Below are 273889 nucleotides of genomic sequence, written 5' to 3'. Positions count from 1 at the left end.
CACAGTCTGTAAGGCACATAGAGTTGGAGCCCAAGCCTGCAGCCATCTCCCCACCTTGCTGCTGGACCTTGGTCTGCACTCTGGGGCCTCATCTCCCTCAATGCACTTGCCTTCCTCCACTTCTGTCCCGGAGGCCCCTTTCAGTCACTTGGACTCAAGCGCTTGGATACTCTTGTCTCCTTCTCCCATCCCCACCACCAGAAGCAGACCGCCCCCCATACCTGAAGCCATCAGGTTCTTTTAAATGTGAGGCTGGTGTGGGCACCCCCAGGGATCTGCCCCTTCACCAGTCCTGGGGAGGCTGGGACTCCCCCCACCCCAAGTCTGGGCCATAGCTCACATTCCATTTCTGGGAGAAGAAAGAGGCTGGGGCCCAGAGCGTCTCTGCCCCTGGGAGCCAAAGACCCCAGGGCTGATCCGGGGTAGGAGTGGAGAAGCTGTCAGCTCCCTTTTATAAATATTATGCATAATACCAGCTATGTTGTGTATTCTTGTTCCCCATGGTCCCTGAGCTCCTGGCAAGTGGGTAGAAGTCGGGACATGGATGGAAACGGGAGCCTCTCCTGCCCCCTTCCCTGGGATGAGGGTGGGGATAGGGCCCCTTCCAAACCAGCCAGTGGCATGCTCAGGCCCAGCTCTGGACCTGGGCCAGGCTCAGCACAGACCTGCTTTCTCACGGGGTGAGGTGGGGAGGAATTAATGAGGCCCCAGGAAATGGGACAGAGAGAGGCTCCGGAAGGAGGCAACGTGAGGTGCATCCCCAGTAGCTCCAGGGAGGGTCTGAGCAAGGGGGCAGCTGAGCCCTGCAGAAACCCTGCTGAAGGGCCCCCTGCCCTCCCTGGCTGCCATGTCAATCCTCTGCTAATGCCTTGAGTCTGAGGACAAAAATCCAGGAATTCTGTGAGTTGTCAGGCTGATCTTCTATTAATGGTAAAACCCACTGTGAATAAAGGTGGGTTAATGAGTTCCCATGTTTGGAGCCCTGAGTTTTGAGTAGGGGGTCCAAGGCAGGGCAGGACTGGCCTAAAGATGCAGGGTAGTCCCAAGTGCCCTGGCCCCGATGAAACTAGGAAGCTGCTCATTTCCTGGGGCAGGCCTCAACCAGCTGGTACCCAGCAAGACGGAGCCGCCTGGGCCTTGGCACCAAACCCTCATTAGGAGAGACCCTGCACCCGGCTAGGCCGCCAGGGAAAGGGCAACAGGAAAAATCCAGTTTGAACTGGCAAGGCAGCTGCCAGCTTGGGAAACCCCTCAAGAAAGAATTTCCTCAAGCTGGTAGCTGGTAGGCCCATGGCTGTGCCAACTGATCAGAGGGGGGCTTCCTGAGTCTAGTTCCCTTCAGCCCCAGGCGCCTGACTCCAGCTTGGGGACTTACCCAGGAGCCCTGCAGCCCCAGAAAAGAGCCGGACGCTGGCCGAGAGGTGGCTGCAGCCCAGAGTGTCCTGATGTGAGGGGCTGCCCTCTGGGGGTCTCTGGCTTCCTCCTCATCAGATTAGGTCATAGGCCTGCATGGAGCCTTTGGCTCCTAGAGAGTGGGAGGCAGTGGAGGACAGGGTCCATCCTGCTGAGAGAACTTGGGGGTCTTTTCTCATACTCTGTCCAAAGAAGGCTGCAGGTCAGAGCAGCAGCAAGACTGCCTGGATTCCCTAAAAACCCCCGGCCTGGCTTTAGACCTCTGAGACCAAGAGGATGTGTTGACAGTAGGTCCACCTGCTTCACACACACACACACACGCACGCACACGCACACACACATGGGGTGGAGGAAGGACTCTGGCCCCCAAGAAGTCTTCTCTGCCTGCTCAGCAAGGTCTCCTCTAACATGGACCATGAGCAGCATTCTCTAGGGGGGAAGGGGCAGGCAATGTGGCTGCTAGACTATACCAAGTGTCCACATGACTGTTTGAAAATGAATATCTCTTGTTCCTGGCTGTCAAGGTCCAGTCACTCAGCCTCCATAAGGATGGGTCTGCAGGCCCTTGGTCATAGTCATTTTTGTATGTTTTGAAGAATTTCCTAGGTCTTTTTTTTCCTTCTTTCTTGCTTTTTAAAATTTGCTCTCTTTGGAAATGAACAAGTGAAAGCAGCCAGAAACTCCAGCACAAAGGTCTTCTATATTTATTTTCACTGCTTTTCTTATGACCACTTGTAACAGCAAGACAAGATGATATAGACCAGGAAAAGGGGCCAAAGTCAGCCTTGGTCTCTTCTGACCAGCAGCTTCCCCCTGCCCACACCCTCCTCACCTGTGTGCACATGTGTACATTCACCTATTGATGGAAGAGGAATTCACTCGTTCAACAAATATTTATCAAGATTTCCCATGTGCTAGGCATCCTTCCAGCACCTGTACACACAGCAGTAAACACAGTGAAGGCCCTTGCCTTCCTTGAGCTTACATTCTAGGTGTGGGACTGAATTCAGACCAGAAACATGAAACATAATTAGTAAGTTACATTATTTGTTAGAAGATGGTCATACCATAGGTACTAAAATGGCAAGGTAGGAGCAATAGAGAACAGGGGGTCTGGAGGTGGGTCAAGGTGGCCTTCACTGAGAAAAATATGCTTTATCAGAGATTTGGAGAGGGAGGAAGTCATGTGGATGCCTGCAGGGAACATTCCAGCCAGAGGGATCAGCTGGTGCAAAGTTCAGAAGCAGAACATACCTGTGAGAGGAGCAACCAGGAAGTCGTTGTGGCTGCTGTTGAGTGAGGCAGTAGAGGGAAGGAGGGACAAGTGGGGGCTTTTGAGGGGGGAAGATGTGGGGCCTTGCCAGCCACCATAAGGGCTTTGGATTTTTCTCTGGGAAAGGTGAGACCCAATGCCAATTCTTGAACAGAGAAGGGGGCAGGATCTGATTCAACAGCAACTCTGGATTATTCCAGCTGCTACATGGAGCTTAGACTCTGGGGTGTGGGATGGGGAGCCAAGGGTGACAATGACACACAGGCTATTGCAATTTCAGACAGACATGTCAGGTAGCTCAGCCCAGGTAGTGGCACAGTTGGGGTGAGATGCTGGACATGTGCTGGAGGTAAAGGCAGCAAAGTTCCCTGATTATTTGGACATGGGGGTGGAGTGGGGCAGAAACAAGTCTAGGGTGACTCCAAGGCTGTCTAGGGTCCAAACTGCCACTGCATCCACTGAAGCAGGCAGTTCTTGGGAGGGAGATCAGTTTTGCCCATGAAAAGTCTTAAAAATCGACTAGATATCAAAGTGGGGATGCCAAGTCGGCCACTGGGTATGTGACTCAAGTTCAGTAGAGTGGCCAGAACTGGACCCAGAGTCTGGGAGGCAAAGCCAGTGGACAGTAGTTAAGGTCAGGGGCCTGGATGAGATGAGGGTGGTGAGTGAAGACCGAAGGGCAGCAGTCAGGATGGAGCCCTGGAACACTCCTATTAGGAGATAGGAGAGCCAAGGTGGAATCAGAGAAAGAGCTAAGCAGGGGAGCCAGGAGGAAACAAAGGGGGAAGAGGGCATGTGGGAGCCAGACGGGGGTCAAATGCTCAAGGAGGTGAGCATGGAGCTTCAGCTGGGTTCGGCAATGTGTGGGTCACGGCTGTTTTGTGGAGGGAAGGGCAAGCCTGACTGGAGTGGGTAGAGGAGGAAGAGGTAGGACTGGTAAAACTATAATGTTTTTGTTTTGTTTTTGAGAGAGAGAGAGAGGGAGAGGGAGAATGAGTGGGGGAGGGGCGGGGAGAGGGGGACAAGGGATCCAAAGCGGGATCTCTGCTGACAGGCTGACAGCAGTAAGCCTGATGTGGGGCTCCAACTCATGAACCCTGAGATCATGACCTGAGCTGAAGCTGGGCACTTAGACTGAACCACCCAGGCGCCCCAGGACTGGTAAGACTACAGACTGGTAAGATCTGTGTGAAGTGAGGGGAGCAGGACCAACAGAGGCTTTTAGGAAGACTGAGAAGAAGGTACTGAGGAGGAGAGATTGGACCATGGGTGGGAGGTTGGTGAAGGCCAAGGCTCTAGAGATAGTGGGCTAGAAGACAGTAGCTGGAGGTTGGACAGTTGGCATCAGGGTATACAGGGTGGACACTGCCTGGCCTGGCCAAGCCCTGGTAGCCAGGGACATGAAGGAGCACATGGACCCAGAGGACTCATCCAGATGTCTGCCTTGATCTCAGTTTAAAGTCATCCAGCAACTGATTTTCAAACTACTTGGAACAGGAATAATTGACTGGAAGTTACTTAGAAAGTGCAGCCCTGGAAAAAATCTGAAAGAATAAAACTGCTTTCAAAACCACATAAGGCTGTAAACCTGCCCTGCCACGCACAGCAGGACCTGGACAGTATTAGACTGCGACTTGATCCCCCATACCCCCACCCCCAACCCGAGTTCTGCAGAAGGCGGCCTCTGCTGTCCCCTGGTGGCCAATGGCGGGAGTCTGGGCTGTGCTGTGACCCGCCAGACACCTTGTGGGGCTGGGTGGCTGGAATGGTCAGCTATGGCAGTGCAGCCAGGCCCTGAGGCTCCAAGGCGGTCCAAAAAGTCCTCCAGCCTGGTGTGTGGGAGGAAGGCAGGCAGGAAGGCTCCAGGCGGGACGTGAAGGGAAAGGTGGTCAAAAAGGGGCCAGGACCTCAACGTTTGGCATCCTGGGTAGGTTAGCGAGGAGCTGCCAGTCCCACACGTGGCCAGGTCCTCAGAAGGCCAGGCAGGGACCTCTACAGGGTTGCCTGATCTGGAAGGAAGGAAGGGGCTGAACTCCTAGAGCCACTCTTGACCTAGCCTTCTGAGACCCCCTCCCCACATGCCCAAACCCCTCTCCTTATCCTGACCAAGTCCACCCTGGGGTCAAACACAACCGTCCCCAGGCTGGGCACGAGGGAAAGACACGGGGCCATCCGATCCCGAGGAAGCCAGGAAGTGGCTGCCCGGGATGGTCCCCCAAATTGGCGCCTGATCTCCGCTGTGAATTTGGGGAGGCGGGGGAGCATCTTGGAACAGAGGGTGGGAAGGTGCCACGACCAGAGGGAGTAGAAGGCGGCTGTTAGGGCACGTCCTGGGGATGGTCCGAGAGAACGGTCTTCCTCTATGGCTGGGAAGGCCAGGCAGGCGGGGATCAGGCGAGGGCCACGGGCGCTCCAAGTGGCAGGCAGATGGGCGGAGGCCGGGGCCAGGGTCGGAGACTAAACAAGGCGAGAAAGCAAGCCTGGTGGGGATATAACCTCGAGTGGCAGCCGGAAGACAGCAGCGGCAGGAGAGGCAAAGGCTGCACAGAGGCGGAGGAAGTGCTGGGTCGGCCTCGGCTCCCGCGCTGCGCCTGAGGCACGCCAGAGGGCGCCGCTGCCCCGCGAAACCTTGCCGGGCCTCCGGCGGCCACAGAAGTCCAGCACTCCCGCCTAGAGAGGACCCGGAAGAGGCGGGGCGCGAGCTCAGAGGCCGCTTCCGGCTTCAGCCAGGCCTGGAGGGCGGAGGGAGCTGGGGCGGGGCGTGGGCCCGAGAACTTGAGGAGCTGGGTTAAGAAATGGGGAGGTGTGAGGGGGCTGCGCTGCGCGGGGTGGCGGACGGTGGCCGGAGGCCGCGGGGGGCGGGACAGGCGCTGGTCTGCGAGGCTGCACCCTCGCAGCTCTCTGCCCTGTGCCTGAGCTCTGGGCCTTTTCCGTTGTGAAATACAGTCCTGGGGCTCCTGGGGAGCCTTAGCGCTGCGCGAGCCCTGGGGGCAGGGCGTAGAGTGCTTCGAGCCGTGGAGAGATGCGAAGGGAACTCCAGCAGGGGAAGTGGGGAGTGCTTTCCCCCACAAAGGTGGGAAAGCAGGTGTGGGGCGTGAAGAATCTTTTAAACTAATATTCTTTAAATGTCTATTTGGAGGAGAGGCCAAGTCTGTGGAGAAGGCTGAAAGGGGACCAACCAGCCCAAACTTGCTAGAAGAAACAGTTCAGCCCAGGTATACATACACCCCACTCCATGTCCCCGGAGCTACCTTCTAGGCGACAAGGGACAACCGTGTCTCCTTAAGCTTTCCTCCATCACCTTAACCTTCTGCACCATATAGTGGTCCCCCTCTGTCTCCCTACCTTCTCCCTTCTCCACAGGGGTATTACTCCTCATAACTGCCAAAGGGAACTTTAAAATAGCAGGTCATGTCACCCTCCCTTAAAAACCCGCTAGTTGTGGGGTGCCTGGGTGGCTCAGTCGGTTAAGCATTTAACTTAGGCTCAGGGTGTGATCTCATGGTTTGTGAGTTTGAGCCCCACATCAAGCTCTACACTGACAGTGAGGAGATTGCCTCTCTCTCCCTCTTTCTCTGCTCCTGCCCTGCTCGCGTGATCTCTCTCTCAAAATAAATAAATTAATTAAAATTAAAAAAAACACAAAACACCCTAGCTGTTAAACAAAACAAAACGTTAGTTGTTTCCATCACAATTAAATTTGGAATAAAATCTAAACTCGGCCCTGATGATCTGGCCCCTGCTACCACCCCCTGGTGCTAGCCCACAGCCTGGACATCTGACATCCCATGGTGGCCTAGAACCTTTGCTTTGGCTGATAGCATCCTAAAAACTTTCTTCCAGCAGCCTGAAGCAGGCCCCAGCCAGGCTCATTCCTCTGCGTAGTTAGCTTCAGTAGTAGCATCTGCTCCATGCAGTGTGGCAGAACAATGTCCCCTACTCCCAGGACTCAGTGGCCAGCATCCCTCCCAGGACAAGTCCCCTTTCTCTTGCCTCTCTACTCCCAGTTACCATCAGCAGGAAGCCCCTGAGCCCAGGTGGCTGGGCCTTGGAGGCACCTCATGGGCTGCTTGCTTTTGCATCACCTTCATTAGGCTGTTTTTGCTCCTTCATTAAATTAAATTCCAGGAAGCATTGCTAATGAAGGCCCTAACAAGTCGCGGGAGAGGCTACCAGCCCCAGCCTTTGGACAGCATGACATGGAGGGCTGCAACAAGGTGAACAGAAGAGTGGCTCCTGGGGATAGGCTGATTATCATTTCCCAGGCCCTCTGAGGACCCTGGGTTTCTTGGGGAGCTGGCCTTTAGAGGCTGTGTATGTGGCAGACACACTAGCGAGTTGGACCATGAGCTCTTCAAGGGGAAGGAGAGGGGCTGAGCTCAGACTTGACCACCAAGCCCCAAGGGCTCCCTAGACAGTTCTCCCCTACTCAGTAGCAGCTTGAGTGCCAGGACCAGTTGTATTTGCAAGGCCAGGCATGGGTCACTGGCCTAGAGATGCTGATGCCTGCTGCAGGCTCAGATGTACCCTTACCTCAGCATCTCTTAGGGACTTGGGAACTCCTTGACTGCCCTACTCAGTGAAGCCCCATGACAGTCTTCTCTCACATCACAATATGTACCTCTTGCTCTTGCTATTCTGGCCAAGCTGACCTCCTTTCTGTTCTAGGAACACCCTGTGTCTTTCTACCCCAGGGTCTTTGCACTTGCTATTACCTCCACTTATTACTCTCTTGGCTTGTCACACTGTTGGTCTCTTATCATTTGAAGATCTTCTTCTCAGACTGTTACTCCTATGTACACTCCCAGTGGCTCTCTTGTCACCCTGTTGATTTCCTCTGAAACTGTTTTTGTTTCCCTGTTTACTTGTTTGGCATGTGCTCCTGAAGGGCAGGGTCCCAGCTGCTTCTCTCTCCCTAGGGTTCTCAGCACAGTGGCACAGTAGACAATGGGTGAGTAGATGACTCATCTTCTCAGACCCTCCTGTCCCCATGTTAGGTGGAGCCCCCTACCCCATCCAGAAACTTCTGGCCTGAGTTCTTCATGCCAAAGCCAATTATCTTTGAAGGAGGCAGATGCCCAGGAAGGGGGACCCTGGACTCCAAGACCTCCCAGGCTTGGAACTGTTTCTCTGGAGGGAAGAGAAGCCTGGGAAGAGAGGTTTGAAAGGAAGGGGCAGAGAGGGAAGGGTACCTGACTCCAATCTCAAAACTGCTTCTGGGCTAAGAAGCAGGAAGGGGGAAGTGCAGGGGATGTACCCAGGAGGTGGAGCCTGGCTCAGGGCTGCAGGGAGGGAGCCAGCTCTGGCCACTGAGGTCTACAAGCAGAAGCTGCTGAAGCCCTATCTGCAAGGCCTGTGATTTGGTGATCAGAGTTGCTGGGGACTGCCACCTGGGAGCTATGGAAGTGGGGTGGTCAGGACCCTGGACTTTGGGTATCCCTGTAGGGTCCTGCCTGTTCCTGGACTCTGAATGAGGGCAGACACACCCACCCTGAAACTGTCTTTGAGGAAGTACTCATAGCTTCCCCTTCCTGGAGCCTGTGGGCTGGGGTGTCATGGCCCACTGAGGGGGTCTCCATTCCTCACCCTGCTCAGCCTGGTGCATGGTAGGAACTCAGTACAAGCTGCACCTGCTCTGTGGAGTGTGGTGAGCCCCAGGACTATTCTAGCTGTCAGAGTGAGCAAGGGAGTTGAGTGAGCCGGCAGCTGCCACTTCTCCATTCTGGCCAGAGTGCTGTCCTTAGTTCTGCTGGCTGTCATTTCACTGTCTTTATGGTCTAGTCCAGGTGGTGCTGGACCAGTGTGCACAGAGACAAGTCCTGCCTCCTTTGGGGCCCATGAGGCCCTGGCTAGGCAGCTATCCTCTGCTCCCAAAATGACATCTCTCAAAAGGACTCCTGGGTTCCCAAACGGGAGGGAAGCAAGCTGTCCGTGTTGTCTCTGGATGACCATGGATGGGTCCCAGCCCCTTCTGATTCTCAGTTGCCTCAGGTGTAAAGCAATGGGGTTTCTCCAGCTCTGACCCTTGATTTTCTCTCTGGCCCCTCCCCAAACCTGGTCTCACAGTTTCACCTCCAGATTCCCTGTTCCTGCCACATTCTTCCTCAGCTCTCTCCCTCTACCACTCCCCACATCACTTCCACTAAGAAGCCTCCTTCCCAGGCACAATTAGTTCCTGCCTTCTCTGCACATACAATAATGGCAAATACTGTTATAGTGGCAGCAGGATTAGTTGTTTACAGCTTTCCCAGTTCCAGGAGGTGGGGGGAGGGGGGAAGGGGGAGAACCCCTGGAAAGGTTGGGGGAGAGTTTGTGTGATTCATTCATTTCATTTGACAGATATTTACCTGCACCCTCAAGGATTATTCTGGGCCTGGAAACAGAGACCCAGATGGAAGAGACTCACCACCAAGACAGTGGGATCTGGGCCTGGGGTGGGGAAAGCTCCAGGACAGTGGAGTCCTAGAGGCCCAGCTCACAGCCATGGAATGAGAGATAGGGAGGAGGAATGAGTGGAGAGGGATCAAGGGGAGGAGCAAGAGGATGGAGTGAACAAGGTCAGTCAGATGGCTTGAGTGTGGATATGTTAAGTGGGGGGAGATCAGGTGGACCTTGGGTGGGGACAGGGCCTTGCAGAGATTACTATCATAGGACTCACCCCTACTTAGAGTTTTCCATGTGCCACTCACATGGAAACATTTTACATTTTACTTTCATTTCCTCCCTTAGTCCTGACCTTAGCCACTGCAGTGGGTTGATGTTACTGTTAGGCGCATTTACTGATAAGAAAACGGAGGCACAGGGAGTTGCTGGTATTTCTCCAAAGTAATATGCAGCTAGTAAGTTTGTAGACTGCTCCTCAGAGTTCTTGCTGTCAGTTGTCCCTCTACCACGTCTACTTCCTACACAATCCAAACCAGAATGTCTGGGTTTTATCCTCAGGGCACTGTGGAGCCACAGAAGGTTTATGAGCAAGAGAGTGATGTGATTTCTTTCAGCAGGATCCCTTGGCTGCCATGTAGAGGATGGATTGTAGAGGAAAGATGAGAGCCAGGGAGGAGGCTGGAGGCCCATGAGAAGAGACAGAGAACAGAGACACATGAGAGGTGGGGGTTGAGGAGGGGAAGAAACTGACAGGGTGTAGGGGTGGAAGGGGGAGGGGGCTTGCTCTGGCTGGTGAGAGACCACAAAGTGGAGAGACCAGGAGCAGGGGCCACTGGGGGTGCCTAAAGTGTCTAGGGGAGGTTTCAGAGCAGTGATGGACATGGGGCTGGTGATTAGGGGAGAAGCTGGGCTGGAGATGACAGAATAGGATTCAGAGCTCCAGGAATGGAAGGGAGGCATGTGAATGGAGTGGCAAGCAGAGGCCTAGCCCTACCCTTGGGGCCCCCATAGAGATGGAGAGGGGGAAGCTGGGAGGGGTGGAATAGGGTTGCTGGACACTTTAGGAAGAACGAATAATTAGAGGGAGTGACTATCAGGTGGAAGTGTGCAAGGACCACACAGCCTGGCCTGAGGCTGGAGGAGGACATGCCTCCCTGTGGCCCTGTCCTGCCCTGCCTCCATCGATTGGGGTCTGTGTCTGCCCACCTCTGGTGAGCCTGGCCTCCAAGGGGCTGACAGGTTCTCCCCGTTGCTCAGCAACTGCAAGAGCTGTTGGCTGTTGCTAGGAGCCAGCTGGGGAGGCCCAAGGAGGTAGGATCAGCTCTCAAATGTGGGGCGGGGCTGATGGGGGAAAGAGGCCTGCCTTGGAGCTGGGTTTGTAGCCTATGTGTGGACAGGCTGTGTTTTTGACTGTGTGCACCCATTTTATAGTGGGTTCTATGGATTTGAGGCATGTTGGAGGTTGGTCCTATGACTTAATGAATAGTGCATATCTCTGAGTGTCTGTGTTCCTGGATGGCCATTATATGTTTTCACCATGTTTGCTGCATGTTTGTGGCAGAGCCTGCCTGAGCTTTGGCTCTAGGCAGGAGAGGATCCTCGGAGAACCATTGGAAGACCTATAGTCCAATGATTGCTCCTCAACAAGGGAGCCATTCAGATAGGGATCCACAGACAGTCCACAGAGAGCAGACAGCTGAGGATTTGGAGCTGAAACAAGATGTGTGGCAGGGTGGTAAGGAAGGAGTCTATGCTGAACAGGGGGTCTGTGGGTGGCCAGCTCCCTTCCTGGCTTTGTGGACCTTGTCTTTGGGCGGGGCCTCCTTGACTCACAGCATTGGGGCCACACAAGAATCTTCGTGGGTAACCCTTGGCAAACTCTTTCACTGGAAGTCCATTGGAGGTCAGGGCTGTGGGCTCTTCTTGAACAGTATTAGAAAGACTGCAATGTTCTGCTAGAAACGATGCTGCCTCCACTCCACCTTTGCCCAGCCATAGGGTTGCAGCCACTGTCCAGTAGGGACAGGTCATAGGGTCAGGGCCACTTAACTTTCCATAAGTCAGGTGGACCTCTCCTTCTTGCCCGCTGCCTCTCTCTCTCTCCCTCTCTCTCAGTCTGGTTGCCATGTCCCAGGCTGAAGTCCAGGATGCCTACATGCAGGAGAAGGCCTCCTAGATCAGAGAAGGATGGATAAAGCCTTGTGTGACAAGAAGAGGCACCCTGGCTGAGGGAGATAGCTTGGGCAAAGGTGTAGAGGTGGCAGTAGACATTTTTTAAACTGCAACTCGAGAGAGAAGGGGCCAAACTCGCCTTAAGACAGAGAAAGCCGAAGTTTAGAGAGGCTCCGGGGCTCCGTAGATCCTGAAACAAGTTTATTGGGTTCAATAACTTTAACAAGAGAGAAGACACGCCTCCTTCACCCAGCTAGCCCGTCTCGCTTAAGCTCCAGGGCTGATTTCTGCCCGCCTAAGAGGTGCACCGGATCCCCACCCTCGGGGTACAAGATCCGCCCGCCTCCGCCGTTGGGCAGCGGGGCTCCGGGAGTTCCGCATCCAATCGGAGCCCAGCCCCGCCTGCAGCTCGCCTGGAGCCCAATCCCTCTGGGCTTGGCTCTACTCTGGCAGCTATTCCTCGGCGTAGCTCCGCCTCCAGCTCGGGCCCGAGTCTGGGCTGAGCCTAACTTCTAATTTGCTCCGCCCTCAAGCCAATCACCGACCCCGGATCTCCTATGGCCCCGCCTCCGGGCCCTCCCTGGCCCAGTCCCGGGCCTGGCCTGCTCCGGCCCCACCCTCGGCCCGCCCCGCCGTCGGTGCGCGGCGGCCGGGAAGGCACCGCCCGCAGACGCTCGGAACTGCCGACCCGAGAGCTACCCGTAGAGGGTCGGCGGCGGGAGCGGAGTGGGTCGGACGGGGCCGAGCCGGGCCGGGGGCCGTGTGGGGGCCGGGCGGCGGCCGGGCCGGCGGACGGCGGGATGGGCTGCACCGTGAGTGCCGAGGACAAGGCGGCGGCCGAGCGCTCTAAGATGATCGACAAGAATCTGCGGGAAGACGGCGAGAAGGCGGCGCGGGAGGTGAAGTTGCTGCTTTTGGGTGAGGCCGCGCCCTGCGCTGGGACCCTCGATTCCCCGTCCGAATCCCCAGACAAAGACTTTGACCTCCAGACTAGGGCCTTGAACTTCCAGACTCAGACTGGACCCCCACACCTGGCCTTGAACTCCCAGACCCGGCCTGGCCAGGATACCCAAATGGTTCAAAACTTTAGGTTGGCCTAGACCTCTGATCCGTAGCCCAGACTCTAGGTCAGACCCTTAACTCCTGGCAGACCCCAAGCCCCAGACTCAGAACGCTGCCTGACCATCCACCCTTGCTGACCAACCTCACAGACCCTCAGAATCCCTGCCTTGTCTTCCATCCTTCCCTAGACTTCACTCAAATCCCCGGAACCCCCTGCTTTGGCCCCCACCTTAGGCACCACCTGTTTCCCTCACCTGCTCCCCTGGGCATGAATTGGGCATGAACATCCCTGGGGCCCCTGCCAGGCCCCCACCCACTCCTTCCTTTCCCCTCTTGCCCTGTCCCTACTCTGAACCCTGTATCCACCTGTGCACCCTGACATCAAGGGACCTCTCAAGTGGAAACCATGATTGCTCATGAGCCCTCTCTCTAGCTGGAACCCCCAAACCTTTAGAGATCTTTGCGACCTGCATCTGGCTCACCAGGTCCCACTCTGCACACATTACTCCTCAAACCCCTCTGCTCCTCCTCCCTGAGTCCTCTCCCACACTTTGGTCTACCTCTGATTCCCCTACCCCTCCTGCACTAGGTGGACGGGGTCGAGCTGGGAGGAGGGGCCCAGACTAAGGGGCTGGACTGAGGTTCTACTGGTCTCACTGAGGGAGGGAGCCAGGCCTCAAGCTTCCCAGGGAGATTCCGCGGGCTGGCTGTTTCCCAGTTTCTAAGCCCTATCTGGGCCAGTGAGGGGGGCGTCTGGGGAGTAGGATGGAGTGTGAGTGTGGAGGAGTTTGGGTTGTGGCGCCTCCAAGGCCAGGAAAGATGGTGGCTGCTTGAGGGGTGGGGGGAAGTGGAAGTGGTGAGACAGCCGACATATTGCTGCCCTGCCGGGCGGGCCAAGGAGATGTGCTGACGGGTACTGGGCTTCCTGCACCCTTTCTGCGCCGAAAGGCCAAGGACTTGGCCTCTGGGAGTGGGTGGGCCTGTCACATCTTGAGGCCCTGTGAGGGGGAAGTGGTGGGCCAGCTGGATGAGGAGTTGGGGGCCAACTGGAATTGGGGGACATCTGAGGTGGACTTTTGCAAAGACTGTGCTCCTGATAGTTGTCCCCGTCCGGCCTTCCTCTGGGAGCAGGTGTGGTGCCCGGTGGCAGCCTGATTCTGGGGTTTCAGGGCTCGGGGGAGACAGGCCCTCGTAGCAGCATTGGAGGCTGGACAGTGTATGTGGGGGGGTGTGGCCCCTCAGCCTCACAGCTGCTGTGGGGTCCTCAGGCTGTGAAAAGCAGAGCTTTCCTGGCTGAGTGTCTGGCCGAGGGACGGACAGCGTGTCTTCCGTCCTGAGCCCATCTGTTGACTGTCCCTGGGGGCCTGGCCTCAGGGGCACAGCCCAGAGGTTTCAAAATGGCATCCGCTCCGCCGCCGCTGCGGGTAGGAAGAGAAGGGGCGGGAAGGGGCGGCGGCCCAGCCTCCTGGGCTGTTTTGCGTTGGGCGCTTGCCTCTTCCTGTCTTCGCATCGAGTGCGGCAGCACCAGTTGAGTGGGTGTCGCCGCGGTGGAGGGCACGTCGCTTCTGCCCGATGGGCCTGGGTAGGGTGTTTTCGGTACTCCTGTCTCCTGGTGCCCACCCAGGGGCCACTGGGCAGCCCCTTCCCAGGCGGATCAGCTGAGGAGATGTGCGACTGGGCCATAGGACCGGGGTACATGGGGCTCCTGGCCCTCTGTGTCCCAACCCCATTCCACTAGTCTTGCTCCGTAGAGCTTGGTTCAGATTTTGGGCCTAGCAGCCCCTCCTACACTGGGCTGGCAGCAACCAGGGGTGCAGGGTCTGGCTCAGCATTTTCTAGGCTGGGGAGTTCATCTCAGCATCTTGCTCCTCTGGCCTTTGCTTCCTCTGTTGAATGGGCTTCCTGGGTTTGGGCCAGAGGAGTGCTGGGCCCAGGATGGGGAGAATAGGGGCCTCATGGAGGTTCCTGTTGGGGGTGGGGGATGGGATCTAAGACCCTGCAGAGGGTGTACTGCAAGGGGCCGGGAGATCTAGATCTGCCGGAAACCGGGGACCCAATCTGCATTGGCTGCCTAGGTAGGGGAACTGGCCAGCCATCCCTTTCCCGTCCAGGTACAAGGAAGTGATGGGAGCCCAGGCGGAGCAGCTTCAGAGTGCTGGGCGCCTGTCCCACGTAGCGGGAAGAACTCTGTCCAGGCAACGGGACTCTTAGGTTGGGCAATTGCCAGCCTTCCCTTTCAGCCAGAACCACGCCTGCTGCCCCACCCGCATACTGGCTCCTTGCCCTCCTGGGTAGCCCTGCCGGCGGATGGGCACCAGGGGCAGAGGCAGATGTGGTACACACCGGTGAGAGCGATTTTCCTAGCAGCTTGTCATGAGGGGGCGCTGGGGGCAGAACTCCTGATACCAGCCCTACTTCAGGGACACCTCTCTCTGCCCCCCAGTTCAACTTGACTGACCCACTATCCCAGGTGGAATTTGGGGCCTTGGGCTGGGCACTTAAGGGAAAGGAAGCCAGAGTGTGTGTTTGGGGGGGTGTCTCTGATTTCGGATGGGCTTGTGTGGGCAGCCTACAGAGAAAGGAGAGACTGTCCCCTCATGGGCTCCATGAAGGCTTCAGTGTATAAATACAGCCCTTCTCTCTTGCCCCTGGGACTGTGCATCTGCTCTCCTAGCTTGGCATGCATTTTCCTTCTTTCCATCTAACTCACTCCTGCTTGACTGTTCTTCAAGACTCTGCTCCGGGACCACCTCCCAGGACCCTTCCTTGACAGAGGCTGCTGAAGCCCCTCCTGTGGCTCCTGGTGCTACTGCTTCCTTCCCCCATCAGAGAGTGGGATTTGCCTGGGTGACAGCTGTCCTTCCTTGAGACTACAGGGGCAGAGCTGTGTCCTGTTCATTTCTGTGCCTTCTGTGCCAAGCATGGAGCCTGGCATCTATCGAGTGCTTCTTGTCTGTTTGTTGAATGAAGGAAGTACTACTAGTCTGAACTCAGTCTTGGGGGTAGATGGGTAGATGGAGGAGTAAGACGGCGGTCACTGAACCTGATATATTGTGGGCGGGTGGCAAGGGCTCAGTGTTGGGACCGATGACAGGGATGGGGTCTGGCAGACACCGAGAGAGAAGTTCTTCAGGCTGTTTCTTCCTGAACTCCCCACCTGCCTGACTGGCTCCTCAGAGACAGCCCTTAACCCACCCTGTGCAGAACTCTAGCTGATGAGTCTGTAGCCTGTCATAGGGCAGAGCATGCAGTGGGGATTCCACCCGTTCATATGAGAGTGGTTTTACATGCTTCCTTTCAGCTCGGGCTGTTTGGGGCCTGCTGCGGGCCTGCTGTCTCTGCTGTTCCAGTAGAGCCTATTTAGCTCTCAGAGCTGGGCTGCCCCACACACAGCCCTGGGGCTCAGGCCAGAGCACTGCTGCAGGAGATCTTGGCCTGGCCAGTTCAGGGACTGCACATACCAAGTCTCGATTAGGTTTACCAAAAGAAAAGGAAAGGAGTGTTGTGGTGTCTGTCCCATCTGTGTTTCTAACAAATGGCCTGGCAAACAGGTGCCTATTAAGCGTGTATGGAAAGAATGAGGCTATAGAACACATCCATGAACAGGGATAATTCCAGGGCTGTTGCCTGGGGCTTGGTCTAACTGGAGAAGGGGTAGCCTGGGATCCTGGTTGGGAAGAGTCTAGTGGTGCCTGTGAATGGAGGGTGGGAGGTTCCTCGGGTGGCTTTGCAAAATGAGCGGCATTTGCCGCAAAATGAGGGGCAGGTATTGGGGCAGAAAGATCCACTCAGCGAGGGCACTGAAGTAGGAAGGCCTGGCCTGGGGGAGGAGGGTTCACCTCTTTAGACTAGCTCTTGGGGTCACACAGACTTAGGTTCAATACCCAGCTCCACCTAGTGCACTTGTTGAGAAACCCAGTGACAGGTGAAATCCTGGTAGATGTCCTGTTCCCCATCCATAACTGGGAACAGGATGCCTGCCTGCAGCCACAGGTGTTGTGGGACCATGGGCCAAAGCCTGGGGGTGTGAGAACAAGTGAGAGAGCCTCTAATGACTCCTACAGAGTTGAGAGTTTCGTGGGGAGGATTCTCCCCAGCCTACAGGCTGACTGGCCCCCGTATGGAGGTCCTGGGGAACCCCCTCCCTTGGCCTCAGGCAGCTGTTCACAGCAAGTGGGGAGACCGAAGTGTGTAGACAATTGGTGCCAGCTGGAGTGATAGACTGTCCTGGGGACCTTAAGCCCAACTTCTCAGGGCTGAGCTACCTTCTTGGCTGCCTAAGGTTGGGGAGGCGGCTGGGCTCTAGGCACCAGGTGGGCCGGTATCCAGGCGGGCCTCCAGCCTCCCTGTTCTTCCCACAGCTTTTGAGGTCCCGGCTGGAGCTCATTAGCACTTGAATGGGGGTGGGGTAGCTTGGGCCTCCAGTCTCTTCTTCCCACCCCTCCCCCAGGCTGGGCGAGGCTTTGTCTTCCAGAGCCCGGCCCTGGAGCTCCCACGCTGGGAAGCGAGCGAGGGTCTAAGCCATTTCTGACCCCCTGTGCTTGTGTCTTGCACAGTCCCACTGGGCTCATCTCCTGCCCGTGACCCTAATGTTGGTGCAGACAACAGGAGAAATCAGACTTCTAGGATAGGAGTGGAACTGGGTCCTTCAGGGGTACCCCAAGCCAGGAGACTGGGTGAATCTTTGCAAAAGGAATTGATGGCTTTGCAAAGGAATTGATGCTGGAACTCAGCTGCAGGCATCCCAGGAGGGTGGGGTGGAGAACCCCAGACAGGGCAGAGAGCAGGTGGCAAGGATAGAGGGAATGAGCTGCCACCATAGTTGGAGATGGAAGTTATGCCAGCTGGGGAGCACAGGCTTCTGTGCCAGGCCCTGAGGCAGCATCGAGCCACCCACTGTGCTGAGTTGGAGGCTAGGCTGCCAGATGGGGGTTGGCATGGTCAGGGATCCCTTCAGGCCTGGGCAGCCTGTCAGGGGTTAACCCTGGGCTGGCCTGAGCTGCAGGGTCACTGGGTAGCATTGTTGGTGTCCTAGGCCTGCAGACGTTGCCCAGCAAATGACAGCAGGTAGGGTTGGGGCCTGATTGGATCCTGGGGAGGTCCCTAGTAAGCCAGCAGCACTGCAGAGGCTGGCACTTGGGGTGGCTTGGGCCACAGGTTGGTGGGCACAGCAGTCTCTCTTGGTCTCTGTCTCTCAAAGCCACCCATTCTTTTGGCAGGAATAGGATGGAAGAAGCTTTGTCCACATTAGCTCTTAGCCACTGAGGGACCAGGGCCTTGCTCCATCACATCCTCAGCAGAGGATGAGACGTTCTGACCTGGAGGCTGAGTGCTGCCCCCCCCCCCCCCCACAACACCCCTTTGTGCTTTGGGAGGCAGGACTGGACAGATGGGAGCAGGGCCATCTGTCCCATCTTCTCAGCATCTTGGGACAGGAGTCCTAATCTAGGAATTCATTGAGGAGGAAGGGGTCAACAGGTTCTGGCCAGGCCACAGCTCATGGGCTCTGCCTAAGAATGCATTTCAGGGTTACTGAGGAGGGCAGAGGACTAGGCCCTTTGATGGTGACCCTGGGACCTGCTACTCTCAGGCAGCTCCTCTTTCAGCCACAAGTGCAAGGTGGGACCCCTCTGCCTAGCTCCATGCAGTCCCTCTAGCCTGGGGCTCTTGTTCTTACTAAAACCCCAACTCCATCCTCATCCTCACCACCGTGCTGCTTCCTGGAGCTGTGTCCATCTAGGTGGTTTGGGAGAAATAATCTCCCTGGAACAACCAAACAGTTGCTGGGTCCGACGGGGTCTCAGTGTTGGCCTTCTGTGTGTGTTTTCAAGGTTTGGTGAGTGCCTGGTCCATTTGAACCAAAGCCTGAGGGTGGGATCTTCTAAAGCTTATTGAGAAGGTGTCCTTGTGACTCAGAGGATCCTGGGGTGCAAGGCTGGTAAGCCTCAAAATATGCAGGGGGGTGTCAGTGGCATCACCCACGGTGCCCTGGATGGGAGGAGGGGCAGTGAAGTCTGCATGGCAGGGCTGGGCCTCTCAGGGAAGTGGTGTCCACACCGGAGGAAAAGGAGGAAGCAGCTGGAGGAGGAGGAACCCAAAAGAGGAAGAGGCCAGAGAGCTGCTCCTGCTCTGTGCTGGGGTGGGGGTGTGAACCCTCTCAACTTGGGGGGATCTGGAAGATGAACCCCACCTGCACAGGCTCATCTGTATACCCCTAAGAACCGCCACTGGTAGTCACTGAGTTGACGTCATTCCAGGCAGCTCTGTGCCTTGTCCCACCTCAGCAACCACTGGGCCCAGGATCCCAGAAAAGGTGGCGCCTTTGAGAAGGATTCCAGGCCCCTCCTTCGACCACAGGAAGTGGTGGCTGGGAGAGGGACATCAGAAGGGGGGGGGTGGGGGGGGTGGGGAGGGTGGCTAGCAGGAAAGCAAACGGCTGCTCTTATATTCCCGAGCGGCCATTGCCCTGCAAAGCCGGAAGGCCGGCTACAGGCCAAGATGAATGCCCGGAAATGGAGCAGCAGCCCTGGGATTAGCTCACTCTGGGTTTCCCCTGCCTGGGAGTGGACAGAGGGGCCCTTGGTGCAGCCTAAGGATTCCCCTCTGTTCCTACTACCCATTGGGCCTGGAGGTACCATCACTGGGCCTCAGTTTCCCTTTGGTGTTATCACCAGTTTCACTTTGGTGTCAGCAGTTATCACTCAGTTTCCCTTTGGTGTCAGCAGCCGTGACTAATATGTAGGGCTGGACTCTTCATGGCCTCATCGTATTTAACCCTATGAGGCCGAGACTGACATTATATCCATTTCACTGATGAGGAAACTGAGGCTCAGAAATATTATATGACTTACCCAGTAAGTAGAGACACCAAGGTGTGATCAGGTAGTGACCGAGCACTGTCCATAACTACCTTTGTCTGTCAGGAGTCTGTGCCCAACTGGCAAGAATTGGTCAGGATGAGAGGCAGATGCTGTGGGTCCACATGTTTTCTACTTATGCTTGGGGACCTGTCTCTGGGGGGCCTCAATTCCTCTTTTAGGAGATTGAAAGGGGGCTGTCTGCCCTGGAGGTTGGGGACCCAAGAGTCTGTTCATGAATCTTTTTCCTGTTCAAAGCCAGAAGTCTGCCATGTAGCCCCGGGGTGACTTCATCACAGTGCAGCCTCCCGTCTTCCCTCCCAGCCCATGTTTCTCTCACAGAAAGACTCAGATCATAGTTAGGCCACTGAGTACTTCACTGGCCTCCTAATATTGTGCTTGTTCCTCTCATAACCCACAGGCTCAGGAGGATGGAGACTAGGCCTGAGGAAGGGTCAGAGGCTGCCCAGAGTGGAGTACGGGCCCCTGAGCCTGGGAGTTGTCCAGATGAGGAGAAGGGAAGAGCTTTCCCACAGGGGGCTCCCACTAAGAGCAGAGGCTGTGGTGGGCTGCCTGTGGTGCTGTATGGCGGCTGAATGTGTCTGTGGTGTGGGCTGGCACCAGCATGATAGGTGAGAAGGCCGGTCCTCATGCTCCTTAGCCTCTGAATCTGAGTTTTGTGGCCTTGCCTTCCTCCATGGAGGTTCCTTGGGGTTCTGCTCTGTGTTATTGGGCCAGGCCCTAGGGGGCTGAGGAGCCTGAGAGAGACTTAGGATAGCGATAGGAGCTGCTTCAAGGGTTCGCTCGGCCATGAGGCCACGCACAAAGCGGAGGACATGCATCATGATGGCCACTCAAGATCTTAGGTCCCAGAAAGCCCACTCCCCCCACCTTCTTCACTGTGTGACCTCCGGCTGTCCTCTTCCCTCTCTGCCCAGTGCTGGGACCTGTAATGTCATGATTCTCAGCATGGTCCCATGGCTTGTGGGCTCAGAGACAAGCTATATGCTTGGGCTGGACCTTGGGACAGTTTGGGGTGAGTGAGGATTCAAGGGAGGCTGCTCAGGGCAGGCCTTGAGTTTGGCACACTCCCTTGAGGGGTACATTTCATAGATGGGAACACTGAGGCCTGGGGGTTGGGTATCTCACCCAGGGCCTATCACAGTGAATCAGAAGAGATGGGGGTTATTCAGACTCTTTGAAAACAGCAAAGAGATTCCTTAAATGAAGAAGCATCCCAGAAGGAGGAGTGTATCAAATGGCCTGGGCCCTTCCAGCACCTCCTGGCTCCTGTATAGAGGGAGACCTGTAGCCTGAAGGCCAACAATGAACAGGTCTCAGGGCCTCCTCTCCTCCAACTGTCTTTCCTTACCCAGTGGCTCAGTTTCCCTCTGTCCAGTGAGAAAGAGCCCCATTCCAGGGGACACAGCCCTGTCCCAGAAAGTCCTTTCCATGTCTGGCAGGTGCCGAGGCCTCTCTCCCTTACACAGAAAGCTCTGACTTGGCAGTAGCAGGCCAGTCCCTGCTTGCTAGTGCTTCCTGGTGGGCATCATGAACCCCTGGAAGCCATTGATGGCACCCAAGTGGCAGACTGGCGAGAGGGAAGTTCCAGGTTTGTTAGGACACTTGGGGGAGGCAAGACCACACTTGTGGGTGGGGGTGTTGCAGCCCGAATCCAAGACCCATGTCCCTGTCCCCCAGTGTTAGACCCTTACAGAGCCACCTAGGAGGGAGTCAGGCCTAAGAGAGCACCTGGAGGAAGGAAGAGACGGCCAGGGGCGGGGCTTGGAGGGCCTTTGTCTGGTGGGCCCCCTCCTCCTCTCTCCCATTCCCATTGTTACCCTGTGTGTGGGGTCTCCGCAGGCTGTGGGCCTCCCAGGCCCTGGAGAGGGCGTTGGGTGAGGGTCCAGGCACCTCCCCCAGCTGCCTAGCCTAGACTGCTTTTCAGAAGCAAATGCTCCCCAGTACTGCCCAGCCCCCACCTCCTCCACCATCTCTGGCTGCCGGGCTCCCCCTAGTGGTGGCGGGACCTGGGTCCCTGAGGCTGTAGGGGAGGGGCCAGAGCTAAAGGGCCTGGAACCACCGGCTGGGCCAGAGACGTGGCACCTTCCTGGGATGAAAGTGGGAGGTGGCGCCCAGGCTGCCTTTGGGGTAGGCTTTCCAAGGTTCACCCCCACCTTCCCCCCTGTGCCCCACTGGGGCAGGCTCGGGGGTGGCAGTGGGGGCAGGCCTGGTACTGTTGGTTTGAGCTGGGCTGCAGCCCAAGTCTACCCTGTGGTTCCAGCCCTGCTGCTTATGAGAATCTCTGCCCTCGGGCCGCCACGTCAGCTGGCTGCTCTCCCTAGGCCCATGTGTTCCAGGGGAGCCCACCAGTGCAGGAGCCTTTGCCCAGCCTTCTGAGCGCATGGAGTCAGTGAGCAGTGTCTGCGGCAAGGCCCCGGGATGGGAAGAAGGCCCCAGCTATGTAGCAGTACTGGCTTGTGGAAGGGAAGTGACAAACTCAGAGCCAGAAGCCCGAAAAGAACTGAGTGGCTCTGACTGCTGTCCCACAGTACACAGGTCCCAGCAGGAACCGCCAGTGCTGCGCCAGCCTGTTAGCCGCTGGTCATTGCCCTCCACTGCACCTTGTCTGAAAGCCTCAGAAACTCTCCTTCCGATGAGATGGCCACAGCAGGCCACTCTGCAGGTCGTGGTTGCAGTGAACTATGCAGTATGGTCATTGAAGGCTGCAGGAAATGAAAGGTTTGGGGACATCTGTGATCTTCCATAGAGTACAAACGTAGTGGTAACTTTTATCTGAGTGTTCACTGTGTGCTGGGCACTATGAGAAGAGCTTTGTGTTTAATCCTCCCCTCCCTCTTGGAGGAGATAATAGTGGTGTCCTGTTTCACAGATGAGGTACCAGAGCAAGGGCAGGAAGGGGGTGAGGCTCTTGAGAACATCAGGAAGGATCAGAATGGGCACCAGGGCTGCGGTAGGTCTGGACCTCTCTCTCAGAGAGGGTCTGACAGTGAGCGATGGGTCAGTTGGCCACTTGAGGCTTGGCGGCGTCTGCAGAAGGGAAACTGAGGCCAGAAAGGACAGCAGCATTCAGGGCCTCCAGCAAGACAAAGCCTTGTCTGAGACACAGAAGGTCAAGATAGACCTACAGCAGTGACCTGATGCTGGGGCTGGAAGTCAGCATCAGGCAACAGGACCAGCGACCCCATCTCTGCTGCTGCAGAGGCCCTGCTGGCCTTGTTCGGGCAGGTAGAGTTGTGCTGTCTCCCTTCCCCCATCTGTTCCCGCCTCTGTTGGGGCCCAGCGCTCCAGAGTGGAAGCAGATGTTCTAATGCAGAGCAGCCTCTGTCGCCAGCACATCATGGCAATTACTGCCTGCCTGCTGGGGGCCCAGCAGCTGTGCCCTGGGACAAAGGCTGCGGAGATTTCTTCTTGGTGGGAAGAGGTATGGCCCGATAGAAACACTGAAGTCATCCTAGGGAGCCTCTGTGGGCCCCTCTGATATCACCCAGCTGGAGAAGTAGTGCCTGGTGGAGTCCTCTGTGGGCAGGAGACTCCTGCCACCTTCAGTCTAGAACCAGCTAGTGAAGCCTCCTCTGAAGGGAGGGTGCAGGGCTGGGTGGAAGGAACTGGGCACCCAGGACCAGCAGGGTACAGGCAAACTTCAAGCCAAGTACTAGCTTATCTGATAGGGGAGCACTGTCAAGTCCTAATGGAAAAGGGCCCGGGGGAGGGGGTGAAGAGTGGGGCTAGGCCCCACAGCTCCTGGGGGTACCTGGCCCCCCCTATTCCACCATCCCACCCACTCTGCCTCTGCCTCCTGGTCTGCTTGTTGTAGCTGCTCCTGGGCCATGCCTCTCCTTCTGTCCCTCTGTTCCCCCCTGCTTCCTGCCTAGCCACCAGCACCACACCCTTGTCCTGCCACTCACTCCTTCCTGCTTGAGTCACAGCTGCTGGGAGGACAAAGGGGCCGCCCTGAGTCCAGGGATGGGGGCTCCATGATTTTGGTTTGTCCACCTGTCAAATGGGGGCAGAGAATGTCCTCCTAACCCTCAGAATATGACAGGAAGGGAGGCTGAGGCTGAAAGGGGACAGGGAGATGGACCCTCAGTTGGCTGGGACAGGGAGCAAGTGTCCTGGCTCCAACCTGGTCACCCAGGTACTGCCCATCTCTGTGTCTGCCAGGTCTGCCACTGCTAGGAAAATCAGATGCAAAGCTCATTTGTTCTGTCATCCCTGTCTCTGGGCAGGGTCACAGGGTGCCATACCACTTTACTAGGAGAGTGGTCAAAAGGCCAGACAGGGAAACTGGTACCTCAGGCAGACATGGTCCCAAAGTCACACAAGAGACAGAACCCTTACCAAAACCTCAGGTCTCATGTGCCCTGGACAGTTGCCCACTCTGAGTCTTGGTTTGCCTGACTGGGGCCTGCATGATTGATCTGACCCATCACTTCACATCCTTGGCTTCTGCTCCTCCACTGAACCCCCAATCCTGGCTGAGGCCTCTGGTTCCTGAGTCTCCCTCTGCCCCAGGATGTGCTACCAGCCTCCTGCTCTGTGGGAGCAAGTGCCTAGGTGGGCAGGACAGCCAGGAGGTCACCTGGACCTTGTGGTTAGCCAGCCCGGTGCTGCCCTCCCTGCTCCTGGATATTTGGGTTCTGGAGGATTGGCCTCCGTGATCAGGCATCACTCTCGGGCCTTCCTAGGCCCTCTCCCCATCTTTCCATCAGCAGGTATGGAGTGTCAGTGTGGGGGACCCTGGCTGTTCCTCTGCCATGCATAGCACAACGAGGAAGCAGGAGTACTGCCATCTGACCAAGCCCATGTCCAGGGGAATGCACTGGAACGGGTGCTTCTAGGGCCCAGGGTCTGAACCGATAGTAGAGGGGCTCGCTGCTTCAGAGCCACCCCCCAGGGCCTGCACAGTTGTGTGTTCCCCCCCCCCCCCCGCCCCCCGCCCCAATTACTCACTCGCCTATCCTGGGAAGCAGGCCTGGGATAGTCAGAAGCCCAGTAATACCCAGCAGCTGGTAGCATTTGAGAGGAGAGCCCAGACCCTTCTTCTCAGGGAGGCCACTGGGTTGTGCACATACCAGGCCTACCTCTGTGAGGGCCACAGCTGTGCTTCAGTTTCTCCTAGTAAAATGTGGATCTGGGGTGAGATGGGTGGGCAGGGTGGATGGAGGTGGGCAGGGGCCTTGGTGGGGATGGGGAGGGCACTGTAGAGACTCAGACTATTATCTGCCTAGGAAGGCAGGGAGTGAACCCAGTGACACGTGCAGCCTGGACCTGAAGACAGTGTGGCCCAGCTGCACTGGGCAGCTCTAGGAGGCACTACATGGCTGGCAAGGTGGGCCACCCATAGAGGGGATTAGGACCATGAGACAGTAACCTCTGTCTCAGTTTTCTCCGTTTGTTAGGTGGGATTGCTGTGAGATTAAATTCCTTAGTTGCCATGACAGGCAGAGAAGAGCATCTGACACATAGAGGTTGCTGTTCATGGCTTTGCTATGATCATTATTGTCGATACTCTTGCTGCTCATGTGAGTCTGTGTGTTTTCCCCTTTACCCTCTGAGGTTGTCTTGACCTGCCCTGAGGGATATTGGAACCAGAGTCCCCAAGTGTGACCTCCCCACAGACCCCGCCATCTACTCTCCTGAGCTGCTCAGAGGGGTAGACCTGCCACATTGATCAAAAGGGTTAGGACACATGTCAATGGGCCATGGCACATGTATGCTCCGCAAAGAAAACTGCATGGGCAAATGCCTGGCTTTGGCAAGAGGCAGGGCCTGGCAGGTGCAGGTATGGCTGGCAGTGATGGCAGTGAAGGAGCAGAGGGAACAGTCTGTGCGAGAGCTGGGAGGGGAAGCGGGGCCCAACTGAGGCGTCTTCTACTTGGAGTTTGGGACAGTGAAAGGCGGGGCGCCTGGGTGGCTCAGTCAATCAAGTGTCTGAGTCTTAATTTGGTTCAGGTCATGATCTCACCGTTCCTGAGCTTGAGCCCCACATGGGGCTCTGCATTGATAGTTCGGAGCCTGCTTGGGATTCTCTCTCTCCCTCTCTCTCTGCCCCTCCCCCACGCTCTCTTTCTCTCTCTCAAAATAAATAAACGTTAAAAAACAACTTTATTTAAAAAAAAAAAGGGACGGTGAAAGGAGGAGATGAGGTCCTGCCCCCACTCCCACCATCCCCCAGCCAGGAGGTAGTGTAGCCCTCCTGGTCTTCACACTTCCCTGCAGACTCCCTGGGGAATGTGGGTTTCTGCGCTGCACCCCTCAAGATCTGGCTCTGGGTTTGTGTGTCTAGGATAGGACCTGGGAATCTGTTTGTTTGTTTTTTTTTTCCCCTCCCTCCTTTTTAAAAACACCTTCTGGGGCCTCTTGCAGCATCTGAGCCACATCTGAGAAAGGCTGGGCAGGCCAGGCAATCTTGGTCCTGTGTGTCTCCCTGCCTATCTGAATCCTGGCTGCACAATCTTTTTTTTTTTTAACTTTTTTAATGTTTATTCATTTTTGAAAGACAGAAAGAGACAGAGCACAGGCAAGGGTGGGGCGGAGAGGGGTGGGGGGATACAGAATCCGAAGTAGGCCCCAGGCTTTGAGCTGTCAGCACAGAGCCCGATGCGGGGCTCGAACTCAACGAATCGTGAGATCATGACCTGAGCCAAAGTCGGATGCTCAACCGACTGAGCCACCCAGGTGCCCCTCCCCTTTTTTTTTTTTAATGTTTGTTAATTTTTGAGAGAGAACAAATGGGGGAGGGTCAGAGAGAGAGGGAGACAGAGGATCCGAAGTGGGCTCTGCACTGACAGCAGAGAGCCCGATGTAGGGCCTGAACCCCAAACCATGAGATCATGACCTGAGATGAAGACACTTAACCAACTGAGCCACCCAGGGGCCCCCTGGCTGCAAAATCTTGGGCCAAGACTACCTTTGTGAGCCTCGGTGTCCTTGTCTGTAAAATGGAAGCAGAAGTAGTATGTTTGTAGGGCTGCTGTGACAGCCATGGGAAAGAGTACCAGCAAATCCCTCAGTATTGGCCAAGGAGAATATAGAATGGGCCTCTGCCAGGCTTGGAAGCATGTTGAGTCAGTCCAAGGGTATGTGTGTATGAGTGTGTGTGTGTCAGTCATGCTGCGTGTCTCCCAAGTCCTGGTCTCCATCTGCTCGGGTAGACTTGGGCCATGCCTAGGAGGCAGGACTATGACACTGTCCTAGCCCAGGCCCCTTGGTGGCTCAGAGTGTGGGGAGAAGAGGGAATGCTCCCCTGCTAGAGTGTGCAGGGCTCCTTCCTGCCAGCTGTGCCCTGGCACCATGTTGGCGAGCCTGCTTGCATGAGAATGACAAGGAGACTTCTGAGGGCTTGTCTCCAACCAAAGCCCCTGAGCTCATTCTGCTGTTGAGGGGGGTAATGTGGTGGGCAGTGAAGCTTGGGGGAAGCAAAGGCCTGGGGTGTTGACCACTGTGGCCCTGCCAGCTGCACCCTTGTAGTTTTGCTGCCTCCCAGGCCCAACTGCCTCCATCTCCCTGTGCAGTTGATGGGGGAGGGTGGGTTCTGCCTCTGGGGCTGCCAGTGGCTGGGCCACATGTAGCCCCACCGGGGCTGCTCCCTGACAGCCTGTGCCCTCTGTTCTAGGTGCTGGGGAGTCAGGGAAGAGCACCATTGTCAAGCAGATGAAGTAAGTGCTATGTGCAAGAGACAGCCACCAAACCCTGATTTCCCCTCTTCTTTCTCTGGGTCTATGTTGCACACAACCCCTCCCCCCCCCCCCAACCAAGTAGTGGCCCAGCCAGTCTTAGCCAAGCCCAGGACCTTGTTGGAGGCAATCACCCATCCTCAGGTCCCAGAGGGTCGGGGGAAGTTTCCTTCTCTCTGTAATAGGTCCCTGCAGGCTTCAGCAGCCCCAGGAGGCCATGTATGGTCCTCGTGCCCTAGGGGCCCTAACTCCTGACCCCTGGCTGCCAGGATCATCCATGAGGATGGCTATTCCGAGGAGGAGTGCCGGCAGTACCGGGCAGTCGTCTACAGCAACACCATCCAGTCCATCATGGCCATTGTCAAAGCCATGGGCAATCTGCAGATTGACTTTGCCGACCCCTCCCGAGCGGTATGTCCTCTCCTCAACCCCTGCCTGCTTCCCTAAAGGCTTCAGGGCAAGCCTTGTCCTGGGGAACCTAGAAATACCCAAGCCTGGGCCCCATTCTGGAGGCCCCTGTCAGGTGGGGTGGGGGTGAACTCCTGTGACTGGCTGACACCTCAACACTGCGCCCAGGATGATGCCAGGCAGCTGTTTGCACTCTCCTGTACTGCTGAGGAGCAAGGCGTGCTCCCTGAGGATCTGTCTGGTGTCATCCGGAGGCTCTGGGCTGACCACGGTGTGCAGGCTTGCTTTGGCCGCTCTCGGGAGTACCAGCTCAACGACTCCGCTGCCTAGTGAGTACCCCAAGGAGCCGGGTGGGGTGAGGGGGGCTCTGGACCACAGCCTAGAATGGAGGGCCTGAGCATTCTCAGAAAGACACTGCCAGTCTCTGCTTATGAAGCTGGTGACTGTCAACCAAGGCCTTGGTGATTTTTGCTTTGAGGTGGGGGGCATGGTATTGAAAGTCAGGAGGAAGGACAGGCAGGGCTGCTGTCCCTCCAGGGCCAACTGGAGTCTGATCTGTCCTTAGACACAATCATTGTATTTAAAATTTTTTTTTTTAATTTGTTTGTTTGTTTATTTATTTGGAGGGAACATGCACGAGCAGGAGAGGGGCAGAGGGAGAGGGAGAGAGAGTGAATCCCAAGCAGGCTCCATACTGTCAGTGTGGAGCCCAATGCAGGACTTGAACTCATGAACCGTGAGGTCATGACCTGAGCCGAAATCAAGAGTCTGATACTTAACTGACTGAGCCACCCAGGTGCCCCTAGACGCAATCATTCTAAAGAACATTTGCTGCCTCCTGTGCCAGGCCCTGTGCAAAGCTTGAGGGACCCAGCGATGATGGAGTAGACACATCCCCAAGTAGCGACAACCTACAGTGTCAGTGTTATGGTGGGAGTGGGGGTAGGTCTAGAGCAGGGACTGCCTCAGCTGAGTTCTGAACAAGAAATAGGCAGAGGAGGAACAGGAAAATCTCCTAGGCAGGGGCACATGTGCACAGGCCTGGAAGTGAGTAGTGCTGGCTGTGCCGGAGGTCCCAGAAGATGTTCAGACTGGTTGGAGAGGAAGATACAAGAGGAAGAGACCAGGAGGTGACAGATATGTGTTTAAGTTAGAGCCTAAGACTTGGCTGGGGAATCACAGGGGGTTCTGGGAGTTCCAGAGGCCCAGCCTATGGGGTCATTCTCTGAACTCCTTCCCTGAGCTACCTACCGTATGCCAGGCCTGATGCAGAGGGCTGAGCACCCATGGCGAACAGGACAGGTTGGTGGCCAGTGCTGATGGCTGCGGGAGACGTGCCCAGGCTTTTTGGACTGCGCCAAATAGGCAGATAGGCGGCTGCCCCTGTGCTCATACCTCACCTCTCCCACCTCTGCTTAAGCCAGCCCCTGTTCGCAGCACCTTTCTACCCCGCTGTGCTGCCCTTCAAGTCCTGAGCCCGCCCAGAGAGGGGCTGGACCAGGGTGAGGGTGGATAGGAGGCTGGCCCTGCCTGGTCCTGCACCCTGAGCCCTGCCCCAGTCACATGAAGCGCCTCCCTCTCCTTGCAGTGTCCTGAATGCCCTTGTGAGTGCCCCCCAGAGGAGTTGCAGAATAGCAGCCAAACATAGTGGGGGCCAGAGCTCCTGGGTGGCTCAGTTGGCTAAATGTCCGACTCTTGGTTTCAGCTCAGGTCATGATCTCACAGTTCATGAGTTCAAGCCCCGCATCGGGCTCCGTGCTGACAGACAGAGCCTGCCTGAGATTCTCTCCCTCCCTCTCTCTGTCTCTCCCTCCTCTACTCTGTCTCTCAAGATAAATAAACTTTAAAAAAAATTAAAAAAACAAACAAACAAACATAGTGGGGGTCTCCAGACCTCAGCGATGCCCGTCTCAGAGGTCACAGAGGCTCAGCACCAGCAGATCTTATGGGTCCTAGAGGCAGGCAGGGGTGGGTCCTATCAACCATTACCACCTCAGTGTCCAGGATACTCAAGGAGGGTAGGTATGGGTCCCTTCCAGGCTACTCCCCATTCCTTCATTCCCTAGACATTAAGCACCCGCTGTGTGCCCAGCACTGTTCTGGGGGTGGGGATCCAGCAGTGACACAGGTCTTGTTCTCCCAGGCAGGTTTATGCCGTGACCAGATCACCTAGGGGTGGGGAGTGGATTAGAACACTACAGGGAACAGGAGTGCCCCAACCCCTCTTCACAGCAATCCTTCAAGGCTGCTGTGGGTCAGTGGAACCCTGGGGTGAACCCTGTTGTGGAGAAGGGGGAGGCTGGCGTGGAAGCCACCAGGAGGCCTCTGGGCAAGAGGTTCTCAGTAGGTGGCGGGGTGCCGTAAGCAGGTCACAGCCCATGCGTCATGGGCCCTCATGGTCCTTCCTGTTTTTCTGTTCTGTCCCTGCGTCTCTGAGGTCATTTCCTGCTGGCCCCAACAGCCCTGCGCCAGGAGTGAAGTGAGACATCGGCACTGGGCAGCGGCTCAGAGGCCTGGGCCCAGTCCCCAGGGCACCTCAAGGATATTGAGGCAGACAGAGCTGGTCCCAGGGCCTGACAAGAGCAGTGTTGATATTAATCAAGGGAGCTGGTAATGAGGAGCCCCTGGGACTCCTGCCAAACAGGTGCCCATGCTCTCCCCTGAGGAGTCCAAATTTTATTGGATGCTGGGCAAAGAGCCCATTGAGCCTGACAGGCCCCAACCTGTCCAACCCCGCATTGAGGGACATGCCAGGCTGCTCTGTAGTGGGCGCCATAATTGTGCCAATTAGCATCCTGAATCCCTCACTGAAAGACTAATTTGTCCCTTCCCACCCTCCTCAGTTTGCAGCTCTACCAGGCCTGGATCCTGTTTGAGGCAGGCCTGGCTAGGACCTGGGTGCTGGGGCTTGGCTGGCCGGTCACAGCCGCACCTCCTCCGGGCCCGTTCCACAGGCAGGAGGCAGCAAGGGCTTCTGGTCCAGTTTTTCTCATCTGAGCAATGAATGTCATAAAGGCAAGGGTTGAAGAGGCAAGGGCTTTGAGAAATGAGGGGATGGGAGGAATAGGGGCCTGGGTCAGCTGGCCCGGCGTCCAGGTTAGGAGGCCTCCTGCTGGCCCCCACTGACCTGCCTGCCCCCACATCTAGCTACCTGAATGACCTGGAGCGCATCGCGCAGAGCGACTACATCCCCACACAGCAGGACGTGCTACGGACCCGTGTGAAAACCACGGGCATCGTGGAGACACACTTCACCTTCAAGGACCTACACTTCAAGTGAGCCAGCATGTGGGCAGGGTGGAAGGGCAGGACTTGCTAGCCTTTGGGGCGACAGACGGAGGGACCCTTACTCCAAGGCCTGCTAATGGCTGTATTGGGAGGGAGGGGCTGGTCCAGGATTCCCCAGGATTCCCTGCTCTGAGGTTTCTCAAGGCTGTATGGTTGCCAGTGGCTCACATCCTCTGCTGCCCCTGCCCCATGTGGCTGCAGCCTGCCCTGCTGACCAGCCCTGACCCCACTATGCAGACATGCTCTGACCCAGAACCTTGAGTAAGGTGGACAAGTGTGAATGATTCCATGAAGACAGCTGCCCCACTCTGAGCAGGCCTCTGTCCTCAGTCAGCCAACTTGTGAAATGCGGACTGTCTCTCGGAACTGCCTTTTCTGGAGCTAAGGCGACCCTGTGTCCGCAGGATGTTTGATGTGGGCGGTCAGCGGTCTGAGCGGAAGAAGTGGATCCACTGCTTTGAGGGTGTCACAGCCATCATCTTCTGCGTAGCCTTGAGCGCCTATGACCTGGTGCTAGCTGAGGACGAGGAGATGGTGAGAGGCCGAGAGGCCGCTGAGGGGGGCGTGGGGGTGGGGAGCAGTGGCGGGTGCTGACCGCGCTGTCCTGCCCCCAGAACCGCATGCACGAGAGCATGAAGCTGTTTGACAGTATCTGCAACAACAAGTGGTTCACAGACACGTCCATCATCCTCTTCCTCAACAAGAAGGACCTGTTTGAGGAGAAGATCACACACAGCCCCCTGACCATCTGCTTCCCTGAGTACACAGGTGTGGGGACTGGGCCTCTGGGGAGGAGCTGGTGGTGACCAGGTGGTGCACAGGCGCCCCCCGCTGGACAGAAGGGTAACTGCGGGACACTCAGGCAGGAGCTGGTGCCTCACTTAGGCCTATGTACTTGTGCCTGCACACAGGGCCTGTACCCCTTACATGTGCACAATCAGGAGCCCCACTTTACACACTCAGACATGCATGTACATTCACATACACTGTCACCCTTTGCACATGTGTGCACATGTTATATGCTTGTCTGTTCACACGCACAGGACCTTGTCGTTCATGTGGGACAGGCCTGCCTGCCGTACAGGTGGCACAAGTCCTCACCATTTTGTCTCCCACAGGGGCCAACAAGTATGACGAGGCAGCCAGCTACATCCAGAGTAAGTTTGAGGACCTGAACAAGCGCAAGGACACCAAGGAGATCTATACACACTTCACTTGTGCCACCGACACCAAGAACGTGCAGTTTGTGTTCGATGCCGTCACCGACGTCATCATCAAGAACAACCTGAAGGACTGCGGCCTCTTCTAAGGGGGCGGGGCCTGGCAGGATGGTGAGCTGGGACGGTGGTGGGGTGGGTAGGCTGGCAGGGAGCTGGGGTGGAACAAAGTGGAGCCATTGAGCCCAGATAAGGGACAGGGTTGGGCCTCTGGAGGGCTTGGGTTGGGTGGGGGGTTGCCTGGGAGCACAGGGTGGCAAGTCAGGTCGGCTACTGAGGTCAGGGCACACAGGTAGGCTGGCTAGTGATCCAGACAGCAGAAACATCTGGCCATGTGCCGGGAGAAAATTAGAGGGCTGTTCTGACCTCCCTTGGAGAAAACTTAGTCATCCACCAAGCCACTGGCCTGGCCCGAAGGAGGCTAGATGACAGAGGGTGCAGCCATCTGCCACTCAGCGTGACCAGCTCTGCACTCGGCTCTGCGGTCTTTCCTTCAGACCTAGCTGAGGGTCCTGGGCTGACGCCAGCCCCACTAGCCCTGGGGCAGATGGGGAGGACTCTGCCAGTGCTACAGACCCCCCTCCCTCATATAACCCAGCAACAGACACTGGCTCCTGGGCAGCCACTGTGTCCCTGGTAACAGGTGGATGAGAAGAAAGAGAGGGTCATTGTCTAGGGAGGTGGGAGGAGAGGCACACTCTGGCTTCCTCCCGACCCATGCCCTGACTGTCCCCCACCTCCAGGGCCACCGTCGACTCTGCTCCCTCCAGCTCCTGAGGAAGATGGGGGCAAGAGGACCACGCTCCCTGCCTGCCCGCTCCTCTCCTCTCCCCGGCTGCTTTTTCCCTCTTTCCTCTCTCTGTTCTTGGCTCCCCTGTTCCCTCCCTCAGCTCCAGAGACTCGGGTTGAGGAACTGCCACAGGCCCTCCTATTTGAAGCCGGCCCTTGTCCTAGGTGCCGGGAATGGCCGCGGTACCCCCTTCCTGGGCATCTCTTCTGGTGTTAACCATTGTCTTGTTCTGTGATGGGGGAGGGGAGCACATGCTGAATCTCCCAAGGCCTGTGTCTGGAGGGGCACTCACTTCTCCAGCCTGAGACCCCTGGCTTCGCTCAACACCAGCCCCTGACCCAGCCCAAGTCCAAATGTTTACAGGGAGCCTCCTGCCCATCCCACCCCTCTAGCCGCTCGGAGGCCCCAAAGGAAAAAGCACAAGAAGCGTGAGACGCCACCATTCCTGGAGACTACAGTCCACCTGCTCATTCTCGTAGCTTTTTAAAAAAAAAAAATGAAAGTAAAGGAAAAAAAGACAAAACTGCAAACCTAGAAAACTTTTTAGAGAAAAACTATTTAAAACTGTCAGATCCTGACCAGCGCCCACCCAGCCCCCTTCCAGTGATTCCGTGCCTTGAGTGTGTCTGCGTGTTTACACCCATCCCTCTGCTGGCTGCCCCTCCCCTACCCCGTGCGGGCGGCACATCTGCCCTGCCCTCCACAGAACTGGGTTCCAAGGGCTGTTCCAGACAACTGCCAACATCACTGAGGGCCCCGTCCCAGTGGCCCTGGGCCCTGGCTCCATTAACCTAAATGTAGCTCCTTAGCGCTAACCTAGGAACCGCTGCTGCCTGCTGAGGGCCATGCCCCTCGTGCCCTTGCCCCAGGCCCGGGTCCTTCAGCGTTGAACACTTCCTTGCTTTTTTCACATGTTTTATGGAATTGTTCACCTGGTTTGAAATAATAAAATGTAGAAAGAAAAATTACCAAGTACTGCTCAGTACTCTTCTATCCCAGGGCCGGAGACCCAGACTAAGCTGTGCCAAGGTGATAGTGACCTGAACCTGAAACCTCATTTGTGGCAGGGCCCCAGGTGCTCTGCCCTCCAGGTCATCCTCAGGCCCAGTACACAGCACCTCAGTGTTCCCACTCTGTAGTCATTTCACTTACTGGCACCAGTACTCGCTCCCCTCTCCTCCCAGGCCCACCGTGGCCTTGGGTTTGCGGCAGTCTTCAAGCTTTCCCTGTGCAGCAGGGCGGATTTCTTCCGGAGCTGCACCTCTAAGGGATTCTTCTATATTGGGAGCAATAGAAGGGTCCAGTGAGTAGTGCAGAAGGAAGATGTGACTTCTGACCTCCCAGGCCCAAGGCTCCGAGACCATGAGTTGCAGAGCCCCTTGCACATCCTTCCTTCTCCCAACCTGAGGTGTTTGCCCAGACCCTTGCTCAGGGCTGGGCTTCTTGGGGTTGACTAAACAGAAAGTCGGGGACAGTAGGGGCCTGAGGCATGTTCAGAAAGGTCTCTGTCCCGTAGGTCCCCCTCCAAACCTGGGGGTGGGGCGGGGAGGGACAGGCAGGTAGCCATGGGCTAGGGCCATAAACATGCGGAAGCTTCTGTGAGGCTATGGGAAGTGCACGCACGTCGCTCGAGAAGACAAGGCAGATGACAAGGCGGCGGGGGTAGGAGGGTGCCCGTTGGGTGAGCTCTGAGCGCCAGGCAAGGCGCCTGGACTTTGTTCCGCGCGCGGGGGCGCTGGACAGCAGGCAGCTGAGCCTAAGGGAAGGGCTCGACGCGGCGGGGCTCGGAGGCGAGCTCCTCCGCAGCCGCCAGGGGGCGCCGCAGTCCGTGCCGGGGCCCGCCGGGCTTGTCACGGAGGCTGACGTCAGCGGGTGCTGCGGAGGCCGCGGGGCACAAAGGCAGCTTTGTCGGGCCGCGGCGGCTCAGCGCCTGCGGCGGGACAAAGCGGCCTGGGCCGGGGTCGGCGCCGCGGAGGCGGGAGAGGCAGGGGGTGGGAGGGTGGGGCCGGGGACCCAGGACCCCGCCTCCGCACACCTGCCAGTCCCCGCACGGCCTCAGGGCCCAGAGTGCTGGCAAGAGATGAGAGACTGCGGCCGGCGGATCGGAAGGAGATCAACGCCCCCCAGCCTCCGTTCCCGCCCCAGTTCCCCGGGCCTTTTCCTGCTACCGCTGCCTCCGAGGCTTAGGGCTGAGGGCCGGCTGACAAGAACAGGATCCCGCACCCAACCCAGGATCCCTGCCTTCCTTCCAGGCCTGGACCTCGCTGTGCCCTAGATACGCGGGGCGGGCGGGGCGGGACCTCCGGTGCGGTGATGCCCGCCCAGCAGGAAGTCGCGCCGGAGATGGTTCCTTCCTTCCCTCCTGATGGGAACCCTGCACAGAGGAACCATTGAGGGGCCGGCATTGTCTGCCAGACGCACCCAGTGCCTCTCACCCTGGGTGGGCCCTGCAGGATTCTGGCCAGGATCCCCTTGTACCCAGCTTGCCGTGGGTCTGGGTGGGGTCCTGGCAAGCAAAGGTTCCCTGGGTGCAGACAACTAGGCCCCCACCTGCCGCTGGCCTTCCTACCCCTGCTCTGATTTGGAGGGCATAAGGCTCCATTGTCCCAGCACTGGCGGGGGCGGCCTTTCAATTCTTCCTTGTCTTTGGCAGTTGGGAAATTCCCAGCCATGGGGGGCAGCTGGGGGAAGCGGGGGGAGGGGGATGGCTCATCCCAGGTGTCTTGCATCCTAAGGGAGGGCCTCCCTGAGGTTGACTCCTGCGGATCCCCTACTGCCTGGAGGTTTCCAGGGCTGAACCTTAGCCTCCCTCATGCCTGGGACCAGCTGGGTCAGCATAGCCAGAGATTCAGTGCTCCCTGGCCCTGTATACCCACCCCAGAGCACCCCAGCTTAAGAAGGTGCATCTTTCTGGCTCCACTCGTGGGCAGCTGCAGCAAAGAGGCCTGGGACCCTTACGCAGAGCTAGGGAAGGGACCCAGGCTCCTGCTTCCAGACATGGGTCCCAGTATGAAGTGGGCTGTCTCCAGCCAGTGGAGACATCCATGAAGCTGATGCATCTCCCAGAGGGCCCACCCCACTCCAAATAGTTGCTGAGACTACTGATGTGGTGGCAGCCTTGGTATTTTTAACCCATTTGCAGGGTGGGGAAACAGCTGGGGAAGAGAGAAAGAGACAAGCTCTGCGAGCCAGAAGACTTGGGAGGATTGAGGGAGACTCTGTGGAGAGGAGCCAGGCTGGAAGCCACTCCCCAGCTCAGGCCCAGGCCCCCCACAACAGGTGGGTGGAGGCCAAGATGCCAGGTGCAGAACGGGGAGGGGGCCCCATTAGATCTGGGACCTCTGAGGCTGCAGGGCCTACCAAGGCCTGGAAGAACACCTCACCACGTTCCTGGGCAGCCCCATGGCTCCTGATGTCAGGAAAACTTCCTACTCCCTACCCACCCAGAATCCCTCAAATCATCCCTCCACAGCCCCCATCCCAGACCCAGAGGGCTAAGCCAGCCACCATGCGGGAGAACACAAGTCCTGACTCCATCCACCTGACCTGTGGCCTAGCCAGCCAGATCCTAGCTGCCCTGGGTGTCAGGGAGAGGGCAGGGACAGGACTGTAGGTTCTCTTGACTGAGTTCTGGGTTCAGGCTCACTCCCAAACAACTGAGCCCAATCTTTGTGTCTGTTGCCCTATAAGAGGTCCTGGAGGCCTGCATCTCTTCCATGGGGCTATGTATTCCCCTAACCTCTCCTGGACACCCAGAGGGAAAGCCACCCCCCATCACACGTCCAAGGAGGGCGTCAAGCCAGCTGTGTTATATGTGCAGCTATAGCTGTATGACAGTGAGTCTGTCCATACTCACCAGGCCACTCAGCTCCTTGGTTAATAACAGCGGTGGGCACCAGTGTCCAAGCGGGCAGGGCTCAACACCATGGATCCCTTTCTCCTTCTTGTCTTGGTTTTTCCCTTGCATGAGATAAGCCACACAGGTGATCTTATTTAGGAGAAAAATCAGTTTAATATCCCTTATTGATTCTGCTTTCTGACTTCATTGTGGGTAGAGGGTATCAAGGCCTCTTGGCGGAGCTGGTGCAGGGTCAAGGAGGGACCCAAGGTGTCCCTTGTCCATCAGTCTCCCATCCCCCTCCTCCACAGGCTCAGCAGGCCCAGGAAGGTGGAAGGGCTTTCTGCAAACATTCTATCTCCTATCTCCCTGGGTCTGTCCTCTGCTGGGTCCTGGGGCCCCCACTGATGATAGCCCCTGGGGAACCCAGAGCCCCACAGAGAGGCTTGAACCTGGGTGTTACAGGCATCTGGGGCTTCACAATGGAAATGACACCAGAGAGTTGGATACTGAGTGGTGAAGAAGAGTCCAGCAGGTGGCAAAGAGGATGGCCTAAAAGCCCGGAGGGCACCGGCCAAGCAGAGTCCTGGCAAAGAAAGTACTGCTGCCTCCCAGAAGTTGGGTGGCCAGAGCACTGGCAGGGTTGCCTAAGGCTAAGCCTAGGAACCCCCAAGCTCCAGGGAGCTCTCTGAGGTGGGGGGCAGGGTACTGCAGAGGGGTGGAGGAGTGGCAGACCACAGGGGCACAGCCTGAGCGGTAGGCTGAAGGGGTCAGGCTGCATGCTGCTGGGGGAGGAGGCGGGACCTTCTCAGGTCAACCTGAGAGGCAGAAAGGTCTCCCTGAGACAGGGGCTCTAGGAGAAGGGATGTGGGCTTGGCCCTGCTAGGGCTGGGATGGAGACCTGGAGGAAGACTGAGGAGTCCTCAGGGGGTGGGGAGGGATGGAGGTTTAGGTGGAGGGTGGAGGCAGTCATTGGCTGTGGCCGGAGGGTTGGCGGGGGCTGGGGACAGGAGAGGAGCCAAGCCCGACAAGGGGCCCTAGTGAAGCAGGGCTGAAAGAGGCAGCAGTGAAGGGTCTGCTTCGAGGCTCTCAGGCCTGGATGCCCAGTGCTGAGGTGGCAGCAAGAGCGCACACCTGTGTTCTGCCACAGTGGCCAGACCTGCCTGGCCCGCCAGCTGCAACCGCAGGGCGAGTGAGGAGCGAGATCTGAGAGGTGCAGTCTCTCCCTAGGGACACACAGCTGGCGAGTGGCAGTCAGGATTCAACCACGCCCCTTCCAGCCTACTTAAGGGGGTTGATTCCTGAGGCAGGTTCATCCCCACCCCGGCATCCAGAGCCCCGCAGCCTGCACTACTGAGCAGCTATACCCAAACCGATTAAGGGAAGGTAGTATTTATGTTAATACATGTTAATAAGCATGGTGTGCCACCCTAGTCTACTTTGGCTGCATTCCCGGCACCCCATCCCACACTCCCGTAAACTATGGAGGAGGGGAGAAGGAGGCTCCACCCGCCCCTGCCTCGCCCCTCCCCCCTCCTGCTGGGCAATGTAGAAAACAGGAGGGAGAGGAGAGCTGTGATGTGGCTGGTGGGGGGGGCTACCCCATCCCTGAGGGGCTGACCTCAGCCCAGGAGGAATGTGCAGGAGGCGGAGGGCAGGGGCGGAGCGGGTGGGGGCAGGGCCACAACCAGAGGCCCAGGGTTCCTGGCAGCCCCTCCCTCGGCCCCTCCACCTCAGCACTGACATGGCCCTCAGAAGGGAAGGGGAACAGGCAAGGAGGGGAAGAACTGATCTTTCCAAAAAGGTGGGCCAGGGTACCTGGGAGCATGGATACTAGGCTGGGGGCGGGTGGGGGAAGGGCCCCAACACCTTCTCTCAGGAAATCTCCTCCCGGGCGGGTAGTAGATTGTCAGGGAAGTCAGGCCTCTCAGTCAGGCTTCCCCGGGCCCATTCCTACCCCCTATCTCACCCCGACCCAATGCCTAAGTCCTCAGGGTAGCGTGTCCTAATACCCACGTGGCCGGAACTGGGGAAGGTTGTGACGCTGGAGCCCCCAGCCTTAATGGCTAAAACAGGTGTGAGTGGGAAGCCAAGGCCTGACCCAGCCCAGGCTGGGCACTGGGAGCGTTGTCTCCAGCCTTCCTCAGATGAATATCCTACCCTAGCCGCACCACCCAGAGTCCAGGCAGGGCACAGTTTCCAGCTAGTGATGGGGGGGGGGGGGGTGAGGAGGCAGGTGGTAGGATGGGCAGGACCATCCAGTTATTTCCAGAAAGAAAAACCAAGGCCTTGGTGGGCTGTGCCACTAACAGGCAGCATCAGGGCAAGAATCCAGGCAGGCCTTTCCTGGCAAAGGGTAGAGGTCAGGAGGCTGAGGTGGCCCTTGGGCAGTGGTGCAGGTAGCCATACAGCTACCTTCCTAGTTTGTTCCATTCTGTCAAGACTTGGGCCCAGGCTGACTGATTCCAGAATCCTTAGAGACTCCCAGAGTCCAGAGTAGCTCACAGACAATGACCCTGCTCCGAGAGTGCTGCCTTCACGAGGTGTCTGTCCAGGGTCTGGCATACATTTGGACCTGCGGCTGAGGAGCAGAAAGGAGACTTTGTGGGGACAGGGACAAGTTGAGCTCCCACCCCTGCAGATCTCCCTTCCTGCTCCAAGAAGCAAGGGAATCAATGCAGAGGGCTCAGGTGGGCGGGGACAGCCCCAAAATGTTGGAAAGATGGTGGGGGTCCTGGTTCTACTTTTCAGTATGGACGCGGGGCTGGGAGGGAATGAAACTGAGACCACGATCCTGAGCCTGAAGAACTAAAAGCACTGGGGGCAGGTAGGGGGCACAGTAGGGGTGGGTGGGGACCTCAAAGGCACTTGCTGATCTTGGCTGGTAGGGTGGAAAATTGTAAACAGCCAAAGAATTTTGTTTGCTTGCATGGGGCCAGGGGAGGCTGCCCAGGTCCAAGGCAGAAGCCGGGAGGAGAAAGAGGCTGCTTCCCAGAAGCCCAAGAGCTCAGGCTGGGGTGCATCCTTCCACTCCCCTCCCGAAGGCCCCTGACTCGCACTCTTCCTCTGCCAGCCGGCCAGGCCAATTCAGGAAAACTAGGTCTCGAGGCTCAGGAAAGAAGGGCACAGCCCCACCCTGGCTGGGCACAGACACAGACACTGCTACTCCAGGGAAGCTTCAGGGGACGGGCCACAGAACTTGAAGCTCACACAGCCTCCCTCCCTGATCAACTGCAGAGCTGCTGAGCAGCCTTGGGGAGGTTGTGGGAAGATGCCTTTTATGGGGATTGAGGGGTGAAAGCCCATCCTCAAGCCCTGTCACGTTCACCCAGGTGGACCCAAGGGCCCCATTCAGCCATTGTCAACATTCAGCCCTTCCAAAGCAGACAGACCCCCGGCAGTACAAACAGGGTTGTCCACCAGGGACAGTTTCAGGCTAAGATCCCAGACCCTTCCCAACTGAGCCACCGAGGTTTCAGAGCCGTGTCCTGAATCACAGAGGTCACACAGAATGCTCTTCACCCCCCTGCAGAGAGGCAGAACCACCCATCAGGAGGGGTCTCTGGATGGGCCTACACCCCACAGTGCAGAAGTGAAACTTGAGGGCCTCTGCCGCCTCTGACTGCCCCGCCTGGCCCTCTCGGGCCCCTCCTTTCCTGCCCCAACTGCTGTCCTCACAGCCTCTGCCAGCCAGGTGGCAGAAGCACTAAGTGGCTCTAGTGGTGAGGAAGGGCAAGGGCTGGGGCCGGGCTGGGGGCCCATCGGACCCCTAGTTGAGAACTCCATCCCCGGACGTGCGACCCTCCCATGCCAGCTGGCTCCTGGGAACTGAGCCCTTCATTACCCACCTCCACCTCCCCAGCTGTGTAGGGACAGGTGAGGAACTCTAGTCTCCTGGACCTGCTGTTCCCTCTGCCTGCTTCACAGAGCCTTCTGGGGCTGGGGAGGGGGCCCTATTGCTTCTTCCTCCTTTGCCTGGACTGGCTGCCCCACTTCCGGATGGCTCTTGGGTGCACCCTATTGCCCTGAGGCCCTACAGGGGAGGGGTCGCTCCTCCCCACTCTTCCCTTGTGCCCACTCCACTCTGGTCTGGCCACCAACTCTGGCTGGCCCGGCTGCCTGCCCGGTCACCCGATCCGCCCCATAAACTTGACGGCGCGTGTAGGGCGGCGGCTGGCTTGGTGGAGGCGGGGGTTGCTCCTTAAAGGAGCCGTCAGAGGGTGCCCTGCGGCCCCGCGGCTTCTTCCCTTCTCCAGGGAGGGCAGCCCGGTGTTCTGTGGCATCGCAGACCTCACGGGCTTGGGCTCGGAAGAGGCGATGGCAAGTGTCAGTGGAGGGAAGGTGGGAGGTGGGGGTCCTGGCACAGGAGGGGTTCGGGGGCTGCGGGACTGGGCAGGGGTTTGGGGGGAGCGATGTGGAATGCCCCTCGGCAGTTGTGCACCCCAGGACCCTGCCCCACACCAGGGCTCCTGCGCCCGGCACCTGCCAGGCCAGCTCTGGGGAGGATGATTGGGCATTGCAGCTAGAGGCTGGCCCCTTGTAAGGGGTCTAGGGAAGGGCTCTGGCTCAAAGGTGGAGGGGCCTAAAGACGGTGAAACCTGAGGGCGAAGGCAGGGGAGGGAGAGGTACAGAGGCAGCGGAAGCTCAGATAGAGAAGGGCAGCTCACCCGAAGCAGGGGTGAGAGGCTGCCTGAGGCCCTTGGCTCTCCCCCGACTTGATTCCTCTTGGGTCTGAAGTCTGAGCTCACAGAATTTCTGTGTAACCAGCTCCTTCCACCCTCGTGTGGGGAGAGAGAGGTCAAGCACGAAGCTGGGGCTGCAGCCATCTCCAAGTCAGCAGCGGAGGTTCTGTCCAGCCCCAGCGGTGCAGGCGCTGGGGCTCCTGGGCAGCACTTTTTCCTCAGAGGAATGGGTTTCAGGCATGTTTCCGAGTTGAGGGCTGTGATTGTCTCTGCAGTTGTATTTGCTCACCTGCATGTCCAGAGAAACACACATACACTTGTCTGTGTGTCTGCACACACATTCGCACATGCACGCATCTGTGACACACATATACACGTGTGTAAAGTGCACACACGTGCCATATATCTACATGTGTAATACAACTCTCATGCCACACACTGTCACAGACACGTACACATCTGCCTGCATACACATGACACACGCGCGCGCGATACAGATAACACAAAGGGACCCTCAGAAACAGTCACACTCACAGGCGCCCACACCATTGGCTCCAGCCCCAAGGGTGCCTCAGTTCCTCTGTAGGCCTGTGGGTGCACAGCCACCTCCAGAGGCCTCACCCCTCCTGTCGCTGCTCTCACTCCCATGACTGGTTTGTTTTGCTCATTACACTTGGCGCCCTCTGAAATGACTGCACTGATCTGAGTCCTTGTTGGCACTCTGCCCCCTCCTGCATGGGGACTTTGTCTGTGTCCCCCAATGTCCCAGGCTGGCATGAAGTAGGCACACAGAGTTTGTGAATTAATGCCTGTGTGTCTATGGGAGGGGGGTTACGAGGGAGGGTGACGTGGTGGGGCGGGCGCCTGCCCACGTGGGGGTGACCCCAAGGGTGTGCCCAGCGTGGGTGTGTCTGTGATTGTGGCCAGGCAGGGCACACTTGGAGGGAGGGGAGAGCTCGGAAGTGGAATGCGACCCCCCAGCCTCTTTTCCCTAGGGGCTGTAATCTGATCCCTGGGGACTCCCCCCTAGCCTCCAGCCCGCCCTCGTCCTTGCTGCAGCTCCTTCTCTTCCAGATCCTGGGGCAGAGTCCAGGGCGGCTCAAGGCTCCTCCACACACGCCTGCTGAACCCTGAGCACCCTGAGCTGCCCGGATGGGGCAGGCTGCGGCCGCCGCCATGATCCCAGGCCTGGCCCTGCTCTGGGCAGCAGTGCTGGGGGGTGCTGCCCCCAGCCCTCCCCGCCTTCGGCTCTCCTTCCAAGGTAGGTGCACCTGGCAGGCAAGAGGGCTTGGCTCAGGGTGAGCAGGAGAGAGACCCAGTCTGAGTAGGGGGCACTAAATTTGCTGCTGCCCTGTACCACTGGCCCAGGTTTGAGTGGGGGCACTTTCAGGCCATCTCCAGTTAACCCTGTCCTGGCCTCAGCCCCCAGCCTTTCTGCACACATTCTCCTCTGACTTTCCCAGGAAGACCCCTTCTGTTCCCGTGGCAACAGATCCTGCCTGTGTCCCATCTACCACCCCCACACCCCTGACACAGAAGGGTGGTCACCAGGCATCGCACTGAGCTTAGGCTAGTAGCAGGGTGGCAGAGAAACCTCAGCCTGACTTTGGGGTGGGGGTCCTGGCTTTCCCTACATACGCAGCCTCCCCCAACACCCGGCCTCCCAGTGCGCCCGCCTGCAGACACTGCTTGTCCAGGCACGCCTGAGGAGTTCAACCTGCTTTTCCCTTGGGGTGGGGGTGGGGGGGGGGGACGGTGCTGCATTGCCCACTCTGGAAGCTTTTCACATGGGTGGATCTGTCTTCACGAATGTAAACTCACACATGGGTAAACTCACATGTGTGGGCCAGGTCACATATACAACCATCACCTGTGAGAGAGACGATAGGTAGGGTCTGGGGAAAGCTCCCAGCATGGCTGGCAAACACTACCCTGCAGAGCTCCAGGCCCAGCACGGTCTCCGGACCTTCAGGCTGGAGAGGACCTGCTGCTATGAAGCTCTGCTGGTGGACGAGGAGAGAGGACGCCTGTTTGTGGGTGCCGAGAACCGCGTGGCCTCCCTCAGCCTGGACGACATCAGCAAGCGGGCCAAGAAGGTGCCAGGGACCCCCAGCCTCTGGGCTCCCCAGGGGGGTGGGCCCCTGAGCAGACACCCTCTTCACAGAGACCAGGCAAAGGCCCTTGACCTGTGTCCCCCTTCCCTGACCCCCTCGCAGCTGGCCTGGCCGGCCCCTGTGGAATGGCGAGAGGAGTGCAACTGGGCAGGGAAGGACATTGGTGTGAGTGCCGGCCGCCCGGGGCGGGAGTGGGGAGGCCCGGCCCCTTGCTCCACAGACAGCAGAAGCCTGCCTCTTCTGTCTGGGATGGGGGCAGGGGGTCGAGGTGGCTGAAGTTTGGAGGTAGTGAGTCAGGGTGGAGGCTCATGTGATTCTTCTTGGGGGCGTCTGAGTCATAGGGGGCTGTACAGGCCTATGCTTCTCCATGCACCCCTTCTGTGAGAGGTGGGCTGAGCTGGTCACCAAGGGTGTCCGGGCCCCTGAAGCCCATGTTGCTACTTGCCTGGACTGATGCAGAAGAGAGGAAGGGGTGAGGTACCACTGGCGAGCTGGGACCCCTTAACGCTGCCTCCCTGGGGGAGGCCTCATCGTCCCTGCCCCTGCCCGCCCACTAGACCGAGTGCATGAACTTCGTGAAGTTGCTGCATGCCTACAACCGCACCCACTTGCTGGCCTGTGGCACAGGGGCCTTCCACCCAACCTGTGCATTTGTGGAGGTGGGCCACCGGCTGGAGGTAAGGCCAGATCTAGGCAGAGAGGGAGGTTGGGAGGTAAAGAAGGGCCTGGAAGTAACAACTGCCCCCTGCCTCCCAGGAGCCCACGCTCCGGCTAGACCTTCGAAGGCTGGAGGACGGCAAGGGCAAGAGTCCTTATGACCCCAGGCATCGGGCTGCCTCCGTGCTGGTGGGTGAGTCCAATGGCTAGGGCCCTGCAGAGACTCTAGACCCTCCTGAGAGCCCCTGAGAACCCCCAGGGCATCACTGACTCCTTAAGAGCTCTTGGGCTCTCTCTCCCCACAGAGAGCCTTCAGATTGGCTAAGCAGCCCTTGCCCTATCTGCAGGGAAAGAACTGTACTCAGGGGTGGCCGCAGACCTCATGGGCCGGGACTTCACCATCTTCCGCAGCCTGGGCCAGCGTCCAAGTCTGCGAACAGAACCACACGATTCTCGCTGGCTCAACGGTGAAAGGCTGGTGGAGCTATTGGGAGGGGGCTCTCATCCCCAACAGGGTGGGTGCCTAGTAAGACCCATAAAGGAAGTGAGCAGTGGGTGCAGCCAGGTCTCGCCAAGTACCCACCATGCATCAAGCCCTGTGCTAGGGCCTGGGGCTGCAGGGCAGACAAGACCTGTGTGGCCCATGCCCTCGTTGAAGTCACAGACCTCAGAACAGGTACATAATAAGATGGTTCCAATGGCAATGAGACCAGTGAGTGAACAGACAGAAAGGGAAAAGGAGACCAGGTGGTAAGAGAACTGGAGACAGGAAGCCATTCTGCTGAGGACAGGGGAGAGCTAATTCCCAAAGCACAGCAGGATTGAGGGAAGAGCATTCCAGGTAAAGAGAACAGCTAGTGCAAAGGCTCTGGGGCAGGAACAAGCCAAGGAACAGACTCATGAAAAGAGAAAGGATAAGGGGTCTGCATTGTCAGAGGTCAGGGTCATTTGTTCTAAGAGTGAGGGGACCCAGCAGAGTATTCACAGCAGTAACAGGGGGAATCTGCTTCCTGCTCAAGACGAAGATTCATGAGTGAAGGTAAAACCCCAATATCCCATCTCCCTCCTTTCTGGACCAAGGGCCTGGGGAACTGTCAGGGGCCGAGGGGAGAGGCCTGTGTGTCTAGGTAGTCTTGGTCTCTGCTGCCCTCTTGTGGTTACTTCTTGACTCACAGGCCCTGATCCTCTGGATGTTGTCCCCTTAGAGTGCCATCCTACCTGGAGACCGGGTGGTCAGATGCTGCCCCGTGGGCTTCTGGGGGCACCAGAGAAAGGAAAGGGAGCATGTGGGTCTCATGAGTGGCAGGGCCAGGACCTTTCTGACCCCACTCCTCCTGCTGCTAGAGCCCAAGTTCGTCAAGGTCTTTTGGATCCCAGAGAGCGAGAATCCTGATGATGATAAGATCTACTTCTTCTTCCGTGAGTCAGCAGTGGAGGCTTCGCCATCACTGGGACGCCAGACTGTGTCCCGGGTTGGCCAGATCTGTCGGGTGAGGAGTCCTTGGGCCACATCCGATGACTACATCCCTGCCCTTTTGCCTGTCTGGGCCTCCCCCTCATCCCTGCTGATTGACCCTGCAGAATGACGTGGGAGGCCAGCGAAGCCTTGTCAACAAGTGGACCACGTTCCTGAAGGCGCGTCTGGTGTGCTCAGTGCCAGGTGTCGAGGGTGACACACACTTCGACCACCTCCGTGAGTGCCAGGAGCAGAGGATGGGGTTGGAGAGAGGGAGTGCAGGGGGCCAGACCCAGGAGCCGGGCTGCCCAGAGGGCTGTGTGCCCTCCCCCAACTAGGCTTCTTCCCCACAGAGGACATGTTCCTGCTGTCCTTGAGGGACCGCTGGAGCCCACTGCTCTACGCTGTCTTCTCCACATCGAGGTGAGGGGCAAGGAGGTAGAGGGCAAGGCCCAACGGGCTCTGCTGGGCCCCTCAGTCTGCTCATGTCTTCGCCTGCAGCACCATCTTCCAGGGCTCTGCAGTGTGTGTGTACAGCATGAACGACGTGCGCCGGGCCTTCCTGGGGCCCTTTGCACACAAGGAAGGGCCCATGCACCAGTGGGTGTCCTACCAGGGCCGTGTCCCCTACCCCCGGCCTGGCATGGTGCGTAGCCCCAGGAGTCCCACCACAACCCACTTAAAGTCTCAGGGGTGGAAAACTTGGCCTGGGATCTTCTTGGTGAATGTGTTTTTTTCCTTCCGTTATGGGTGGGAAAACATCACCTTCGTCAGACAGGGCTCCTCAGAGGAAGGGCATATTTCCCCCTAAGAGTCCCAAGGGCAAGGCTGGGTCTTCTCTCTTCAGATTCTCAGGGCAGACCTCTGTCCATTAGCACTCCCCTATACTCGGGTACCTGGAGGTCTCTTGTGGACCCACCAGGCCCTCGTACCCACATCCCTGTCGTGCCTCCTCCCCACCTGCCCAGTGTCCCAGCAAGACCTTTGGCACCTTCAGTTCTACCAAGGACTTTCCTGATGACGTCATTCAATTTGCCCGGAACCACCCCCTCATGTACAATTCGGTCCTGCCCATGGGTGGTCGCCCTCTCTTCATACAAGTGGATGCCGGGTACACCTTCACCCAGATCACTGCAGACCGTGTAGCAGCTGCTGACGGACACTACGACGTCCTCTTCATTGGCACAGGTCAGTGTCCTGCCATGACTACCCATAAAACTCTGTCCAGACTCTCTTCCACCTGTCAGCAGAAGCTGCCCCTGCCCAGTCCCATCTTCACATCTTTGCCTGGGTTGTGCTCTCATCTCCTTCTGGATGCTGGTCTGATTGTTCCAACCCACATTCTTCACCTATCCAACCATGCTAAGGGTAAAGGCCTCAGAAGTGAGGAGATCCCCAGCCCTAGCTGCCAGGAAACACAAGGAATCACTCATTCCTCATCCCTGCAGACGCTGGCACAGTGCTGAAGGTGATCTCCGTCCCCAAGGGCAGCCAGCCTAACGGGGAGGGGCTGCTCTTGGAGGAGCTGCACGTTTTTGAGGTGAGGCCTAGCCCCTCCTCCTAGAGGAACCCTACCCCATTGATCTCTGATCCCAGCGATCGCTCTTCCTCCTCTCAGGATTCATCTGCTATCACCAGCATGCAAATCTCTTCCAAGAGGGTAAGTGACCAAAAGGCTTGGGAGCAGAAGGGACCCAGTGTGTTCCCCGGGCACCCCTACCCCCACGCCTCCCTTGGTAGTTTGAAGCACTGGGTTTGAGTATAGGTTCTGCCTTTGCTAGACTGCGTGACCTGAGACCCTGATCAGTGTCAAGTGGGGTGAGGGATCCCTGACCAATGGGAGGCGGGCACAGGGCTGCCTTCGGTCAGCCCGGAGCCCCTCGTGCCCCCTAGCACCAGCTGTACATAGCTTCGCGGAGCGCGGTCGCCCAGATCCCGTTGCACCTCTGTGCTGCCCACGGCCGCGCCTGTGCGGAATGCTGCCTTGCGCGAGACCCTTACTGCGCCTGGGACGGGGCCGCGTGCACGCGCTTTCAGCCCAGCGCTAAAAGGTGGGCAGGGTTGGGGGCGGGCCACCTGGAATCATTTGCAGCACCTGGCTAAATGAAGAAGGACTCACGGAGGCTCTAATGTACCAATGCAACCCCCACCCTGCAGGCGGTTCCGGCGGCAAGACGTGAGGAATGGCGACCCCAGCACGCTGTGCTCCGGCGGTGAGTGCCCCAGCTGCCCCACTTCTGGGCCTTTGAAGACGCCCCACCCTGCCCTACCTGAATCTGACATTCCTTTGCCCTCCCCAGACTCCTCTCATCCCGCACTGCTGGAGCGGAAGGTGTTCGGTGTGGAGGGCGGAAGCGCCTTCCTGGAGTGTGAGCCCCGCTCGCTGCAGGCGCGCGTGGAATGGACCTTCCAGCGCGCAGGGGAGGCGACCCACACCCAGGTGAGCCTCACGCCCTCCCTTCCCAAACAAGCCCTTGTCCCGCCCCCTACATCCAGGAGAGCCCCGCCCTAGCCAGTGTGGTTCCCACTTCTAGACTAGGTCCGACCCCGCCCAGTGAGACTCCGTCCAGCTAGACCCCTTACGTCCAGTTTGGTCCCTTACCTGAACTCCACATTCTGATGAGGCCCCATTCCATCTAACTAGACTCCTGATACCCCCCTCCCCCATCCGAGAGGAGCCCCGCCCTCGCCCCGCCCACTGAGGCCCCGCCCCGCCCCATGTTCAGGTAACCCCCCCCCCCCACCTCCAGTACAGTCCCGTCCGGTTTCGTCCGGTCCCGTAAGTGTTTCCGCTTTTAGACCACTGGTCCCAGTGCACCCAACCTTCAAAGGTACACCTGCGAGAGTCCCTTACCTGCTCATGCTTGGCCACCGTTGACCCTCTACCTCTCCTGGCCCGACCTGGGAGCCGGGTTTCCTTGTTCCTGACACTGATGCCTTTGCCTCCCACTGGCCCCGCCTGCAGGTAGCTATGGAGGAGCGCGCGGAGCGCCTTACGGGGGGACTGCTGCTGCGCGGACTGAGGCGCGGGGATTCTGGCGTGTACCAGTGCGCAGCTGTGGAGCAGGGCTTTTCGCAGTCGCTGCGTCGCCTGGTGCTACACGTGCTGAGTGCTGCGCAGGCCGAAAGGCTGGCCCGGACCGAGGAGGCCGTGCCCGTAGCCCCTCCAGGCCCCAGGCTCTGGTACCGGGACTTCCTGCAGCTGGTGGAGCCGGGCGGCGGTGGCGCGAGTTCCCTGCGAATGTGTCGTCTGCAGCCTGAGTCGCGCCCACCGCCTCCCGAGTCACGGAGGAAGGGCCGAAACCGGCGAAGGCACGCCCCAGAGCCGCGTGCTGAGCGGGGGCCGCGCAGCGCAGCGCACTGGTGATTCGGCAGTCCACGCCGGGTACAGGGAAGGAGGCTACAGGCAGGACATGGGGAGGACAGACCGTGGAGGACGCACAGCTAGGGGGCCTGGCACATTGGTCCCTGGTTGATGGAGACACCGACCTACAGGCCCTGGCTGAGGGGCAGCCTCCCCGGCTTATTTATTAACAGAGGATAACCCTTGAATGTAGCCCTGGGAGGGACTGCCCAGGCGGGGCACAGGGGCCGGCTGGTCGGGAGGAGGGAGATAAGCAAGGCTCCAGAGCAACGACCTGGGCAGAGGAGGTGCCCGGAGTGCCCACCCCGGGATAAAGACCTCCTCCTTGGAGAATGAGCAGAAAGCTGTGAACAGGCTGAACTGGTGGGGCGGGAGTGGGACAGGCCGACTGTACTAATGCAATAAACATATTATGAGCCGAAGCTGGAATGGCCCCAGCTGACAACCGCTGGTACTAGGTCTTGCTGGGCGGCCTTGGGCAACTTCCTAGCAGTCTTAGGGCCTCAGTTTCTGAAAAGGATGCTGTGATGAGGATTAAAGGCAGTTTCCATGTGACTGAGTAGATTCTGTGGGGCCTTTGGGGCCCTACTGACCTGCACAGTATGTTCTGAATATGATTTCTTGGATGAGTGCTATGAAGAAAATGAAATTTGGAGATATGGAAAACAATGTGAGAAAGCATCACTGAGGGGGTGACATTTGAGCTAAACAACAAGGAGCCAGTCATGGGAGTATCTAAGGGGTGGAGTGTTCCAGGAGGCAACAGCTAGTGCAAAGGTCCTGAGGTGGAAACAAGGTTGCTGTGTGTGAGGAACATCAAGGAGGCCAGTGTGATACAGTGGAGTGATGGATTTGGGATGTTTTAGGGGGAGGATTCTCACCATCTTACTTCCTCCCAGTTGGGGAGAAGGGTCACAGGGGTCCAACAGCAAAGGGTGGGCCCTCAGCCTGGCCACTTCCTCCCTTCAGGGGTGAGTGGTACCATGCCTCCTCACACAACATGGTGTGACTTGTATGGAGAGAGGAGGGAGGAGGTAAACTGCAGACATGCAGCTGCATTCCATTTTCACGTGTCCTGCGCCAGGGAGGAACCATAATTGTCCTTTCTGTTTTACAAATGAGAAAATGGAGGTCAGAGAGCAGGCAATCCGTTAACCAAAGTTGTAGGCTTATTAACAGAAATACCAATCTTCAGCCTAAGTTTGCCCACTGACCAACATGAGTGCCTACCTTTATAGGTGTGTCTCTGCCCTCTTTGGGGATTCTCAGAGCCCTCATTGCAATGCACTCAAGCTGTCCATCACCCCAATCCCTGGTGCCAGCAGGTCACACAGGGGTAGGTTCTTGTCCATGTGCTTGGAGAAGAGATGACCCAACTTTGGGTCGGGGTCTTTGTGGGTAGAGGCACAGGGCTCCCTTACATACCTTGGCTGCCATGTGGGGCATTGCTGGAGGTGAGCATGAGGCAGCTTGTCTGGATAAAGACACCAAGGCCTGTGCGTGTATGGGAGTGGTAGAGTTCCCCAGGAAAGACCCTGGGCATTTGTATTAGTGGAGGTGTGCTCTTGTCTGGGCTCCATCACCAGCTAGCTGGCCCATGTGGGTCACTCCACAACTTCCCATGGCTGAGAGCTGCCCCCTCTAAATATAGCCCAGTGGGCTGAGCTCAGGCCTATTTTAGGCCCAGGCTGGGAGGTGGCCTGCCTTCCCCAGGCTCTGAGGAGCCGCTGCTGCTTCCATCCTGTCCTCATACTGAGTGCTATTATCAGCCCCCCAGCTGCCCACCGCCCACCATGCCTGAGGACACCCAAGAAGGTAGGAGATGACTGTGGGGGAGGGCAAGGCCCCAGTCCTGTGACCCTGTGAACCACAGAGCAAACCCACTCTGTCCCACTGACCTCACTTCCTTAACTAGTCATCAATCACCATGCCATAGATTAAGGGAACCTGCCCTCTGTGCATGGAGAAAGGGCTATGTCTGGAATCCCACCTCCCCTTAGGCCCTGCCTGTTTCCCCTGCTAGGGACAGCAGGGAGGGATTGGGGGGAGCTACTCGCTTGGGGGTAGTCAGCTATAGGCTGTGCCCAAGTGGGTATGGGCTGAGGAGGTGGCCTGCCAGGCCAGTTCGGCTCTTCATTCAGGGAGGAAGCTGGGATTGGGGGCGGGCAGTGGTTCTAGGAAGCATTTGGGCATGCAGCCCAGGGACCAGGAGTGGATAGATCTCTGGTCACCTCCAACTTGGGCCTAACTGGACCCAACTGTTAGCCAGTTGGGATCCTTTGGCCTGGCCAGACTGACAGCTAGTTAAGACTTTGGTGGCCAATCACCTAACTACCCCACTGTACGCAAGAAGTACAGAGGTTCACAGGGGCCACAGCAGGGATGACCAGCTGCTTCACTGCTCCAGCAGGTCTAGCTGGTCAACCCTCTTGTCACATTTTCAACATTTCAACTGGATAGGAGGGCCCCAGCCCCCACTAGTGGTGGAGGATGTTTGCCTCCTTTTGAGGCCCTAACAATGATGTTTACCACGATTTTCCTGGTGATGAACAGAATCTGAGTTCAATTTATAAAGTGTAGGGAGGGGCACCTGGGTGGTTCAGTCGGTTAAGTGGCCAACTCTTGATTTTGGCTCAGGTCATAATCTCACCATTCGTGAGTTCAAGCCCCACACTGGACTCTGCACTGACAGCACTAGTGGAGGCTGCTTGGGATTCTCTCTCTCTCTCTTTGCCCCTCCCCAACTCCCAAGGCGGCAAGCTTGCTCTCTCTCAAAATAAATAAACATTAAAAAAAAAAAAAAAAAGTGTTGGGAAAGCAGAGCCAAGTGCAGAGGAATTTAACATGACCCCTGACCTATCACCCAAACATAATGACTGCCAGCATCTTGTTTCACTTTGGAGCATTTCAAGGGCCAGTTTCAAGCAAGTCATGAAGGTTGAGTTATTGTTGTGAAAGTGATAGTCCAATCACCTTTGCCCCTATCAATGCCCCATACTGTTACCTAGCAGCCAGCTGGGTATCTGGAGGTTTAAGGAGCCAAGATTAAAAAATAAATAAATAAAATAAAAAGTCAAAGAAGTAAAAAAAAAAAAAAGTACTTTTTTAGAAATCACAAATACTTTTGAGGAGTACAAAAATAGTAAGATCACAAGAAAAGTACAGAGGTCCCAGTGACTAAATGGGCAGAGGCTGTGAATGGATAACTAGGAAGCCACACGCATTCATCAGGCCCTCCAGGCAGAGACCGAAATAGGTCAAGAAAAGCCTTTTCTCATCTCCCAACTGGCAAACATGCGTACACGTGTGTATATAAATTTTTCATTGAAAATGCCTAATGGTGGCGATGTTGTACCCTTTTGGGGGCTGTGGATAGTCATTCTGGAGGACAGTTTAATGGCTTAAAGAAAAAGTCCCTGCTCTTTAAGCCAATAATTTTGCTTCTGGGAATCCGTCCTTATTAACAATTAGGAAATTGGGAAAAACCTTCATACTCAATGATGCATATCCTTCCTGGGAGTTACTTCCAAAGGGAACTGGAAACAACCTAAATGCCCAGGCAGCCTCAAAGGGGACCTCAGAAGCATGTAGAACAGCTTCATAACAAAGGCATGTCACATGTTGAGTGAAAACAGGGTTCACAGAAGTACAGCAGGATCAGGCTGAATATGTTAAAGCAGAGCCAAGGCCACAAAGCACAAGCACCACCCAGCTAGGATGGAGATGTGGAGGTACCAGGCACTGGGTCTGGCCTAATGGCCAACCCACAGGGTCTGCAGGGAAAAGTGATAGCAGAAGAGGCAGGAATGAATTTCACGCACTGTGGGGTTAGTCCTTCAAAGCTGACAAACTCTTCTCTAGAAATGAACAGGCAGAGGAATGCCTGAAAGCCGTTGAGGTGCTTGTAAGGAAACAAAAGTGAGCAGGTCAAATGTACCTCCTGCTACTGTAGGTGTTAACAGGCCCACAGAGTTCTGAGGTCATCCTGGTTCCGAATCAAGTGTCGTTCCTGAGCTGGTTTTAGGGCACTAGGAGCCAATGTCCCTTTGTCCTGTCCCATCTTTTCTGAGCCGCGGCTGCTGCATGAAGCCACCTTAAAAGGGAGGCGTGACCTGCTGGCTGAACCAGCCCTGCACTGTCCCAGCAGACACCTTGGCACTAACACCGAGCACGAGGAGCAGGGCGCCACTGGCCCCCAACCACATACAGGAGGTGCGCCTGCACCAGGTGGAGTCCATCAGCGACCTACACAGTGGAGGTGAGGGGCATAGGGCAGGGGACTGACATGCTGGGAGAGGGGAGGAGAGCAGGCACAACCCCTACCCTCCCGATGCCCCATTTGCCCTGCAGGTTCACTGCACCCCTACCTGACTGAGGAGGTGCAGCCATGGGACGAGCTGCTGGGTATCTTGCCACCGTCGCTGTGTGCCCAGGCTGGCTGCAGCCCTGTGCACAGCAGGGGAGGCTTCCTGCTGCTCGCATTGCTGGTGTTCACCTGCCTGGCACTTGCCATCCTGGCTGTCTACCTGAGCGGTATGGTTGGACGGTGCGGAAAGCCAGTGGGAACTGAGAGCGAGTAACTGGGACTGCAAGGCTTTTCTGCGTGGCTGGAAACAGCTGCAGAGGCCGAGCCAGTGAGGTGGGGAGTTGTGGGGTGGCACGTGGTCTGATACCCCCCCGTTCCCGCCTGCCCGTCCACAGTGCTGCAGAGTGAATCCCTCCGCATGCTGGCGCACACACTGCGCACACAGGAGGAGACGCTGCTCAGACTCCGGCTTGCCAGCCTCAGCCAGCTGCGGAGGCTCAACTCCAGTGAGGCCCAAGCACCCAGCTGAGATACCACTTGGACCTGGGGCTTGGGTGTGTGTGTGGGTGGGGAATAAAGTCGCCATTGGCAGGTTTCTCCTGACCCATTGTCCCACCCTACTTCCCCGGTGAGGTTTTTGTACAAGAGTCTAACCTGACCCCACAGCTACCTGCCTCTCCTGTCTTCAAGCCAGGCCTAGCCAAGTTTTCTGGTGCCAAGGTCCTGCTTTGGGTGGCCCAAGGTCAGAGGAAGGGATACCAACCTCCTGGCTCCTTCTGTGGCCTGTCAGCAGCCTCTGGCTTCCAGATAGGTTCAGAGTCTAGAAATAGCTGCCCCCCACCCCCAGCTGCCCAAACCTTGCCAGGCCTCCCAGCGGGGGTCCAGCCTCAGTGCTCAAGCAGGCAGAGCTGAGTATGGGGAGGAGGGCCACCTGAGGAGCTGGTCTTGGAGGTCAAAGGTGAGATGGAGATGGGGGAGACCCAGTGTGGTGGTGAATGGCAGGGCAGGCAGAAACACCCAGGAGCTAAGGGCCACAGATGGTTGAGCATTCAGTTTAATTACCTCTAATAATCTTTAAAAATCAGCATATAGATCCATTCCAGGTAGCCTGGCCTCCCCACCGGTTTTGGTGGCATTTGTCCAGATGCCATTCCCCTCAAGGAAGTAGGTCACCCCAGGGGAGCAGGGCCCGAGAAAGGAGAGAAAGGCACATCCCTCCTCCTGCCTGCCCCACAGCCCTGGGACAAGCACACATCTGGCCTGGCCTGAGACAGGACAGAGAGAAGCACAGGGCTGTGCTGAGGCAAGGGGCCAGGATACCAAGTGCCCTGGCCTCCAGCCACCACCCCTGTCTGTTTTTGGTTTTGTCATTAAAAAAATAAAGCCACAATTCCTGGCAGGAACAACCAGTTGTTGCAGTGTCTTCTGTTAAAAACACAGGCACGAGTGTGGAGAGTCTCCTCTTCAGCTGGCCCCACCTCACAGGATGTCTGCCCGCTTGTCTCGCACACGGCTGCGTGCCTTGGTCCGGGCTTTGAAGGCAGCGGCGTTGTATAGGTGCTGGAGTGGGGGCAGAGAGTGATGATATGGTGAGCTAGGGAGGGGGAGGCCCAGGGCTTTTCCTCTAGCCCCTGCAGAGCTCCAGGCCTCCAGGCCGTGGGAATGGAGGGAAGATAAACGTGCCCAAGGGTGCAAACCTTCTCAAAACGTGAAATCTTGCAGGCCTTCAGGGCAGTGGCATCCAGCACCAGGACAGGACCCAGGCCAAAGATATCACGGAGTAGCTCGTTGTTCTGGGGGCAAACAGGGCAGTGAGCTCAAGCTGGTCCAAAACAGCCAAGCTGGGTGTCCCCTCCCTGTCTACTTCCCCACCTGGAGATGGTGGTGCATGCCCGATCCCAGCACATCCTTGAAGGCAGCATAGATGCGGCGCCGAGCCCAGCTGTCCACATAGAGCACCTCAAGCCCGAAGTGGACCGACTCTTCCTCACACTCACCGCCCTGCAGAGTAGAGGGACCCGCAGAACAGGGCTTGGTGGCTGTGCCTGGGGATGCACTCTCACCAGGACACACGTTTTCACACACACCTCAACAAAGTGCAGCACAGCGCGGAAAGTAGAGCGCTGACGCCGGCGGTCAGCCTTGGCACGGTACTTGTTGCTGTCGGTGGCCAGGGTTCGGAGGGCATTGCAGAGGGCCTCCATGTCCTCGTAAATAAAATCCTCCTGTGGTGGGAGCAATAGAGGGCGTGTGAGCAGAAGCCCGCGCTCTGCTGGCTCTCAACTTGGGGTTGCGCAAACCCTTCCTATCTCGGAAGAAGTGGTTTTCTTCTCTGCCTCTCCCCTTTGAATTCCCTCCTGGTCCCTGCCTGGGCCAGACACCCCTGCCACCACCATGGCACCCGGCATCTCAGTCTGTGTTAGGGCTACCTCCCCTCCATAAGGACCTAAGGCTGTCCTGCTTTTTCTGTGGTGTCCCCTGCATTCAGCCGAGGATGGGCAGGTGGAGTCAGCAGGCCCCCTCCCTTCCCCTCACCCCTCTCTCACACCTCAAGGTCCCGGGCCAGCTCAAAGAGCAGTGCGATGGTCTCGCCGGCAGCGATTCGCAGGTTCACACTTTCGCTGGACAAGAGCTGGGGCAGCCGGGGCAGCTGCCTGAGGAAGGGGCAGGCTGAGCTACGTGTGGGTTGGGGGGGCCTCACCTTTCCCCTTCCACTCACAGCAGGCAGTTGCTCTTACCTGTCCAGGATGTGGCTGATATGGGTGCTAGGGCAGACGGTGAGTAGCAATGCCCAGGCCTGCAGGGCAGCACAGAGCAGGCCATGCAGGCTGGCAGGGACCACAGGGGCTGTGGAGCCACCCATTCCACAGGACCGGCTGAAAACACCTTCCAAGCAGTTGAGGCAAGAGACCAGGTCCTAGGGACACAGGGAGGCAGCGGGAATGGCTCAGGGGCAGAGCCAGGGCCTAGGTACTCTATTAGCCATGCCCAAAGGTCACTTACCTGGACATCGGCAGCAGCCACATAGCACCCCAAACCAAGAGCAGAAGCACACTGTTGGAAGGAGGGCAAAGCCACGCTGTGATTAGAGAGTGAGCCTGGGTTCCCAGCCACAGGGCTCACCCTCAGAGTAAAGGAGCCTGAAAGCAGGTGGAACCCACCTCTCCCCTTAGGGATTAGGGGAGGGAAGGGTGTCACAGAGCAGAGAACACTCACGTGAAGCCGAGCAGCAGGACAAGCTGTGCCATCACTGAGCACAGAGACCAGGAGGGGCTGTAGGCTGTGAAATAGCTCCTCGCCCTTGGGTCCAGGGCCCAGCTGCACACAGAGCAGGCCTAGCACAGCAGCGGCTAGGGCCTGTTCCTCCCCCTTCCCTGTAGGAAGGCTTTCCAGTCAGCCCATGCAGCAAGGGTCAGTACCCAGCCAATTCAGGTCTCCCGTGAGCCCCCGGGGCCCAACCTTTCTTGAGGCACTTTTCCAAGGCATCAGCCAGTGTGAGGCGGCGCTCCAGCAAGAAGTCAGGGAGTAAGCGGGATGCCAGGGCCAGGCGAAGGCTCTCGAGAGCACCCTGCCGGGTCTTGGCACTGAGGAATAAAGAAAGGGGACCTTGTGCACCAGCCCTACTGGGTCATACTTGGCATGGGCTGAGCAGGGACAGGGGTATAGGGGTTGGCTGGCAGTCAGAGGTACCTCTTGTCTGTGAGGCAGTCCACATACTCCTTCAGCTTCTCCTCAAGGTCTTCCTGCTGGCCCTGCTCATCCACGGCATCCCCCCCTGCAAGGCCAGCTGGTCAGCCCTGCGTCTTGCTTTACCCCAGGGAATCCCCAGAGTCCCTGCCAAACTCCCACTCACTCTCACCAAGGCTGTCCTCTGCTGCAGTGCTAAGAAGGCTGGGGCATTCACTGGTGGTGCTGCGGGCCTCACTGACTGCCTCATCCTCACTGGAACCTGAGTCAGCTTGGGTTCTGCTCCGGGCACCTGGGGAGGGTGGAACATAGCACTTGGCCTGCCCTTACTGATGTCTGATGGCCGGGGGTACCTCACCCGGCCTCATGACCCCCCAAGAATAGAGTCCTGCCCCCTCTCAGAGATGAGAAAATGGGAGGCTGAAGTGGTACACACAGGGACTGATGCAGGGGATGCTGAGCCAGGAAAGAGGAGAAAGGGAGTGAGGTCTATCAACTGGAGAACATTCCCAGGCCCAGCCTAGGAAAACCTGGCAGGCTTCGTGAGTACAGCCTCCGTGAGACTAGAGCCTGCTTTAAGAAGGAGACTGAGGTCCTGGTAGAGGCAGAAGGGGCTGCACAGGCCCCACCTGGAGTGGGGACATATCTAGGCAAATCCTGGGGGAGCTCAGCCACCAGCCCAGATTATGCCTAAAAATGGCCAGGGCAAAAGTCAGGGGCTTCGATTATTGAATCTGTATATACAGAACATATACAGACAGACACAGGGTTCAAATTCCAGCTCCATATCATGAAAAGAGTGTAACCAGGTCAAGTGCCTAGACTTCAACGCCTTAATTTTTTTTTTTAATGTTTATTTATTGTTGAGAGAGAGAGAGAGAGAGAGAGAGAGAGAGAGCAGGGTAGGGGCAGTGAGAGAGGGAAGCACAGAATCTGAAGCAGGGTCCAAGCTCCAAGCTGTCAGCACAGAGCCCGAAGTGGGGCTTGAACTCCTGAACCATGAGATCATGACCCAAACAAAAAGTCAGAGGCTTAACCCTAAATGGGTGAGCCACCCAGGCACCCCCAATGCCTTAATTTTTTCATCTGCAAAACAGACATGCTAAAACACCTCATTTAGTACAGCAAATGAAGACAATGACTGAACAAACAACTAGTGAAGGCTCTTCTTTGGGCCCACAACCACCCATCTGCCTTGGGGCAGAAGCCCAGCTGCTAGTGGATATGGCTGGGTGCCCCAGGCTTCAAGCATACTGTCTTCTGAGCTCCCCCTGGACTATCCCAGGCCTTCAGCCCTCGGTGGATGGACACACAGGCTCCTCCTGACCTCGGGAAATGCAGAGAGTGGAGTGACCCCTGACCACACGAGTCCCTAAAAATAGGTAAACACAGGAGAATGTCAGGGTCAGCAGAGCTGGAATGCTCCTGTGTGTGGGTTCTGCCCAGGGCCAGGGGCTGACTTTGGCAAGGGCAGCTCCTGCAGCAGAGTCCCAGATGGGTTCTGGTCACCAGACTGGTCCTACTTCTCAGAACGACATACGCCATGTACCTGCTGGACAAAGTGCAGCACGCATGCAGTCCTCCGCTCACCACCTCTCTTACTACCCTAACCAGCCAAAGCAGCCTAGCCTCCCTCATTTGTTCCCTCTCTAGATGCCAGGCCTTTGCACAAATTATTTCCTCTGCACAGTGCTCTCTTCTTCACCTCCTCAGGATTCACCCAGAAGCCCCTCAAGGATTCCTTGGTTCTTAAGTCTGGGGCTGACACCATTTAAATGAACTTGTCCCCCAACACCAGTCCTTCTGTAATGTTGCTACCCTCTTAGATGTCCCCACACCCAAGTCCCATTAGGGTGGTCTAAGCTGTGCCTAGCAGGCACCCCATTCCTGCACAGTAAACATATGTGTTTACTGAAGCAAGACACACTTCTGTTCAAAGCTGATAAGTCTCAGGACTGCCGCAGGCTCAAGGGCACTCCCTAACCTTCTCGGGCCAGGTCCACCAAGGCCAGAATCCTGCAACATCCCCACCGCCCCCTACCTCAGTACTCTCCGTCAGAGTAGCCCTCCCACCAACTTCCTAGTCCAGTCCAGTAAAAGAGCAGGGATTAGCGAGGCGGCAGGCTTCCTGCTGTCTGGCGAGCTTGTCTATCATAGCAGGTAACTGGGCTGGATCCGCAATGGAGAAACTGAGGCCGCGAGGCACCGACCAGTTTAGGCCCGGTAGCGTGGGTTCCTGAGCAGCAAGCAGCGCCCAAATTGAGCTGGGCGCACACGTGGCCGCTGCCTCCTGGGGCACGTGCTGGCCGCGGGAGAGTTGCGGGAGGCAGCGCCAGGTTGGTCGACGCAGGAGTCTCCGTTCGGGAGCCATCGGGAACACCGACGGGCAAGCCACGCAGGACCCCCGCTCGCCGTTCATCAGTAGCTCCCCACTTACCGGCTCCGCGGCGCTGGCCACCCTTGCGGGGTGCGCTGCCCTTACGGGCGCGGGGCATGCCGGGAATCAGGAGCGCGGGCGCGCAGAAGGCTCAGGGTCAGGGGCCCGGCGGGCGGGGGCTCCAGACCGGCGAGACACCGGCCGGTGGGCTAAGCTGAGAATTGGGCAGACGACGGGAGCCACACGCCGCACGCGACACCATCTTCGCGAGGCGCCCCGCCCTGCCAAACGAGTCGCTGCGCCCCGCCCTGCTAAACGGGTGGCCGGGAAGGCGAGTTCTTGGCCATTGGGTTCCAGGACCACATGCGCGCGGCCGAAACTACTAGTCCCAGGGGACTGAGCGCCGAGATCACCGCCAGCAGGCTAGGCGCAGAGCACCTCGGGAATTGTAGTCTATTCCTGAGACCCGTAAACCCACGACGCTCTAGCTGAACTATGCACCCACAATGCCCTGTGTACACCGCCCCCCGCGCGCCCACGTGCATGCATGCACAGTTGTTAATACTGAAGCTGCCTCTTTGGAGCAGCCTACTACGTCAGGCAGGGCCAGCGTTTCTGGGCACTTGCGGAGGGACACTCGGCGACAGGAAGAGCTTGGGATTTAGTGGAACTTGGTGAACAAACCTTAGGTGGTGAAAGAAAAAGTGACTTTATGCTGAAGCAGAGGACAAATAACAGCTTAGCACTTACAGACCTTAGCCAAGATCTTGGAGCCCACCTGTCTCTGGATGGGTCTCCTGTGACCTTTCCATGGACCCAGTGAGGAGTAGTAGGAACAGAGCCCTGAGCTGGCAACTCTAACCATCTGGAACTCTGACTTTCCCTGGGGCTGCTTATCAGGAGGGATCAAGTGACCTCAGAGGACCTTTGGTTTTAAAATAGTGTAAACAAAATAAACATTTTTGTCTGTTTGTCTGTCAACATTTTTTTCCTGGCCCCTTCCACTCCCCAGGTATCCCATGGGAAGGGAGGGTGTGTATGGGAGGACTGACTCTAAACTGAATAGAACAAGAGTGGGACAGAGCTGTCCTCCAAGACTGGAAAAATGGCAGCAGGGACAAGAGAGTCAGGGGCAGGTAACCTCTGGTTTTATGTTGCTTCTTCAGGCCTAGGCTCAGGTCTAGGCTCCTGGCAGGTAGGGCCAGCCCAGCCTGGGTAACAACGGCAGCTAAAGGACTCCCAAGCTCCAGGGCTGCCATCTGGCTGCAGATGCAGAAAGGCTTCCAGCTGTCCTCCATCTTGGCAGGCACAACGCCCATGGCCATGGCACCGCTGGTGACTGCAGGTTATGGCTGCCCTGGTCACATTGATTACATAGGGACCCAGGGTGCCCACTAGGTAGTCATGGAGATGCCAGCACTTCTCCTGTGGAGAGGGGAAGGATGTATCAATGCTCCTGCTTCATGGCTCTGACATGGTCTCTCCCCCAAACCCTGGGATCCCAGGATGGGCTGTACGGCAGGCTGGAGGGGCAATGATCACCTCAGAGCTGGAGAAGCTCAGGTCCCCCCAGAGCACCACGCCGGCTGCCCCTAGTGCTGCGGTCACACCAATGGTCTGCACGAGGTCATCCTGGAAGCAAAGAACTGCTAAGCCAGGGCTGGGCTGGTCAGATCCATCTGGGCCTACCTTCAAGAAACTTTTCTGGCTCATTGCCATGATCTGATTCCACTTCTAGAGTAAGGTTACTTGGCACTGAGCCTCTGAGTGGCTTCTTGGGTCCTCCACTCAGAAAATGTCTTCCCTCAGACCAGGGCTCCAAACGTTGGCCTTGCCTTCCCCTTCAAGATTTTCCAAGGCAGAGCCATACTTCCTTTTCAGATGCTCCAGGATAGTACCTCCCCACTCAGAACTAGATCAGGGTCTCCCCATCAAATTCCCCTGGGCAAGGTCTTCTCTTCAGATCTTCCTAGGACAGGACCATGACTCCCCACTCAGACCCCTAGATCTCAATTTTCGCTCACCTGGGACAGGAACCTCCCAGAATGCCGGTATGTGAGGCGGGCATAGGCCAGGACAGGCAGGGGATGTGGGTGCCCAACAAGGGCCACACGGAAGGCTTCTTCCAGGCGGTATCGGACAAATGCCTGGTGGTGAATAGGTGGCAGCTTGGGCGGGAGGTAAATGCTGGGGAAGAGGGCGCTGGAGGCAGCCCAGAGCCAATGCAGTCGTGTGTTTCGGGCTAGAGTGGCTGGGTGGCAGTGGCCTGTATAATTGAAAGCTGTACCATGCCAGCCATTGCCACAGGCTGGGAAGCGATAGAAGCCCCAGAACCCATGGGGCTTCAGTGCCTGGCCTAGCCGTAGTGTGTCCTCCATCAGGGCACGGGCTGCCTGTTCAAAGCCAGCACGGGCCTTGTGGAGCTGCTCCTGGGGGTTCAGGTGGGGGAATACCCGCTGTGCCCAAGCCCATGAAGCTTCCTGGTAGGCTCGGCGGCGGCCCCAGTTCCCGGCCCAGAGTGGACACCACTCTTCCCAGTCCAGCACTGCCAGGCCAGCAAAGCCACGTTCTAGGCTGAGATGGATCTGGTAGGCAGCCCGTGCCAGGTGGCGGTCAAGAGGGACAACCTGGGGGATGCCCCCGTTACGAGCTGTGCCCCTGGGCCCAAGGTAGGGATAGAAGCCAAGCTGGTTCTTGTAGAAGATGGTGATGTTCTGGCCATGGAAACGCTGGCCACGGTTGGCTGTGATGCCCAGAGCCTCTAGTGGCAGGTGCACGCCAAAGCGAGTCTCACAGTGTGCTGAGGGTATGTTCCATAGCACAGAGAAGGGACGTTCAGGAGCCCACAGCAGGGGCTGGCCACACCCCAGGCACAGGGCCATTCCTAGTACCAGGGCGAGGCCCAGCTGCATGATCATGCCCCAGGGACAGAAACCTGCAGGAGAGAGGGGGTGTGAGCTTAGAATTCATGGCCGTGGCCACACCTTCTATACAGCAGGGAAAGCTGGGAACACTCTCCCAGCTACTCCCAAGGATGGAGGCTGGGGAAGGATGGTCCCCATGTGGTCCTCTAGGCCTCTCAAACCAGTAACACCCTAAGTTGGCCCACGTAGCTCCCGTGTTGTTCATCTCTGTCACAGCACCACTGTGCCTTCTGACACCTAGCCCACTCACTTCTCACCAGTCCCCTCTGACCTCTTTCTTGGACCTTGCCCCAAGAACACTTAACATCCTCCCCTTTGCCTGGCTTAATTCCTACTCAGCTCTCAGGTCTCTGCTGTGACATCACCTCCCCTGGGAGGCCTCCTGGGTCTCTAAATGCACTGAGGGCACTTGGGCTCCCACTGTCCCAGCACGGATCCTGACACTGTATGCCTGCCTGTCTCCCCTGTCCCTTGGGTCGAGGTACTGTCTGTCTCGTTCCCCATTGCCTGTGACCAGTCCAGAGCCTGACAAACAGTAGCCCCTGAGTGAATAGTGATGAGTGAATGTAGAAGGGAACAGATATCTTGTCACCTGGGCTTGGCAGAGTGGGAGGGGCAAAGGGCAGGTGTCCCTTCATCCATGGCCCTAGGGCCAAGGTTGATCTGGGGACTCTTGCAGAGATAGGGGATCTAAGATGAAGCTGGGAGGTAAGAGTGAGGTCAACAAATAAACTGTCACAGCCACATCCAACAGAAGCCTTTATTCAGCCACACTGACAGCTCTGAGCCACAGCCATGAAGCCATCTACTGGCCCCACTGGTACTCAGGAAACATGGCCAGGCTAAAGCTGCTCCCAGGGTCTAGGGACTATGGTATGGCCAATGGGCTGAGGCCCAGACTGTCCTAGGCAGTCCATCAACCCTGAAGGACAGTGCCTTGTCCTGGGTAGCCCTCAGATGTCTTTTTCCATCCAGAATATGGGACATCCTCTCAGGTCTTGGTATTGTGTCTCCAGCAGGCTTTGTGGTGGGGGCCCTGCAGGAGGTGGGGGTGAGGTGGTCAAGGGCTCAGGCAGGGGAGGAGGTGGTGGCAATGATGGCCCCTTGGGGGCTCTTGGGGCAGTTTGGGCAGTCAGACTAGAAGCCTTGCAGGGTTGCCGGGGAAAGGGGGCTCTGGGGAAGGCCCTGAGCAGGGTGGCAGGCAGCCGTTGGCTGGTGAAGACTAGGCCCTGCACAGGCTCACCCAGCTGGTAGCCCAGGTGGGCATAGAACTGCAGCTGGTCATGGGTAGTGAGGTGTAGTCGGCGGAAGCCCCGGGCCTGAGCAAAAACCTCCAGGCCCTCCATGAGGCAGCGGCCAAAGCCACGGCCCCTCAGAGCCCGGGCCACCACCACTGTCTCCACTAGGAGGCTCTGGGGCCGGTCCAGCACCCGTGACAAGCGGGCATGGCCCACCACGATGGGGGCTGCCTCAGGTGTGGGGCTGGGGCTCAGCAGCATCAGGCAGAGGGGGAAGGCGTCTGAGGACTGGCCCAAGGAATGCAGGCGGGAGGCACGGCTGCGGGGCCACTGCTCATTGATGAGGTCGGCACAGGCATCCAGGAGCTCAGGTCGGCAGTGCACAGGCTCCAGGGTCAGTTCAGCCAGGTTGGGGGCTGAGGTCTCCTCTGGCTGGTGTGCGGGATCCAGGGTCAGCTCAGTCGAGCCAGGACTGAGGGTCATCTCTGGATGGCATGCAGAACCCAGGGTCAGCTCAGCTAGCCAGGGGCTCAGGGTCAGCTCTGGCTGGTGTGCAGGATCCAGGGTCAGCGTGGCCAGGTTGGATCTCAGGGTCAACTCTGACTGGCATGCAGGATCCAGAGTCAGCTTGGCTGGGCTGGTACTCAGGATCAACTCTATCTGGTGTGTAGGGTCTAGGGTAGGAGTCAGCTTTGATGAGCCAGGGCTCAGAGTCAGCTCTTCCCTACATGAAGGATCCAGGCTCAGCTAAGTCAGGCTGGGAGCCATGGTCATTTCCTGCTGGGTTGCAGGTGGCTCAGTGCCAGGCTGGGGATTAAGAGCATGGTCTCCAGACAATGGTTATCTCCTCAGACCACAAGGATGCTCCTCCTGTAGACAACAGCCATGCTAGGCTTTGCCAGGAAGGAGGACAGTGTTGGGGCAGGGAGGGGCTGACAGAGTGCTAGGGGAGCCATGCATCCTGGAACTGGTAAGCTACACTTTGTCTCTGTCCCATACTCACCTGATGGCACAGGTCACCTGGAGACCATCCCTTATACCTGACTCAGGTGACTCACTCAGGTGACAGTAGAGGTAATGGTTCCAGGGTGTCCTGCCCCACATTGGAGGAAAGCTGAAGGCTAAAGGCTGGGGCAGAACCCAAGAGTCATGGCCCCACTTTCTCTGGCTACAACTCTGGCCTCCCCAGAACAGGGGACCTAGCCTACAACATCATGGTTGGCTGGCCATCAGACAGAACATGCAGACTAGGCACCATGACCCCCTACTTAAACCCACCCAAAACTCCCTCTGGCTGTCCCCAGGAACTCCCCTGCCCTTTCCTTCTCTTTACACTTTAGGTCCCAGCCTTTCTGACCACTTGGGCCATGCCTGTCACCTGAGCAATCCTGGGGTACCCATCACCCACCCGTTAGGATCAGTTTTCCCCTCACTGAACTGCCTTTCCTGCCTGGAGCACAGAGCCCATGCCCCCCCCACCCCACCCCCATCCCCATGCAGCTCAGGACACTCTGCTTGGGCATGGACCCAACTGTCCCCTCACATGGGGTTCCAACAGCACTAGCAAGGGGCCTGGCTCACTGTCACAAAGCAATGTGGCTCTTGCAGGCTTGGTTCCCCACTGGCCTGAGTTTCGTAGTCGCCCTAGATAAGATAAGGACCACAGCTTCCTTCCTAAATCCACAAGGGTGTCCAACGGCCATCAGGTTGGGGGCTCAGACCTCCTGTGCCTAAACTCCATTGTTTGCCAGTCCTACCCCAGGCCCTTCTGCCAGGAGAGTCTATGCTGAGGGGATTCCTGGCAGTGGGGGATCCACTGGGCCTCACTCTTCTACTCACTTGCTCCAGAGAGGACGTCCTGGCTCTCCTTCCCCACCTCCCCCAAAAGGCCCCATGAGCCTGAGTCCAATTCCACACTGGTCAGGCACAGGTAGCCCCCACAACCCTACACCCCACTCAGAGGATTATAAGCACCTCACCTGCATCGGCCACCTCCGCAGCAGCTACAGCTCTGGACCAAGAGGGAGGAAGCCCCAGAATCCACCCCTAGGTCTGAAGCCCCAGACTTCCCCGCGGTCTTAACCCCTTCGTGGCCAACCCCACCCACTATGGGCGGGGCTCCTGTGTCCTCAGGGAGAGGCGGCAGTGTCTTCTGTGCCTCGGTTTCCCCCTCCCTCCTAGTGGATGACAAACCGTGGAGTTTTGGGGGGGAGGGTGTGCTTCAGCAGCTTGACTCTGGGTGGGTGTGGCTCGGCATGCTAGGGGAGAGAACGACAGAAGCAGGGAGGGCGTGCGGGACGGCATAGCTACTTGAGGACCGCACTCATGGGACAGACGGGGGACAGTGAGGACGAACATAAGGCGCATGGGAAGGGGGAGGTACTGACATGCTGAAGCCAAGCTCCGGGACGCTTCGCGTGCTCGCTCCGCGCGGGTCGGTTTCTCGCTGTCTGTGGTTTGGACTCTTCTGACCGCCCGCGCTGGCCCCTAGCGGTGCGGCGGACGCACTGCAGCCGTCGTCTCCTGCAGCACCGGACCTGGTCGACTTTCTCTAGGTAGCTAGGCCCCACCCCGCCTCCGCGCGCCACGGCTTAGGCTCCGCCCCCGGTTCAGGGCGTCACAACACCCCCGACGCAGACCTGGTCTCTGCCATGGCTCCGCCTCTGCCCCTCCAGCCCCGCCCGAGCCACAGCACCTCGCTCCCTACGTATCCCAGCTGGGACCGAGCGCAGGCTCCACCTCCTCCCCGTCGCCTGCAGGCCCAGTATCTGGCTCCTGGGCACCTATTAGATCCTCCCGGATTCCGCTCTACCGGGCCCGTCGCGCCAAAGCCTTGGCCGGGTACAGGTCCCTCCTCCACACGGCTCTACTTCCGCCTCGCCTCGCCTCACCTCGCCCCACCCCAAGCTCAGGCAGGTCTCGGCTCTGTCGGTCCCCGTTTGGAAAGGGGTCCATTGTGGAAACGATCAGGTAGAGCTTCCTCCTGAAATTTGGGCCCCATCCTCGGAAGCAGCCGCCCTCGGACAGACGTCAGGTCTGAGCGAGAGAGATGAGCCTTTCCTGGGCCCTCTGGATCCCGGCTCCTGCACGTTTTAGGCACTCCATTAATAGCTCCTGAAGCAAGAATCGTGTCTGCTTTATTTGCGAGCTTGGTGCCTCTGAGCAGGTTGCGTGCAGGGCTGGTTACTGTCAACACAGTAGGAGTCAAAGTGCTTTACCTCTATAGTTAGACAGCCTGGGTTTCGAATTCCAGTTTCTCTATTTTCTGGCTGTGCAGCCTTGGGCAAAATGTTTGCCCTTCCAGTGTGTGCCTCAGTTTCCTCATAACGTCGTGTTAGGATCAAGTAAATCTACTTAAAATGCTTAACACAGGACTTGAGGAAGCGTAGGTGTTCAGTGCATGTCAGTTCTTGTGATTGCTACAGTTTAAAGACTGGCTTAGTATCTCTGGAGATGTTTATGACCCAGCTGGATGGGTGCTGGAGGCTCTAACCCCTTAGGCAGCTATCCTGGTCTATAAGCATGTGCAGGTATATGCTCATGACCGTGGCTGAATGTACTCCTGACTGTCACCATGACTTGTGTGTGACTGCTTATACTGGAGAAAGCTCTGGCCAGGGGCGCCTGGGTGGCTCAGTCGGTTAAGGGGCTGACTTTGGCTCATGTCATGATCTCGCGGTCTGTGAGTTCCAGCCCCGCGTGTGGCTCTGTGCTGACAGCTCAGAGCCTGGAGCCTGTTTCAGATTCTGTGTCTCCCTCTCGCTGACCCTCCCCTTTTCATGCTCTGTCACTCTCTGTCTCAAAAATAAATGAAACGTTAAAAAAATTTTTTTTTTTAATAAAAAAAAAAAAAGAGAGAACGCTGTGGCCAGGCTCAGAGTGCATTAGGTTGTGAAACTGAATAAAGGAAACCTCATTTAACATGGAGTTGGAAAAAAATAAATAAATAAAATAAAATGGAGTTGGGAGGCTGGAAGGGGGAACTCACCCATGCCACTCCTTGCAGCTCTTTGCAGACCCAACAGGGAGAAGCCTACTTTACTATTCCAGCAGGAGGAAAGATTTTCTCATTGTGTGACAACAGCCCAGCCAATGAGAGACTGCCATAACTCAGTCAATGAAAAGTCACCACACTTTGAACCCCAGGTTTACTCCAATGGACTTTCTGTTTATAATGGGCCCTTCAAACTCCCCCCTTTCCTATGTAAAAGATCGCTCCTCTTCTTTGGTTTTGCAACAGCTCACATGTCTCAAGTTGCAATTTTCTACTGTTCCTGATTAAACCCATTTTTGCTGGTAAAATAACTTTTATTTTTAATGTCAACAAGATGTTCAATGCGTGTATCCTAGTTCGTGGCCAATTACCACGTGCCTTGCTTCTCACACCATGCTCCCTTCCAGCCACGGTAGCAGCGACATTTGAACTCCACAGCCATCTGCATCCGATCCTCAAGTGAGAGGGCACCTTGTAGGGTCAGGGGCCCGCCACCAGGTGTGGGCTGGATGGAGAAACTGGTGGGGTTGAGGATGAGGAGGGCCTCAGGGTGGCTGGGGCGCCTGGCACAGCGACCATGGCCTGAGCATAGGGCTTGACTGCACAGAAGAGCCCCGCTGGTCACGTTGAGGACAAAGGGCCCCAGTGTGGTGTCCACATACTCCTTGATGGCCTGGCATGATTCCTGAGTAGGAAGGGGAGCAACAGGGACACCATGGCCATGCATGGGCCTACCTAGGGCACTGAGGCACTCACCTGCTGGCCAGTCAGGACTGAAGGGATAGAAAGGGTGGGCCAGGGTCTTGCCAGTCAGCCTGGCAGCTCCACCCCTGCCCCTGCCCCAACCCTAACCACCCCCCCCCCCCCCCCCCCCCGTCCTGGGCCTGAGCTCACCTTAGTTCTTGTGTTCTCCCAGCTCACCCAGAGTACCACTCCTGCTGCCCCCTGGGCTGCACTTTCCCCCAGGCTGTGCTCCAGCTCATCCTGAGGAAAGGGACATAGCTCTGAAGGGCCTTCCTCCCTCCCCACAGCAGATTGCTGTAACAACACTGGATGGGACAAATAATTCATAACCCCCACCTGGGCTTTTCTGGCCCTGGTGGTAAGAGGCAAGCCCATCCTCACTCTGGCCTGTGCGTGCCATGCACCAGGCACTACGTCTTTCTGATGAATGCAGAATCATCTGTGCTGAGCACAGAGCATGGCACACAGAGCTCAAGGAATGGAGAATGGATGAAAGTGCCCCAAGGCCATGCAGCCTCACTTACTGGACCTGATGCCTGACAAAGTAGGCTATACGGTGGGTGGGGTTATAGAGGGAGACTCACCAAGGGCAGAGAGCGGTTCGTCCCGTCGTAGAAGATCTGGGCATAGGGCAGCACTGGCAGATCAGGGTCCCCAGCACCCACAGCCACACGGAATGCCTCACCTACACGGTGCCGCACATACACCTGTCCCTTCCCTGTGCCCTCTAGCTCTGTAGGCATGTAGATGCTGGGGTAGAGGGCACGGCTCTGACCCCACAGCCACCCCAGCTGGTCATTCTGGGCACAGATACCCGGGGGGCACTGGCCTGTATAGTTGGGGCTTAGAAAGTCATAGTTATAGCAGTCAGGGAAGCCATAGAAGCCCCAGAGGCCACGAGGCCTCAGTGCTTGCCCCAGCTTGAGGGTGCCTGCCATCCAGGCCTGTGCAGCCTCCTGGAACTGGTCCCGAGCTGCGGCCTCCACCCAAGGAGCTGGCCAGTCAGGATGCTGCGCCTGCACCAGTGACCGTGAGTGCTGCCGATAAATGTCTTTGGCGTCCCAGTTGAAGGCCCAGCGTGGGCGCCATGCCTCCCAATCGATGACTGCCAGCCCTGAGAAGTCAGACGCAGGGATGGCAGCCAGGATGTCGTGGAATGAGTGGGCCAGGTGGGTATCCAGGCTGGCATTCTGGGGCAGCCCACCAAACACAGGCTCCCCGGCAGACGTGTAGTAGGGGTAGGTGCCCAGCTGGTAGCTGTAGAAAATGGTCATGTCAGGGCCGCGGAAGGTCTGCCCCGGGTTGGCCACCACATCAAAGACACTGACGTCCACGTCCACACCGTATTTCTCCAGGCACCACTGGGTGTTTGCATTCCAGATGGTGGTGAAGGGCTGGTTGGGTACCATGGGGCTCCTGGAGCCTTGGGTTTTGTCCAGCAAGGTCAGGAAGAGGGCGTAGATGGGAAGCAGGTGGACTGCCATGGCACAGGGTGGTTCTAGTGAAACCTAGCCAGGGGAGGCAAAGCTGAGAGTAGGCCCTGAACTCTCTGACCCCTGCTCAGGGAAGGCTGGCCAAACCCCTTGCTCATTAATCCACCCCTGCTCTGGGTTTAGGTAAACACTGACCTGCAGGGCTCAGGGAGGTCAGAGGGCAAAGGAGAGGCTTGGAGGGGTCGCACTGCCACTGGAGGGGCCTCTGCCCTGTCTCCCACAGACTTTGCCCTGGCCTAAGCTAACCAATCCCCTTCCCCAAGAGCCACAGAAGCCATGATATGTGTTTTCATAAGAGCCAGGCCCTCAGCCGCGAGGCTGACCTGACTGTGATGGGGGTGGGGGTGTCCTTTCCTGTTTCTCCCCGCAGGAATCCTGGCCAGCCATTGGAGGAGGAGATGCTCAGTGACCAAAGACAGGTCAGCCCAACCCTCCTTGTATCCCCGCCAGTCTGCCCACTTGTCCCTGCTGACCTCAGGGCTGAAGGGCCTCATCCTCCAAACTTCCTGACCCCAGGCTGAGGGCCTAGGCAGGGCTCAGCAAGATTCTGTTCCTCAACTCTGCCCCCAGCTGCACCAGACTCTTGGAGGAAGCTGCTGCTGCTGGAAACTCTGAGCTTTTGTAGGGGGTCACCCCACCCAGTCTGGGGGCGGGCCGAGGGGCAGGCCCGGGGTTGGAGGGCTGGGCCAGGCAGCTGAGCCACCTCAGCACCCCTAACAAAGTGCCCTTGGTAGGAGGTGGGGCTGGGCCGGAAGCGGCCCCGCCCACTGGGTCAGCACTAGGGCAGGGCTTTGCGGCTTTGTGTTGGGGTGGGGGTGGAGGCAGTGCGGGGGAGGGGGTTGCTGTTTGGTTGGCAGACCCAGCTGGCAGGCCTGTCTGTGGTACTGGAGTCTGGTTGCCTCAGTACCTATACCAAGGGAGCGTACTTTCCTGCACAGCTGCACTGTGACATTTGTGGGCCTTAAGCACTTTTGCTTTTTTGGGACCCTTTCTCAAAACGTCAAAAAATAACATTTTACAACTATGTTGGTATAAAGACAAATATAATCCCAACCTAAGTCATTATATATTCATTATTAATATATCTCTTCTTCTGATTAAAAAAATTAAGATTTTGGGGGTCCCTAGAAGTATTGTGGCCTCAGACCCTATACTGACTATGCCTAGGGGGGTAAGTCACTTCTGCTTTCGGGACTTGAGTCTGAAAGGTGCTGTGTCTGTGAAGTCAGGGCTGGTCAGTGAGTGTGTCTTTGTGAAGCCCAGGTCAGCTACTATCTAGGCCTCTGTGCCAGCTCCAGTAGAGGGTGTATGTACAAGTGTGGGACCCGGTGACTGGATTGGGTGTTGAAGACTCTGCTGTCCTGTGACTATGAGATCCCATGTTTGACCACGGGTGTGTCAGTGACCACATGTTTGTTCATTCCTTTGTGATTTCACTTGTTTGCTGATTCAGAAGCTGATTATTGAGACCTGCTAGGTCCCCAGGCCCAGGCTTGCCTGCCAGGGTGGGGTGAAGGGAACATCATGTCCCTGGCCCAGGTGAAAGTGCTACCTCAGTGAGTCTGCAGCCCAGTCTGAGCCTGAGCCGGTGATCCCCTGCCTGGCATGGTGGTCAATGAAGCAGTGACACAGCTGGCTATCATCTGGACCTGGTCCTGCAGGCAAGGATGGAGAAGCTGACAGTGGGCCCATGGTGCCAGGGGGCTGTGGGTACATCAGCGAGGACCCAAGCACAGCATCTAATCACAGAGATGGTGGCTGCTGATCCTGGTGGAAGCAGGGTCCCAGAGTGATGGCCACCAGGCTCAGGGAGACTGGCACAACTCCCCAGGGCTGAGGGGACAGGAGAACATCAAGGCAGCCCTGACTCCCTCTCCCTAAGGCTTTGTACTACCTTCTGGTGCCCCTAGAAACCTAGGCTGCAATTGGCACAATCCAGCCAACCATCAGGCCAGCATCCTCCAGCTGGCCTCAGTCTAGGGGAGAAGTTCTAATGGTGGAACGGCAGGAAGGAACACCCAAAGCCCTCCCTGACCCCAGGGCCCTGCCAATAGACCTGCCCTTGCTGAGTTGGTCTGGCCAGATGGGCCCAAGTTCTGTGTGTGTCTGGGGTCACTCCAGCTTTGTGGTCCAGCCCTGCCTGCCCTCTCTGCTCTCATACCCTGCCTAGGCCACCTCACTCCCCATTACCCCCACCTGCCCACCCACAGATCCGGCTGTCCCTGAGTTGCACTTTCCACAAGGCTGTCTTTCCAGGTCCTCCTGGAAAGTGATGTGAAGTGATCACAGGTTTGCACGGAGGTGTCACAGCTGGGTAGGTACAGGCCACAGCTGTTTGGGGAAGGTAACAGTTGTATAAGGTCAACATGTGAAGGAAATCACAGCTTTGCACATGTACGTGTAGGGGTCCAAGCTCGGTGGGAGAGATCACAGATGTGGGTGTTACAGATGTGTGTGGGATAGCTCACAGGTGTGTTTGAGGGTCCCAGCTGGGTATGGGAAGTCAGAGGTGTAAGGGAAACAAGTTTCAGCTTCTCCTTCTTTGCCCTCTTTTTATTGGCTCCATTATCTCACGACCTTATTGACAATACCTTCATCTTCTGTCTAGCAGGCCTCTCCCCACCATAGCCATGAACATCTGGGCACCCTTCCGCCCCAGCGTCCTCCTCTGCCATGTGAACTGACATTGCCTTCCCTGAACTACCACCCAACCCCTTTCCCTCATTCTTTGCCATCACCAGCCAGAGGGATAAGGGATCACTTTACAACCTGAGTTGACATCAATTTGGTGGGGCTCGCTTCTCCAGGCTCTGCTCCCATGACCACTTCTGACTCAGCCTTCGCATCTAGTGTGCATCCCCATGGAGACAGGGCTCTTTGTGGTGTGCCTCACACATGCATCCCAGCCCAGCACCGGCACATGTATGCATTATTTACTGAATGGGTAAGGGAGTCACCACCGTCAGGCAAAGTCAGGCTTAGTGCTGCTCTTGGGCTGCCCCTCCTGCCCTGCCTGCTGTAGCCCCTAGCCTCAAACTGTGAGTCCCAGTTGTGTTCTGACTTCCTCCAGATTTTGCCCATGCTTTGTCTCTTGCATCAAGCTTCCTCTTCCCTTTTCAACTCAGTGTAGGAAGGACTACCTCACGGATATCTCCCTTGTGGCTGGGCTGCCCGTGCCCCCTCTTCACCACTTGGCTGTTTCTCTCCACAGCCAGTGTTTGCTGAGGACAGGGGCTGTGTCATCACCGATATGGACAAGGGGACCTTCAGGTGTGGGTTTGATGGCTGAGGAGAAGGGCAGAGACACACCAGGTAACTTCCTTCAGAAGCAGGGTAGTAAAGCAGTCCAGAGCCAGTCCAACTGCTCCAGCTGCTACTTGTCTCCCTTGGGACAGCTGAGGACAGGCTATACTTCCCACGGCCGGGACAGAAGTGATCTTTGAGGTTGTCTCTGCTCCCAGGCTCAAGATACCTCCCTCTCGCCCCATCATGCATCTTTGCAGTGGGACAGGGATGAGACCTTGGCATTCAGATCCCAAACCCCAGTGGAGGACTGTGACCCAGCTGGAGAGAGGGCTGTGTGGCTGGAGTCTACTGCCCTTGGGAGCAGGGAGTGGAGGAGACGCCCTTGCCTGTGGGAGCAGCAGGGAGGGGTGGTCTGGCTACTTGCCCAGCCTGGGAAGATCAAACATCCACTTCCCCTTTCTCCCTGGGTGGGCAAGGCGAGGTGACTGGCACTGGCCCAGCTGGGGATCCAGGGGCAAGTAGGAGAAACACAATGAGCCCGGTCCCTCACAGAAGGTTAGGCCCAACCACTTTCCAATCAATATGGAGAAAGCAAGGTCCTTGGTGTTGGGGTGGAATGTGAGTCCCTCTAGTCCCACTGGCCCCTGCCCCATCAGGCAACAGCGGAATGGACAGCTCTGGGCCTCCAGGTCCCACAGATGGCATTTGACAGATAAGAAGTCCCCAGCAGAGAGTCTGAGAGACCCTGGATTCTCTTTCACATGTCCTGGCCTAGTTGCAGACAGTCCAAGCACAGAAGAAATTGTTTTATATTTAATTTACAAAAGAGACCCCAAAATAATAATAATAAACCATCCAGGGGCAGGAGAGTAGGGTCAGGTCCTCTCTGGCCCGGCTGTGCCCCTCTTCCTCTCTGGCAGGGAGAGAAGGGACCTTTCGGGGAACTGCCCCTCCCCCTTAGAACAGGGGGGTGAGAGCTGGTATGGATGCTCTACTGGGCATCCCAGGGGCTCTGCCCCCTCCAGACTCCAGTTTGTCCACCCCTTGCAGGCTCCTATGTGCCTGGCAGAGCCATTGTGGCAGAGGCCAGCTTGTTTGGCAGCCGGGTGAGAGACCCCTATAAAGTCCAGGTGAGGGCCAGGGCTGCCACAGCCAGTGGGCCAGTGAGGTGGGACCCAGCCCAGGCCCCACTGGCACCCCCAGCTGCCCGTGTGTGGTCCCACTGGCATTGCTCACCGCCCCAACCTAAGTAGCACTGGCAGCGAAAGTGCGTCTGCAGGTGGTTGAGATCAGCCCAGCTGAGCTCCCCCTCTGGTCGCAGCTGCGGCTCACCAGGTACATGGCTAGGCACCAAGCGGAAGCTGCTGGCACTGAGGTGCAGGAAGGTATTGGCGCTGGGGTCGCGACGCACACAGCGCCCGTGGCCATGGCACTGGGCCCGGCTGCAATACTGGGCAGCCCAGGACACGTTGACTACGTAGGGGACCAGCAGCCGCGTCAGGTAATCCTTGAGGTACTGGCAGGTCTCCTAGGGGCAGAGGCCAGGGATCAGGGTCAGCTGCCTCAGCCCACAGGCCCAGATGGAAACTCTATTAACCTTCCTTTAACAGCACACACATGTGTATCTGTACATGTGTGCTTGAACCCTTACTGTTCCTGCTGAGAAGGGAAGTGGGGACAGAGATGAACCCAGAAGGGCACGTAGGGAAGGAACCCTGTCTTCTCTACTGGGACCAGGAATGCCTTGGGTGGGAGACTAGGTTTGCCCACCTTGAGGGTCAGCAGCTCAAAGCCCCAACTTTTGCCTGGCCCCTGCAGACTCCACTCTGGTAGGCTGGGTGGGGGCGCTTACTTACCGTGCTGGTGGTGTAGCCTGCATCGCCCCAGAGGATGACACCGGCCGCACCCAGGGCTGCACTCTCACCAATGGTGGAGATGAGATCCATCTGTGTGAGAGGGGGATGGTCACTGGGGAAGACTGAGACCACAGGGTGAGGACCAGGCAGGCTGGACAGGCCCTCACCCTGTTCTGACTTGCTGATCCCCTCAGCCCAGTACCCCTTCCCACCCCCAAGCAGAGGCTGTTTCACTTTCTCATTAGATGTTCAAGTCACTTGCACACCTACTTTGGCCTCCGTTTCCCAAGCTAACAACCCACTTGAGCTGAAGATGTATCTATCAGGATAAACCCCAAAGTCAGAATGCCTAGTTCCAAGACCCTGCTTTGCCCTGGATGTGCTGGGAAGCTTTGGGTGAGTTTCTCAGCATTTCTGGACCTCAATCTTCTTATTTGCAAAATGGAGATAATGATGCCACCCTTTCACAAGGTTACAGAGAGAATGACACAAGGGAATGTAGATAGAAAACCGCGGGGCAGGAGGCCCCCTGGTAACCCAAACCTGCAGTGGTTCCCTGGGGAAGAAGGCAGGGTCCTGGGAGGCACATACCTCACTAAGCCCCGTGAGCTTGCGACTATAGGTGGGTCGCGTGAAGACGTAGACCGGGAGTGCGTGGTTGGGGTGGTGGGTGTGAGCCACACGAAGGGCCTCCTGAACACGGAAGCTGACAAAGTTGCGGCCGTGGGTGGAGGACGCAAGTGTCTCGTCCAGGTAGACAGAGGGGAAGAGGGCTGTGCTCTCTGCCCACAGCCAGGCCAGCTGGTCATTTCGGGAGACCTCAACGTCAGGGCAGCGGCCTGTATAGGTCTCCCAGTTCTGCACATAATCATGGTTATAACAGTCTGGGAAGAGGTAGAAGCCCCAGAGGTGCCGAGGCCGAACTGCCTTGACAAAGCGCAGTGTCTCCAGCATGAACTGCCGTGCAGCGAATTCAAACTCGTATTGCGCCTGCTTGACTACACGATCTGATGGCCAGTCAGGGTGGCGAACAGCCACCAACTGGCGTGATGATTGACGGTATATGTCCTTGTCCTGCCAGTTGCGCACCCACACAGGCCGCCAGTCCTCCCAGTCGATAACTGCCAGCCCTGCAGGCTCCTGTGTACGAATGTAGTGCTCCACGTGTTCCTGCAGCATCTTCAGATGTGCCCAGAGGCTGCCATTCTGTGGCACGCCACCGTGCACTGACCTCCCCACTGAACTGAAGCGGGGATACAGGCCCAGCCGGTCATGGTAGAAAATGGTGATGTTCTGGTTCACAAAACCCTCATTAGGTGAGGCCTGTACATCAAAGGCCTTTAGGTCCAGTGGCACCTTGAGGCGAGGGCCACAATCTTGTGTGGGCACGTCCCATGCTACCACAAAGGGTCGGCCTGTAAAGATGGGTGGCGCTGTGGGCTTGAGCTGGGTGGCCCATGCCGCCGCCCACACCACAGCCAGTGTGATGGCAGGGCCTAAGCCTGCCCACATGCTGGGGGCTACAGGAAAACGGTGTCACCTGCCTGGCACCAGCTCAGGAACTAAGGGAGAGACGGGAAAGAGCAAGTCAGTCTAGAGAATCAGAGCAAGTCAGTCTAGAGAATCAGCGAGGTGCCCACCCCAAACCCATTCACACTCCCCAAGCCCACGCTGTGGGGGGCACCGTGCCCAAGGCTGTTGAGACCCTGTTACGTGACTGTAACAGGTCTGAAAGACCACAGGAGGGAAGGGAAGACACCCTGGAACTCCCTGCCAGGAGCATAGGATTCCTTCCTGGAGCAGGTGGCTTAAGGCTGGACAGAGACCTCTGGTAGGTGTGTGACTCTAAGAATTGGCCGGCTGCACTACGGACTAGCTGTCCACAGATACAGATGCCTGCATACCACCCAAAACATGGTTTCAGAGAGCCTCGAACCCGCGGCCCACTCTACTCCATGAAGAACTCCTGGTCCAGGGAAACGATAGCATTTGTATAAGGAAGGGCACAGCTCATACAGCCACAAGGAAGCTGGAACACAGCCGCGAAGCTATCATGTGTGTAACACCCGCCAGGAAGAAGAGCGAGAACGTCAGGACTTTGTCTCGAACGCACTCTCCCAAGCTTGGTGGAGGCCCCACCGGGACAAAGGGGTGGCGGACCTCCCTCGGCGGCGCCGGCGGACCGGCCCTTCGCTTCGCAGCCACCGGGAATGCGCCCCACACCGCCAGACGGGTCCCGGGAGGAGCTCACTCCCCCTGGCCTTTGTGCTGGACCCCGCCCCCGCCCCGCACGTGGGGCCAGTGCCCGGCCGGGTGGGGGTTGGGTTCCTTGGCCGCCCAGCTGAGCGCATCCCCTGGACTTCTGAACCCAACCTGAAGGAAGAAAGCCGCTAGGCTTGCACTGCCCGCCCTCACCTCGCGCGGGGCGCTGCCGGGACCCACGCCATGGCCACTGCCATCCCCGGCCCAGCCCGGCCCGCTCCGGCCGCTAGCCCAGGCGCAGCCCAGGCTCCGCGCCTCTGCTGCTCCGCCCCGCCCCCTCCCCACCCCGGCCCGCGGGCCCTTTAAGAATCCAGCGCGGAGGTGGGCCTGGGGCAGGACTTGTGGCCGGGGCGGGAATGTGTTCCCGACTTTCGCGCAGCCAGTGCCACGTTTCAGGCTCCAAGGCCCCCAGATTCTTCCCCGAGGAACGTGGCCATCCATCTGGGGCCGTGAGGCCCCTCCGAACAGGGCTTTCTTCTGGAATCTTAGGTGCTAGTGCCAGTCAGCCCAAAGTTTCCTCCCCCACCGGCTCACTGTCGGTGGTACAGTCCTCCCCGCTCCGCCGCGCGACCAGCCGCTTAAAGGGACAGCGTAAGAGTCGGGAGTCGCGCAGGGAATAAAGAAGGTGTTCCTCCGCCTGTCCGTAAGGTGGTGCTGCTGGACCCGGGGCCTTGGCTGGGGGCAGCAGAGGATCTGGATCTGTACCCGCGAGTGTAGTTCCCAGCCGTGGGGCCCTTAGTTTGGAAAGAGGTATGGTGACCAGAGCCGATCTCTGGTTTCCCAGGACAGTAACGCCCAGTCCTCTGTGGATCGGGGGGCTACCCGACCCCCGTCCCAGGTCTGAAGGGAAGCCCTGCCCCCTACCAGACTTAGGGAGGGGGTCAAGCACCCTCCTCTGGGCCCTTCGTAGGCAGGGCCGAGGTAGTAATTGTCTTGGCAACACGAGCTGTGGGTCGCAGCTTGGTCGGCCCCACTGGGGGCCGGTAAGCCCAGAGGGCCCTGGGAGTTGGGCCCCCTGCCCCCGACTTGCATTAGGGACAGGTCAAGGCCTCCGGTTCTCTCCTGCCCAGTCTCTGTGGAGGCTTGTAGGACACCCCCCCCCCCCCCTCTTTATTTAAACTCCTAGGAGTCTGCTACTCTTGCAGAAATAGCCGACCCGACTGCGGAGAAAAGCCGGTCTGGCTAGGGGGCTCCCCCGGGCCTCCACCGGTATCCTGAGCCCTTTCGTCCCGCAAGCCCGTCCCTCTGGGGAGCAGGCTTGGAGCTGGACCTGGGCGAGACCTCCCTGCCTTTTCCTAGATCCTCTCTTCCGTGCTGGACTCAGGTCCTCAAAGGGCCCGGGTCTGCACCGCCAGCCCATTCCGAGCGCTGGGGAGGAGAGGGAGGGAGCGCTCCTGTGAGCGGGTCTATGGGGGTGCAGACCAGTCGCCTGCACTGGGCTCACCTGTGTGGGAGCCCGTGGGCCCAGTAGGTCGGCGGCCTCCCTCCTTCCCCCGGTGAGCCTCTCCAGCTAAGCTACTCGCACCAGCTGCTGCCCGCTGGGCAACCCGCCGGCGACTTGATAAACTCCATCCCCTCCCACCCGCTCCCGCCTCCCACCCCAGCCCTTTTTCCTCACTTCCTGCTGCCCCTCTGAGAGGAAAGGGCCAGGAACAGGCGGGAGGGGGCGGGGGGGGGGGAGGAGGGGGAAGGGACAGCTTGACCCTGTTTCCCTCCCACGACAAAGACCCGCTGGCTGGCTGCCCTCCTCCCTTTCCCCCATTCCTCCTCCCCCGAGTATGCCCTGGCCCTGTGAACTGCACTAGGTGACAGGAAGGCAGTGGGACCTGGCTCAGGTGACAGCCTCTGCCCTGCCGGCAGCTTCCTAACCCTGAAAGCTCTTCTCCCCAACCTTCTCTTGGGGTTGAGGCCCATCCTCAAATCCAGTAGCCTGTGGATGGAGGGGCCCCAGTGGAGGTCCTTTGGGGAGTCAAACTATTTGGGAGATGCTTGGCTGATGGTCCCCCAAAGCAGGTGGTGAAGAAGGGAACCAGTCATAAGGGGGCTTGGGGGAGCTTCCAGGAGCTGAGTCAATTTTTTTCCGCTGAAGAGCAGAAGCATCCCAAGTGTGACAGAGTGGACAATGTGCTGATGTGTGTGATTGTGCAGGGTGGGGGAAGGGACAGGGACTGGGAAGGGTCTACAGAGTGCTCTCCTGATGGAGGGCATTCCTGGATGGACTTCACTGAGACACTGCAGAGTAGGGAACTCTTATACCTGGAGTGAGAAAAGAGCTGTGTTTCCATGGGAAAGGGGGTACTCATTACAGGGCTGTAGCCCCAGGGAGGGCTGCAGCAAGGTTCCAGCAGACCTGGTTCAGAGAGGTGGACAAGTTTGCATACCCTCAAATCACCCTGAGCCTACCCCCACTCACCCTACTGGCCCACCTCTCCAGTGCCCGGGCCTCTCTTCTAACAGAAGGCTGTGTAAGCCTGGGCAACTGGGGGAATTGGGTACACACCCTGGAGTCTGCCGGAGGACCAAGGAGTCCATGACAGGGCAGGGGAGGGTGTGTCCCTGTACCATTGTGCTGGCTCCACAAGGGACACAAGCCTTGGAAGCTGCAATGGTGGGGGCCCCTGGGGAAACAAAGGCCAAACCAGACTGTCCCAGGGCAGGGACACTTCCTCAGGCAGCCAGCAGGAAGGAAGTGAGCACAGCCCAGTGGAAGGGAGTGGGGAAGCACTGCCCTGACCCCCATTGTTTCTAGCATTGGGGTCAGCTGGGGAAGGCCCAACACAGGGAGTTCCCCCACACTGGGACAGTGGTGATGGGTGATGGGATGCCATCTGGCATGGCAGAACCCTGGCCCTGGGGGCAGTAAGGGGGACAAAGTCTGACGTCTTATCAGGAAAGTGGGAAGGTGCCCAAAGAAGGACTACAAAGTCCAGGCTGCACAGGATGATCCTGCTCCAGACAAGTTTAAGCCTCCAAAAGACTGGCAGGCCAACTCCCCAGACCCAGAAGCCTGTGTCCCTGATCTCCCTCCTCCCTAGCTGGAAGTTGGGCTGACGGCCAAGGGCTAAACCTAGCGGAGAACCACTTCTCAGGGCCTGAGAAGTGCGGGCCGAATGTCCACAGGGGGCAGCTGCAGGTGAGAACACAGGGTCAGCAGGGAACAGAGAAAGTACTAGGTGGCAGAGTTCTGCGTGCTGGAACAGAAACCCCAAGCCCACTCTCCTGGTGGTATCCACAACTAGTCCTGGGAGGAAGCAGGTAGGTTTGGGCTACAGAGCCTGGTGGTAGGCCAAGGGCATGGTGGCACCCATCTGATTGCTGTCCACCTAGGATGGGTGGACCTAAGATGGCTCATGCTATGACCTCATGTGGGGTCAGCTCACACTCCTGGGGGCAGGACAGCTGTTCCAGAACTACTTGGGGTCACGCTCTCACCTCAGGTCAAGCAGGTAGGGCCAATCCCTAGTGAAGCACCCCAAAGCCTTCCAATTCCAGGGGTCCCTACCTATTAAACACAATAGGTGAAAATGTCCCTCCATTCTGAGGGGGTCTGCAGTGAGGTCTGTGTGAATACACTGCCACCTGCTGGTTACAGCTGGGATGACCACGGGCTGGGCTCAGGCTTACCTTGAGCCTTGATGATAAAGATGGGTCACCAGAGTGGCCCAGGCCTACCCACAGAACCCAGATGGTGGTCTAGACACTGGATGTCACAGCGGATACCACTCGTATGCAGGGTCTACAAATAATTTTATTGAAACTAAACAAATAACACAACAGTCTTCTTCTTAGATTAGGGGCCACCCTTCCCAAGCCATTTCCCACACTCTTAAAAGCACAGAGCTTGCACAGTAAGGAATTAAAAAAAAATCATTTCGATGTAGAAATCAGACTCTGCCCCAACATCATGGACTAAACTATTTACAAACTTTCACATTTTAAGTATTCCTTTATGGTTGATCTCTCCTTTCTGTCCTTACCCAGGGGCTCCAATACCTTCCCTTGACTGATCCTGAGGGATGGGTATACTTAGGGAAAGGGGTGATGGGCTCCTTATAGCTATTGGCACCAGCCCTAGGGTGCTGTCCCTCACCAATGGGTGGCGGATGGTCACCCAATGGCAGGGGTTTGTGTGGGGCTGGTTCAAAGGCATGGAGGATTAGACAAAGTAGATGGGTTGGTACAACTCCCCATAGGCACAGGCATCCATAGCCCTTCCTGATCCCATCTTAGGCCCTCTCAACTGGGATGTGTGTGAGGGCAACAAGTAGTTGCAGTGGGGAGGGATCAACCCAGCCCTGGGTGGAGGGAGTATCCTCCTATACCAGTCCCATCTCCTATTAACAGCTGGCAAACTGTCCATCCGTCTGGGAGTGGGAACAGATGAGCAGGTAGACAGGAAGAATCAGGCTTGCACTGCCCCCAGCCTCTGTCCAACACAGGAGGAATCGAGGTAGCAAACGGCTGAAATGCTCCAACAAGGGGGTAAGGGAAATGAGGGAAGGGAAGTTCCCGCTTGCGTACAGCTCCTGCAGCCCAGGGGCTGGAAGAAGGCAGACCTTGCTTGTAAAGTGCTGTAACCCTTAGCAGGGCTGGGCCCTAGGCAAGCTTGGAAGAAAGCAGGCCAGGCAAGGGTGCAAGAACGAGGCATTCCTGACCAGCATATGCCCTGCCATGCTCCTTGTAGGGATTGCTGGGGAAGGTGGGCTGGTAACTATGCCATTAGCCCTCACCAGGGGCCAGCCACCTCTTGTCCACATACAAACCAACACCCGACCAACACTGCAGGACTGCCCCGCTCACAGCTGAAGGTTCCAGGCCAATGCAGTTTATTCAGGGTTGTGGCCCCAGCTTAGGTTCCTTAATGGAAGCCACACCTTGAGCCTGGGGGTTTCTTGCTGGGGTAGGGAGTGTTTATGCCTGCCACTCCCCAGGCTCACACCTCATAGAGGATCACAGGAAAATCCACGTGGATGCGGGGAGGATCCAGCTTCACGATGCCCTGCCACGGAAACAGAGGCTAGTGAGGGCCAGCTCCTCCCTCAAGAGCTCCCACCATGACAGCAGACCCCATCTGGGTCTACCTCCACACACTCAGCATAGGCTCAATGACCACTGCCCCAGCCTCTCACCTGAGGAATCAGGTTCTTATGGACCCGCCTCAGCTTGGCCCGCTTCTGCCCATTCTTAGTGACGATTGTCTCCTCGTAGAACTCGTGAGCCAGATCCCCATCCTCATCATAGAACATGGAGCTGTGTAGAGAGAGAGAGGGAACAGGCTGGGCTGGAGCCCCACACCCAGTCATGGCAAATGACCAGACTACAAGGAAGCATGCCCGCCTCCAAATGGGGAGGAACAACCTTGATGGGAGGAAGAGAGGATAATATGCCTGAAGGGTACGGGGTCTACTAGAAGCGAATGGGGTGGTAGCCAGTGCTACTCTGTCAGGCCTCAGGAAGAGACATCATATCAGAGCACATTGTCAAGGCAGCTAAGGCCAGTTCTCATCACTGGTTTGTTCAGCAAAAGTGGCCATTCCAACATCAGGCCCTTGCTTTCACCCAACGTGGGCGAAGCATGATGGCCTGGGCATGTGTCTCACTCCAGAAGATACTACTGGCCCTGGGTCAACCTGAGATGGCAAATACCTGAGCTAGGTGGGAACCTAAAGGGAAAAAGTTTGAATCCTCCCCACCCACCCCCAAGTGGCTGGTCTAGCCAAACTACCACTGTTCGGTCTCCCTAGTATCTACAGCCAAATCTCCAGCATCACCTAAGTACCATTTCCCCAGACCGACCAGGGCCAGGCCAATCTAGCGCTCCTGTTTGGACCCATGGAAAAAGAGAGGGAAGGTCAGTGCTCTAGATCTGAAGAACATACCTGAATGAGGGTCTTTTTCCCAGGCTCCATTCTCAACACTAGGACCCAGTCCTACTTTCCTAGCTACTACCTACCCTCAGAGGTCCAATGCCACCACGGTAGGTAACGGAAACCGCCAAATCAGAGGGTTAGTCTTCCCTCAGAACTGGGGGAGAGGGAGCCTAGGAGCCTTCAACTTGCAGGCTGGGCTGGAAGGGATGAAAAGAAACCCTCAAGTCTCAGGGAGACCCTATCTCAAGTTAACAGTACAGAGGGCCTACCCACGGACAAGCCTCTTCCCCTAGGGAGACCTTCAGAGCAGCCAGGTCGCCAGGAGCCGATTGCCCCGCTTTTCCCATCCCTTGCTCCCACGGGGGTCCAAAACATGGGACTTCTCCTGGTTCCGGCTGGAGCTCCCTGTGACTCGGGGCGCCCCGCCGCCCGCCTGTCTCCCCGGGGCGGAACCCGCGCCCTTACCCGCGGCGCGTGAATACGAAGGGGGGCACGACTCGGCCTCGCGGCCGCACCAAAGCTTGCTCAGCGACTGCTGACTCCGGGCCGCCGCCCCCCGCCCCCGAGGCGAAGGGCCACAGGCCCCGAGCTTTGGAGCCACTGGCGCCCATGTCAGGGCCGCCGGCGCATGGCGAGCCCCGCGGCCGCTTCGCTCTCACAGGGCCGTCGGAGGCACCATACCCTGCCTCAGCCTTCTCCCGCAGGTGCTTCCGCCGCCGCCTTCCGCAGGCTCCGCTGTCTCCACGGAAACCTCACTTCCGCTTCCGCACGCTGCCTTCTCTGATTGGCTGCTTCTCTCGTCGGTCCGCGGGGCGGGACCAATAGCCGCTCTCGGAAGCTAGGCGTCCCAGTAGGCACCGCGAGACGTCAGGTCCCAGCAGGCCACGCTCTCTCCAGCAGGGACAGCTCCCACCCAGTAATGTGGAGGCTGGGTCCTCCTGGTTTTTGCTTGTATGGCGGCTCCGACGTTCCCGACCCCAGAGTTCAGGTCCAGCGGGCCTGCCCAACCACCGGCTTCCCCGCAACCAGCGCTTTAGGAGTGTCCCAGGCCAGGCCGCGCATTGCCCATCTGGTCTCATTTTATTCCCACACCATTTCTGTTATCACCACTGTCGCATTTGGAGAAGAAACCATACCTAAAGAAAATTAAATAATTGGCCACATGTATGGCTACGTTCAGGTCTGAAGAACTTCTAATTTAGTGTTCTTTCCAAACCCACTAGAAGGCATGCTCCACGAAGGCAAGAATTAACAGCTGGACCTTCCGTACCGTGAGCAGTGTTTGGTCTACAGCAGTAGCTCAGTAAATACTTAGTGAAAACGCCCCCAGCAGCTGTGTGTGTGTGTGTGTGTGTGTGTGTGTGTGTGTGTGTGTGTGTTGGGAGGCATGTGGATTCCCTAAATTCTAGCTTATATTGTTGCCCTTACCACAACCTGAGCCCCAGGGTGGTGAGTGATGACAGTAAATATTCATACCCCATACCCTTCACAAATTGGTTACATGGTGACTTTGAGAAGGTGCTCTGTGAGCCTGTCCGTCACCCTTGGAAGCCACTGGCGTGAGGAGCAACTGCAGTTGAGGGCCCATAATAAAGAGTTCAAAAGCAGAATTCTTCAATCTTTATTCAGCCACTTCTCTCAGGCCCCAGGCCCTGATGATGACTGTTACCCCCACCCCCTTCCCCACAGGAGGCATGCAGCTGAGGCCACAAAATATTACATACATTCGCACACATCATCAAAAATAACTGAGGGAAGGACCCTCGCTCTGACTGGCAAACAAGGCACGGACCTGGACCAGTGCCCACACTCACACAGACCCTGGCCTAGGGACATCCTCCTTGGAGGAGGCACTGAGGCACTGTTGCTGCACCATGAGCCAGCATTTCCTGACCCCAGTGTGTGTGAGGAGACAGAGGCCACTGCAGAGGAAAACTTAGGCTCTTTCCCGATGCCTGTCTTACCTCGAACACCTGCCCTTGGCTCCAATAGGGCTGTCCTGACACCCCATCCAAGACCCAAAACATACGACTTTTCCCCATAGATGAAGGCCCTCATCCCTGAAAACATGACCTATTCTGTTTGTAGGGTCTTCAAGATTCTAGTATCTGAGACACGAATTAAGGAGACTTCTGTCTGCTCTATCCCTGCTGCAAGCCTGGAGCAGCTTCCCAGGGCAACCCTGGCCCACCATGGCCCACTACACAAAAGGCAGAAGAATGCAGAGCCATGTTCTGCTATACCTGTGGGTGGACACAGGGGGCCAGCTCCTTTGCTGTTCTCTGGGCTCATTCCCCCAGTAAGAGAGGGCCTCCATGCACACTCATTCTTCAGGCCACACGGGCCCTGTCACACTCACACGGCACGCCCTCGGCGCTGCCTACTCTCCTCCTTTCACCCAGGGGTACAAGAGGTCACCCCAGGGGGCAGGCGTGCAGGGCCTCCTGGATCTTCTGACGGCAATAGGAGTACTTTTGCAGGATTTGGCGGAGGTGTTCCTCTTCCTCCCGCTGCAGGATGCGCAAGAAGTTGTGTAGCTCAGGCATGCTAAAGGCATCCCACTGCAGGTGGAGAGGGGGACACAGGATGCAGCAGGCATGGCCAAATCAGCAGGCCCTCCCCAGAGAAGAGCACCAATCACATCACAGAGCTAGGATGGGGCTTTCTAATGTTAGGTTCTTGCCTGAATGGTCTGTGTTAGGGTTCTTGACAATAGTCTGTATAGAAGATGGGCCCCACAAAGCAGGGCAGTCAAAGACACCTCGAAGACAGGCAACCAAATTAGATGTTCCCCCATTCCCACACTCTGACTCTAATACTACTCCACAGACTCAATATTTTGGAGCCAGAAAGCTTCCAGGTAAAAAGTCCTAATGCCTGAACAGGGAGCCTCCATGACATCCTGGGCCCATCTGTGTGGCTTTGATCTCACTTGGGATCACCATACTGCCATGGATTCCTCCATCTCCTGAGGACTTTCCACAACAGAGAAGAGCAGACCACCAAGACAATTCTTCCTGGCCTCTTGGGAGAGGTCTGTGAGTGGCCTGGAAGTCTTTCAGTTTAGCTACAAGGCTCACATACTCCTGGAGAGGCTTTGTAGGGCTTTTTCTCCAGCCCTATTCCTCCTTCCAGGTTGCTGCTGCAACCTACTAGCCCTACCCAGTGACAACCAAGAAACTAAAGAGGGCTGTGTACTCACATTTACCTCCCCAGAATCATTCTCTTTGAGGACAAAGCTTAGGGCCTTCTCGCTGGGCCCTGCAAGGAGCCGCAGCCGCAGGGGTTGCTCATCATCTGATAGCTTCCGGAGGTACACTGAGGGCCAGGCAGGGAGAAAAGAGTATTTGATTAGTCAGGCCCAGCCCACTCACACCCTCACACATGATGCAAGAATATATACTCTCATACAGGAGGGTGGAGTGGGAAGCCCACCTTGGCCATGGCGTTCAGCCCGCTCAAAGAGTGCAAACTTGCGGGGGTCATCCACCACTAAGAACTTGCGCAGTAGGGCCTCAATGACCTCGCGTGCCCGTGTGCGTGACAACACATGCAGGTGCTTGACGGCATCTTTGGGCAAGTAGAAGGAGGTGCGGCGCCTCACAGCTGTGCCCCGTCCTGGGCCCCGCTGGGCAGCCTGCAAGGAGGGTGGCCTCTTGCTGGAGGGCACCGAGACAGGGCGCACCAGCTTCAGTTGAACCTTGATGAAGCCTGTGTAGGAGCCATCCTTGTTCTGAAGAGGAGAAATCAAACCATGGCTAGGTTCCAGGTGAGATGGAACATATATGGACACCACCAGTCCACTTGGGGCTAGGCTGGGTGAGAATAAATCACTGCTTAAGCCCAGCCAAGGATACCTTAGCTGTGACCTTTTGGGAATCAGGCACATAGTCGGGTTCCTGCCTCTCCCCACATACCTTCCCCTGGCTATCAACTCACCAGGCTCATGAAGAGGTTGCTGTTGATCTGGCTATTGTACTCCTTGATCTTCTGCTCAGTCTCAGCCTGAGAAAGGTCAGGTGTCTCCCACTCCACAGGCTCGTCCTGAAAGATGGGCCAGGGTGGACATAGGGCCCTAAAAGAACCCATCCCACTGCAATGCATGTCACAGACACGGAAGAGAATCCAGGTTGGCTGCTTTGAAAAACAGCCTCTGGGGCAGCCTTTGAAAACTGACTACAAAGCTTGAGTCCTGACGAGAAGAACCCATCACTGCTCCTGGTTTTGCACGCTATGGATGGACACAGCAAAGGCAGTCATGTGGCTTCTTTATGCCGCCTACATGGGGCCTCTTCAGCACTAAGTGAGGCCCTGAGGATACCTTAAAACCAAGACAACTGAAGATAAAAGGCCAGGGGCCAGGAAAAGATGTGGGATTCTTGTTGACAGTAAAACCACCTTTCAACTGCACAGCCTGATTCCAGCACCCTAGTTAGGTGGGGTCCTGGAGAAAGGAGACCACTTTGCCCTGGCAAAGGGCCATGACCGCAGGGCAAGAGGTATGGGGACTGGCACATACCAGGAGCCCAGCCAGCTGTGAGTACAAGGGTAAGGGCAACTTCTACAATGTCAACACCCCCTGATGGAGGACTTGGGGCCAGCCCTGCAGGTCTCACACACAGTGAGGAAACCTCAGTGTGATTTGATCTTGACCCAACACAGTGATTTGATCTTGACCCAAACTGCACAAAAGGCAGCTTCAGGCCAGGCTCCAATCTGCCTCCTGGTAAAGCCACAAGTGCCAAGCAGGTAGGTTTCTGCACCTCCTTCCTCCTATCTGGAAGTTTAGCCCAAAGATTTTTAGCTCTACCACTCAGCCCTTCCCCCACTCTTCCAGGGGCTGGATTCTTGTCAGAAGGGTGAAGTATGGACCAGGGCAGCCAGAGCTCTGAATTAACTTTTTTCTACCAAACTCCCTGGTTCCATTGCATCAGCCTTACTTCCTGTTGACGTCAGGTCTTGGTTGGAATGGAAGTGTCACAGACACAGCTGAGATCACTGCTGACCAATGCTTTCTCCCAGGGGAGTTTTTACAGCTGGTCTCCTGTAGAATAACCTTGTACCCAGCTCTAAGCTCAGGAGAGGCAGGCTTCTCCCTGACTGCTGCCTTGGAGCCCCTAAGCTTAAACCACCTGATGGGGACAAATAGGGTGGACAGATGAGAGGGTAGGCTGCTCTTCACCTAGAACAGTTTTATAGCACTATGCTCTTTACCTAAAACCTACCAGTAAGTATGTGGCACTGAGGCTGGGGTCTCACAGGAAAAAGGTATAGGGGGAGGGGTGGGAACTGAAGCCTATTTGCTCCCCCAAGTTTCAAAAAATCTCCTGGATGGAGGAAAGCACTACGAAGGGAAAACTGTAGCAGAAATCTTACTGGAGACAAGGAGAAACCCTCTAAGACTGGTAAAGAACAAATGGTGTGGGCTTTGGGAAAAGGAGATCTGGGGGACAAAATGAAGGCTAGAGCCCGGGAATAAAGGGTGGATGTGTTTGTTCAGGCCTGAAGAGAGGGCTTGGGACAGGAAGGAGTGACCCAATAGAAAGGAGTATCTGGATGGGAGGGTGCGAAGGGCAGGAGGAAAGCTGAGCAGACTCCAGTACCAGGGCAAGAAGGAAGAGAATTCTGGGGCGGGCACAGAGATGGCACCAACTTATTTCCCTTGCTTGTGACAGTTCTGAGCTCCAGCCTGAGGGTAAGAACACTTGCTCCTTCCTCTTCCCTTCCCGGTTTAGCCAGGAGCCCTGGAATGGGGTGCAGTGACCTATGTTCTAGCCCCTTCTCCTCTCCAAGTGAACCTCCCTTAATATCTCTACTCATAAAACAAGAGACCTGGACTGGATGCACTGCACTGTCCTACCAGGATTCTAGAGGAAGAAAAGTTTCTTTTTCCACTTCCAAAGCTTCTCACTGGAGGATTCTTTTTTTTTTTTTTTTTTTTTTTGAGAGAGAGAGAGAGAGTAGGGGACAGGGGCAGAGGGAGAGGAGAGAGAATCTTAAACAGGCTTCATGCTCAACATGGAGCCCCACGTGGAGCTTGATCCCACAACCCTGGGATCATGATCACAACCTAAGCTGAAATCAAGAGCCCAACGCTCAACCAACTGAGCCACCCAGGGGCCCCCGTTGGAGGATTCTAACAGCCATCCCAGAGGTGTGCACAACAGGACCATGGAATTTCCCGTCTCCTGCACTACAGTGACCCATCCTCCACTCTGCCTCCATAGTGACTGATGGTTTTTATTTTACATATAATTTGGGACTCCCCAGCCTCCTTTTCAATTGGTGTCTTGTGGTTTTCTCACTATTTCACAATGAAAAATGCCTCAAGCCTGAGTGACAGACAGGATCCACACTCAAACCTTGCACCCAAGCTCTGGGCTGAACTTTTGAGTAAAATTTAATCTAAAGAGTATACAATTTTCATCTAAAAAATCACCCACAAGTCTCTTTTTGTGGCTCATGTAAGGAATTCTGCCCCATTGTTGCTAGGTATTTTGGGCTTTACGGTCCCCATCTCTCTTTCCTGACACTCTGTCCAGGGTGCTCCCCTGAGGTGTACTCGCTCCAGAATAGTTATCTGAATTTGGCAGTCACACTTATGGCACACAGCACAGAGGTTTCTGACAATGGGAACACCTTGGAGGCCTGGAGAGGAACAGCAGCTCCAGCACATCTTACAGTCCTGGATTAATAACCCCTATCTCTCTTAACTCCTCCTCTGGGCCTTTTACAATCTAGCCTGCCCCACCTCGTGTGGATAAAATGCTCCCGTTTGCTTATAGTCCAGTCCAGAACTAGGCTTCTTTCCCATCCATTCCCAAATGCCTTTCTTCCAGATCCACACCAATTTTAGTATATATGCTGCTGAAATGAGCACTCCAGCCAGGTCCACTCCAGAATTCTCCGCGTTCCAGCAGCTGGTGACAGGACAGACTGGTAAGAGGTGGGGACTCAGTTGGCTCCGTCCAGGATTGCAAATGGAGAGGCCAGAAACTTCCTTTGCCTCTCTTCCCTAAACACACTTCCCAGTTCCAGGCGAGGACACCTCCCCTTCCACTTCCTCCCATCCCCGCCCCCATCTCCCAGAGAGGGGGTAGGGGCGTCCCAACGCTGCAATCGAGGTTCTAGTCCGGACTGCGCAGTCGGCTTTAGTCATAGGTGGATAATGCCCGCCCCGAGTCTGCCCCAAGCCATGTAGCTGCTTCCCCTGGTTCAACCGGTCTGTGACAGAGACAGGGCCTCGGCACCCGGCATCAAGGCGCTGAGAGCCCCGCACAAAGTTCCGAGGGCTGGCCCCGGGCGCTCTGGAATCCCCGCCCAAAAACTCGAGCCGGCAATTTCGCGAGGAGGGGCAGGGTCCCAGCGATCATCACCAGCCCGCCGCCCGCAACCCCGGCCCCCACCTGGTCCCGACGCGGCCTGCGTGCCAGCGAGGTACGCGCCGTGAAGTACTGCTCAAGCTCCGAGTCCGAGTCCTCCTGGCTGCAGTAGCCACTGCTTGTCGTGCTGCTCCAGGTCATCTCGAAAGAAGGCGTCCCCGCATCCGCCTCGCCCATCGCCGCGCCCGCCAGCCAGCTCCCTGAACCCCGTGCGCTGGTAGCCTCCAACCACCGCCCCAGGTGCGTGTGCGCGTGCGCCGGGATATGGGTTCGCGCCGCGACCGTTAACACTGAAACGTAGACGGCTAGGATCTGGCTCTTGCCTCATTGGGGGAGGAACATCGAAGGGCGGGGTCATACACGCCACGCCTCCAGGAATGACCTCATAGCCCAAGGCAGCTCAGCTCAACTCCGCCTCGCAGACCCAACCTCTCTTGGGAAACAAGTCGGCGCCTGTGCGCATGTGCACCAGCGTGGCCTCAAGACCGGATGCTGATGCGCGAAGGTGCGGAAATTGAGTGGGCGCGGAGACAGGGCGATTCCCGGCAGTTCGCTCGGAGTCAGCTTCCCCGGAACCCCTTCGATCCCGCGCGCAGAATTAGCACTCTCTACCGCGGGGACACCGCTGTTAGACCATTCATTGAGCGGTCCTAGGCAACTCCTGTAATTTGGCCCGCTGGTCTTCACGCCTTTCCCGTGAAGCCCCGCCTTTCCCCCCAGCCCCGCGCTCACCACGTTGGTGTCCCGCTCCAGCGCAGGTTCCCAGCCCAGGTCCCGGGGCCCGCAGCAGTCCAGGCTGATGAGCGCGCGGCAACGGTAGTGGCAGGTGAACTTGCAATCTGCAGAGAGGTCTGGCTGTGAGGCGGCGGAGCCCCAGCTCCAGTTCAGAGAAACTTTCCGGGGGACGGAAGAGAAACCCCGGGATGAAAGCCGTTGCCCTCCAGGCTCTACATGACCGGCCTTATCTTAGGTCCCTTTGTCCCCCGCTGCTATATAGATTCCAGTATTGGTCCCCGGGTGTCTAGAAACTGGTGAGAAGGCCTCAGGCGGTTACGGATCCAGGCCTGTTAAACAGTTTTATGTCTAGCACCTAGGGTAGAACTTCCCCCTTCCGCATTGTCAACACCCTACCTCCGCCCATTTACTTGATGGGAAAAAAACCCAAAATCTCTTAACTCTTGTTCCCCTGTCACCTGTCTCTACACCCCTCACACCAAAACTAACATTAGTCTGCATACACTCTAATTCCTCACCTTCACTCTCTCCTGTATCCATTCCAGTGAGGCTTGCCCCTCCCTCCAGGAAACGGCCCTGGTTAGGGTCCTCAGCAACCTGTGTACAGTCGAATGCCAGGTCCCTTCTCCATCCTCACCTCCTCAGCATCATTTGATGCTTGATCCCCTTGGGCTTCCCACTACTCAGGTTTTCCTCCCATTTTTCTGCAGCTCCTGCTCAGCTCCTTTGGTTCTGTCTCAACTCTAATGGGCAGCGTGTCTGAGATTCAGTTCAGTACTGATCACTGTCCTGCTCTGTATACACTCACCTACCCCAGATCCAAGGCTCCCACTGCTGACCTCCCTCCTCAGATCAAACCCGGTGTCAACCCAACATGGCCAAAACAACTCTTCTTCCACTTCCCTCTCTCCCCTCGCCAGAGCTCCTCAACTCAGCAAAAATTGCTACTCTCCCAGTTTGAGATAAACAAAAATCCCACTTACCCTTGATCCCTCCCTTGTCTTTGCTTCTGACACACACCCAAAATTGTCCTGGATTTTATCTTTGTGACCACTTCATTTCTCCTTGGGAACATTGCAATACCTCAGCTCTTGCTCACACTTGGTATTCTGTCACAACTCTGGTGTTCAGGACAGACTTGAACTGAGAGAGTCTCCGTGCCTACAAAGGCTTGGGACACCTTCTCTAAGTCCCTAAATGGTCCAGAGCAGTGATTCTCAACCCAGGCTGCCAACTGGAATGATCTGTTTTGTTTTGTTTTTAAATTGCTGATACACTCCCCGTGATGGATTCCACAGGTCTGAGGTCCAGGCACAGGGGCTTGGAGGGCTGTAAAATCCCAACCGATTCTAGCTGGTGTATAGCCAGTGGGGCAGCAACCTCTGCTTGCTGGTGATTCCTGGGAGGGCAGAAGGACCGCTGGTGTGTGGTTGTGTTTCATGTTTTAGCACCTGGTTGACTGGGGCTGCAATAGGTATTGCTCAAAATTCCTGCTTGCAGAGGGCCCACCCACGGTACTTTTTCCCTGTCCCCATCCCATAGGTAGGTAAATTCCTCTCATTCCAGAGATTTTCGAGGGGGACCTAGTGAGTGAATCTTTGGGAAAGCGCAGGCCTAGGAACATGGACTTAGAGAATGGTCAGCACAAACCCTTTCTCAAGAAGAACCAAGTCACTTTACAGAAAAAGAGTTTGAGGGTGTCCGGGTTGCTCAGTCGGTTGAGCTTCCGACTTTGGCTCTGGTCATGATCTCACAGTTTGTGAGTTCCAGCCCAGCGACTGGGTCTCTGCTGTTAGCGCAGAGCCTGCTTCGGAACTCTGTCCCTCCCTCTCTCTGCACCTCCCCCGCTCGCGCTCTCTCTCAAAAATATATTAAAACATTTTTAAAAATTAGATAAAAAGCTTGAGATCGGCACCGTTATTCATAGGCAGCCGCCTCTGCCCAACTGTGCCCCTAATGCAGATGGAATAAGATAAGGATATAACCATCTACCTGCCTGCACTCTTACACGACCGGGCAAAGGTAACGGACCTTGCTCGCCGGAACCAACCCTTCCGACCCCCTCCTTTGCGACTTGATACGCAGCGACGGCGCTGCCCATTGGCCGCCCTTTTCGCTCCTGCCAGCGCGCGGGGCTGCTACTCACGCGCGCACTGCAGGCCCTTGCGCACGACGCCCAAGATGAAGTCGCCGCAGAGGTCGCACCACGTGTGTGTGGCAGGCCCCGCGGGCTGGAAGTGGTGGCCGCGGCCCGCGACCAGCTGCCGTGCCGGATTACGCGCGGTGCCCGGCGCGATGCGCAGCGCGTTGGCACGCTCCAGCCGGGTGCGGCCGGGGCCCGCGCGCCGCGCGGGTTCCAGTTCCCTCAGTTCAATGAGCTCAGGTTTCGTGGACATGGCCGGGTCGCGCCCGGACTCCCGCCGGCTGTCGGCGCGAGCGAGCGCGGGGCGGGCGGGGCCGCGGGGCGGACCCCGATTCGGCGCCGCCCCCGGGATCCCGGCAGGGCGGCGGGAGAGAACCGGGGCGAGCGGTGCAAAGGAAACCTGGGCGCTCCGGCCGTGTCGGCCCACAGGCGGAATGGGGCGGCGAGGGCGCGGGGTTGGGCACGCTCTCGCAGAGTCCCCGCCCTCCTTTTCCTTTTCTCCACGCATCCTGGGAGCAACCTCCCTCCTGCTGACGACGACGACGACGACGACGACGACCACCGCAAAAGGCCACTCAGAGACAGACTGTTTCTAGAGGCCAGCTTTACTGTGCTAGACCAACAGGGTCCCCACATCCGGCCCTTGCCTTTGCCCCCGCCCAGGCCTCCTGCTTGCTGAGGCAGCGCCCTCAGCCTACCCGCTGGGTAGGGCAGGAAGTGGGGAGCGCTTTACTGGAGGAGATGGGGCGGCAGCTGTACCCTTCCCCCGTTGTGCTCACCACCTGGGAAGCTGGGGCTCGGGCAGACGCTAGGCTGAGATCCTGAGGTCCAGGGCACATTCTGAGTGGGTTGTACCGCATGGGTGGGTGGCCCTCAGCGGCTGTAGCCTTCACTTGGCTCTGTCACCTTGGGCTGCCAAGACACAAGCCTTTCCGTGCTTCTCCCAGTGCTTGACTTGGCACTCCCTGCAGGCAGGTGGGCCGGTGAGCATGCAGTGCTTGTGGGGGGTATGGAAGTGTGGCTTAGGAGTCCAGGGTCCTATAATACCCTCACCTGCAGCAATACCATTCATTCTGGCATCGCGAGCAGCGTTTGGAGGCCTCTGCACTGCAGTAGGCACAGCGGGGCCGCTCTGGAGCTATTGCCTCTAGCACGTCCAGCCTGTAGGTCTCAGCCCATCTAGGAAAGAGGTCAGGAAAGCCTGGTTGGGCCTGGCCAGTGGGGGCACAAGAGCACCGCTGTGTCCATGCCTTCTTCGTATCTCCCACCCCTTCTGCCCACTCAGCAGGCCACACCTTCGTGCCTGCAGCTGCAGGTCTTGCTCTGAGGGGCTGAATACATGCCGCAGCTGGTACTTGGCAATAGCCTGCCACTTGCCTCTGTTCTCTCTCTCTAGCCGCTCCCAGATTTCTGGGATCTGAGGGAGAGAAGTGGAAAGTGTCAGGGAGGAGCTGGCAAAGTGGACAGTGGTCCTGAGCAACTAACTTGCTAGTCCCTACCTGTTCCAACACCAGGTCCTTCTTAGGGGGCTGGGTTTCAGTCAGGGCCAGGTGGGCCAGGAAGCCCTGCAGGCCTGCCAGGTTGGGAAGCTGGTCGACCAGTGTGTCTGTGAGGAAGGCCTGAAGCTGCAAGGGAATCCGGGGGAGGTCAGTGTGAAGTGGTGCTGACCAGAGAGGGCCTAGGCTGTGCTGGGTTGAGGTGCGTGTGGGGACCTTGTGCCACTAGCTGCTTCATCACCTGAGGTCCGAGGTCTGGAAAGAGGACTGGGGCTGATGTAGGTGGACAGTGATAAACAGCAGGGGTGGGATGGGGTGGAATGGGGTGGTACCAATGCAGGAGGAGCTCCCCACCTTGAGTAGCTGTCCCTTGGCAAAGCTGGTGAAGCAGTAGCGGGCCCGGGCTTCGTGGCTCAGTAGCAGGTTGTACAGGGCAATCCACACCTGCCCATCCAACTTGCTCAGCTTTTGCTGCTCTGAGGGGGCCACTGTCTGCCAACGGCCACCCTCAAATTGCTGCAGCTTGCCTGGGGAGAAGAACCAGTGCACTGGGAGCAGGTGTTGCACACTCTGAGTCAGACAGCTGCATGGGCTGGGGTGCTGCCCAAGTGCACGACTTGCCCAGGAGGGGGTGCTGCTTGCTCCAGAGCAGGGGAGTCCTTGGTAGTAGACAAACAGGCCTTGCCTGCTGCGGAGCCCAGGTCAAAGCCCATCTTGGGTGAGGCATCCTGGTATCCTCTATGGGCTAATGGGCAGAGTTTGTCTGCCTGTGTGTGCAGTCTGCCCATACCCATAAATCCTGGAGGATGTTCTGGAAGCAGTGAGCTGGGGCTTAGGCAGTTCAGGGAGGGTTTACCTCCTTCCCGCCGGCTCCACGGATTGTGCTCCAGCAGTTCAACCAGGAGGCAGGGCAAGTTGTGGGTACTGAGCATGCGGTTCAAGGTGCTCAAGGAAAGGCTAGGGGTGGTGGTGGAGAGAAGCGAACAGAAGCTAAAGGCCCAGGCTCTCAGCCTTCCACTGAAGGTCCCAGGCCTGGCAGAGCTGCCCACCTGTCCACACAGTCTGTAATGTAGCGCAGCACTGAGAGGGCCTTCGATGCGATCTCAAACTGCATCAGCTCTGCCTGCTTCTGCAGCTCCTGGGGGGCGACATGGTGCTCAAGCTGGGCCACCCCCTGCTGCCCAGGCCTCAAAAGAGCCTGATCTAGCCATTGACACCCCCAGGGAACCTCAGTCTACCTGCATGGGGGTGCTGGACTGGCACTCCTCCTCTTCAGGAGGGCCACCATGGCTACTCCGGGCCACCAGTAGAGTCAGTTTTCGGTGGCAGTAGTCTATCAAGTCCAAGACAGCGTCCTCTGCTGACTCACACACCTCCTGAGAGGCAGGCAGATGGGAAACATTCTGTCTCTGATGCTCTTTCCACATAGACACAACCTCCCTCCCTGTCAGGCCCTTGCTGGGAGCAGTAGCCAGTGGGCAGGGCTGATGCCTCACCTTGTGGAAGAATACTGTCTCCAGAAGGTTGATGATGGAGGCCTCATGGTGCACCTGTCAGAGAAAGAGGACAGAGCCTGGGGATACTGAAGGAAGGATGCTATTACCATCTCTCTTCTCTAGTCCAGGGCCCTCTACAGGCATGGGCAGGATATGACCCAGGAACCCAGCTCACCACCATGTATATGGGAAAAGTGTTCTGGGGCTTGAAGTCCTCCAGTCTGCACAGCACAGGGAACACCTTCTGCTTCCACATCTCCACTGCAATCAGCTCCTCAACTAGCATCGGGATCTTTGAGGGGGAGGGGAAGGACGGATGAAGTAGGCCTACCTTGGCCTGTTAATGCTCCCATCCCTGGCTCAGCCCAGCCCAACTCTCCTCAAACTCTTCTGGGCTCCTAGATTCTCCTCGTAGGCACCTTCCCAACCTCTCTCCGGCACCTTAGACCTTCATTTCTAGCTGCCCTCAAAATCTCTCTGGGGACATCCTCAATGCTTCTTGTTATTGGCTCTTGCTTTGTCCCTAGGCTGCCTTGCTCCACCCTGCACCTACACCCTTGTCCCCTCTACCTCTATCCAGACCTTCCTTCAGGCTGGCTCTCCTGCTCATGCCCTCTCTCTTCTTGTCTCTGTCCTCTGTCCTTCCAAAGTTCTGGTGTGTCTTGACCTCACTCTTACTCTGGGCCCTGCAGTTTCCTAGTCTTCTACCCTCACCCCCATTGGGGGGGGGGGTCCACCTTTTCTTCACAGAGGAAGCTTTTTGTCAAGTGATATCTCAGGTCACTTATTCCAGCCACCTCCTGGCTCATGTTCCAGCCAGGTTGATCCCTGATTTCCAACTCCTCTCTCAAGTTAGGAAGGGTGCCTCCTTCCATGCCAAAGCCCCACCCCCTTTTCAGTGAGGGCCCCCTCTGGCCTGACAGACTATTCAAGGATGTCTTTAGAACTTAGGCCCTCCCCCCACAGCCTAGGCTGTTGTATGATCCATGATTATCTTCCAAATCAACCCACACCTCACACTTGGCCTGGTGTGCCAGGGTCTTATCCAAAGGGGTGCAAAGTCAAATGTGCAACACACTCCTCTCTTTTCCCTTGGGGAAGACAAGTGTACCAGCCAGAGGGAAGCACAGGCACCCAGGGTACTCTTGAGCAGTAGAGTGGTGGTGTGGAAGGTGGTAGGAAGGCAGGAACCCTGTTTGTGGCCCCAGCATACCTTCCCATGGGTGACCAGCAGCTCCTGGATGGGCTCGCCCTGGCTGGCTGTAGCATCAAGGATGGCCTGCATGTTCAGCTTCTCCAAGTTCTCATGCTGCTGGTTCCATCTGTCCCAGAGAGCAGGGGTGTATGTGCATTTGGGTGCACATATGTGCATTAGGAGTGGAGTGAGGCCCGGGTCCTATTGAAGCCTAACCTGATCCCAAGGGGCCAGAGAGGGCTCAGGACCATACATCCCCTAACTTGAGCTTTGTCTTCTCACCTGGAGGCTCTTCCACACCGGGTACCCTTCCCCCCCAGTGTCAGGCCTGTAGTCCCCCATTCAAGGATTCTGACCCCAAAACTCCTCCTGACCCTGATCCAGCTGCCTCACCCTTCGGATCCGATCTCGCGCAGCGGGAAGCTGCGCAACCCCCGCACCAGTACGGCAGCCTCCCCCGGCAGTAGCAGCTCCAGGTCGCCCATGTTGTGGCCGGGGACCGAGAGCGGGAAGGCAGGATTCAGCTGACCCTGGGCAGCAGCCGACGCTGAAGTGAGGGTGCTGAAGCTCTCGAGGACGACCGAGACTCGCAGGGTCGACGTCTTGGATACAGCCGTTGCGGAGTGGTTGGGGCGCGTGGGTCCGCGCCGCCATGGAAACGGTTAGTCCAGCGCCTGCGCGCGCTGCGCAGGCTCCGGCCCCGCCCCCGCCCCCCTCGCTTTTCCGGCTGCAGTTAGCCCTCTTTGGACTCCCAGAACTTTCTCCTTCACCGCCTGCGGCTCACGGGTCTGCCCTGAGTACCGGACTCGGGTGGCCTAGGCTTCCTCCTAGGACATCAAATCGACCCGCACGGGGATGGGGTCACCTCGCCCCCACCAGCTCTTCCTGCAGCAGCTCTACCTCGGCTGTACCGCTTCTGCGTGGTTTCCTGCCTCCAGTATGTCTCCTGCCCGACTCCACCTGTTGGCTCTATCCCCTAAAGTACTGCCCAGTGCCCACGTCTCTCCATTCTAGCCTAGCAGGCTGCCAGCACATGTCATGAAGTAACTGCTGTAGTCTTTTTCTAGGTGACTCTGTGGACGCTTCTAGTCCTCGAAATAATGTCCAAAGCAGCTTATCAGCAATTCTGCAGTATTAAGGTCTTGCCCCTTCCTTACCTCAGTACTTCATCTGTTGTCCCTCTCCCCATTGCTTCCCATGTTTCAGCCCCAGTGGGCCTCTCTTGGGTTCCTTACACATCTTTTTTTTTTTTTTTTTTTTAAATGTCTATTTATTTTTGAGGGGGGGAGAAGCAGAGAGAGAGGGATACAGAGGATCTGAAGCAGGCTCCTGCTGACAGCAGAAAGCGTGATGCAGGGCTCCAACCCACCAACTGTGAGATCATGACCTGAACTGAAGTTGAAAGCTTAACCGGCTGAGCCACCACCACCTGAGCCACCCAGATGCCCCAGGTTCCTCATACATCCTAAAGTTGCTTTTACTTTGCACCTGTTCCCTCTGCCTGGAATACTCTTCCTCCTTCAGGCCTCAGTTCAAGTCACCTCAGCGAGGCCTTCCTTGCCCACTTAATCCAGGACAGCCCCAGCTCCCACCCCAAGTCATTCTTCATCACAGCTTCCTGATTGTTTCTTTCTGGCTGTTATTTCAGTTTATAATTACCCAGCACATTTACTTGTCCATAGCCAGTCTTGCCCACCAGATGGCACACCAGGGTGCCAGGACCTCAGCTATTTCACTGCCAGTTCTCCAATGGCTGGTTTAGAGGCGGTACTCAATAAAGACAGGTTGAAATGGGTGATTTTATTCACAGAAGTGAGGGTCAACCTTGAGACAATATGGACTAGTCTACTGGTCTAGCCCTCATGTACCAGGCAAGGCTTAGCAGGACAGAGTAGCCACAGCCATGTGCCTAGACCAGGCCACCCCAGTCTCACTTCCAGCAGATGATGATGTTGGGGTCATTTTCCAGCCGTTCATCAAGCTCGTGGTAGCTCATGCCTATTTGGGACAGTGCAGGTGAGGTGAGTAACCATGACTTGACCACCCTGCCCTGCCCCAACCTTAGCTGAGCTGCCTGCCCCCACCTGTTTTGCAACAGATTTCATCGTAGCTGTGGCAGCCTGTGTAAAGCCGGGCAGGATGGCTCCGCTCCTCCCGAGACACCCGCACAGGATACTTCTGTAGTCGTCGGATGAGGTTCTTCATAAGCCCGAACTGGATAAGCTTCCTGGGGTGGGGTTGAGGGAGAGGGGGATGATGCCCTGGCCAGGACTTCCTCCAGCCAGGCCAACTCTTTCCTGCAGTCTCCCTTCCCATTTCGTCTCAGTGACCAGACTGGCCTCCAAACACATCATCTCCAGAAAGCCTGCCTGGACTAGCAGTGCCACATGATTCTGCTCACTGGGAATCTCCTGATTCCTCTCTAACCTGGGGCTCCAGAGAGATATAGAGTATCTGCCTTCAGGCAAACCCCTCATGCCCCTGGGAATCCCCTTCTGACCGTTCATCAACGCGCTGCAGCTGCTGGGGGTGGCGGCCAATGAGGTCTCTCACAGTAGTGCCAGGGCTCAGACTGCAGTACAGCTGGAACACATCCCGGAGACTGGCCCTCTTGTGCCCTGTGGGCACCAGGGGTCAGATCTGCTTGTACCTCTGCCCTCCCGAAGATGGCCTCCCCGAGAGCCCGCCACTACCTTGCTTGGTCACATAGGATAAACACGCTTCCTGCAGGGACTTGTCATCTACCAGGTCCTGGACCTTGGGTGTCGGGCAGTACACATTGGAATACTGGAAGGTAGCAGGAGGCACAGGGGGCTCAGTGAGGGGCTTGCAAGTCTGACACAGCCCCAGTCTGGCCAAGCCACATGATCCACTCTCTGCTTAACCAGACCCCAGACTCACCTACCTGGAGGATGGACACCAGTGTCACAACGCCATAATACCTGGGGGAGATAGTTGTGCTCAGCTTCTGAGGGCCATGCCTTCCCAGCCCCCACACTCAGGGTCCCAGGGCTCTTTCCTGGCTAGCAACCCTGTCCTGAGTGTGACTGTTGCCGCACTTACAGCAAGTTCTGGATGGCAATGCGCACCAGGTTTAACTCCACATCTGCCTCTGCTGAGATCTTCTGGACATGGCGGAAGCCGTCAATGTAGGGCAGGATCTGGGCAGGGCAGGGCAGGGCAGGGTCAGCAGGGATGGGATGAGGCCAGGGCTGTGGCCAGCTCTACGTGATGATACCCAGGGAGGGCTAGCACACCTGTTGTGTGGTGAGGTCCCACTGTGAGTTGAAGAAATCCTCCTTGTCTTTGGTAAAGACAGGCACATCATACTCCTGGGCCACAGGAGGGTCAGGTCGCTGCTCAATCACCTTCAAGTGGATGGTGTTGGACTCATCTGCAGGGGACCCACCCATATCTTCAGTGTCATCTCCTTTAAGAGGCCCTCAATTACCCTCCGGTCCTCCCAGAAGCCCTTGATGGAGATGGGTAGCTCTGGGTAGGGCCAGTCTCCCCCTTCCCCTCTACTTTAAACTCTATGCCTAATGTGGGGCCTGAACTTACGACCCTCAGATCAAGACTCACATGCTCTACTGACTGAGGCAGGCAGGCACCCCAAATCTTCCCCTTTCATGGAAGAAGAGATAGGTCCAGAGAGGGAAAGGAATATGCCCAAGGAACATGAAGCATGGCCTCCAAATCCTAAATCCTAACATGCACTGGACCTTGGACATCATCAAGCCAGCTCATGGCTATTTATTGGCCACCAATTTGTTCATTAGTCTTGTCCATGGCTGGGCTTGCCTTCCCCTGCTATGTTCCTATTCTTCCTCTACCCCTTTGCTGTCCTTGCAAAGGCTGGGCCATACCGATGGGCAGAGTGCACCGGCCTGAGGCATTTAGCTCCTCCAGCAAGATGGTCATGATGGGCACCAACTTCTGCTTGCTCTCCTCTGTTGACACGAAGCTGCTCTCTAGCTGAATGGAGCATGGACAACATGGTGGGCACACCCTGGGACCCCTGGCCAGCATCCTGCCCTGGCAGATTCCTAGGTCTGGAGGGCTTTGGAAACATTTGTCTGCCTGCCCATCCACTCAAGCCCATTGTGTTGCAGACCTCCAGTGTGGTCAGGTAGCCAGCCAGCTTTTTGACGATGGGCTCAAGGGCACAGGTCTTAGCCTGAGCATCACACACGAAGCCTAGGTTGAAGAGCAGGGCATTGCGGCTGTACTTCTTGTGCTCGATGCATACAGGGCAGCCGATCAGTTTCTTCTCCATGGCTGTGCTGGATGGGGGGAACAGGTGGGAACAGAGTCAGGTTCTTTCTGCTCCCAAACTTGTCCTCTCCTCCTGGGACATCCCCCGCCTTCCCCACTAGGGCCTCACACAGTGATAAGCTTGTTCTGCAGCTCTGGCTTGGTGATGATGTACACTTGGACTGTGTCAAACAGCTCCCGGGAGATGAAGTCTTCAGGGACCTGGGAGGCGGAGTGGCAAGAGGCCCCTTAGTGGACCTTGGGACTAGGCATAATACCTTGGGGGACCCCCAAGGACTAAGCCCTCTTGTCCAGCGTTTCACCTCTCTCCCATCCACCCAGGCCTACTACTCCTTTGTGTTTCCAAACACACTCCAGGTTCTCACCTGCCTCCCGTCTTTTGCATATGCTGTTTCCCCTACCTGGCACACACTCGCCTCCATCTAAATTCCTAAGCATCCAGGGATACTGTAGGACCGCGCATCCCTACCTCTCTTGGGAACTGATACCTCCTCTGGGTCCCCACAGCCCGATTTCTCACAGTCACTGTCTATGGGATGTTTGTTTGCTCCCCAACACTGGGAGCCTGGGACCTGGGTCTGAGTATTCTCTCGGTTAATGATTCTCCATGAATGAAGGAGTGGTGTGACTGCGTGCAGCACGGGGCACGGGAATCCTCTGCTTCCAGGCAGCCTGCTTGAGCTCGCGAGAGCGTCCCTCTCCCCGTCCCCCTCTGCCCCCAGCCCCGCGAGCCCGGATGGCACCTGATAGGTGATCTTGGGTCCCAGCGTGGGGTGGAACTCGCTGAAGAATATGCATTCGATACGGCAGCCGCTGCCCATGGCGCCAGCAGAGCCCAGGTCTGTAGTCTCTGACGGCTGGACCCCCTGCGAACACCCATCGGAAACAGCCCGAAGGCCTGGATGGTGGATCAAGCGCGCTTGCGCACTCACACCCGTCACGCTGTCTGCCCAACGGCGCCTGCGCAGCGTGACGGAGAGGTGTGGCGCGGGGGTGGGGAAGCTTGTCCCAGGCAGTCCCGGGTGGGTAGACGTCGCACCCGGAAGTAAAGCGGCTCCGCGACGGAGCTGCAGTGCGCGCGACAGGGGCCTGAGTATCCCGCTTTCTTGGGAAGAAACCACCAAGTCGGGTCAGTGCTGCAGGTGAGGCAGGCGAGTCCCTAGCATGTAGGGTCAGCATGCCAGCGGCACGTGGGGAGACTGTGCGCGAAGGGATTCAGGCTGTAAAGTCGGGAGCAGATGGGAACTACAATACCCGTAGCGCTTCACGCGCTTCCTGCTGGCGCTCCCGTCCGGCGATGGCGTGATGCACGCTGGGATTTGTAGTCTATTACTCGGCCTTGCGCATCCTACCTGGAAGGTGGGCCAGTGATCAGTGTCAGTTCAGATACTGGGTACAGCTGACAGGCTGCCAGCCCTCGCCTACTTCTTGGAAGAGAGTGGCATTCCTGCCCTGCAACCCTTGCTCCAGTGTGAGGAGTGGACAGCAGGCACTTGAGACCCTTGCTCATTCTACTATGCTTTCAGGCTCCAGCCACTGGCCCGGTTGACCATGGCCCTTTCTGTGGAGACCGAGTCACACATCTACCGAGCTCTGCGCACTGCCTCTGGGGCTGCTGCCCACCTTGTGGCCCTGGGCTTTACGATCTTTGTGGCTGTGCTTGCCAGGCCTGGCTCCAGTAAGTAGAATTCATAGTTGACTTCTGGGAAGGAAAGTGCCCCTTCTCCTGGGGAGCAGGAGCAATAGGAAGCCTTGGGCCTGACTCCTGGGAAAGGCTTGGTTGGCTGGGGGACATCGTATGCTGGAGGAATAAGTGGGGAGGAAGTGAGTGTGGGGGCTCTGTCAGTTTGGCCAGAGTACCTGGCTCTTCTTTCCTTGTCTTGGTGCTCCACTTGGCTGCCTTGTGTGAAGTGCTAGGAGAAGGAGGGAGGCCTGCCAGAGGAGTGGCAAAGCATGGCCTCTGCTCCACGGAGGGACCAGGAAGCAAGGATAGGTGTGGGATCAGCTTGTTGCAGTAACAGGGGCCTTAGTATTTTGGCAGCACTTCCTTGGGCGATGCGCTGCCCGTTTTCCTCAGACTGTAGGGATCGGTGTGGCTGGGTTCTTCTTGCCTCAGCCTCACAAAGCCTCCTCTTCATTCCAGGTCTGTTCTCCTGGCACCCCATGCTTATGTCTCTGGCTGTAAGTAGTGGCCCTGGCCAGCTCTTAGGGGCGGGAGGGAGCATAGTTCCGGGTGGTAGCCCGGGTAGCCTCTGAATCCTTATGGATGCTTAATATCTCTTTGGAGGGGTGGAATGTGGAACTGGAGGAGTCGCATGCTCCAACACCTGCCTGTAGTATATAAATCAGACTTGAACCAGAATGTTCAAAACCCAGGGCAAATTTGCCTAAGCACAAAATGAGGCTTTATCCACCTCCAGGCAAGAAGCTTGGAAAATGATTTTTGAGTGTACCTGTGTCTCTTTTTACCTTAATTTATGGTGATGCATCTAATTTTCCCTGAAATAGTGCACCCATGTGGCCAGCTCTTGCCAAGTAACTGTATCCAGCCCTGTGTTAGGGAAACAAAGCTTGTGAATCATTTATAACTGCCACATCTCAAACCTTGTGTTTGCTGGGTAATGTAGCAGACATGACATTTCAAAATAGCACCTAGGAAGAAATGGGAAGCGGTATATACCTCTTGCCAGTTACTAAGGGCAGATGTCCTGTCCCTGATAGAGCTCCCCACTCTTGCCCCTCCAAATGGATACTCTTGTCATTGGGTAGAGAATGGAGAGGGGGAATCTGCCCACAGTGACTGGCAGCTTAGAAAGTTATCTGAAGCTTTTTTTCCTGACTTAGTTTCCCATCCCTGTTTCCCCAGTTCTCTTTCCTGATGACCGAGGCACTGCTGGTGTTCTCTCCTGAGAGTTCGTTGCTGCGCTCCCTCTCACGGAAGGGCCGAGCACGCTGCCACTGGGTACTGCAGCTGCTGGCCCTGCTGTGTGCACTGCTGGGCCTAGGTCTTGTCATCCTCCATAAGGAACAGCTTGGCAAAGCCCACCTGGCCACGTGGCATGGGCGGGCAGGGCTGATAGCTGTGCTGTGGGCCGGGTTGCAGTGCTCAGGTGGGGTGGGGCTGCTCTACCCTAAACTGCTGCCCCGCTGGCCCCTGGCTAAGCTCAAGCTATACCATGCCACTTCTGGGCTAGTGGGCTACCTTCTGGGTAGTGCCAGCCTCTTGTTGGGCATGTGCTCCCTCTGGTTCACCGCCACAGTCACTGGTGGGGTCTGGTACCTTGCTGTGCTATGCCCTGTCATTACCAGTTTGGTCATCATGAGTCAGGTGAGCAACGCCTACCTGTACCGCAAAAGGATCCAGCCATGAGCTCTTCCCAGCCTAGAAGCCTGGATTTGCCCCTCAGTGTAGTAGTGGGGGCTGGGGCCTCCTGGATTTTCTCAGCTAAGTCATGAGGACATCTCAGGCACTGGGGAAGTCTAAAGTAGGAGTCTTGTGTGTGACATTTTTTGCTTGCTCCTCATGGTGGAGTGCTTCCCCTTTTCTTCTGTACTGTCCCAGAGGAGCTTATGGATGATGTCTGGATGAAGCTGGGGTTGCAAACCTACTTCCCCAGCAACTCAACTCATACTTGTACTGGTATGTCTGGAAATTACAGGAGAGAAAAAAGCAAAATAAAGAAGAATGACTGAAAAGACCGGATGGGAGGAATAGCTTAGAACTGGGGATAGTTCTCACTAATGCTGTCAGAGTGAAGAAACAGGCAGCTAGGCAAGATGGGGACCCCTGTCCCTGGCTGCTCACTGAGGGGCTGAAGCTCTCCCAGCACATGAGCTCTGAGATCTGGCTGCTGAGCCTCCTGTGCCCTCCGTGCCACCCAGGGCCCTAGATGAGTGGCCCTAGATGGTACAGCTATGTGTCCTTTCACTCTCCCACCTGCATACTGTGCTGGCATCGCCAAACTGGTGGTTAGATGTGGACAGTGACACGGTGGGAGCTGGGGATGGGCTGTTTCCATAGGTGTCAAGCACTGACCACTGTCTTGAGAGTGAGCAATCGATAAGAACACTCTTTATGGTAGAGAGGCCCTCAACCATCCGATCTTCTGGGCAGAGCCTCCCTGACTGGGAATCAGAGAGAGAGAGAACATGAGTAAGTATTGGAAGTGACAGCTCTGGGAAGGGTGTTTAACAGTGGGGGTAGGGGGAGTGGGGGCAATAGGCTTCTTATTCAGCTGGAGCTGGCAGGGAGACCAAGCCCTTGAACCTAGAGTAAAGTCCCTAACTTTGCAGTTGAACATAATGAGGGGGCTGCCCAAGGTGGTCTGATAGAGCCCAGGAGCCATACCTCAAAGAACTGCTTTATTGATACTGCGAGGCTGGGCTTCACTGCCCACTCAAGTGGTCCTGTAGAAAATACTTGGGAGCCGTGGCTCTTCTGGCCAAGAAGCAGCCATAGCCACAGCAGAGGGAATCAGAAATTTTCACATGAACATAGTCTTTCTGAGGGTGGGCAGGAATGTGCAGCCCTGCACTGGCTGGACCCCCAGAACGTTTTTGGCAAATCCTTGCCTTGGCTCAGGGCTCTTGGCAACCAGTGTCAGGCATCAGGGTTGGCCCAGGAGGTGTGGCACCACTGTCCCTGCAGCCACTTGCTTGGGGCTGTCTGCTGAGGTACAGTCTTACCTCAGATGGCCCGGGCTGGCTGACACTTCAGAGGCCCCATGCCTGGCATAGTGGTTGTCTGGAGTTGGAACCAGGTAGCAAGAGTCCTGGGTAGTGTTGGCGAGAGATAGCAGAAGGCTGTGGAAACCCCCAGCAGCCCTTCTTCCTTCTCAGAGCAGTCTGCCCTGGAGTAGCTGAGAGGTGTCAAGGGGGGGCTTGGGAGAGGAGGCGCCTACACTCAAGGTGGTCTGGAGTTACAGCTTCGGCGGAGCTGCCTCGAAGGTGATCAGGCTGGATTCTGGGGCAGCCCCCTTCCCTGGGAGCATGGGGGCCTTGTCTGAGGGTAGGGGGCTATCCACCTTGGCCCCTGCCTCCTCTTCATCGTCATCCATGCTTGGCCAGACGGACTGGTCCTCCACTCTCTTCAGACGCTCATTGAGGGCCTTCAGGGCCAGTTGCCTGGAGCCAGAGGAAAGATGACAAGTCACTTGGCTCATGCCCTGTACTCTTCCCCCATGAAGCTGACTCCCCCTACCACCCAGACTTCTCTCAGAATTCTATGTATTCCCCTTCACCATGCAGGGCCCAGGGCTTCCCAGGGACTGGAGAGGGCCACCTCTGCCATCAGAAGAAGGACCCAAAGGCTGTAGAGCCTCCCCTTCATAGCCAGGGCACCTTCAGGCTGAGAAGGCCATCAGGGTGTTTGCCATACTGTCCACCAGGCCAGTCCCACGAATGATTCTGAGGGTGGTGCCTAAGCATGGGCAGAGTTGGTACCCCAAGAAAGATGGGTGGAAGGAGTCCCTGAACATGGGAGTTTCTGCCTGGGCACTGGTATCACATCCAAGGAGAGAGTTATTACTTCTTCCTCTCTCCTCATTAGGGGTGTTTTGAGTCTCCTGGCAAGGGTCTGTGGGGAATGCTGGAATGCAGGCACCTATCCTGGATCTCAACCTGGGAAGCAGGTCCAACTTGGGTCAGCCCACCCCTCCTGACTCTAATGTTCTCCTTCCCAGAAGAATCCCCAAAGCCACCACTACCGGTGTTAGAGCAGTGAACACCAAGTCCTTGCAGAAAGAGGAGGAACAGCCCATTTGGACGGGACACAGGCCAAAGCTTACTGGTTCCACTGGACAAATCCTTTTGGATCTCACTTGGGGGGAAATGGGAAAGTTGACTAGAAGATATACACGTGCACTTGGGACCCTAGTCTACCAGGAGGTAGAATGCCCGTGCTGCCAGGCAAAACTTTCACTAGTGGTCACTATGAAACCCTGATGCCTCAACCTGTTTGTGCTACAAGCATGGGGGAACAGCCTGTAATAGCCTTCCAAGTTCCAGCAGAGAACCAAAACCTCCACCATACCAGGGAACGTGACAGAAAAGGCAACAAGAACACAGGCGCAGAAAACCCAAGCACAATTCCACCCTTTCCTCCAGCCTGACACATGGCGAACTGGCATAAACAGGACAGTCCTTCCCTGTGCTACCCAGGCTTCCATCCTGGAGACTGCCTTGTCAGTTCTGTCTAAAGTCTGCCAATATAGAGAGGTAATAGCATGCTAGTCACTTCCTCACAAGAGTCAAAGATAGGAAACCCTGTCTCCCCACTACTAGTAGCCATTTGGGTTTGGGAGTGGCATGCTGCCAGATGTCCAACTGCTTGGAGTAGTAACAACCATAAGGCTACGTCAAGAACCCACATCCTGACAACCTCGCCTACCCCAACCTGCCATTTTCTTGGGCCTGAGCAGAGGTGTTTTGAAATGTCAGCCAACCCTAACAGTCCAAGACTTCTCACTAAAGGAGGAGTCACCACCGTGTCTTGGCCCCACCTGTAGAGCTGAGGACAGCTCAGTTTCTACCAGGCCCAACCCTCTTGGTCCCATCTTCTCCACTGTATAAAATGAAGACAGACCTGTCTTTAGAATTCATCAGCCATAGACACAAACTGTAGGGCCAACAGTTATGCCCCGCAGCATGCCTTGTGTACTTTTCAACATCCACCACCTTAGGCCATAGTAATCTGCAGCCCTTCCCCTGCTGGAAACCCCTTCATGAAAGGGGTGTGTCCCACACTGAAATCCACAGCCCCAATGGAGAGTAAGCACAGGGATAACTTTTCAGCTGAATTCATAAAACTGTCTGCCAAGAATCCATTTCACAGGTGAGCAAAAGCAGAAGCTGACAGGAGGAACAAAGCCTGCTCCAGGCTTCACTACTAAAAGAACTGCCTCAAAAAAACCAAAAACTCTCAACAATAGTGTTGGAAATAGAGCTGTTACCACTCTGGTGAGTCAACAGACCTGGGAGAGAGAGAGAACGAGCCAGAAAGCTGGATTAAAAAAAGATCTGCCCTGCCCTGGCCAAGGTGCATTCAGTGAATAATTCATCTGGGACTCCAGATGGTGCAGATGGCTTGGTTTACAGATAATTAAAAAGGTTGTCTCCACTCCCTGTGTGGTCAGCAGACTCCACAGTGGGTCACATGGCCTGTCCCCTGGGTTTGGTGACACATACATGCTAGAAGGACGGGGTGTAGTACCCCAAGTTTCCCTCTCAATAAGTGGCAGAGAAGCACAGCATATGAGTTTTTAAGATCCAGGAAGAGGACATGGCTCAGCATTTTGAAATTGGGGTGGCCCAGACTGCCTAATAAGAATCCCAGGTCTCTTTTTCTGTTCCTCCCTCACAGGGGAAAAAGGACCAGCAGGTCGTTTCTGGCTCCCATAGGACCAGTGTCTAGGATTCCGAGTTTCTGACATGATTAGGATTATGTGTATCTGGCCATTAACCCCTCACACAGTATAAAAGGACACTGGGCATTTCTTGGGGCTTGTTAAGTAGCCTGAGTGGTGAGAAAGGCAACTTTCACTCCTTAATGCTGGAAAACATCTACTGGAGCCCAGACTCCTACATGCTGAGTTTCTCAAAACCACAAACTGGATTTTCTCTCTGAGTCTGCCCCACCACCTGACCCTTGGCTGCCAGCCAACATACAGCAAGTATAACAGACGATATGGGGCTTGATCAATACTCTCCTAGTTCAACAAGGTTTTGGAATACTCCACAGTACCTTCTCCGTTCTGCATCTTGAGGGTCTGTCCCTGGGAGGCTGATGGTGATGGAAGACGGGGCACCTACATCATAGCGCTTCACTGTCTTCTGGCATATCTTTACCTTCACCAGGAGGCCGTGCACCAAGTTCGCCAACAGCCCCACCACGGGCTGCAGAATCTCAGGGAAGAAGGTGGCAAAAGCGAAGTGGTCAGCCATGTCTCCTCGGCCTCGGCTATGGCGCTGGTAGAAGCGAAGATAAACCCAACTGGAGAGCAGCCCAAAGCCATAGGAGGCCAGTGCTGGGCTCTGGAGCAGCGTGGCCAGCCGCAACAGCAGCAGCAGCCCCAACAGCAGCATAGGCACCACGCTGACACGCACCTGGGGCACACGCAAGACCACACAGTCCCCCATGGTTTGCTTGAGTGCCACCAGGACACCACCTAGGAAGCCCAGGGCTCCGTGGATGCGGATAGTGAAAAGGTAGACCAAGTTGAAGGAAGCCATGTAGGTGAGGAGGTAGGCGAAGGCCCCCAACAACCCCACTGACACGTTCACCACTGAGAAGAAGATGAGCAGCTCCAAGGCCCCCCAGAGGGGCTCCAGCAAACGTCCAGCCACCACCACCGTGGCAAGACTGATAGCCACATCCCACACGTGCTGTTCCATCAGCCCATGGGTGGCGAGGGTCCAGATCCAGAAGTTGGGCGGAAAGAGGTAGCCTGGGGTAACCGCCAGGCAGCCCGTGTCCACGGCGAAGGACAGCAGGTAGAGGAAGAGTACTGTCGCACACAGGGCCTTCACCACCACGCTGGCGCTGGCCAGGATGGCCCCCAAGTGCTGGCGGGCGCCCGGTAGGGCGCGCTGCATCTTCCCGAAGGGCGTCGGCCTGGGGGAAAGGTCTAGTGTGTTAGGGGCCTCCCCGGGGCCTCGCCCCAGTCCGGCCCCGACGGGAGGCCCGGGCCCGGCCTAGTCACTGGCCTATGGCCCCGGTGAAGACTCCACTTCTGGTCGGGTTGGCTCCGGTCCCAAAGGGTCAAGTTGGGCCTGGTCGCGGGGCCGGGGCCTAGGCCCCTTGCCGGGGACCTGAGGGAAGGCCCTGGGAGGCTTCTGCACGTCTGCTCGCCTGCCTGCCCTGTGGGCCCCGCGCCGAGCTGACCGGGCTGGCGTTGATCTCAGGGCTCGGCCTATTCCATCCACTCGGGGGCCCTACGATCTGCGTGGGACTGGAGCCTAGTTCTGGGCCCCAGTCAAGTCTCGTCAGCTCCGGCTCGGCCTCGGTCTTGGCTACGACCGTACCTCCTCCCTTCCCAGGCACCGACAAACAGGGTGCTGCGCTTGCGCGCTCCCGACGGCGGTGGGATGCCCTTCCGGCTCTGCGGCATGCTGGGACATGGAGTCCTCAGCCGAAGCCGGGGACGAGCGGATATCAACTTTCTGGGTAAAACTACAAGTTCCAGGAAGCTGCGCTCCCGGGCCGTTCCAGTTGGTAAGAGGAAGGTGTGCTTGGGAGTTGTAGTACTCAGGACAGTTTCCGCCTGTTGTCGGGGAGTGGGGAGGAGTCAATAGCTTCGCTAACCTGGAGGAAAGCTGCGGGTACCTGCGCGGCAGCGAAACTGCAGACACGCGCTTGCTGAATTTCCTGGGAACAGTAGCCCCGTGCATGTACATTTGAATACTTCTGAGTGGTCTTTGTGGACAGGTGTGTGGGTAAGAATGTTGATGGTCTTGGTGTGCGTACCAGTGTGCAGGGACTCCGAAACTTCCGCAGCCTGGTGGTGTGTGTCTGATCCAGGTTGTATGGGTGTATGAGACCTGACCCAGATTGGAATTCTTGCTCTTCCATTTGGCGGCTGTGCGACACTGGCTAAGATTCCTCAATTTCATGGACGTAAAATGGAGATAATTTTACGGTGAGGGTTCAAGGGGACTGTGGTGTAAAATGCCAGTCCACTCTGGGGGCTCAGTGAGTGTGTTGCCCAGGCTGCCCTTGTTACAAGTGTGGTGGCACTGCGACTTGAACTCAGGTCTCCTGTCCCCAAAATGGCAAGGCTGGACTGCTTTTAGTGACTCTCTTCCCCATCACAGATTTCTTATCTCTAGCCTTGAGGAGGAGAGATCTCCCCCACAGACTTGGGCCAGGGTGGCCCAGGGCCCTCACTTCACTGCATTGGTAGCTTCCAGCAGTTTGTGTCCTGTGCAAACTGATTTTTTGGTGTATTTACTTTTTAAAAATGTGCATATAGTTAAAACAATTATATGTGACAGAGCACATGTATAAAGTGCAGAATCCCTTCCTTTCAGCCACTGATCTCAGTACAACTTCCGACCTGTGCATAGCCTTCTAGGTTACAAAAGGTGTTGACAGTCTTTTCTTTGTCTAGGGTCTGGACTTTAATTTGATGCCAGGGAGGGTTGCCAGCTTTAGCAAATCAAAATACAGGGTGTTCAGTCAAATTTGAATTTCAGATAGGTGAATAATTTTTAGTGTAAGCATGTCCCCAGTTTTTTTAGTATTGTTGTATCATACAATATTGGAAACATACTAAAAAAATTCATCATATATCTGACTTTAAATTTGACTGGATGTTCTACATTTTATCTAGCAACCCTATCCTGGGACCGAGCAGGCATGGGAGGGCATGGGAGCTCTCTCAGGGGTTACTAGTTAGGCATTGCTCTGTGGCCAACCACTGCAGGAGGAGTGAGGAAGAGTGTCTTTGGTAAGGCCCAGAATGTCCTCCTGCATTTATTTAGTATCCAGTGCCCCCCAACCAGGTCACCTCAGGTTTCTAGCTGAAACCTTTGCTGATTTCTTGCCTTTCTCACCAACCAAGAGAGGAGACTTAGTCTCTGTTCGTTTATCTGTCTATGGGGATAAACTAGTACCAAGTCTAAGGTGTAAGCTGACTGCCTACCAGGTGAGTGCAAAGTGTGTTGTAAGTGAGTAAGCATCAGCAGTATTAGGAAACCTCTGTTGGGGGGGGGGGGAAGGAAACTTCTGTGCTGGTGGTTACTAGTTTCTCTCCTTGAAAACAATGTGAAGGGTCACATGGAAGTAGGGTTGATTATTAAGAGAGTTGGGATTAAAATGAACAAGGGCACAGGGCAGGCCAGAGGGAGGTCTGAGAGGATTCACAGAAACTGATTCAGTTTTGGGTTCCAGAATGAGCAGTGGCAGCCAGGGAGAACACTGGGCCTTGGGCCTCCCCTCAACTGAAAAGGAGCCATGGTCATGCTTATGGGTGGACCAGACCCTGGCCTTCTCTGGATAGCAGGATGGACCTTCAAACACCAGGTCATGGACTTGGGCCAGGTATTAACTCATCGCTCCAAGTGGATGACCTGCCCACTAGGCCCTGGTGGTCTGACCTGATGGCTAGATGCCTACCTAAACTCAAATTTCATCTGTCTTCTTTCTTCTGTCATCCTGGCCTTTAAGGACAGCTTTTCTCAGAGATTATCTGAGATGCAGGATGTCAAGGATCTGGTATTTAGGAAGCCCAGGAAGCGTCATGCCCTACACCTACTGGGTACCTGGGTTGCAATAGCCTTCATTCCCAGTTGAATATTAGGTGGGACTTTGAGGTCATGGCTACCTGTCTTCAAGCTACCCAATTCCCACCCTGAGGCAGACACAGTGGATGGGAACCATTTGAAGTGAAAATATGAACATTATTTAATAACTGATCTTCTGTAATAAACCATTTGAAAATATTTTACAAGGAATCACACACACGATATTTTACAAAGTTTCTTGACTTTTTGTCACTGTTGTTTTTCTGACTTGTCTGTACAAAATAGAACAACAACCAAAAAAAAAAAAGGGCAGAGAAAAGGAAATGGCCCCCCAGTCCCCCACAGATCCCCCGAGCCCGAGGTGAGGGGGCAGCCAGGTCAGGTGGGTGATGAGAAGGATTAGACCCAGCTGGGGGTTGGACAACTACCTGATGGGGATTGTTTGTCTGTTTTCCTGTTTTTTAAACTTAAAATATATATTTATTTTTCTGTATATGTTTCTTTTTTATTTTTATATTCTCCATTGAGCACCTGACTACACTACAGTTACACACACGCCCCCGCAAGACATGGCTGGCATCTAGGCTGGGTGTACAGCATGGGTGCCCACCCTGGCACCAGCAGCGGGCATGGACCATACACACACACTGAGAAAGCAACAAGCAACGTGACATTAATTAATGGAGCCATTAATTAATGCATCACCCTCCCCCCTCCTCCCAGTCCATCTGAGCCTCTTGGCCACATCCCCCTGCTCTCCCATCCCCCACTTGCCCCCAGGCTGGGATGCCTATGGGGGAAATGATCAGAATGAATGGTGTGAAGACATGTGCCTGGGCCCAGCCTCTGTGTGTGCACAGAGTGTGTGCATGTGTGTGTGTATGCGTGCACGTGTGTGTTCAGCAGGGGAGAGCAGTTTGCTCCCCCTCCCCCATTGTGTGAGTGTGAAGAAACAGGGAGTGGAGCACAGGCCTGAGTGTGTAAGGGCCAGATTGGGGGTGGGATAGCCCAGCCAGGAGTGATTATGTCACTCTGGCTAAGGCAAAGGGCAATGTCTGGTGAAGATTCCTCTGCCAAGAGGTGCAGGCAGTGGCATGTGGTCTTGCTGGGGGCCTGACACTAGTGCGAAATGGTTACAATGAGCACCTGGTGGGGTGAGGGACATTTCCAGGACACTGGTGGCTAGGGTGGGACAGAGGTGAACCCCCTGTCCCAGCATTTGGCACTGTTTGACATTCAGCTTTAGAGACAGAGGACCAGCTGGGCTGCAGGTCAGATTAGAGGTGGGCAGTGAGCAGATGAAGTGTGCATGTGCCAACCCTCCCACTAACCCCCTGCCCTGTGTAAGGCTTTGTGAGCCCCTACCCCCACCCCATCCCATGGTGTGTTTGTGTGTGTGTGTGTGTGTCTGTGTATGTGTGTTCGTCCTCCTAGGTAAGTCTAATGTGAATCCAGTTTCTGCCCTCAGGGCTCCAGGTGTTTATGGGGTTGTGTCTGAGCCAGTGTCACTGTCACTAGCCTGTCACCTGCAGGGCTGGAAGAAGGTGGGAGGTGGCTGTAGGCCTGATACGGGCAGGAGCCATTGAGGGGCTGCCTCAGGACCTCCCTCCTGCCAGGACTTAAGACGGGATGCACAAGCCTCAAACTGCCCATCTCAACTTCATTATTCCCAGGGAATCCAGATTTGGTCCTGGGTGGGACATAAGGGCCAGGTTAGAGAAGTCCAGCTGGGGCAGGGCCTAGGTCTCCCACACAAAGGGAGCCTTGGGGCAGGGTGGGCAGTGGAGGCCTGGTTTGGCACCAGTACTGTGGCTTCCCTGTCCCAGCCCTCAGGGGCGGGTGAGTCCAGTGGGAATAAGGGGTCTGGGGTCACTTTGACAGTTCGGCGGCCAGATGTGGCTTGGGGGCCAAAGACCTGCGGCACCCTCCTTTGGGACCCCCCCCCCCCCCCTTCCAAGGCTCAGACTTGGGCCTGGCTACTCAGGTCCCTCGGTGAGGGAGGAAGCGAGGCTCTAAGGCGGGGTGTGGGGGGGGGGGGCAGGGGAGAGGCGGGGAGGCCTGGGGAGGGGCAGGAGGGGGCGCTCAGACGCGGCGCGAGGCGTGGGCGTGGACTTGGGGCTGCGGCCGAGGAGGCAAGCCCAGGAGGAGCAGCAGCTGCAGGGAGACCAGGACGCCCAGCGACGGCGGGAAGGAAGCTCCGCGGCCGCAGTCTGAGGTATCTTCCTGCGGGAAGAGGCAAGGTGCAGGTCGGCCGGGCGGCCCAGGGAAGGGAGGGGGGCCGGGATGTAAAGTGCGCCGCCCCCTCCTCACCGTCGCGTTGTAGTCAAAGCAGATATGCGGGCCTCTTCGGTATCGCGGTCTCTGCACCAGTTCACACTGCTCCGGGCCGTCCGCTGGGCATGGGTGGGGAGTCAAGGAGGCGGCAGGGCACTGAGGGGGCACGCGGGACAGGAGGGGGCGCGGGCGGCGGGGGGCGGCGGGGGCAGGATACAGTGTGTCTCTTTCTGCAGAAGCCGGCCACCCTCACACTGGCTGCACAGAGGCTTCTCGGCCACCACGAAGAGAAGGTTGGTGTTGGTCAGTCTTTGCGCGTGGAACAGCCTGGAGGCAGTCCGGAAAGGCGGGGCTTTGACTCGCCCCGCCCCTCCCCGCTGTAGCCCCGGTCCCGCTTCGGGCCGCGCCCACCCGGCAGGCCCCGCCCATGGTCCCACCAGGCTACAGCCAGCCCTCCGGTCCCGATCCCCGCGGGTACCTGGAGCAGTTTCCGCAGTCGATGATGGCGTTGTAGGAGGCGTTCACCGACCCGAAGTAGTACTGCGTCTGTTTCATGACGCAGCTGCTCTCTCGCGCTTCGGGGTTCCCCTCAGCCTCCGCGGGGTCTGCGAGGGCCCAGAGCGCCTCAGCCCCACCCATTCACCCTGGCAAGGTCTCGGGTTTCAGCCTCGCTCAACTTTAAGCCCCGACCTCCCTTTGGGATGGGTCCGGGCTTAGACTGGGGAGGGGGTTCGAGGAGGGGCCTCTAACGCCCCACCTACCTGCCTGAAACCAGCTGTGATAAATGAGGCCATAGAGAAGCTGCTGGAACAAGGACCTGTAGGGCAGGGGTCACTGAGTGGGAGTGGTCAGCAGAGGCCAGTGCCCTGCCCCACCACTTCTCTTGAGCCCTTCTGGTCAGGGAGCACCCTTCCTCCGCTCCCTTCCCCTTTGGACTCACCAGGCTGCAGCGGAGGTCCACCAGGCCAAGTTAAGGAAGTCTGCAATAGTGGGCTGCAGTGGAGAGAGGGGCATGGGCTGCTACTGCTGTCCCAGAACCCGGGTCACCCCCAGCTCTCTTGTCAGAGGTGGAGCGTCATCTGTGGGCAGGTCTCCCAGCCTCCCCCCTCCCCCCCCCCCCGTTGCCCCCCATCTCCAGACCAGGCATTGCTGGGGCTCACCACAAAGACCCCCCGGGGTGCAGCACCCAGGTTGCCTGGGGGTTGGGGGGCGCAGGCTGCCTGATAGTCGTAGGACTCTTTGCGGGTGTAGAAGGAGTTATTGTAGAGTGCCAGCATCAGGTTGGCATCCACCTCACTGAAGAACCTGCCCACCTGGGAATGCCAGGAGGGAGTGGTAGTCACAGGGTTGGCAGTGCCACAACCCCAGAAAGCTCAAACCTTGGCCTCCTCCTTCTACCCTCTCCCTGACCCTCACCTGATCCCACTGATGATTCTGGTTTGACAGCACCAGGAATCCCCCATCATCAATGAGGACACAGAGCAGGTCCTGAAAGGTGGAGAAGGAGGGGGAAGATGGAGAGGGGCTCAGGCCCAGACCTTCCTCCCCAGACCCTGGCAGTCGGGTGGTTGGGTAGAAGGGGCACCACTCCCCCAGTTGTGGTAAAGCTGTAAAGGGTGGGATGTTGAGACCCCCAGGCCAAACGATAGGCTAGGAGTTGCAGTTGGGATTAAGAAATCAGGGATCAGGGTAAGCTAGGGTTTGGGGCACACACACCTCATTGTTAACCTCGCAGTCCATCTCACAGTGGCTGCTGGGACCACACTGCTGGGCAGAGAGCAAGGACCATAAGGTGCCCGCCAGTTTTCCCCCTCCCATCACCCTTTGTACATCTAGATCCCCAGGCCATCTATAACAACCACTGCCTCCCCATAGACACAGGACCCACTCTGAGTGGTAAGGATTTCCGGGAGACTCTAGAATGGGTTTTGCTGGGCTTACTGCCCCCACACCTGCCCAAGTACCTTCTGAGGCTGGTCCTGGTGGGTACGGTTGCTGGCTAGCACCTTGAACTTCTCGGCCCAGGCCTCTAGGTCCAGCTTAACACCTACCACTATAGAGGAGAGCAAGGGGTCATCAATGCCCGCCTTCCTGGGCAGCACCCTGCCCATCGTCTCTTTCTCCACCTCCACCCCAGGCATTCACCTGCTGGCCTCAGTGTGCGTCCACCCAGGCTGAGCTCCACAGCTGTGCTGACGAGGATGCCCACTGTGTCATTCTCCAGCTCCAGTGGCCTTAACAGGGCTGGCGGTGGGGTGGGATGGTCAGGAGTAGGGGCTGGTGGTTACACTGACCACTCTGTGCTGGGCCTGTGGACCCAGGGGCCCAAGCCAAGTACCCAGTACCCAATGTAGTGTTTGGCACAGCCTAGCTCTCTCTCCTCATCTGCCCCAGTCTCAGCCAGCCTCATGTTTGAGAGGGGCCTCAGAGAGCAGAGCCTAGTCTTGGCTGAGCAGACAGGGAAGCCTCAACTTCCCATCTGCTGCTGGGCACCTTGGAGAACACTCACCGTCCTGGTGCGGGGGCTTGAAGACATAGCCATGGTTGTCCAGGCTACGACGGTAGAAGCTGGCATTGAAGGGCTCTGGATTCTCCGTCCAGTCATCCGCTGCTCTGGTTATCCGACAAAGACAGAGGTCAGTAGTAGGGGTGGTGTATGGGGGACAGTGTCTCAGCCAGGTGCAAGGAGGCCTATGGGAAGCAGGACAGAGGCAGGGTCCCAGACAGGGGCAGGGTGTTGGGTGGCAGGGTTGGTTACTTACTTGTTGGGGAATACGCGAGTGATGCCACCATCAGTGGCAGCGAACACGGCCAGAAGGCTGTACCTGGGGGGCAGCAGGGAGGTGAGTCACAGGCTTGCCTTCTGCAGGGCAGGGCCAGGGCCTCTGGGCCCATCCCAACCTCCTGCTCCCACAGGCTGGGTGATGCCTACGTGTTGAGATCCTGGTCCCGCCACACACGCTCCACCAGCTGCTGTGTGATGCCTGTGTCCAAGATCAGGTTGTGCAGAAGGAAGTTGTTGCCTAGAACCGGAGGTTAGGGGTGGAGGGGCCATCTTCTTGTGGCTCCCTGCCCACTCTCCCCCATATACCCAAGGCTCCAATAGGAGCCTTTCCCACTATCTAGCCCAGGTCCTGCCCTGGGCTTGGGTCTGCATCACACCTGCCCGGTCTCTGGGTTCTTTTGGGCTGCCCCCTTGTGGCCTGGGCACTGCCCAGACCCGACTGCCCCACTAGGCACTCACACTGCTTGGAGTCTGGAGTCACTTTCTCCATGAGCTCAATGAAGTTTTTCAGGAACTCGGTGTTGTTGTCTGAGGCATTCAGGTCCTTGCAATACTCTCTGGGGGTGGGGAGGGGCAAGAAGAGTGGGCTTGGGGGGCTGGACAGAGCAGTAGGGTTGAGGTTTCTCAACAGGCCTGCCTGGCCATTGGCTGAGAAGCCTGCGCCTTTGGCAGGGGGTGTGTATTCTTACAGGCTGCCACCTCTGAATAGGGGCGGAGCTGACACAAGAGTGATGGTCTGCTTCCTCCAATCTGGCAGGTTCTCCCTCCAGGGCATAGCCCTGGACCTTGCCGGCACACCTGGGAGGCCCCAGGAGATGCCTCATGGCTGGCCCGTCCACCTGTATGCTGTGGCGTTCCCGTGGGCACATGGTGGGTGAAGTACCGGCGCTGACTTAGCCTAAATATAAGACTTCAACCTGCCGCTTCCTAGCTTTGCACCTTTGGATGACTCACTTAAGCTCCCCAAGCCTCAGTTTTTTCCATACCACAGAGGGTGTCAGGAAGTCAGTGGGAACACGTGGGTCCTCAGACTGGCTGCTCCTTCTGCTCGGAATGCTCTTCCCCTAGAGGCGGACAGTCCAAATCCCTCACCTCCTCAAGGCCCTCACTGGGCTCAGGCTCTGGCTCCAGAGAACATAATTTGGGAGTTTTGGGGCATGGGAGGCCCGCTTCAGGCTCTGTTCCCCCAGGAAGTCTTGGTGAGCAGTCCTTCCACCCTGGTAGATGGAGCTATCTCTCCTGCCTAATCCTTCCTTCACACAGCTGCCACTAGAGACCTCCCCGCTGGCCTGAATGCAGCAACTTTGTGGGGATTATTAAAATGCACTGCTTCCCTACACCGTGCTAGGGTGCACAGTTTGGTAAGGGCAAAGCTGGGGGCAAGCTGGGTTTCAGCCCCCACTTGCTCTCTGGCCCCTATGGCCTTTGTACAGTGCACAACCCGTACTTCTGTGGTGGGGGGCACAGCTGATACATCCAGAGTGATGCCCACAGTTGTGCTTCAGATACAGTTCCCCCACAGTGCCCCCCAGAGTATGTACATTTACATTTGTGGGTTACTTCATTCACTCACCCAACATGTATTTATTGAGCTCTCCCAAGCCAAAGATACAGAAGTGACAAAAACAAACACAGTCCCCTCTCTCAGGGTCATGTAGGCCACACAGGCCTTTTCACTCATTCCCACAGTCACTAATGCACACAGCCCACTCCGTATTTACATTCAGACTCTTACAAACATACACAATTACTCACAAACACACATCTACAGAGAGAGAAATTTGTGGGTGCATGCACACACGTGCACACACATGGAGGTTAGGAATGTCCAGAGCCCCCGTGTGGTGCCTGAGAGTGCCCATGGGTCTCTGTCAGTTGCACCCACCTGCCCTCATCCAAAGCCAGGTCACAGGGAAGGGCTTCACCACCGGGGGAGCTGCTGGCCTCCTCACTTTGGGCCAACAGGCAGAGCGTGTATACCCAAGGATGTGTGTGTGCACGCTGAGTGTGCACTTGAGGGATGGTCGAGGCCCGGGCCTGCACTGGGCCCTGACCCTTCACTTGCCAGAGCACCTCTTTAAAGCCCTTGTACCCTCTACCTCCCCCAGTCCTCTGTGAGCCATCACACCTAAACTCAGCACTGCTGACAGGGGCTCTGGCTGGCTCATCCCCAGACCCACACAAACACCGAATGACACAGGACAAGGACGAGGTGCAGGGTGGGAGTTGGGGAGGGTACCACAAACCAGAGCAGCAGCTGCCCAGTCACGAGTGTGCTGTGGACAGCCCGTCCAGGGCAGAAAGGGCTCCTTCCTGGTGGCCCGGGAGGGCAGGGAATATCAGCAGAGTCCAGAGCCCTCCTGCCCCAGGCCTGGTGGGGGCTGGAGCTGTGGGCAGCTGGCCACTGCTGCCTGGTGCGGCTGCATGGCCCAGGGTATGCACATGGCCGCACATACGGGGCTATGCATGGGGTGGGGGGCGACACTGCACAGGACACACACACACAGAGCTCCAGGCAGCAGTGCAGGAGGCGGGGCCGGGGCGGTTGGGGTTGGGGAGGACACCTCAGCAAGGCCACACGCAAGCTACCTGGGAGCAATGAAAACATGTCCTTCAGACTCAAAGCTGCTGGGGAGCAGGAACTCAAAATCTGCAACAGAAACGGGGGGTTATCCGGCGGGGGCTGGGGAGGCAGGAGGCCAGGGGGCTCAGAGCTGACGGGGCTGGAGGGACAGGGCAGAGGGTGGCTTGAGGGAGGGGGAGACACCAGCAAAGAGGGAACCCGCCACTTCCACGTTCGAGCCAGAGAGAAGGGGCAGGCAGAGAGAAGGGGTGGGCGGGGAGGGGTGGAGGGCCTGTGGAGACTACAGCATCGCAGGAGGAGGGCAGTTATAGCCAATATGTTGCCCAGGCCTGGTCCTCTGTCGGCAGTGAGTCCCGTGGCGTGGCTGTATATGCTTCCATACGGCTGTATAGCACATATACACGGACACACACACACACATATATATACACACACTGCTATATATATGCATGGTCTGGGGGAGGCGCCGGTCTCGCTCTTATCACATCCGTAATGGAAAAAACCGCATGCTGAGCTTCCTTTGCCTCCAAAGAGACTTTGAGGAAGGGAATTGGCTTTTGGCCGCGGATTTTTATCTCTCTTTCTTTGCTGCAGCTGTTTGCATTTTGGTAGGTCTTGCTTTTGTTCTGTGTCAGGCATCAACATGGCCAAACCGAGGGAGTTTCTCACGGGCACAGACAGTCCAACCAGAGACGGTGTGGGCAGCTGGGGCTGGGCTGCAGTGCATTGTGGGGGTCCAGTGCTCTTTCTTGGGCTGGGAGGCTGGGTGAGGGGAGACTCATGCCTGAGAATGTTCCCATGCTGTGGAGGAAGGTGTGGGAGACAGGAGGACTCAGGAATGCTGCACAAACCTGTACACCTGCCCTCTTGGGCTGGGAGCATGAGGCCAGGCAGGGAAGAAGGGTGGGTCTTTACCTTTCCTAGGACCTGTCTGGGTTCAGAGCAGCCAAAGAGGAATGCTGTGGCTCCAGAGAAGGAGTGCTCTTAGGGACCTATCAATTAGACCTGTGCATGGTGTGAGAGTGAGTGCATATGTACATGGGAAAACGTGTGTTTGCATACCTGTGCAGGTGTACAAGTGTCTCTGTGTGGGTTTGTGAGTGAATTTGGGCTTCTCTGTGGCCTCTCCCGGCCCAGATGGATCAGCCACCTGGCAGGTCTGCATCTTGGAGCCATTCCCCTGCCCCTTGGTGTGCTGCACTCTGGGCAGCCCACCTTCCAATCCTGTCTTCACCAAGGTATGATCTCTCTGTCACCCCAAGGCTTATTTTTGCAGAAGAGGGGTCTTCTCTGTTCCCAGATACTCCCACAATGCACTGCAAGATTCGGGGAGGTGGGCTTGGGGTGCCTGCAGGAGCTGGGCAGTCACTGGTTGGACTGTTGCTTTCTGATGGGACTGTGAGGCAGGGTTTGGACACAAGCCGACAGGGAACGGGTGCGGGGGAGGGGAAGGAGGAGAAAGAAAAAGTAGGTAGGGGAGCAGGAAGGGAGACTAGGCTATAACTGTCATTGTTACCAGGGCCCTGCATTTCTGGGGTCAGTGGGAGGGATGTGGAAAGGGGAGAAAAGACAACTCAAGCCAGTGGGAGTAGGGCCTGTCCCCCACCCCCACCCAGGCCAGTGGTGCCAACTGTATCCCGTTTGCTGGACTATGCTGGACAGGGCCCCTAGGGCTTCTTGGGGAGCCCTGGCTTCCAGGTCATGGGGACTGGGGACAGGAACCCCCCCTTGTGGCTCTCCATGCCTGTCTGTCCAGGCAGGGGTATATGCCCCTGTGGCAGAGACCCTCACATGCTGCCCTCTCTCACCCTCCTTGTTCTCCACCAGAGTCTGTGAGTTCAGTGCCTTTCTTTTTCAGGAATGTCTCGCTTGGGTACCCCTAAGTGCCAGAATCTTTTTGTTCATACACAGACTGATTCCCTCTAAGCTCTTTTGCTGGCCCTTGGGGTCCAGACATGGTTCCTTCCATTCCTGTCTAGGCTCACTGTCCCTGAGTCTGCTTTTATTTCCCAGGGGAATACCTTCTCCACACCTGACCCTCTGCCCCAGGGGCAGCAAGTACCAGGGTTGGGCTGGGCCAGTGGACCTTAGCAAAGTCTCTGAAGGCAGTGGGGGGCACCAGGACACAGGGGCTGCAGCACCTAGGCTGGTGCCCAGGATGGCTGGGCCTGCCTGGCTCTCCCAGTGGCATGGCTGCTGCCCTATCCTGCCCGTCCCAGAATCAGGGTGTAGGGCTTCCAAAGCCTTCCGACACCCCTTGGAGGGCTGCCAACTTCTGGACCAACTGCCAGAGATCACAGGAGGGAGAACTATCCCAGACGAAGCCTCATGTGGCTGGCACTTTCCTTTACCCTAAGCCTCACACATAAGCCCCACTGAAGACTGGTCTAGCCCTGCCTATCAGGCCCCCTGTCCTCCTGGGTGGGAGGTGGTGGAGAGGCATCCAGCCCTGTTCCCACTGTTGAGTTGTCTTAGAGGGACAGAGAAGGTGGGGGCGGGCAGGGGCCTGCCCAGAGGGAGAGAGGAGGATGAGGAGGGGGCCTGAGCTCTCAGAACACGCCGGACACCACCCTGCAGGCAGGGCCAGGAGAAGGGCCCCTGGCTGTAATAGGGGTTTAGGGATGAAGGAAAAGGCAAGAACTCGAGGAGCCAAGGGGATGCTGGGAGGGAGCCCTGGAGAGCAGGGGTTTGGCTGGTCCTGGGCAGGGAGGGGGGCAAGCAGGGGTGTGAGGGTGGGTGGGGTGGGGAGAGGAGGGTGCACTGGTTCTGAATATACTTGCCCTTCAGTTTGCTGATTGGCACTGGGACAGTCCACCAAGAGAGAAAGCGAGGAAAACAAAAACAACACAAACACAAAAACAAACGAAAAGGGGGAGGGGAAGGGGAGGGGCACAAACAATATTTTATTCAATGGCTGTTTGAATGAAAATATTGTGTCTCATCATCATACCGAAAGGAAACTTCTTGCAAAAAAACGACATGAGAGAGAAAGAGAGAGCGAGAAAACTCAAAGGAGATGAGCCCCAGTCGGCCAGGCAGGTGGGGGGCGCCCGGTGGGGCCGGAGCCCCAGCCTCCCTCCCAGTGACCTCGGGCGGTGGGCAGGCGGGGCCACAGGCTCCAGAGGCCTCTTGGGGGAGGCCCAGGGTGAGCAGAACATGCAGGAATGAGCCACAGGCAGAGGACTGGACCAGGGAGGGAAGGAAGGAGAGAGGTCCAGAGAAGAAGAGAGGGGGAGAGTGAAGGGGAGGAAGAGGCAGGGAGGGTGGGAGATGCAGGGATGAAGGGGGGTGGAGAGAGCAGAGGGAGGGAAGGAGGGAGGAAGAGAGAGAAAGTAAAGGTGCTGGGGCAGGAGAGAAACGGAAGGAGCAGAAGGTAGAGGGAAGTGGGGAGACAGAGAAGGTGGGGGTGCAGGGAAGGGAAAGAGAAGGAGGGAGGGAGGGAGAGGGAGGGGAGAGGGGGAGAGGAGGAGGAGGGAGAGAAGGCAGCAAGAGAAATGGAAGGGCAGAGAGAGTGAGGCAGTGGGGGCTGGAGGAAGGTGAGAGGGGCTGATGAGGGGGGTGGAAAATGGGGGAGGATGAATGAGGAGGTCAGAGGAGGGGGAGAGAGAGACCCTGGGGGGGTGGCACCACAGGGGAGAGAGCTGCAGGGCACAGGGGGAAGGAGAGATGAGAAGAGGGGGTGTCTTCCAAGAATGCAGCCCCCAGAGGTGTGCGGGGGAGGCAAGCTAAGGAGGGAAGACACGCAGTAGGAGAAACTAAAACCAAAAACCTCAACGGAAATCATGAGAGAATGGTCTGGAACCAAATCTGAGAAAAGGCAGGCATGCAGATTTCCACAGACTTTCCGATGGCTGGTGCCCCAGCCTGCGGGTGCCTGGGGGTGGGCAGACTGGGCAGGAGGGGCTGCCTTGCCGCCAGCGGCTGGCTATGCTGCCTGGGGCCGGCGGCCAAGGTGCGGGGCAGAGGCAGGGGTGCAGGGCACAGGCAGGGGCCGGGCCACTTACACTTGACCTGCAGGATCTGGTCACTGAGGTTGGCTTGGAGGTAGAAGGTGCTGTAGGGCGGGAGCACAAGCCCTAGGCTGGGGATGAGGGGAGGAGAGGAGCATATGTCACTGCTGGGGAGAGGTGGGCCACATTGGCATTCAGCACCCCCACCTTGGAGCTGGGCAGAGAGGCCCAGGCTGTGAAGTCCCCTCTCCTGACCACCAGGGCCACCTTTCCCTGTTAGTTGTGGGAGATTCACTCCCTAAACTCTTCTGGAGGCCTCAGAACTCCCAGCTCCAAAGCAACTCGCCACACTCCCCACATCCCCAGCAGCCTCCCCCAACACATCATGTGCCCAGCCAGCCTCCTCTATCTGGCCAGCAGCAAACTCAAAAGGGACAGAACACTGTCTGTGAGCTAGGCTGTTGGGTGCACAGCCATGGGAGTGGGGTCCCTCAGTCCTAGAGACCTAGGCCACGTGAGAGCCGTCAAAAAGCAGGGCTGGTGCTAATACCATGAGGAGCAGTCACGAGCTGGGATTGGGGTGTGAACGAGACCAGCTCTTGGGGGCACAAGGAGACAGCCTGTACTGCCTGGGCCTGACCCAGAAGGGTACCTGCTCTGAGGCTGTGGTGCCTGTTGAGAGCAGGCCTGGGGATGTGCTGAGGGTGACATCCTGGGTGCAGATACCCAGGGATACAATCCAAGCAGGGGTGACATGGGAGAGAGTGGTGTGGCATGGGGAGACATCAGATGCACTGTCTTGTCTCTGTCCAGTTCTTGAAGGGCCAGCAAAAGGCCCTTGGGGGACCGAGAGTCCTGGGGTGAGTAGTGAGCAGTTCTGGCTGCTGGTGCCCCACTGGGATGATGGCTGCAGTCGTTGAGAACACACAGACTGGGCAAGCACAGGGCTCAGACTCTGGGCTCTGGGGCTGCCCCCACCCCTCCCTGCCTACCCAGCCCTGACCCACTCACCTGTAGTTGGTGCTCCTTATAGGTACCCAGGTGTAGTTCCGCATCACCTCGTCTACGTACCTCTGGGAGAAGAGGCTGAGTCAAGTACTTGGGCCAGTAGGCAGGGGTGGGGTGGAGTACGGGAGGATGCCCACTATGACTCTGTGCCCCTATACCATCTTCTCACCTCGTCCAGGGACTTGACCAGCGTTCTGATTTGCTTGTGGCCCTTGTTGCCATCGATCATGCTCCGACGGATCTGGGAGGACCAGAGATGTGAGGGATGGGGTCCCTACTCTCTGCTGCTCTGGGTACCCCCATCTCTACTCCTCTCCTTTTCCTTACCTCCTCTTTGTTCTCATCCTCCAGCTCAGCATCCAGGAAGTCCAGAGTCACAGGCTCCCGGAAGTTGGTGGTCTGTGGGAGGCAGGGCAGGAAGTCAGGGGTCCCCATCCTGTAGAGTTTACCCTCCTCCTGGCCACCCCCCTGGCTCACCTGGGGCTTGAGGTTGGGGTGCAGCAACACGTAGCCGTTCAGGTCAATGGCAAACACATAGCCGTTAGCTCCAAGCTGGGGGCGTAGATTGGGAGCTCAGGGCCTGGAGGGCTAGGCAGGGATTCTCTAGACTCTCGAGCTCTTCCTCAGCCTGCTTTCGATACCACTGAGGTTTGCCTGCCTGGGCCAGGGGCCCCCACATGCAATGTGACCTCGAGCCTGTTTCTCAAGCTGTTTCTCAAGCTCAAGTCCAGCAGGCTGGTATCCCGTGTGCACCAGCTCTTGCTGAGGCTGACTGGCATCATGGGACCACAATTTGATTTGGCCTTCTGCCCCAACTACCCCTGTTTGTCATGGAGCTGTCAGTCAGCCAGACTGCTCTGCCTCCACTGGCCCCTCAAGGCTGCTGTTACCCTCTCCTCCCCTCCCCACTAGTGTCTCCTCCTGGTCGCCATCTCAGTAGAGTGCATAGGGAAGAGAATGCCCTTGGAATTCCTGGGTACCCCTTCCAGGTGGAAGTGAAGGATGAGTGAATGGGACTCTGGACTCACCCTTAGCTCTCTAGACTGTTTTCTCACTGCACATGGGGGCCAATGACATGGGGCCTTCATGTGGCTCAGGTGTAGACATGCTGTCACACACATCCCACCCCTACCCCTTTCACAACCAAACCTGAAACTGCCTTCAACACAGGCACTGGGCCAGCCACACTGACCTTGCCCCCTCCCTGGTTTATGATTTTGTTTTTCACCTTTAGTCCTTTGCCCACAGAGTTTCCTGTAACTCCAAGGTACACCTCCTATCTATTTGACAGTCCAGGGGTCAGCAAACTATGGCCCATGGGCTATACCTGGCCCGCCACCTGTTACCGTATGGCTAGGAATGTTTCTTTTTACATTTTTAAGTGGTTGAAAAAGACCAAAAATGGAATTTTATTTCATGACATGTGAAAATTATGTGAAATTTAAATTTCATGATCCACAAACAAAATTGTATTCAAACACAGTCATGCCTATTTATTTGTTTTGTCTGTGGCTGTTTTCGCAGTTCAACAGCAGAACTGAGGATGAGTATTTACGCTGGCAGAGCCTATAATATTCATAGTCTAGCCTTTCACAGAAAGTTTGCCAACCCCAGCTCTAGGCCCAAGGTCACCTCCTCTGGAAGCCAGCCTCTCCTGACTGCCTGAATTCAGAGGTGTCCCTGGAGGTGCTGTAATCCCCATTAGATTCCTCTGCTGAGCCTGGCTTGTGTCCCTGTGGGGAGGCAGAGCATGGTGGATGGGCAGATGAATACTTACCGTGTAGTTTGGAGTGAGCCTCTTAATGTCATTCAGAGCCACATCGATGCCCATCACACCCAGGATCAGCTGGTTCTGGGAACAGAGGCATGGGGTCTGAAATGGGTTCAATTCCATGGGGAAGCCCCACTGTCCAAACCTCACGCCCAGGGCCTCAAGCTGTTCACAAATAGTTGCCCCTGTCCAGGCTGAAGGCCTGTCTGTCCCTCCTCCATCCCAGACCTGCTAGGGCATGCCTAGTTGTTCCCGAGTGGGGAATCTTACCTTCTTTTCCCCAGGGCCATCCTGTGTCAGGTTGAAAACAGGGAGGGTCCCTGTCACCACTAACCCCAGCCCCTGAAGGGAGAGGAAGAGGATGGGTTAGAGGATGTGGCCAGCCATGCCCTACCCTGAGTGTTCAGAGGATGGGCTCAGGCACAGGTCCCATTTTTTCTTCTGTTTGGTTTATTCCCATATGGGGGCCCTTAAGGAACATGACCTTGTGGACACATCTGTGGGGGCCCAGAGGCCTTACCAGTGCATCCTCATACACGTTGGTCCACTGCACCTGCTTGGCCTCCTTGCCTGCCAGTACCATGGGCCTGCCCAATACATCCAGATATTCCTGGGGAGAAGGTGACAGGGGTCACGAGTTCACATGCCCACTGCACCTTCCCTGTTCTGCCTCCCGGCATATCAGCACGTCACCAGAGGGCGCTCTCACATCACAGCAGCCCACTGTTCACGCAGTGCCCAGGAGGCAAGGTGCTGGGAGGTGGAGGCCTGGAGGTGCCCTACAGTCTCACCTGTGTGTTAATGCGGATGGCTCCAATGGAAGGGATCTCAAAATAGTAACCTGTGAGGGAAGAGGACGCAGTGGTGGGTCTGGGTGGTACGTGGGATCCATGGCACAGGGGCTTCTGTACCCTGGGATGTCAGCAGCCCTGGACTTGTCCCTCAGGACTCCTCTCTTTCTGGTGTCACTCCCCCCCAAACTCCTATCCCTTTAGTGCTCCCTTCCACTGCCCTGTCAATTGGACTGATGCTAGGGAAGGGGTCATGAGTGTAGGGGTGTAAGGAAGCAGAGGCAGGGTGAGGTCCCTCTTGCTAGGATGGTAGTGACATTCAGAGTCCACCCAGAGGCCAGGCCCAAATATATGGAGAGGTAGACTGACCAGCAAACAGACACAAGAGCAGATCAGACAGGAGATGGATGGACAATGGACAGACAGATGGGCAGAAAGATCCTTAGTCATATGGACAAGTTACATGGCCAGACAGAAAGATGGATAGTCACATGCATAGGAAGATGGGTAGTGGGTAAACAGGCAGCTGGAAAGCTGGACGTACAGATGGACATGTGGACAATCAACCCAATGGACAGCAGGGCATGGCAGGCAGGCCCTGAGGCAGTGACGCTGGATGTGGTACCTTTGTTGGCGCAGGCCATCCACTGCAGGGGTGTGACGTCGTAGTTGTGTTGCCCCACGGAGAAAGTGAACACACGCACCTGTTTGGGGCTTGGGGTTACTGCTGTGGCCACCAGATGACAGCCCTCCCCTGAACCGGGCCCAGGTCAGGGTGGCCCCTGCCTGGGCTGAGCCTCACCGTCCGGTTGGGCCAATTGTATTTCTCAAAGACATCCTGCACGCGGTCCTCACCACCATCCGTGAACATCATGATCATCTTATTGCAGTTGGCACGAGTGATGTTGGACTGGTCAGGAGTAGGTTTGGGGTCAGGCAGCTCTCGGCCCCTCCCCGGTCCAGGGGTGGGTCTCCCTCCCCCTGGAAGTCCTGGCCCTCAGACCCTCCTCCCCACAGCAGATGGTGCTTCTGCCCGAGCTGCCTGTTGGGCGCTAACAAGGCCATTCGTCTTGATTTCCCCGGTGTCACCAAGCCCGGGCCTTTGCCTGTCCCCAGCCACCCGCTCACCCACCCACGGGGCTCACGTTCTGCAGCTGGTCGAAGGCATACTCAAAGCCGGCCTTGTAGCCTGTGGTGCCCTTGGCCACCATGCCCTGCACAGCTTCCTTGAACACCTTCTTGTTACGCACATTGGCCTGCACCAGGTGTGTGAAGCATGACACAGGCTGTGCCTTTTCATTGAACTGCAGGGACAGTGAGGGTAGTGAGTGGCCTCAGGCTGGCCAGGGCAGTCAGCTGTTGCACGGTGAGGGGGTGGTGTGTGTATGACCCATTCCTCACCCGCCTACCACCTTGGCACTCACCGAGGCCACGTTCACATAGTCATCATCAGAGAGCGTGTCCAGCATCTCACAGACGGACGTCTTCATCAGCTTCAGGGTCAGGCCACTCACGCTGCCGCTCCTGGTAAGGTCATGGAGGCACTAGGTAGGCCTTAGGCATTTTCCTGCCGTTCCCTGATGAGTGTTCCCAGGCAGCAGATGGTCACCCCTTGCTTCCCCCCACCCCTTCTGCCAGCACTGCTCACTCACACATCCACGATGATGACCATGTCCTTGGGCGACGAGGCCCCCTGGATATACCTGCCCGGGAGAAGCCTCAATTAGGGCCAGCCTCCCTGGGACTTTGTGGGTCCTTTCTTCCTCCACCCATATATTGATTCAACATTGTTTCTACTGAGCATCCACTGCAGGGGCCAGACAGGGTCCTAGGCACCAAGGATATCACACTTAAAAAAACAGTCCTTGCCCATGACATGAGTGACCCTGAGCCAAAGGAGGCGTGAGCAGGTGATCCAGAGAGGGGGTAGAAGGTATGTCCCCTGGCCCAGGATGAGGGCCCAAGGTCTGAGTCCCAGCTGTGTGCAGGAATGAACAGGTGGCAGGGAAAGAGGATGTCATGGGGTACTGCAGGAGAGGCAGAGCAAAGGGTGAGGTGTCCAGGGTTCAGATGGGTGGTGTGGGGCTGGCCAACCGACATCCACTCTTGGGAACCCCCACTGGCCCAATCCCTCAGTCCCAAGGGGGTGGAGTGCCGGGCAGTGGATGGGGGGCAGAGGCAGCTGGGAGGCCTGCCTGGGTGATGGGATCCATTTTCCAGTGGCAACGATGTGTGAAATGAAAATTGGATAGAGCTGGCTGCGCCCTGCTCTGAGGCCTGGATATCGGGAGGGAGGGGAGCAGGCAGCAGAGGTGGGGGAACTGAGGGGGTGTCCCTTCCCAGCTCCTCCTTGCTCACTCACCAGGGTCTCCTTCGGACATCATACAGGTCGATTTTCTTAGGGGCTCGCCATGGGGTGGCTGTGGGAGGAGAGGAGGTGAGGGGGTCTAGCAGGGAAGGGCCCTGCAAGGATAGGCAGCCTTTGCAGGAGTGGCTCCTCCACAGCCCACAGGGTTGACCACCCACCCCACACACCTCAGGATAAGTGGGCTGGGTGATGGAGGAGGGTTGGGTGCTGAGTGGACAGGAGAGACGGGCTGACACTTACCTGGATAGTAGCGAGTGACTCCTGTGGCACTGCCAAAGACCTGCCACAGCAGTGTAGGGTCCTGCCTGCGGTTCTCGATAAACACATTCTCCAGGGCCTCTGTCCAGTTGAGTTCATTAAGGATGACAGTGGCTGCGGGGGAAATGGGGGGGGGGGCTGAGGTGAAAAGCACCTGGGCAGTCCCCCTGTGGGACCTCACCACAATGACATGCCCCGCTTGGAAAGCCTCACCTGCTCTCTGCCTAGCCAGGATCTCATTCCCCAAGGCTCGGCTGGGGCTGCACCAGCTCCTTCAGGAAGACTTCCAGGTCCTCACCCCATCCTGAGTCAGCTTAGCCTACCCTTCAGCCAGGCCCCACATGATCAGGCAGGGCAGCTATGGCCTGTGGCCCCTGGAGAGGGGCTGCCCAGGTGGCAGGGAGTTGTACCTTGGGATGCCCATCCAGCATGCTGCCTGAAGCTTGCAGCTGGTCCCTTGGGAGCTCACCCACTCAGCATGCACTCCGGGCTGCAGCCACAAGAAAGCAATTAAGGGCCCGATGATGGGGCTGGAATTATTCAGCTATTAAGGTACCTGATAAGCTGGAAGCCACTCAGCTCCATGATTAATCAACTGGGGCCAGGAGCAGGCAGGGGCGGGGGCAGGGGCTCTTGGAGGGGCAGGGGCTATGCTATGATCTTGCTCCAACACTTGCACGCACACTTGTACACACACACACACACACACACACACACACACACATGCATACGGCCTACACTCCCTAACAGGTATATCTGTGTTGAACCTCTGTGTTTCCAGTCAGGTGTGAGTCCCTCACCCTTCAACCTACCTGCCCAGCAGCCCGACTGCTGCCATGGGCACAAGGGCACAGCACTCTGCACCCATTGGAGGACACCAATGGGTTTTGCTCTCACAGTCCCCCATGACCAGTTACTCTCACCCTCCCTTTCCCCTGACCTCTGTGGCTGCACACAGGTGATTCTTTGGCCAGACCCACCCCTATGCGCCCTTACAGATCAAGGCTCCTGTCAGATGAATGGGCTCGGTCCTATAGATCCCTCAGCCAGGGCAGTGACTCAGGATGCCTTGAGCAGCATCCCCACCCCCAACTCAGGACAGGCCTAAATCTGGCCGATGTGTGTGTGGCACGTGTTCTCTTATGTGTAGTGTGTAGTGTGTAGTGTGTCTGTCCCTGTATGTAGGACACTCAAAAAAAAAAAAACAAAAAACAACCCACCAGGAGCTGGATACCTGCTACTGCCAGGCCTCTATACCTGACCCCTTCCCCTAGGGGCTGTTTTTTTCCTCCAGTTTCTTCCACTTCCTTTCTTACACCATTGTCCCACTTGCCCCTGAGATCCTTATCAAAGATCCACCCCAAGTGAAAACCCAAGAATGCCTTCCAAAGCCTCTGCTCTTCTCTTCAGAGCAGAGCCTCTGAACACTGAAATCTTTAAAGCAGATGAAGAGCTGTGATTTAAAGATACAAGTGCTGGGGCCGCCTGGGTGGCTCAGTGGGTTAAGCAGCCAGGTAGTGATCTCATGGTTCATGGGTTCAAGCCCCGCGTGGGCTCCGCACAGTCAGTGCAGAGCCAGCTTGCGATTCTCTCTCCCTCTCTCTGCCCCTCCCCAACTTGTGTGCTCTCTCAAAATAAATATATAAACTTAAAAAAAAAAAAAAAAGATATAAATGCTCAAGGCTCCACTCACAGCCTAGGGGGCGCTGACACATTCCAGGGCATGGTCCCTCTGTTCTCTCCCTCCAGTGTGTGGCCTCTGCTGCATCTTGTGTGCTGCCTAATTCTTCTCCCTCTGCTCCCTCTCCCTTCTCTCTGTCCTTGTAGCTTCCCTTAACTGACTATAATGTGAAAACAAAACACATTTCTAGCATTGGCTGTGCCTATTGAACAGTATGTTATGGTCCTGTTGCTAATTTAGAAACTTAGTGAGTCGAACAATTTCTATTTTTCTCTTTAACAAAAAAATAAAGCCAGGTTCTCAAATGTTTCATATAGTACTGCCTGTCCTGGGAGAGTCTGCCTGGCAAGTCCCAACCTTCACTGGGCCTCAGTTTCCCCATCTTCCCAATGAGAGGCTTAGAGCAGACTGTCCTGGAAGCCTGTCTAGCTGCTGCCATAGGGGTGTTACTGACTCAGGTCAAGAGCCAAGAGGAGACCCCCACCTCAGTTGGGCTGTCCCTGCAGGTATCCACGACCACATGCACACACACGCATTCACTACAAGACACACTTGTGCAAGCACTCCAGCCTCCCTGCCTGGAAAGGGCCTGCTACTCAGCCCCATGAGCACACACCCACACCCATGTGCACACACTCTCAGATCACGCTGAGTTGGGAAACGGGGACCATGCCCCCTCAGGCAGGCGATTACAGATTTAATTAAAAGTGACACAGTAAATAAAAAACATATAAAATGTAATTTGTGTGGGTAGCGAGGGGTGACTGGGGAGGGCGGTATGGCTCCTGTTTTAATTAGTGTGCCTGCCTGTGATAGTGCTCCTCGGCTGGCTCGGGCAGGTGGCCTGCAGGCGGCCTGTGGCAGGGATGGGATGGTGTGTGTGGGGGAAGCATCTGTCCTCACCCACGCCTGAGGCTGCCTAGAAGGCCTGGCTGACCCTAAGGGTGGAGGGGGGCCTCCCTGAGGACCCTGGAGGATTCCTTGCATTCTGGACACTATCCAGAAGCTGTGGGACTTGTGTTCCAAGACCCTCCACCTGGTGGGACCCTTGGATTCTGAGGCTGCCTTGTAGGTGCTCACAGAATTATGCTCAACAGACCCCAGGGCCCTAAGGCCTGCTGCTAGAGCTCTCTCTCTAGTGCTTGACTCTTGGTCTCCTTCCCCTACACCTCCCAAGATCTTCAGGAAGTTCCTCCTCATGTCTGACTCAAATCCTTCCAGCTGCAGTGACTTCGTTTCCTCATTATGAAAGCTGCCCTGTCCCTGGACAAGGAAGGAGACGTTGTTGTCTGTGAGTGAGGACGTCCCTGTTCCTCCAGCCCTTGAGGCCACTTGATGTGGTAGCTCCTCAACCCATGCTTGCATGGGGCCAGGGAATGGGGGATGGTGGGGAGGAGCTGCTTTGGGGGCCTGTGGGGACTTGGTCCAGCATGTAGGGGAACAAGTTGTGTGCAAGCATTCATGTGGGCACATGTCTACACATGGGCAGGAGACTGCACATGCACGGGGTGGGGAGTCTGAGTGCTTTGTAGTTTGCTGAGGGTTAGTGTCAGGCCGTGCCTGAGAATGATTTGATGACTGTGTGTGGGTGAGCATGTGTGACCTTGGGTATAAGGGGCTGAAGGCAGATGGCACTGGTTGAGCACCTGGGACCTGGCAGTGCCCAGGCAGTGGGCCTTGCCCCCATGGTGGTGGGGGAGGGTTATTTCTGATTGCTCTGCACACTCACAGCCTTTGTAGATGTCCGTGGGGATCTGCACGGCCGTGTACGAGTAGTTGACCTTGTTCTTGAAGTTTGAGTCCTCAACGAAGTCCAGCCTTAGGGTGCTGGCCTTGGACCCCCTCTCCACATCCTCACTCTCAGGGTCGTCCTGCAGAAAGGGATACCCCCCACCACAGTAGTGTCAGGGCTGGGAAATGGGGAGTGGGGTTGGACGGCTCTGCAGGCAGGAGAGGGCCAGAGCCTAGGTGATTAGGAGCATCTCAGAATCAGAGACTATTGCAGTTAGAAATGGAGAGAGATGGAGAGACACAGGAATAGATGGATACGGGGTACGGACCCCTCACCCAGGAGGCCTGTGACTCCCACCTGCCCCTGCCCACCCTACCCACCATCCCTACATTTGCTAAACCCAAATTCCAAATGCCAAATTGACCCTTTCCTACATTCTTGAAAACCAATTATCAGTGAAGGAGACAAACCTTAGAGCCACTGAGAAAGAGCGGGCTGCAGCCCTCTACTTATAAGGACAGGCTTATGCAATCACAGGGAGGCCTAGGCAGCCCGTCCCAGGAGCCTTGGAACACACCCCCCCACGCTCCCTGGGCCCCGCCCATCCCCTGCATGGAGTTCCTTTGGCACCAGGGAGAGGCCCCTTGCCCCATCTGGGGGAGGGGCACCATCCCTACAGCTGATGGCTGTAGGGGCTGAGTTTGGGGGGAGAGCTGGGCTGGGGTGGAGGCTAGCATTGAGACCCAGTAACTTCCGGAGGGAGGGTCCTCAGCGCCCGCTAGCAGCAGGATTGCAAAGGTCCCCGTTGACTTTCTAAAATGAGCTGCAGCCGCCTGACAGGTGCCAATTACGGCATCTCTCGGCCGAGCAGGCTGGGCATGCGCCGTGCACCCCCGCCCACCACCACAGGCTGGCAGGAATGGGTCTGCAGCTACAGTGTTGATGCTGCAGCCGAGTAGGGGTGGGGGCAGGCAAGGGTGCAGGTGTGCAAGGGGGAAGGGAAGGGAAGATGGTGGCAGAGAGTGAAGAGGAAGGCAAGAAAGAGCCAGAGGGGGAGGCAAGGAGGGACGGAGATCAAGGCAGGGCAGGGGCAGAGCTGGGGGGGCCCTTGTGCCCTGGGAGGAAGGGGTGTAAGCAGCTGGACTATCCACATGCCCCCTCAGTGCCCTTCAACCTCTGGCTCAGCTCACTTCCACCCCCTCGTGGTTCTGCCGACCACTCACTGGGTCCTAGGCACAAGCGCGGTGTTCCCTCCTCCCGCTGTATCTTGTCTGGGGAAAGGGTGATCGTGTCTCCCTACACGTCCCCAGCCCAGGAGGGCTCTGGGTCCATCCTCCAGCCTGGGGAATGAATTACTGCCTAGATGGGGGTGCTGTGTGGGGGTTGGCATGGCTCGGAAGGGTCTGCAGCATCTCTTCAAGGGTGGATTTTGTACGGCAAAATCCAAGCCATCTCCTGCCCTCCCCTCATCCCTCACCACGTGTGCCACCCTCTGCCCACCTCGGCACACCCTTGGAGGACCCTCAGAAGCTCCTGGATGCTGGGTAAAGCCAGGGCAGGCAGCTGCGGAGCCTGCCGCCTCTGAGGCGTGAGCCACTCACGTTCTGCTTGGAGGAGGGGGAGGTGCGGGAGAAGAAAGCCCCCGAAATGTCAGCGGCAGATGAAGGGCGCTGGAAAATTTAATCTCCCAACTTTCCCAACTAATGTGACATTTGGATTCCGTTCTGATAAGCTATCAGCTGGCGAACTTTTTCCTTCCTTCTCTTTCCCCCACCCCCACCTTCTGGTTGGTAATTTAAAAGTAAATGGTCTAGAAAGATCTCTAACTGTACCTCTGGCAAAGATTAAAAAAACAAAACAACACAACGCAGGGGAGTTGGCAAATATGTGCATATTTATAGGAGGGCCAGGCGAGGCCCAGCTTTTGGCCTGACCTTAGCCCAGCCCCACCGAGGATGACTCTCCCTCCAGGGGCAGGGAATCGGTGATTTAGCGCCAGGGGTTGGGAGTCCTGGACACAGGGAGTTCAGGGGATCCTGGTAGGGGCCTTGGTACCAGAAATGCCAAGAAGCCCCCTCAGTGCTACCCCCATGCCAGGGGTTTTGTATGGTGGGCAACTGCCATCTCCTGGTTTATATTTAATGCACTGATTGCTAAAATTACAGCCCGCTGCTGAGGGGGGTAAGGAATTAGATTCAGGGTCTAATTAAAGGTTCGCTCTTCATTTGAATTTCAGATTCCAGCTTTAATTTTAGCAACTTCTCTGGGAGCCACGGAGGCTCAGCCAAGGGGGAAGCACACCTGCTTTAGCCCACCCACTCCTCCTTCTTGGGCCCCCTGCCCGCCTGCCCTCCTGAAGGCTTACCCAGGCCAGCCTGGCACCACGGACCCTCTGCAGGGATCGCTTCCTGCCTGCCCACCTCCTGGTGTCATTGTCTACCTCCTGCTCACCCCAGGAAATGCCCCTGGCCAATAAGCCTGGCAGAGGAACACCGGATTTGGGGGCTCCTGCCCCAGCCAGTGCAGGTGGGATTCCAGAGAGTGAGCTGTTATGACACCTCTGTTCACAGAGGAGATAGTCAGGTTCAACTGCTTTTGCCTCAAAGGCAGGCAGATGGACTTGGGCCTTGACAGGTTCACCAAACACTGTCTACTCTGAGTGCCCTGCACTCTTGGGCACTCTTGCCTCCTCAGTAGGTCCCTTGCTACCAGAATGGTCCTATGTCTTTCATGTGAGGCCTCTGGTGACAGGGCAGCCCAAGCAGACATGGGCTAATCAGTGACACAGAGGCAGAAAAGCAGTGTAGGTCTGGGTCCTCCGGTCACCCCGAGTGCCGCCGCTTCTGAAGCAGTGACCCCAGCAGAGCCCGAGTCCTGTCCTTCGTCTGGAGAACAGGCACAGGGCTGGGCTGCCTCTTCAGCTAGGGCAAGACTGACTGAGCTCCAGGTGAGCACAGCGGGGACCACCGTGGGGTGCTCAGCACAACTGAAGCTGCTGCTCCCCTCACCACAGGGAAGGTACCTGCACCACCTGAAGCACACCCGATGGCCTACAGCCACAGCCACAGCCACAGCCACAGCCGGGCCCTGCCTGCACATCTCCAGGAAGCCCTCCCAACTGCTCCCCCTTCCCTGCTCCCATAGCAGTCAGTCCCCTCCATGCTGGCACCTGGACTGACCCACCAGATGAGGTCCAAGTGTCTCACTACCTGTCTGGGGCTGGGCATGGGGCCTGTGCCACCAGTACTTTGCAGGGTGACCTCAGAATGTGGAAGAAGCTGACACCTAACATTTCACAGCTGAGGCCACTAGCCCAGGGAGGGTGTGGGGCTCTGGCAGCTCTCCCTCCCCCAGTGTAGGTGGGGCACTCACCAGCTCAGCATCGGCCTTGGCGTCATAGTACAGGATGTCTTCCTCCTGGTGGGAGACAGACACCTTGACCCCCACAGCTTCTTACAAGGTCACCTGAGGTGCAGCCAGGATGCCTGCCCTGAGGCCAGCAACGGTCCCCTCACTCATCTCTCATCCAGAGGAGCCAGGGGGAGGGCTGTCGGGAGTCAGGCCTGGCATGCCCACCCCCACCCCAGACAAAGCCCTTCAGGGGCCCTCACAGGCTCCAGGGGGATGTGGTGCTCCAGGTTGGGTGGGGATTCCCCAGGGCTCCTGGACTCCAGGACCAGGGTCTTAGTACTGCAGCCCAGCTGAAGGGTGGGGTCAGAGCCAGCCTGTGTGCATAGACTCTGACTGAAGCACTACTGGGGTTGGAGGGTGTGTGTGTGGGGGGGTGTAGTGAGGAAGATGGGAAAATAGAGCCGAGTCTGGGCCAGAGTGAAATAATGACTCGACACCGCATCTTCCAATTTCTTCTATTAAAAAGCCTGCTCATTACGGGCATGTACTTATTAATTATCTGTGATTTGTTGTGAAATGCAAGGGGGTTTACACAACAGGAGCGGGAGAAAACAAAGCCCAGCCCCCGCGCCTGCCTCCCGGCCGCCTGCGCCTGCAGTGTTAGCCCCACACATCCCGGCCTCACCCGCCTGCCCGACGCCTGGGTTCTTGGCCATCTGCGCGTCATAATCACCGGCCACCCCGGGGACCCGTAACACAAACGGGCTAATTTCATGTTTAATGATCTTTAATCAGAACTGAGCGTGGCTGACAGAGGCCGCCAGAAGGTGAATCTGGTGCCATCGAGTGCCACCGGCTTAGGAAGGGCCATTCCACTCCTGCCCTTATGGGCTCTAGGGTCAGGACACAGGATAAGGCCACTGTCCGAGTCACACTCTTCCAGTGCTCCTCAGTGCTGTTTTGTACAGCAAAAACCTGGTGCATGGCCCTGGCAGTCTGCTTTTTTGTGGTCTGAAAATGGGGGTGTTGATCAAGAAGTTTGGTCCCAGTGGTGATCCCAATGGTCTGGCTGTAATACAGCAAGCACAGAGCCAGCGATTACTCTTTGGTGGGCAGAAGTCACCTTGGCCGCTTCTTTGCCGTGTGACCTCAGGGCTGCACTGCTCTCTCCTAGCTCAGGCTCCCCATGCTTCAGGGTGGGGCTTGGCCTTGGTGACTGCCCAGGTGCAGGGTCTGAGGCCATGGTGCGAGGTGGTCAGTATGGGGGCCTGTTGTGGGGACAGTGGTGAGTTGTCTCCCACCAGAGGTCTGGGGGCTACAGGCCACTGGCTATACCCATAAGCATAATCCAAGCATTCTGCAACACTGACTACATGCCTGGCACCACGCTTGGGCAAGACCACAACAGCCGATGAACGTAAGACCAGAGGAGACTTGATTGCTTCTGTCACCAGAGACATCTGTGTCCAGCATTTTGCACATACGGTAATGTGGGGCTTGTGATCCCCCAACATACAGATGAGGACACGGCAGGGGTAAGAAAGGCTTCGCATCCAGGCTCCAACCTGCCTTCCTGTTGCATCTCCAACCCTTCCCACACCCACCCACCCACCAGTCCAGGAAGACTGGAGCCCAGGTGGGCCCGGGGTGGGGGTGAGGGCCGGGGCCCAGGCTCCAGGGTGCTCGGCCTTTCCTTGCGCCTGGCTCCGACCGAAGCACATAATGAAAGCTGACATTACATCAAACACAATAAGGAGTTTCGGTTGATGAAGATCATTCCTGAACACACAAACCCATTAAACCGAGGGGAAAAAATATCAATTCAACACACTCGCTGGCAAAAAGAAAATGTGATTTGTTATCTAAAAGGGGGTTATAAACACGGCTCTGATGCTCTTTCCCTCCGTAATGAAAACAGGCGGGCGCGGTGGGAGGACTGCAGATTAGAACATGGGGCTTCACTCACCAACTTTTTAAGCAAACCTCCAGCAAGGACGGGAGAGGGCATGGGCAGGGGCCGGCAACTCTGGGGCCCCCAGGAGACCTGTGCTTCTCTCACAGGCTGGGCTGGCTCCTGTCTGCACCCGGGCCACCCCTGGGCCACCCTTCCAGTTGCTCCAATGGCTCCCTTTGTCTTTTTGTCCTGCTGTTTCATGGTCTCAGCAGAGAATCAGATGTTGGTGGCATCAGTGACACGGGGGAACGTGTCATTCAGGAGGGTTCCGGTCCCCTGTGGACCATGCACAAGACTCAGGAATCTGTATGTGGCCCTTGTCCCCCAGGAGGCAGGACCCCTCCCTACGTCTCCCACCTTGAGAGGCCAGGCCATGCCCCTTCCTTGGGAGAGAGTAGCATTAGCATGGGGTGGTGGCGGGCAAGGTCACATGTGTGAAAATACATTGTAGACACAGCTGTGGTCTCTATGCTTGATGTGATGTGGAGCTGGGGGTGTGACCATCAGGGTTGGGGTGGGAGGGTCCCTGGAAAGGCCTTTGTGTCTGCTTTGGCCTGCACAGTGCCCTGGTGTCCACCATTACTGCCCTGCCTTGGTAAGACCACGAGGAGGTGGTACCTAGTGATTACACGCAGGGGCCTTGGCAAAGGGTCCTGGCCTCAAATCCTGACCTGAACATGTGAGCTCTGGGATCCAGAACACTGAGTGAAGACTAAGCCTGGGGCGCCTGGGTGGCTCAGTCTGTTGAGCGACCGACTTCGGCTCAGGTCATGATCTCACGGTTCGTGAGTTCAAGCCCTGCGTCAGGCTCTGTGCTGACAGCTCGGAGCCTGGAGCCTGCTTCTGATTCTGTGTCTCCCTCTCTGCCCCTCCCCTGCTCATGCTCTGTCTCTCTCTGTCTCAGAAATAAATAAACACAAAAAAATTAAAAAAAAAAAAAAAAAGACTAAGCCTGAAGCCTCAAAATCCCCAGCAGCTCCATAACTACCCCTGGGAGTCACCGCCATCTCATCAGTGAGGCACGGGTGCCTGTTAAATCCTGTAGCCTCAGTGAGGCTTTGCTTCAGGGTCTTGATTTCCCACTATATAAAGTCGGGATGATGATGATGCCCCCTATGAGGGAACTAGGACAGGGAGCAGGGCCTCCCCAGGCATTAGGGCCAACCCTATGCATGGGCGGCTCTTAGGTTTGCAACTCCACAGCCCTGGGAGGGGCCTGAATGTGGAAGAAACCCTCTGTTTGTGGAGAAATGGGCATCCCTAATGTCTGGGGTTTATACCCAACACCCCTTTCTATTACCTGGTATTTTAGGGGCCATTTTGCTCAAACTGGGCAGGGGGTGGAGGGAATCACCCCTTCTGAACTCACATTTCTCCCCCGTGTGGATTTCTGTACACAGATGACACATGAAGGGTGGGGCTAGGGGCCCACCTGGCCCTTGTATAGATGACACATACACTTTCCTTAGCTGGAGCTGAGCCCAAAAGAGAACACGAGGGGTGCTGGCAGGTGGGAAACAGGGTGAGGAAGCGAGCATGGGGAATAGCAGTTGGTATCGTTTGGTACCATGGGATACAGTGAGGATGCTTGGCCTTCCTGCCCTGGCTCATTGCCAGCTCAGCTCAGCCAAAAGGACTGTTTTCTGAGAGAGCCGTCTGTCGCCGACTTGGCAGAGAAGCAGGCAGCAGGCCTGATGGCTGAGGCAGACTTCAGGCTGGGGAGGCCACCTGTCCTGTCCAGCCGGCTCCTCTGGCCTGGCCCAGCCTTCACAGTCTTCCTTTTAGGTTCCCAGACAGAGCTACCTCTCCCATCAGACCCCCCAGGGTAGAGCTATGTCCACCACTCCCAGACTCCCCAGGGTAGGACTGCTTCCTCCATTAGACTCCCAAGGCAGGACTCTGTCCTCCCACAGGTCCTGATGTTGGCATTGAGGCCTTGGGGCCAATGGCATCTCCTGCCTCTTCCACCCATGCCCTGGCCCAGCTCCTCCCTGGTGGCGGTTTAGATGGCAGATAATGCTGGCACAGTGTGGTGGTGGTGCCAGGCACGGTGTCCAGCAGGCAGGCCATCTTCATCTACCCTAAGTGTTATAGGCACCAGAGCACCTGCTGTCTGTCTGCAGGGTCATGGGAGGTGCTGCCTGCTAACAAGGACCATGGTTTTCCTGGGGTCCAAGGGCTGTGGCTACAGGTTCCCTGACTCTGCCGCAGCCAGTATGTGGGGTCATGGCCTGAGACTAAGAGGGGAACTGGGGGCCTTCACATCCAGACACGGCTCCCTGACTCTCTTACCTCAGCTCTGACCTTGCAGACCCCAGGATCCCCCAAGTCCCTGGGCTGGTGTAGATGGTATGTGTATACAGATGTGGCTATACCACTGTCCATTTCTCAGAGGTCTGCATATAGACCTACTGTGTGCTGTTGACACAGGGAGGGCCACGTCCTACTGATCGTGAAGTGGATTCCATGTGCCAAGCATCTTCTCTGTGCCCAGAACTGCCGGGTGCCATTCTCCCCATCTCAGAGGTAAGAAGACTGAGGCCCAGCTGCTCTTGGCCAACTTGTCCACAGGGCACTCGACTGGGTACATGGACAGCTGGTGGGCAACACTGAATCAGGTCCAGCTGCTTCTGGCCTAGAGGAGCCTTGAGCGGGGCAGACAGATGAGCCCACTGGGATACTGGCCTGGGGCAGCGGGTGCCAATCCTAGGCTTAGAGACCAGAAAGAGAAGCCCGAGGGAGTTAACTGGAGAGGGAGAGGCATTGCTATTTTGAAGGAGGAGGAGAGGGTGTTACAGGGAGACGGCCGGGCGTATGTAAAGGGCCTGGGTTTGACACTGGGGTTGTGGCTCTCCTAGAGTGCTGGGAGGAATATGGCTCTTTGTCTGTACCTTCTGAAGGTCACTGGGAAGGACATGGTTTCAAGGGTGTGTGGTGTGCCTGCAAGGGACAAAAACACCATCCCTTTCCCAGCCTCAAGTCCCTGTGCCCCCCTGGCATGGACAGTCCCCACCTGCAGCTGCTGCCAGCTCTCACTGGCAGCCCAGGCAGGCATGGCTGGTGTGCCAGCTAATGGGCCCACCATTAGCACTTACGCCTTTCGTCCTGGCAGCTGGGGCAAGTGCAATGCTTCTGGTGAAGAACAGGGCCCTGACCCAGCAGCTGGGAAGCAGGGGGTGATTACAGCTTCACCCCGCTCAAGATATAGACAGACAGGCAGACTGACAGACTGAGGGGGAGGTGGTGGTAAACACCAGCTGGCCCTGTGGTCACCCACAGCTGGGGGCATTCCAGGTCAAGCTGAGGGGAGGGGGCTGGCCAGAGCTCACTTCTGCCTCATACTAGGACAAGAGCACCCAGAGCCAGAGATGCACCCACACTGTCACCAACTTGGCATCTCTATGGCCTGACATGTGGACCTCCCCTTTCACACACCATGCCTGGGCCAGCAGGCAGCACCAAAGACCAGCTAGTCCTTTGCCAGACGGGGACACTGGAGCCCAGAGAGGGGCAAACACTTGCTGGGCCCCACAGTTACTCAGTGTCTTAAGCAGTACTGGTCTTAGTACCCTCTGGATGCCCCTGAGACCTTGGCCTTCCTTCTTGGCAGGCCCCTGTGGTGCCCACTCTGGCTTGGGATAAACTGTTCCTGCCTCTGGGAGTAGCTGCAAATCAGAGGTCAGGAGTCTGGCAGGATGATCCTTGGAAATTTGGGGTCTTTTGCAGCGTCAGGAAAAAAATAGGTTTGGGGCCGAGGCAGCCTCTTTGTCTTCTTGTTTGGGGCCTGGACTGGGAGGGAGAGAAAACCAAGCTGAGGGTGGGTCTTTTCATTCCATCATTCCCTCTTCCTTCACTCCCAGTCCTGTCTGCTCTGCATATAGTCCTGGGTGGGGAGGGAGGATGCAGGTATGTCAGAAGCAAAGAGCCGGAGCAAGAGCTGAGGGTCCTGGATACCCAGAAAGTGGAGGAGCTGATGGCCGGGGCATGGGAGAGGCCTCACTAAGAAGGAAAAGACAAGCCGGGCCTCCAGGAGGAACAGAAGGCATTGGGTAGAGATTGGGAATGGGTCTGGAGTGAGGTGTTCAGTGTGGCTGGGGCATAGGAGGAGCTGGGTGATGAATGAGGATGACAAGGGGACAGGAACAGTCAGATCCTGGGACCCTGAGCACAGGCTGAGGGCTGGGTCCTGCAGAGGAGTTACCAGAGTGGGGGCTGTTTGCAGGCGGGGGCATGGTCTGAGTGGTAGGTGCCAGTGGCTACCACCATGTATATTTCTTTTTTTTTTTTTTAATTTTTTTTTTAACGTTTATTTATTTTTGAGACAGAGAGAGACAGAGCATGAATGGGGGAGGGTCAGAGAGAGGGAGACACAGAATCTGAAACAGGCTCCAGGCTCTGAGCGGTCAGCACAGAGCCCGACGCGGGGCTCAAGCTCACGGACCATGAGATCATGACCTGAGCCAAAGTTGGCCGCTTAACCGACTGAGCCACCCAGGTGCCCCTACCATGTATATTTCTGATCAAGGGGCTGAGGTGGCACGGGGACCCGTGGGTCCTGTGGGGTGGTGGTGTTGGAAAGGGAGGGAGAGAAGGGCCAGTCCTGAGCTCCTGGGGTGGTGGGATCAGTCCAAGGAGTCATCAGCTCATTTATGTGTTCACTGTAAAAAATCATCTGTTACTTCCAACCCCACATGAGCTCCCTAAGGGTAGCAGCCAATACCCACCAGGCAGCAAAGGAAGAATGCCATGGTGTGGGCAAGGCAGGGCAGGGCTCAGGGTGGCCTGGAGAGATGGGGACCAGGGAGGAGGACAGACAGGTTGAGGGGGCCTGGATCATAGACATGAACCCCCTGGTATCTGGCAGCCCAGCTGTGAATCTCTGCCATCAACAGGTATGTCAGGCCGGTCTAACCACCCTGTGCCTCAGTGGTCTCATCAGTTTAAGTAGGGATAATAATCCACCTGTCCCCCAGAAGTGCCAGGCCCAGAGCTGCAGTGGCAAGGGCCTACCCGCCCCTTATTGGTCCCTGGGTCCCAGCAGGCAGCTCTTGGTGCCTCTTCCGGTGTTTGGCAGAGACCACCAGGAGGCATGGCTCAGAGGCCTGAGCAGCTGTGGAGGACACATGAGCACCACCAACTGGCTTGGTCCCTGAGCGTTCCATCATCCCTGGCATGGGAGGTTCCCTGAGTTTGGGAGGAACCCTGCCTCAGTCTACCTTCTGGCTTACTGTGACCCTCTGAGATGCTGGCTTCACAGTAATGGTGCCGGTATATCCAGCCTCAGTCCAAATCACACACAGCTGCCTGAATTTGTGAGGGTTACCTGGGTTTGAAACTGGGGGGCAGTGAGGCTTCCCTTCCCTCCTCCACATTCTGGGCCCTTCCACCCTCAAGAAGAGACCTATCACCAGCTTCTCACCCCTCCACTCCCTCGGCACCTGGGCTCCTTCTGAGCTCTCCTGGTGGAAGAAGGGGCTTTTGTGGCTGTGACAGCCTAGTCCCCTATCCTAGGCTCACGGCCTCCTGGAAGACAGGAAACTCTGTCCCCTTCCCGCAGTGACTCTTCCAAGTCAGCGTATTAAAGTCTAAAAAGTCCTGGAGTCAAGGGACTTCTTTGCCCTAGGGTCTCTCCAGAGTCTGGGCACATCCTTAACCACCAAGGTTAACACCAACTTTGGGGAGCATCACTTTAGAGCAGCATGTCTGCCCGCGGGGGACTCCATAGCTCCTCTGGGGTGGAGTGAGAGGTTCATAGCTGCACCCTCTCTCCCAGCACCAAGGGGAGCCTCAAATGTTTGCTGAATGCTGGACAAAGGTTCCAGGCTCTACTCCACAGAGCTCTCAGTGCCCCTCCAGTGTTTCTGGGCAGCGCCCCCTCCCCCAAATTCACATCTGTCCTTGCTGGAGGTGGGCAGGTTGTAGGGGCTGGGGAGGGCACTGCAGTTCTTACCTTGATGTTGTCCTGCCAGCGGTGGGCTTTCTGGAAGTTCTCTGCAGCGTCGGCCAATCTCTGAGGAACAGAGCATGGGGAGGTCAGAGGCTGAGGAAGACTCATGCCCAGCCCAAGCCTTCTCCATCCCTAGTACTCCCTGGGTCCAGGCTGGCTCACGGACTCCCTTGTCCCATCCTGCCAGACCCTCAGAGATTCCTTGGCCCCAGACCTTCTTCAGCTTGCTGAGAAGGGGGCCCTTTCCCCACCCACAGCTGGGTTCACATAGGACAGGTGAAGCCTGCACAGTGACCTGAGTGGTATCTCCCTGTGACATCTCTATGAGACTCCCTGTACTTTAGCCCAGGCACATCTCCTGCCCACATGATGGCAGGGGGACCCCTGGGATGTAGTAGGCCTCAGGCCCTGGAGTCAAGCCCCACTGCCACTCTACCTCCAACAAACCAGTGTCACTCCAGTGCCAAGAGGAGGCCCTCCCTAGTCAAGGGTGAACTGCCACAAGTGACAGAGTGCCTTGCCGATGTGTCATTGTCCCCAGCTTGCTCAGGGCCCAACAGGAGGTACCCCTAGCACACCTCTGCCCACCCAGGCCCCCTACCACTGTCCCTGTCCTGGTTTCTTGAGCCCCTTCCCAGCAAGGCTCTCCAAGCCTTCTCTCCACACAAGCCTGGCCCACCCTTTGGGGCTGGTTCCTGCACTCTCCTCCATCATGGCCCCTGTGCCTGTGAGCACAGCTCTGTGTCCTTCTATCCCACACCCTGTTACCAACCACGCCTGGCACCAGACCATGCTGATGTGTGGAGATGTGGCAGGCCAGCCAGCCCTGTCGTCTCACAATTTAGAGGAGGAAACAGGCACAAAACTGGGTAGAACCTGAAAGAGGCATTGGTACTCTGCCACCCTCAGGGCTTGAACCCTGGCTGCCCAGAGTTTCTTATTTTGCACCTCCATGGATTCTGTCCCTCCAGGAACTCTTGGAGCTCCTGAAGATGGCCCTCTGGGGCCTCCTGTGGAGCTAAGTGCAGTGAAGTCCTGTTAATCATACTGACGACTGTTACAGTGAACTGGTCACTTACTGCATACCAAGCCTGCCACCAGGCTGGTGACACAGCATGTGTACCTGTCACTGCTCATGTCTTCCTCAGATGAGGATACCTGGGCAGGGAGACAATGAGAAACCTTTCCAAGGTCACATAGTCTGGGTCAGGCTGGGGCTCTGAGTTTGGCCTTCACAACCACGTTGTCTTTTCTTTTTAGTTAAAAAAATGTTTATTACTTATTAAAAAAATTTTTTTAATGTTAATTTATTTTTGAGACACAGAGAGACAGAGCATGAGTGGGGGAAGGGCAGAGAGAGAGGGAGACACAGAATCCAAAGCAGGTTCCAGGCTCTGAGCTGCCAGCACAGAGCCTGATGCAGGGCTCAAACTCACAAACAGTGAGATCATGACCTGAGCCAAAGTTGATGCTTAACTGACTGAGCCACTCAGGTGCCCCTGAAAATGTTTATTTTTGAGAGAGAGACAGAGACAGTGTGAGCGGGGGAGGGGCAGAGAGAGAGGAAGACACAGAAACCGAAGAGGCTCCAGGCTCTGAGCTGTCAGCACAGAGCCTGATGCTGGGGCTTGAACTCACGAACTATGAGTTTGTGACCTGAGCTGAAGTCGACTGTTAACCAACCGAACCCACCCAGGCGCCCCTCAGCCACGTTTGTGTTACCCAGCCCATGACCAAGGTCTGAAGGTACATTCCACGATGCCCAGTGAGGAGCAGGGCAACTCTTGTAGAGTAGGGGCTGTGCTTTTCCATCCCTGCCCCATTCCATCCTATGGGTGGAGCAGTGGGGTCCTGCCTCCTGGCCTCCAGCGCTTACTCAGAAGGCCCTGGTCTCTTGGTATTTAGGACACATACCCCCTGTCCATTGGTCCAGGCCTGGTGTGGCACGTGGACCTCAGTGGGGGAGATTCTAACAAAGCCTGCCAGCTGCTCATGATGGGGAAATGGGGATCAGGACCCGGGAGACCAGTTTTCCTCCCTCCCAGCATGTAACAGTTGTGGTGGTGGGGTACGGCCTGCAGAGCTGTGGCCTCTGTTGTCTGGGGCAGGATGCCTCCTCTGGCAGGCTGGGCTGACCAGCGCCATCCTTACTCCCACTGGGCCTAGCTCCCCCTCTTCCTCCAGCCAAGAGCACTGGATGCTAGGAAGACTATTAGGCTGGGGGTCTTGGGGACAGGGTAGGGAAGTCCCTCTTGAAGTCAAACCCCCTCACTTTATAATGCTGAGCCCTTCCTGGACTCTGATCCCCTCTCTTGCTACCCAACCTGTCTTCTTTGTAGGCTCCATCCTCTGCCCACCTGCTTTGCGGTGCCTGCTTGGGGGGCCCCTACCCCCCTCACCCAGCTTCAGGGACCACAGGTCTCTACTCCTAGATACGTTCCATATCTTGCTTCCAATCCTGACCCCCTCTAAGGTCCTGGACACCTTCCTAGGGTGACCCTCAGGCCCACTAAGCTCATACCATCTCCTCTCGGAATGAGCCCATCCGTCTTGGAATCCCTGCTGCCTATATCTCATCTGTGCTATCACTCAAACCGCCTACTGTTCGTCTCCAGCCCAGGCTCTGTCCCTCCCTCAGGCTCTTGTGTCCTCTCTCACCCTTTGTCATCTATTCTCCAAATGTGGATCTCATCCTGAGGCTACCTCCTGCCCTGAAGCACTTTAGCAGCTTCCCATGGCTCTGCATATAAAAGGAAGTCTTTCTTGCCTTTCTGAGGGGTGCACTTGCGCTCACTTCCATCCTCGGGCCTCTTCTCAGCCTAAACAACAAACGCCTCTACCCTGACCCCAACTCCCAGGATGGGTGAGGCCCCTGATTCACAATCCTGCCATGTTCTTTTGTAGAGGACGTTACTGTGTGACACACATGACACAACACTTGTTATTACTGTTAACTGAGCATCTACTAGGGTGCAAGCTTAGCACCTGGCCTGGATGAGAGGGTATGAGGCCTAGGGACGGCCCCTGGGGCCACACCTTGAGGGGTGAGCCTTGGGCAATCACTTCACGGCCCTTTTCCTTACCCTGTGGCCTGTGACCTTCCCAGGGACCCCAGACCTTTCTTAGAGTGAAGGGCTCCACTGAGGCCACTGCCCTTCATGGGGGATGAGGCGAGCGCAGGGTATGGGAATAACCAGAATCAGGCCTCTTGCCTCAGAAAAGCCACAGGGTTGATGGGGCTACAAACACCAAACTGCACCAGTTGAAGTCTCCAACTGGGCCACAGCCTTGAGGGGCTGTCCTCTCCTGCAGCCACCTTCCCTGCTGGCCAGGGGTGCCAGCTCCTTTACCCTCTCAGGGCTCAGCTCTGTCTCTGGGCTTCACAGGCCAGAGGAATATGGGGGCTGCAGGCCCTCTGGCTCCCTAGCTGAGCAGCCAAGGTGAGGGGGGCCTGGTGAGGGAGACCCAGGGTTGGGGGGTTGCCTAGCCCCTAGCTTCCTTGAATCCATGGAGTCCCATAGGCTCGAAGGCCCAGGTCAGCCTGCTGACTCGTGAATAATGGAGTTGCAAAAGCCACGGCGAAAGGATTACTTTTAATCCTCGGTAACGATCAAGCCATTATTATTTTTTCGGTGTTACAGATCAATCAGTCCATCCCCGGGCGCTGGACGTGTGGAAACTGCTAAACACACAGGCCTGGTGGTTCAGTAGGAAGGGCTGAGGCAGCAGAGGGTGGGGGGGGGGGGGAAGGGGGGAAGGACAGACAGGGGGAGGATGGGGGTGGGGGGGCGTTGGACCAGCTCTGGCAGCTGGAGGTCCCATCAGGTTTGGGGGGAGAGGGGAGAGGGAAGAGGGCTAGGCCCACCCACTGGCATGCCTGCGGGGCTCCAAGCAGCCATCAGAACCTGACTCCCAGAGCCTTGGAGCCCTGGCCGAGGTTCAAATCCCGGCTTCCTTGCATAAGTGGCTTCCCCGCTGGCCCTCGATTTCTTGTCTGTAAATTGGAGGCGGGAACTGTACCCACTCAGAGGGTGGATAGGTTCTTGGCAGCCCCCTTGCTCCAACCCCTAGAAGCTGCCCAGAGGGTCAAGTCCCCTGGGAGGTTTCTCTTGCTGGCTCCAAGCATGCAAGGCTCTTGCCCACCTTTGGGTCTTCCTCTGTTATCCACTCTTATTGTGTGAGACGTGCTCTACATCATCTCCATCAGCCCTATCAGACTGTGTCACCTCTCCTGGAAGTCTCCTTTTGCCTTCACCCAGTCCCTGGACTCCCCTCCCCTGTCAGGCACTCAGAGCCTCGTGCTCCCATCTCCACAGAGCCCACAGGAGTCAGCCCAGCTCAAGGCTGTCTGGGAGATGTACCTGTAGCCCAGCCCCACCCTGTCCTAAGGTTCATTCTCCTAGTGCATCCTTCCCACCTCTCCTGGGTCCTTATGACAAAAGGCTCTGAGTAGGCAGGGTGGGGAAGGAAACTGAGGCCCAGAGGTAAAGACAGAACTTACCAAGATCCCTGCAGGGCAGGGGCAGAAGTGGGCCCACAGATTGGTCCCACGTCCAGGCTACTGCCTGTCTGGGGGAGATATGCTCCATTCTCATCCCTCAGCCACCCACAGCCTTTGGTCTTCTGCTATTAGGCCCTTGCACATTCTAATTCCACCTTGTGCATCATCACGCAGACTCCTCAGGGGGTTCACTCCCTCACCATTGAGGTGTTAGTTTAGACCTCATTCTCCTAACCACTCCTTGACCCCTGCCAAGCCCCCATCTGTCCCCATCACACCTCATCTGCTTTCTTCCTTGAGTTCCGAGCTTGGTGAGGGCTGCATCTGGCAGCTGTTAAGTTTACAATAACCTGTCCCCTTGCGCACAGTAGGTGCACAATGAACGTCTGCTAACTCAAGACCAGAGTATCTCTGAACTTGGCTAGAGACCTGGGCTTGAGCCTGGCTCTGCCAGACAGCTGTGTGACCCCACATGTATGGTTCAACCTCTCCGAGCCACTTTTCCTCATCACATTGTGGAGGGTTAGGGCTGCCTATCAGGGTAATGCTGCTGCAAAGTTGCTGATGGTGGCTTGCCTGGCCCGAGATGTCCCCGTCGTGGCCAAGGCGTTGGATGGAACCATGGTGGGACTGCTGAGCAGGGCTGCTCACAGCCAAGTCCATCACAATAACAGCAGGCATTTCAGAGGCAATTAGTAGAGAGTTTCACTTAACAATCAATTTCTCTCAGCTCTGGAAACTATTCTTACAGGAAAAGGCAAAAAAGAGGAGGACTGGTGGTGTGCCGGGCTGGGGACAAAGCTCGCCTGAGGAGACACCTTCAAATTTCACTAAGTTAAACATCTTTCCGTTGCCGCAGAGCCAATGGCCACAGATGAAGGGCCTGGAGTCATGGTGGGTGCTCCTCTGAGGCCAACAGCTGGAGGGTCCAGCCTCACTGCATGCTGGGAGGGGCAGGGCTTGGGTGAGACAGGGCTGGGGCCTCAGGCTTCTCTCTCCTCTTTCAGGGCCCACTCCTCCCCCAATTTGGGTGTGCCCCCCCCCCCCCCCGCCCTGCTTCTCCAGGGCATTCCTCTCACCCCAGTGTTGGCCTAGCCTGAAAGGGTCTAGGGAGCCACTGCCTATCAAACAGGATTTGTTTCATGCAGCCCAGAGGGAAAGATTGTATGAGGTGTTTGGTCTTAATTAGTTAGAGCTACTCCCTCTTCCAAGAGGATACAAGAGGCTTAGGATAAAAGGCCCTGAACCCATGGGGAGCGGGATATTAAGATCTGGGCCACTGAGGGCTGAGCCCGGCAGAAACTGTGATGGTTGGGGGTGGGGGGGCTTTGAGATGGAGGCTGGGGGCAGCAAAGTCCTAGCACCAAGTAGATGCCCTGGAAACACTGCCAGAGGGTTGCAAGGAAGGTAATGGTGATAGATGACACTAGACATGACCCCTGGCACCTACCTTGGGCCAGGGCTTCACTGACTGTGCAGTTAATCCAATGACAGGTGGAAAACTGGGCCTTTTCTTCACCCTCCCCATTCCATCCCTGGCAAGACACCGGAGAGGTGGATTCTTCTGTTCCCCTGCCTTTTACAGGTGAGGGCACTGAGGCTCAGAGCATTAGTGCCACTACCCCAGACCCCTGGTGAGGAGGTGGTAGAGAGGGCGTCAACCCACATCTATAAGCAGCATTGGACAGTGAGAACCTCAGGGAAGGACCAGGCCTGGCCACATGAAGGCTGCTGCTTGGGCTGTTCCCCCCGCCCCCTCGCCTCCAAGAGTGATTCCTTTGTCCTTTCCTCAGGAGAGTGGATCAGTAACTGGCCTCCCAGATGCTGCTCTGAGCCCACCCTCCAACCTTGGAGTCGCTGGGCCCAGACCCCGGGAGGGCATAAGGACCAGGGTGTCCAACAGCCCCTGCTCAGCCCAGCACTGCCACCTGTGCCACCCTGCTTCCCTCCCTGCCTGTGGGCCCTGTATTAGCTCTGTATTGTGCACTGATAGATACTAAATACAGATTTCCAATTTCCAGAGCTGTTATGGTCTAATGAGTAAATAATATACATATTTAAAACTGTCTAAAAACATATCTGCATAATTAAAATATCTGCATAATAATGAAGCAAGATGCAGCCTAGCAAGGAGGAGCCTGAGCCCCAGGGCTGACAATAGGGGTAGATGTGCAGGTGGGGTTGGGGTTCATGGCCCTGTGGGTCTCTTCCTTCCTGCTACCTTGGCCTGAGTGGGCCTTTGTCCTTCTGTCTACCATCTGCTCCAAGTGGGCACATCCACAGTCAGGAACCAGGAGACCCCAACCTGGCCCCATCCTTGCGCAACTTGTGGCTTAGGGGAGGCGCACATGTGGACGGACAGTGCCTGCTGCCTGAGTGACGGCTGCCTCAATGACTCTTTGACTGCCACCATATGCAGCACGTGATGTGCTCAGGGCTTTATAGACACAGCCTCACTCACCACGACATTCCAAGGGCAGGTTCTGTTCTGATCCCCCATTTTTCTGGGTTCTGAGGGGTGGAGAGAAGCACACCAGCCTGGGCAGAGCAGGCTGCCCAGGGTCCATGACTTAACAGACAGCAGTCGATTGGAAGCAGTTGCCTTCCTGTCAAGTGTACCGCTGACACTAGTGATCCCTGGGCAGGACCACACTTGGCCTTGACTTCCCATCCTCTCTACACCTTCCCTCCCAAGTCCCTCCTTCTGTCTCTCCTGCATCTGTCCACACTGGACACACCTGGCTCCTCTCCCATGACACATCTGACCTACCCTTTCTGTATTAACCAGACTTACAGCTGAAAGATAAAAAACAACCACCAAAATAATGAAAAACAAACAAACACTCAAACCTCAGACCAAAACTCCAGCAACCAAAGCTGCAGGGAAAATAACAAACACTCCTCCAAGCGAAGGGCGCCTCAGGGGAAAGCCGTCAGGTGAGGCCTGTGCTGTTGTTGGCAGCCAACGGGCCCCCTGACCTTTTCCCTCACCAGCTGCACACGTCCCCCATGAGGTGATAAAAAAATTAGTAAAATGGATTTTTTTTTCTTAAAAAAAAAAAAAAAAAAGGTCAGAATACATATACCAGGAAAAAACTCATTCAAGTTGTGTGTGGTTCCCCTGTGGAGGGGCACCCACCTCTCCACCCCCAGGCCTGGGCTTGCTGCTCTCTCTGGGCATCTTGGGCCTGGTTATCGATTTCCATGCCTCCTTGGTCCTGCCTGCAAGGGCAGCTTGTGTTTTAATTTCCCAGGAAAAACAGGAAGAAGTGAGGGGTGGCTTCTGCTAAAAACAGAGATGGGGTTGGGGAACCTGGTGTCCCAGAGGCCTGAATTTCAGACCAGATAAGATTTTCTGGGACATCCTGGGTACCCAGGGAAGGTTGCTGTGTTGCATTTTGCCTGGGAGGATTTTTAAAAACCGGACATTAAAAAAATGTTTACTTATTTATTTTGAGGCAGGAGACGGGCAGAGAGAGAGGGAGAGAGAAAATCCCAAGCAGGCCCCATGCTCAGGGTGGAGCCTGACACGGGGCTCAATCTCATGACCATGAGATCACAACCTGAGCTGAAATCAAGAGTTGGATGCTTAACTGACTGAGCCACCCAGGTGCTCCCTAAACTGGACATTTTAACATCAGGAGTAAGAGGCCATGTAGGAAGACTAAGAAGGAAAGGAGGTGATGTGGCACTTTGGTGAGGACATAAATTCTTCTGGCTTCACTGCTTTAGCTTTTTAAGGGAACTATAGTCAATATCGAAGGAGTTGGGTCCAATGGATCACACGGCAGGATCCAAATGTGTCCACTGTGAACAGGGAAAGGGGCCTCTGTGGCTGGACAGAACACTCACAGGGGCCAGCTTGAATTTACAGAGCAGCTGTCAGGAACTGGGGATGAAGCCCACCCTCAGGAAATTTCGGCTCTGGTGGTGGGCTGCTTCAGGAGGGGACGAATGTGGCCCTGGACAGCCTTGTGCTGAGGGCAATCGGATGGGCCTGGCTCTTGGGGCCCTGCCCTGCCCAGTCACTGCTGCTGCTCTTGGGTTCCCTGACAGGCACCTGTGAGAGTTTCCCTGATGAGGAATAAGCCGAGAGACCCAACGCACAGGTCAGAATTTGGGCTGTGGCCCCAGAGCCTAGCCATGGGCAAGCACCTTGCCCCCGAGGAGCTCATGCTGAGGGCTGGGCCATGTGGACTCCAAAGCTGAAGGGGCTCCTTCCAAGGTACTGACCCACTCAGCACAATCCCTCACGGGGCTCACATGGGTGAGAATCCACCAACCTAGCTGGCACCCCCTTAGCCTCCAGCATGAAACCTGCACATCTCCACAGGTGGATCAGTCCCTGGTGAGCCAGGTAGAATTTCTCATAAATTTTCCAGTTTTGTCAGGTTTCCTCCCTCTGAATGATGGTCCAGTGCAATTTGCCAACATTTGTTGTTTTTTTTTTTTAATGCCTTTAAAAACACTTGCAGAGAGCACCAGGTGAGGATGTCAGGCCCAGGGCTGTTGGCTACTCTCCGTTAGAGGAGATGGGAGACATGTCATTTATCAATGTGCACCACAGGACATGTCACTGACTCCTTTCCCTCATCAGGCCATGTTCTGGAGACAAGCATGTATGGGCGTGGGTGTTGTGTGCATGCCTGGGTGTAACAATGGCCCTGCTACAGAAGCTGGGAGGCTGGAGCTCCTAAAGCTTGGTGGCTGGCCCAGTGCATTATTTGGGAATCATAACCTTCATCTCTTGGGACCTGTTTCTCACCTGTATAACGGGGACCAGAATCCTGCCTGGACCCGCCCAGGGCCTTGGGGATGGGGATGGAGAACAAGGTATGGACAGAGAGCAGGACTCTGAGCAGGATGCAGACTCACTCTGGGTATCGGAGATACAGCCCCAATTCCGACATTGCCCCTTCCCTCAGCTCATCACAGAGACCTCCCGACTGCTCCACCACAACTTGGATTCTCTCTTGGGCCTTCTGACCTTGGCTTGACCTGGCTTCATTTGAAGCTCATGCCAGTGGACTTTCCCTTCCCTCAGCACCACCTTTGTCCATTGGCCCCCCCACATCCTGCCTGGCCTCCAGCCCAACTCCGTCTCAGGGAGGAGTCGAGGGCCCATTTGCCAACTACTCAACCAACTCTACCCAAGCTGGGCCATCCCTTGGAAGCTGCTCCTCTCCAAAGCCCCCTACTCCCATCACCTCCCTTTTCTTCTGACCAGACCTTTCCAGAACCACCTCCAATCCAATTTCAGACTCCTACCCAAGCTGCTTAGCATAAGCTCATCCTCCCCAGGCTCCCACAACTTCAGGCCTCCCACAAAGTCCCATTGTCCCCTGCCCTTCCTGTTGTCACCCTTTACAGGGACTTGTGTGGCCTGGCCTTGCCAACCTTGTCACTCTCCCACCACAATGACCTTGAGCTCTGCTCTCTTGCCACGCTTAGGTTCCCTACCCTTGTTTGTGTTGTACCCTAGGCCTGGACTGCCCTTCCCTCCCTGTCTCCTTCACCTGCTGCTCCTCATCCTTTGGGGGTCACTGCTCATTCACCTCCTCCAGGCAGCCTGGTGCTCCTGACAGGCTGGTTTCCAGAATTCCCTGTGGTACTGCCATCACTCTTTTGTCTGATGCCCACCCCTCCCCCCATATGTGGTCTCTTAAGGGCAGGGACGTGAGTCATGGATGTGTGTGGTCCCAGTGCTGGAGGCAGGCTTCCACCTAGGTCAGTGGGGTTAGGGGTAGATCAGGAGGTGCCCTTAAGAGACCTGCTGGCTTAGAGGCCATGGATTTCTCTGGGGTGGGGAGCAGAGACCAGGCCAGAAGCAGCATTGATGACAGAGCACAGGGATTCCAGATGGGGCAGAGGTAAAGGCATGGGCAGAATGAGGCTGAGTACAAGCCCCACTGGGCACCCCGTGCAGAGGGGTCAAGGGGTTGCCTCAGGGGTATGAACTGAAGATGTCTGCTTTCCGGGACCCTGGTCTCACTCTGGAACTCGTGAGAATGTCATCCACCAGTCTCATCCCAAGTCTGTGATGGCATGGTTTGGAAACAAAAGCCACTGAGGCCTTGCCAGAGTGAGAGGCTGGGTGGTGGTGGTGACGGGCCGCTCATCTGGCCACATCAGTCAGGAGTTGGTCCCCCTGCTCTGGCCCCAGAACAGTGCATTCTCCTGACATGTTCCAACACCCTCCTCCAGGAAGCCTTCTTAGATGTCTTTACGCCCCACCACGGCTCAGGGACAGGACATGGGAGGGTAGTGGTTCCAGTGGGAAGAGGTTGATATGACCTTCCCTCTTTCATGTCAATAAATGTTTATTAAGCACCTACTGTGCACCTCTCTCTTTCATGTCAGTAATTGTTTATTAAGCACCTACCTGTGCTAGGCTAGGTCAGCGGGCAGTACAGATGTAGCCCTGCTCTCATGCAGTGTGCCGTCCATAAGTTCTTCTTTATATCCCACCTATCTTCCCACTGTAATTCAGTCCCACTGGCCTGAACACAGAACTTGGTAGAGGCCTCTATGGTAGAGGTAGTTTCATGGGCTAGCAACTTCACTGGCAGAATTAAGGGGTGCGAGGAGACCTCTTTCCATGTAAAAGCTGAGCCTGAGCGCCCGCCACCAACAAGAACAGAGGAGCCTGAGCCCCTGCCTGTGAGGAGAGCAGAGCCCAAGCCCCCATCCAGCCACCATGCTCCCTTCCCATGATGTTATTTTTATACTTTTTCCTAAAACACAGTCTGAACGGGCCCTTCTCGACTCTATTAACATTAGGAATCTAATCAGTAATCAGGCAGCTCATAATTTTCTGATTAGCTCTGATTAGGCCCAACCTTGGGGGGAGAGAGAGTGGGACAGTGAGAAGGGAGGTGGGGCCAGTGGGGCACCAGGATATGCCTGAGGGGGCACTGGCTGGGCTAGGGGTGGAGGGCAGAGGGAAAGAGCCTCTTGCCCTACTGTCCTTTGTCCTGGAAAAGGGTATACGGTGGAATCTTGGGTTGCACTGGGTCGGAAAGGTTGCAGGGGTCAGAGAGCAGGGCAGTAGGAAAGGGGCCCCTGGCCCACCCTGCAGCAGGGACCCCAGGGAAAGTTGGGCCTGGACTTTCAGAACCATGGACAGAGGCAGGTGGGCTTGGCAGGGTGGCCCAAAGGGCCGGATTTGGGCATCTATATGGGTCCTACCCTGCCTAGGGTCCCCTGGGGTTACACCCCAGTAATGATCCCAGGAGTTGCCTTGAGTGATGGTGACAGTGACAGGATGGGCATGCTCAGAGGGCTGCAATGTGTGACCTTCACATGGAGAACTGGCCCTGGCCACTGGTGCTGAGCACACCATAGGTAAAGCTTGATGATCATCACTTTCAGTGTAAAGACAATGAGGCTGAGGGTCTTACTGTATAGTGGGGAAGCCAAGGCCTGGAGGGACCACCTAGGTGATGGTGCCAGTTGGGGACCAAGCCTGGGTGTGTACTGAGGCATCCCTGGTCAGCCAATCCTTTCTTCTGCCTGAGATCTGTTTGTCACTGGATGGAACCATGGTGCTGGCCAAACCAGACCTCCTAGACCTGAATAGAACCGGACCTCTGGCCTGTCCCTGGTCTTTGCTGACCATGAAGTCTCCCCACTTCCCACCCTGCTACCATCCACTGGCCTTCCCCATAGGCCCAAGACTCTTCTGAGCCACATCCTGGAGCCCCAGTCAGGTCACAGTCAGAGTGGTCCTGCCTTTGCCCCTGGTCTGGAACACCTCTTGTTGGACACAACCATCCAGGTGACCTCTGATGAAATGCATGAGCCCCGCTGAAGGAGCCATGCACAGCTAATGCCATGCAAATTGGTACAGAGGCAATCAGCCTGACTCTACAAGCTGCCCCACCGGCCGCAGGCTGGCTCATTGTCTTTTCTGTCAATTTGCATCTCATTACCCAGAAGGCTGTGTTCGCTAGAGGTTAAAAGAAAAAGAGAATCAAGCCTCTCTGCATCCCGCCTCCAGCTAGGGCACAGTCTACATGTGAGATAGGGCTGCCTGGTGGATTGCCCCATGAGGTCCACTCCACGGGGAGCCTGCCAGCCCTACCACTGCCATCACCACCACAATTACCCCTGCTGCCACCAGAGTGTTACTCCCATCACCACCATCACTGCTACCTCCATCATCACTACTGATCCCCACTTAACCACTGCCAACATGGTTTCATCACTCCTACCACTGTTACCCCATCTCTACTGCCAATGTTTTCATCAGCTGGCACCACCACCACCGTCACTCCCATCATGACTGCCAAAGTTCTTCCCATCACCAATCACCACCACCATCACTACCTTCATCTCCATCATCATAGGCACCAACACCATCACTGTCACCTCCACCATTACCTCCATTGCCGCCGCCACCACCGCCACCACCACCACCACCACCACCTCCACCACCACCTTCACTACTGTAACCATCATCCCACGGGAGCACCTCTGCTAGCACCTCACATTGCCTCATGATCACCACCTGCCCCACCACCTCTACATCCCTCAGGGAAGTCTGGTGAACAGGCAGAGACTACTGACTCTTTACCTTTCTCTGCCCATCACCCTCTAGCATCATGGGAAAGTTAGAGAACCCGTAAACAAATGATCCAGTGATCAGAGACCTCATAAATCAACCACTTGAACTCTGGTGCTTATAACTGGGTGTCATAGAAAGGAAGCCTGCAAGGCCAGGGGGCAGGGTAAAGATGCTTGCTTCTCTGACAGAGCCCCCTGGAAGACTGGGGCCTCATTTACTCCCCTGGTCAGTGGCCACCACATCCCGAAGGGCAGAGCCAGGAGCTGTGTGTGTGACATGGTGACTGACTCCTTCTCTGAACCTTGGTTGCCTCATCTCTAAAATGGGGCTTCTAATAGTCTCGACCTCATAAGGCTGTGTGAGATGAGTGTAGACCATGAGAGAATACTGAGAATTCTGGAAGGTAACATAAAACCTGTGGGCAAGGAGTGTAGTTAGATCAGGTTGGGAGGGCTTCTGGGAAGAGGGAACAGCTGACCAAACTTGAGACAAGGTCAGATGGATGGAAGAAGGGAGGAACCTGAGCAGGGCCAAGTTGTGGAGGTGGGAATGAGTGGGCTTCTCTGTGGGGAGAGGACAGTCAAGACCGGGGCAGCTGATGAAGCCTTTGCTCCTCCTGAGCCTCCCTCCATCCAAGGGTGTTTGTGGTCACAGTGTGGCTGAGCTTCTTTCCTCAAGGACCACCATGATTTGCACCTTTCTTCATACACATAATCCCTCTAAGCCCCACGGAGCTCGATCACTATTCCCATTCTACTGACAAGGGTGCCAAGGTGGAGAGATGAGCCTAAACTAAGACAAAAAAGGGGGTTCCTGCAGAGGCTACCCAGAAGAGTAGGAATCAGAGCCAGATCTTTCTATTCCAGCCATTATTCTGCTGGATGTGGATGCCTGAGACCCGACCTCATCACTGCCTACTAGCTTCGGTGGCAGCAGCATGGGCACTACCTGGGACACAAAGCTGGGCCCTGGCAGGCCCTGGGGGCAATACTGGGGGCCTGGGAAGAGCTGACAGGCAGAAAAAGGCCTGGAGGTGGAGGGTGGGGTGGTGGGCACAGCCTGGCTGCCAGGTGGAAACGCCCAGGGTAAAAGCTGCTCTGAATACTGACTGCATCCCGCTGCTGCAATCAGCCTCGACACTTGGTTATTATGAGGAGTAAAGGCGGCCGGCGGGACAGCTGGAGCCTTGGCGACAACATTTAAGGCGTTTGTCAGAGCCATGGGACACGGGCTGCCAGGCGCTAATGGCTTCTGCTTGCTGCTGCCAAGCGAGACGAGGGCAGGCAGGCGGAGGCGGCCTTGCTCCTGCTCGGGCCCCATGCCCACCTCATGCTATGCGGCTGCTCCACGACAGGTAGGGCCCACCTGGGCCTTCCAGATGCCTAGCAACGGCCAGGGAGCGACGGCACCAGCTGGGGAGGGTGGGATTTGCGGCCATGCAGCACATGCTGGCATGTTTGGGAGGTTATCTTTCTCACCTCCATTCAGGCTCTAGCCCCTCTCCCCTGGGATGAGGGTCTGGGAGTCTGTTCTCTATCATGCCTTCTCCCAGGAAAGGGACGCTCAACCCCAGCTGGCTAAGGCCACTCAGCCCCTGATCTCCTCAGCACTTCAGGTTGGACTTTATGTGGGAGGGGTGCCTGTAGTGATGGACCCACGGTGGACTCAGATCCATCCTGACTGGGTGATTTCAGCTCTCCTGGCCCCAGTTCTCTTTCTTGTGAAATGGGAAAATGGCACCATCCACCCAGGGAGCCTGCATTAGTGAGAAAACAGGGGAATGATGAAGTGCTGGTTACATGGAACCCAATGGCACTTGGATGTATTAGGAAGGGCTGATCTCCCAGTCAGATGTCACCTGGGAGTGGGGGAGTGTGGCCCCCAGGGCTGCCTGAAGAAGAGGACAGCCCCTGGAGGAAGGGCCAGAGCCAACTGCAGAGAATGGCCAGGGGTTTTCCAGGGAGGAGAAACCCATGGCCAGGCGATCAGGTGGGGCTCTGAGTAAAAATGTTCCTGAAATACACAGGTCCAGCAAGGAATTCCTGTGCCTGGAAGTGCATGTGCAGGACCTGGCTCAAGCACTGTCTGTGCTTCACACAGACTGATCACTCCTTGTGTCCCAGCACTGTCCCTTATTCCCTAGAGCAGCCCCTACAAAGCAGGTCCCATTCCTACCCCATTCTGCAGATGAGGAAATTGAGGCTCAGATGTGATTGCTTGGTTTGTCTGCAGTCATAGCCCTCTGAGAGCAGGGTGGGGTTTGTTCCTGAGGCCAGGTAATTAAATCCCTTTCCTCCACTCACTGATTCATCCATGAGACACCCTGAGCCCCCTCTGAGACCCTGAGCCCCCTCTGATGAGGAAGTGGGTCTTTGGCTGGCTATGAATCAGAGAGCATGGGATGGAGGAACACCAGGGTGTTAGGAGAGGGATCCAGGCTTCAGGGGAAGACGTGGATGGGCCTGAGCTCAGCCTCAGCTTTAATGGATGCCCTTGCACTTGTCATCCTGGATAGCCCCAGGTTCTTACTCCACCCCCCCGCCCCAACCCTGGTTAAAGCTGGAGGAGGCAAGAGGAGTCCCTTAAGAAGGTGAGGAGTTGTGGGGGTGCTTGGGTGGCTCAGTTGGTTGAGCGTCCGACTCTTGGTTTCAGCTTGGGTCATGATCTCATGGTTCGTGGGTTCAAGCCCTGTGTTGGGCTCCGCGCTGACAGCATGGAGCCTGCCTGGGATTCTCTTTCTCCCTCTCTCTCTCTCCCTCTCCTCTGCTCTGTTTCTCAAAATAAACTTTTTTTTTAAAAAAGGTGGGGAGTTGTGTGCCCTTCCCAAGGTCACCCCGTGAGCTCTGACCCCCAGGAGCCCTCCTTCTGTAGTCAGCCTCCAGCACTGCTGCCACCCTCAGCCTGGGACCTTCATGGCATCAGAGCTGGGGCTGGGGTGCTGCTATGGGTTTGTATTCATCAGCGTTGAGCCTAGTGACCCTCTGTGGGCAGCTGTGCTCGGCTCTGCCTAGATTGAAGACTGCTGCCTGAGATAAGGGGCAGAAGGTCAGGGCCAGGCCCAGCCCCTAGAGAAACAGACTTCAAATCTTAGGCTGGCTAGCTAGGCCCCAGGGTCATTCTTCCACACTCATCAAGGAAGAACCCTCCATGAGCTATCCTCACCCCATTTCATAGGTGGAAAAACCAAAGCTCACTAAGAGGTGGGCCTCCCCCAGGGGTGATAAGCATAGAACTTGCTCACTGCCTTCGGATCTGCTTCCCTTTCCTAAACTCACAGTGGTGGGTGCCTTTGGAGCAGGGAGGGTTTTTGTGCCCTAGTGCCAGTCTAGTCTCAGCCCACCAAGGTATTCAAGGACTCCGTCTGCAGGATTTCCAGCTCACTGCTCATCCAAAGGGTTGGGCCGTGGCCATGAGGGCTTTCCCTCCCCAAACACTCTGGAGTCTTATGTTGCTCCCCTGCCTCCAGAGGCCCCCCTCCATGGAACTCCCTCACAGGAGAGTAAGTGGGACTCCTGTGACAAGGGCTTCTTAAGCCTTCACTGAAGGAAGTCTGCCAAGGAGGAGCATGGTAGGGGCTTTCTGTCTTTAGTAGGGGTGGGCAATGAGGCCTCTTCCAGCTGATTTTATGGTCAGCAGCTTTGTAACTGGGGGTGGAAGGTTTGGAGTTAGAGGAGGATGTGTGTCCAAGTTCATTCAAATATACACACACACACACACACACACACACACACACACACACATGCATGTGAGTATGGGAACACAGGTGCAGACATAAGAAATCATCTGTATGTGAACACATGCACATGTGAGTATAGGAACATGTGTATACATGCATGCATGCCAACATGTGCTCAGGCACATCCACACCAGGCAGATGAGTTCATGTTCTGGACTCCCTTCCCAAGGCACAGGTGAGGCTGGGCTGCTTCCTGCTGTGGCTGGGTGTGGGGTGAATCACTGAACCTGTGGCTCCTGCCCCACTCATGCCTGGCTAAATGGACCCTTCTTGCTATCACCTGCCTTGTTCCTGCCTAGTGGTCCCTCCTTAAGTCTACCCTCACTTTATTCATTGGTTTACCTTCCTCCCAGAACTCACTCCAGCCTATGATCACTTTGTTTTGTGTTATCTTATTCCAACTAACACCATAGTATAGAATAAATGAAAAGGTGACCCCAGGACCTCACTTCTTTCAACAAGCATGTTTGTGGCCTGTGCTGGGTGCTAGAGACACAGGATGAATCAGACCCGGCCCCACCATCACGGAGTGCCCAGTGGAGGGGGGGGGGGGCTTCCACTTGTCTCTACGCTCACCCCCCAACCCCACAGTCACGTATAGCCAATACCAGGCCAGACACACATGCAGACCATGGAGAGCTTGTGCAGTCTTACATCAACTGCCTGCCAGGTGCCTTTGTGATTACAGTTATCATTCATGGGGCCCACTGTTAACATATGACCAACACAACCATGGGGGCAAGGCTGATCTTACTGGTCCATTTTTCAGAAGAAAAGCAGGCAAGAGGAGGATCTGGGACCCAAACCTAAGTCTGTTTAGCTGCTGAGCCCAGGCCTGCAGTGCTGTAGCCTGCATGGGCCACACCTGTGTGACCAGCAATCCCAGCACTGCCAGCAACCCTTGCCTATAGGCTGGGGAGGTGGGACATCCTCAGGGTCACACCACAGTTCAGGCGCCAGGTCCCAAACGCTGCTTCTAGTAAAGGCAGGAGAGGCTGAGGGGCACCACCGTGAAAGTCCCTCCAGACACCATTCCATAGGAAGCAGGACTTGACTTCCGTGGGGATTTGATCTAAATGTCTCATCTTCTCTGATCGGAACACAAAGCACTGGGTCTCCCTTTTTCCTTTGGCTGCCAAGACTCTCAGAGTCGACCTAGAGACTCAGCTAGACCAAATGCCTGGTCCACCAGGGGCTGCTTACCATGGCTCTTCTGTCTCATCCTTGTTACTCACAGCCTATGTTTTACTACATATGCTTTTGTGAAAAGACGCTCAAAACTTTGCTGAATGAACTAGTGAATAAACCAAATTAAACTGTGCTCCCCATCCTGCCCATGCTCCCCTTCTCTAAGAGGCAGCTAGACCCATGGGAAGGAAAAGTAGACAGGAGTCAGTCAGGAGGCCCCAGTGCTCTGTGGGGTGTCAGGCCAGTTGCTCTCCCCAGTTTTAGTTTCCTTCTTCCTGTACCCCTGTCTTCACATCCCCCACCACCAAGTCGGGCAGGGCAGGTTGCTCTGGGAGGCTAGACTGACTGTGGGTGGGCAGGGGGCCCTGCTCAGAGCCAACGCCCCACCAATGTGTAGGCCAGCATCTGGCTGGCACAGCCGTCTCCCTGGAAAACGAGATACTTCTTATTGAGATAACGAATTGCTCCGTTTAGATCCAAATTAACCTCCCCCCAGTTACCCCATTTTCTACCACATTTCACCAGATCGAAATCCCCTTCTGCCCACAAAGTCCTGTGCCTCTCCCCTCCTCATTCTCAAAGCCATGGCCTGGCCTTGTTCCTTTCAGCGGCCTCAGAGGGACCAGCAGTCACACCCTCACCCACACTGTGACCATGATTTTCTTTTCTTTCTTTCCTTTCTTTCCAGGGGGTGGGGTCGGAGTAGGGGGAATGGGAAGCTTGATGCAGCTGCCGCTCGGAGGAGTGAGAATTTTTATTTTATTTTTTTAGCTCATTCTTTGAAATAAGGATGCAATATGGGATCAATTTTTGATGACAGTGAAGTAAAAGGGGAAAATAGTAGCAATTTTCTCTTCTGAACATGCCCTATTTAATGGAAGGATGTCACGATGGTTTTATCCAGAGGAGAGAGAGGGCCTGGTTCCTAGGGACACATGGTCAATCAGAGATGCCTGGCAGGATCTCACCCTGGGGATGGCTGGACGTCCCCTCCCCAGATTTCCAGTGCCCCCCATTAGTATGTCTACCAGGGCCCAGGACTTGGGGAGGTGAGAGACTGAGGTGAGAGCCCTGAGCTGCAGGGCTCCACGTCACCTTCTGGGGCCCAGCTACTATGGACTGAGATTCCATCTCCCCCGATCCTGCACCAGGGTGGACCCTCCCCACCTTGTGCTCTGCTGGTCTCTGCCTGCATCAGGATTCTAGAGCTGGGACTCCAGGGAATCCAGTGTTAATTAGGGTTATAAAATCCTGCCCAGCTGCTGCTGCTGCCTTTGTGTTAAAGCTAGGGAGCTGAGCTTCGGTTGGCCTGGAGCCGGTGAGGGTGAAGAATGGTGGTGGAGGCTGACAGGGGAAGGGACAGGACACCCCAGGATAAGAGAGTGAAGTGCTGAATCCTCAGCTGGCCAGGACTTGGATCAGGCATCCAGCCCCTTATCTCGGGGCTCAGGAGGGAGAGATGGGGTGACGAAGGGGGCACTGGTTGGGAGTTTCTCAGGGACACTGACCCGAGACCACTGGAGGAGCAACAGGCCTTCAGACCCAGTCCTGCAGGAATCTTGGGACCCTGGCTGGTTTTCAGGAGGACACACCCTGCTCTGCTGCTCTAAGTTGCCCCAGGTGAGGTTAAGATCCTTGGGCTGGATGGACTGGGAGGCCAGGGGTCTGGCTGCCAGAGCCCCATCTTCACCAAGAAACCCACCCATTCACCACAGAGCCCCTGAAAGCCTGGGGCACCCCTGGAGCAGCTGAGTGGCACCCTGGCCAGCCTTGGCCCACCCTTCCTGAAGTCTAGTTTCCTCTGGCTAACTGTCCTCCAAGGCCTTCTTCACCTTGCAGTGCAGGGACTGGGGACAGAAATGAATTAGGAGTCATACCTTGAGGGACTGAGCTGCTCAGTGGCGGGCAACTCATTTGCAGACACGTGCAGTCACCCCAGGCGGCTTGTGACCCGCAAACACAGCACACAGCACACCAAATCCCCATATGCTCCCATGCGCCTGCACAGAATCCACGGTTATGGAGACATCTAGCCACATGCCCTTGCAAGCATGGCTTCTGCCTAGGTGCGGTTGTTACAATCAATGACTTTGGCTTCACACAGTAGAAAAACACTGGCCTCTCTGGAGCCTTTTTCCATCTGCCACCCATGGGCCCACTACACACACAAGCAATCCCAGACCCTTCCAGAGTCCTCACTAGGAGGCCAAAACAGCACTGGCAAGAACAGGCCCTGCTACCTCCTCCAGGGCACCTCCTGCCCCAAATATCCACAGATTCTAGAAGACAAGTGGAGAGGTAGCGGGCTGGGCCTAGCATCGACAGATGCCGCCCAAAACCGCGCCTGCCACCTCCCTCCTCTCCTCGGCTGTGGCCGGGCCTCTGAAATAATTAGCAATTCTGCTCGACAAAACGCTGGCCCGATGGGATAATAAACTCCAACATCTGTCAGAAGAGCGAGCTCCTATGGAATTGCCAAGAGAAACATTTTTCTCCTCATTCAATTCACATTTAAATCGAAAACAACCCCTCCAAGTCTGCGCCAGGCCGGCGGCACGGGGCTCCGGGAGCCCACAAGCTGTTCCCGGGCCTGCAAAGAGGCTCGGACGAGTGGTGATCACTCACTCAAATTAACAAATCATTTTATTTAGAAATGAAGAGAATTTGTAAGTGACGGATGGCTTGAGAGCCACTGAGGAGGAGAGGAAAGCCAGCCGTTGGCCCCACTGCTAAACCAGCGGGCAGCCCTATGGTCCCCAGTGCCCTTCTGGCCCCTGGCAGAAGGGCCTCCCTGAGAGCTCCAGTCATGGGAGCCAGAGCTCCCCCATCTTCACAACCACCCAGTGTGGTGACAGGCCAGGAATCATGTTGCTGTTCTGTAGTGGGAAACTGAGGCTTGGTGAAATGCCTAAGACCCCAGTTGTTCCTGTTGGCCTGAGAAGGACACAGGCCCCCCTTTCAGGGAGCTCAGGCAGGGCTTGCTCTGCCCAAAAGATGGCTTCCTGGGCCTGCAATTCCACCTCTGGGCTGCTGGAGGTGCTGTGCAGAGAGGACTGAGTCCTGTGTGAGTCCAGGGTTGGGTCTGGCTATGGGCAAACTTGGCTTTATCCAATATAACTACGTTCTTTCTTTTTCTTTTTTTTTTTTTTTTTTACAATGACATTCTTGAAACAGGAGCCCTAGAGACTTGTGTTCTGGGCCCAGGGTCTCAGATTTACTGTCTATACAAGGAAAAATGTAGACTTAGATTGCCAAGGGCCTTCCCAGCTATGAAGGCCTCTGAAGACCAGGTACAAAGTACTGATAAATGAAAAAAAAAAGTTAACAAATGAGCCCCAGTCCTGGCCACGCCTCTCCTTGGGGTTCTGACAGTGCCCTCTGTGCCTCTATAAGGTCCCCTCTTTAGGGTTCCCAAAATGCCCATATGTCTTCCATCATACCCCTCCTCAGAGTTCCCCCAGGACCTATGTGCCCTCATCAAAGACTTCACTGCTCTGTCACTTAATTTCCCAGCAGACAGTGCACTCTCTGAGGCAGGGACAGTGCTGTTTTTTTTTTCCATCCCAGTGGTGCTAGTGCCCAGCTCTTGGTAACTATTTGCCGAATAAACGAACGAATGAATGTCTGGCTGTGCAGACACTTAAATGCATGAGACAGGGGCTCGATTCAGTGTCTGATTATCATGACACAATCTCATACCTCCCTGCTTTTGCATAGAATATTTCCTCTGCCTGGAATGCCATTCTTCTCCCTGTTTTTTCTGAATAATTATTTCCTGCTTCTTAATGTCCAGCTCAGTTGTACTCTGTGCTGAGCTTCCTCCTGCTTAGCCTCTAACAGCTGTGGCACCAGGCTGGTTTACAAGGCTGGCCACACTGGGCCAGGTTCTTTTGAGGTCACAGTGGGGCCTGATTCCTCCTGTGTCCCCTCTGGGGCCAGGGCTGATCTGAGGTGGGGGCTGAGGGCATGCCCTACCTACCCCTAAGAGCTTTCCAGTTGGAAACATCAGGAGCTGCTACAATAAACTGAGGAGAGTTTAAACACCCTTGGAGAGTAGAGGGGGTTGTGGAGGGGCAATAAGACATAAGATAGGGCCAAAGAGATGGGCAGGAGAGGACAGATTCTCAGGAAGACAGATTTGTAGAGCCAGGAGTGTTGAGGTGGCAATAGAGCTGGGGTTGCTCCTGCAGGCCATTTTCCTGCATGAGGCTCAGAGAAATGTTTCTTCTCCTCCAACTCTGACTGTTAGCTCAGATGTTCCACTGTGAGGAGACCCTTGATATGTCTGATGATTCAGTGTTCCTCACCATAGGCTTCAGGGAGCCCCTGCCAAGGGGAGAGAAGACAGGAATGGGGTGCTCTGAAAACACCATACCTCTGTCCTGGACCCCACTGGCTCTGCAGAGGAGCATTGGGGAGACCATGACACCAGCTGTGGGGCTACATCGACTTAGATGGGATCCTGGGAAACTTGGGCCCCAGCTGGTGCTATCCAGTGGTCTTGACCCTTTTCCTTTCTGCACCTCAATTTGCCAATCTATAAAACAAAGATATCCATCCTGGACCTGCCCGCCTACAGGTGCAGTGGTGCAGTGAGTGAAGAAAGGGACGGTGAGACATCTGTGACAAAGGGTTTCCAGGCAGCAATGAGCATGTGCAGGGGGTGTTGACCTGGGACACACAGATGCACACATATGGGCATGCATAGGCCAGGATGCACACATGCACAGGAATTAGCTGCAGGTGTGTGTGCACATCTGTCTGTAGCCATTCACATGGGTGCACGCGGCTTGGGTATGCTGCTGGGGTTGCAGAGTGGGAGATGGGATGGGAGCACGCAGGTTTTATACACATACATGTCTGTAGGTGCCTGAAGCCCACATGAGTGCCTGTAAGTGAGATGGGCCATGTTGGGCAGCAGGAACCTTGAGGTAGTAGAGCTCTCTCCTGTCTTCCCAACCCAGCTCTTCAGACTCTTCCAGCACACACGCTCCGCATATCTTAGACATATACCCACGCACGCGGGCCCTATCATAGAAAGCCCTGACTGGCCTTTAGACATACATACGGGCATGCATATACATCTAGCACCATCCCTGACACGCATTTGGGGGCACATCCCAGCCATACCAACAGCTTCCCATGAGCAGACACATGCTCTGCTTGTTTTTGGCCTTAGGTGGGCCCCATCACCAATGCTGTGAACTCTAAAGGGAACTTAGGAGTTTTCTTTTGCTGACACAGGCAGCTGCTCAGGGTGGCCTGGCGCTGGCCAACCCAGGAAGATCCAGCACTGACTGCTATGGCCATCTTGCATCTCTCACCGCCTGCTTAAGGCAGCACTCTGGGCACAGGTGGGTGTCTGCAGTCTAGGGGAAGCTCCTGTTTACTCAGGTTCCTGGAAAGAGCAAGGGTGGGCTGTGGGAGGGGGACCCCACAGAGTCTCAGGAAGCTGTGTCCCGGTCAGGAGATGGGGCTTGACCCTGAGCTGCCTCCTTTTCACTGCCTTCAGCCCTGCTCAGGCTCTGGGCTTGCGCTTATGGATGCGTGTGTGTGCTACTGACACCCGCTCCTTGCCTCCCTGATGTGATTGTCTTCTGACACCCCTCTGATACTCCATTACACATCCTCACATTATTTGTCAACTCTCTGCCTCCCATCTGGACCACAAGGTCCCAGAAGGCATGACCAGGTCTGCTTCTGTCACTGTGGAGTCCTCAGCAACCAGCAACCAGCACAGGGCCTGGCAAAGAGAAGACATTTGGTGTGGAGGACTTGGGAAATGAATAGACAGGTGGAAGCTGACATGATGGGGTTCAGGGAGCACTGAGAAGTGCTGCAGTGGGAGGAAGAGCCTGCCACCCCTGCCCATATCAGCTTTGGAAATCAATGGGCCCTATGGAAGAGTGAGCCAGGAAGACAGGGCAGTGCCGTGAGAGGCAGGACCATACTTCTGTTCCTATTAGCCAGGAGAGGCTGCACCCCACCTGCCCTGTGGGGAATACACAGGCTCCTCCCCTAAGATCACCACCACTCCCCAGAGCCGCAAAGCATCCCCAGAGCCACAAAGCATCTGCAGTAGAAGTGGGCACTGCCTGGGGGCTGGGCCAGGTCACAACACAGGCACAGGCACAGGCATGCAGTAGGTGCTCAATATATGTTGTAAAATGAATGATATCCCTGCCTTACTCAAAAGGCTGCCAGGGCTTCCAAGACCTGGTGTTCAAGGCCTCCCACTGCCATTTCTACCTTCTTGGTTGTGCACTGCCTCTTCCTCAAGCTCGCCCCTGCCCATGGCCCCTTCATCCCTTTTTTTATGCTGTGGTCCCATCTGGCCTGCCCCTCCTCCTGGCCAATTCCCCGGCCAGATCCTGTCACAGCTCACCGGCCTCTGTGGGGATGTCTCCCTGAGTGCTCCCAGGGCCAGTCCCGGACACACATGCAGTGTGTCAGGAGGGGTACTAAGGGCAGCCCAAGAGGTGAGTGGTAGACGAACTTTTGTTCTAGCCCCTCAGGGCCAATGTCCCCATTGCAGCCCCTTCTCTGGGGCATCCTGATGCTCCCATGAGGGCCAATGTCCCCTGTCGACTGCTGCAGGCTGGACAGGAGGAACAAAGCAAGGGGTGAGGGGCTAGGCCCATGGGGGCGTGGGCTCTGCTGGCAATGTCTCTGCTCTTCCCCTGGGCTCAGGCCTGGCTGGAGTCTTGAGTCCTAAGCCTTTGGAGACTTGGTGGGGCAGGGGGGTTGCCCTTGAGATGGGAGAGGTACAACCTGTGGTGGGGACATCTTAGAATGTGATGTGAGGATGTGTCTGAATTTGTGGGGGGCTTCCTGGGCTTTGCCTAGAAGCTTCAGATGGAGGCACTTGCCTATAGAGGAATGGAGGAAGGGACAGGAACATGGGGGTGGGGGGTGTGGTAACTCAGTCCGTGTCTCCTGGGCCAGGGAGGGCTAATGGGCAAGGAAGTCTAAGCCAAAATTCTCCAGAGGTGGAACCAAGGCTTAGGCTTCAGCAAGAGGGATCATGATCTGACATAAGGAAGAAATTCCAGACATTTGGTGGGCTCCAATTCTGGAATGGGACCCTGAGGACGTGGTGGCATTTCCCTCCCGAGTCAGGGATAGGCTAACATGCCGCTGCCTGGGGACAGGGAGTGGGCCAGCCCTCCTCCAGCCCCATAATTAGAGAAGCTGTTCTGGTTTCCTGGCATCAAGGACCTGTGTCCCCAGAATTCCTGGGACCACAATCTTGTGAGCCAGGACCTGACCTTGTCCCCCTGAGCTGCGTTGGGAATTTTACATGTGAAACATCTGTGACCTAGTTGGTGACCTCGAGGCCCATGACACCAACCCTGGGCTGCATTTCGCCTGACAAGTAACCTTGGGAACATTTTTCCAACTTGTGATCAACGGACTCAGGAGTGACCCTGAAGCTGCTAGAGCAGACAGCACTCTGCTGGGAAAGCTCGGTGGAAATGGGCGTGTGCTATGGTTCTTGAGCGATTATGTGGGGTGCGGTGGGAGTGCACACAGGCCCTCAGGGCTGGCACCATTCCTCAAATTTGGCAGTGCACCCAGGGCTGGAGCCCTTAGAAATGCTGCTCTCGACAGCCGGAAGCCAGGAAGGGTGACACGGTGCAGGGGGCAGCCGGCAGCCTCCTCCAGGCCAGGCTCTGGCTCCCTTGGGTCCTCTATGGAGACTTAGGAAGGCCCGACCTCCACTCCTTGTCCGCTGTCCCCTCCCCCCCCATCTCTCCTTCTAAGAGGAAAATCACAGGGAAGCAAACCTTGGGGGGAGAAAGGAAAATGTTTTTAATTAAAAGTTTAAGAGAATTCACGTCCTGAGGGAGTCGGAGCAAGAGAAGGTGGGGAGACAGTGGGGGCAGTGGGGGGGTCGCGGGAAAGTAGGCCACACCAGCTGAGGGCTGGAGCCCAATCCTTCCAAATGCCCGGGGCCCACCACTGCAGCAGGTTCTGAGCCACTGAGGGCTCTCTGTACAGATGAGGCCTCGGCTACCTCTGGTTTCCCATCTGGGGAATGGGTGGGGGAGGTGGGGCAGGGGGCTTAGCAGTGATGGCTGGACCAGAGCAGCACCAATTGCTGAGGCTAAAACAGCTTAAATTCCTGCACTGCTCCTTCTGCCTAGCCCTACCACTGGAGGCAGATGTTCCTGGTGCCCCTGGCTGGAGCTGCCATGCTTGGTCAGGGCCAAGGCCTGGGCCACCTGCTGGGGGGCTCCATATGTGCCCTGTCTATAGTTCATTGTCTCAAGAAGCCCCCACCTCACGGCTAGACCAGATCCTGGTCGGGATGAGTGGGATGGAGAGTATGGGGGGTTCAGGGCAGCCCGATTGCTGTGGGATCTTGTCCAACAGGCGGGGTGGCAGACAGATGTTAATGAGGATCATTGGGATTCCTATAAACCAAGTATTGGCTGCACACCTGGCTCAGCTCATCCATGCATGGCCATGCATACTGAGCAGAGGCGTTTGGCATTCGGCATTCTGCCCCCTCACTCCCAGCCTGCCTGCCATACACGTGCCTACCAGGGGCAACTCCACTTAGTGACTCAGTCTGAGCCTAGCTTGGCCTGATCAGTCCCTGAGTGTGAGCAGATACCCATAGGTGCTCCCAGAGCAGGGCTTGGTCAGCCCTACTCCATCCCTTCCTCCTGCCACAGGGAGGGTACAGACACCCTCAGCCCACTGACCTCCATCTGGTCACCAGGCCCCGGGTCCAGCATGTATGTTAAGGGGGCCAGTGCATGGGGTGGGGGGTCCCGTGCACAGGGGGTGGCCAGAGCTGACCTGCAAGATGGACTCATCCCCAGTAATCTTCCTCAATCCCATCCCGCCTACCCCTTCCTGGGAAAAGGAAAAGGGGAAGGGAAAATAAGACATGCAGTATTTTGCAAAATGAGCTAATTACACGGCAGTCATACAAGGAGATGAGATTAGCAGCAAATTTGATAAAAGGAGACACAGGTATGCATGTGGGAGGTAGAGAAAGGTCACTGTTATCCCTGGGAGACTGTGGGGCTTGGTGCTTCTGCCAGGGCCATACGGAGTGGGGGCTGCAGCCCTGTCACTCAGGCCACAGTCACATAGCTTAATCCTGGGCCATGTGAAAGCCGCAACCTTAGGGAAACAAGTCAGTGTGTGCATGTACATGAGAACATACACGCTCATGTCTAGACACCCCCCATGGGATACATACACACATAAGCCCAGGAGAGGGAAGAACAGCCACACTCTCCCATGCCTCCCCTACACTCGCTCCCCTGCAACCTTGTGTCTTGGGGTTAGTTAGAGCTGTGCTTGTGGTGGGGGTCCTATGTACGAACATCCAAGACAGAAGACAGTGTAGCTGTAGCTGTCATTAACGGGGCCGTCACCACTGCTGGCTGAGAACGGATAGATGCATTTTCTCGTTTAAATGCCTACTCATCTGCTGGTCCCTGGGGTCAGGGCCCTCCCACCTGAGGGATGTGAGGGTACACCAGCCCAGGCTGTTCCTCTCATCTCACGGTACCTACTCCCCAACTCTTCAGCCCTTCATACTATGGGTGTATGGGAAGATGCTCTTGGACTCCCTAAGCCCCAGCACCCAGCAGGGCCCTGAGGCCCCCAATGACCAGAGCCAAAGGTCCAAGATGTAAGCTCAGAAGAGCTTCGAGCCCCTCAGAGCTCTGGGCAAGGATGTGTAGTGGTGCTAAACTCGCACAAGGACACGAAGATGTGAGTGGCTCTGGGTAGAAGGCCACAGCTCTCACTCCCCGAGACGTGAGCACCACACACCACTGCTGCACACCAGTCTCACCATGCTTCCCTCTGGGGAGGGGTCAGCAAACACCTGAGGACGGAAGGTGGGGGCGGGCAGGAAGTGCTGCCTACTTGCTGACAATCCCCATCGGTTCCTGGGGGTTCGGCCTTCTCACCCCACAGCCTGCTCCTGACCATCCAAGACCCCCTGTCCCTGTAAGTGCCACCTTCTCCACGCCCCCCCCCACCCCCACCCAGAACCTGGAGGGTTCAGCTTGTTTCCCTTCCCATTCTAACCCCTAAGCTACACTCAACTCTGCCTGACCCCACACTCCTACCCACAGGGCCCCTCCATGCTGTTCTCTTTCGCAGAATGCTCTTCCCCACCCTCTGGGAGGCAAACCCCCTCCTTCCCTCCAGCTTCAGCCTCAGCCTCAGCCTCAGTGTTACTTCTCTGTGCTTCCAGGTAACTGGGACTCTTTCACGAAAGCCCAAAGTGAGGTCAAGTGATGGCGATCTTCCCCGTGGCCCAAGCCCCTGCCTTGTAACAGTGATAACCACACAGCACACACAGGTCTAAGAGCCAGTCAAGTCTCAGCTCAGACAAAACCCTCGGCAATCCTGCCAGGTGGACTCTTCTCTGATCCCCTGCCCTGACCCTGTCTCAGTGCCTGTCTATCCATCTGTCCATCTGCCTGACGCTCATGCCTCCTCAAATTGGATGCTGCTGGATCTGATGACAAGGAACACAGGGGAGGCGAGGGGTGGAGCTGGGCCTGGGGAGGGACACTGCATAGGGGGTGGGGAAGCCCCAAACTTGGCCTTGAGAGGCCTGAAGGCCGTCTCTGCCAGGAAGTTCCTGAGTTGTGCCAAGGGGAGACTGCACTGGTCCCTCCTAATCCTGCTCCTGGCCTGGGGATGACCTTGCTGGTTCCCCGTACCTACCCAGTCCAGGCCCAGCAGTCAAGTGGGTGAATCGGTGGGTCATAGGTGGGGAGCTGCCTGCTTGCCCATCAACCCCAACTATCCAGGGAGGGGCTGGACCCAAGGCACCTGGGCAGCTGGCGATAGGGCCTCACACCCTCGGCTCCAGCTGGTGTTGACACAGCAAACATGCCGCGACTCCCATTCGCTGAGGCACCAAGTGGGCAAACACAGGAAGGCTGGAACAAAGGGCCTGACAACCGTGACCAGCCTCTCAAACAAGGGACCCAAGCCCTGTGCCAGGAGGCAGGAAGCATTAAGCAGCCTGGACAGTGTGGCCCACAGAAGTGGAAGCTAGGGACAGGCCCTTGATGAGGCATCCAGAGTAGGGGGAGCCGGCCTGAAGACCGATGGCCTGGGGTCAGTCCCGTGCTAGGCACAGACCAGTCTCATCCATGGGACTTGTCCCATGTGCATTCCTTCTTGAATCGGTGTCACCAAGGTCTGGGCATAAACTCTGATGACAGATCTGTGAGGCTATACTTGTTGCTCCTACTGTCCGGGTAGGGAAACTGAAGCCCAGAGAAAGTGAGATCTGCCAAGGGTTCAGTGTGCTACTCAAGTGCAGAGTGGGGGCTATAGCACAGCAGTGGTTGAGGCCCCTGATTCTTGGCCACCTTCTGCTCTGGGCTTGGTCATGTGTATCATGAGCCATGCCACATCTTTATGGGGGACTCATGGCCAAAGGTTCTTTTTGGAACAGTGCAAGGTTAGGACTATGCAGGTTGTGGTCACTAGGTGAGGTTTCCACTAGACTGCAAGGAATGATGTCTCCACTGGGCATAGCCCTGCATGCCTCTGCCGAAGGCCCACCTCACAGTGTGTTTGTGCACGTGCTCTGCACGGCCACGCCATCGGGCGAGACCTTCCATCACCATACGCATGTGGATGCCCCACCATGAAGACATGTATGTGCTCTCTGTACCTCCGGTCTGTACTTTGCTGTGCCCTCCGCCTTGGACCCTCTTCCTCTGCCTGGCTACATCTTCAGCAACCCCCCTGCCCCCACCCCAGATCCCCTAGGCCTGATCAGTATCCACAGGCTTACCACCCTGGCCCACACTTTGTGGAATGGGTCATATCACTGTCACCTTGAGCAGACTGCACTCTTTGAGGGAGGAGCCCTATAGGTCTATTCCCCCATCTCTGGACCTGGTAACCTAGTATGGTGCTCATACACACCGGTTGCTCAGCACTCAGTAAACAAAGGTTGAAGGAAGCAAACAGCACCCAAAGTACCTGGTATCCCTTGACACAGTGAGCCAGGATCAACTGATCTCCAGGAAAACCTTGGGGGACCCCACCCAGGGTCACTATGACACCATGGGCTGGGCTGGCCTTCAGGTGTGGGTTTGGAAAGACTAATGAGGGATCTCAGAGGGGCTTCTCACCATGCCTGTGCTGGGTGCAAGGAACCAGGCCCTCTCTGCCAGCAGCCCTGTGAGCCGACTCACTTCTCCCATAGGTACCCACTATCAAAGCAGAGGCATTGGTCCCTAGGTATGTTAAGCCATGAAAAATGGGGATGACAGAAGTGACTGGCTGCTCCCAAGGCTGCCGCACCCTGAAGGGGCCATGCTTACCAAGGTGCAGCTACCACCCCAGGCCTCAGGTGGTGAGCCCTGCCCCCTACCTCTGTCATCTCTTCACCCCCCTCCCCTCCAGTGGAAAATGATGCACAGGCTACACCTGCTGGGCTCCCTTCCCAGCTCACAAAACCCGTATGGACAGACGCAGCCTGACTCACTTCTGCTCATGCTCACTGCCAGGCCAGGGCTTGGTGCCTTCCTTCTTCCCTTCCTCCACTTTTGGAAATTCTACCAGCTCAAGTGCCACCACCTCCAGGCTGTCTCCTTAGACTTCCCCTCCCATATCAGCTGTTCTATACACAAGGATCTCAGAGTTTGTCTCCTCAAAGTATGGGGTCCTGGAGGATGGGGACTAGCTGGGCCACCGGCTCACCCTGCCTTAGATGCACCCTCCCTCCCCCAGCCCTTGTACATGAGGTTTCAGAACAAAGGGCCAGAAGCTATTAAAACTCAATTAAATTTCTCACTTCTCTGATCCTGAATTAGACTGGTTTGTCCCTGTGGCACCTGCGGGCCCTGTTCTTCCACATCCCAGCATCTGCCCCACGTGTCCAGCTAGGACCCCCAAGGAGGTGGGCAGAAGCAGGAGAGGATCCTACCTCAGCGCCGGCTTCTCTGGGAGTGCAATCCAATGTGTCTCCCCTGGGGGCCCACGGCCATTTCATCCATTTGGCTGACCCCCCACCCTCATGCCCTAGATTCCCTTTCCTATGGTAGTCAGGACATACAGGTTGAATAGGAACCCACTCTCTAGCTATCTATCCACTCTCTAGCTATCCTGTGTCCCCCAACTGAGGTCTTGCCCCTAGGCCCTTGTTTGTGCTCTGCCCTCTGCCTTGCAGACCCTCAACTTTTCCTTCCCCACCCTGGGGCTTCCTCTTTGCTCTAGCCAGCACGGCTCTACTTCCTCCCAATCCTCAGGAGCTCCGTGAGGAGCAAGCACACAGGCTCAGGAGCCAGGGTGAGCTGGGGGAATTGTGACCCTGTTTTAGCCAGGCAACAGCCAAGGCTGGCACTGTCTCTGCACCTCTGTTTCCTCATCTGTAAAATGGTAATTCTGCTCTACAGTAAAGCAGAGACTGGCTCCACACCTGGGGTCAGGCTGGGGGCAATGGGAAGGTTTGCTGAATGACTGAGTGAACACGCAAATGACAGGGAGACTGAACGGTGCTATGGGGAAAGCACCTGGCGTCATGGAGCAAGGCCACTGGGCAGGTGAGGCTGACACCCCCTCTTGGAGCAAGTTCTGGGTCTGAGGTGCCTTGGCTAAGGGATCTCCACAAGAAGTGGTCAATGCTGGTCAGGGCAGACAGGATGTTGAGCTTCCTGGCCTGACACATGGCCCTTTAGTTTCCTCTGACCTTCAGCCACTAGGGAGAGCTCAGCAGCAGGGCGGGGGGTATAAGGCTGATCCACCAGGCTCTGTGGACTCAGGGGTGTTGCACCCAGGCCCCTAGATCCTTTGGCTAGAAGATGCTGGGGAATGACCACAGCTCTTCTGACCCTTCTTGAGGTCCCTGTACTATGGAGGAGGAGCCACGAGAGGAGCCTGCTCTACAGGGGAAATCCTAGGAACTAGGGAAGGCTGGCCCGAACACACAGCTCGGCCTTTCTTTAGCCTGACAGGCCGAGCCAGGCCCTCATCTGACCACCACTGGGTAGGGCGAGTAGGAGAAGAGGATGAATGAGGTTTCCCCTAAGGATCCTGGGGACACACCCCACCTGCACGACCTCCCTCTTCATTTCCAGGGAGGCTGGCTGAGGCTGCAGCTTTCTAGGGGTCTCTGGCCACACCATGTATCCTCCGAGGAGGCCATCCCCATGTACACCTCCACCAGTTGCTGGGAGCGGCGTGTCTTTGCCCAAGGCTCACGCTGACTCCCAGGGCCTGTGGGTATATGGGGAGTGCACAGCAGCTTACCTTTCCTTCCCTACACGTTCAGGCCACCTCGGAGGAGGAGCTCCCTCTGAGCCCTGTTCCTGAGTGGTCACTCTGCCACCACATGCTGCCTTGTCTCTCCTGAGTGCTCATCACGGCCCAGGTCCCCGTCCTTGTTTCCTTGCTGGCCGGCTCTCTTGCTGCCTCCCTCTGTTAGGTGGGGGTCCCCAAGAGTTCCCACATGAGAAGCATTCAACAGATGTCCATTCACTTATTCTGTGCTCCCCCCATCCCTGGGGGCCCCAGGTGGCTCCTCTGGGTGGCACTGGCACCTTGCCAGGAAGCAGCAGCGCTGTTTGGGTGAGGGGAGAATAATCAGCCTTAAACGTCGCAATCAGGGAGAACAGGCTGCTCAGGCCCCGGCGCCCACGCGTGCGCCTAATTGGCTCTATGTGTCTGTGGCTCCTTTCAAGAGCAGGAAAGTGGAAGGGTCAAGATCTCTTAATGTTTGTAATGAAGGGGAGGCAGAAGCCACTGCCGGCCCCACGTAAACACCTTTCAATTGCACGGAGAAGGGTGGGCAGGGGCAGCCCATGCTACAGAATCCCTTGCCTGTCTGTCCCCCATTACTGTGGCTTTTAGAGCTTCCCAGTCTGCAGTCAGATCCCAGAGGGTGACCTCCAGCCAGAACGCAGAGTCACAGCCCTTGCACCTGTTGTACAAATGTTCCTGAGACTCCTACTCTGGGCCAGGCCTCCTCCAGGCCTTGTCCTTTCAGGGCTGATCTGCCCGTCCAACCCCCATCAATCAGTGCAGCGGAGGACCCAGCTCTGAACCAGCCTCTGGCTGTCTCAGTGCCAAACTCTTCCCCCCAAATCCTTGCTGCCTCTTCCAGGCAGCCCCAAGCTCAGTTTTACCCTCTTAAACTGAAGTGATCTTCCTCCTGCTACAGCTGCCCCATTCCATCTGCACTTCTCTGAGGTCCCCATGTCCCCTGCTTACGCGGCTTTTATTCATCATGGTTGCATCTCTCTGTCCCATTACACCAGTGGTTCTCAACCAGGATTTGGGGGGAAGGGAGTTTTCCCCCCAGGTGACATTTGACAAGATTTGGGGACATCTCTGGTTGTTACAGCTGGGGGATTGGTGTACTACTGGCATCTAGTGGGTGCAGGGCAAGGACGCTGCTGAGCAATCCTACGGTGCACAGAGCAGCCCCCACAACCAAGAATTATCCTGCTTGAAATGTCAGTAGTGCTGACACTGAGAAACCCTGCCTTGGATGAAGCCTTGGAGAGAAAAGCAGCAAGTAAGCAGGAGCGAGGTGGAGTGTGCTCCCTCCTGACAGGAGTGGTCTGCTCTACAGCTTGGGAGGGGGAGCTCCCCGGCCCCCTCCCTGGCTCATTCCTTCTATTCCTCTGAGCACCCAACTCAGGGCCCAGTTCCTGAACAGACCTGGCCACACTGCCAACAATGCATCAGTTTAATTGGGTTAAGTGGCCATTAGCAGCAAAAGCAGGGCGGCTGTGTGCAGAAGGGTTTTTAATTTTACTCTTTAAATGATGTTCGCTCCCCAGAGAGGTGACTGAGGGTGGGAACACTGCCCACTGGAGCCCCCAGATCCAGGGCTGCAGCTGCGCCACCCCCTGTCCCATCCATCTGGGCCTCACAAGGCTGGGCTGGGCCTCACGGGTGCACAGTGTCTGTCTCCACTGCCCAAGGAAGAACCTGTGGGTGCAGGCACTTGCCCAAGGTCACTAGGTCATTCCAGGGCAAGCCACTATCAGAGGAGGCCAGAGCCCCATCTCTTCTTCCCTCAGCCCTGTCCACACCCTGCAGTCAGCAAATGCCATGTGGCCACCGGTGGTAGTCCAGAGGAGGCCAGTGTTGGGGGGCAGTTTGTGGGGTCTGAAGCCCAGCTGCCCAGATCTAAAGCCTGAATTTGGTGTGGGGCTTAGGGCCAGTGGTTTAAACTCTCTGGGGCTCAATTTCCTCAAATGTAAAATGAGGATACGATACTCTCGGCTTGTAAAGAGGATTTGGAGAGATCTGGAGTGTTCTGGCTCATCGTAGGCTGGGCACCTGATAGGCACTAAGAAAGAGGCCAATGATCATGGGAGGGAATTATTTCTGCCCATTTTAGGGGAAACATTGTGACTTCTGAATCTACATAAATCATCTGTGGGGCACTGAGAAATATTGAAGCTCAGCCCCATCCCTGGAGAATCTGATGTACTTGGTTTGGGGCGAGGCCTGGGCATCACCATTTAAAATCTCTCCAAGTGACCTCAATGTTCAAGCAGGTTTCAAAACACTGCAGGAAGACAAGGGGCACCTGGGTGGCTCAGCTGGTTGAATGTCTGACTCTTGATCTCAGCTCAGGTCTTGATCTCAGGGTCATGAGTTCAAGCCCTGAGTTGGGCGTGGAGCCCACTTAAAGAAAAAAAGTTTGAAAAACACCATAGGAAGACAAAGGTACAAAGGCACAACGTCTGGAAAGGTCTTGGCCCTGGGAATAGCAGGAGGTACCTGAGGTGGAGCATGGGGAACATGGGCATGGTAGAAGGGGAGAGCTTAAGGACTGAGGTCTCTAGGTCCTGGATCCCTAGTCAAGCCTTTCCACTGCCTCTGGTTTGTTTGAAGTTTGAGGTAAGAGGGTCTCCCCCAGAGCAGACTCTAGCCACACTGATGTCCCTGAGTGCTTTGGCCTTGGGCTTCCCATTCTCTGGGAACTGAGACAACTGAACCACAATGCCCATGGCCCCACCACTGAGAGGAGGCTGGAACCCCCTGCATTCGGGTCACTCCTGACCTTATCAAGGCTGTATCTACTCTCACAGCCTCTCCTCTAAGCCACAGAACAGAGGTATCAGGGATGGTGCTGAAGGTGGCACAACCTTTGGGGACACTGTTTTCTTTGTGGCCTTTATAAATGATGGCTCCTGGAGGTATGAGACTGAGACCAGAAGTACTGGGCAGGGATGGTCTCATGTCCCTATTTTACAGAGAGGGATGCTAAGGCTTGGGATGGGACTAGACTGAGTGCTCTATGAGGGCAGGAGCAGGGCCTGTCCTCCCCCTGCCCACCAGCACCAGCCTGGCACACAGTAGTCCACTAGAGAATGTTGATGACTCAATGGAGGAAAAAAATACAACCAGGAAGAAATGACCTTTCTGACAAGGGCTGTGTGTCAAGGCCCCAGCAGGGAGGACAACAGAGTCCAGATTTGGGCTGCCTCCAATGTGCTGTAAGTTGCTAAGGCAACTCTGCCTCCAATGTGCTGTAAGAACTCAGGTACCTCCCTCCCTCTCCTGGGACTTAAGACCCTTAGAGAGTGGGCCTTGGCTCAGAGGACCCATCTCCCTGGTAGTAGAATTCATAAAACAGCTCCCCTCCATGTTTCCAAAGCTAAGGCCCTAGCAGGTTTCCTGGACTTGGGAATGCTGGTTGCCTGTGTTGTAAGGCTCCCGACCTGGCCCTGCTCCTTTCCTGACTCTTGCCTGCATAAATCACCTTGTGCAGCTTGGAGAAACTTGTAACAAATGTCTGATTGTCCCTGATTAGATGAGCCAATGAACTTCCGTCCTGTGTTGCTCAGATTCCTCTTTGCAAGTCCCAAATTAAAATTCCAGACCAGAGCAAGAGGATTTAAATTGGATTACTGGATGGGGTCCAGGGAGAGAGGAACAATGGACGGGGGGGCAAGGGGTCCAGGCCCCCACATCCCTGCCTCCATATGCACCCAGGCTGCAAACAAATGTGAGAAAGGAAAGAAGGGCCAGAACTTGATTAAAAGCAAATTTAAAACACAATTAAGACCAAAGCTCATCCTGAACAATTAGGACCAAGGCAGGGGAAGGATGGTTGTCCTCTGCATCCTCTGGGGATATGGACAGAAGCATCTTGTGGGCCTAGAGCCAGAGGCACTGCAGCAGGGGGGTTCATGGCCCAGCAGAGAGCTGGGAAGGTAAGGGTGGTGGGCTCTGTGCACACCTTGGAATCATGTGGGAGTCAAGGGCATGGCTTAGCATCAGAGTGACCCGGGTTCACATCCTGGCCTGATGCATGGCATGTCTGAGTCTCTGTCCCCTCTGTGAAGTGGGCCTCCCTCATGGGGTTGCAGTGAGAGTAACCTGTGACAGACAAGACATGGTGAGTGCCCAAACAGTGAATGCCCTTTTCCATCATTCTTTTTTCTTTTATTTGAGAGAGAGAGAGAGAGAGAGAGAGAGAGAGGGAGAGAGAGAAACAGCACATGTGAGAGCAGGGGAGAGGGGCAGAGGGAGAGAGAGAGGGAGAGAAAGGGAGAGAGAGAGAGAGAGAGAGAGAGAGAGAGAGAGAGAGAATCCCAAGCAGCAGGATCCACGCTCAGAGTGGAGCCTGATGTGGGGCTCGATTTCAGGACCCTGGGATCATGACCTGAGCCAAAATTAAGAGTTGGATGCTCAACCAACTGAGCCCTTCAGGCTCTCCCCCATCATTCTTCTATTGAAAATAATTTGTGGCATGTCAGGCTGGCTCAGTTGGAAGGGCATGCAACTCTTGATGTTGGAGTTGTGAGTTTGAGCCCCACACTGGGTGTAGAGATTACTTAAATAAATTTTAAAAAAATAAAAAGAAAATAATTTGTATTTGGCACCAACTATGTACCAGGCCATGGGCTAGGCTGCAGATGCAGTGGGAAGGAGAGAGACCTCTGCCCTGCCTTGAGGGGCAGGGTCCAGCATGTGGGTGGGGTATAGAGAGAGTTGGGACCAGGACCCAGGCCTTGGGCTCTACCCTCCCTGCCAAGCTATCAAGGTTGATAGTTTGTCTAGAATTGGGGAGAAGAACTTGGGGAGGGACCTCAGACTTGCAGTGTCCAGGGAGGATGGGCAGGGGGCTGGGCCCTGGGCTCCATCTGTGGAGGGCAGGTCAGGCATCTGTCATTGCCACCACTCAGCACCTCTCATTGAGGGAACTGGTCCTAAAGCCAAGGTGGGCAGCGGGCCTAAAGGATGCCTCTTCCCAAATTTATCAGAAAGTTTCAACACAAGTTCAGGGCTGGTTGCCCGCACTTTGTAAAATGGAGGAAAGTAAGGAAGTAGTGGGCAAATGAGGAGTCTGGAATGAATGGAAGAGAGAGAGAAAGAGAGGCAAGAAAGGAGGGGACAGGATCCAGGTCAGTCCCAGTTCTAGGAAAAGCAAGGAGGGGACATGATATGCTGGATGGATAGGGCAGCAGAATGTTTCTCACAGTCAGGGGAGACACTCTTGCCCTACCCTGGGACTGCTGTCCCAGTTGAAGGCTGGGCTTTGCCTCCTCCCCGGGGCAGTTCATTTCTCCAACTGTCTCCCCACCTGTGACCAGGAGTTCCTGAAGGTCAGGCTGGACTGGGGCTGGGCTCACTCTGGGTCGTCTGGATCCACCCTGGGTTGGGAGGCCTTCAGGCTCCACTTCCTCTGGGACTCTGGTCCCAGCATGCCAGCCTCCCCCTATTCTATGATTCCAGGTCACACAGGATGGGCAGGGGACCCCAGGGGGATGGCAGGGCCCAGCTCCTGGGGAAGAGAGTTCTCTCCTTGGGGCCTGGATGTGGTGGGGGCTTGAGCTAGGTCACTGACCTGATTTAACCCTGCCAGGCCCCTGGTCTGAGCTTGGGTATGGCTTGTATGGATTTGCTCATCCTTTTAAAAAAAATAGTTTTACTGAGATACAATTCACATACTACAGAATTTACCCACATAAAGTATATAATTCAGTGTTGATTTTTTTTTTTAGCACATTCAGAGTTGTACAACCACCACCACAATCTAATTTTAGAGTATTTTCATCACCCCAAAAAGAAACCCTGTACCCATTAGCAGTCCCTCCTTATTCCCCCTCCCTTCCAGCCCTAGGCAACCACTAATGTACTTTCCATTTCTGTGGATTTGCCTATTCTGGATATTTCACAGAAATGGGATCACACAATAGGTGGTCTTTTGTGGCAAGCTTCTTTCACTTAGCAGAATGTTTTCAAGTTCATCCATGTTGTCATGTGCATCATCAGTACTCCATTCCTTTTTATTGGACTCCTCTTTTTGACACAGGCTGAGGCTGGGGCAGTGGCAGCTGTGCCTCTGATCTGCGGGCAGCTTAGACACTCTCCCTCATTTACTGCACAACCTTGTAGCTCTAGAAGGCCCTCCCCACCTGCACTCCCTTGGGGTGGGTGGAGTTCGACAGGCCTGCTGGCTTTGTACAAGTGGTCAGTGCAGCTGAGTAGGGTCTGTCAACTCCCAGAATGGCAGCACCTTGGAGCTGACAGGCACAACCTCTCTAAGATTAGAGGGGGAGAGTGAGGCTCAGAGGGAGGCAGAGAAACATTCAAGGTCATGGGCAGAGCAGGGGCTCCAATCCCTAGCATTACATGGCTCCCACATTCTCTGTGGGGCATTTGGGGTCATTCCACAACCCCCCCCCCCCATCAGAGCTGCAGCCTACCCTCCCAGCCATCAGCAGATGCTCACCCAGGGCACGCTCATAGAACAGAGGAATCTGAGAACTCCAAGCCTGCCTGGGCCCCACCTTCATGCCCGCACAAGAGCCCCAAGACCCCAGGTCACCCTCCAGATAAAACTATCTGTTCCTGCCATTGCTGCCCACAGTCCAGGTGGGCACAGCCCTGCCAGTGAATTCAGCCTAAATACAGAGGGCCAGGAGGGCCACGTGTTCACGCTGGGTAGGCACACTGCCCACACAGTGCAGAGCCACTCGCCTGGCCCTCCCTCAACCCACATAACTGCACCTACCTTCAGGGCCTGCACCTTCCTGTCCAGCAGGCTCTCGATGTCTCCTGCCACCTTCTCCACCAACTTCTGAGGCTCGTTCTCCTGCACCTCAAACAGATTCCTGTTGTCCTTGTAGATCTAGAAGGAAGCAGGAGCCAGGGGTGAGGCCAGGGTGGTCCCACATTTCCATGTCACAGCCCCTTCATATCCCCCCTGCACAGTATGATCCAGCCCTTGGCCCTGCCCCAACTCTGGCTCTGGCCATTCGGAGAGCATGGACATCTGAGGGTTGGGCCCACTGCCCTCCTGAACTTGAAGAAAGGCTACTACGGTCATGGGTTTCACAGCTTGCCCTGGTTGTGGCTGGTGGGATGGGGTTGTCACTGCCTTCTCTGGGACTCAGGGTTCCTCCTCCAGGAGCCATGAACAACAACCGCGTGACTAGTTCAGAGTGGCTGAGAGCAGCAGAGGCGGAAGGGTGGGTTCAATAGGAGGCAGGGTGTGTGTGTTGGGGGGGAGATGGGACCAATAAGCACACACGGCATACCACATGCCTGCTGACATGAGGACACTGTCACACTCACTACACCACATATGCACCACATATAGCCACCCCTATACCCTTTTTTGCTGGTGTTGCCCCAGAGCATTTACAGAAACTGCAGTGGGGACTCTAGGCACCCCTAGGGGTTTCTCTCTCATTCAGTGCACAGAATATGGGGGCAGGGACCAGGGAAAAGGAGGCATGTGGGGAGGATAAATCTGCCCCTCTCTCCTTGAGAACTGGGTCTGTGCCACACTCACGTGGGGGTATAAAGCTGACAGTCTGCATCTGCATGCGTGTGTGTGTTATGGCTCAACACACATCCATCTGTGTGCATGTGCCTGCATGTTGGGGGTAGGATGGGGTTAGGGCCTCTAGATGAAGCCTGGGGCTTATATGTGAGTCACAGAAGTGAATTTAGCCGGCCTCTTTGTTCCAGGCTGGGGTCTTGGGTGTCTGCACATGCATGGATGTGTGCATGTGCGTACGTGTGTGTGCATTGTACACTCACGTGTGTCCATCCAAATGACCCCAAGAGGTCTGCTCCCAAAGCTGACTCCTTCACAGAGGTCATATGCCACTACTGAACTGCTGCCATCGGGCCACGCCATTGGGCAGTGCAGAACCAGAGGAATGCAGAGAGAGAAGAGGTGATGAGGAGGAGATAAGGAGGTGGGAGAGGCAGCTGATGAGAGACAGACAGGCAGGCAAGATAAGGTCGGAGAGTGACAGCCAGACGAGGGGGAGATAAGGCCTCCAGCAGTTGATGGGGGAGGAGGTGGGGGATCAGGCGCCAGAGCCCCTGCCCTGCCGCCCACTCAGCACCCAGCAGTCCAAGGGTTAAAGTGCCACACAAAGCCGGCTCAGGCAGTCTCCTCCTCCTGCCGCCCCCCATCCCTCCCGGCTTCTCTTTTCTTTTTGTCCTTCTCTTGGAACAAAATAATTTGTGACGAATTCGCTCCTTCCCACAGAGCAGTGCCGATTAGAGGGCGAGGCATGAGGCCTGGACGCAGGGCCAGGGAGGATGGAGGCCCCAAGTGGGCATCAGGCCAGGCTGTTCCCTGGGTTCCCTGGGCTGGGCCTCAGGGCAGAGGCCCCCAGACAGAAGATGGTGGAGACAGAGATCAAGGAGGGGTCTGAGTCTGGGGTCACTGGGAAATGTGGAGAGCCTGGAGTGCAGTGCCCACTGTTGGGGGGAATTGAGGCTCAGAAACAAGAAAGGACAGGTCAAGTCCACACGACTCTGAGTGGCAAAGCCAGGTCCTCCTGGACCTCTCCTTCCCAGGTTTCAGGGCTTTAAAAATACACCCTTTCCCAAGCATGAGCTGCTGGCCTGGAGCCGGGACACCCTGGGCTTGTTGAGGCCAGCTATACTTTCTAAAGCCTCGGCCGAGTGCACCCTGGCCCACTTGTGCCAGCAGGGGGCGCAGCTGCCTGGCTTCTCTGGGTAGGGGATGAAGTTCGGACACCTGACTCTCCTGTCAAGGTCATTCCCAGGTGTCCCAAACAGGGCTGTCCATAGCCGCGGCAGTCCTGGATCAGAGGCTGGACCAAGCAGCCTCCTGACAACTCTCCTCTGGGAGCCCCGGAGTTCCTCCCCACAGGATCCAGGGTAGCCCTTGCAGCGTTGCATGGTGACTAAGACAGGGCTCAGGAGCCATAGAGGGAGTGGGTCTCCAGGTGGCAGGGTCACACCCCAGGGCCCTGAAAGGTGGCATAAGGGCTTGAAAGCAGGAACCCTGCTAAGAGTCACCTCACGTCTGAACCTTGGTGTCCGATTTATTAAGCTAGAGAACAGCAGTCCCCTCTCTGCAGGCCGATGGAGGACTGCAAAGAACCTACACTATTGTCGCTGCTGCTATTGTTGAGGATCACCAGAATTCTGCAGAAGGAATCACAGTCCCTCCCTGCCTCCACTCTCTCTGCTATATCTGTACACTAAGGATCTGAAGCCATTGGCTCCCATTCCTGGGCAGACAGCCGTGGTCTCCTGGGGTTGGCTCGCCCCCAGCCCCACCCTCTTCCCAGGCCTTCCTGGGAAGCCCCTCTCCAGCCATACTGTTCTTGTCTCCAACACCTCAGCCTGGGCCCGAGAGGTGACAACAGGGGAGCCTAGACACAGAGACGCCACTGATACAGCACAGCCAAAGCCAGCTCCCTTCCAGCTCTCCCCAGGCACTGGGCCTGTGTGTAATGGACCCTTGGCAAATGCATATGCCCAATTCCCTGCTCAAGAGCAGAGCTCTGCGACCAGCTAGACCTCAGTCTGACTCATATTCCTGCTTGCGGCTGTGCTACCCCTTGGAACCTGGTGCTTCATCTGCCACACTTTCTTCCTGTCCCAAGGACCCTCTATGACATCTTTCTGCTGGCCCCCGGTGTCAGCATTGGTGGCCTCTCCAGCCCATTGACCTGGTGTGTCCCTGCAGGCTTCTGGGTCCCCAGCCTATGCTGATGCTCACTACCACACCTTTGCTCATGCTGTCCCTGTTTCCCATCTGCCTTCCCTGCCTTTCTAAATCCTCTCTAGAGCAAGGGTGGTAAAATGGGCTAGAAGGAGTTTCTGGAGAGATGAGGGCTGAATCCTAGAGCCTCAGGGCCTGGTCAAACTACCAGCCAAGCCTGTACCCCAATCCCAAAAGAGCCCCTGAGACATAGTAGCCCTTGTTCCTTCTATCCTGAGTGCTTCATCCCTCTAAACATTCCCCTGAACCTGTTCCAGGTGCCCCTGGCTCCTGGGGGTGGGACCTGAGCTGAGCCCTGTGTCCCAGGGAGATCTGAGTGACACCGTTCAGCAGATGGTCCCACCCTGGGAGATAGGGCATCTCTCCATTGATGCTGTCTGAGGAGGTGCTTTCTACCTACAGGCCTAGCAGGAAGCCTGGGAGACCCCAGGGCAGAAAGTATGCCAGGGCTGGCTCCCCTTGAGCCCCAGCCTCTAGCCCTGGTCCCTGGGGTCAGCTTAGAAGCAACAGACAGGCCAGGGTGCACCGGGTGCAGGGCCTCAACAACCACAGCAGGACCGCACGCCCGCTGGTGTCCTTGGCCCAGCAAGCTAATTGGAAAAACCCAACAGCTCCCACAGCAGCACAGCCTCCAAGGCCCTGACTTCTGCACAGGCGGCTGGACTGAGGAAAGATTTGGGGGCTCACAGGTCTACAGGTTGTTGCAGCTCAGCACTAGCCATGATGGGGGAGGAAGAGGCAGGGGCTCTAACCCACAGAGATGATGAACGGTAGTGGGTCAGGGCAGCAGACTGGCAGACAGGCTGGCTGGAGCCAGGTGAGCATATGGAGGTGGGATGGGGGGAACAGGGCTGGGAGCAGGGGTGGATAAGACCCCAAGGGATGACAATTCAGAGGCAGCTTGCAGCCCTTTGTTCACAGGAGTCCCTGGCTCCCCTCAGATACCTATGGCTTCCTCCCCTGAGGGCACCTCCCCCACTCAGTTATGGAGACCTGTCCCTCTATCTCTCCCCTCATCTCTTCACCTCCCTCCCTGTGCGTCCCAGTACTGGCCTCAACCCCAACCCTCTCTCAGCTCTAGTGATTCTTTAGTTAAGTGGTATATCTGGCCAGCCTTTCGGCCTAGGATTTTAAGGGCTTGTGGAGGCCAAGGTCAGGGGCCCCAGAACCTCTGCCCAGCCCCCCTGCTTCCCCGGGGGGCCTCCACATAAAGAGGAGCCTAGAGGACACCTGTAGATACGACGACCTTGGGCAGGAAGCCTGGATGCACACAGGGGCAGACAGAGCCACCCTCGTCCCCACAGCTCCCAACGGTCCTGACTCGGAGTGGGGTCAAGTTCTGAGGTACCTGGAAACAGAGACAGCCATCACAGGAGACAAGAGACACCAGGACTGGAGACCTGGACGCCCCCAGTCATACTGGAGAGGCTCTTTGCAAAGTCCCAGAACCGGTGGCAGTGGGGCCTGGCCCTGAGCCAGCACCTAACCTGCCCAGAGACAGTAGGAAGGTGGGGAGAAAGGAGAGTAAAAGGAAGGCGAGGAGGGGAGGGAGAGGAGGGCAAAGGGGAAAGAGGGACAATGGAGGCCCCGGGAAGGATGCTGTTCACTGAGTGCTGGCTCTGGCCACCCTGGGGCAGATGTTTTCACACCTGGCCTCACTGATCTTGGACAACCCGAGGAAGTACGCTTCTGATCATGTCCATGTAGCAGACAGGGCACTGAGGGTCAGAGAGCTTAAGTTATACAGTAGAGATCAGATTCAAACCAGATCTGTCTGACCCAAAACCCTTGCTTCAGGTCACAATCTGTGCACTTCGGTTCCCTGCACTTATTCCCGTACTTGAAGGTGAGGCACAAGGTGAGGGAACCAGGGTCACACTGAAGGCCTCCATTCTGGAGAGAAGGAGGGGCGGACTGGCAGAACCAGCCTGATGGACTATATAACCACCCAACACTGGGAGTAAAACCAGGTGCGTGTGAGGCTCCTATCTGCAGCGAAGGTGAACGGGCCCTAATCTCTGGAAAATTAAATCAGAAAGAAAATGGAACGAGAAAGATTTGACACAGGCTGGGCCCTGCTGCTGGCTGTCTCCTCACAGGCCCAGGCTCAGTTGGGTGTTCAGCTACCCGGGTGCTCCAGCATCCTGGCTCCACTCAGGTTACTGGGCAGGGCATGGGCAGGGCACAGGGAGTAGAGCCCCACAATACGACCTCCCAGGGGATTTGCTATTCTCTAACCCCGTCCAGTCATGTCTCAGTATCCAGTCCCCGGTCTTGAAAGGAGCAGCTGGTGAGGGTCCTAACCACCTAGCCCTCATGCCAACAGGCCCCTGCATGGAGAACAGCAAGGGGACCACAGATGGTGGGCTGGGCCCCCCGAGGCCAGCCCACAGGGGCAAGCACTGGAAAGGCCACAGGGTCACAGGGATTGGAATGGGTCACACTTGTGCCAGGATCAGGAGAGCCTTGGGTCGGAGGACAGGGAGCTCCTGGTGGCTTAGGGACCCTGAGCTGGGCCAAGAGGTGGGGGAAACTGGTAGTGATTAGCTCAGGGACCCCGGCCAGTCAGGGCAAAGCTGGATCTCAGGCCTCCAACCTCACTCCAGCCAGACTGTTGCCCATCTCCTGCCTTTGCAGGGAAAATTGAGGGTATTGACACGGCTGCTAATCACCCTTGAAGGCCATAGGATCAATAGAGTAGCCAGGTACCTGTGGTCCCCTCCCACTGAGAGCACTCAGGACTTAGGAGAGATCGAGGACAGATCCAGGACAGGTGGCAGCTCCTGGGCTCTCCCTTTACCCAAACCCTGAGCGCCACAGCTCAGGTCCTGATGGGACAAGGGGGGCTGCCCCATAGTGGGTGCATAAAACCCTAACCCAGCTTCTCTGGAGACAGTCCAGGCCCTGGACTATGTGTGTGGCTGACAGCTCTCTGCAGCCAGGGTGTAGCCCCTCCCTGGCCTACCTAGTGCGGGACTTACAGTAAAAGCAAGGGCAAGGGACCCTCAGAGCACATAGCTGGTGCACAGGCAGGGGACTATGTGCCACTTGGTCACATGTTCATCAGCTGCTGACATTCACCGGCCACAGTAGTTCTCATGTGGCCATGCCACACTGCCACCATCCTGTGGTGGGTTGGTTCCATAGTTAGCCATATATGGTGTCATGTCACAAGCAGGGTTTGTACATGATCATGCTGGTTGCCACATTACCAACCTTCATACTGAATAGGGATTTCCTGGAATGAACCGTCTGTTTAGAGGAAGTCATGGACACCACCCAGGCCATTACAATATGGTCCTATGGGGGCTGCAATGGAGAACATGAAGGCAGTGTGGGAGCAGAGAGGAGGGCTCCTGGTCTGGCTTTGAGGAGGAGGTCAGGATGTGGCCCTCCTGGGTGGCCCATTATTTGCTCTATTTACTCCCCACCCCACCCCCATGTCCTTACATTTCCACTGGGGCACACCATATTCACGCCACCGGTTCTAGGGCCTTCTTGAGCTTGGGGCAGCAGAGATGGACCAGATCTTGTCCTTGCCTTCCTAGGACCCACCATCCAGAGGGGACAGGTGTCCCTTTGGACTGCCAAGGACAGAGGGGTGGCAGCAGGAAGAGGTATGCAAGAGACACTGGGAATGGGGCTCACCTGCTTGAGTACAGCCAACTGCGGGGGGGTGCTGTCAAGGAAAGATTGGGATGGCTTTACAGGGGAGAGTCTGAAAGGCTGGGTGGAGTCTGCCAGACTCAGGGGTGGCCAGGTAATAGTGAACCGGGCAGGAGTAATGGCAGGTGCAGAGGCTGGGAGGAGGGAACATCAGTGGACTGTTCAGTAGCAGGAGCACAGGGGCTTATGGAGGGCAGAAGGGAGGCTGGGGGACAGACTGTGAGCAGACAGGGAGGTTACATAAGCCAGGCAGCTCAGGAGAGGGAGCTGGGGCCTAGATCACAAGGTGAGAAGGCCTTGGTGGCTCAGTGGACCCTGGGCCCCCAAGAGGCAGCCAGTAGGAGTTCTCACCAGCAGATTTCCCTTGGAAAAACTCATAGGGGCACAAAGCCCCCGCCACCACCCCCAGCAACGCCTCCCTGTTTTTAAAGTTAAAGTTTCGTTGACTGTCATCCATTACCGCAATTAGTACATTATGTCTAATTATGCAATTAGTGTAAAAAGTGCACTTGCTGCTGAGAATGGGAAATTACGCTGCCTCGTTACGCTGTAAAATCCATGTCATAAAAAGGCTCAATCTCTTGTTTTTCAAAAGACACAAAACCCAACACAAAACAATAAACCAAATCCTCCCAACTGAGCTAGGGCCAGTCTGTGCAGCCCTCCCTGCACTTGTCTCCATGTAGACCCCCACCTCTGTGAGGCCTGCCCCGCACACACCCCAGGGCAAGACATGGCCAGCCACAAACACAAGCTGTTTGCGTGACCATTCCTGGGTGTGGCCCATCTTTGCTCCTCTGGAACAGATGTGAATTTCTAAGCTGACTTTAAAACCGTGGTAATCCTGATTATCCAACCATTATTCCAGACTTGACTTGGAACAAGGCCTCTAGTGTTAAGGCCTATGTATTTCAGGTGAGAGCAGTCCCGGGTAGGGGGGCGGGCATGGCTCCACCCGGCTCCAGGCAGAAGTCCTTTCTCCAAAGTTCCTGAGGGCACAACTCTGAGGTCCCTAATGGCACCTGTGAGGAGAGGGTCATATTCCAGCTCAGGGAAAACTGGAGGAACTTTCTCACACTCAAGGCTCCCAAACCCTGGGAACATTGCCTGGATAGATAGGGAGCTCCCTGTCACAGGAAGCATGCAAGTCCAGCCATCAGGGGTGCTGAGCAGGAATTCACTCATGGTCACCCTGCACAGCGGGCTGGACTCTAGGCTGTTATTGTCAGACAGCAGCATCCCCATGGCTGTGTGCCTACGTGAAGTTTGCAATCTGACCTTTCTCCCTAGGTTCTGGCTTCCTTGGTGGTCAAACAGTCTGTGGACAGGTGGGAGGTGAGAAAGGAATCTGACTGGAGGGCGGTGTGTCACTACCACAGAGGTGACAATGTCAAATGGCCAAGTCCATGGGGGCTACCAGGACACACTCCAATGTTCCTGACTGCCATGTCAGCACTGGGCACCTGTGTGTCTCAAAAGGGCAATACAGTGCCATGGAGACTCCTGCCCAGCCAAGAATCTGCCCTCACTCCATGGAGATGATGCACAGACCAGCTGAGCTCAGATAAGGTGCTCACAGAGCAGAGAACCAGAAACATGGGGTCCCAGCATCCTAGGGTCCATGGGACACCAGGGCCCCTGCAACGGCACCCACTTGCAATGTGCACCCACTAGTTCTGGGTGCCATCCACACCCCACTGTGAAGCACTCACTGAGAAGTCAGCTGGATTGTGGGGATGGAGGGGGCGTGGGTCTAAACTCAAGGCATGGGTCCCAGACAGTTCCAGCCTTTGTCTACTCTTCCTCCAGGCCTTTGTCTACTCAGGTGCTCTTAAACAGGGGAGTGTATCACAGCCCAACCACATGGACACCAGAGGAGACTCTCAGGGCCCCTGTCCTCCTGATTTGGTCCAGGATAGCATCAGGAATGGGGGACTTGAGCCCGAGGGGAATGGAACTGTAGGCAGATCCGGGGCCCCTGCTGGCTCCCCGCCCTGAGCAGGGAGCCACCGGCTGTCGAGGCAGCTGGGAGGGAAGCTGTGCCCAGCACACCAGCCGGCACGGGGGAGTGTGAGTAAACACACCCGCGCTTCCCAACTCGTGTGGCTGGTGTAGGCGCCTGTGTTTATGGGAAACAGTTATCTGTGCCAGCGTCTGGGCCCCTTTGCCACCCACCCTGGCTCAGCTCTCTCCTGCTGCCTCCCTACCCAGTGGGCCCTGCCTGCCTTCCCCTAGGACTCCTCCGCCTCTGAGCTTTGGAGGGACAACAGTGAGGATAGGCCCTCCCCTCCAGGAGGTGAGACAGGGCTCTGCACTTAACCCACTGAGTCAGAACAATCCCCATAGGCAGGTATGGTTGTTGTCCCCATTTTACAGCTAAAGAAACCAAGGCTCTGGCAGCTGGACAAATGGGTTGGCAACTAGGCAGTAAGTGGAGGGGCCCATGACACTAGGCTTCTCAAGTTCCAGCCATCAGTTCCAGGTCTCAGGGCCACAGTCCCCCATCCTCTGGCAAGTCTGGTCTGCCCTTTACCTGGCTCACCACCTTGAGGAGCCCTGGTCCAGCATGGCCTTGGAAGTGGACCCTGCCCTCAAGAGCAGGGCACATGGCCCCTCTCTCCCACACAACAGCCTGAGGAGAAAGACCCCGGGGCCTGGTCACTGGCCTGCCATCTGGCCTCTTAAATCCCTTCCCCTTCTGAGCCCATCTTGGTTCCTATGGGGCCCCCCTCCTGCCTCTCTGGGCAAGAGTCCTGGCAGGGCAGGGTGAAGGGTTACAGGAGTCAGCGTGGGTAGAGGCTCCAGTAGACCCTTGGTGGTCCCGGGAGGGCTCCTAATCATTTTTACAGCTCTAGCTGCTATGGAGGTCTTATCTAAATGACTGTCCTTCAGCCCAGAGTGGCGGGAACTTACCCCCATATACACCCTCATGAGATGGGTTTGAAAGTGGGCCTGAGGCACAGTTCTGAGGGCCAGGGAGCGAAGGACAAAGACTGCTTCCTTTGCCCACATCACCTCCATTCCACCCCTCCTAGCAGGGAGGGCAACCCTCTTCAGGGGCTGGGAAAGGTCTCTCAGGGAACCCCAGAATGGCCAGAAACCGACCTTGCCCTCCCAAGCTTCCTGGGAGAATGTGGGTTCACCTGATTTTCCTTTATCCGTCCCCCTCCCTGACCTGTGACAAGGGCATGAGGAGGTGCTCAGCAGCTGGATGGCTTCTTATCTCAAAGACGAGGCAACTGAAGTGGCAGAAGGGTAGAATCTGTCCAAAGGGGAGCCCTTCCTGGCCCCGAGTCCCCTCCACTTACAGCCAAGAATGGCTAAAAAGCCATGGCCTGAATCCTGGCTCTGCTCTTCACGAGTGGTGTGCCTTCGCACAAGCCTTCACCCTCACTCAGCATTCACACAGCCTTGAGCTGCTTTGTGGGGTGTTCCTCAACAATGAAAGGTCAAATGCAAGGTGCTGCCGGCTTCTTGTGGGGCCTCCTTCCAGGGCTGCTCCCGAGGCCCTGAGAGTTTTCCCTGCCCCATGCTGTCCTGCAGGGCTAGCCTATCCAGGCCTTGCAGGCTGGAAGTCTGCCCTTTGCTGCTGAAACTCGCTGCTGAAGCTGTTGCCAAATAATGACAGCACCAATCACAGAGAGAGGCCCTCAGGCTGACTGCTCTTATGAAAACACGAGATCTTCACGCATCAGGTATGGGGGAGAAAGACAGAGACAGAGGTGAGACCGGGAGGTGGCTGTGGCCTCCCATAGTATCAAAGGGGCAAGGTCATTGAAGGGTCCTGCCCCATCCCTGGGCACACACTGTAGGTCCAGGCACATCCACCAGATCTTGCAGACCAGCTCGCACACACTGACCTCACTACATTCATGCCCAGTGCTAGAAAGCCGCTTCGGACGTTGCCAGGCCTCATAGTTAGGCTCACAGAGAAAGCACCACAGCCTGGACAGACGCAACAACTGTCACGAATGTCACCTGGGTGATGCTCCATGGGTTTCCATCCATATGTCAAAAGGTGGTCTGTAGCCATTTGAAATGTTTTAAGCAGTGAAACTTCTCTGGCCCCAGGATGGTTGGGGCTACCTGAAGGTCATGGCCCTAAATCCTCCTGCTGGACACAGCAATGGACAGTCTCCTAACAGCAAGGGTGCTGGGCCTGGTGAGGGCAAGGGCACACCTGACAGTGGCTTCTAGATCAGGTCTCCTGGAGGGTCACAGTGCTCAAGTGTCAGGCACTGATAAATCAGTGGGTACAGAGCCAAGCTGGTTCCTGCCCATGGTGAGTATGCAAGTGAGTGTACCAGGGAGCACAGCCATGCCGGCTATCTTGTCCACATCCTGCGCCAGCACCTCCCAACCCCATCTTTGTCCTTTCCCTCATTTTTCTTTTATTTTTCTCCTACTTCCAATTTATAGGCTCTTCTCGAATTTTATGTATCCCTGTAAGTGCCCTTAAATCTTCTGTAGAATTCATTGGAAGCATACATAAACAAACACACAGTACTTAGACACGGAAGCCTTGTACATGCTGAAGCCACACTCAGGACAGGAACACTTCAGGGACATGTGTGCAACAAGGACAAGCACATGCTGGGGACACACGCCACAGGGGACCCATTCTCTCCCATCATTCACAGGCTTTCCTGAGCCCTCATAGGAAAGTTCCCACACGTGGACAGGAAAAATTCAGAGTGGCCACCACACAAGGATTTCCCAGAGCTAGGGGGTCAGTGATCTCCATACCCACTCCCAGCTGGGTGCTCCTGAGCAGGCTCTGGTCTCTCTCTGTACCTCAGTTTCCCCTCACCACACTGTGGGGAGGGAGGGACCATCTTTGATGCCCCGAGTTCCGGGTTCTCCCTCCATAAGAACCCCAGTGGCCACTGGGGCCAAAATTTGTCTTTACTGTGCCCGCACACAGTTTGCACGGTGAGGGCCCTTGGTCTGAACAGCCATGAACTTCAAAGTTAAGTGTACTCTGCTCAGGGGAGGCAGATGCTGTGTCTAGGATCGTAGTCTAGGTGGGCCACCTCCTCAGCGGGGTAGAGATTGCCACGGGAAATGTGCCAACACCAGTGGGGCCCATGAGAGTGTCCATGATGGCCGTCCACTATATCAAACTCTCACAAGCCCTAGTCATTGTCCCCATTTCACAGGCAAGGCCACTGAGGCACAGAGTAATTAGAGCTGGGATTCAGTGACTACACAGACTAACCACACACTGGAGCACAGACTGTGTTCCAGACTGCCCCCTCCACCTCCCAGCAGGTGGTCTCCATTCCATGGGAACCTGTGATCCTCCACAGCCCTAACCCTGCCCCCCAGCTCCTCTCTCTGGGAAGCCACTTTTAATTCCCCCTCAGCTAGGCCCATGGGGCCTCTTGCCTTGGGGCTATGAAAGTCAGTGGGGGTCAGCTAAGTCTAAGGTGTTTGCAAACCTTACTCTGTTTTAAATGTTCCTGGAGAGCTCATCTCAAGGGCACCTAGGTGAACCCTCGCAGGAAATGCAGCCCCTTCAGCAAAACAAGCCCCTAATTCATCTGCCCAGGATCATTCACTCAGATCGATGCATGGTGCCAACTGAATCCTCAGTGGCCCCACCAGCCCCCAAAGAAACCATCAGGCCCTGAGGCCTGTCATTCGCCCAGCTTGTCTGCCCAGTGGGATTGTGGGGAGGACAAGCAAAGATCTGCACTGGGCACAGTGGTGGGCACGCTCCCAAAGAGGTGCTTCTACCTGCAGGAAACCATTCTGGTCTTGCCGGTATGGAAGTCTAGGACCTCAGGATGTAGATAGGCAAACTGAGGCCCAAAGGGAGGGGTGAGCAGCAGGGCAGGGCCAGGAGGACCCAGGTTCGAGCTGCTGGCACCTTCTTCCGTGCTAGGGAAGTCGGGGAAGACTTTCCAGGAGAGGAGTGGGAATAGATAGGCAAGAGAGAGTGTCCACCTGGCAGGTGAATGGCAAACAAAAGTAGAGAAGAATGAGCAGCTAGCCATGAGGCTGTGAAGGAAGCTGCTGGGCGGAAGTGTCTAGTGCCAGGGCAGAGGCAGCTTCATCCCCTCACTGCAGCCATGGGGGCCGGTCTGCTAGCATAAACTCTTTGAGAACTGTGGGGTCACTGGAGGACTGGGGATGGGAGGCCTGGGTCTCTGGCCCCTCCGCACCACGCCTAGGTGCCTGCCAGGTCTTAGCAGCGACGATTCTCTGGGCTCCTGCGTCCTCTGCTCGGCGACCTCCAGGAGGAGGGAGGGACGCCTGGGCTTCTAGCTCTGTCAAGGGCTCCCTGAGCAAGGAGGCGACGAGGGCAATGATGCCAGCAGGACAAGAGCGGAACAAATTGCCCCAATTATGTAAGGCGGCCCTATTTCCTCCTTAGCAGGGAGAGGAGACCAGGGAAGCCATGTTCCCCTCTACCCCACTCCCACCCATGCCACTGGGCCTGCTGGGAGACCCTTTGGGTGGGGGGGCACTGACAGGTCCCCTTAGCAAAGTCTATAAGCCCAGGTCACTGGGGGTGCTGGGGAAGGATCCTGGGGAAGGACTCCATGGGCCCTTTCCTGGGGCTTGCAGGATGGGATCAGGGCAAGAGTTATGGGTCTGCCCTGTTCAGTCACTGTTCCTTGAGTATCTCTGAGTGTAGCCTAGCCCCTCTGGTTTGCCTTGTACACTGCCTTGCCTGTACACTGGGATGGGCAGTCCATGCCCCAGGCCTCTCCCCTTCTCTGGCCACCATGGAGCCCTGGGGAACTCTGAGCCTTTCCAGAATCCGACTACAGTCCCTGCCCTGCCATACCCCTACCAGGACATGTTCAGGTCTGTTCTTCTTAGTGCTCCACAGGGGTCCAAGCAGGAAGCCCCTTCCTCCAGCCTCCAGAACCAGGCTAAGGTGCCAGACAGCCACGACCTCAGCATGGCCTCCAGACTGCCCCTGCCATGAACACAGTCTAGCCTCCACTCTAACCCCGGAGCTTGGACCCCTCTAAGTTGCGGTCTCTTTCTCCATCCTGGGAGAGTACCCTGGGAAGCACTGGAGATGCCCCAGACCAAGGCCCTGAGGTAGTGCCCTGCTTCTCAACTCTGCACGGGCCCCTCTTGCAGCTGGGAACCAGACGTGCTCTGGCCCGGAGGGCTGGCAGGCTAAGCTGGCTGGGAAACCTCTCCTATACAGCACCATGCTTTGCTGGGCTGCCAACATACCATGAAGCCTGGGTATCAGGCTCTCTGAGTTTACAGTGCTAGCAGGTTAAGGTTGCTAAACTGCAAATTTATCTCCTGCCATAAATGCAGGCAACGCAAGAGCTGGGAGCCAGCGTATGTGCCTGAGTGTGTGTCTGTACGTGTATGTTAGAAGGCATCGTGTGTAGTGCACAGCAGAGTGTGTGTACACAAAAGGAGGATGGTGTTCCCGTGAGTGTGCAATGCATGCCCAAGCATGTGTTACAGTGTGTGTCTAGGAGCACATATCCTGGCGTGCATTCTTCCAGGCTCACATGTGCATGTTGGGGGAAGTCTCACTGCGAATGAAAGGGGTGCACCCTTTCCTGAGTGCAGCCCCAAATCCCCCATCCCTCTGCCCAAGTACTGCACACAGTAGGCCTCAGGAAGCATCTGTGTGCATACTGTGCTTACGACAGACCCAGGGAGTCCTTGAGCCCCCCAGTCTTTTGTCTCTCTGCCTGTCATCTCAAAGGGAGTAGAGCCCAGCCCTGGTTACATATTCACACTGGGCTGGTGCCTCCTTCCAGCCACTGACCCCACAGATACAGAATCCCCCCCTGCCTGACATGCCAGGCTGCACTGAGAGAGCCCCCAGGGCACAAATTCCCTCCTGTGTGTGTGGGAGCCACAATGGGGCCATGGGACTGGGACTGGGCGAGCCTTTCTGCCCACCCCCACTCCCAGACAAGAGGATCTAGAAACACCATGAAAACAATTGATCTCCTTGCTGATAGTGGGTGAGAAAAAAATTACCTTTCTCTAAACACTAAAAATAAAATCCAGTTTCCTAAAAACACGGCTCTCCTCAGCCCAGGGCTTAGTGAGGTTTTGTTGCTAATTCCAAGCGTGGATTTGTTGCAGAAGCCGGGTGCTAACCCTTGGCTGCCTCACTGAGGGGCTCAGCCTTGGGGCAAGATGGTGCCCCCCGGGATCCAAGCCCGGATCTCGGCCACGCAGTGAGCCCAGATGTTGCTATCCCAGGCAGGCAGGAAGAGGGTAGCAGGAACTGGGTCCATATGCTGCTCGTGCCCAGCTAATGGGCTGACAAATTAGCAGGTCTCCCCTCTAAGAGGTGATAAATGAGCAGCTGCCCAGGAGAGCTGGAGGATGGGCCACCTCCCCCACAGTACTCCTCTGGCTCAGCCCTGACTTGGCATCTATGGGGTGCCCAGGGCAGAACCAAGACCCTTCAGTGGTGAGGGTTGGGGGCCAGGGGGAGGGGGCTGGGCGGGGGGAAGGTAGAGAGGGTACAACAGGGTAACCGCAGCCTTGGAGGATGTCTCCAAATGTGCCTAAGCCAGGGAGGCCCGAATTTTCTGCGCTGCTGTCACGCTGTGTGAAGGGCACTACCGAGGAAGGGGTTAAAGTGCTGCCCTTTTTCAGCCTCCTCTTCAAGATCACCGTCACCACACACACTGCCTGAGTGCCTTGAAGAGAGAGGCGGCTGGTCCACGGGCAGGCCTGCAGTGTGGGAGCCTGTGACCTGACGACTGATGGGGATGGGGAGAGACCTGAGCCACCTGCGGAGTGGAGCTGCGTCTCCCACATAGCTATAGGAGGGCAGCCTCCTAGGCTGACAAGGGCTGTGGAGGAGACACGTAGGCAGAGGTGAGGAGCCGTGTGGGGAGGGGTCCAGGGAGCCTGAGTCAAAAGCAAAGGGTGGCCTCCAGAGTTAGTGAGCCCCCATCAGAAAGGGGGTCAGCCTCAGCCAGTCCTCTCTAGCCGGGGGTTGGATCAAAATGGTCTTTTTAAAAAATTTTTTAAAGTTTACTTATTTTTTTAACATTTATTGATTTTTGAGAGTGAGAGACAGAGCATGAGTGGGGGAGGGGCAGAGAGAGAGGGAAACACAGAATCAGAAGCAGGCTCCAGGTCTGAGTTGTCACAGAGCTCCAACTCACAGACCACGAGATCATGACCTGAGCTGAAGTCAGACGCTTCACCAACTGAGCCACCCAGGTGCCCCCAAAATGGTCTTAATTGTCCTTTCTGACCTGAGAGCCCAATATCCTTGATTTGCTCCCCAAATCATTACATGGTCCCCCTCCTCCATGTATTCAGAACATCTAAAATGGGGCAGGATTTACACATTCTTTTGACAAAGGTTGGCCTGACTCGCTTAGAAAGCTGTCTGGCCAGGCAAAGGCAGTCCCTGACCCAGGTCTTCTGTGGGTTCCCTGTCCAAACAGCCCCAAGCCCCCTGCCTGTACTGCCACCCCCAGCCCCCACCCCGCCCCCGCCCCGTGTAAACAGAACCCGCCTGCTCTCTCCCAGGGGCTGCTAATTCCTCACCAGAACTGCTCGGACGTGAAATTGCAGTGAGACAATGTGTGTTTAAGGAAATGAATCTCGCATCTTAAGAGGCTCGGAAAGCCCGCCCTGCACCCCCATCACCCCGCCCGCCCACCCAGAGCCAGGGAAGGAGCACTTGGCATCAGGGAAGAGAAAGGCGGAGGTGACATTCAGTGCCAAATTAGCAGCCGCCACAGCCAAATATTGTACTTGCCTCCAATCTTCTTTTATTTTTCAAAAGAAAAGGCTTTTACAAAGTGAAAGAGGCTGTTGGAACACTAAGGCTGATGATAGTTTTAAAAGGCATGCCCGCCACGCGCATGCCCATCTTAGAGCCTCCCCTTCCTCCCAGCTTGCTGTCTCCCTCTCCTTCCTGCCCACAGCCACACCCACAGGGCACCTACCCCCACGGTCAGGCCCCACCACACCAGTCACCAGCATTGACATCATAGGTGTTCTTGATGTATGACCCAGAGTCTGACCCTGTGCCAGTCCTGGACATGGCACCTGCCTCTGAGCTACCTCCCCACTTGCATGGAGCCCTTGCCATGAGGGGTCCTTTGTGGCATGTCCAGAACCACGTGGCCTACAGAGGCCTCAACAAAAGTGACCAGCCCATGGCCTCCACAAGGGGTTCTTTTTTTTTTTTTTCCACAAGGGGTTCTTATCCACCTCCTGATGGCCCTCAATGCTCCCCACCGTGGACAGCCATCATCACTAGCCCCCTCCACTAGGAGCCAGATGCCCGATGGCCCCCACTCTGGTCACTTTGTTGAATAAATGACACCATGACACCAGTCATCCTGGAGTCCAGCCCTCGAAACCCAGCCTGCCTCCATGGCCACTAAGTTATTAACCCATGGGACAGGCTAAGTAAAAACACCCTCTGCTTGCTCCTCCAGAGGAAAAACTGTTTTCACCCCTGACCCCTTGTCCAAGTGCTGGGTCATCTAGCTCACCACTAGGACCCAAACATGATGGGGTTTTGTCGACAACGCAGAATTAGCTCATGTTTCACATTTCTTCCAACCAGGGTTGCCCCAGACCTTGGTTTCCCCGGGCCCCCACCTGGATGGTGACCAGAACCTGGCCCTGCCCCACACACGTGCAGCCTTGAGCTCTCCCCAGTCTGAGCCACCCCTAGGTCCCATGCCTGGGAAACTGGGGTCTTGGCAATACCCCATTTTACAGTTGGGACACTGGGGTCAGGGAGCTCTTGGGACTTACCCAAAGTATCAGCTGGAAGAGGCACAACCAGAACCTGGATCTGAGTTATGTGGCACCACAATGTGGATGCTGTTTGCTGCCCAGACTCTCCCTTCAGGACAGGCCCTCATTCTCCCAGATGTAAGATGCTGCTTGCTTTCCACTGAATCCCTGCCTGGGTTATGGCCTGAGCAGAAGGGAGAGCCTCATCTGTGCTCTGGTTGACACACAGGTGAGGCAGAGAAGTAGAAAAGGCTGACTCCAGCTGGGGGGCAACTCCGAGGGGTGAGGCCAGCTCCAGCACTCTCTGCAGAATTGGCTGAGGCTTCTGTTACAAGTGTGTCGCAGCCAAACTTCCGCTGCCCAATCCGGCTTCCTTTGCCCCTCACAGGTGTGGCCCCCGAGAGTACTCCCCCAGTAAGCACCTGCACACCAGCCTCCATTTCAGAGTCTGATTCCAGGGAACTGACCCTACCACAGCTAGTGCTGGGAGTGGTCCCCAAAAGCCAACTCTAAAGTGCGTGCTGTCGCTGTCCTGCTGGCACAGAGGGCCTCACTGTAGTGGTAGGTGGAGCCTGTGATAAGGTGCAATTGATCAAATGTTCACCCATTGTGAACTGACGTGGGATAACTGGGGATGGGTACAATATTTCAGGCATCTTGAGAGTTTCAGGGAAGTGTAATTATAAGGACTATGGAATGGGATAGCTGTTGCTGAGGGCGATCAATGCTTTGGACAGAGACAATGAAAGGCTGAGTGTGATTAATCATGAATTTAAGGTGAAGTGTGAAAGTCAGAAGCCCCCTTGGCAGGATATAAAAAGACTCTCATCTCCTGCAGCCAGAGGCAGAAAAAGCTGAGGGTCAGGCACAGGACTTAATTAGAAGAGTGGCAATGATCCAGCGGGAGTTACAGTCTCAATCCCAGCAGGTTGGCTGCCCAAGGTCAGGACCCTGATTGGGAAGAAGTGGGTCCCTGAGTTGCAGGATGGGGACATCTGGGCCACTGCACTTGAGAACCTTGAAACCTCAGACTCCCCTAAACTCTCTGAGCCTATAGCAGTGGCCACTCCTCCTTGTTAAATGCTAGGACCCACTCCCCCTTCCTTAAAGATGATTAAGAGGCCTCCATGTTACAAAACAACACATTCCCCTCAGAATCTGCACCCTTCCTTCCTAACCACCAGACCAAAAACTGGGGTCAAGTCACAACATGACCAATCCAGGAAGTGCTGGGCCTGGTATGGGAGAAGAGAGGACTATATCTGAAGGCACTCTATAATCTGTCTTGATAGTTGGGACTGGATCCTGAGGTTGCCAGATCAAGGATGGCACAAGATAGGTTGGATACGGGAGAGGTTACTAATGTGGGAGCACTTTCCCATGATACAGGATCTAACACCCCAGCAAGGACCCCAGGAGATGTGGGAAGCCTGGCAAAAGCAGTGCCCTACACCAAGGGAAGTAGAAATGCTAGAACCCCCATAAAAAACAATTGACAGAGGGATCAAAGGCTCGGACAAGTGGACGTACCACAGTGGTTCTACCATAAAAGGCTGGGAAACCTACCATGACTATGTTCCATGGGAAGGCTGTTCACCAATGTGAGAAGGACACAATCATAGAGAGGAATTCAATGTGGTTGTCCTCTTAGACCAGCCTGACTGGGAATACTGCTCCATCTTATATACCAGGTGATATGGAAGGATCTCAGCTCTGAGTGAGGCCCAGAGTGAGAAAGTTCTGTGGCAGGTTCAGGATGAGGTGAACTTGGCCCTGCAGCTTGGGCCACGTGACCTAGCTGGTCTCATGATAACCAGAGGTATCTGTGTGGGGAAAGGATGCTGTGTGGAGTTTATGTCAGATTCTAATAGGATAATCACATTATAGTCATAGGGTTCAGACCATTTTCAACAGAAAACAAGTACCATTCTAAAAGCAGCTCCTGGATTATTACTGGGCCCTGGCAGAGACTGCACATGGCACATGATTAAATGACAAAAGCATATTAAATCATCTGGCTTCTATCAGACCCATGAAGTCATGAGGTCTTGTGAGCCCAAGAGCAACCCACCTAAGAATAAGGGATGCACTTTTGGTCAAGTATGAGCCTGGTCAGAGGGCACAGGAAAGCTGCATAAGCATGAGGTCTAGACCCCATTCGTTCACTACCATTGCATGAGTGCCCCTCTCTCAACTAAAACTGCATGGAGGTTGGAGTGGGTTGTGGGGGGAGGTCCCTCATGACCAATAGATGGAGAAAGAAGAAGACTGAGGTTATTCTCATATGGGTCAGCTTGGTATGCTTATGTGAGCTGAAAATAGCAGCTATATTACAGCCCCACTCAGGGATGGCTCTGATAGTGCAATGGCAGCACACCTGATCATCCACTTTGTATAAAAAGGAAAGATGGGAAGAATATATACAGATTCATGGAAAGTGACAAATGGCTTGGCTGATTGTCAAGATAAAAAAAGTCTGGAAGATCAGGGATAAGGAAGCCTGGTAAAGAGGCATGGGGATGGACCTATGGGCATGGGCACAAGATGTGAAGATCTGTGTGTGTCAATGACTACCAGATAGCACTACCAGGAAAGGGGCACCAAATAACTGGACAAAATGACTCCGCCAGTTGCCATCGGTCAGCCTCTGTCATCAGCGACTGCAGGGCTGGTATGATGGGTACGTGAACAGAGTAGCCAGAGTGTAGCCATGATGTTAGGGGTTGAGACTATGCATGGGCCCAAGACCAAGCTTGATCTAGCTATTGCTGCTGCTGCTGCTGAATGCCCAACCTGACAGAAACAGAGACCAAATCCTGAACCTTTATGATGGAACTATTTCTTTTAAATGAATTTTTATTTTATTTTAGAGAGAGAGAGAGAGAGTGAGCAAGTGGGGGACATGGGCAGAGGGAAAGAGAGAGAGAGAGAGAAAGAGAGAGTCCCAAGCAGGCTCCATGCTCAGTGTGGAGCCCAAAGTGTGCCTCAATCGCACAACCCTGAGATCATGACCTGAGCCACAATCAAGAGTCAGACGCTCAGCCAACTGAGTCACCCAGGTGTCCCGGCACTATTTCTCAAGGCAATCAACCACCCCATTTGGTAGGAAATTGATTACACTGGACTTCTCTAACCTTAGAAGGCACAGTGATTCATCTTGACTGAGACTGGCACAATGCTGTTACATACCAGGTCAGTTTCCCTTTCCTACAGGGCACTGGCTATCCAAAAGCTCACCAAGTGCTTGATCCACTGACATGGGGTCCCACAGGCTTATGGGATCAAGGAACCCACTTTACAGCAAAAGAAGTGCTGCAGTGGGCACATGAACACAGGATCCACTGGTCCGATCACACACCTGACCACCCAGAAGCCACCAGCCTGACAGGGTGTCGGAATTGACATTTTTTTCCCTTAATAACAGCTTTACTGAGATATAATTCACGTACCATAAAATTCACCTTTTCAAAGTATACAATTCAATGATTTTTCATCTATTCACAAAATTGTGCAAGCATCAAGACTCTTAATTTTAGAACTCTTTCATCATTCCCAAAAGAAACCCCGTACCCCTTTCTTGCCTCCCTCAAGTCTTTGGCAATCACTAATCTATTTGCTGTTTCTACAGATTTGTCTATTCTGGACATTTCATATAAACTGAGTGATACAATATACGCCCTTTTGTGACTGGCTTCTTCCACTTATCACACTGTTCTCAAGGTTCATCCACAGTGTAGAGTATATCAGAACTCCATCCTTTTTACTGCTGACTAATATTCCATTACATGGCTATATACTACACTTTGTTTACTCATGCATCAATTGATGGACATCTGGGTTGTTTCCACTTAAAAAAAACCTCACAAATACATTGCTATGAACTTTTGTGTATAGGTTCTGTGTGTACATGTTTACAGTTCTCTTGGGTGGAATGTCCTTTTGAAGCATGGCAAAGCCACCAAGTTGGAGATGATATCTAGCAAGAACAAGGAGGGGCGCCTGGGTGGTTCAATCAGTTAAGCATCCAACTTCAGCTCGGGTCATGATCTCACTGTTTGTAAATTCGAGCCCTGCATCAGGCTCTGTGCTGACAGCTCAGAGCCCGGAGCCTGCTTCAGAATCTGTCTCCATCTCTCTTTGCCCTTCCCTGGCTCATGCTCTGTATCTCTCTCACTCTCTCAAATACAAATAAACATTAAAAAAAAAAAAGTGGGGCACCTGGGTGGCTCAGTCGGTTAAGCGTCTGACTTCGGCTCAGGTCATGATCTCGCGATCTGTGGGTTCGAGCCCCGCGTCAGGCTCTGTGCTGACAGCTCAGAGCCTGGAGCCTGTTTCAGATTCTGTGTCTCCCTCTTCCTCTGACCCTCCCCTGTTCATGCTCTCTCTCTCTCTGTCTCAAAAATAAATAAATGTTAAAAAAAAAAATTAAAAAAAATAAAAATTAAAAAAAAAAAAAGAATGAGGAACCATCCTCCAGGACACAGTACCCACCCTAAATCTATGAGCATTATAAGTGCCAAGTCCCTAATAGGCAAGAATACATAGGTCTAGGGACCAAGAGGTAGAGAAGTAAGAGTGGTTTCACTTCCCTCGCACCCAGTCTCCTCTTGGGGTAATTCTGGCTTCCAATCACTTGGATTTTAGGCTCTGTGATTCTACAAGCCCTGGTTCCCAGACAGGGAATGTTTTCACAGGTGACACGGTGGGAATCTTGTTTTGAGTTTCAGCTGGTAGCCGGGCACTTCAGACCCCTAAGGCCAGGAGAGCAGCAGTCATGGAAAGGTAACTGATTCTTATTATCAGGAGATGCTGGGACAGGGAAAAATACGTCTGACACCCAGTGCTATGGCCTCTTTGTACTCCTGCCTCACTGCAATGAAGGATGAACAAGTGCATAAGCCATGGCCTGAGAAGGGCATAGTGGAGCTCAGACGCAGCAGGAATGAGGGGGTCTGGGCCAGGGTGAGGGGAATCTAGGGTGGGTGGGGAGGGAGAAAGAGGCTGCATACCAACTGTGGCTTTTATGTTGGAAGGCAGAGCTCATCTTGCTATTCTTCCTCTTCTAAGTTTCCCAGGTAAAGGGACCAACCAGCATTCTGGAGCAACTGAGTTTCCACAGGGGGAAAACTTATTATATGAAGCAAGGGGTCCAAGTGACTCAAGAGGTGGGCTGTTGTAGATACTGCTGAAGGTCCCCTATCAGGATGAGCTCTCATTCCCCAATTGCCAGATGATGAAGGCCCACAGCTGAGTCTATGTGAGACTCTCCTCTGGCTGAAGGGAGCCACTTCATCCATGGTCATGCACCCTCCCCAGTAGCAGCCTACATCCAGGGGTAGGGTTGTGCAGAGTACAAAGGTTAGGACCCCTGGCTTCAATTTAAGACATCTCGAAAGAGCCATCCCAGCCCCAGAGCTCTCCATGGGGCAGGTTGAGACCTCCATTCAACTGCATGTGGTCAGTTTCTCTACCTGCCCAGTTCGGCTCCATATATCCCCTTACAAGTATGGTTCCTCAGAGCACCCCCACCCCCCAAATTAATCCTCTGTTTGTAAATCTTAGTGTCTCAGAGCCTGTTTCCCAGGAACATGACCCAAAACAGAGTGCCCAGGCTGTCTGCCCCCATCAGTGTCAAATCCTGGGCCAGCCTGCAGAGGCTCAAGAAATCCCTGCCACAGCAGCTACTGGACCTCCAACCCCCAGACCTGTCTTCACAGCCCCAGCCCCACGTTGAGGCCCCACCCCCTTCAGGGAGGTATGATTTATGAGGCCCTTTTACGGGTGAAACCAAAGCTCTAGAGGGGAACTAGCTTGTCCAAGGTCCCAGAGCTAGAAAGGGGCTAATTGGAGTTTGAACACCTATCTGAATCTCCTTGACCACCATCCCCATGACTTTCATAACTCCTGCCATTGCAAGAGAGAGGGGCAGGCAGCAGGCTCTGGGAGCTTGGAGGAGACAGCTCACCTTGGCCTGGAGAGGTGGAAAGGAGACCCAAGGAGCAGATGTGTGGTTCAGGCAGGTAGATGTGCCAGGAAAGGTGTTGCAGGAAGAGGGAACAGTGAGGGCAAAGGCTAGGAGATAACCCTAGTGCAGGGTGAGAAGCTCTGGTTTGGGGTGGTGAGTCAGGGAAGGGAGGTGTGATCTGTGTGAAGGTCACAGATGGTGGACACAGATCAGGCTCAGGTCCTGCATCTGTTTTGCCCTGCCCCCACCTCCCTGTGTCCCATCTCCCCCATCCCCCCCCTCCACAAGGTTCCGGTGCCTGCTCTGAATGGCCAATGAGGCCATCTGATTGGCTCATCAAGGGCAAATAATAGCTTTTGCTGAATTCAGCTGCAGCCAATCAGAGGCAATCAAGCACACAAGAGGCCTGATGGGCCACACAGGCGGGTGCACCCACAGGCACCAGAGCTGGCCCCTCAGTCAGGTTCCGGAAGCCTCCCTCCCTCCCTTATCTTGTGTGAGAGAACTGGAGTAGTGGTCAGGGCAACAAGGAGGGGGGTCTCAGGAAGAAAAGGGGAAGGGACCCAGCTGGGCTCCATAGCATTTACTTGGCACCTGCTGTGTACCCAGATCTCTGGAGAAGCTGTGCCCTGATAAGAAAGACTCAGGTAGAGGACACACTCACCCCAGCACACGCTCTGCAGAACAGGCCCAGCTCACAGGCCTCAGGAGGGGGCCTCCTTACGAGAAGCTGTTCTGAACCCCAGAACAGCCTCCCAGCATTTGTCCCTTGGCCGCCCCCAGCCTGCCCTCCTGGGTGTCTCTGTGCTGAGTTCTTGCCTCTTCCCTGAGGGGAGTGGAGCCTCCAATCAGACCCTGGGAAAGCAATTTTTCAATCTCCAACTGCAAACACTAATACTGCCGAAGCTAATTTTATAGATTTCCACTTCGAGGCCTTGCCTTTGTCCCAGAATCCCTCAGCCCGGGAGATTAGTAGTTTAGAGACTGGAAAAAATAAGGTATTTTAAAATTCAGCATAAAACCCTCTCTTAGATTCAGTGAGCTTAAAAAAATTTTTTTTGATTGGAAAAGAGCCTGTTAGTGAAGGAGGAGCCAGGTCTGATCCCTGCTCCACCGGGTGGCCAGAGAAGGGGTGCTCTGTTTCCAGCCCCCAGATGCCTACAGCCTCTGCAACATGGCTGGAACCTGCAGCCTAGGGAGGGGCAGAGAAGGGGGAACAGCTAGGCTCCATCCTGTGTGCTGGGAACGCGTAGGCCCTCCACTCGACCCTCTGGGATCTGTGTACCCTTGAAGCTACCCAGGATTTCCCCGATCCCAACCTCAAAGCCTGACAAGCTGTAGAGAAGGCTTCAGGCCACAGGCGTGCCACCCACTTTGCCAGTGAGGCTGATTCCATTCTGAAGCAGACTCTCTCTGGGCCTCAGTTTCCCATCTAACCAAACAGCCAAAGTCCTTGGCCATGTGGCCCACCCAGCTCAGTGAAGCCCAGAGCTGCATGCCCACTGCACACGTACACCCCAGGCCACACACGCTCGGACCCTTGCCCTGGCACAGACAAGCAAGCACAGGACGCGTTTGGCAGAGCTCATTCCACGAGCACCTCGCTATTGCATCTCTCACAGATGAAGAGCGTAATCACTCTGGCTCTCTGGGGGCCACAAGCTCAGAAACATCCTAATGAAAAATAAATGTATTTACAGGGAGACGTCAAAGCCGCCAGGATGAGTCAAAGTAATATGCCTGCGACCAGCACGCGGACTTTTATTTCTTCCCCCTCCACGCTCCAGAGCTGCTCCTGCGGCGTGGAGAGATAAATATTTTAAATAGCGACACTTTGGCGATGCACGGTTATGCAAGACAAGGAATAATTAGAAAATAAATTACTTTTTTTAAACACAGCGTTACAAACATCGGGCGCATCAGATTACTCCTCTCCGCAGTCCAGGGCTGCGCAGCTCCAGAGGCCAGCCCGGCAAGGACCACGGGAAGCAACCACACACCAGCCTGTCCCCACAACCCCTAGATGGTGACATCCCCTCCCGCCTGCTTGAGGAGGCTCCCAGAATCGAATTGAAGACCACACTTGGCAGCTTCTAGAAAATCTCGGCGATGGAAAGGCTTCCTCCGGCGTCTCACCAGCAGTGGCGCAGACTAAAAATAGTTTAATCTCCTTGAAAGCAAAAGGAGCAATCAGCAAAACAGACACTCGGGCCTGCGTGCTCCCCCCGCCGATCCTCACCATGCTCTGCCCCCCTCTGTCCAGGCCTGTCCCCACTGCCAACCATCATAAACTTCTGCCCAACCCCTGGGCAGCAGCCTGTGATCCCCCTCCCCCAATCTGAGGGAGGCAGCTCTTGCCCATCATTCAAGGCTCCTAGTGTCTGCAGCCGGGACCAAGTTACATGTATGATATGTGTCCTTTAAGCCTTGTGACACCCCAGGAGGCAGGACAAGGAGTGATCCCTGCTTTACAGATGAGGAAACAGGCACAGAGAGGTGGAGTCACTTGCCCAAGCCTGGAAATAATAGAGGAGAATTCAGGTCTTGCCACTAGACAGCCTGGGCTGTGTGCTAAGGGAGGAGGGGTTCAGCCTCTGCAGAAAGGAGGCTGGTGGCTTTTAATTAGCATCAAGCCTGAGTCTCCATTGATGGTTCCTGAGACACGAAAGCTGCCCAGGGCAAGAAGTGGCAAAGGCTGGTAGGATGGGGAATGGGAGAGTCTCACACATTCAGGGGGCACAGGTCTATTGGTATGGGTCTGTCACACAGATGCGTCTTGCCTATTGTGGCTGGAGTGACATTGTAATTTCACCATTTTTACCCACTGGCCGAGGATGGGGTCTGCACACCTGTGTTATGGCCCCAGCTCTGCGACCACCCTGCTGTGTGGTGGAGAGCCTATCCCTGTCCTCTCTGGGCCTCAGTTTCCTCAGAGATGGGCCAAGTCCATCTGAGGGACTGAGAGCCCGGCAGCAACTCTGTGCCCCCCCCAGGCCTGCCCGGCACACTCTCTTGACCCTCCTTACTCAGCCCTACGTCTCCACTTTGTCCACTTGCCCTTGCCAGGACCTGGTCTCCAATCCAGTCATGCCCTTCGCGATGCTCTTCACGGACTCCCCGAGAATGCTGCAGTCTCTTCAGAGTTCAGAAATGCCTTCTGTCCCCTTCCCCCACCCTTCAGAGACTGAAGCCAGGACATAAAGCAATACATGGGGCTCTGGTGGGTGGTCCAGCTTGCCCAACCTCCCGAAATGCCATCAGGGAAGTTGGAACTGAGACCTCCTTTCATAAAATATCTTTCCTGGTAACCAGCAGCTGCAAAAAATTACTCCATAACCTCACTCCGAGCTTTTCAAAAATAGCCTGCGGGCCTGCTTCTAGAAGACGCTGCACTGCCCAGCCCTATCCATAGGGTGGAGGAAGGTAGCTCCATCTCCCCACTGCCCTGGCTGCCCAGTCCACCCCTTGGCCCCCTGGTACACTGGCCAGCTGTCCTCACATCCAGTCCTTGCTTCCTGCTCCAGCCATTGGCCTGGGTCTAGTCCCTTGCCTCCAGCCCAGCCCAGTCTTTGCCCCTCCCTGCCCAGCCTTTGGTCCCTAGTCCAGCTCTTGCCCCCACAACTCCACATTCCTCTGTTGCTACCTCAGTACACACAGGGCCTGGTTCTGTCACCTGCAGCAACTCCACATCTTCTCATCTCAACATGACCCCGAGGGCAGAGACAACACTCTCTCTTTCACAGATAGGAAGCTGGGGCTCAGGTCACCTGATTGCGAGGGGCTTCTTTGGATCTGACCACCCCCGAGGTGGATCACTCACCCAGCTTCAGGAGAAGCTCGATTTAAACAGGTGCCAGTGGGGACTAAGGAAGGCACCACAAGCAGATGGAACAGGCAGGGCAAGGGCATGGCCCTGGGGAGCTTGGAGACGTGGGGCTGAGCTCAAGAGAGGACTCTCATTTAGAACAGCCTGAATCTTTGGGAGCTGCACCACGGGATGAGCCCTCAGCCCTCAGCCAAGGTCAGGGTAATGCCCTGCCCTGGTCATGGAAGCCCTAGGTAACCCTACCTGGGCACAAAGAAGGTGCTGGGGCGGGGGGGGGGGGGGGGGGGCGGGTATCCAGGGAATACCTGGCACGCTGTCAATCAAGGCAGAACTTTATCCACAAAGCCCTTCCCCACTGCTGACTATGTAAGCCAGGCTAGATGGGGCTTCCTACTGCATAGATGGGGGAACTGAGGCTTGGAATGAGGGGCACCTGGTCATAAGGAGAGAACCAGGCTGCTTAGGTTCCCTATTGAGCCCCCTGCCTCCTCCCTAAATCCCCTCCTCTGCTCCCTGATGCTAACCCCAAGCCAAACCCTGGGCCCGATGCACTCCCAGGCACAGGGCAGCAGTTCTCAAACTGTGTTCTCTGGAGTCCAGGACAGGAAACAGGGCTCATGTGGAGGATAAGGGGCAGTGAGAGGGAGGTCAAGAGGCCAGCCTGCCTGCCACCTCCCTCAGCCACAGAAAACCTCCTGCTTATCCATTCACTGGCCAGGGCCCTGCATGGATTTCACTAAATGGTAATTACGGTCTCAGCTAGTATAAGAGCATGACAGCAAGTGGTGCCTAGGGGACTGAACTTCTATTCTTTCTTAAAACTTCCTGAAACCACAGGAAAGGGTTATTCAAAATGGCAAAAACCCATGAGTCAAAGAAAACATGCAGGAGGTGCTAGAAACAACATTTGGAAGCTGGAAGCAGATGGACCATGGACCGTGGTGATGGACTCAGCAGGCCCTGGGAGGCTCTCCTGTTCTGGCAGTAGGTTAATGTTGGGGAACCCCAAAGAACAAGACCTGAAACCCCAAATGGGAGGCTGAATGAAACTTCCCTGGGAACCTACAGCCCAGAAGGGCCATTTGGCCAGATCACCCACAATGAAATCAAATCCCATGAACCCCTCACCCAACCCCCCCGTGCCTGGATGTCACCCCCACATTCAGTGCCCCCACTCTCTGGTGGTGGTTTGACTTGAAACTCAGAGGATTGTGAGCCCCACTTCTCAGCTCCTATCACATAAACTCATCTATTAGCTTAAATATGAGTAGACCAGGTGAAACCCTAAAACACAGAGGGGACACAGGCACATAGGAGGCAGGGACCAAAACAAACAAAAAGCTCCTGAAGGAACCTGGGCTACAGAAGGAACCATGAGTTGTGTATGCTAGGATTGAAGAAATAAGTAAATATATTATTGATAACAAGAACTTGGTTTCTCAATGTTGGAGATGGAAGTCACAAAGAGGAAAGGAGGAAGACTCGAATGAACCTCGTTGCACTGGATTGGAGTCAGAAGTTTTGGTATAGATTCATAGTTCTGAATATACACACAGATAGATAAAGATGTAATCATAGGTATGTGTGTACACATGGGTAGCAGACGCACATATATTTCCCCAGTTTTGATCATGAGAGGGCCTGGAAGCAGTAACACCCCAGTAGCAAGGAGCACACTTGGCACACAGATCTTTACTGCTTGCCAATGAACAGAACCAGAACTCCTTGGAAAAGTGGCTGATTCCAGGGAAAATACAAGATGAGCCTGGAGGATCTTTGTGGTAACAGAAAGTAAGGAAGTATTCAAATAAGGGAAAGAGTATGTCAGAGGAGCAAAGGAGCCAACATAGAAGAGCTCAAATGGCCAAAGCTGGAATGAGCAAGAAAAGAAACAATGACAATCGTGAATTATAACCTACAGAATAAGGAGTCATGAGTCGACACTGATATAAATAAATAATTGAATAAACAAGTAAGACAAGCAGTGGAGGAAGCAAGCAGACACCATCTTAACCAAGTAATCAAAATTAACATCAATAATAAGGCATACTGACATCATGTACTCCCTAATGTGATATGCTAAGAAGGACACATCATTTCTATGGTGTTGTTCCTAAAAATGCATAACCTCAATCTACTCACAGGAAAACATCAAACACAAATTGAAGGATATTAAACAAAAATAAATGACCAGTATTTAAAAAAAATTTTTTTTAAATGTTTATTCATTCTTGAGAGACAGAGCATGAGGGGGGATGGGGCAGAGATACAGAGAGGGAGACACAGAATCCGAAGCAGGCTCCAGGCTCTGAGCTGTCTGCATGGAACCCGACATGGTGCTCAAGCTCATAAACCATGAGATCACGGCCTGAGCCAAAGTCAGACACTTAACCGACTGAGCCACCAAGGTGCCCCTGACCAGTACTTTTTAAAAAGTGTCAAGATCATGAAAGACCAAGACACAGAAACTGTCACAGACTGGAGGAGCAACTTAATGCAATGTGGAATCCTGGTAGAGAAAAATGACATTAGTATAAAAACTGGTGAAATTCGGGGCACCTGGGTGGCTCAGTTGGCTCAGCCTCCAACTTCAGCTCAGGTCATGATCTCACGGTTTATGAGTTCAAGCCCCACGTTGGGCTCTGTGCTGACAGCCCAGAGCCTGGAGCCTGCTTCAGATTCTGTGTCTCCCTCTCTCTCTGCCCCTCCCCGACTCATACTCGTGTGCGCTTGCTCTCTCTCTCTCTCCCCCCAAAAATAAAATAAAAACATTAAAGGGGCACCTGGGTGCCTCAGTCAGTTAAGTGGCCCATTTTGGCTCAGGTCATGATCTCACGGTCCATGGATTCAAGCCCCGCGCCAGGCTCTGTACTGACAGCTCGGAGCCTGGAGCCTGCTTCAGATTCTGTGTCTCCTCTCTCTGCCCATGCTCATGCTCATGCTCATGCTCATGCTCTGTTTCTCTCTGTCTCTCAAAAAATGAATAAAAATGTTAAAACAAATTCAGAAAAAAACTGGTGAAATTCAAATACAGTCTTCACTTTGGTTAGTAATAAGGTACCAGTGTCAATTTCTCCTTAGCTTTGATACTTGCATTATGGTTATACAAGATGGGGAAATTGGGTGAAGGGTCAGGAAATTTCTATGCTATTTTGTCAACCTCTCTGTAAGTCTAAAATTACCTCAAAACAAAGGAGTTGGGTTTTTGTTTTGTTTTTTAAGTAGGCTCCATGCCCAATATGGGGCTTGAACTCATGACCCTGAGATCAAGCGTTGCGTAGTCTACCAACTAAGCCAGCCAGGGTCCCCAAAGGAGTTTTTTGTTTGTTTGGTTGGTTGGTTTTGTTTTTTAAGCTATAATACTATCATCCTCAGAGAGCAAACAGGCATTGTCGCAACAATGAAACAAGAGATAGATGTTATTTTTTCAAAGGATCAAAGAGAGATCCTGGAAATTAAAAACAGGGTAACAAAATGTAAAACTTGATAGAAAGGATGGAAGATAAAATTAAGAACCTCCTGATAAAAAAAAACACAATGGAAAATTGGAGAGAAAAGAGAAAAAAAAAGAAAAAGTCTGAGTTAAAGGTTCTAGAAAGAGAACAGAAAATATTAGGCAAAGAAATCATTCAAGAAAACTTCCCAGAACTTGAGTGTCCAGCTTGAAGTGTTCACTGAATGGTAAAGAGTGAAAATAAACCCCACTAAGGTGTATCAGTGTGGAATTTCTGAACGCTGGGCACAGGGGAGAAAGTTTCTAAAGATCAGCCCATGTACAGAGGACCGGGAATGTGAATAAACTTTGGACCTCTCCAGAGCAACTCAAAAAGCTGGAAGGAATGGAGCACTGCCTTAGGAATTCCGAGGCAAATAGTTTCCACACTGGACTTACACACCCAACTAAAATGTCTGCCAAGTGTGGGGGAGAGGGCAGGCTTTCTGAGACATGGAAGTCTCAAAAGTCTAGCTCCCGCGTACCTTCCCTCAAGAAGTCAACTGAAAATGTCCTCTACCCAAACAAGGGAGAAAATCAGAAACCAAGGAAGTGGAGCCCATGGTATCCAGGAAACAGGGATTCCAACCCAGATGAGAGGGGAGGGAGATCCCAGGCACAGTCTGAGCCACAGGCTGTGTTCGCGGGAGCAAGTAGGGGGCTCCAGGTAAGACTTCCTGGGGGCAGTTTACTGGACAGAATCCCAGGTGGATCTGCATGTATGACAGGAGGTCAGAGAGAAGAGCAGGGGGTTTGGGGCAGCATGAGCAAAGGTTCACAGAAAACTAAGCAGACACCAGACAGTTGTTATCTGCAGGAAAAAAATGTAAAAATTGTACCCAAAAGTGTGTACTATGAGTTACAGTTCTGAATAGCATCTGCCCAAGTCAGGACAATGTCAACACTGAGTCCAACCCCACCCACATCACGGTGTGATGGTGTTGGGAGGGTGAAGGATAGGACTGTGCGTGGGGAAGAGGGGAAGAAAGGGAGAGGAGGACGTAGCTCAGAGAGCTACGTCCTCCTCTTCCCTAGTGCGTGTCCGTGGATAATGCCTAAAACTGAGCAATTGTGAAGTAGTGACATAAGTATGTCATTTAGAGATACGGAGTTCTGAGATTAGAAAGTGACAGCCTCCGAGGAGTTGGAAATGGAGAGGAGGGGGCTGCTGTGCTCCTAACACAACATGCCTGTTAAAACCATGGCTTTATACTATGTGCGTATATGACACTGATTTTAAAACCCTGACTTTAAAAATCCATATAGAAATGTAAGAATAAGAAAAAAAAATATTAATAAAGGGAGAAAGGAGGGGGATGTGGGAGAAGGAAGAAAGGAAAAAGAATAATGTAGGCAGAGGAGTCAGGGGCAGGAGATGGACTGCTTTGACTCCCACCTCTGGCCCGCAGCCAGGAGCCCCCAAAGGGCAGAGCTGATGTTGCGCTCTGTTGACATCACCACCACCTCTGTTTACTCTCACTGCAAATGAAGGGGGTTCGAGGTTTCAGTTCCCTGACCAGCTGAGTACACAGACCTGGCTCCTTAGGCCAAAACATCAACTCAGTAGTAGTGACCCTGGTCTGGGTGACCCCTCATCCCCACTTCTACCTTTCCCCAAAGTTGGGGGTAATCAGAAAGCAAGCTGAGGGACAGCAGCCCAGAGTGGGGGATGGTACCAGGTGGGGAGAGGAAGCTCCACATCTTCCACAAGGTGCAGCCATGGGTGTACTCATTACCTCTGCACCGACCTCTACTTAAACCTGTGCCAGACTCACAGGCAGCCATGCTTGGGGAGGGCTGAGGAGGGAAGGGACTGCCTGAAAAGTGGGGCTGGGTAAGCCACAAACGTCTGTGCAAACTCTCACCCACTCCCCGGGATCCCAACTCCTCATGTAATTTCCTGGAAAATGCAAAAACCTGCAGCCCTTCAACCCAGCGGCCTCCTTGCACTAGACGAATGTCCACCCCAGGGGCCCCTCGGTCCCAGGGAGGGAGGGGGGACGAGTGTGAGACCTGCAAAGAGGAGCTTCACACAAAGCATAAGCTCAGATGAGAGTTGGGCTCAGCTGGAGGAAATCCGGAGCCCTCAGGGAACAGAGAACCAGACATTGGACCCAGACCACTGGTCTGGGTCTCAAAAAGGAAGATTGCAAGCCAGGTAAGCACCATGGGAGAGCCCCTTTGTCATTCAGGCCTTGTCCTTCCCAGGAGCCTTCAAGACCCTTATGTGCCTCATTGTGCGTCACTGCATGGAAAAGGAGCTCCAGGGTCCCCAGGGGACAGGTGGTGGCTCTCCCAGCCCCATGGATAGACAACACCTTTCCCAGCTCTGCCAAGGGTTCCTTCCTTCCTTCCTTCCTTCCTTCCTTCCTTCCTTCCTTCCTTCCTTCCTTCCTTCCTTTTAAGTTTATTTATTTATTTTGAGAGAGAGAGAGAACAAGCAGGGGAGGGGCAGAGAGACAGGGAGAGAGACAGAATCCCTGCACTGTCAGCGTAGAACCCAATGTGGGGCTTGAACTCACGAATCCATGAGATCATGACCTGAGCCAAAACCAAGAGTCGGATGTTTAACTGACTGAAACACCCAGGTGCCCCTTCTTTTTTTTTTTTTTTAAGTTTATTTATTTATTTTGAGAGCGGGGAGCGGCAGAAAGAGAAGGAGAGATAATTCCAAGCAGGTTCTGCACTGTCAACATGAAGCCCAATGTAGGGCTGGAACTCATGAACCATTAGACCATGTCCTGAGCCAAAGTTGGATGCTTAACTGACAGACCCACCCAGGTGTCCCTCTGCCCAGGGTTTCTAAGGAGGTTCTATGGGTATATATGCTGTTGGTGAGACTCGTCCAGGTGGCAGAAGTACCTACTCTGGGAGACAGTTTGAGGTGAGAGGCAAAGACCCAGTCTGACGGTCCTGTCCAATGAGAGAGCCCCCTGGCCTCCTGGAAGCTCCAATCTGCTATGGGTACAGCCACAGCCCTCAAAAAGCTGTATCTGAGGGGGTGACAGCGTGCAAGCCCTGGGGGTCCTAGTCTGAGCTGGGAGGCTACCAGACCCCCGTTGATGTGGAGCAGTGAGTTCTCAGGGCCAGTCTCCTGCCTCCCCCCCCCCCCCAGAAGGCTCCAGACCTCCGTTCCCCCTGAGTAGTTCCTCCACCACTTAGCAACGGAGACAATTTACATAATGCATCGAGTGTGAGAGCAATAATGGCTGGGGAAGCAGGGTGCCTGTTAGTGGCTCCTCGGGAGGGAAAATACCTGTTCCCACACCACCACCTCCCCCATCACGGACTGGCCGTGAGGCTGCTGGGAAGCAGGTACCTTTAAGTGCTCAGTGCCACCAAGAGGGAAGGGCCTCCCCAGCCCTGGACATATAGCAACCTTGGGACACAGATGCATGCAAGAGGAAATTTCCAAAGCACCCGAGTTTTGAACATAAATCCACCCAGCCGTACTCTGGAGTCTGCACTCCTGCTGGGCCTGGGCCCTGCATCCGGAGCCTTCCTGGAGGAGGAGGTACTCCAGCAGGCGGGAAGCTGTAGCCGGAGGCCAGGGAGCTAGGCTGCAGCTGCCCAGGAGGCGGTCACATTCAAACACAAAGGCAGAGATGGAAGGGGGAGAATTCATAAAAATTACTGGCATGGTAATTGCTTTTTATATAAATGTTCTTTTAAAAAGTTTTCCCCAGTGTGAAAGTCCCTCTTTAAAAAGAATAAATTCACTGCACACCAATTTATTCTGTGCCTGTAGATGGAGCATAATGAAGGCTCCTCCGTCAACACCTGATCAAGAGGCAAGTGGCTGCCACTTGACCCAGCTTCCGGGTCTTCCTGCATGAAGATGAGGCAGGCAGCAGCGGAGCCTGGGAGTCTGGGGGCAGCAGGAAAGTGGGGAATTGTCATCTAGGAAACTCTGGGCCTTAAGGCCAAGCCCAACAAATGGCATTAGTGCCTCAGGAGCTGCACTTGAGTGGAGCATTCAGAACAGGGGCAGCCACCGTCACGCACAAGGGGAGATACACGGGGCCGTAGGAGCTGGGATGCATGGGGGTGGGGGACAGGAGAGGGGAGGTGTTCAGCAGGCTTCTGGGGGGTGGGGATCAGGCCCAGGGTCTGCCTACAGGGCATATGCAGGAAGCTGGCTGGTGACAAGGTACCTGGTGGGTGTAAGTGGGAGAGGTCTGTCCTGGGCTTCCTGTCCAGGAAGCTCAAGCTCTGCTCGAAGCCCGTAGACACCCAAACTGTTTGGCCATCTCCAGAAAGTAACGCTTCCGTCCAGGGAAGGAAGGGCTACTCTCCCTCACCAGGATGCCCAAGACCTAGGAAGGAGGCTCCTGCACATGGCCACAGCTCTGTCATCTGTGAAATGGGAACAATGTCCTGGTGGCCTCACCACCCAGCCTCTCTGAGCAGTGGACTGGGGACGATGAGGACTGCCTGCACAGGCCTGTGCTCTCCAAAGTGGGACCACTTGGTTCAACACCCATCCCAGGATGCAGACACACATGGGTGTGAGGACACAGATCCATAGCCGACTAGCACCTTGTCCCCCCTGCAGGGCTGCTGAGCACAGCGGCAGGCAGAGTAACTTGGGGGGATGTGTCCCATATATGGGAACATGGTGTGTGCATGAATGTGAGCTCCTCACCCACAGATGAGATTTCTCAGCTTCACTAATTAACCAGTTAAGTAGTTCTCGCCTGCTCGGGTGACACAGAGCTCCTGGCACCTGCCTCCTCGCAGGCCCACCCTGCTCTGTAAGCATGCCTGCTCCCACCTCCATACAGAGCTCAGCCACATACACATGCGTGCATATGCACACTTGCCTGGTCACACCCCCCATGAAGCACACATGTTTTCCTGAGCACATGCACGTGCATACCTGCTCATGCCCCCACACACAGCACACATGCAGGTTTGTGGGTTCTCTTCTGTGCGTGCACATACTCACATCCCACATGCAGCATCACGCTCCTGTCCTCTCCCACACGTGGTCAGTCACACTCCACCTTACACAAACCTCTATAGGTCAGAGAGGTGTCTCCCAGTGAGTCAAGGGACCAAGAATCAATCACAGGGGGCTGCCTGCCTTCTAGGTCTGACTGCCCTGTGCAGGTGGACTCTGGGGAGGCCTGGGCATGACCCTGCTTTCTGGTCATGATCTCCCTACCCCATATAATGCCCATCAGAGGCTCCTGGCAGCTCCTGTCTTCTCTGTGTACCCAAAGGATGCAAAAGCAGAAGGGAGTGGGGACACCAGACATCACTGGCCTCAGCCCCAACCTGGAGGGCTTCCTGAGGGAGGGAGCTGTGGGTTGGGTTTAAAACTGGGGTCAGACCCAGAGGGGATGGGGGTAAGTGAGGAGAGTGGCAAGTGGACTAGAGAGAGAAGCTAGGATGTCTAGTGGGAACGGGGCAGGCACAGCAATGGCTGGGTGGCCCAAAGGCTCACTGCTCCCCCTGCCCAGGCCACACACCTTGGCCAGGCCTTTAAGTCACTATGGGAACAGCCCATCATCTCCCACCCCAGCCTGATATCTGGGTGCCAACACATCTTGCAGCTGGCTCTTCTCTTGAGCCCTTTTTCACGGCCCCCACACCCTCCATTCCCTCACATAGGGGGACCAAGCCTGGCAGACCCCATGTCAGCCTACCTGTCTGGGGGCATCTGGCACTGAAGGTCTATCTTGATGCAGGGTCTGTTTCCCCATGTGGGGCTGAATGGTTCCCATGGTTCTGTGGGACAGTCAGAGCCCTGGACTTCTCCCTCTCAGTCCTCAGATGCCTGCCACTTTGTTTATCCATCGAGCAGTTACTAGCTAACACCTACCCCATGCCAGCCTGTGGGCACACAGATGCATATCTGTACACTGCAGGCATGTGTGTATATGTGCATCCCATGCGTGTGCAGCCTGCTTCTCCACCCAGACTGTACATCCTCTTAGGTGGGGCCCAGCCCCCGATCCCACACTCTGACCCCAGGATGCTCGAGCCTTAGGGTTCCCTGATTCATAAGAACCCAAGGATGGACAAGGAGGGGTCTGAGGAGTCTGTCCAGGATCTACCCCCTGCCTCCACCCACACATACAAGTAGCCAGCTAGCTGCCCTGCAGAGCCCGGAGAGAGGTATGTGAACCAGGTCCCAGGGCCAGGAGAGAGGTATGTGAAAGACAGGAGGTTTAAGGCTCTATAACCCTCTCCAAACTCTAGATCTTTGCTCACAAGGACTGGAGAGCCATGCTCAGAGAAGGTGGAGGGAGGCCAGGCTGAGCCTGTGTCTCCTGCCTGGTCATGGTAAATGCTGCTCATGCTGCCCCTGGGGCCGGCTGTGGTTTGTCAGAACCAATTACTTCTCTGCCTCTGCCAAATGCTCGGGGCTCCACAAATCTCAGGCAAGTGTCCCCGTGGCTGCCACCGATCCAGCAATGCATGGGCGTAGAGGAGCAGGGAGGAATGCAGATCGGGTCAGCCATCCCCAGGGGCCCAGCATGGAAACCCATTCGGCTCTCTACCCCCATCCCCCATCTCCCACCCCTGATCATCCACACCAGCTCCTGGCTCTGGACATGCAGCCCCATTGCTCTCCCGAGGTGACTGCAGAGGCCAGCGGGGAGGGAAGCAGATCCTGGCCTCTTCTCAACAATCTGCAAATATGAGCCCCCATCGGAGCTGACCCCCAGCTGTCCTGGCTACAAGGCCAGCATGTCTGGGGACCCCAGGAGAGAGCTAGGGTATTCACCAGAACAGTCTTACTGTGTGTGTGGGATGGGGAGTGAGGGTGTCTTGCATTAGGAAAGTCTAGCAGACAAACATCTTAGACTCCCAAGATGGAAGGATTGTGGGGCATCCACTTCAGGAAAGGAGTATTGTGTAAAGCCATAGGTTCTCAACCAAAACTTCCAGACAGAGGCACTCTGTCTGCCTGGTGAGGTTCTGACCATGCCTCTGAGATCGTCTCTTCTTTAAGCTGAGGGACCTCATGCCTGGCTGGCTCAGCTGGAAGAGCATGCAACTGGAGTTGTGGGTTTGAGCCCCGTGCTGGCTGTAGAGATGACTTAATTAAGTTTAAAAAATAAAAATAAAAAAATAGACTGAGGGGCCCTGATCAGAGAATCTTCCACACATCCCTGGAGCTGAGGATCAAGAACCCATGATCCTCAGCCCTGGCCTTGGCCACACCATTTCCTGACCCACCACCCTATCCCCAGTGCCAGTACCTGGGGCTGGCCCAGAGATCAGTGGTTTCCTGCCACCTCTACTCTACTGCTAGCCAAGCCCCATGCCCAATCCACCAGGCCTGGAGACAAGCTGCCAACTGGCTGACTGATTTGAGAAACCGACACACAGGCCTCTTCTGGGGTATAGGGGACCTTCCCTTCACTTCTGCCGGCCTCCTCCCTAGGGATGCCTCTGCAGCTGCCTCCCTAGCTTCCTGGCCCAAGAAACCACTCACCCTTCCCTGGCCCATAGGCCCTGTTTCTTCAAGCCCTGGTGGCTTTTGTGCCTCTCCCTGTAAGGTTCCCAAAAGATGTCATGGTCAGCCAGTGCTAAGGACTGAATATTTGTGTTGCCCCCAAATCCATATGTTGCAACCTAATTCCAACATGATGGTATCTGGAGGTGGGCTCTATGGGAAGTGATTAGGTCATAAGGGCAGAGCCCTTGTAAATGGGATTAATGTCCTTATTACAGACCCCAGAAAGATCCTTCACCCTTCCACCATGTGAGGACATGGCAAGAAGAGAGCCGTCTACGAACCATGAAGTCTACGAACCGTGAAGTGGGCCTTCACCAGACACCAAATCTGTTGACACCTTGATATTGGAATTTCAGCCTCCAGAACCATTAAAAATACATTCTGTTGTTTATAAGCCACCCGTCTATGGTATTCTGCTATAGCAGCTAGAACAGACTCGCAGCAGGGAGGAGAAAACAGATTTCCAAATTCCTGGGCTGAGACAAGCAAAGGGGACACCTTGGGCATCTGAACTTCCCCAAACTGTGACCAATTCCTAGAAGGGGAAGCATCTGATAGATGGGGGGGGGGTGCATAAAGGTACCCCCACATTTGCAGGACTCTGTTTGCAGCCTTTCCTTGTCCCTGGTCCCTTAAGATCCTCTCATCTCCCATGAGAATAGAGGCACTCAGGTTCCTATTTCACGAATCGGGGAAGCAAGATTTAGAGGGGCAGGACAACAGGCCCCGGGTCCCTCAGTGTGGGAAGACACAGCCCCGCCATTCCTGCCCTCTCCAGTCTTTCCACCACCACCCACCACGGGGTTGCTGCCCATGGCACAGGTTCCATGTTCAAGCTCCAGTTCTGCCACTTACCAGCTGCAGGACCTCAGGCAGGTCTCACCTTAGGAATGCACAACTCTCTTCTCCAGATCTGAGCTGGTCCCTATCCTCTGGAACTGACCTCGGTTGTGGCCCCACAGTGACCTCTTGACACAAGCTGGAAGCTGATGGTCACTCTCCCATGCCTGTACCACCAGCCATGGGCCTGCTGATCCCACCCAGAGAGGCCTCTCCCATAGACCTGTCCCCACCACACCCACGACCTCCACAGGCACCTGGGCAGCAGCTCCTCACTAAGACTGTGCCAGAACTCCAGAAGCCTCCTAGCAGGGCTCCTTGCTCCAGCCTCCCCCTCTAAGACTCCAGGAGCAAGAGGCTCTGAATTGGCCACGGAGGCAACCACCGACTCAGGCCCTTCTGGGGGCCTTTCTGTCACAGCATCCTCCACCTGCTGTGAGGTCTTTCTGACCTAACATCCTCACACTCTGTGGGGAGTAGGAAGAGGAGAGGCCTGGGAGAAGACAGGGGCTGAGAAGGGTACTGGCCCAGCCTTAGCAGTCCTGGAGGAGCCCTTGGGGTGGGGGAGGCTCTAGCAGCTGGTCCCCATGGAAGGGATGGCCAACTATAAGCCACGGCCCCTGGGCAAAGTGTCTCAGGGCAGCCCTTCCCCCACACTGACCTCCCTGCACCCCTTCTCTGATGGGAGGGTGTGTGGAAGGGGTGCCGGAGACCCAAGCCAGTTAGCTGGCCCTCAGGCAGGAGTTCCTACCACAGATTAAACGGCTTTTGAAAAGCTTCAAAAATGGAATTTTCTCCTGTAGGCGACAAAGGAGTGTGTGGGGGGAGGGGGCAGGCAGGAGGATACACAGGCTCCCTCTCTCACCACACAGTACTCAGAAGAGAGCATCCCAGACCTTAAGTGGGGGGAGGGGCAGAAGAGGCACCACCCCCCCAGGACAGGCCTGGAAGGAAAAGATGTGGGGAGCCTGCGCTGGTGAGACAGAGAGGGGGTCCAGGCAGGCTTCGGCCAGGCTTTCATGCATCTGCCTCTGTGTATCCAATTATGCTCAAGTGGCAGCCTCACCATGTTTCAGATGCCCTCCCAGGAGCCCCTCCTCAGCCCCATGCATCCCCGCTGGGTGCCGAGCAAGAGGACCATATGGAGGGAATAATAAGACAATTAACTTTCCATTAAAGAATAATATATGTGGGTTTTTAGGGAGGCGAGCGGCAGCAATCCCTACCCAGCGGCATATTTCACACTCGCGCCCCCCTCCCCACCTCCACCCGGACGCACCCCACATCCTGATCATCTTCACCAGGAGAGAGGAGGGCTCCATTGGGACTCACTAGGAGGTGGCTGGAGGACGGGTGTCGGCTTTGTGAGGAGCAAGAGCAGAGCCCCTAGGACTGAGGCTTCTGGAAGCCTTGAGGAGAGGTTATGATGAGCCTGGGTGGGGCTCCCTCACCACCCCTCACTTGACTCTGACCTGTGCTGGTCCCCAAGATGAGGGAAGGGGTTGGGGGTAGGGGTCCGCCTGGCCAAGGAGCTGCAGGCCTGACTCTCGGGGCACATGTGAACCACGGTGCTCTGACAGAAAGACCAACTATGGGGTCTGGGGGTCACAATCACTTGAGTTCCCCTTTCCTGACCCTCCAGGGGCTGTTCTGTTCCCTGACACCTCCCCCTACCCCAGCTTCCTTCTTTCTCTTCTGCCTCAGCTCCCTCTGGGGCTCTGAGCTTCCCTGGCACTTTTGGACAGTGCTAACCCCACCTGAATGCCCAGAAGCCCAGAGAGGACCCTCCCCAGTGGAGGCCAACAACAGCCTTGGCCAGCGCCCCCAAACCAGTATGTGAGTATGCATGAGTTTCAGGAATTGGGGGTACCAGTCAGTGGGGAAAGTTGGAGAAACAGCAGGAGGCGTGTCTCAAAGGCACCTAAGAAGGGGCCCTGTTTCCACTTTGCTGAGCCCCTCAGGAAAGGCACTCTTGATGTGGCCAGACTTTGGTCCTTGCCAGGAGCCAGCTCCAGATGTGGCACTGCGCAAATATTAATTACACATTCCCAGGGAGCAGTGAGCAGACGGGGTACAGGGATGGCCAGGGGCAGACAAGATGGGCTGGGACTGTGGCACCGTCACTGGTTCAAAAATGCCATTTCTGGCTACCCAGAGAAGTGAGGACACATGGATGCCATTGGTCTGAATCACCATGACAGTCCAGAGAAGCACAGCAGTGGGGAGGGGAGCAGGAGATTTGGTTAGGGATCTGAGTCCCAGGGTCCTATTTTCTGTGGATGTAGCTCCATGGCTTAGGGGAGGGGCTGCTTCAGGGTAGCTCCTCCAGGCAGGCCCCAGGCCTGCACTTCTAGCTTGGTGCTTCTCCCCATCCCCACTACTACTTAAGATTGGCCTGTCAGGGCTCCAGAATGGGACTGACTAGAGAAGACTGTCACTCAGGACCTTGATTTCCCCATTTATATGAAAGGACTACAGGAGTAATTAGCAGCATGCAGCTAGGCTGAGGCCATCATGGAACTGCAGCAGCCAGGGATGTGGACAGGGCTCTAAGCCATTTCTGCCCCAATCAGGAGGCGAGGCAGGAGGGGTTGATGTGGAATGAGAAAGGCCCCGATGGGTCTAGACTTGACTTGACACTTCTCAGAGGATGGCCTGTGGACCCCAGGCATGATCATCCCAGGTCTCAGTTCCCAGCCCAGCTCTGGTCAGGAAGCCCTCCCTCACCCCAGAGAGAGGATCTTCTTACTTCCTTCTTTAGAGACTCTGCAAAGAAGGTGTCTCACCCAGGTCAGAAACCCATCTCAGGATGACACACACCTGATGAGCCACTGATGCTTCCTCATGTCTGACTACAATCTCTCCAGCTTTGCTTTCCCACAAGGTCCCCAGAGTTGTTCCCCTTCTACCTGGACACCCAGTCAAAAGTCAGTAGGTCCCTGGCTATACCCATCAGAGTGACCTGGTCTTCAAAGTGGGGAGACCAGCCATCTCCACATCCTCCCCCCATGCACCCCCAGGCACCTGATGAATTATTCATCCTGATCAGCCTCATTATGTAAATGAGTTCAGAGCCCAAGCATATGCTCTCTGCTCTTCCCTGCACCCCCCCCCCACCTCGCCCCAGAGGATGGGGACAATATGGTGGTGATGGGGGAGGGCAGAGTAGGAGCTTGGGAGACCATCATCAGCCTCCAGGGGTTCTGGAGGGGGCAGAGTATACAGTCCACACTTTCGTGGCCTGTTCACATCAGGAGTAGGCCAGGGCTTGGGGGGAGGTGGGGCTGGGGTACCCAGGGCGGGCATGGCTTAGGAGTGTCTGGCTAAGCATGGGGGTGGGAATGACATGTGAGAACCAGGCCACAGCAGGAGCTCCCACTGTGTGCTGGACCTGGGCTTAGACAAGGAAACATGATGCGGTCTTCACAGAGCCCCCACATCCCACCTAGGTGTGCCATGGCTTCTAACCTGTAAGTGGGCCCCAGTCTGCACCTAGCCATGCCCCCACGATGTTGTGATGAGGTCAGGAGGAAGAAAGTGCCAAGTCAAGGAAAATGCTCCCAAATGCCACTGTCTGCAGTTTCTGGACTCTTGCAGCTGCCAGCTCTTGCAGCGCCCAGCTTCTGGGAGTGGGGCAGCCATGCAGCAGAAGGCCAAGGGGGCCCAGATGCCAGGACACCCTGGCTATAGGGTGTTTGGGGGTAGCAGGGAATCAGCTCAGGGAGACCTGGGGAGGCCACTGGGGAATGAGGCTGTCAGCTTGGCAGAGCTGGTGCCAGGATCCCCGGGAGTGTCTGCAGTTGGGTCAGGGCTCTGCTGCAAGCATCCTCCTGACCCATCGGAGCTGGGCATAGGCTGGGTACACGGGCCCTCTCACGTGCATTTGAAGGAGAGCCATGGTGACTCAGTCAGATTTGGGATGGGCTGTAGGGGGTGGGGAGGCTGGCTGCCTCCTGCTCCCGTGGGATTGTCCTTTTCTTCTAGAATTCTTCACCTGCTTCCCTGCCGCCCACCTCGCCAGAGTGTCCAGTGCCAAGAAGCAGGCCCAGAGCTGTCAGCAGGAAGTAAGAGGCTGAGGTAGCGGTGAGAAAAAACTGGAGCAGGACAGAGAGCCACTGGAGAGCTGGCACCCGTCGGTAGGGAGAGGGATGCCAGGAGGAGCCAGCCAGGAATACCAGGTCAGCACTCCTCTGCCTGCGGCCAGGCAGGCCACAGCTACACCAAGCATGGCCCCTGCTCTAGCCCAGCTCCTCACTTCCCCAGGTTCATCCTGCCCACCCTTCCAAGAGGTGCAACCAGAGGGGGAGCAGCACCCTGGAACAGGAGTCAGGAGTCCCATCCCAAGTCTCAGGTCTGCCACAGCTGGCTGCCTGACTTTGGTTATGGCTGGCCAGGTGGGGGTGGGGCAAGATGTGCTCGTTGATGAAAGTGTCTGGAATCACTCAATTCCCATCAGAAAGGAAATGATCAACACATCCTAGGAATGAAAATGATCAGTAAGGGGAATTCATATTTCTAGAAAAGGGGGTGTATCTGTGTCAACCTATCCACTGCAATTCTCACCACCTTGTCCTCTAGCCAGACTTCCCAGCTATGCCATGGACCAAGAATGAGAATCAGAGAGGGTCCAGGACTTTCCCAGGAGCACACAGTAGGGTGCTGAGCTAGGCTTCTCTCTCTGGTTCTCACCAGCCAGGGAGCTCAATGGTTTAGACAGAACCAAATCGCATGCATGAAACGTGTGCATTATTTTCTCACTGGCAAACTATCAGGGTCTGAGTTGTCCATGACTATAAAATAAATAATGTCCTCACACTGAGAATTCGAAGCGTGGAAGGTTCTTGACCGGAGGTGCATAGTTAACTCCTTATGTGGGGTACATCTTATGTTACAATACCAAACTTGGAAAGGCACTTTGCACACATTCTAGGGAACTATCATTTCTTCATTAACCTACAAGGCTACACTTGGCAGTGCCCACTTAGAACCTAGTTAGTGCCGGGTGCTATGCCTGAGCATAAATTCACTTCTGTTCTGGAACAGCTTTTCCTACAGTGCCTTCTCTGGAAAGCTCTGCTGGCCTCCAAGTACGGCTGAGTCACTGAGAGTTCACAGGAAGAGTGGGATGGGGGTTACTGCAATTCAATCCCAGCAATCAGGGCTGGGAGGTTCAGAGAGGTTGGGCCACTATGGGGAGGACACCCAGCAAATTGGGGGCTGAGATCTTCAGACCTGGACTCTCTCTCCTTGTCATGCTACCACCTTGTTAGCCACCCCTGATCGGCCCATTTGTGCCAGAGGTCCTACATCCACAGCCAGTGTCAACATACTCACTGCCGCCCCTATTTCCTGAGTGCCTGCTATAAGCCAAGCAGGGGGAAAGGACCAAGGACAAAACCCCATGGTAGCTTCCCCATAGAGGTGACACCTGCTGATCCCAGTCCTGACCAAGAGGGATGACACAAACAGAGGCATATCTAATCACTGGGTCAAGACCTGGACTCTTGGCTAAACCACCTACAGTAACTCTGTTTACTCTGCTGTTCCCGGGACAACCATCGGCAGAAGAACCCTGTTAATCCCCTGCTCGGTTCTGGTCAGGCATCCTGGCCCAAGCCTCTAGCAACGAGCTCCCAAAGTCCCACAGGTCCCTGGGAGTCCCCCCAAGCACTCCAAGAGCTCAGCTCTCAGAGCTTCCGCATCTCCACACAAAGAGCGACGGCTCAGGAACCTGACAGCGACACATTTTGCAGCCTTCTGGGGGTGACGGATGGCCTGCTCTTCACATCACTATTTCAAACATTAACATAATCTCCGAGGATGAATGTGGTCGCTGGCGCCTAATCAATCACCCCTCCTGCCCTGATCCCTCAACTTGCCAAGCACAGGCTTTCAACCCATCTCCTGCTACAGCGCCTTGAGCAGCCAGCACTGCTCTCCACTGTTGTTTGGCCTGGCCACCCCACTCATTGCATGGACAGTCCTCAGCCTCCATGCACAACTGCATCCTGAACCCTCCAGGGCCTGCCCTCCTGCCTCAGGCGCTGCGTCAAACACAGACCTCACCCACCTGAAAACCCGAAAGCCCAACACCCCAACATCGGAGCTCACTGGATACTGTTCAGTACTGGGAAGAGCAGGCCAAGACCTGGAGGAGCCACTGATTTTCTAGTTATTTCCCTACCTGCCCCCACGGGCCCAGCAGTGTCCCACCATGCCAAACCTTCCTCACTCCTTATTTCTGAAGTCCTTCTCCCACTCCCACTCAGAAAAGGGTCTCTGAGCAGAAAGCAAAGGGTACCAGGGCTTACCTCACGGAGCTGCTGGACGCCCCCAAAAATCCGCATCACACCATCGATCTCTTGCTCCAGGCGCCGGGCCCAGTGCTGCATCCTGTGTGCATAGAGGAGAAAGGTGTCAGGAGGGCCCCCCCTCACAGTGCTGGGACAGCCCAGCACCGAGTGACCTGGGGCATGACCAGTAGCAGCCACTCCTTCAGAACTCAATTTTCACTAGAGGAGAAACAAAGGCTAGGAAGCAGAGTGAGCCTATGATTCCTTTTGAAGACTAGACCTGGTGGCCCAGGCTCTCCTCACGTACTGTTGGACAGCCGGGGAGGAGAGCAGATTGTAGTTTAAATGCACTGAGGGAGTCCAGCAGCTCCAAGAAGCCTGCAGGGAGACTATTTTTCACTGTGAAGAGCTAGCCCTTGATGTGGATGCTCTGAACAGGGGGACTCTGGACACCAGGGAAGAGGGGGACATGAGTGAGCCACGCGGAGGCTGGGATCTCAGAGTCTCCTGTCCCCAAGGCTGGGTGGGGCCTGAGGAAGGGGAGGGAACAGGAGTCACTGCTGTCACCACCAAGTCATTGTGTAGCTGGGGGCAGATCCCTGCCTGCCCCCCTCCCAGCCCCCTGTAGGCCTCAACTGAGAAGGATATGGAGAACCTGGGGCGGTGACAGCCCTCACCTTTCCAGCACCCAGGGAAACAGATGCTATCTGAAGCTCATACATACACACCCTGCATGAACTGGCCACCCACAGGTCCAGTTCAGACTGTCCCACCCCTTTCTGGAGGCCTGGCACCTCCAGAGTCTTTCACCTAAGCCACCTGCCTGAGCAGGTCTCCTTCACACTGGTGTTACTGTGAACTGATACTACCCCATCCGTGTCTCAGTTTCCTCCTCTAGAAATTGGGAATAATTTAGGGCTACCTCGCAGGGTATGAGAAGGACATGAAAGCAGGTGGTGCAGGGTGTTGCACAGGAATATTTGTGAGTGGACAGGATGGACAGATGGCCACACAGCTCAGTATTCTCAGCTCACATGCATGAACAGGAATGGCATCTGGGGAGAGGCTTGGCCCAGGTTCTAACCTGTGACCCTTCCTTCAGGCTGTACGAGATCAGGTGAGCAAAGTCATAGCGGTCCTTGACAAAAGCCAGCCAGAGAGATGTTCTCCACACTTCCAAAGGTGTTCTCTGCTGTGACACAGGCCTGTGCACCAATGCATCTGAAAAGGCATCTCAACTTCCTCAACCCACCAGATGCAGAACAAGGCCGTTCCAGGGAGGGCTCATAGGAGGGTTACCACAGAGATTTAAATACACCACGGGTTAAGCACAGTCCACAGGGCAAGATACGATTTGGGTGATACCAGCCACCCAGCCTCTGGAGGAGGGACCCAGAAGCCATAGGATCCAGGAGGTTGTGTCTGGCCCTGGGTCTGCTACCTCCCTTACACTCCCCAGTGCCACTCAGGGCCAGGACTCTGCTAGCTCCCTGGGTCAGAAGAGCTTAAGCTGCCACCCCAGCCCCCTGCCCCACATCCATCTTCAGGCCTGTGGCTGGGGGGCTGGGCCTGTGCCATTGTGTGTGCCCGGGTCGGTTGGCATGGGAACTTGGAGCAGGAGGCGGGCGGATCACTAATTGCAATTTGCCAAGCTGAATGTCAGGACCATGATGGAAAAAAAAAATCAACATCAAAAGAAACAGGTATTAGCTTCAGCTTGTTGCTGGCTGAGCCACAGCCTGATGCCCACCTCCACTCCCCACCATGGGGAAAAAACTAACCCCACGCCCAGGAGGAGGCCAGGCTACAGACCAGGCTACAAAGGGCAATCAGGCATCAGCTGCTAGCCAGGAGGGCAAAGCCCAGCAGAGAATGGAGAGCTCGCTTGGCCCCTGCGCCTGTGTACCAGGTGCTGATTGTTTGGCCCTGGCTGTGGATGGACAGTGGGGCAGGTGGCTGTTTTGTGCTCCTGAGACGGAGCCCCAGGGGGGCTAATGTTGAGATGGGTTGCTGCACAGTCCTGTGTCCAGCTAGGTACAAAAATGGGTGAGGTCAAGGAGCTGCTCTCCAAAGGGAACCATTAGCTCTGCCCTGGCCCTGACCTCAGCCATTCACTGGTCTAGGGGACGAATGCCAATCATAATCCTTCCTGGGACTAATATGTACAAGGGCACCCATTATGCACATGGAATGGTGCCGGCATGCCACCTGCTCTCTCGCTTCAGTCCTCACAAAGAAGCAAACGTTATCATCCCCAATTTACAGATGAGGAAACTGAGACACAGGGGCTTTTTGTGACTAGCCCAAGATCACCCACCCAAGAAGTGAACACAGAAGTTGATGCACGCATATGCTAGAGTCACCAAGGGCCAAGAGTGTGCACTTCCTCCCAGCTCTGCATTCAGGACCGTCACTTCGAGAACTTGAAATTGGCCATAGTGGGAATATTTATACTGCAGAAATCAGTAAATGCTACAAATCACAGTTTTTCCCCCTGGAAAGTGAGTTGTAAACATTTACTAGCACACCACTGATTCGGCCCCAGGCTGTTGACTCTTTCCTACTGTATCTATAGGTCTCTCATTCTAGGATCTCACAGATAAGTAAAAGAAAATTAATTGGAAGAACAGACACGGATGCCAAGTTTTTATTTTGTTCAGACAACACATTATTATTACAATCACCATCATTTCATCTAAAAAGACTATTTCAACACGAAAAGAATTTAGAAGAGCCAAATCTCAGGATAAAGTCGAATTCCTCCCAAGACATACACACTCTTTTCTTCCCTTCCTCCCTCCCACTCTCTCATTCACACTCATACACGCGCACACACACACACTCATGCTCACAGGCACATACAATCTTCCCACTTCCACTCCCAGACTAAACAGCTCTAGACTCTGCTGTAGGCCACAGGGACTGGTCCACCCATGACACATCAGGACACACACATCCTCCTGGGATCTAGGGGTGGCTCTAGCCCTTGGTCTGGCACCCTGGGCCTGACGGACAGACCCCAGGCCCCAGCTACATAATGCCAGGGAAAATAAGTTACTCTAATTATTCACCTAAACCAAACCCAATTAGGAAGGCAATATGTATGTCTTAGTATTAAAAAGAACATGATAGGGGCACCTGGGTGGCTCAGTCGGTTAAGCGTCTGACTTTGGCTCAGGTCATGATCTCATGGTCCATGAGTTCGAGTCCCACATTGGGCTCTGTGCTGACAGCTCAGAGCCTGGAGCTTGCTTCGGATTCTGTGTATTCCTCTTGCTCTGTTCCTCCCCCACTCACGCTCTGTCTCTCAAAAATAAATAAATGTTAAAAAAAATAAATAAGTGAAATAAAATAAAAAGAACATGACAGATAAATCATTTCACTGTCACAGAGAAGAGATTCTGTGGGTTCCAGGGTTTGGCTAGGGTACCAGTGCTGGCTCCAAAGGGTGACAAAAGGGACTAATGAGGCCAGGAGTCAACTATGCACCTATAGAGTTCCTGTCTGAAGGCTGGAGAAACCACCCACCAAGCCAAGGCTAACCTTAGCCAGATACAGTCATACTCTTTCTAGCAGAATGGCATGGGGGATTTGGAAGTATGGGGGATATATCAGGATCCACGGACCTGCTGGGTCAAAGGCAAGCTGACCAAATCTTGTCTGGGCTCCCTTTAGCCTGGGTCCAGGTGCCTAGCTCTGCAACGCCTCCCTGGTCAGACAGTGTTGCCCGTGGGTCACCCTCCCAACAGGGTAGGCCCACCTGCTGGCTCCCTACATCCCTGTGATTTTCCATGCTCTTCATCGAGATGACACTGCTTATCTCCAAGTGTCTCTAAGTGCCAAATTAGCAAGACAGGGAGGAGAGAGAGTGTCTGGGAGGAGGCACGTGCAGCCAGGGGCTGCAGCCCTCAGGATGACTGGCATGGGCAGGAGAGGGAGAGGCTGAGGACAGAGCCTTGTATCCCTGTAACCTCCATGTGCCTGAACCCAGGGAGGTGCAGGCACTGGGCCCCCATTCCATAAGCTAAAAAACTGAGGCCCCTGGCAAGGATGGGTGCAGGGCCACATACTTAGAAAGAAGCCAGACCTGTCCTCCTGGCTCCATCAGCTCCCTGACCCCACCCTTCCAGGACAAGGCAGCTTCTGGGCAGCCTCCTGCAGCAGTGGCTGGCTGTGTGACCTGGAGGGAGGGGGAGGATTGAGCTCCGTTCAATTTTTTTTTTTTAACGTTTATTTATTGAGAGACAGAGAGACACAGAGCGTGAGCAGGGGAGGGGCAGAGAGAGGGGGAGACATAGAATCTGAAGTAGGTTCCAGGCTCTGAGCTGTCGGGCTCTGTGCCCCCCGACGCAGGGCTCGAATTCACAAACTGTGAGATCATGACCCGAGCCGAAGTCGGCTGCCCAACCAACTGAGCCACCCAGGTGCCCCTGGATTGAGCTCCCTTCAAATCTCAGCATTCTGGTCTGTAAATAGGGGAAATGACTGGCTGAATAGTGTCAATGGCCAAATCTACGTGGCAGCCTTGATGTCTGGCATACTTACCAGGCACTCCTGGGGGCTAGAAGCCTATCCAATACAGCCCCCGGTGTTTATAAAATCTCCTAGGAATGCCTGCACTTGGGGAGAAGGATGTGGAGGGAGGCAGTGTAGAAAGGATTCCCCTAATGGCTAAGAGAGGCCAGGAGTGGGCAAAGGGCAGAGGTACACTCGTCCCAGGCCTGGCAGGCTGAGGGCAGCCCAGCGGGAAGAAGACCGAGGGGCTGCAGGACGCCAGGCCTTGCTCTCCAGGGCACGCTTCAGAACTGAGAAGAGTAAGTGAAAGAAGAGGCCTTGTCACTATCAGGCAAGGGAGCAAGGTCATCCACATGTATGGTGAGGAGCTGGGGATGAGGACCCCCTTTGGCAGGCAGAACCACCGAGACCCCAGTTAGTACCCGGGGGAGGCCCTGGTCAAACTACAGAGCCCACCCTGGGGGCCTCCAGCTCTGAGCTGCACAGGCTCCCCCAGAGGGGAGGGGCAGGGCAGGGGGAGGGGGTAGGAGAAGCCCAGAGAAGGGGAGAGGGGGAGAGGGATGAGGGGAAAAAAGGAAAGAGCCTATGTGCAGATGCAGCAGCACAGATTAAACTGTTGCCAGTTGTTAATTTTATACGCAAAGTTGTTGATCAGAATGTGATTTAATTGTACAGTATAATCCAGGCTTTTGGAATAAATTATGCAGAAAACTCATCTATAATTAAACAAATCAAAAAACCAGAGACAGGTGACACTGCAGGTTTACCCTCGGAGGACATGGGTGGGTGTGGGCGGCTGGACCCTGCAGAAGGGCAAGGAGGGAAGGAGGCAGGATTTGTTCCAGAGCAGACAGGAGCAGGTCCAGGGAGGCCAAGGCCTAATAGGGGCCTCCCAATATCTGCCTCTGCGGTGTCGTCCTTACCACTGCTATGGAGGCATTTTGCCATCAAAGCCCAGCTGTAGGCTGCCTCCACCAGGCAGACTGCCTGGATAAAACTGGTTCCACTGGATACCTATGAGCAATCTACTGTCCCCCCACTAGCTCAGCAGAGCAGCCATCATGTTGGGGTTGGAGGTGTGCCAAGTGTGGAATTGTAGGTGAAGCGGGAGGGGCAGATGGCAAAACAGAGGACTAGGCTGGGGCAGGTGAGGGGTGTGGGGGAGCAGGCACAGTGGAGGCCACTTGCTGCTAAGGGCATGTGAACCAAACTTGGCAGTGGTGGCAGCCCACAGGTCTCCTGCTTCTCTCATGACAGGCTGGCCAATTATTCTCCCAGCTCTGGGGGAGGCGATGATTTAAAATAAATTGCTATTTAATTATTCTGATTATATTTCAGCTGGCCTGCCACCTCCCACCTCGGTGCCTTCGCAGTCTTCTGAAGGAGAAGGAAGAAAAGATAGGGCAGGAGAAGGGTAGTAAGAGACAGACGGAGAGATACAGACATGAACAAAGCTCAAGAGAGGTGGGCTAGAGGGCCTGTGTCAGGCTGACCCCAGCCCAGGGGAAGATAACTGGTGAGCGGGCAAGGGGGCCACTCCCCACCCTGGCCTAGGGGGCCTGTGTTGGTCCCCCAACAGTCACCCAAAGCTCAGAGAACAGCTGTAGCCTCTGCTGAAGCAGAGCACCAGCCATGGCCAGCCCTCCCCTAGATTACAGCCTTGCTGTAAATAGCAGAAAACTCAAGGCTGCACCCCAGGATTGTGGCACCTCCAGAGCCACCTCTACCAGGGAGTCCTCCCTGACCACTCGGGTGAATGTCCCTCTCCACCTAGACTGAGTGCCAGGATCCAGCCCTGGCTCTTCTGAAGCCTTGAGCCAGATGTGTCCTTTTAGGCCTCAGTTTTCCTATCTGGAAAACGGAGATAAAGCTTACCACGTGTCTACTCTCAGGACCCAAAGAAGAGGCAGGTGGACACCAGGGTCCCGTGGAAGGAATGTCAGCAATGATGACTGCCCCACACACTCATGTGCACAGACCCACAATCCAATCTTCTTCCGCAGACCTGCAGCTCACTAAGCATGGGATTGCTGTGCCTCTTCCTTAGACTGAGGCCTCCAGGTGGGCTGCAGCCCCTCCCTGCACTGCTCTAGAGACCTTGACAGAGGCGTAATCCCTGGGAAGGGCAGGGCCTCCCGTGATCAGAGAAAACTTCCCTTTGCCTACTCAAGAGAGAAGATGCTTGAGCCTCAAAGGCCTTTTTCAGGGCTCAAAGCCAGTGTAAAACCCCTGACCCTGATTCGATCGCAGCCTCCCAAGGATGGCAGAGGGGAAAAGTCTAGCCAAGGTCACTCGCTCCTGAGAGAACAACTGCGCCCAGCTACTCCTGGCCAAGGACATAAGAGCGCCTACAGATATGGAGGCCAGTCAGCACGGGGTGAGTGGGGAGCCTGCTGGACCAGCTGATTCATGGTGGAATGAGGCTCCCCAGCTAGCCACCACCCCTTCAATAGGTAAACTGAGGCAAAGGACTCAAAGAAACTGGCCCATCTTCAACTGATTTGTGATTCAGCTAAACAAACCCCTATAGTATGGGCAACATAGCACCTGACCCCCTATGCCATCCCCATCCCACCATCCCCAAGCACACAGGGACAAAGGCAGTCCACTTATCACAAGTGATTCTCAGAGACCCGGGGGAGCTGGGGAGGGGCTGGTGCTGCCAAAGCTCGAATTAGTCCAAATCCATCGGCCTCGACTATGTGTATCTTGGGACCCTGCCCAAATACTGCTCCTTAATGAGGTTATTAATTACGGGCTGTCCCTTCCCTATCTTTCCTGGGGAAAAAGCTTTTCCTTCTAGTTGGCTCTCAGCTAGAAGGCAGCGAGACTGTGCCTCCCTCCCTCAGACTAACAGTGAACAATCAGCCAGCTTTAATTAGGGCGCTGGGTCCAGCCCAGTATTTACTCCTAACAGCCTGAGTGGGGGGAGGGCAGGAGAAGACCTGGAGCCAGAGAGCAGCATGGCCCCGGGCTGGGAGCGCCAGGCAGCCCACTTGGCCCAGAGAGGGATGGAGAGTGTCCAGACTCACACAGCAAATGGTCACAGACCTCGGCCTCACTCCCCACCATCAGTGCAGGATTAAGGCATACAGGGGCAGCAGCAGTCAGGAAGGACCCACAGACGATGTAGGCCTCAGCCAGGGTTGTTCTGGCTGAGAAGGGGAAAGAGGTTCCCCAGCAGTGGTTAGGAAAGCATGGAGGGTCACCTGAGCCTGACTTCAGTTTCTGCCACGGTTAGCTCTGTGACCTTGGTAACATCCTTTCATCTCTCTGGGAGTGAGGTGGTTGTCACACCCACAGTCACGGGGTTCCTGAGCAGGACCCTGCTCACCATACCTGGTCTGGAGTTTTCCAGCAGTAGGGAGAAGAGCCTAAGGGGGACGGCTCCAGCCTCCATGAGAGCAGCCCTTGCAGTACCTGGAGAGTGGCTGGGGAAGGCACCAAGGGGCAGGGAAGGCATGGGGACCCAGGCCAGAGTTCATGTTGGAGGGCCTTGGTGATGGCCTGGGTGGGAAGGAGGAGCTCTGAGGCCGTCTTCCCCCCAGCCCCTGTCGTATAACAAGCCCTGCTCTGTGGCCCACATCTAGCCCTGTGCTTCGTCTCTCCAGATCTCCGTTTGTGTCTCTTTGCCCAAGGAGGAGGGGTCTGAGGCCTCCATAGGCCATCTGGAGACTCATTTCCCAAGGGCTCTAATTGGGGTCTTCCTTCCTGGGGCCTGTGCCTGTGAGTCAGGCATCACAGCGGTGACAGGCCAGGGCTCTCACTGCACTGCCTCGATTCATCTTCAAGTCAGTCGTTCAACCCTACTCCCCAGAGGGGGAAACTGAGGCACAGAGCAACTGAGTGATGTGCCCAAGGTCACATAGCTAATGAATGCCAGTCAGGATGACACACACCTCTCCTCAGGACCCCAGTTCTCAAATGTCCAGCTGCTGGTGTCCCATGGCTACCTGGATGTCTAACAGGCCTTTCAAACTGAATGGATCCAAAACCGATTCCCCGACCTCCCTCTGGATCCTCACTCTCCCTTCTCTCCCTCACCACCTACTTCCCTTGACTCAGCTGATGGCAGCTCCCTCTGTTCAGGCCCAAAGCCTCAGGGTGACCTGGAATCTGCTTTCAGTCTATCAGCAAGTCCTGTTCACCACACCTGTACAAAGTATCCAAATCTGCCTGCTGCCTACCACCTCCCTGGCCCACAGCCTGCCCTGGGTTGCCACCATCTCTCCCTAGGACACATACAGTCGTCAGCTCACCGGTCTTCAGCTTCTGCCCTCACTCTCACCTTTCCTGGTCCGTTCACCTCCATGCACAGCCTGTTGGAATTATGTCCTTCCTCTCTCAACACTATGCTGCAGCTCTATGCCATCACAGGAGGGCAAAGTCTGTCCAGCGGCCGTCCACCCAGTGGTATCCTTGCCCTTGCTCCTCAGGCCACACTGGCCTCCTCACTGGGGCTTGAATAGACTCCTGTACTCTGTGCACAGGCCTTTGCACATGCTGTTCCCCCTGCCTCGATCGGTCCTTCCTCAGAAGTCCAGGGGGCCCCTCTCTCACTGCCTTCAGGTCTCTGCACGCACATCAACTGCTTGGTGAAGTCCACTTTCACACTCCACTTTAAGTGGGCCCCCCAAACAGCAACTGATCTCCACATGCCTCCTGGGGCTACTATGTTAGCTAGCATTGCACCAGACATCCTCTCTTTTGTCTACGGTCCACCTCTGCCTGGGGCTATGAGCCCTGAGGGAGGCGGCCCTCGTTCTTCAGCCGGGAAGAATAGGCCATTTGCTAAGTGGCTGCACCTTCCCAGAGTCGGGTGACCTCCCCACTACCCTGCCCTACCTTGCGTGCCACAGGAGCAGGCAGGTGGGCTGATAGGAGAAGGCTGCAGAGGGGCTGGAAGCCTAGTGGCTGCCCCAGGGCTGGCCCAGGAGGCCCTCCCTTTCCCTGGCTCCTCTCCGTATGAATTATTAAAGTTCATTTATGATGGGCCTGCCCAGGCCTGTGGCTTCTGTGCATAATTCATGGCTCTCCCAGAAGGGCTGGGCGCTAGAGCAGCCAATTTTTCCAGGAAGCAAAAAGAAAGTGCAGGGAAGGAGTAGCCCAGACCTGGGCTGTCTTCTCCATATCTCTTGTTTTCCTGTCCCATCTGGGGCACCCCAGCGACTCTACCCACCCCTGCCCCATGGTGCCTTCTCCTGCATGCTTGGATTCTGATTCCTAGCGCCTGAGTCCATGGGCTTTGTGCATGCTCATCCAGCTCTGTGCCTCAGTTTCCCATCTGTGGACAAATGGAGTTGTGGTTTGCAAACTGCAGTGGCAGTTGGATCATCCACCTCAGCTCCCCTGGTGGGTGAGGATCATGGATCTCTGGGGCACCGACACCCAGGTGTCATTGTTTGTGAATTTCCCAGCAGTTTAGAGCTGGGACACAGCAGTGAACAAGAAGAGTTCAAGAACCAGCTGAGGCCTCTCCAGAGTAACGCAAAGGGTCCCAGCCAAGGACACAGGGTATCTGCCAGCCACTCTGCCCAGAATCCACCGTCTGCTCCCCAGGCTGGGAGCCACCTGCCCTAGTCACTGGCACAGATCGTGGACATTTTTAGGTCTGCAGTACCTGCTTCTCTCTCCAGCATATTCCCCAGGGAGTCGGGCACAATGGGAAGGTAACCCCTACTCAGGCCCATTTAGCAAATGGATAAACCAACGTTAACAAAACTGACTCTTAGGAGGGGGATATATCGCCGCAGCCTCTGTATGCCCATCCCTGGGCTGTCACGGGGGAGCCACGTCCAAGCCTGGTCTCAAGAGGTGCACAGTAGGGTTGAAGCATCTGGAGAGGTCACCAGGTGGGTCAGGGAGGAACCCAGGAGCTTCAGCTGCCAATCCCTGCCCCATACCAATAGCTGAAGCCTGATTGGAAGTGGTAACACAGGCTCTATCCATGTGTCACCAACTACTCCAGTCAGATTCTGTGATTCATTCGTCCCCATCTCCCCTTCTGCACATCCTCCCCACCCCCCAAAGTGAGTCAAATCCCTGATGAGCCACAAATAGCTGTCCTCTGTGTGCATCCTTGACATGGCCTCCTGCCTTGAGGAGAACAGAGACCCCCCCCACTCAGGATCCTCTATTCTTCCTCAGGACAGAGATCTCCCTGTGGAAAATGGCAGGGCCCTGGAGGACATCCAGGTACAGAGACGAGGTGGAGCAAAGACCATAACTAAACCTATCAGGCCCAGCTTTGTTCTCTGGCCTTATGTCCCTTCCACCAAGTCATCTCCACTAGGAAGTCTTCCTGGATTTCCTCCACCCCGTCCCTAACCTATAGTCCTCACCTCATTTTACTGACCCTTGCCTTAAGTTGGGGCTGTAGCCTGGTCCCATCACCAAGCTCCCTTCAGAGCTTAGCTTGCAGTATGGCAAAGAAGAGTCTTCTGGAAATGCCTCAGGATATATTTACCCAAACATCCTGCCCTCACCAGACTGATGCCTACCCTGTTCACCTCCTTCAGCAGTGGGAGAGAAGCTGCAGACCAGGGCTGGGAAAGGGCCTCCAACTTCAGCAGGTGGCATAACACCAAAGAAAGGACCAGTGATGTGGAGCATTCACTGTATGCTGGATGCTTTGTGTGTGGTTCCCACTGATGTCACACAGCACCCACGGTTAGGTGCAGACCAGTCCAGGCCCACTTCATGGATGAAGACTCTGAGGCCCAGGGGGTGAAGCAACACACTCAAGGCTACACAGCCAGTCTATGCTGAACTGTAATTTGAACCCAGCAAAGTATGGCTCCAGAGACCAGGGCATGTCTTCTAGGGCCTCCCTAATCTTAAGGTGGATGCCAATGGCCAAGATTTAAAGTAGGAAATAGGGTGCAGATAAAGGCCACCCCCTCATTTACGACCTTTTCCAGCTTTGAGAAGGGGCCTGCCCTTACATTCGAGCCCCTACTGCCTCCCCAATAATTGGGAAATTATTCCTTATACCCCTCCAGGGCTGTCCTACCATAGGCACGTTGTCTCAGCACTGTGAAGCCCACGCCCCCTCCAATTCCCCCCTAGAGAGCCTGGACTAGGTTGGAAGGAGGGATGCCCACTTCCTCTGGGATTTGCTTCTTGCGAGCACCTAGCTTCTCAGAGCCTCGAAGCTGCATGTAAATCGAATGTGAGTGCTCAACCCGCCTTGACACGCTTTGGGCTGGTTACTCTCAGGTGCTCTGTGGTGAATCCTTTAGCAATGCAAATCCCCTCTGTGGGCTGCGTGGCATCCAGAGCTGCAGCAAGGAAGGGGATTCAGCAGCCACCTCGGCAAGTGCCCCTCCTTCTGAGGAGCCCCAGGGAGGTGGCCAGGCTGAGAGGAGCCACTCTGCCTGGTGAGCCTGAGTTGTCCTTGGAGCTGGCTTAAGGAGAGCAGGGCTTATTCCTGACAAAATATTCTGCAGGTTGTTTCCAGCCTTCCACAAATTCCCCACTAGCTCATGTACTCTCTATTCATTCATTCAGATGGTTACTGGGCCAGGCTGCAGGCTGGGCACTGGGAAGGTAAACAGTGGTGATCAGGGCAGGTGTGAGCCTTGCCCTCAGGAGCTTGGAATTCAAGGAGAACAGACATCAGATCTGATCCAGACCCGATGAGTGGAGGGAAGAGGAGTCTAGTGATGCATGCCAAGGGCCTGACCCAACCTGGGGGGCTGGCCAGGTGAAGGTGGCACTGCAGAGCTGGTGGGCAGTCCAGACAGAGGGTGCGGCAGGCACAAAGCCCAGGAGCGAGGTGAGCTCTGCCCACAACGAAGTCCCGTGAACACACCCAGACCAGCCACAGGCACCAAGGCAGGCTGCTCTCCCACACGGAGTCCTGCAGAATTCCAACCCCAGGTACGCAGGGAGCACCTCCACGTGCCAGAGGGTGGAGGGTGCTGGGCTCCCGACAGCAGGGAGATGAGGGGAGCAGGCCCTCGTGTCCTCCTTGCGCTGACTTGTGGGCCACCCCTGCCACGGCATCTGACCTATGTTTACCAGCCCAGTCCACATGTCCCCAAGGTCCATCTGTGAGAAAGCAGGGTTCAGAGTGGCTACCCATCAACTTTGTGAATTTTATTTAACATGAGGTTTCCTACTACTTGCCCTGCTGGGAGAGGTGCTTAACACACAGCCCCTGCCCTGTGAAAGTTCTCCATCTGGGAAGAGTAGGCCCTGGGCTGCCTGGGTGTGGAAGGACCCAGGGAAGGTGGGCCCTCTGGGCAAGGGAGAAAGGGGAACTGGCAGAGAAGTGCTTGGTCTCCTGGGAACTAATTTCACGCACTCATTTGTTCCACAGACTACCCAGTGCCCATTAAAACCTGGCCCTGGTGCAGAGCCTCCTGCCTTGGGCATGCCAACACTGCCAGGTACTTTGCAACCTGTGACCTCTACCCCCACCCTCTGAGCCCCCTGGCTGGGGGCAGCAGGAAGCTGTGAGCCTCCACCATATACACATTAGAGGTGGGGGATAGTATTATTATTTCCATGGCCTAGATGGGGGTTCTACCAGTGAGACCCTCCTGCTGCCACTCCAGTCAGAGGCACCCACAAGTGCAAAGCACTCACAAGTTTCCTGGTCTTTTTAACACAGATACTGTCACTAAAACACCATCTCTTGAGTACGGGGGCAGGTGCTCAAAAAGTGTCAGCTGAAAGACTGGACACTCCATCTTCACAACTATAAAATACAGGAAACGTGATCCCATTTTAGAGATTAGGAAACTAAGGCACAAAATGACTCAAACAAGGTCATAAAGGGGGCTCTCTTTGTGACTCACAGCTTCTCCCCTCCTTGATTCTGGTCCCCTGGACCAGGCTTTCTAGCAGGCAGCAGGTAAGTGCATCAAGGCCAGCAGAGTCCATGGCTCTGGCTCCGTCCCTCTGGACAGCCCCATGAAGTCCCCACCCTTCTCCATGTTAGAGTAATGGCTTCCATACGCCACCAATTTGAAAATCCCCTATGAAATTTATTTCCCCCGGCACTGGATCAGGAACCACGGCAATCACACCACTTAATGGCCTCTGGGCTTGTTTCCTGCCACCCCTCTCCAGCTGCTCTGTGCCAGGGAAGTTAGGGCTGTGGGGCCCCAGTCAGGAGCTGTGCACAGCCCAAGGCATCCTGGGTGCTAGGAGGCACTGTCCAGGGGTGCAGCAGCCTGGGGAACACATCAGCAGCACAGGGATGGACACCACCTGGAGCTTCGGGAACTGGGGTTGGATCACATGGATGAGCCCCTTCCTTACCGTGCCCCTGTCCCTTGTCCTTGCCTCCCCACCCCCACCAGTGGCTTTCTCTCAGAGCAAAGTGGGTCCAAGTGCTTTCCCCAGGGCCTCCAGAGCTCTGAGTGGGAGAGGCCTAGGACCATGGGAATGGCTGCAACCCTGAGAAGGCCTGTCAGAACTCCATCTGGAGAATAAGTCCTGCTCCACCTCCCCCACTACTACCAGAGGTGGTGTCTCCTCACCCCTTGGATGCTGCTTGGAGTGCCAGCCATGCATAGTTATCATTTACTCAGCCTTGCTTCCATTTCTTCTTCACTGACAGTCTCCCATAGACTGTGAGCTCCCGGAGAACAGGCCCAGCATACAGCTAAGCGGACTTGGGTGGGAAGGGGCAGTCAGGAGGTGGGTCCTGAAATTCGGGCAGGCTGTGGAGTGGTCAGCAGAGTAGTTGAGGCAGGACCAAGTGTCAACACAGAGGAGCAGTCAGGAAGGAGTGTGGCAGCCAGCTGAGGAGGCCCAGTGATCTCCCTGAGACAGACCATAGACTCTGGCCACTGGCCACATGCATAGGCATCTAGGAACAGCTGGCTTCCACAGGTACCACAACCAGAAGACTCCCCAGAACCAGTATGCCAGCCCCCACCCCCGCCTTCCCTGGGGAAGTACCCTGTGCTGGGTGGGGCAAGGGGGAGGGGTGATCCTGCATTTACTTTCCTGTCCCTACAGCTATAATTCTCTACCTGGGCTTACCTGGGTGGCTCTGGAAAAATATTGATGCCTAGGCCCTGCCCCTACCCAATTAAATAACATAGCCCCATGGGCTCCTGGACCCACCTCCCCCTCTCCCCTAAGGACAGACCTTGGAGGCAGCCCCTGGGCTGGTGCATCTCCTTGTGAAAGAGCCACAGGAGGGTGCGTGGAGTGGCCTTTGCCTCATGGCACCAGCAAAGTTAGGCCCATATGGAGGCCCTGTCCCAAACAATGTAAAAGCTTTTCCAGCTTTCAAAGACACAACCAGATTTGCCTGCAGACATCTGTGTAGACTCTGTTCAGCAAACATTTATTGGGCACTTGGTATGTGCTAGCCTGGAGCTCCAGCCAAGGACAGGTGGCCACTGCCCCTGACTCTCCCAGGCACAGAGCCTTGAAAGGCAGGCAGCAAAGACTATCGCAAGACAAGAATGGGGGAGCCTTCAGGCAGCCTAGGAAGCCCCTGACCCACAAGGGAAGTCAGGGGAGGCTTCAGGGAACAGTGATTTCTAGTCAAGCACTAAGGGATGGGCAGAGGTCAGCTGGACAACAGGCAGGTCCTGCTTGGAGCTGGCAAGGCCCTTTGCAGCCCATCTGACTGCTCCCTGGCTTACTCCATGCTCAGTGCATAGTAGGTGCTTATTAAGCCCCCATGGAAGATGATGGCGCTGTCCTAGTGGTACTCAGTCCTGAGGGCAGAGATCCCCTCCTGTGTCCATTCCTGTGCCCATCAGAAGCAGCCCCCTTGGCTGTGGTCTCCATAGTAGCTACTTACAGAGTAGGACAGAGATGAGAGCAACACAGATGAGGTGGCAGGAGAGCATCATCCTCAGCTATGGAAGGATCCATCAATCTGGAGGGTCCCAGGAATGACGATGATACTGAGGCTCAGAGAAGGAGGGAGGGCAGGTGGCTTGCCTAGCCTCCCACAGTGAACTGGACACAGGCCAAGGCTAGGGCAGGGTAGGAGGACACTGGCAGAAGGAGGAAAGGAGGCCCATACCCTACAGCACAAGCCCCTGAATTTGTGGGCCTGCAGCAGCCAAGGTCTGGCTTAAATACTTGACCTTGCTGCCTGTCTGTCTCCCTCCCTCTGAGTCTTCCATAGGTAAATCTAGGCACCACCAGGGTGGGAGTGGGAGATGGAGCAGGTAGGAGGATGGAGGGTAGGGAGTGGAGTGATGGGGGAATGGAGAGTGAACCTAGACTGCCCTGCTCCCCCATTCCATGTATGCACAGGGGATCACAGTACCATCATCAGCTCCCAGCTGGTGAGTGGGAGAAGGCCTCAAAAGGAGATTTAGATCAGAGGAGGCCTTTCTTGGTCTGGAGGACTCACAGCTGTGCCAGTAAAGGCCAGCCCCAGAGAATCCTTTTCTCTCACTGACAGGTAGGGAACAGTGACCAGAGGGGCACCCAATCTAGGAGCAAGACAGAACCCAGGGCTTCTCCCAAGACTTGTGCCCTTGGCTGACTGACTCCTGGACACTGTGCCCAGTCTGGACCCAAGACTGATGTAGGCAACAGAGCCCAGAGAGTAGCAAGAAGGGCCAGGGGCAAGGTCATGAGAATGCAGCCTCGTTGGAGCATGGATCTTGTCATATCCATCAAGGGAGCCAACCAATGGACACCCAGTCCCCTCTGTAGTTAGCAGGCACAAGTATACCTACTCCACAGCTTCCCCCTCCCCAAACAGGAATCAAGTCTCACAGGCAGCACCCAGCCAAGTTCAGGCCCTCCCCTTGGCCACATCCATGGGTCACTTCCTCAACTCTGCAGCAGTAGGACATGCCCTCTGTCTGCATCTTCTCAGTACACCCACAGCCTCCAAGGACTCAGGGGGTACTACAGGCCCAGTGAGACAGCTGGCACCTGTGAAACTATGCCCCAAGGAACTCAGTCTGATAAAAAGAGGCAGCCCTTGGAGAGGAACAGTTGTGAAGAGTGCAGGAGCGTGGGGGCACCCCGAGGGTCCTGTGGTCAGGGGACTGCCTGGAGGAGGTGAGTTACAGAAGGGCTGTGTGAGGCTGTGGCTGGGTGTTCTGAGTACTGGGGTGTGAATCCTGCTTCCATCACTCACTACCTGTGTGATTTCAGCATTACTCAGCCCTGCTGAGCCTCAATTTTTTTTGTCTATGAAATGGGAATAAAAATGGATTAATCTCATTGGATAGGATCCATGAAATATATCACCCAAGGCACAGCTCATAGTGACTGATGATGTAGTTAAAATAACTACTTCCTTAATAAATGTTTCCTTGAGCATGGACAGCCCCCCCCCCCTTCCCTTCCACCTTCTTCCTCACCCCTACTCCACGTTGAGGCCTCTGGTCTGGTCCTGCAGCAGAAATTGCCTTCCTATTTTCCATGATTCCCCGCTTCTTGCTAACAAAACCCAAGTCTGTAAAAATCTCTCCCACCTCCAGCCCCAAGGTGACCCCATCCTTTGCTCAAGGGTAAATCCTGATTAGCTGGAGCCAATCACAATGCACCTTCCCTACTGCCAGTGATTGGTTTACAGTAGACATGTGACCCAGCACTAACCAATGAGGTGCGAGGGGAAGTTGGCTAGGGGCTTCTGGGCCAGGTTTTCTAGCCTCTTGCGAGGAACCCAATAACCCCTTTACTCCAGTTGTCTGATACCTCTAATGCCTGGAGCTATGGCAGCCATCTTGTTGTCATGAGGGGCTTCAGCCAAGAACAGCCCCACTAAAAATGAGGCCAGCCAGGCAGACTGCAGGTGAAGACTTGGTCCTCAATGACAGGCTAAAGACCCACCTCTGGGCTCCCTGGCAGAAGATAAAGGGACTAATCATGATGGAAAAAGTCATCATGCTGTGGTTGCCACGGTGGATACAAAAGCTGCCTCTTTTCCTTGCAGCCAAATACACTCTTCAGACCTGCCTTTTGAAGGCATAGTGGTCAGCTCCACACCTACTCCATACCAACACAGGGTTGTCAGAGAGGCCCACAGGGGTAGGGAGCCAGAGGAGGGCATCAGTCAGAAGGGCTCTTGGTCTCAGTACTTGGGATGAGCAGACCAGTACGATTGAGGGATATGGTGAGCAAAGACCAGAGCTCCTACTAGGACCTGCAAGTGGCTCTGCCTGGCTGGAGTCAGGATATTCACAGGGCTAGTGGCCAGAGACAGGAGCCAGCCCAGGCAATTCCTCAAATGCAAAGTTGGGAAGGAGGGCTCTGCCCATGGCAGGCTTCTGGGTGCAAGGTCATAGTTAACCCTCAGTAGGAGGCACTGCAGCATGCCTAGGGGGTCCAGGAAAGGAAGGGAAGACTCCCAGGTTCTCACCATGCCCACCCGGGCCACAGCTCACAGGGGGAAGGAGAAATGTCCATTTGTGAGAGTCCTCAGCACAGAAGCCTGTTTTGCCAGCTCATTTCTCTTTTCTAATAAATGAAGTTGGGGGCAGGGCTGAGGTAGGTTGTTTTGTTGTTTGTTTGTAGGAACCAGTGGCAGCACCAGGCCTGACCTTTAAGGCTTCAAATGCAGCATTTCAGGCAGCGCCGGCAGGCAAGGAACACGGGCTGCAGAGGAAAGTTATCGAGGCTAAAATGCCACGTCAGGCTGGAAACTCGTAGCAGCAGGGACCTCTGCCCATCTCAGGATGGGCGGCCCATTTTTGCCCATCTGGCAACAAAGCTGTGCTTCCTGAGGGTACCCAGAAAGCCCTGCTGACTCTAAAGTGGCATGGAGGCACCAAGGTGTGTCCCAGAGGAAGATCAGGAGCTGGGGCCTCACACCACACAGGCGCCTTGCTCTGTAGGACTTGCCAAAAGAGGCCTCAAATTGCTCCTGCATCCCATGTCAGGGATGTTCTTATTATGAGAACCAGTTGTATGTCATAGTGCAAGGACGGCTAAGTGGGGATCATTCTTTGAGCAGCCTGTATTGAGCACTGGGGACTGGGTCCTGCCCACAGGGTGTGTGCAGCCAGAAGACACAGAGCGGGGGCTGGGGGTGGGGTGGGGGCGAGGCTCCTCTCTGCAGCCTCAGACAGCAGCTTCCTGGTCTTACAATGGAGGTGTCTGGGTCCCCAGGGACTTCTGTGGCTGGGCTATGTCCTTCCCAAGAAAGGGAACCATGCAAGGCCCATACTGCCCAAGGAGATAGTCCCACCCAGGTACCCTGACCCCACAGGAACCCTCACTAGCCCTGCAGGCTCCAGACCCCTTCTCAGTCGCTTCTGTCCTTTGCGGAAGCCTCCTCCTGAAATGCCGAGGACACTGGGCTGTCCCAGCACTGACAACACAGGCCCTGAGAATGCCAGGAAAGCAAAACTAAATAGTTCTCTCGGACATCAGAACCCATCAGATCAGGGGCGGAGCTGAGCTGGGCACACAGCAACCCCAAAGGTCATAGCTCAGCACACGGCACCCAGACAGCTTGCTTATGAAGACTCGGTAGACAAAAATTCATCTTTGAAAGGAAGAGATCTGGCTGCAGATGCCCCAAATAGAGGAACATGTGGAGATTATCAAGCTGAAGGTATTGTACCCCAAATCATGCCCGCAACTGACTGCACAAATATTTTCCTGGGGGTAAGAACCCCAAATCAACAACAGATGCTCCAAAGGATGCCAGTCTCCCTCCCTTCCATGTGCAGATGAGAGGCACCCGCTCCAAGAGGGGAAAAATGCCAGCCCAAGGTCACACAGCAAGGGTTTCCACTCTCCCTGCACCCCAACCTCCATGCTCAACCTCCAGATTCTCCACAAGTGGAGGGCTGTTTGCAAATATGCTTCACTTCACAATGGACTCACCAAGCTTCTCTGAGTCCCAAGTCCTCCAGTGCATCTAAATACCATTCAATTTGCAAAAATTTGAATTACAAGGACACAGCCTGTGTGTTTCCTTCACAGACTGTCATCGCGCCAGTTGGTAGACGATCAAACTTTCCAGATCAGCCTTAACTCAGGCTGTTCCTGACATAAAAGTTTGCAAAACACTGGTCCTAACAACCAGGCTGCTTTATTTCCCACTGCCAGTATTTGCCCAGCTCTGGCATTAACTTCAAAGGCAGGTGCAGGAGGGGGCCATTGGGAGCACATTCTGGGTACAGAGAGATAAACCATGCATATGCCTGCACGTACATATGTGCACACATGCACAAGCACACCCTCAACTTCGCATTCATATGCACACACACCAACACCTATGTACACATGTGAACGTGGGCATGCACACACACCTGAGCGTATGCACACAAACAACATGCAAGCATGTGCACACCGGGGCACACATGTTCACACACACCCAAACACATGTCTTCATATACAAATGGACGTTTACACAAGTGAACACAGCTAACACACATGTGCAAACACATACAAGAGGACACTCTTAGACACTTCCATTCACAAGATTACATGTGCACACAGGCCAAGGCAAAGGCGAAGCACAGGAGGAAAGACCCAAAAGCCACAAGTGAGTCTCTGGTGCTCGCAGGGCCCAGCTGTGCAGGGGGGGTCACGGATGATGGGAGAGGTTCCTGGTACTTGGAGTGCAGACCTAGCTGGACTGAGAATTCTCACAGGTCAGGATCCACATGCCCTCATCATGCACTCTCTGGGGTCAGGCCCATCCCTCAGGACCTTTCCTATCCCAGTCCTGTGAGGCACCACAATCAAGGGAACTCTATTTTACAGACAAGGCCCCAAGACCCAGAGAGGCTGAGGAAGTTCCCAAGGTCACACAGCTGGTGAGAGGTGTGGCAGAGCCTCAGTAGCACCAAGCAGGGGACTCATTCAGAAAGATGTGGCCACCAGGGAAGGAAGGCATGGAGGTGGGAGCCAGGGACCCATGATCTCAGGAGGGCAGGGAAGAGAAGCAGAGGGGCAGCTCCTCCCTCTCGTCGCCACTCCTTTCCCCTTCAATTAAACAGTCCTTACCAAGGTGGGGAGAGCTGGATAATGATCAGCAGGAAAGACTTCCCGTGCCCCTCCCTCTCTGCTAAACAATTAGGTTGATTAGAGCTCAAAGTGGGTCAGTCGGAGAAGCAGCTTCAAGACACCCAAGGTGTGGCCAGAGGCCAGTGGGAGGTGCAGGCTCCTCACACTGGAGGAGATGAGGTCTAGCTGGGCTGGGGGGTCAAGTCTCACTCCGTGGCTAGAGCACAGTGTGAAGAGGAGTGGGAAGACCCTGAACCTATCTTCTGAGGACACGAATGTCACAGAAGAGCCCTGGAAGAGAGGAAACTGAGGCCCAGGGGGAGGAAGGGCCTTATCCAAGGTCACCACCATGCAAGCTACCCAGCTGAGAGGATTGGGCTGGAATTGCCTTTGACAGAGGTCCCCCCAGGACCAGACCCTCAAGTCTCCCATGTGAGGATTCCCTTCACCTAACCCCAGCTAGACAGGGTCTCCTACTTTGTGAGGTCCCTCCCCCCCACCCAACAGGCTCAGGCACCAGCACTAGCAGCCGCCTGGAGCCAAGTGGGCCAGAACAGCCTCAGAAGGAGAAGACCTAGCTCAGGTGAGAGAAGAACTAGATGGTCCATGAGCAGGATCAGGCCCAGGGAAACCAAACCTGCAGCCTAAGTCCCACAGTGGCAGGGCAAGGCAGAGCAGCCCTGCCCCCAGGTCCTGCCGCAAAAGGTCAGGCTCAGATTGTGTGGGCCTGAATGACAGCATCTTTGACTCCTTTTCAGTAGCTCCCAGATATCCCCTTGGGGAGTTTGCAAGCCCCCCAGGGGCAACCCAATCCATTGGTGGTCACCTGCAGGGCTAACTCTCCCCCCACCAACCTTAGCCACAGGCAGCTCGGAAGGCTCTTCAGGTTACATAGGACAAGAGAGGAAGGGAAAAGAAAAAAAAGCAAAAACCACACATGCACCTCCCTCTGGGAATACGAATATTGATCCTGTAGCTTCTTGTTTAGACAGTAGGCACCGGAGGAAAAAAAAACAAAAAAAACAAAAACCCAACCTGACATGAACAGAAGCTCCCCAGTTGGCTGAAGGAATGTAGCCAGCAGTGGGAAAGCCCCCCACCCTTGCCTTTATGGTAGCCTAGACCCTGGTGTTCCCTCCTCCTGCCTGAGGCCCTGAGCCTACTCACTTAAAGACACAGGTCACCAGTTCCCGAGGCAGATCTCAAATCTAGAAGCCTGCAAGGACAGCGGCGGTGTGCGGGAAGAGGAAGGAGAAAGAGACCGCCCCCTACCCACAGACAACAACCTGCCAGATGGGACCCATGCCACAGGCCTGCCTACTTTGACTCTCCCAAACCTCCAGCTGCCCTTTGAATAGCTTCCCAGCCCCCCAGATCCCACCTGTCTGTACAGCATGAAAACTTGTAAGATCTATAAGATCTGAGTCCTCTGAAGTCCCCTCAGTGCTCACAAAACTGCCAAGGGACTAGAGGATCCAGTCTCAGGTTTCCATTAACACCCTCATGCCCCTTCTCTCTGGAATCATACTGGAATCTGGAGGGGGTGATGGCATCTTGGCATCTCAAGATAGGAGTCCCTCCTACCCACCCCTCCATTCCAGGCTGTCCTGGCCTATGACTCAAAGCTTTGGAGAAGAGGAAACTCTGAGTCGGGGGGCCCCATGATCACTTGTGTACGTGTGGCAAGGGATGGAAGTAGGATGGCAGTGAAGGCTTGAGCCAAGGAAGGCCCCCTCAGGGATGCCTGAGACCCAGAAGAGCAGAGGGATGGTGTGGGAAAGGTTATAGCTGGAAAGCCTAGGCATGCTTCGTCCAAAGACCTAGGTTTTGGTTCCCTACCCCCAATTTCCTGGGCCCAGTGTTCAGATGTGCCCAGGCCCCTAGCAAGGCAGCTAAGCATCCAACAGATTAGTCCTCTCTCAATCCTGCCTCCAGAAGTGGTGGGGCTTTGGGCAGCACCTTCATCTTTCTGAGTCTCAGTCTCCTCATCTGTGGGACGGGCATGGGCACAGTTTCTGAGGTCAAGGTAGTAATGTGGATAAGGGTCTGGCCTGGGTTCATTGAGGGGAGGCCCACCATTAGACTGGTGGTGTCCCCCACCACAGTTAAGCTGGGCTTCAGGGAGTGAGGGAGGGAGGTGGTCCAGTGTCTGTCCTCAAGGAGCTGATATCCCATGTGGGTGGGTACAGCCTAAGCTAGTGGCACAACCCAGAGGCCTCCAGAAGCTGTGGAAACCCCTGAGGAAAGCATGCACTGATGAGAGGACACATGAGCAAAGCAGATAGGAAGACACTCAGCCTATGGGAGCAATATGAAAAGATGGGGGTGGGTGGGTAGGGGTCCGTCAGGCTGTAGCATTAGGGCTTGATGCTAATGTTTACAATAGCTGCCACAGTGCCCACCTGCAGAACCCTTCCTGCCCACCAGAGGCTACAGCCTCTTGCATGAATTCTCACCACCAGCCTCTTAAGCAGATTCTCTCATCTCAGGGAAACTGAGGCAAGGTCATCCCAATCAGAGGCTCAGCTCTGGAGGCCAATGCTTGAGTCTGCTGGGCCTACACCTAACATCCAGCAAGTCCCCAAACTGCCCTCTCCCCAGGAGCTGGCAGGGTCCACCCATACACATCTGAGGTGCCAAAAGCTGGCAGTGCCCACCTGCACACAGGCAGAAGGGAAAAGGAGGCACTGAGTGTAGAAGTGCTCACTCCACTTGTGAGTCAATCTCTCCTTGGGGACACCAGTGTGACTGAGAATCCAGAGTGAGACTCACCCACAGATTACGAGGGGACTCATCTTAAAATGGCTCCCCCCATCTTCTCAGGGGTCAGTCTGACACAGCTGGCTAGGAGGAGGTGCCCAATAAGGGTGGGGCACAGGGGAGACAGCAGCCAAGGGTCTCTCTCTTCCCAAAGCCTCCGCACCAGGAGGAATGTGAGCACTTGGTAGCCCTGCATGCCAGTGGTAGTGGCAGCAGGCTGTGAAGCCTCGCCCCCTCCCTCCTGCAAAAGCTGCGGCAGGTCGTTGGGGAAATGGGGGACCCAGATGTGTGATGTTGCCTCCCTCTAATAGAGAGAGTCACAGGGAGGTGAAGGCGCGGGCTCAGAGGCCCAGACAGACACACGTCACCCACCATTAACCGTAGCTAGACTGACGCATGCCCCGTCGTGGGCACTCAGGAAAAGGAGCACGTACTCCAGCTGTCATTAATCTGCTGGGTGGGTCCAGACCCCTCAGGCTCTCAGTTCCCCACCCACCCGCTGCCAGAGGAAAGGAGGTGCTGGTCAGCATCATCACGGTGGCAGAGTGGGGCTAAGAGGGTGCCGCCAGCCAAGCAGCTCAGCCTGGCGCTCCACCCAGCACTCAGCCAGGGCCCCACAGAGTAGGGGACAGAGAAACCCAGGGATGCTGGAGAACAGGGGACAGAGGTCTCACAAAAGAGGCGGGCAGGGCAGGGTGGGCACGGAGCAATGAGAGGGATGGGCAAGGAAGTGGAGAAGGAATGGGGGTGGGGGGAACCCAAGAAGGGGGCCAGGGAGGGGCCAGGAGACAGCGGGAGAGACGCAGGGAGAGGCAAAGCAGTTGCCCTCGGCAGCAGTGGCCATTCACCGCTCACCATTCCTGGCCGTGGGTGAGTGGAATTGGAAACAGGGAAGCAGGTGAAAGGGAGAGTGTGTGCTCTGACTCTTCCTCCACCAACTTCACCTCCAAACACGAGTGCACGTGTGCACACACATGTACTCGTGTGTGGCCTCCTCCAGGTGGGGTGAGGGAGGCCCCCGCCCCCACCTCAGCCACCAAAACCAAAGCCCTGTCCCCACTCCAGCGGCAACTCCTCTGTCCTCCTTGATCCAGCGGCAGCCTCGGTCCACTTCACCTAATGGGGAGAGGGCCACGCTGCCACAGCAATTATAGAAATAATGGCTACCGAACCCCAAACCCACACTGGCTTAAAACCCAGAGGCTTGAGGACCCGAGCCCCATCACTCTGCCAGACGCTCATGAGGAAATGATTTCCTGCCTAGGGCCCCCTCCACTGAGGGGTCATCACCTCGGTGCCATGACGCTGAGGCCCCCACTTCCCATCTCAGAAAGCCACCTGTATCAAACTCTCATTCTAGCCTGGCCACACTGACCCAGAAGAGTTCAGGGAGGCCATCCACTCCCAAGCAGCCCCACAGCAGCTGCCTTAGCCTTTCATGTTAGTTCAACAAAAGCCCCCACCAGCTAGCCATGGTCATGCGGGGCCCCTCACTCCATTCCCTCCCCTTCCTCCCTCCAAGGATCAATGGGCATCCGCATCTGCGGGACCAGGGCAGCTGAAGGGCGCTGGCTGTCACGGTAAATCCTGTGTGTCGTTGTCACATTAGTCACTTCCCTCTAGACCCTCAGAGCCGCGCAGCCCCCACCCCACCCCCGCTCTCATTCTCTAATTACGGTTTGCAAGACATGTCCCAAACCCTCAAATTAGCTCCAACTCTATCGACAACAGAAGAGTGTCCAGCTGGAAATGTGCTGCTGCCATCACACCCGCCTCATCGTCTTCTTGCTGGGGACAAAGTGACAGGTGTCCACTCTGGTCAGGGTCTCACACTGTCCTTCCAACGGAGACCCATGCAAGCCCAGCAGCCATCTGACCCACTGCAGGTTGCAAGGAGACGGGGCAAGGTGGAAAGAGGTGAAAAGAGACGTCTATTTAAACCTTCATTCAAGGAGCTACGAAATGGCTAGGGGAAAAATATTGTGGCTTGGCTTTAAGGAAAAAAGAACAACAAAAAAATAATGCTTCTGCTCTTTTTAAACATTGTGGTTTAAGTCCGTTTTCATCACGGCAAATCAAAGACAATGCACCCAAAAGCCCTGAACTTCCATATGATTCTCCTCTCCCTGCACACCCCCAACACACACACACACACACACACACACACACACACAATCCAGACGGTTGACAGAGGACACGTCCGTGCGGCACCTGTAATTTGCCAACTGATCACCCGCCTGAGCACAGCCAGGCTGTGTGAGGAAAGAAATGACGAGATGAAGAGACACTCAGAGCAGTGCCTTTCCTGAGTTTGTTTTTCCCTCAACTGGGAGAACCTACAAGCTGGAGTCCGCAAAACCAGGGGCTCCTACCCTTGGGCAGAAATGGTCTAATGACGCAGAGTCAGCCTCTCCCCTTCCCTGAAGCCAGCACCTTCCCCTTGGCCACTAGCAGCCTAGCTACTTATTTCTCAAACCCCAGGCCTGGCTACTGGTGAAGGAGTTCAGGGACAGGTGGCTCCACACTCCTGGAGACAGATAACAGACAACAAGGTGGTCACCATGGCCCAAAGCCACAGGGGCAAGAGGAGTCTGGGCACTGACATAAGTCTGGGGCATGGTGCCCACAGAGATAGCTGTTGTCCTAAAGGCCACATGCACTGAATACCCGCCCCCCACCCCCCAGCCCCAAATACATCTGGCCAAGCTCACCAGAGGAGGATGCCCAAGTTTGCGGGCTCTTGGGGATGGAGAAAAGGCTCAGAAGGACCATGAGAACCAGCAGAAGCTGGCAGGGCCAGGAGATGCTGTTCCCTTGTTGGTAGCAGCAGCAGGGGTGGGCAGGGTTCTCCCTGCCATTCACTTTCGGCCCCCACCCGAGCACCTTCACCTCCCAGTTGGGCTCTCCAGGGGACCCTCTCCTCAGGTGGAGAACAAGGGACACCGACCCCCTCTGTGGCACCGGTCACAACAAGGTGCCTGCATCCTCTGCATCCAGCCCTTCCCATCAAAGGAAAAGGGCAGTGAAGACAGGTGTGGAGGTGTCCCCCACCTCTGGTTCAAAAGCGCCAGGTTCCCACTGGGGAGGAAACGTGGGGCAGACGCGCGGCTCCAACTCTGCCGGGCAGGGGTCGCTGGCCGCCCCCTCACCGAACCTCAGGTTTCCCTCTCACCGGGACAGCGCAGGCAAACTCGGAACCCCTCACCATATCCCAAGGCTTGCAGATCTTGCTTTGCCCCTTTTGGGGGTTGGGGGGGAGAAAGGGCACCGCGGGGGAAGTTTCGCGACGCAGACAGAAGCACCGGGACCACGGCTGCCCGCCCTGTGGTTTTGGGGCCGCCGCCCCCCCGTGCAGCCGGCAGCTGGACCCCAGCGCCCCCGCCCCCGCGCGGGGCGCGGGGAGGGACTGGCGCGTGCCGGGGGGCGGAGGGGCGCGCAGGGCTCGGCCGGGGTCCCGCGGCGGGCCAAGGAGGCCACTTACGTGTGCTGCTGGGGGAAGCTGTAGGCAGAGGCGCCGGGGGCGGCGAACAGCGGTAGCAGCAGCAGCGGCGGCAATAGCAGCAACAGCGGGCGCGGGGGCCCGGACGGCGGGCGCCGGGCGCCGGGGCCGGGCCGGGGGCCGCGGCCGGGCCAGGGGAGCGCAGTCCGCGCCGGGCCGGGCCGAGAGGCGCCGCAGGTCCGAGCCGGCACCGCCATGTTTCCATTCAAGATGCGGCGCCGCGAGGAGGGGGGGCGGCGGCGGCGGCGGGGTGGGGGGGCGCGGGCGGCGGGCGGCAATCCGGCCTCTCCGCCTCCTCCGCCTTCGTCGCGCGGGGCTTCCGGGGCTGCACCGGCCGCAGCGCCTCTGCGGGCTGCGCGCCGCGATCTCTCCGCCGCGCTGACTCGAAGCGCTCTGAGCGCCAGGTCCGGGACCGGCGCTCAAATAGCGGCCGCCGCCAACCTGCCGGCGCCGCCCTCCCCCCCTCCCTCCCCGGCCGGCCCGCCCCCGCGCGCCCCCGCCGCGGCCACGCGCCCGCCCGTGCCCGCGCGCCCCTAGTCCCCGCGCGGCCCCGAGCCGGCTGTGCTGGCCCGCGCGGCCGAGCGGAGCCCGTGCGCGCGCGTCCTGCGCCCCAGCCTCTGGCAGACCTCCCGGTGCGCACCTCTGTGCCCCCAGCCTTGGACTCCGTGCCCCTCTCTGCGGCACCCGCGGAAGAGTTCCTGGCCCCGCGGCCCCTGGCAGGCGCGTTTGTGACCCTTCTGGGGGCTCGCGACCTTCAACAGGCTGAAGGCCTGGAGTCACAGGTTTAATGGTGGAATGGCAGACTTCAGCCAGTCTAGAGAAGAGGGCAGCGGTGCTAAAAGCACACCCCCAGTGGCTCCTGCTACCTGCAAGAGTCTTGACTCAGGGGACTTGGATCCCCACGCCCTGAGAGGAAGAAAGAGCCTGCGTCTCCTGGCTCCCTGAGCTCGAACCCAGGTCCAGTTGCACAGTTGTGAGGGACCGAGAATGTCAGGGTGCAGCCCTCTAAAGCCACTCATTTACTTCCCTGGCCTAAGCAGGCCCAGTGTGCAGACTAGCCCCAAACCCCAGGCCCCAAGGCTTCCAGAGCCTGTATTTAGATTCCTCCAGTGCTGGGAAGCTCACTCCTGCTCAATCCAATCATTTCTTGTCCTTAGGTGCCTGGCTCCTCCCTGCTGCAGGGAGAAGGTTGGGGCTGGTGTGGCTTCTGACTCTGCAGCTTGTGGGCCTCTCAGAGCGTCAGTTTCCTCCCTTGTGAATGCTTATGTAGATGCTTAACCCCAATTCTAGAATGAAGTGAGCATGGGAGTGAATTGCTTGGTAGATTGAAACACTCTTGGTTGGGAGAGAACATCTGAGAGATTCCCCTGAAGTTGCCCCTGGAACCCTGCCCCTCCCCCTGCACAGATAGGATGGGAGAATGCTTCCTGCCAGCCAGGCTTTGGGGCAGGCCTCTATAGCAGTCACTGCCCACAGATTCTGTGCCTAAGATGAGGAATGGGGAACAGTAGCCACCTGGGCAAGAGCCCCCACTTCATGATACCTGGGTGAGCCTCCCATCACCCACTCACAAGTCAGCCTGAGGAGGACTTAATGTTGAGGAGGCAAGAATAGTGGCCCCTGGACTAAGGAGGGCAGAAGTCAGGGGCTGGAAATAAGGCTCAGGATAACACTTACTAGCTCCCCAGTCCTGCCTGGGTTGTCCCACACCTGCCCCACCCTCACAAGCCAGGGCTTGACAAGTGGACAACTTTGAAGTTTCCCCCTCCCCTGACCTGAGTGAGGTTTGCCAACAGGCTCCAAACTCTGAGGCCCCGAAAATATTATCAGGGGAAGGCAGTATGGTAGGCCCCAAGGCCCTGACAGGCCTGGGGCCTGGTGAACAGGAGGGGCATGGTGGACTCTGGGAAGCCAAGCTAGACTAGTTCTACAGGGACAAGCGGGGCTCTCACCAAATAAGATGCCTGATTGTGCCAGATGTCACCACCCCCACCTCTGGATAGGGCAGTCCCACTAGGCTAGACAGAATGGGGGGGGGGAGTTCCACACAGAAAAGTCAACAAGCCCTGAGCTAACCAACCCCGTCCCAGCCCCTCCTGCTGATACCTATCTCCAGCATCTCTGTTTCCCCCATGTCCAGGGCAGGATGGGCCCATGGTGTCTTTCCCCATCTATTTGATGGATAAATGTCTGTGCGGGGCTCCAGGGAACCAGCACAAAGGGCATTAGCCTCCTGGGTGCCCTCTGGGGTTAGGTGGGAACATTCCCAGGGCAGATTCTGCAGTGGCAGGATAGGAAATTTCAGGGGCAGCCTCTCTGTCCTTCAACACCAGCATGGCAGGACTGTACCTGAAGAGTGTCCAAGCCATCAGGCACCTGTACCCAGGCTGGGTGCTGTGAGTGGGCATTGGTAGTTGGCATTTCAGTTCTAGCCGCCACAGATGTGCACCTAATTGAGGCTGCTGGCGCAGAGGGAAAGGCGGGAGATTTTGGTTGACAGGCCGTTAAAGGAAGACAAATAAGGAGGGGAGGTAATTAAGAGTACACGGGTAGTAAGAGTTTACACATTCCAACTTCTGAGGCTCACAACATCCTTGGTCTCCTGGCAGCTGGCTCCAGCCTCAGGTTAAAATCATGGGAGGAAAAATCAAGCCTTCCCAGGAATAGGGGGGCTTCCATGGCAGGCACATTGGTATGTTTGGCAGTAAAGGCGTGGGGCTACCCACCTGGCCAGAGGTGCCTGTATTGAAAGACATAGGGTGGCAGGGGCACCTGCCTGTAGCCTGTAGAGAGGGGCCAGCCATGGCAAGGGACCTGGCAGGTGCCAGTTCTGCATGTGGGCTGAGGGGAGGTCACCTCAGCAGACCAGAAGAAACTGAGAGGTCTTTATGGAAACTCTCCTATGTGCCAAGCAAGTCTAGGCTTGTTTATGCCACATAAGGTAGGAGGAAGCCCATCAGGAATGTCTGTCCAGGACACCTGGGGCAGTAAGATCCTCACTCCAGCATGCTCACCTCCAGCCTCCGTCTCATCACCCTTTTTCACTCCATTAGCCAATGGGCTAGACGACTCTCTGTTTTCTTTCCTCCTATGGTTCCTTCTACTAGGAACACATTCCCTCATCTCTACCCCTTGAACCCAGGATATTTATGGGCCCATAAATGCCATTTATGCTAGGAAGCTCTCCTGGGCCCCACCTCAACTAGACAGTCCTCCCCATTCCAGTCCCCAGGGCTCTCCTATCACCACTTCCCAATACACACACACACACACACACACACACACACACACACACACACACACAGCCCTCAGCCTCCACCTTGGATTCAGGAAAATACTTGCATCCCAGACTCTTGTCACACTGGAACCTGAGTCTCCCTTGTCCCTGTCACTTCCTCCACACTTCCAGGGACCCACACAGAGCCTGGCCATTGGGAGAACACAAGCATTGTTGACATAAGGACCTCTGGGTGGCATGTCCAGGAGCATGAGGTAGAGCGGTCTAGTCTGGGCATGAGAAGTGAAAGCTTTGGCATCAGATATCACAGGTGATATAGGTAAGTCACTTTGCCTCTTCTGTTTCTTTGTCCATATAATGGGAGACATGATACCCACCTGGCAGGAGCAGTCTGAAGACCCAAAGCATGTAGCACCCCGATGGCAGGACTTGGTACTCAGCAAAGGCTTAATGAAGGGAAAACACAAAGAGACTCAGGCATTCCCAGGAAGAACAGGTCCTCCTTGCTGGCAGGCAGGGAAGATTTCCTAAAAAAGGAGGAGGGATTCCAGCTTGGCCTCTCAAGATGAGCAAGAATGGATTGGGCATATTAGAGAGGGAAGGAAGGGAGACTTCCCAGAGCTGAGCATGACCTGAACCAGGACCCTCCCTTCTGAGCCCCATTGACCCAGCTCTTCCTCTGCTTGTCCTGGCAAGTGGCCTTCTATAACAGGAGGCTGCCCCACCTCATTTAGCCCCCTGTGATGTGCCTATTCTTTGCCCCCTTTAGGCTGGAGTCAAAGGTCCCTAAGGGCCCCCAGCCAGGACACCCTCCATGTATGGGCTGACTGCCAGTGCTCACACCTGCCAGTGGCTACTTTGGCTCACTCACTAGCTCCTTGGGGACATCTAGGGATGTGATGGTCCCACACATGCCTCTCCCTGAACATGGTGCAGATGCAGCATGGCCTCCAGATGCAATTGGGCAAGGATCCCATTTCCAAAGGCATTAAGAATCCTTCAAGGATCCTCTGCACAGTTATGACCCTCAGTCTGCTTAGTGCCATTTATTGTAATAAATGGAAGGGGCTGGGGTTTAATCCATTCAGGCAGAGTAAGCTATCACTTCCTGCACATCAAAGTCAGGGCCAAGTCCTGGGTTACAGGCTTTTGGAGCCTGTAGGACCCCCTTGTTAGACAGAAGGGGAAACAGAGACCCAGAGTTGGGAGGAGATTTGCCAGAGGCCAGTCAATGATCAGTGCAGATCAGGCATGGAGCTTCAAGTCTGGAGACCTAGGTTGTCATCCCATATTTGTCTCCCCAAGACCAAGAGTGACGCTAGTCACCTGGGCCTTGGTGTCCCCATCATGGCCTCTGGTATCAAGAACCCAGCACAGTTCTCCTGGGGAACCCAGGCCTCCTGGTACTGCAGTGGAAAGACCTCCATCATCACGAGGGACACTGAACTCAGATTATTTGACTGAAAGAGGACACTAGTTAATTGGATAGGTTCTGGCAGGTGTAGAGGCTTGATCCTTGGCCCATGGGAACTCCCCACTTAGTGGGGAAATATGACACAGGAAAAACACAAAGAATACCTCAAACCATGAATTATGTCCTGTGGGTGAAACAGAGCATGTGGTCACTCAGCAATGTAAGGCTTGGGTAGTCAGGGAAGGCTTGCTGGAGGAAGGGGTTGTGAAACTGGCACAGAAGAACTGGGAGGGTTGGATGGATGAGTAACTGGAGGTGGAGGGAAGAGTGTCCCTGGCAGAGCATCTGAGCAAAGGGCTGAGGCAGGATGGAGCCAGACTTTTACATGTTGCCATGAGGAGACTATCTGCCCAAGCTCCAGCTTCTTTCTCCCTGGCCCTCTTCACCAGGGGGAGGTGGGACCACAGCCCCCAGAGGGAGCTCCTGGCAGAGGCAGTGAGGCGGATGGCAGGATGGCACGCCCTCACAGGTGGCGTGGAACAAGCCTCGGCTCAGAGGTGACGATGAGCCAGGATGTCAGAACAGCCTGTTCGCCACTGCCCTGAGATTCCAGCAGCCAAGGTGGCCTCATCCTTAGAGAACATCTTTGGTTGTGTGAGTACAGAGAAGCAGTGTCACCTTCACTGCCCAACTCCCCTTACAAAGCTCGAGTCCTCCCCACTTAGGCAGGATGGTGATGGACATGACTGCCCAGCCAGAGGGCCTGCTACCACCAGGAGTCCCTGTCTTGGTGGTTCCCATTTCCACCAGCAGCTGTTCTGGGCAGTCTGCAGTTTTCCTCAGAGAGATCTGGTCCAACCTGCTCCTTTTACAGATGAGGAAGTTGAGTCCCAGGAAGGGGCAGGACTTGTCTTAGGGTTGTGGTGGGCAAAGAGACTCGGGCTGCAGGCTAAGGCCTAGGTTCTGTCCTCCGCGCCCCTCCCAGGCCCTGCGGCCTTCTCAGAACCCCTCTTGGGAGGACCCTGACCTGAACATCTGCCCCAGGGAAGTGGAAGGCCCCTGGCACCGCCCCTGTGCCCCACATGCAGTGGTGTGTGTGGCACGTAGGCCCAGATACTGGGTTCGCCCCCTGGCCCTGGGGCCTTCATCCCACGGTGGCAAGAGAAAACGAGGACAAATAAAAGAGAGAAATTCTCTCCTCGGAAGAGCGTTAGGTGTCTGAATGGCTTCCAAATAAATAAAAATCTCCTCAGAGCCCCTGGCCAGCACTGACAGTGGCTCTAACTCTCCACGAGACATGTTTTTCTGCCTCCAGGTGGAAGTGAAGAGTGTCAGCGGTGGGCTAAGTCAGGCTCTGACGGAGGCTGCCTTCCATCACTGCCTAACGCCCCATCAGCAGAATGGCCACGGCAAATTGCCTCCTCTGATAGCCGCCCCTCCAGGCCCTCGGAGAGTGGAGACAAGCGGGTGCTGGCCTCCCCCACCAAGACTGGGAAAGAGAAACAACCTGTCTCTAACTTGCTCATTTGCAAATGAGGGAACTGAGGCACAAAGGGCTTTGGCAACTTGATGAATGAAACCAGCAGGCCAGGGATGTGTCTCCTGAACGAGTTAGCTCTGCTCAATGTGAGCACAGTGGGAAGCCTGTTTCCTAACTGGGGTCTCTCTGAGGGCAGGTCCACGCCTCATGCCACCCACCTTCCCCTTCCCAACAGCAGAAGGCGCTTGAATGAGGGCAATAAGTACTGATGGTACATGAAGTGGCAGGAGAGATCAAGGCTAGACCCCAGGAAGTAACTCTTGGAGCAATGGGCTATGGAAACTCCCCGAGGAAAGTCCTTTTGCTTCTTCTGCTAAAAGCATCCCTTGGCTTTTGCCCTTCAACCTTTTAGTGGATTAGCTTCTGCTAGGTGGTTGACAGGAGGGCAGGACACAGCTCCACCATCCACTTAATTTAACTGATGGCTGCTGTTCCTGCAAGGGGCACTTAGCACTTCATTTGTTGAGCCTGGAAGATGGATGAGGCTAGGTTTACTGAAAAAGGTTGACGCTGTGGGAGGTGGCAACATGGCCCGTAGGAGCAGTATGTTGTAAAGGCTGGAAGGCCCCAGAGAGGCTGCCTTGTCCAATTTCATGAGGCCCCTGCTTTCCGGAGCTGGTGCTGGCACTCAGGACCCTCCCCGTGAGTTCCTTGGACACCAGGCAGGGGGGAGAAGGGAGGCTTTCTGCCAAGAACTAGTCCAGCTTTTCCATTAGCACTGGGTATGGATCTCTCCACTCTCAGAAGCACGGTGCCATCCGCAGCCCTCGCCATTCTCTCTGGGCTAGATCCTTCAGGACCACTGCCTGTTCCAGGGTCTGAGGTGAGGTGGAGCAGAGAGCAGAGAGGAGGAAGGCATGGACTTCTCTCCCTCGCAGATGGGAACAGCCTGGGGACATAGATCACAGAGGAGCCATTCTCAGCCTGGATCTGGAATTAGCCTCAAGCATAAGTCAGGTGCACTTAGGATTCAGTAACTACCTAGGCCCTTGGAGGAGGGTATTTTCCAACCCAGTCTCCTATGAAATCTTCAGTGGCACTGACCCCAGGGGGAATGGGTGAGCCATTAGGATCTTCTGAGGAATGTTGTGTGGACTGGAGGCTACTCTGCTGTCTAGGGGGTGCAGTGGAAGCTGGTGGCACTGAAGACAGATGGGCCCAGGCTGGGAAGGCAGCAGGGCCAGAAGCTCCAGCTTCTCAGGCCACACAAAGGGGCAAACAGGCAGGGGTGTCCCTCTCCCTAGACTGGATAGAAACACTCTCCTCTCTTTCCTCTGCATGTAGTACTGGGTTAGGCAAATGAAGGGGGCACCTGGTCTTGATGGAAGGCACAGCTCGTGCCATGTGGCAGGAAAACAGGGGCAGGGATGGGAGTTGACTGGACAGGCAGGGCAGAGGCTGCCTTGGGATCATTGTGCCCCAGGTAGACTAGCTGAGGGAGGGGCATCACAGTCCAGAAGGTGTGGGGTGGGGAAGGGGAGGTTGTCCAGGGCACAAGTGCCACAGCTGTACATGGCTTGCAAGGATTCTGGATCCCTTCCCAGCTGGGCCCGGGGTCTAGGCAGGTAGGAAACAACCTGGCTGTTCTGGAGATGACTGAGCCCCAGAATCTATTTCAAAGGATAGTAGGACCTCTGTGGACCCTTTACTCTATTTCATAAATGAGCGAATCAAATCTCAGAGATGCCATGGACTGGGACCAAAGTCACCTACTGAACAATGGCACCTCTGAGATCAGAACCCAGCCCTCTGGGTCCTTATTTGGGGCTGTCCATGGTACTCTCTTGTGGTCAGAGCTGGCCCATGTTCCCATCTTGGGTGTCTGTTTTCCACTTGCTGATTAGGGTGCCAGACATCAGAGCAAGACAGGTGCCAGGGCAAATGCAGACAAGCAGGGGGTTCCTCAGTGGCCTAGAGACAGATCCTGGAGGTCTGGGAACCCCCAAGGCAGAGCGGAGCCCTGTCTCTGCAGAATAAGGATGTCAGAGATCTTCGCTGGACTCCAGGCAGGCAGGAGGGGATGCTTAGGAAGCTGCACCCAGGTTGGCCAGTGAGAGTCGGTGGGAGGGCAAGGAGGCTTCTGCCTGTTTGTATCCCCCCAGCTGGAAGGACTCTCGCCTGCTCCCCACCCCCATACCTACCGCCACGGCCTCCCCGAGCCCAGTCTGGCAGCTCCAGAGCACCATCTTGCTGAGGTCTTAATTTCTAAATGAGCGAGGAGGAGTTTTGGAGAGGCAGAGGCGGATGGAGAGACACGCTGAGAGAGACAGAGAGACCTCGGGGAGGATCAGGATGTGGACTCAGCATTTTGCAACAAGCCACTCAGGTCTTGCCTGAAGAGCTAAGCCAGCTGCCTTCGGGTGGCTGGGAGCAGGCCATGGACAGGAAAGACTGAAGATGAGTCAGGCATGGGGCAGGAGTGGGGGAGGGTGCTCAAACCTAGAGGTAGTAGGTATGCTGGGCATGCTTGGGCCCCTTAAAGGGAAGGGAATTATCAAGTGTTGACGAATGACTAAATACCTATGTAATAATACATCACCTCCATTGTGCTGGGGTGTGGAGTCAGGCTTGCCATGTGACTCCTGCCAGTAATTTGGGAGTGAGGTGGACCCTGACTTCAGAACCCCATATAACCTCCTCCCAGGTTCCTGTGTTGTTCTCTACCAGCTACATGTCTCTGATTGGACTGAGGGCTCCCCATAGGCTCCAGCCGCTCAGTGCCCCCCCACCCCCATACTCACACTGCAGCAATTCTGCTGGACACTCCAGGGCAGGTGTTGCCCATTCAGGCTGGTCTCAGAACACTGGCCTAGCTGTTCTTTTTTTTTTTTTAATTTTTTTTTCAACGTTTATTTATTTTTGGGACAGAGAGAGACAGAGCATGAACGGGGGAGGGGCAGAGAGAGAGGGAGACACAGAATCGGAAACAGGCTCCAGGCTCTGAGCCATCAGCCCAGAGCCTGACGCGGGGCTCGAACTCACGGACCGCGAGATCGTGACCTGAGCTGAAGTCGGACGCTTAACTGACTGCGCCACCCAGGCGCCCCTGGCCTAGCTGTTCTTATAGAAAACTGGGCAAGTCTGGAATCTCCTCACCCCAGGCTCTGCTGACCCCCTCGCCCTCCAGACCTGCTCTTGGCAGAGCCTGGGGAACGTACTTGGACCTCACTAAGACTTGCTGCATCTTCCTGGTAAAGAGGCACTGAGGGAACTCAACCTACAACTGCAGTACCCCTACTCCCAAATTTCCCTGGGGACTGAGAACCTTATGCTCCCCGTACAGAGGAAAAGGGCTTGCCCTGGATCACTCTGGCTTTCCTGTGATTTCTAAGGGAGAATTCTTGACATTTCCACTTGAAAGTGAATGAGGACCATAACCCCCATGATCATTCTCCTCCCTTTCTGTCCCTCCTTCCCCACTACATACCAGGCTAGAAGGATGCCTCATTCCTGTAATAACTTTCCAAGTTGATAGCATTAGCCCCACTGAGTGGAGGAGGAAACTGAGGCTCCAGTGGTTCGGAGTGAGTTGTTCGATCTGGTCCGGAAATGGTAGAGATGGGATTGACTCCCAATCCAGTTCATCCTGGGTTGAGTCATGAGGAGTTCATTGTGATCTTTAAAAAAAAATTTTTTTTAATAAGATCTTATCTCAATATGCAAAGCTATGCACATGGAATGCAAATTAGCACTTCCTGCCCACTCCCAGGGTGGCAGTGTAGCCTTCAGGTTTGACCAACGTCTACCAGGCCTCCTCTCGCTTGCTTGGGCTGAACTTCTCTGTTTGCCCCATCCAAGTCACCTCCAGGCAGGGCTTTTCAGGAAGCAGTTGGGGATCTGTTCCCACAAGGCCAGTGAGCAGACCTTGGATTCCATTGGTGAGGCTAGTGCCTCTGCCCCACCTCCTCCCCTTACCATCCATGGAGCCCCTGGCCCAGCGGAATTGAATACCTGAACTTTGGGATGTGTGAAGACAGTGACTGCTTTCTGGTGGGGAATATGGGAAGGCTTTCTGGAAATAGGGAGAGGGCATTCCAGGTGAAGGGAACATTGGAGAACTAGTAAAAGGTGTAAAGGTAGAATCTGCTCCAGGGAAAGCCAGTGAAGCGTTTAAGGTCTGCTCTGTTTTGAGAAGTGAGCTCTCCATGATGAAAGAGCCCATTGCGCTGGAGCAGGCAAGCCAAGAGGCCAGGAGGCGGGTGGCAGAGCTGGATATCAGCTGTGGCTGCAAATCATAGGAGAAATGTCCCATGAGCACAGGGTGGAAAGGACAATCATCCCCCTGCTTGGCCTGATTCATGGCTGGGGAGGCAGCAGACATTCACTGGGCCCAGGTGACCTTGAGCTCATTACCTAATGTCACCGTGACTCAGTCTCCTTGAAGGTAAAATGGGTTTAATAACCCCCCTCATATTCATCTTAGAGCTGCTGGGAAGCGCTTGGGGGCTTGATCCATTGCTGAATCATAAGCATGCATGGAAGGGATGTACCCGGGGTGCCCTCCAGGCCCAGCACACCCTGAGACTGCTCCAGACAGCTTGGAACTGAGGCACAAGCCAGGGGCAGGACTGGGAGCACATTTCAGAGTGATGGGTCAGTGAGGTTGAGGCAACATGCAGAGACTTTTCCTGCAGCCACTGAGGTACACAGGGAGATTAGAATGGCCTGTAGAGAAATGTGATAAACAGGAACAGAAGATGGGTGGCCCAGGTCAGCCTGGAGGCTTGCTTTTGTTAGAGACGGCCAGGGAAGGATCCCAGGGAATAAACAGATTTGTCCATTAAATGGGTCAGATGGGGGCAGCTGTTAAGCAGGATAGGGTCTGGAAATCTTGTCAACCTCTCCCAGGACACTGGATTTACAACTGTCTTTTTAAGAAAAACAGAATTCATTTTAAACTAAATTTGATGCAGATCCCCCATATGACAGATTAAAGTGGGGCTGCTTGGGGCGCCTGGGTGGCTCAGTCGGTTAAGCGTCCGACTTCAGCTCAGGTCACGATCTCGCGGTCCGTGAGTTCGAGCCCTGCGTCGGGCTCTGGGCTGATGGCTCAGAGCCTGGAGCCTGTTTCCCATTCTGTGTCTCCCTCTCTCTGTCCCTCCCCCATTCATACTCTGTCTCTCTCTGTCTCAAAAATAAATAAACGTTAAAAAAATTTTTTTTAAAGTGGGGCTGCTCTGATGAAGGATGGCAGAAGGGAGGGGGGTTCCAGAGGCTTTCAGAACAGAGTTAGGGGGTACACCCCACACCAAAGGTGGGCACAAGGAGGGATGGGTGCTGGGCAGAGGCCTTGGCTCCAAATAGGTCTGGACTTGTTTCAACCCTCCTTGGATGACCTTGGGAAAAGCCTTTTACAGCCATGGGCCTCATGTTCCCATCTGCAGAATGGGTACCTTCTTAGTACCTTTGTCCTCAGTTGCTAGAATAGGGGCAGAGACTCCCCCCTCCCCCACCCCCCCATCACGGAGAGGGGTTATTTACTCATCTTCCTGAAGCACTGAGGTCTTGGGGAACTCATCTGCCTCCTGGCTCAGCTAATTGGAATTGCTTCCCCCCTCTCCCCTACCTCTCAGTAAATTATGTGAATTCCCCCAGTCAGAGGCCTGGGTGATGGACAGCCCTGTCACAGCAGCCTAAGTGTTTAGAGAGCAATTGTTCTGGGGAAGGCTGCCATTCCTCAAGCCTGTGCTGTGCAAGGCTCTGCGGGGAGAGCCAGCCTGGCCCTGCCCAGGCCCCAGCCCCTGCTCCACCCCTGCCCAGCCACCGGAGCCTGCTCTGCCTAGCCCACCAAGCATGGGCTTCCGGTACGTTATCCTTGTCATAACAATCAGAACAGCCGAGAGGTAGTGCTCTTAAACCCTCAACACACATTTTTATAACCTTTCTGTTTAATAAGAAAGAGACAGCTCCAATTAGCTGGGAATATTCTGCAGAAATGGGATTATTTTAAAAGCTCCAGCAATATTATAAAATAGCTTCAGTAAGTGAACAGCTGTTGCTGGGCCCCGCCCGCCATGCACAATGCTCTTCCCACACCCTCTCACGGTGGGGGGGGGGGCTCTCTCCCCTCTCCAGGCAGCCCAGAGTCCCCAAGAACTCTACTCTGGTTGACAGTCAGGGACCCCTCTACCCCTTACACCCAGCAGCAGGGTGTAAGCTGTGGGGTGTGGGGCATGACGCCCCCTTGTCCTGGGCTGGGGGAGAGGGGTAGTTTGGACCTCCCCCGTGAGGTGGACCATGGCCTTTTAAGAGTCCTGCCTTCTCAAGGAAAGCCTACATAGGCACACCAACATCATCTTTAAAGGCCTCCAGCCCACCCTATTGCCCTGTGACCTGGACATATCCTCCACTGTGAAAGGACTCCTATCCTGTCACAGGCCTCCCTGGCCTTTCTATCTATCCAATCAAGGGTGCAGAGCAGGGTTACCCAGGAACTTCGTTATGGTTACTGTGCATGTTCTGAGTCCACTCTGCCTACACCTGTCCCAGAGCCTGGTGAGCATTTTACCTCAGCCCCCCCACCTCCTCTTTCTTGGGGCCAATGGCCAACCCCTCTTTGGAGCCTCCTCTATTCCCACCCATAGACCCCTGCATTCCTTCTGTCCAGAAGCAGTCTTCTCCATGTTGCGCCCACCACAGTTAGCAGCTTTATTGCAACTGTATCCAAAGTCAATGTCCTGGGGGCCCTGTCCTTTCTCCCTCTTCCCATACCTGCAGGTAAAGCTCTGCAGAAGGGTTCTCAGCTCCCACCTCCCAAAACTCGGGCTGTATTTCATCTATAGCCCCTCCATTGGCAGCCAGCTTCACCTGGGCCACTTTGGGCAGTAGTCCCATGCCTCCTCCCTGGAGCCAGCTCAGCCTCTGTGAGGAGAAGCTGGGGGTCAGGGACTTTGGGAAGGTTGTAGGTCCTGTTTGGCATGCTTGGCAGAGGGGCAGAGAGATCTACCTTCCCACTTGCCCCTCAGCCCGCAGTGCTGACACCCTATAGTGCTGGGTTCCCCCAAGACTCAGGCTGAACAGCAGACAATATTTGAACACGCTTCAGGGAAGGATAGACTTGGAATGGGCCACAGAGTCTGGTTGTATGGTTGGATAACTGAGTCCAACTGAGAGCAAGCTCCAAGGCTATATTTCTAAGACAGGATGGGAGGCAGGACCCAGGCTGTCTGTGCCAGTTCTGGCATTTAACCTTTGTGGGTGCGAGCACAGTTGGTGGGATTTGAACTCTCAGCCCTGGTGTGGTGGGATACAATGAGTTCTGCCTCAGTTGCTCAGGTGACCCGATGTAACTCCCTCCCCTCTCTGAGTCAGGAGCCCTCTGAGGGCGGGACTCCTGGGGCTGAGGTGGGTGATGAGACACTGGGGCAAGCTTCCAGGGAGGGTGGCCTTCTGTGGGTACTCTGGCAGAGCCAGGGCAAGTGCTGGGCCACAGGCGGCTCTGAGGAATCAGGTCCCCTCCAGGCCTGGCCAGAGAGTGTGGGACCTCAAGGTCCCCCTCGAGGCTACTGGGGAGAGCAGCTCCATGGCCAAGGGACTATCCAAACAATGGACCCCTCCCAGCACCGTGGCTTTGGCCTCACCGGGTGCAAGTCTCAGGGACACTGCCTGGGGAATGGGAACAATTTCAGGGCATCCTTGGGAGGAGACCGCAGCCCAGGAACTGCAGCACGATGCAAATGCACCATGTGCTAAATGGGGAAAAATGAATTTTACACCCAGACAAAGTGACTTTTATCATGTTAACGACCATGGTTTGCTCATCATGTCTGCCGCAGTGAAATGGGGCCTGTGGATGTTTTTCTTTTAGTTCTGCTTTTAAATGGAGGCATTTTCCCCCCTCGTAGCAGACAAGCCAAGCCCCTTAGATTGGGATGACAGAAGTGCCGATTCAGCAAAAACAAAATGGAAGAATTTTTTTTTTAATCTTCATCTGTGTCTTCCAGCAAAAATAAGCTCAGAATGAGGAGCTGGGGTGGGTGTGAGGAGCCCTGACCTGGAGACAGGAATATAGCTCTGGCCCAGCTCACCCCCTAAGTTCCCTGTGTGACCTACCTCACCCATTCCTGACCTTAGTTTGCCCACTGGTACCAAGAAAGAGGTGGGCTGGAGCCGAGGCGCTTACAGCCAGAGAGCTGCTCTCCCCTGGCCCTCGACCAGGGAACCAAGTCAAATTCATCACGCTGGGTGTGTCTGGGTCCAGAACTGCCTATTCCATTAGACTGACTCCCAGAGGGCAGGCCAGGGTGGAGTTATCACTGAGTCAGTGGTGCCCCCAGTGGCCAATACAAGGCTCTGTATGGAAGGGACACATGTTTGCTGCCAGAGCCAAGGCTACTTCCCTGACATCTGCAATAAGTGTCCAAGAGAAGACTCCTTTAACCAAGTCCCCGAGAGTCCCTCCCAGCTGTGTACCCCGCGCATTTCATTGACACATGGCAACTCCATATTGTGCTCATCAAGAGTCAGGAAAACACCATCTGATGCTTTGTACAGCTGCCCAGCCCAGCATCCAGCTCCCCAGGAGGAGCCTCTGCTGTGCCCAGTGGGGGAGTGCTCAGCTAAGGCAAATGAAGAGGTCTTTGGGGCTGGCATATCTGGGAAACCTCTGCCCTGACACCATGCAGTACTGCTCTGGAAGGCTGTGTCCAGGTCAGGCAGGCAGGGCACTTGATGAGCAGAGATCAGCAGACAATTAGCCAGCCCCAGAGGAGGTAATTAATCAATGTCCGAAGCCTTCCGTCTGGGTCTGCTGTGATCTCTGCCAAGCCGGTGCCCTGGTGGAAGTCAGGGCCTGGGCTAGGGTGACAGGGCTGGACTCCGTTGCTGTCAGCACCCCCATTGCCAGCACAAACACCATCACCAACACTGCCTCCAGCAGCTCAGTGTTGCTCTCACCCTCGTGATAGAATCAACAGCCAGCCAGGGACTTGCTGTTCCCATCCCCATCCATACTCACCAGTGCTTATGCCTCTGGACTCAAGATGCTTTCACACTGCCCCTTCATTTGCTTCTCACCAGTCCCAAAAGATACACAGGTGGCTCGCTACTGGGGAGACTGAGGCATAGAGAAGTGAAGGGCCAGGGCGTGAATCTGGCCTCCTGGCATACAGCCTACCATCACTGCCATCCCTCCCCTCCCCTCTCCCAGTTCCACCTGCTCTCAGAGCACATCCCTTCTTCCCATACTAGTCAGGATAGTCTCAGTTAGGCTACAGTAACAACTCTAAAATCTTAGTGGCTTCAAATAATGAATGTTTCTTTCTTTGTGCGGCTATGTGTCCTTCACAGGTAACCAAGGCTCTGCCCTATGTCATCCTCACACTGAGACCAGGCTGACCAAATAGCCAAAGTCTGGAAAAGGGGAACAGGGCCCTGAAAGGTCTCACACCAGCAATTAACTGCTCTGGCCTGGAAGTGTGGCCTCTGTTCATCATCACTCATTAGCCAGAACCAGACACGCAGCCCCACTTGACCACCAGGGGGCAGGGAGGGGCAACTCTACCTTTAGCCTGGAAGCAGGGAAAACTTGAATTTGCCAACTGCCAACAGTGGCTATGTGATTCCCCCTTCCTTTTCTCCCTCTCTTCACCTCCCAGACCCGTGCGCCCAAATTCTCCAGCTGCTGGCCCAGCAGGACTTCGAGGGTTGAGATGCAGTTTCCTCAGTTCCTCTGGGATCACACATTGGGCTTGCTGTTTCAGGAAAAGAAGCCCCCCCTAGGGGATGAGGCTGGGTGAGCCAAGAGGTCCTGGGAGCCTGTCCTGTCTTGGTGGAGGCTTGTGGAAAGGTGGGGAGGGTCTGTGCTGGGCTTCCGGCCGTGACTGGCCATCGGTGTGGTGACAGTTGGGATGCAAGAGGCTGAGGCAGAGATCGGCCAATAGAAGTCTCTTGGGGATTCTGAAAGGTAGAGGATGGGCCAGATATGGGTGGGATTCTCCGTATAGAGGCCACAACAGAGGAGAATGATGAATGAGGTGGCAGAGAGGTGTCCAGCAGCTCTGGGTGACCAGCCAGCTGGCTAGTTTTGGGCTGTGAGTCTCATGGTCTATGCAGGCATTTATAAGGCACCATCTGGGGCATCCCAGTTATACACACTGCTCCTCCAAACCTCTAACCTCAGCCACTTGCAAACTGTTAACCTTGGACAAGTCAGTTAATCTTGCTGCACCTGAGTTTCCACTCATGGAGAAAGGAGGTGTTTCTGCCTGTCTCCTTGCACAGGGAAAGGCTGGTCATAGGATCTGTCTGTCCCTCCTGGCCTCCCAAGGGGCCAGGCCGCAGGAGAAAATCTGAGATTAAAGATTGGAGGGGAAAGGGCTGCTTGGGGGCTCTGGGTACTGGCTCTGAAATTCTGGGATTCAGCCCCAGGGCCCCACATTCCCAATTTAGTGTTCATTTTGCTCCACCACCACGGACCAGGGTCCGAAGTGAGTGATGAGGTGGCAGGATGGGGAAAGTCTGCATCCAGGTGAGGCCATATCTGGTTCTCCTGGTGCTAGGGTGCCTGTGCCAGGGCAAATGTGGCTCTTCCCACATCATCCATCGCTGGGCCACAGAAGGCTGGTTATGATCAATAAAACAAACAATTATCCTGTCATTACTGATTGTGAGCCTGGGGCAGAAGCAGCAGCTGAGGGGGGAGCACTTAGGGTGTGGGGGAGCTCCTGATGAGGACAGCCCACACCTGGGGTGTTGGCCAAGGTTGGGGGCTGCCGCGGATGAGAATAGTGGAGACTGCCAGGCAAGGCTGCCCAGGAATAGGGGGCAGTGCCCAACAAAGCAGGAAGGACTAAGCTCTGTCTGAAGGGGGTGGGAGGCAGGCCAGTCCCCACCCAGCTGGGGGAGGAGGCAGCTCTGAATGGGCTGGCTGGCCCCACCCTCTTACCCACTCCCCTCCTGCTGGTGTCTCTCCCCTCATCAGCAGCCTAAGCTTGGGGAAGGGGATACATCAGGGAAGGTAGTAATTATGAGCAATCCCAGCCACAAATTAATCCCATCCTCTGCCTGCCTATCCCACCTCCCACATCTTGGGATCCCCAAACACTCAGACAAAATAATCTTGTCACCGCTGCCCCTGAGGGCATGTCGTCTTGGTTTCCTGGGCAGGGGAGTCTCTAAGGCAGTGGGTACAGGTCTGGCTGTGGGGAGGTGGGTGGGGGTAGGGAGCAACTGCCACTCTGGAACCTGGGTCCCAGTTCTGGAGAGTGAGAGCTGCTCAGCTCCTGGCCTGGAAACGGAGGACCTGCTCTCCGAGCCCCTTGGAGGGTGGGACCAGCCCAAGGCCTGCTGAGTCAGCCAGGGCTGCAGAGCCACAGCCACCGCAACCCCTCAGTTCTGTTCCCTGTCCTATTCCAGCCCCACGGAGGGGAAATCTCTCTCTATCAGAGGGAAGGGACGAAAGGAGAAGTGATTTATTATTCTATTCCATTATGCCTGTTTCCAGAGAAACTAATTATGGTGCATTGTTGTATTAGATACTTTCAGAAAGATTACATTTTCTTACTTTGGCCGATAAAAAAATTAAATCCATCAGTTTTCCTAAACACATTACAGTAAAGACAGACTTGCTCCTTGTAATTATTAATCAGTCGGATTTGAGGATGCAAAGCGTTTGACTTAAGCTCAATACAGTCACGAACAATGTCCCAGGATCGCATTTGGTATTGAAACAATTTTTCAAT

General features: G+C 55.8%; 14 protein-coding genes and 1 long non-coding RNA gene across 45 annotated transcripts in view; 4 read left to right on the top strand and 11 right to left on the bottom strand.

The window, feature by feature from the left end:
* Positions 1-472, top strand: part of SLC38A3 (solute carrier family 38 member 3) — a 14085-nt gene extending 13613 nt beyond the window's left edge. For all 3 annotated transcript variants that reach the window (XM_027038782.2, XM_053219334.1, XM_027038783.2), the window contains exon 16: positions 1-472. This exon is cut by the window's left edge and continues 442 nt beyond it. The gene's annotated coding sequence lies outside the window, so the exon portion shown is untranslated.
* Positions 473-26216: 25744 nt separating this feature from the next.
* LOC128314903 (uncharacterized) lies at positions 26217-40521 on the bottom strand. Of its 3 annotated transcripts, none has more exons than XR_008297142.1 (3): positions 40251-40521; positions 36421-38983; positions 26217-33840 (listed from the first exon to the last, which is right to left on the bottom strand). It is a non-coding gene; the product is annotated as an uncharacterized LOC128314903 (long non-coding RNA). The 3 variants fall into 3 exon arrangements; XR_008297143.1 differs by having other exon boundaries at positions 36421-36524; XR_008297141.1 differs by having other exon boundaries at positions 36421-40521.
* On the top strand, positions 38054-49120 carry SEMA3B (semaphorin 3B). 5 transcript variants are annotated; one of them, XM_027038777.2, is made up of 18 exons: positions 38054-38206; positions 42159-42345; positions 43023-43180; positions 43301-43363; positions 43756-43875; positions 43955-44048; positions 44203-44322; positions 45200-45345; positions 45437-45548; positions 45665-45734; positions 45813-45957; positions 46280-46499; positions 46760-46851; positions 46930-46971; positions 47205-47362; positions 47469-47524; positions 47612-47751; positions 48277-49120. In XM_027038777.2, exons 2-18 carry the CDS (start codon positions 42237-42239, stop codon positions 48676-48678), a joined length of 2247 nt encoding a protein of 748 aa, XP_026894578.2. In that variant the 5' UTR covers positions 38054-38206; positions 42159-42236; the 3' UTR covers positions 48679-49120. The 5 variants fall into 5 exon arrangements, with proteins under 5 accessions (XP_026894578.2, XP_026894582.2, XP_026894581.2 ...); XM_027038781.2 differs by lacking the exon at positions 38054-38206 and adding an exon at positions 40584-40722; XM_027038780.2 differs by lacking the exon at positions 38054-38206 and adding an exon at positions 40592-40728.
* A 153-nt stretch (positions 49121-49273) lies between these two features.
* Positions 49274-54387, top strand: LSMEM2 (leucine rich single-pass membrane protein 2). Of its 2 annotated transcripts, none has more exons than XM_015077090.3 (4): positions 49274-50490; positions 52823-52933; positions 53026-53208; positions 53377-54387. In XM_015077090.3, the coding sequence occupies exons 1-4, from the start codon at positions 50469-50471 to the stop codon at positions 53508-53510; spliced, it is 450 nt and encodes a 149-aa protein (XP_014932576.1). In that variant the 5' UTR covers positions 49274-50468; the 3' UTR covers positions 53511-54387. The 2 variants fall into 2 exon arrangements, with proteins under 2 accessions (XP_014932576.1, XP_053075308.1); XM_053219333.1 differs by having other exon boundaries at positions 52820-52933.
* On the bottom strand, positions 54007-59412 carry IFRD2 (interferon related developmental regulator 2). 2 transcript variants are annotated; one of them, XM_015076983.3, is made up of 12 exons: positions 59106-59410; positions 56841-56960; positions 56672-56756; positions 56441-56565; positions 56198-56355; positions 55985-56035; positions 55720-55898; positions 55530-55635; positions 55069-55206; positions 54854-54982; positions 54679-54774; positions 54007-54541 (listed from the first exon to the last, which is right to left on the bottom strand). In XM_015076983.3, the coding sequence occupies exons 1-12, from the start codon at positions 59161-59163 to the stop codon at positions 54461-54463; spliced, it is 1326 nt and encodes a 441-aa protein (XP_014932469.2). In that variant the 5' UTR covers positions 59164-59410; the 3' UTR covers positions 54007-54460. The 2 variants fall into 2 exon arrangements, with proteins under 2 accessions (XP_014932469.2, XP_026894586.1); XM_027038785.2 differs by lacking the exon at positions 55530-55635 and having other exon boundaries at positions 59106-59412.
* A 326-nt stretch (positions 59413-59738) lies between these two features.
* HYAL3 (hyaluronidase 3) lies at positions 59739-65644 on the bottom strand. The gene is made up of 4 exons (XM_015077091.3): positions 65187-65644; positions 61070-61980; positions 60588-60677; positions 59739-60470 (listed from the first exon to the last, which is right to left on the bottom strand). The coding sequence occupies exons 2-4, from the start codon at positions 61961-61963 to the stop codon at positions 60195-60197; spliced, it is 1260 nt and encodes a 419-aa protein (XP_014932577.2). The 5' UTR covers positions 61964-61980; positions 65187-65644; the 3' UTR covers positions 59739-60194.
* NAA80 (N-alpha-acetyltransferase 80, NatH catalytic subunit) lies at positions 62716-65172 on the bottom strand. The gene is given in 2 exon segments (XM_027038787.2): positions 62716-63786; positions 63788-65172. Coding segments are annotated over 2 exon segments (894 nt in total). The 5' UTR covers positions 63818-65172; the 3' UTR covers positions 62716-62922.
* Positions 65645-67494: 1850 nt separating the features above from the next.
* On the bottom strand, positions 67495-78398 carry HYAL2 (hyaluronidase 2). Of its 4 annotated transcripts, none has more exons than XM_015077096.3 (6): positions 78247-78398; positions 75132-76102; positions 74541-74630; positions 68530-69453; positions 68096-68185; positions 67495-67886 (listed from the first exon to the last, which is right to left on the bottom strand). In XM_015077096.3, exons 2-6 carry the CDS (start codon positions 76050-76052, stop codon positions 67569-67571), a joined length of 2343 nt encoding a protein of 780 aa, XP_014932582.2. In that variant the 5' UTR covers positions 76053-76102; positions 78247-78398; the 3' UTR covers positions 67495-67568. The 4 variants fall into 4 exon arrangements, with proteins under 4 accessions (XP_014932582.2, XP_026894573.1, XP_026894576.1 ...); XM_027038772.2 differs by lacking the exon at positions 78247-78398 and adding an exon at positions 76956-77903; XM_027038775.2 differs by lacking the exons at positions 74541-74630; positions 75132-76102; positions 78247-78398 and adding an exon at positions 69912-73804.
* A 2132-nt stretch (positions 78399-80530) lies between these two features.
* TUSC2 (tumor suppressor 2, mitochondrial calcium regulator) lies at positions 80531-83423 on the bottom strand. The gene is made up of 3 exons (XM_027038812.2): positions 83138-83423; positions 81932-82052; positions 80531-81801 (listed from the first exon to the last, which is right to left on the bottom strand). Exons 1-3 carry the CDS (start codon positions 83281-83283, stop codon positions 81736-81738), a joined length of 333 nt encoding a protein of 110 aa, XP_026894613.1. The 5' UTR covers positions 83284-83423; the 3' UTR covers positions 80531-81735.
* An 854-nt stretch (positions 83424-84277) lies between these two features.
* On the bottom strand, positions 84278-93440 carry RASSF1 (Ras association domain family member 1). Of its 4 annotated transcripts, none has more exons than XM_027038805.2 (6): positions 92936-93440; positions 90787-90893; positions 86612-86716; positions 86108-86405; positions 85875-85990; positions 84278-85233 (listed from the first exon to the last, which is right to left on the bottom strand). In XM_027038805.2, exons 1-6 carry the CDS (start codon positions 93438-93440, stop codon positions 85087-85089), a joined length of 1278 nt encoding a protein of 425 aa, XP_026894606.1. In that variant the 3' UTR covers positions 84278-85086. The 4 variants fall into 4 exon arrangements, with proteins under 4 accessions (XP_026894606.1, XP_026894607.1, XP_053075305.1 ...); XM_027038806.2 differs by having other exon boundaries at positions 85881-85990; XM_053219330.1 differs by lacking the exon at positions 92936-93440 and adding an exon at positions 91308-92868.
* Positions 93441-93519: 79 nt separating this feature from the next.
* On the bottom strand, positions 93520-98757 carry ZMYND10 (zinc finger MYND-type containing 10). Of its 4 annotated transcripts, none has more exons than XM_027038799.2 (12): positions 97513-98757; positions 97138-97246; positions 96100-96216; positions 95925-95978; positions 95667-95804; positions 95478-95590; positions 95285-95385; positions 94783-94955; positions 94432-94557; positions 94228-94349; positions 93986-94111; positions 93520-93897 (listed from the first exon to the last, which is right to left on the bottom strand). In XM_027038799.2, exons 1-12 carry the CDS (start codon positions 97602-97604, stop codon positions 93822-93824), a joined length of 1347 nt encoding a protein of 448 aa, XP_026894600.1. In that variant the 5' UTR covers positions 97605-98757; the 3' UTR covers positions 93520-93821. The 4 variants fall into 4 exon arrangements, with proteins under 4 accessions (XP_026894600.1, XP_014932470.2, XP_026894603.1 ...); XM_015076984.3 differs by having other exon boundaries at positions 95478-95566; XM_027038802.2 differs by lacking the exon at positions 94432-94557.
* Positions 97843-112104, top strand: LOC106979267 (transmembrane reductase CYB561D2). 4 transcript variants are annotated; one of them, XM_053219331.1, is made up of 4 exons: positions 97843-98056; positions 102921-103072; positions 103538-103575; positions 104261-112104. In XM_053219331.1, exons 2-4 carry the CDS (start codon positions 102946-102948, stop codon positions 104762-104764), a joined length of 669 nt encoding a protein of 222 aa, XP_053075306.1. In that variant the 5' UTR covers positions 97843-98056; positions 102921-102945; the 3' UTR covers positions 104765-112104. The 4 variants fall into 4 exon arrangements, with proteins under 4 accessions (XP_053075306.1, XP_026894609.1, XP_026894610.1 ...); XM_027038808.2 differs by lacking the exon at positions 97843-98056 and adding an exon at positions 102187-102374; XM_027038809.2 differs by lacking the exon at positions 97843-98056 and adding an exon at positions 102386-102536.
* On the bottom strand, positions 98899-102271 carry NPRL2 (NPR2 like, GATOR1 complex subunit). The gene is made up of 11 exons (XM_015088213.3): positions 102138-102271; positions 101504-101595; positions 101234-101402; positions 100986-101094; positions 100377-100513; positions 100183-100280; positions 100025-100061; positions 99813-99906; positions 99620-99737; positions 99204-99346; positions 98899-99117 (listed from the first exon to the last, which is right to left on the bottom strand). The coding sequence occupies exons 1-11, from the start codon at positions 102213-102215 to the stop codon at positions 99050-99052; spliced, it is 1143 nt and encodes a 380-aa protein (XP_014943699.2). The 5' UTR covers positions 102216-102271; the 3' UTR covers positions 98899-99049.
* Positions 105740-110464, bottom strand: TMEM115 (transmembrane protein 115). Its single transcript, XM_015077102.3, has 2 exons — positions 109136-110464; positions 105740-106518 (listed from the first exon to the last, which is right to left on the bottom strand). Exons 1-2 carry the CDS (start codon positions 109984-109986, stop codon positions 106314-106316), a joined length of 1056 nt encoding a protein of 351 aa, XP_014932588.1. The 5' UTR covers positions 109987-110464; the 3' UTR covers positions 105740-106313.
* A 511-nt stretch (positions 112105-112615) lies between the features above and the next one.
* Positions 112616-256466, bottom strand: CACNA2D2 (calcium voltage-gated channel auxiliary subunit alpha2delta 2). 9 transcript variants are annotated; one of them, XM_053219328.1, is made up of 38 exons: positions 255999-256464; positions 229355-229436; positions 184070-184186; positions 145093-145152; positions 137210-137254; positions 133835-133976; positions 130407-130538; positions 130161-130218; positions 129451-129501; positions 129223-129322; positions 128944-129102; positions 128601-128708; positions 128424-128502; positions 127799-127848; positions 127528-127617; positions 127278-127349; positions 127014-127088; positions 125714-125788; positions 125564-125635; positions 125406-125477; positions 125240-125301; positions 124283-124359; positions 120284-120344; positions 118154-118251; positions 117842-117932; positions 117672-117734; positions 117419-117522; positions 117055-117153; positions 116874-116962; positions 116626-116676; positions 116326-116397; positions 116070-116222; positions 115850-115902; positions 115671-115726; positions 115388-115514; positions 115128-115236; positions 114946-115035; positions 112620-114858 (listed from the first exon to the last, which is right to left on the bottom strand). In XM_053219328.1, exons 1-38 carry the CDS (start codon positions 256211-256213, stop codon positions 114718-114720), a joined length of 3450 nt encoding a protein of 1149 aa, XP_053075303.1. In that variant the 5' UTR covers positions 256214-256464; the 3' UTR covers positions 112620-114717. The 9 variants fall into 9 exon arrangements, with proteins under 9 accessions (XP_053075302.1, XP_053075298.1, XP_053075299.1 ...); XM_053219329.1 differs by having other exon boundaries at positions 116626-116673; positions 255999-256463; XM_027038796.2 differs by having other exon boundaries at positions 112621-114858; positions 114946-115028; positions 115127-115236; positions 255999-256463.
* Positions 256467-273889: the final 17423 nt, after the last annotated feature.

This window comes from Acinonyx jubatus, chromosome A2 (genome assembly GCF_027475565.1).
Source record: "Acinonyx jubatus isolate Ajub_Pintada_27869175 chromosome A2, VMU_Ajub_asm_v1.0, whole genome shotgun sequence".
Classification (NCBI taxonomy): Eukaryota; Metazoa; Chordata; class Mammalia; order Carnivora; family Felidae; genus Acinonyx; species Acinonyx jubatus.
The sequence above is the reverse complement of the archived record's forward strand: the minus strand, read 5'-3'. Positions and strand labels throughout refer to the sequence as shown.

Excerpts from the sequence above, each read along its gene's own strand:
- LSMEM2 (XM_053219333.1), top strand. The coding sequence starts at position 50,469 with ATGCCTGAGGACACCCAAGAAG. Across the intron at positions 52,934-53,025 it reads CAGCGACCTACACAGTGGAG|GTTCACTGCACCCCTACCTG; the intron begins GTGAGGGGCATA and ends TTTGCCCTGCAG. Across the intron at positions 53,209-53,376 it reads CCTGGCTGTCTACCTGAGCG|TGCTGCAGAGTGAATCCCTC; the intron begins GTATGGTTGGAC and ends GCCCGTCCACAG.
- TUSC2 (XM_027038812.2), bottom strand. The coding sequence starts at position 83,283 with ATGGGCGCCAGTGGCTCCAAAGCTCGGGGCCTGTGGCCCTTCGCCTCG. Across the intron at positions 82,053-83,137 it reads TTCGTATTCACGCGCCGCGG|CTCCATGTTCTATGATGAGG; the intron begins GTAAGGGCGCGG and ends CTCTCTACACAG. Across the intron at positions 81,802-81,931 it reads ATAAGAACCTGATTCCTCAG|GGCATCGTGAAGCTGGATCC; the intron begins GTGAGAGGCTGG and ends TTTCCGTGGCAG.
- LOC106979267 (XM_027038808.2), top strand. The coding sequence starts at position 102,187 with ATGCATTCGATACGGCAGCCGCTGCCCATGGCGCCAGCAGAGCCCAGG. Across the intron at positions 103,073-103,537 it reads GCTTGCCAGGCCTGGCTCCA|GTCTGTTCTCCTGGCACCCC; the intron begins GTAAGTAGAATT and ends TCTTCATTCCAG. Across the intron at positions 103,576-104,260 it reads CCATGCTTATGTCTCTGGCT|TTCTCTTTCCTGATGACCGA; the intron begins GTAAGTAGTGGC and ends CTGTTTCCCCAG.
- HYAL3 (XM_015077091.3), bottom strand. The coding sequence starts at position 61,963 with ATGATCATGCAGCTGGGCCTCGCCCTGGTACTAGGAATGGCCCTGTGC. Across the intron at positions 60,678-61,069 it reads CTGGGAGGTTCCTGTCCCAG|GATGACCTCGTGCAGACCAT; the intron begins GTGAGCGAAAAT and ends CTTTGCTTCCAG. Across the intron at positions 60,471-60,587 it reads TGAGCTTCTCCAGCTCTGAG|GAGAAGTGCTGGCATCTCCA; the intron begins GTGATCATTGCC and ends CCCTCTCCACAG.
- IFRD2 (XM_015076983.3), bottom strand. The coding sequence starts at position 59,163 with ATGCCCCGCGCCCGTAAGGGCAGCGCACCCCGCAAGGGTGGCCAGCGC. Across the intron at positions 55,899-55,984 it reads TGGCTGCTGCCGATGTCCAG|GACCTGGTCTCTTGCCTCAA; the intron begins GTAAGTGACCTT and ends CTGTGTCCCTAG. Across the intron at positions 54,542-54,678 it reads AGATTTCACGTTTTGAGAAG|CACCTATACAACGCCGCTGC; the intron begins GTTTGCACCCTT and ends CCCCCACTCCAG.
- CACNA2D2 (XM_053219323.1), bottom strand. The coding sequence starts at position 256,213 with ATGGCGGTGCCGGCTCGGACCTGCGGCGCCTCTCGGCCCGGCCCGGCG. Across the intron at positions 130,539-133,834 it reads CACGGACATCTACAAAGGCT|CCACTGTCATCCTTAATGAA; the intron begins GTGAGTGTGCAG and ends TTTCCCCCGCAG. Across the intron at positions 125,789-127,013 it reads GGCTCACTCCAAACTACACG|CTTGGAGCTAACGGCTATGT; the intron begins GTAAGTATTCAT and ends CTACGCCCCCAG.
- RASSF1 (XM_027038805.2), bottom strand. The coding sequence starts at position 93,440 with ATGCGTGGAGAAAAGGAAAAGGAGGGCGGGGACTCTGCGAGAGCGTGC. Across the intron at positions 86,406-86,611 it reads GCAACCTCTTCATGAGCCTG|AACAAGGATGGCTCCTACAC; the intron begins GTGAGTTGATAG and ends TCTCCTCTTCAG. Across the intron at positions 85,234-85,874 it reads ATGATTCTGGGGAGGTAAAT|TGGGATGCCTTTAGCATGCC; the intron begins GTGAGTACACAG and ends CTCCACCTGCAG.
- NPRL2 (XM_015088213.3), bottom strand. The coding sequence starts at position 102,215 with ATGGGCAGCGGCTGCCGTATCGAATGCATATTCTTCAGCGAGTTCCAC. Across the intron at positions 101,095-101,233 it reads GCTACCTGACCACACTGGAG|CTAGAGAGCAGCTTCGTGTC; the intron begins GTCTGCAACACA and ends TGCTCCATTCAG. Across the intron at positions 99,118-99,203 it reads TGAAATCTGTTGCAAAACAG|GCATGAGCTACCACGAGCTT; the intron begins GTGGGGGCAGGC and ends TGTCCCAAATAG.
- TMEM115 (XM_015077102.3), bottom strand. The coding sequence starts at position 109,986 with ATGCAGCGCGCCCTACCGGGCGCCCGCCAGCACTTGGGGGCCATCCTG. Across the intron at positions 106,519-109,135 it reads CAAGATGCAGAACGGAGAAG|GCAACTGGCCCTGAAGGCCC; the intron begins GTACTGTGGAGT and ends CTCTGGCTCCAG.
- SEMA3B (XM_027038777.2), top strand. The coding sequence starts at position 42,237 with ATGGGGCAGGCTGCGGCCGCCGCCATGATCCCAGGCCTGGCCCTGCTC. Across the intron at positions 46,852-46,929 it reads AGGAGCTGCACGTTTTTGAG|GATTCATCTGCTATCACCAG; the intron begins GTGAGGCCTAGC and ends TCCTCCTCTCAG. Across the intron at positions 47,752-48,276 it reads GGGAGGCGACCCACACCCAG|GTAGCTATGGAGGAGCGCGC; the intron begins GTGAGCCTCACG and ends CCCCGCCTGCAG.
- ZMYND10 (XM_027038799.2), bottom strand. The coding sequence starts at position 97,604 with ATGGGCGACCTGGAGCTGCTACTGCCGGGGGAGGCTGCCGTACTGGTG. Across the intron at positions 95,386-95,477 it reads ATTACAGACTGTGTGGACAG|CCTTTCCTTGAGCACCTTGA; the intron begins GTGGGCAGCTCT and ends CACCACCCCTAG. Across the intron at positions 94,956-95,284 it reads GTGGAGCCGGCGGGAAGGAG|GCAAGCTGCAGCAATTTGAG; the intron begins GTAAACCCTCCC and ends TCTTCTCCCCAG.
- HYAL2 (XM_015077096.3), bottom strand. The coding sequence starts at position 76,052 with ATGTGGGCAGGCTTAGGCCCTGCCATCACACTGGCTGTGGTGTGGGCG. Across the intron at positions 69,454-74,540 it reads CAGGCTACACCACCAGCACG|GTTTCACTAGAACCACCCTG; the intron begins GTAAGTAAGCGC and ends TCCCCTGGCTAG. Across the intron at positions 67,887-68,095 it reads GGGAGAACACAAGAACTAAG|GAATCATGCCAGGCCATCAA; the intron begins GTGAGCTCAGGC and ends CTTCCTACTCAG.